Here is a 288358-nt window from a genome sequence, read left to right on the forward strand (position 1 = left end):
GGTGCTGTAAGTGGAAATTTGTGATGAACAAGTTGCGGCTTCTTTTGTTGACTAAGCACTTCCAGAAGAAGAGATACACAGTCAGCAGGCAATTATAATACACTTTGATAAATTCAATGTTAGAGTTAAGTATACAGTTTTACAGTAGCAAATAGAAGCTTGTGACCTAAATTTAGGAAGCCATACCTAAATTGAAAGTTGAAAGGCAAATGGAGAATAAGTGGAACATGTGCAAAGACTGAAGGTCTTCCATGGCTGACATGAGGTGGGGGCAAAGTACTCAGAAGTAGGCAGGAGAGGTACATAGGAAATAGATAATGAAGGGTCTTCAGAAGATATGTAGAGTCACTGGAGAGATTTAAGCAAGGCAGTGACATAATCAGATTTGTGTCTTGGAACAGTGACTGCAGAGTAAACAATGAATTAGAGTAGGACCAACCTCACAGAGGTTAATTAGGAAGCTGGGGCACTAATTCAGCCTTTGATGATAGTCACCTATTGTATTAATTTTCTTTTGCTACATAATAACATCACACACTTTGTGGCTTAAAATAATACGTGTCTGTTTCTGTGGATTAGGAGTTCCATGGCTTCCCTGGCTCAAGGTTTTATAGGTTTACGAAGTGTCAGTCAGGGCTGTGTTCTCATTTGGAGACTAGGGAAGGATCTGCTTCCCGACTTTCATGGTTTTTGGCAATCTTAAATTCCTTGTGGTTATAGAACTAAGATCTTCAGTTTTTACTGACTCTTGCCAGGGGCCATCCTCATTCTCAGAAGCTACCAGCAGTTCTTTGCCATGTGGAGTTCCCCAACATGGCTTGGGTGGTAGAGGCATCTTAAGATCTGTCCACCACATCTGAATTTTTTAAAAGTCATTAGGATTGGAAAGAAGTGGATAAATTTGAGCTATATTAGATTATTTTAAATAAGAGATTACATTGTTTACATCAATTACAATTGAGCCACTCATGAACCTGTATTACATTCATTAAATGTAAAAACAAAAATATCTGAAATTTCTCTTTTGGAGGGATAATTTACTCTATTAGATGCAAGTGCTGGGTTTATAGAATAATTGTTTTCACTACCATGCAATGATTATAAATTGTTTGCTCTAAGTAGAGAAATAGACTGGGAAGGAAAATTCTCCCCTAAGGAGAGTGAGTTTGAAGACATTCTTTAATAACCAAGAAAAGGTGCCCAAGAATGATGTGCTTTTCCAGCAACACTAACAGCAGGCATTAGTCACAGTCTTGGCACATGAGCAGATGCTAGAGTCCTGGAACTTCACTTGCAAGTAGTTAAATCCAAGCACATCATTTCGACATGTCACAGTTATTTGACATTTCAGGAAAGAGATTACCAATTAGTTTAAGTAATCTAGCCAAAACCTTAGGAAATTTTTCCAAATTATTTCCACCTTGTAGCCTTGCCATATGTGTGTCTAAATTCTACTTCTCCTATATATGTCCCAGGTGTGTTATTATTCAGAGAGATAAAAACCTGTTCAAATCATTCACAGAAATCCCATAAGCTCTAGCAGTATCCTGGGCAGTTAATAAGACTAAATTAGGAATCTTTCATTTATCTTCCATGCTAAAAGTTCAAATTCTTGTGTGTTGATCTAGCAATAAATTATGAAGTGTTCCTCAACAGTTATACAGATGAAGTATTATTTTTAACTGATTTCCCATATCATTGTTAGCATATAGGAATAAAAATGGTTATTTCATTGGTATTGGCACTGCTAGATGATATCAATTTGAATTTTAAATGCCTTCTTGATCACCAAGGTGTTATATCAGACATGAAAACTGGATATGCCCACAGTGAGCACCCCAGCAGGTAAATTGAAGCTGGAAACTGAATGTTGCCCACGGATGTGTTGGATTATACAGAGCAGCTGCAGAATAGCCTCGTGCTCACTTCCTTTAATAGTTTTATTTTCTCCAGTTTGCTGCTCCTTCAGGCAAGACACATGGGTAAGGAAAGCAAGCGCTGCTTTTAGTCTACAAGTATAAGTTAGACTTTAGAGAAATAGATACAGCTAACAAAATAATGATAACAATGCTTTATATTATTAATTGTAATACTAATAGTGACAAATAATATAATTACATAATAATGATAGCTAATAATAATAATAGCTAGTATTTTGGTGGTATATGTAGATAAGGTGTTGAGGTACGTAACCACCCTAAGCCTATTCTTAGTCCCCATTTTAGAAAAGAAACTGAACTTTGGACCTATTCATATGTTTTATCCAAGATATCGCACTCATAAGTGCCAGAGGCAAGATTCACACTCAGGTGTATCTTCCGTGAAGTTTTTGAAGTCCTTAAATATATACAGTATGGCCAATTTCGCTCCAAGGATGTGAAAAAAATAAAATAAAACAAAACACACAATCTGAATAAACTGCAGGTTGAAATAAAAGAAAATTTTACAGCACGTAGGGTCTCTTCATTATGATGTGTAGCAAAGAACACTTGCCAGTAAACCATTACCTCCTAACTCACTAAAGTTCAAGGCTGTATCACTCTGCTTATGACTTTTTTTCCTTTTCTTCTTAACTTGAATTCTGGACACATAATTATGCCATTATAAATACTGCCTGTGGGAAATGAGGAAGTAGAGCCATTTGTGTACTACACCAACTGACATACCAGATGACAGCCAACTGCATAGCATTTAGCCAGTAAAACAAACAGAAACCACATTGAGGCTTCCACACATGGAGGAGAATTGCAAGCATATGCTCACCATGCCTTTCTTAATGGAAGCCGCTCAGCTTATTCTAGATATTTTATGTATCATGTTCCACCCAGAGCATTACAGAGGGTGTGAGGAATAGGATAAATAGTACAGAGAAACAGTATGATGTTTGGGAGTGGAGACAACTTTCCAGTGAAACGATTGCCTCTCTTTCTACTTGCTTTTTCTCATTTTCTTCCATTCCCTACATATTGAGAACATGTCTAACTAACCAGTAATAAACTGAAAGTGAAGTCAATGCCTAGCACATTATCTACAGCTCCCTCCTCAAAGTCTTTCTTCTTCTTTCCCTTTCTCTTCTTCACTCCTGGAGAGTGTAATGAATAGTCCACAGCACAGTTGAGAAATATTGTACTTCTTAGTACCCATCATCATTTCAATACAATCGGTGAACACAGAACACAGCTTTGTGGGGAAAGTAATTCTGCCACATATTAAGTCACTGTCTCTCAGTTCCAAACGTACCTTCTCCTACTCTTTGTGTTGGGACTCTGCAATCCACTTTTCTTGTTCACAAACTGCTGCCTGTTAAGCTCTGACAGTGAGAAGAGCTAGAAGGAGCCTTCTAGTTTGGAGGAGGAGAAGGGCCTTGCTTTTTCCTGTTCTCTATTGGTTTCTGGTTGGTTTCCCGACTGCCATGTTTCCTGTAAGCATCATATCAGCAAGGCTTCTTCACCCTGGCCACTGCCAGGGCCGTTTCTTCCCTTAGAACAATAGAGGAAGAGTGGGAAGCCAGACACAAAAAAGGAAACAAGCTTATCTCCATGTGTTCCCTGTGTGCTTCTTCTGGGATTCCTCTTTGCCTTAGTTTGCCGAGAGCATCACACCAGCAGCACACTGTCACCCTGACAGAGGCAGTTCCTTCCCATCGAAGCAAGTGAATCCAGTTTTCAGTCTCCCCAGCAATGGCAGAACCAGCTCCGCTGATACCAGCTCCATCTCACTGGCACCCCCTCCTCAGAAGTCTGGCTGACAGCCCTCTGGGACCCCTCTTCCGAGCTCAGAGACGGCCGCACCAGCTGAGCAGCACCCTCTCTTCAGAGAAGTGTGGCATGCTAGAGCCTGGCTTGCCCGGGCCAGGATAAAGATGGCTGAATGACAAAGTATCCGACTCTGTCTGTGAACTCTAAGGAACTTCACCCTTCTGCAGAGTGTGCTAACAGATTAAATGGGAGATAGAGAGCATGATTTAAAGCTGAAGAATTAATTTTTCAGATGCTGTTAAACATTTTTTACTCTGTGTTTAGAGCTTGTTAATATCACTGCCTTCACTAATTTTAACTGCTCCATTTGCCCTAAGAGCTTATGTATCTTCGAAGACCAATATTGTAAGCATGTAGAGGGTAGGAACCTTCTGTTTTGTACGCTCAGTACATTGACAGTGCTCAATATATCTGAAATGACAACAACAAAAGAATTGCTTGGCTTCTGCTGTAGTTCCTGATTTGTGAACAGCAGTTTGCTGGAAAGGCTGTCTACCTACAGTGTATGGAGATAGGGTTGTCCCAAAGGAATGGAATGATAACAAAAACAACCTTAATTCAACGTGTCAGCAGGGGAGAAAATGTAAGCAGCAGCAAGAAATGGCAAATTGCAGCTTCTCCATGGCAAAGGGAAAAAAGAGCCAAAGAAAATACAAAACCCAAGAAACTCAGGACAGTTATATTAAGATTGCTCCAGTAAAGCTTTCTTAAAAGAGCAGTCTCTGGCGCCTGCCTGTTGCCATCATTAATATCATCGGCTCAGAATAGATGCTGTGAAACGCTATGAAGCTTCCAAAGAGTGAAGAGAAACTGAAGGGGTGAATAATACACTGAAAGCACAGTACTGCTAGGCTTATAAGGCTGTTTATTCTGCAGCAATTTCATCCAGAGCAAGCTGATCGCTTTTCTAATGCCTTGAACAGCAGGTATCTACAGCCTCAAGGTAAGAGGCATTAAGGTAAGAGGTAAGAAGCATTAAGCATTAGCCAACTTTCAGACTTGAAACATTGCAGAGGTGGAGTTGGAAGACTTCCCACGGTGGTTTTTCTTCCAATTTTTTTTTTCCTTTTTTTGCCTTCATATCCTAAAAACTGATAAGAATACAATTCTACTTCCATATCCCTATGTTGTTGTGAATTTCATCATCTTCCCTGTACAAAGATGAACACTTTTTATATGATTCATGGCCTAAATTTCAGTCAAAACCCATCTAAGTGTTTTGGAAATGTTTATACTCAAAACACTTCTGTTCCTTTTTTTTTTTTTTAAATAGAAGCCTATAAGGTGGAAATTCAAGATCAAGATAAAATGGGCTGTGGTCCTCTTACTTTGTCTCTACAAATAATAAATCTTAAGAGATATTGGCATCAGTTCTGGAGAAGTTTCCAGAGGAAAATGTCCAGGACTCAAGAATCGTACAGCCAAAATCTCGGTATTAGAAGGGACCTGAAAGGTCATCTAGATCAAGAAGCAGCAAACTTTTCCTGTAAAAGGCCAGATACTGAATACTTTAGGCTTTGCGGCCCATAGAGTCTCTATTATAATGTTCAGTTCTTCTGTTGCAGCATGAAAGTAATGTCTACAATACATAAACAAATAAGCATGGCTGTGTTCTAATAAATTGTTATCTACAAATACAGGAGGAAGTGGGCTGTATTTTGCCCATGGGTCAAAGTTTGTGACCCTTGATCTAGACTATTCAGCCATGAGATGGAAAAAGAAAACAGAAAGAAGAAACTCCTTTAAGTTGGAAAACAAAAGAGGTCCTAAATATCTGACCTCTATTGATTATTCAACTTTTTATTTTTTTAAGGTATAATATTCCAGCAGTTAAGGACATAAATCTTATATGTACAGCTTGATATAGTTATTTAAATATATATATCTATATCTATCTATAGATAGATAGATATAGATATAGATATAGATATAGATATAGATATATACATATATATACCCCTGTAGAATCACCCAGATCATCATGATATAGAACATTTTCAACATACTCAGAAGTTTCTCTTGTCTCCCTTCTGAATTACTTACCCACAGAAGTAACCCCCATTCTTACTTTATCAATATAAATTAATGTTACCTATTCTTGAATGTCATATAAAGGGAATCAGGTAATTTATAATTTGTTGTGTGAGGTTTCTGTTGCTCAACACTATGACTGAGGACTTACTATTTTATAAAATTCTTGCTCTAAAATGTGAAATTTCAAACATGTTTATTACAGCATTACTTATGTCAGTAAACTATATATTCAATGATAGAGCAATGGTTACATAAGTGTGGTAGATCTTTTTGTGCCCACTGTATTTGTTTATAACTTAAATTATATTAGAATTGACTTGAGCCTCCACCTAACACATTGACAGAAGTTTTATTATCACACTCTTGGGACTCCTTCTCTCCCCATCAGCTCATGCCCCTTACCCATCATCCAAGAGCCATAAGGGCTTATGCAGTACAAAAGAGGGGTGGGCCAGGCTTCCTTTCCCAGGCTAGGGAGAGATCCACTGTATACCAGTCTGCAGCTGCCGTCACTGTAGTTGATCCTCCCAACCTCACAGTTGTGCTGTGCAGAAGGGTTTACCCCAGCCCTGCTGGCCCATGCCACAGTGAAGTCTCTCCCCAGGTCTTTCCAAGTCTTTCTTGCTGAGCTCCCGAACCATGATCCTTTGAAAGAGACCAATGTACCAGCAACTCCACTCTCTCCAATTTGGGCTAGGCCACAGACAACCCACATTTAAGGTCCCAAAGCTTTGTAGTGCTAAGTTTTAAAGGAATTCACACAGCTAGTTACTTCCTCAGAATACTAACCTAGAGGAGAGTCAGGACCCTGAGAGGCAGTTTGAGTGTAGTAGTTAAGAACATGAACTCTGGATTCAAACAGCTCAGATTCAGTTTCTGGCCCCTTTACTTACTAGCTGTGTGAACTTCAGTAAAACATTTAACTAATCTGTGCCTGTATTTTCCTGTGCCAAATGGGAATGATAACAGTACCTACCTTATAGGGTTGATGTAGGATTCAATTAATTAATGTACATAAAGCACTTGGAATAATAGAATAATGCCTAACACATAGTAAGCTACACTACAGAGCAACAACAATTAACTTTGAAATGCAAAGTCTTCCTGCTTACCTCTTTTGTAAAATAATCTAGGTATTATTATTCTAGGCCCCATAGTAATAAAACTTAATTGCCCAGATAGATTTTGTCAAAGGTTCCAAACTGGGCTGATACAGAAATAAAAAGAATAAATACAAAACTGAATATATTGGTAGTAATTAGGGGGACGCTAAAGATGGCAGAGGAGTAAGACGTGGAGATCACCTTCCTCCCCACAAATACATCAAAAATACATCTACATGTGGAACAATTCCTACAGAACACCTACTGACGCTGGCAGAAGACCTCAGACTTCCCAAAAGGCAAGACACTCCCCATGTACATGGGTAGGGCAAAAGAAAAAAGAAAAATCAGAGACAAAAGAATAGGGATGGGGCCTGCACCTCTGGGAGGGAGCTGTGAAGGAAGAAATGTTTCCACACACTAGGAAGCCCCTTCACTTGTGGAGACGGGGTTGGGTGGTGGGGAAGCTTCGGAGCCACGGAGGAGAGTGCAGCAACAGGGGTGCAGAGGGCAAAGCGGAAAGATTCCCGCACAGAGGATCGGTGCCAACCAGCACTCACCAGCCTGAGAGGCTTGTCTGCTCACCCCCTGGGGCAGGTGGGGGCTGGGAGCTAAGGCTCTGGCTACGGAGGTCAGATCCCAGGGAGAGGACTGGGGTTGGCGGTGTGAAGACAGCCTAAGGGGGTTAATGCGCCACAACTAGCTGGGAGGGAGTCCGGGAAAAAGTCTGGACCTGCCTAAGAGGCAAGAGATGATTGTTTTGGGGTGCACGAGGAGAGGGGATTCCTTTCACATGTGCCCACAGAAGGCAGAACACCGCCTAAGTGAGTTCCAGAGACGGGCGCGAGCCATGGCTATCAGCTCAGACCCCAGAGACGGGCATGAAACACTAACACTGCTGCTGCAGCCACCAAGAATCCTGTGTGCAAGCACAGGTCACTATCCACACCTCCCCTCCTGGGAGCCTGTGCAGCCCACCACTGCCAGGGTCCTGAGATCCAGGGACAACTTCCCCGGGAGAACACACAGTGTGCCTCAGGCTGTTGCAACATCACGCTGGCCTCTGCTGCTGCAGGCTTGCCCCGCATTCCAATTATGACTACCCTACCCCTCCCTCCCTGTACCCTGGCCAGAGTGAGCAAGAGCACCCTAATCAGCTGCTGCTTTAACCCCCTCCTGTCTGGGCGGGGAACAGATGCCTGAGGGCAACCTACACACAGAGGTGGGGCCAAAACCAAAGCTGAACCCCAGGAACTGTGCGAACAAAGAAGAGAAAGAGAAATCTCTCCGTGTAGCCTCAGGAGCAGTGGATTAAATCCCCACAATCAACTTGATGTACCCTGCATCTGTGGAATACCTGAATAGACAACGAATCATCCCAAACTGAGGAGGTGGACTTTGGGAGCAACTGTAGACTTGGGGTTTGCTGTCTGCAACTGATTTATTTCAGATTTTTATGTTTATCTTAGTTTAGTTTTTAGCGCTTGTTATCATTGATAGATTTGTTTATTGGTTTGGTTGCTCTCTTTTTAAAAAATTTTTTTTTAATTTTAAATATTTTATTTTATTTTATTATTTTATTTTCTTTTTTTCCTCCCTTTCTTCTGAACCATGTGGCTGACAGGGTCTTGGTGCTCTGGCCTAGTGTCAGGCCTGAGCCTCCGAGGTGGGAGAGCTGGGTTCAGAACACTGAACCACCAGAGACCTCCCGCCCCTATGTAATATCAGTTGGCAAGAGCTCTCCCAGAGATCTCTGTCTCAGTGCTAAGACTCAGCTCCACCCAGTGGCCAGCAGACTCCAGTGCTGGCCACCCTATGCCAAACAACTAGCAAGACAGGAACACAACCCCATCCATTACCAGAGAGGCTGCCTAAAATCATACTAAGTTCACAGACACCCCAAAACACAACACTGGACGTGGCTCTGCCCACCAGAAAGACAAGATCCAGCCCCACCAACCAGAACACAGGCACCAGTCCCCTCCACCAGGAAGCCTACACAAGCCACGGAACCAACCTCAACCACTGAGGGCAGACACCAAACACAATGGGAACTACGAACCTACAGCCTGTGAAAAGGAGACCACAAACACAGTAAGTTAAACAAAATGAGAAGACAGAGAAATATGCAGCAGATGAAGGAGCAAAGTAAAAACCCATCAGAACAAACAAAGACGAAATAGGCAGTCTACGTGAAAAAAAATTCAGAGTAACAATAGGAAAGATGATCCAAAATCTTGGAAACAGAATGGAGAAAATACAACAAATGTTTAACAAGGACCTAGAAGAACTAAAGAGCAAACAATGATGAAGAAGACAATAAATGAAATTAAAAATTCTCTAGAAGGAATCAACAGCAGAATAACGGAGGCAGAAGAATGGATAAGTGACCTGGAAGATAAAATACTGGAAATAACTACCGCAGAGCAGAGTAAAGAAAAAAGAATGAAAAGAATTGAGGACAGTCTTAGAAACAACTTTACAGTCTCTGGGACAACATTAAATGCACCAACATTTGAATTATAGGGATCCCAAAAGAAGAAGAGAAAAAGAAAGGGTCTGAGAAAATATTTGAAGAGATTATAGTTGAAAACTTCCCTAACATGGGAAAGGAAATCGTCAATCAAGTCCAGGAAGCACAGAGAGTCCCATATAGGATAAATCCAAGGAGAAACACACCAAGACACATATTAATCAAACTATCAAAAATTAAATACAAAGAACAAATATTAAAAGCAGCAAGGGAAAAACAACAAATAACATACAACGGAATCCATAAGGTTAACAGATGATCTTTCAGCAGAAACTCTGCAAGCCAGAAGGGAGTGGCAGGACATATTTAAAGTGATGAAAGGGAAAAACCTAACACCAAGATTACTCTACCCAGCAAGGATCTCATTCAGATTCGACAGAGAAATTAAAACTTTTACAGACAAGCAAAAGCTAAGAGAATTCAGCACCACCAAACTAGCTTTACAACAAATGCTAAGGGAAGTTCTCTAGGCAGGAAACAAGAGAAGGAAAAGAACTACAATAACAAACCCAAAACAATTAAGAAAATGGTAATAGGAACATACATATCGATAATTACCTTAAATGTAAATGGATGAAATGCTCCAACCAAAAGACATAGACTGGCTGAATGGATACAAAACAAGACCCATATATATGCTGTCTACAAGAGACCCACTTCAGACCTAGGGACACATACAGACTGAAAGTGAGGGGATGGAAAAAGATAATCCATGCAAATGGAAATCAGAAGAAAGCTGGAGTAGCAATTCTCATATCAGACAAAATAGACTTTAAAACAAAGACTATTACAAGAGACGAAGAAGGATACTACATAATGATCAAGGGATCAATCCAAGAAAAAGATATAACAATTGTAAATACTTATGCACCCAACATAGAAGAACCTCAATACATAAGGCAAGTGCTAACAGCCATAAAAGGGGAAATTGACAGTAACACAATAATAGTAGGGAACTTTAACACCCCACTTTCACCAATGGACAGATCATCCAAAATGAAAATGAATAAGGAAACACAAGCTTTAAATGACACATGAAACAAGATGAACTTAATTGCTATTCATAGGACATTCCATCCAAAAACAACAGAATACACTTTCTTCTCAAGTGTTCATGGAACAATCTCCAGGATAGATCATATCTTGGTCACAAGCCTGGGTAAATTTAAGAAAATTGAAATCATATCATGTATCTTTTCCAGCCACGATGCTGTGAGACTAGATATCAATTACAGGAGAAACACTGTGAAAAATACAAACACATGGAGGCTAAACAATACACTACTAAATAACCAAGAGATCACTGATGATATCAAGGAGGAAATCAAAAAATACCTAGAAAAAAATGACAATGAGAACACAATGACCCAAAACCTATGGGATGCAACAAAAGCTGTTCTAAGAGGCAAGTTTATAGCAATACAATCCTACCTCAAGAAACAAGAAAAATCTCAAATAAACAACCTAAACTTACACCTAAAACAATTAGAGAAAGAAGAACAAAAAAACCCAAAGGTTAGCAGAAGGAAAGAAATCATAAAGATCAGATCAGAAAGAAATGAAAAACAAATGAAGGAAACAGTAGCAAAGATCAATAAAATTAAAAGCTGGTTCTTTGAGAAGATAAACAAAATTGATAAACCATTAGCCAGACTCATCAAGAAAAAAAGGAAGAAGACTCAAATCAACAGAATTAGAAATGAAAAAGGAGAAGTAACAACTGACACTGCAGGAATACGAAGGATCATGAGAGATTACTACAAGCAACTCTATGCCAATAAAATGGACATCCTGGAAGAAATGGACAAATTCTTAGAAAAGCACAACCTTCCGAGACTGAACCAGGAAGAAATAGAAAATATAAACAAACCAATCACAAGCACTGAAATGGAAACTGTTCTGAAAAGTCTTCCAACAAACAAAAGCCCAGGACCAGATGGCTTCACTGCCGAATTCTATCAAACATTTAGAGAAGAGCTAACACATATCCTTCTCAAACTCTTCCAAAATATAGCAGAGAGAGGAACACTCCCAAACTCATTCTATGAGGCCACCATCACCCTGATACCAAAACCAGATAAAGATGTCACAAAGAAAGAAAACTACAGGCCAATATCACTGATGAACATAGATGCAAAAATCCTCAACAAAATACTAGCAAACAGAATCCAACAGCATATTAAAAGGATCATATGCCATGATCAAGTGTGGTTTCTCCCAGGAATGCATGGATTCTTCAATATATGCAAATCAATCAATGTGATACACCACATTGACAAATTTAAGGATAAGAACCATATGATAATCTCAGTAGATGCAGAAAAAACTTTCAACAAAATTCAACACCCACTTATGATAAAAACTCTCCAGAAAGTAGGCATAGAGGGAACCTACCTCAACATAATAAAGGCCATATATGAGAAAACCACAGCCAACATCATTCTCAACGGTGAAAAACTGAAACCATTTCCTCTAAGATCAGGAACAAGACTAAGTTGCCCACTCTCACCACTGTTATTCAACGTAATTTTGGAAGTTTTAGCCATGCCAATCTGTGAAGAAAAAGAAATAAAAGTAATCCAAATTGGAAAAGAAGAAGTAAAACTGTCATTGTTTGCAGATGACATGATACTACACATAGAGAATCCTAAAGATGCTCCCAGAAAACTACTAGAGCTAATCAATGAATTTGGTAAAGTAGCAGGATACAAAATTAATGCACAGAAATCTCTTGCATTCCTACACATTAATGACGAAAAATGTGAAAGAGAAATTAAGGAAACACTCCCATTTACCATTGCAACGAAAAGAATAAAATACCTAGGAATAAACCTTCCCAAAGAGCCAAAACACCTGCATACAGAAAACTATAAGACACTGATGAAGGAAATTAAAGATGATACAAACAGATAGAGAGATATACCATGTTCTTGGATTGGAAGAATCAACATTGTGAAAATGACTCTAGTACCCAAAGCAATCTACAGATTCAATACAATCCCTATCAAACTACCAATGGCATTTTCCACAGAACTAGAACAAAAAATTTCACAATTTGTATGCAAACACAAAAGACCCCAAATAGCCAAAGCAATCTTGAGAAAGAAAAACGGAGCTGGAGGAATCAGGCTCCCTGACTTCACACTATATTACAAAGCTACAGTAATCAAGACAGTATGGTACTGGCACAAAAACAGAAATATAGATCAGTGGAACAGGACAGAAAGCCCAGAGGTAAACCCACGCACATATGGTCACCTTATTTTTGATAAAGGAGGCAAGAATATACAATGAAGAAAAGACAGCCTCTTCAATAAGTGGTGCTGGGAAAACTGGACAGCTACATGTAAAAGAATGAAATTAGAACACTCCCTAACACCATACACAAAAAAAAAACCTCAAAATGGATGAAAGACCTAAATATAAGACTGGACACTATAAAATTATTAGAGGAAAACATAGGCAGAACACTCTATGACACAAATCAGAGCAAGATCCTTTTTGACCCACCTCCTAGAGAAATGGAAATAAAACCAAAAATAAACAAATGGGACCTAATGAAACTTAAAAGCTTTTGCACAGCAAAGGAAACCATAAACAAGATGAAAAGACAACTCTCAGAATGGAAGAAAATATTTGCAAAGGAAGCAACTGACGCAAGATTAATCTCCAAAATTTACAAGCAGCTCATGCAGCTCAATATCACAAAAACAAACAACCCAATCCAAAAATGGGCAGAAGACCTAAATAGACATTTCTGCAAAGAAGACATACAGATTGCCAACAAACACATGAAAGGGGTTCAATATCACTAATCATTAGAGAAATGCAAATCAAAACTACAATGAGGTATCACCTGACACCAGTCAGAATGGCCATCATTAACAAATCTACAAACAATAAATGCTGGAGAGGGTGTGGAGAAAAGGGAACCCTCTTTCATTGTTGATGGGAATGTAAATTGATACAGCTACCATGGAGAACAGTATGGAGGTTCCTTAAAAACCTAAAAATAGAACTACCATATCACCCAGCAATCCCACTACTGGGCATATACCCTGAGAAAACCATAATTCAAAAAGAGACATGTACCACAATGTTCATTGCAGCACTATTTACAATAGCCAGGACGTGGAAGCAACCTAAGTGTCCATCGACAGATGAATGGATAAAGAAGATGTGGCACATATACACAATGGAATATTACCCAGCCATAAAAAGCAGTGAAATTGAGTTATTTCTAGTGAGGTGGATGGATCTAGAGTCTGTCATACAGAGTGAAGCAAGTCAGAAAGAGAAAAACAAATACTGTATGCTGACACATATATATGGAATCTAAAAAAAAAGTGGTTCTGCGGAACATAGGGACAGGACAGGAATAAAGATGCAGATGTAGAGAATGGACTTGAGGACATGGGGAGGGGGAAGGGGAAGCTGGGACGAAGTGAGAGAGTGGCATGGACATATATACACTACCAGATGTAAAATAGATAGCTAGTGGGAAGCAGCCGCATAGCACAGGGAGATCAGCTCAGTGCTTTGTGACCACCTAGAGGGGCAGGATAGGGAAGGTGGGAGGGAGATGCAAGAGGGAGGGGATTTGGGGATATATGTATACATATAGCTGATTCACTTTGCTATACAGCAGAAATTAACACAACATTGTAAAGCAATTATACTCCAATAAAGTTGTTTAAAAAAATTAAAATAAATGTAGTAATTATAAGCATTTAAAAAACCCTGAATATATTATATAATCTTTACTTAAAAGTTACATAGATATACATAGAAAACACACCATAAGGAAATGTCTAGATATTAGCAGTCATCTTGAAACTGTGAGATTACAGATAACTTTAATTCTCTTCCTTATATATTTTTATAATTTCCAATACAATAAGCAAATGTAAGTTCTAATTTTAACAGTAAAACTGTCTTCATGTGTAGCTTATTTAAAATAATGTATAAAACTTGTTTTTGAGTGCTGGAACTTCATATAGTAGAGGCATAATCATGAGGCAACTGGCATATCCAAACTCTGGTTTGCTGGTGTCTAAAAGAAAAATAATATCCCTACTTCAAAGGCAGAATCACATGAGGAAACCCTTTTATAATGTAATATACTATACAAATGTAAGAAATTTCCTTGATTGTACTATTAGGTTTAAAAAGGCAGATAAGGCAATATTTTCAGAAACTTGAGGTGTTCATTTATACTCAGACCATTAGGGAAAAAGTGAACAAAACTTCCAGCTGAGAAAGTGATTTAAAAGCTTATATTAATCCATGGTTCCTTCACTTTCATAATGAATGGTCATAGGGCACTGTTGGCTGGCTTGTGCCTGCTCATATGAGAGAAAACCCACGTGAATACACCAAGAGTGCTAAGATGATTCCAGTACTACAAAAATTGATTGAAAGTCTGATATGAGCCAGGCATTATGCTAGTTATTAGGGTTATAAAAATGAGTAAGACAGATCATTATCTTTAAAAACTTTACAGTGTAGAAAATTTGGAGACAATTTCATGCATTTTTATTCTACCTTAACCTAGCATTGTATACATTTTTAACCTTTGAAGAACGTATCTTGATTATTGTAGTTCCTTTATTTGTTAAAATAGCTGAGGAGTGTAAGTTGTCCTCCATCCCCCACCATCGTAGACAAAGAGAGAAACACAGCAAAAGTCATGTTCTGAAGATACTACCCAGCAGCTGCATCAAAAGAGAGAACGTGTTCTCAATCCCACCAGTATCCAATTCTGTCTTTTATAAACTGGGTGATTAGTGGTGATAAGACCCAAGAACAACCTCTCTTTTCCGTACTCAAGGCACTATGAGACAGTGGCATTGTTTCCATTCTCTATGTAGCAATCAAAAACTAGCAAGTAGCAGACACAAATTCCGAACAGAGAGAGATATAATGATTTTTAAAAACATTGTTAATTCCTATGTTCTCCCTTTGTTGTAACATGTACAAATTATATATCTTCAGACAGAACAGTCAGGACCTACAGTACCTCACTCTAGGAACACTGGTGACCATTTTTCCATGATGGCGAAAGAAGAGCTGTCACAAGACAAAAATCCAAAACATTTCTTAGGCTACGAGCAGGATTTTCCAAGAGCACCTCGGGATCCAGAGGGGGTCAAATTTCTCAGTTATATGTTATTGCTCCATGTAGCTCTCTTTAGGACAATCACAAAAATATGATTTATTTATGTGGTTAGTTGATTTATGGCTTTCACATCCCCTCAACAATAAGTTTCATAAGAGCAGGGACCTGTTTGTTTGTTTGTTGTTTTTTTGGCTCACCGCTTAATCCCCAGTGTCTAGAACAGAGTTTGACATGTAATTGGAGCCCAATAATAGCTGGTAAATAAATAAGGGGCAAAAAAAGGGACAGTGGCAGTTAACATTTATTGAAAACTTTCCATGTACCAGACAGTGCTGAGCAGTCCACATACAGCTGCCCTGTGAGATAGGCATCCCATTATTCTCCTTACACAGGTGATGAAAAGGTATAGAGACAGAAGCTTAGAGAGGTGGGGTCCTTTGGCCAAGGTCACACAACTAGAAATGTGCATAGCCAGGGAAGTCCAAAAGTTAGCCTGGCTTAGTCTGGACTCATATTTTATCCATTCTGTTCTTTGTTCTTGTTTTCCTTTTAATCTTACGGAATGAATAGCCCCTTTTCTACTGTAATAGTACATTAAAGAAAGAACTAATGGTCAAATTATGTAAGTAGTTTTCACATAAAGAAGCGATTTCAAGATGTAGGTTGTTCCTTAGCTAACTGTTCTACCTGAATCTTTAATAGACTAAAGTGAATTTCTCAGCTATTAGGGGAGTCCATATTATGTGGAATTTCCTAAAATAATCTGACCACAAATTCTTCAATATAATAACTTTCAGGACTTTTGTTCCACTTTGGGAATGTTTAAATTAAAACAGCAATATGTAAAATCACTTGAAATTAGAATTTACAAAGATTAAATATTTTCAGAAGACAACTAAATTATATAAGCATGTTAAAGGAACTATCCTATAGTTTACTCACTCTGATGGGAAATCTGGTCCATTATAACCACAAATTTGAATTTGGTATAAAATATCTTCTTATTATTACCTGTCCCATTAACATTCTTCTTCCCTGCTCCATCATTGTTAAACTTAATATAAACTGGCTCCAAGTTTCCAGTCTGGCATGTAAGGAGATTTAGAAGTTGCCACTCCATCCTAACAAGTAAAGCTGAACAGACTGAAAATATCAACAACTCTTCTTAGATCTGGCAGAAAAGTGAAGTCACAAGGCAAACCATTGCCCCCAAAATTGGAAAGACAAATAGACAGATACAGAGAATCACAACTTATCAGAACAGAAACTCACTAGCAGAAACCTCCTCAGGAACCAATACTGGGCTAGGAAAACCTTGAACTGCAGCTGACGAATTTCTGGAGGCTCAATGTGGACAACTCTGAGAGTTAGAACCTCCAGGGGGAGTTTTACCTCCAGGAGTCCTGCTAAGTCCTCACAGTGAATATTGGAGAAAATGTTTCAGGCCAGGAAGGGGAAAATAACCACCTTGAATCCACCAGAGCATTCTGTTCTTCTTAACAAGTCCTTTACTACAGCCTAACATGCTGGGGTTTTATCAGAGCCTAACCAGCGTGGAGAGAGGGAAACAGCCAACTGCAGCTCACCCAAGTGGGGGAAAAAAACTGAGAAGCACTGATAAAACTCACAGTCCGGGACACAGGCTCACAAAAAGACTGAGATCTAATCACGGGGCTATAGAAGGCTTGCCCTTCCCCCATACCTTACTCTACATTACAAAAGCCTTTTTCCTGCAGTTCCTCTTACACAGTCCATCATATCCATTTTTCAACAAAATTTATAAGGCACACTAAAAGGCAGAAAATGCAGTTTGAAAAGTATTTGAAAGTAGCTTTAACAGGAGTCAGATATAACAGGAATAATCAGGTCAAGAATTTTTAAAGCTATGATAAATATGCTAAAGGCTTTAGTGGAAAAAGTAGACAACATTCAAGAAACGGATAATGTAAGCGGCGAGATGGATATTCTAAGAAAGAATCAAAAATAAATGCTAGAGATCAAAAACACTGTAACAGAAATAAAGCCCTTGATGGGCTCAATCGTAGACTTGAAATGACTGAAGAAAGACTCTCTGCATGACAGAAAACGATAAATGCCGCATGATCTCATTTATATGTGGATATTTAAAAAAAAAAAAACTGAGCTCATAGATACAGAAAACAGATTGGTGGATGCCTGAGGAGGGGTGAAGGGGGTCAAAAGGTACAAATTTCCACTTACAAAATGAATATATTGAGTTGGCCAAAAAGTTCATTCAGGTTTTCTGTAAGATGTTACAGAAAAACCCAAACAAACTTTTTGGCCAACCCAATATTATGAAGACATACAGCATGATGAGTATAGTTAGTAATACTATATTGAGTATTTGAAAGTAGCTAGGAAAGTGGATCTTGAAAGTTCTCATCACCAGAAAAAACATTTTTGTAACTCTATGGTGATAGATGTTAACTGGATTTATCATGGTGATTGTTTTGCAATGAGAATCATTATGTTGTACACCTGAAACTAATATAATGTTATCTTAATTATACCTCAATAAAAGAATAAAAGAATCTCTGCACTTAAGGATATGACAATAGAAACTTCTAAAACTGAAAAGCAAAAGGAAAAAAGAGTGAAAAAAAAAAACAGAATATGCTAGAACTGTAGGACAACTAAAAATGTGTAAAAATGTGCATAATGAGAGTACCGAAAAGGGAGGTGGGGGGAGGAAGGGAGGGAAGGAGGTGGGGAGGAAGGGAAGGAGGGAAGGAGGGTGGAAGGAAGGAAGGATTTGAAGTGATAATAACTGAGAATTTCCCCCAAATTAACGTCAGACACCAAACCACTGATCCAGGAAGCTCAGAGAAGAGAACATCAAGCAGGGTAAATGCAAAAAGAAAAAAAAAAAAAGACCTCACCTACTCATATCATATTCAAACTTCAGAAAATCAAAAATAAAAAATCTTGAAAGAAGCCAGAGGAGAAAAACACCTTACCTACAGAGGAGCAAAGATGAAAATTACACCTGACTTCTCCTCTGAAACCATGCAAGGAAGAAGAGAATGGGTGGGATGTTTAAAGTGTTGAGAAAAAAATCACCAACCTAGAACTCTGTATCCCAAAAAATTATCCTTCAAAAAAAGAAGGAGAAATAAAGACTTTCTCAGACAAAGAAAAATTGAGGGAATTTGTTGCCAGTAGACCTACCTTATTAGAAATGTTAAAAGAAGTTCTTCAGAGAGAGGGAAAATAATATAGGTCAGAAACTTGGATCTACATAAAGAAAGGAAGAGCATAGAAGAATGAATAAATGAAGATAAAATAAAGACTTTTACTTTTTCTTAATTTAACAGCAGTTTTTTCATAATAATAATAGCAACAAATGTATTCAGTTATGTATGCTTATGTATATGTGTGTGTGTGTTTATGTAAGCTTATGCATAAGTAAAATGAGTGACAACAGTGATACAAGGGACAATAAGAAGGAATTAGGATTATTTTGTTTTTGTAAGGTACTTGCACTACCCATGTAGTAGTGTAGTGTTATTTGAAAGTGAACTTAGACTCATTGCAAATGTATATTGCAAACTCTAGGGCAACCACTGAAAATATAGTTTTAAAAGGAGCATAATTGATGTGCTAAGAAAGGAAAGAACTTGCTAAAACTTTGAAGCAACCAAGATGTTCAGTAGGTGAGCAGATAAATAAACTGTGGTACATCCAGACAATGGGATACTATTCAGCACAAAAAAGAAATGAACTATCAATCCATGAAAAGACATGGAGGAACTTTAAATGCATATTACTAAATAAAAGAAACCAAACTGAAAGGCTACATACTGTATGACTCCAACTATGTGACACTCTTGAAAAGTCAACAAACTATGGGGACAGTAAAGGTTTTGAAGTGAGGGAGTAGGCAGAGCACAGAGCTTTTTTAGGGCAGTGAAACTATTCTGTATGATATTGCAATAGTGGATACATGTCATTATACATTTGTCAAAACTCAGGACGTACAATGCCAAGACAATCCTAATGTAAACAACAGACTTTGGGTTATAGCAATGTTTCAGTATAGGTTCATCTATTATAACAAATGAACCACTATAGAGTGGGATGTGTGGCAGGGGACAGGTAATATATGGGAACTCTGTACCTTCTGTTCAATTTTGCCCTGAACCTAAAATTGCCCTAAAAATAAAATTTATTAATTAAAAAAAATTATTATAAACCATACCTCATCCTTCAAGAGCTAGGGTCTCTGGGGCTTCCTTGGTGGCTCAGTGGTTGAGAATCTGCCTGCCAATGCAGGGGACACGGGTTCGGGCCCTGGTCTGGGAAGATCCCACATGCCACGGAGCAACTAGGCCCGTGAGCCACAACTACTGAGCCTGCACGTCTGGAGCCTGTGCTCCACAAGAGAGGCCGCGACAGTGAGAGGCCCGTGCACCGCGATGAAGAGTGGCCCCCGCTCGCCACAACTAGAGAAAGCCCTCGCACAGAAACGAAGACCCGACACAGCCAAAAATAAATAAATAAATAAATAATTAAAAAAAAAAAAACTTTAAAAAGAGCTAGGGTCTCTCTAGCTTTTAACAGGATGCAAACTAATAAACCAGTTCATAACACTGAAAGCATTCTCTATTGTATTGAACAGTTGGAAAATAGGCAGGGGAAGACAGTCACTCAATTCTTCATTGCAAAAAAATTATTCTATATTAGCTACAGAGGTAGTTGAGAAAGAGATCTAGCAATGAAGGAACTAGAAGTGAAATAAGAATCACAAAGAAAAGAAGTAATATAAGTGTTCTATAGAAACATGAAAAAGGATATAATGAAGGGTGAGACTGAAGTGGCAGCACGGTAATTTTGAAAACAGCAACATAAATACTTCATGCAACCTACTCACTATTTGTTTGATGATTATGAATTTTCATGTGTGTCATTTGACTTCTCTAATCCTTTCATCATAGGTATAAAGTGAAAATAATGATGAATATTCTACTCTCCTGTGTTAGGAGCTTTAAAATAGAGAAAATGCGAACTCCTTTGATAGAGCATTTATTGAGCAGCACTTTATTTGTGCTCGTATCTGTCTATCTAACTGATCCTGAGTTTCTTGGGAGCAGGGATGATTTGTCCTCTTCAGCTCTCTAATCTTGCCATCTAGCATAGTGTCTGCTGTATAGTGAGCTTAATACATACTCATTAAATACAAGAAGACAGGAGGAAGGGCGGGAGAGAGGGAAGGAGGGGATAGAGGAGGGAAGGAGCCAAGAAGAGAGAGAACAAGGGATGTTACAAGGAAGAAAGAAGGGAGACAAGGAGGCATTAAGGAAGGATGGAAGGAAAGGAGGAAGTCTGGCTTTAATGATCCAAGAAAGAAAGAGAAAGTGGAACAAAATGTATCAATACCTAAAGTCCTAGTCAAAGTTTTTCGTATATATGAGATAAGGGGACTGTGGTTGAAAGGAGCAAAGATATATAATTGATCTCACAGGTGAATGAAGTAAAGATAAAACGAGAACTTCAAGTGGATGCAAATAATGAGTTATATTTATAGAACTTTGTAATGTGTGCCTAATTGGCTTTAATCGTTTTTTAGTCCATTTACCTCTTCAGGGTTTGGGGGTAATAAATTACAATGCATTTGTCTTGTATCCCTGTAAAAAATATAAACATTTATATATTTCTCTATTCCACAGGAAAAATGAGGCAGCAATTTTGACACATAATAATGTCATTCTATGAGCATCATATTTTTAAATACCATTGTGAAGAAACATATCCTGATTGAATGTATCTTTAGCATTATAAATAGCAGTTTAACAGAAGGTAAAGCAGTACCTGGAAAAACAGGTATTCTGTGTCTCTGCCTCTGTATTTCTCACACAGACACACAAACACACACACACACACACATACACACACACACACACACACACACACCCCTTTTCAATTTGTTGATCAAAATAACTAAATTTCTCCAATAGATAATCACCCTCCCTCAAATTTAAATCTAGTATGTTAGCTCCTGGTAGTTTACTTATCTGTATCAGTACCTACTCTATTTTCTAACAAAAATAGATATACCACCTATTTTACACAAGTCTGTGTGTTCCTTTCACTCATATTCAAATAAATAAATATTTCTTTTTTCTCATTCTTTCCAGCAGACTCTAAAGTTTTATTAGTTTTGCTGTGACTCTGTACTTTCTTCCTTTATGCACTATTTCTTTTCTTGTTTTATTTCTTACATCTTCCTCTATTCCCTGTTGGAAGGAAGATTACCATCCCTGACTCAAGCACTCATGACCTACTGGACCCAACAGCTACAGCCGATTTAAGTAGGGCCTCAGGCAGTACTGTCACCTTTCTTATTAGGAGGCACATATACCAAAGCTGCAGCCTGGCCCTTGAGAGGAATACCAGATCTGAACTGGGACAAGCTGGGCTGCTCTGTTCTCTATCCTAATGTGATTAATTGCTGCCAGCATGATTTCAGCAAGGGCATCCAGAGAAAAATATGCCCCAGAGTGTCCTTTGCTCCATCTGTCTTTATGCTTTTATTTTCAAATACTATAGAAGCCCCCAAGCTACGTTATAGCTTCTATGGATCCTTACAAACTGAAATAAATTATTTTTTCTTTATATAAAATGTCTTCGATGAAAAGGTTATGCTTTGTTTTTATTCCTGAAGACTCCTACTGCTAGCATCAGTGAGTTAGAAATAAATGTTCTCAAACTGTCTTATTGTGGTTTCTTCCTAGATGCATTTTCTGTTTGTGTGATACTGCTGACCTCTAGTGTTCAGAACACCAATATTTTCTTTAACTTCACTTGTGTTTAGTATTTTCAAACTTCATGGGTTTGGCTCTTCTTTTAGTGGAATCTGATAAAAATTCTAAGTTTAGTAATAAGCAAATGACTGTCTTTTTAATATAAGTACTGAATCTGAGAATTAAGATTTGGGGTCTTTTTAAACTATGAATTGTTAGAAGAGATGTAAACATTTTCAGTTGTCATCACAGGCATTCCCTTTGAAGCATCTCAAACTGAACATAATCCAAAACCAAACTCCTTATTCCTCTTACAGTCGCCAGCCTGCCTTTTGTAAATCTTGGAGTTAACCTTGAATTCTTTACTTCCCTCACCCTGCAAATCCATGAGAAATCCTATGGGTTCTACTGCTGAACACATCAGCATCCAGCCACTATTCACCCTCTTGCCACCGCCCTGTCCCAAGCCACACGCTCCCTCACTGGGATTATGGTGATAACCTTCTAACTGGTCTCTCCCAGGCTACAGCTCTCCTCCTATACGGAGTCTGTTAGCTTTAGCAGCCACCGTACTCCTTCAGAATAATGGAAGGCAGATCGTGGCATTCCTCTGCTCAGAACCTTCAGATGGCTTCCTGGGCTCTCAGAGAAAAGGCTGAAGTCTAGAGATGACAGCAAATGCCCATCTGACCTGCCTCCACAGCCCATCTCTCTAACTCCGTCGTTCACAACACTCCCTTTCTCTCTCTTTCCCTTCCATCCAGCCGCACTGGCTTCTTGGCTATTTCTTAAACAAAGACACTGACCAAGATGACCTGAAAGTTCTCCTCAGCTTGGCTAAAGTTTAGACAGTGTTCTTCCTGCCTCTAGGACTTTGACTTCCCTTTCCTAGTGTTATTCACTTTGCAAAGCATCCAAATGAAAATGTGAACCCTCCATGACCGTTTTGTAACAACAAAGAAGAAAATTAGTGTTTACAAGACTGAACACAGAGGTTGAGAACATAGATTCTAGAATCACAAAGACTTAAGTACAAAAAGGAGCGTTACACTTATTGGCTATTGACTCGAGTTACTGAGAAATCTGGAATCACAGCATTCTCATTTATAAGGTGGAAAGGTAAAATTAATACATATTTGAAAGACTATTATGAGAATTAATAATATAATTATTAAGAATTAATAATAATAATACATGTAATTCATTTAGCATATGCCTACCATGGAGTAAGCACTCTATAAAGTTTTGCTATTACTGTGGGTGTTATTGCTGTTATTATTTGCAGAATCACAATCAACATATAACACTTCAATAAAATATAACTTTTGCTAGAGATAAAAGTTATTATTAATTATAGTATTATGGATTTTATTATAATTTAATATTCAACTTTAGAAAAATACTAAGGCTTGTTAATTATTAAATGCTCTAATCTGTTTTTCTCCTTAAAAACCATTTTGTTTCATTTTCTGATAGACTGTAATCTTGTTAAAGACAGAGATTGAGTCTCCTTCATTTGATTCAGCATCCTTATCGCCTACTGTGTGTCAGCCATCATTCTAGGCTCAGAGAAATCAATAATAAACTAAAAAGAAAAAGTCCTTACCTTCATGATGCTTTATTCTTAAGGATAAAAACTGGCAATAAACAAACAAACATACAATAGGTATATTATATAGTTAGTGGGATATCACCAATACCTTGAATAGGAACTGGTTCAGAATAGGCACTCAATTAATATGAATTAAATTTAATTTGATTATGTTAAATTATTTTATTATTACATAGAGAATACGCAGAGGTGTGCAGGAGTGAGTGCTTTCCAGCTCAGGAGAGCCAGTTGTGTGCATTCCTTCCTAATTCTGTGTTCAGTGACTTCGATTTGGTAGCTTTAAATCAACCATGGTGAGAGTTTTTACACTACAGAAATCAAGAAATCACCAATGCTACAGACTGAAGCTGTTTTTCTTGATAATCAGTTGTCAAACATTTATCAGCACACCACTGGATAAAGGCTGACAAAGTGTGGAATCTGAATTTTATGCACTTCTGAAAATAAATAACCCTTAATACATCACATTAATACATTAACATATATTAATATAATAGCACGTTAATATGTTAATGTTTCAGAGAGTCAAATTTACAAATTATATAACACAATGCTAGTCTGAAGATGATTCAAAAATATATACTTAGTTAAATGGAGCTATTTTCTCCCAATAATGAGTAACCATCTCTTGATTATTCAGGCCCATGCAAGAAGCAATAATGTGCATAAACTATAAAATCAACCAACTAACAAATGTTCTCTCTATAATTTTAAATATAGCTTTTTGATAAAACAATTTGCATTTTGAATAAGAATTTATATAGTATGATGAAAGCAATTTTATATCCTTTAAACATAACCCACTAGCTATGGAGGGAAAAAAGAAGCTTCTGAATGTCAGGAGGGAGCAAATTTCAAATTATTTCCCTGTGGAATGCAGAGCTGTAGTGCCCTGGGCTAGAAATGTCCCGGGGCCGCCTGCCTGGGGAGTATAAATTATTAAGTCATAATTTAAAAAAAAAAAACTAAAAAGGAATCTTTTAAAAATTCTCCTACAACTTATGACTTGGTATTTAATTTTTAATGGTATAATGTATCAAATTTATTTCATTCTTATTGTATTTTATATATATATATATTCCTATTAAAATTGGATATAGATTTGTTATTGAATCAAAAATATAAGAAAGGGAAACATTTCTGCATCCTTAGTTATCAGATCTCATAGGAAAGGAGCAAGTGAGTCTGAGAATTATCATTCTCTTCTCAAAAACAACTTCAAACTGTATTTCTAGCCTATGCTCCAGCAGAAATATACAGATTTTATTATACTAAGTTGCTGTTTAATATCAGGCAAAGTAAATATCAGATTAAGTCCTAAGAGTATGGTCACATTATTTCTATTATATTGATCAACAAGTAGTGGTAACCTGTCAGATAATTTCCAGTAATAATAAATGAGTATCATTTATTGAAAACCACCTCTATCCCAGACACAATTCTTAGCACTTCATATATTATCTCTAATGCCCATAACAACTCTATCAGGAAGGTGTTATTACAAATGAGGACATTTATGCACAGAGAGACTAAGTATTTCCTCCAAGGCCAAATGACTAGCAAAAGGCAAAGCCAGGAGCCTAAAAATGTCCTCTGGCTCCAAAGCCCATGTGAGTTTATTGAACTCCTTGGCAATTACCTACTCTTCTTGATAATCACCCTTAATTTGTTCTATGGCAGCTTTTCCCTGGGGGAAAGAACATAAATATCAACTTGGCAATAGAGACAATTATCTTCACAAACACTGCCATCCAAAGCCAACCCAAAGCAGAATGAATTGGAACCAGAAGTTCTCCCAGCCTACTGTGGATGATCTGTTCTGATTAGCTTGCAAATGGTACAAATTGTCCTGAGTTTATGCCAGGAGCAAAGTAGAAGTTGTGGCTTTTATTTTTTCAGGCAGTTTAAACTCCAATTTGTGACAAAATAATTGTAAGTAGAAAGAAACTGATTTCCAGGTCAAATGGCAGCCTCTGGTAAAAGGAGCCAAAATTCATTTTCAAAGGAAATGCTGTCTATAGAAAATTTTTCTTAAAGATAGCATAGATATGTCCTAAGATTAGAGGTGAAAACAAGCTATTTGGATCCCTCAAGTAAATCTAAGAGGATTTAGGTAAAAATGTAAAATAGTCCTTATTGTAAGATAAGTTATTTACATCAAAGGAATAAAGGCTTTTAAATAAGAGAAATAAAACACAGCCCCTTAAGTGATAAATGCAAGAGGACTAGTGCCTAATTTTTATAAATGTGCCCTTGTTTATTTGGAAAGTATATTTAGAGGGTTCTTGTGACTTTAGGAGTGGAACATGCTTGCCTGCCCCTCTTCCTGCCTTCCTTTACCCAAATATTGGCAAGCATAGCAGTAAAGAGAGGTTTATCAAACTTTTCCTTCAGTGGTACATTTCTAAATATTCTATGACTCACGTATACATTCAACAAGCAGTTTCTGTAGAGTTTAAGTTTTGCCTGTGCCATTGTGTTTGATTCATTTGAAATTTACTTCTTGTGTGATATTAGGGATCCATTGTCTTTTTTTTCTTTAGGGATACTCAATTTTCCAAAACATTTATTTAATAACCTCTTCTTTCTCTACTGATCTACAATACCATTTCTGCCATATGTCAGATTTACATAGATAGGTAGGTTGGTTTTCTAGGCTCTCTGTTCTCTTTGATTTTGCCTCAGATATCATAATAATGTCAATAGTATGCTGTAGCAGATATAAACTATAGTTTTATAATATTAGATAGCTTTAGAGCAAATCGTGATATGAAGCCCCACACTTTATTCTTCTCTGTTGGTAGTATCTTGGTTATTCTTAAGGCTTTGGAATTTCATATTAGTTTCAGAATAAGCTTGTCAAATTTCATGAAAAAAGCCTGTTAGGATTTTGATTGACATGATATCATGACTAGGTCAATTTGCAGACAATTGACATTTAACATATTGTGTTTGTCTATCCATGATTATGGTATAGCATTTCATTTATTTTTTTTAGGTGTTGTTAGTAACTTTCATTAAAGTTTTATAGATTTATGCACAAAATTCTTGCCCATTCATGAGTCAGTTACTTAAAATAAATTTCTTTCTCTTTACACACACACACACACACACACACACACACACACACCCCATTGGTCATGTTTCTCTGGAGAACCCTAATAAAAATTTTGGTACTGAGAGTGGCTCTGTGGGAACATAACCTAAGGATAAGTTTTCTGAATTGGTTCTAGGGTTTCTGCCCTTGGATCTCTAATCTAATTAGTTTTAAAGGCACTAATTACTCTATTTCTAGCAGTAGAGCATTGATAATTAATGGTGTGATGTGGCAATAGAAATATGCAAAAATGTCACCATTGGATACTCATAATCAAACACTCCTATGGGGCAAGGATCTAGGTGACCATGTATATGATACTTTTGAGCATTTTTGTCAAACTAACAAATACAATGAGATTGGCTGGTTGTTCCTAATGTCACTGAACAAAATGAAAAAAAGAAAAAAAATGAACTCAGGAAATTGAATATTTGAAAACAAACAAACAAAAAAGGAACAAAAAGTACCACTCACCATCCAGTTATACTAAGGGTTAAATCACAACCCACGGCAGTCACCCACTGACAGAGCATGCCCTGAGAGGAATTCAGGATGGAGAAAACAGGATGAGACATTCTGAGCTTTGGAATAAACAGACCCCTAGATAGTTAGATATATATCTCAGGAAGAACTTCAATAATCCCAGATTCTTGTATCTTCCCATACATAGAAAAGCAGTAAAATCATTTGTTCTTTGTGATTAGCAGTAATCTTTTACTAAGATATATGCATGATTGATTATTTTTTTTCTAACCAAAAAATTCATATTATATACTGGCTTCTCCCCTGCTTCTTCAGAGCTGGTTACTCAGAGGTACTGAGAAGCTATCTCCCAGGTGATAGTCCTCAGTAAGACCCTGAATAAAACTTAAACTCACAACACTCATGTGCATTTTTCTTTACATTGACAAATTCCTAGCTCATACATCACATAGAAAGTGAAACCTGAAAGTTTCTATGTCTGCCCTGAAAGAAGGCTCTTTATTTGTCATAGGCACAGGGTTGAGAATGCTGGAAAACAAACCTAAAATCTCATTCTGGAGTGACTGAATTACAATGCAAATTGAATTCACAGGCTCACAGGGTATTTACTGTTACAATTATGGCATTGATTGCGAAGGAACATTATCCTGAAAGTTGAAATAGGGACATATAGGAAGACTTTGATGAAACTGGGAACCATAAGGAAGTATGCTACACTCCAAAGTAACTGCTTGAGTTTTCTAATTTATACAGACAAAAGTCCAAGGAATATGTGTGGGAATGAATTTTAAAGATGTGGAATAATCATGGAAGGAACATAGAATTGGATCAAGCCAAATTTGTTGATATGGGCCCACTAAGCAGATGTTCTGCACTTAGTTGCAGCTTGGGAAATTAGAAAGGGTTCTAATTGGTTGGTTGGTTGGTTGGTTGGTTGGTTGGCTGGTTTATATGTGGACTAAAAGGTAGTCCAGAGTGAGCAAATCTAGAGTGAGTCCAGACCTGCCTTGATTTATTGTAGAAGAAGGGATTTAAATGTTTAGAGAGATTGGAGTGTTAGAGTACATTTGTCACTTAAAATCTACTCACCCACCCTGGAAGGGTCCCAGAGCCACCTTTGTGTCCTCCCAAAATTCATATGTTTTTGAACGCCTAACCCCCAGTGCCTCAGAATGTGACCTTATTTGGATATAAGGTCTGTACAGAGGTAATCCAGTTAAAATTAGGTCATTTGAATGGGCCCTAATCCAACATGACTGTGTCCTTATAAAAGAATAAATATGAACACAGAAACACACATTAAGGGAAGATGATACGAAGAGACACAAGGAGAAAACAGTGATCTATAAGCCAAGAAGACAGTCCTGCAATAGATCCTTCAGAAAAAACCAACCCACTGACACCTTGATTTCAGACTTCTAGCCTCCAGATTTGTGAGACAATAAATTTCTGTTGAGTCACTCAGTTTGTGGTACTTTATTATAGCAGCCCTAGCTAACTAACATACTAAACACCCAATAAATGCTATTTTTATTATTATTTTTATTACTGTTGCATTTTGAAAAGAGTAGAATCATTGAATACCAGTGAAATTCATTGAAAGTTTTTGTATGTGCCAGATAAGCAACTGCCCAACAGTGGCGCTGTGGAATTTAAGCTTAAATGCACTCCTTGTATGTTTAGGAGTCAGTAAGCATTGCATCTTGCTGGCTTCCAAATGTTTGGTTGTGTACTTACCTTTATCATCCCCTATCTTTTCTTATTTTGGGGTTTGTTATCTTCTTCCTTCCTGGTTACTGGTTTACCCCCATTTAAACCAAGTGCCCTTTCTCTAAATCACAAACATTAAAACAAGGTTGATTAATGCCACTGTCTGACTTGGTCCTTTAGACAAAGTTTATCATAATAAAAATGTACATTTTTTCAGGAATTATACATGTACACATTCAGAAGAATCACATTCAAGCCTTCCTTTATATTTTCCTCTTTCCTCATTGATTCTTCAGCATTTGGCATGCAATGCAGATACACACTGAGAATCTGTACTTCAAGAAAGAGATCTTGAATTTCCTTCTTTGAACCCCTCCTTCTTCATCACTAGTTGAAAAGTTTTAGAAGGACACAGATCTGTCTGTTAAATGGAATTATAGGCTGTTTCCTATCACCTTCCATCTAGACAGCTTTTCAACTCAGCTCTTTTCTTACATCCCTCTCAAACTATCTTACCAACATATTTTGCTGACACAGTTTTCATTTCTATCTGCTCTATCTGTAAAAACACCAGTGACTATAACCTCAAGTTTTTGCAAGTGTGGAGACAGAGCACCATTAGAAGCCAGAAACTAGGGTTTATTATTCCACAAGCTGGAATCACACCATATAAAATGTTTTAAAATAAAATATTTCTAAGAACCCTGATTGCCTCCCTTCCCCAATAAATATTGAACAAGAAGCTACCAATAACCACAAGATGCATGCAAATATAAATACAGGGTGTTCTAAAGTCTTAGTGAAGTTCTGAGCTTTCATAAACTCAGAAGTATAAGTGTTACAAACTTAGAAAAACATCATTTGAAAGGTTAATTACTTATACTGCTCTCATATTTTTTTTTTCGTAATTGGGGTATAGTTGTTACATTTGTAAGCATTTATACTTCTGGAGTTTACTGAAGCCTTAAAAGCTCACTCTAGACTTTGTGGATACCATGTTATTAATTCATTTTTTTTTTTCCTTTTACAAGTTCTTTTCTCCAGTATGATCATATAATTTTTGTTTTCATGGTAGGAAAATGTTTATTTTTCAGTTTTGAATGTAGCACATTTCAGCAGATAGATTTTGTAGTTGCCAATTAAAAGACATTGTTCAGCAACTGCCCTGAATAATAAACCAATCTTTGTCTCTTTCTACAACACATTGAAGTGTATTTCTATTAGAATTCCTCTCATACTCACCACCAAACTGTAATCCTGGGACTTCATTGAATTTGTTTACATTTTATCTGTAACTATCACCGATGCCCAGCTTAAAATCTAGGTAAAGAAAGAAAATGTGAGGTTTCTTCCTTAAAGAATATTGCAAAATAGAAATCAAAGGCACAGTTTTACTCCTCAATCTGTGCAATCTTAGTTTACAATTAAAGAATGATTTTAATTGTCAAACTTTTAAATTTTATTAAATGTTTGTGGCAATGCACTGAATGAATTCCAGACCTATATAAATACACAGGCAGCTGTTTGTAATTTGCATTTTTATCAGTTTTGAAAGAGCACAATGTACTTCCTGCATCTTATTTTCAGAATTTGCAATTATCATCTTTGGCTATCCAGTATACAGTATGGAGTACTTGAGTTATCTCATTCTTTGAATTTTCATTTTGATTGTAAACCAGATGATCTCTGGCACTTTTCTCTTTTCTCATTTTTCTCTTCTTTCAACCTCCAGGTTTACTTGCTCCCATTTCTTCTTGGCTCTAATAATAAAATAGAAAAAATATTTCAATTATTTTCTTTTTCAGCATTTTTCAGGGTACCAAAAATTTGCATTTCTTTTGCTAATCACTTACCATAAATCTAAAGACAAAACAAAAACTAAGCTTATTGTTCTAATTCATAAATTTTCAGAATGCCATTCAAACTAATTCCACTTCTTTCTGAAGCCCGCTAGCTGTGATTTGAATTTAGATGGAGGGGTGGAGAGGAATGGAAATAATACTACGGTATATAGAAGGCTGCGCCATGGGGCACCCAGAATGAACAGAATGAATGTTCCCTCCTCTGGAGAAAGGCACCTCCAGTCACACCAGCTGTATGCCTATCAGAAAGGACAGATGGCCTCAAGGAAAGGCTGACAACGGCATCTCTAACTGCCTTCAGCTCCTTTCCTCGATTCCCGCAGACACATTTTCCTCTCTTATTGCATTAGCCTCATAGCAGCCAACATTGTCCCAAAGACTCCTCTCACCCAGTTACACTTCTGAGGCCTTGGCTCCAGATATTCCTTAGAGGAGTAGACTAGTGGCTCTCTCCAGCAGTCCACCTGTCCCCTGGGAAACGCTGAAATCTCTCCTTTGTGCCCTAGCAGGAAGTGCAGGGGAGGAAGCACAAGCTACTCCTTCTCTCCCTATTCTGGTGATGACAACAACAACCAGAAAGGATAAGAGTTTAGGGGTTACACATTTCCCAGCAAAAGCTCAGGTAAATAAGAAAACTAACTTTATTTTGTTATAATTCTATTTAATTTCTTGATTCTAAATTCCCATTCTGCCTGATGTAGAAAATTTGCATATAAACTTAGTCCCATTCAGTGCTTTCTTAGCTACTTCACATGTATATGTCAATCACATTCAGATTTGAAATTCTGAGGGTTTTTCTCCCTCCCCTACCTTCCTGCTGCTTATCCTAATTTCTAGGGTTGGGACTGGGGAGGATGGTGCCTGCTGTGTGACAGGTAGGAAAAGAATGTCCTCTCAACAATCTTGGGTTTCAACAAGGTCTGGGTCCTGTGCTGGTGAACAGTGGCCCAGATAACATAGTCTAAGGTTTCTCAGGCTTTAATGTGTATCCTAATCACCTGGGGATCTTGTTAAAATGCAGATAATGATTCAGTAGGTCTGAGATGGAGATTCCACACTCCTAACAAGCTCCCAGGTGATATCACTGCTGGTGGCCCTCAGACCGTACTTCACGTAACAGGGGTTTGATCAGTGGATGATGGTTTGGTTTCTAATCGACTTCCTGGCACAGCAAATGGTTGAGGTTCCAGCTGAGTCCTCCCCGGAATAGCACCCAACCACAAAGGCATCTTTTTGATGCTATCCCTTTAGGCCTAGCCAGAAGACTTTGTGTAGACCTGCTGGTCCTCTTTCCCAGGAACTCACTCTCACTTGAAACTCACAGGGTTATGGGATGCCCTCCCAAGCAACCCTGGAGCTCGGCAATCTCAAGAGGCTCTGTCTCCAGCCCTCTTGCGTTAGACATGCCTCGTCCTCCCCACAATCCCACCACCAGATGGCGTTGAGAAACTCTCTCCAAAACTTCCCCCCTAGATTGCATCTGGGAAGTACAATGCAGAGCCTCTTTATACTCAGATTCTTAAAATTTCCAGAGGAATTCTATCATTGACCTTTCTATCCCTGGGCCCTGGCATAGCTGGAGGTGGTAGGAGAAGGGGAGGAGGGAACTAGTACTGCGTAAATGGCTTCACAGTTTTTGCTCTCTTGCTGTCTCTCCATACCCTCCTCCTTACTCTTCAGATTGAAAGAAAAGAGCAGTTTTGTTGGCTCACATCCCCTGTCACATCCCTTTTCCTGTGGCATACGTGGATGGTACATGCTTCATACTCTGAAGTGACCCCTCCTTTCTCCAAATCCTTTGGTGATTCATGTTTCACTGTGTGGGATGGGAGGGGAGAAGGCTGCTACAATACAAGAGTAGTCACTGGGACAGGGGCAGGGGGGTGAGAAGCACATCCTTTAATGCTCCAAATAACATCCCACCCACAAGGAAACCATGGGAGAAAAAGATGTGACTTGACAATTGGTAGTTTTATCTAGGATTTTCATTGCCTTTTCACCTCCTTCCCCCCAAAATTAAGTGCAACCCACGTGAAATGAAGAGGAAATATATTCAATTAAATAGTGCCACAGCAGAGTTTTCTTGCAGTACAATATGATTTGGGAAGAGATGGGAAAAAAGAAAACAACTGACTCCAGTATAAATATATATACAGGTCTGCATACTGCATCACAGTTATAGTCAAGAGTTTATAGGGAAAAACTGCTTTAGAAGATCTCAGCTGTATATTTTGGAAAGTGTACAGTTTCTAGTCTGGATGTGTTCTGATTCATTCTGGGAACCTCTTGTATAAGACTTTATGGATTTCAGATGATTCTGAAAGTTCTAGGCTACTGATTTAGGTAGGAACTCCCTATCTAGGTCTTTTTCTGAAAGGTTCAGTTTTCCAAGAAATAACTGAAACCATTTTATCCTGTGCGGTTTTCCAAACCTACTGAGCCAGCCCCAGAATAAGCTGGGAGAAGACACCAAACTTTTTAGTAGAAGAACCAGGTCCCCTCCCAGAGCACAGAGCACAGGGGGAGACCATAGTCACTTTGAACGTCCCAGCCTGGAAACTACGTCTTAGATGCCCTGTCAGCCAGCACCAGCCAATATGTGTCCATGGTGGATATAGTAGGGCTTTAATACTTTGTGTCAAAATATGGATTTATATATTGCTTTGTAGTTCAACAAAGAATGCATCTTATATTACATAACTGCTGAAACTGCTATGCTTCTAAGGAGAGAAATATATCAAAAGATTTCTGATAAAATAAAAATGGGCAAAGGAAAACACAATAAAAAAGTAAAATTAAATTACTAGTAGAGAAGATATCTACTAAACTCCAAGTAATTATGTTCAGGTATATGGTGAAAACTTTCTAAATTTTCTAAAATATGTTCCTTGAGCTTAAAAACTTGTCATTTATTTTCAGAATTGTATGATACATTAAAATCACTAGTAAATATTTACCTGTATATATCTTTTCAGTTTTTGAATATGTTTTTGAAAAAGGAATTCTTTTTCGCCAGGCTGAACCATTATATGATGTTGACATATATTTATCTGAGAGAAAAAGGAAACAGGAATTAAATATTTTATAATGTAAAAATCATATTCCAGGAGCATTTCAAAGTTATAAATATCTCAGAGGTGAAGCTATTCTCTAATAATTCATTTTACCATTTCAAGGCTAAGGCATCAGGGATACAAGTGAGCTTATTAAAACCATTTAAGTTATCAATGAACACGGTTATACATCTCTTAATTGACTGTTCAGTTCCTCAAATAAGGTTTGCTCCCACGAGGCTAAGCTAGAGAAGAGTATGATACGTGTATGTAATCAAAATGTTTCATTGCCTGGCCTTACCATGATTTTACATAAAATTCTGTTAACATTTGCAGAGCTGAAGAAAGGAAGGAAAGAAAGGAAGGAAGGAAGGAAGGTAGGTGAGGCCATCTTAACACAAATCTAGACTGTGGCATCAAACTGTTCCGGTAGTTACTGTATTCTTCACAGCTATCCACTCACAGTAAAATAATAATAAAATTAATAATAAAATAATAGTAGTAAATAAAATTAAAAGTCTGTTTCACTTAAGAATATCCTTATTTTTATATATAAATCCATACATCATTCCATTCTAAAACAAATAGAAGAAAATAATTTAAAAGCCAACTTCTATTTAAATTGTAAAAGGAGGACCTAAGAGAGACATAGAGTTTTCACTTATGTTTCAGAAAGTACACAACATTCAGAACTCTACTAACTAGATTGTGTACACAGGAAAATACAGACATGAAATTACAGGGAATTGAGTGACCTTTTGTTAAGTTAAGAAGACAAACCCAACTTTAAAAGAGCCAAATTCATCTGAGAGAGGGAAAAAAAAAAAAGAGAGATTTGGTTCCCTCCTCCCTTGCGTCCTTGTACTTCCTGAGAAATACTATGACTTTGCCTATTACATGATGAAATGATTTAGAAGCAATCTGGGTATGGGTGGGAGAGATGAGAGGTTGTCAAAAATATTGCAATTAACCCCCAAACTAACCCTTTCAGAAAGTAATCGTGAAGGCCTAAAGAAAAACCACAGCATTAGACAGAAAGTGATAATTGAACAATGCAGTCAGTGGAACAAGAAAATGTCAACCATTCAAAAACAATCCTCAAGAGTGAAATAAAGTTATCCAGGGGGAACAAAGTGCAGTGCTCTGAGACAAAATTCTAGAGGGTCATGTCAAGCCATCTGCACCCAACATGTTTTCTCCAATATCCTTTAAATCATGTGCACTCCTGCACATGGACAAAAATCCTCTTACTAGTTTTCTAAGATGTTACGGTGGTGATGGCCTGGAAAAAGAAGGGGGTGGATAGCAATTAAGATTGGTTGGACCATCAGGAAATTCCATGGGAATGCAAACCACAGACATGAGTAAAGAGCCTATATAAGTGTAGAACTCCACCTGAACAGAGGTTGAATTTGGGTTCCTTGTTAACATCAACTTTATCGTAGGACCCGTTTGTGGGCCTGCTGCGGGGAGGTGCATTCATTGAGACAGTTCTGACAGCATCTCTCTGAACATGGATATAGGAGGCATTCTCAGAATTTCCGTTTTTATTATTGCGATGGTAACTCATTTTATTTTGGGGATTTGGAGCCTGTACTGCTATAAAAGAAAGGGGGAAGAGAGTGAGGGATAAAACAAGCTGGTTTCACACCTGTAAATAACATATTGCACTTTAAATGTTTGATAGCACAATGGAAGATAATGTAAGCTAAAAGAACTAAGTTTATAGGAATTGGGCTGACATCTAAAATAACATGTTGCATGACAATGACTTGTTCTTCTGCTAGAAAATATTATTTAATCTCTTTTCAAATTACAATTTAGGAATATCAAATACATAGACACTTTACCTCTCTGCATTCCTGGGCCAGGAAAGTTCTTTGGTTCATCATAAATCCATTTTCTTTTTTTCACGCCTTTAAAATGAGGCTTCCTCACTGGCTGGACATCATGTACTTAAAGAAGATACAAAATTTTACAGTTTTTAAAGAGACGCTTTCATCTGAAAATTACTGTAGGTGATAATTACATATCTGTGCATTCACATGTCAAGTAACAGAAAAAAATAAATGTACCACCCCAGTACTTTACTTTCTAGAACAAAGGGTGATTTAATTTTAAGTACCAAAAAAATCTATCTTGGAAATTGATTGATGAGAAAACTTTCAATAAGTAACGTTCCTTTGGAGAAAAATGCTTTTCTCCAAAGGAATGTGTGGATCTTTTTAGGTTTAAAAGAACATAAAATTACAATCAAAATATAATTATATATCCCATTATAATGTTATTTTTAAGTAGTTTTAGAATTGTGATTTTGAACATAAATCTTTCTGTACTTTTTAAGCCAAAACTACTACTTCTTAAGAAGTTGGATTAGTGTAAAATACTTTAATGACTATTACCTTACTGTTTTAAGATCTTAAGAAGTTGGGGGTATAGGTAGTTTGGTGAGACAAGCCTCAGTAATCAGAATTTGTAAGTGCTAATATCACTAAGTTATTCACTTCTTGCTTGCATGTTTTTACACGGAAAATTTTATGTGCATGCTCAATTTTCCAGGAATATCTAAGGTACATTTCTCCAGAGTATCTTAAAACGGTTTAGTAAAGAGGAGCATTCTTTATTATTTCTCTGTGTGGAGATCCTAAACATTCACAAGTAGCTACTACGCAGAGAAAATGAACATCAAATTCACTCTGTAGATTACGTTAGCTCTCTACAGCGGGCTGATAAATCTCTCTTCGCCCTAGCTCTCATCTTCGGCTCCAGCAGTAAGCCTTCAGTGAAGCTCTGATTCACCACCTCCGCTCCAAACGTCATGCCCCACCCTTACTCTCATGCTCCCACTCCTAGAACTTGGAAACCATATTTTTCACAAGTGTCACTAAACTAAGCTTCTCTGAGGTAAACCATCACGGTTCCCTTTGTTTCCCAGCTGGGGCTGAAGAATATTACAGGGGTTCAATAAATGAAATAAGGAAGAGGAAGGAAGGAGGGAGGGAAACAGGAAGATTCATGAGCCTTAATTGTATCAAGAGAAGAAGCTCCAAATACTAAATAGCAAGGAGAAGCCAAATCAAGAAAAATAATCTGAAACATAATAAAAATTTGTCAACGTATCCCAGCACAGGTTAAATTTAAAATGTACTAATGAATCTTCAGAGAACGTAGTATATTATTAACTTTAATATCTAAATTAATCTAGTGGGAAAGTGTAAAATTTACTAGGACCTACATCACAATTCATTGTCAATTAGAAGAATATTGTGTCTTTAATTCTTAATCCTGAATAGTTTTCAAACCATCCTTTTTTCTTTCTTTTTTAAAATTCTCCTTCAAATAAGCAAAACAAATCCATGATAAGGCAAATATATCTAAGGCCCAAAAGTGATAGAGCTGATGTCTCACTTGAAGAGGGGTCCTCTCTGCACTTCATACTGATATTCTCAGTAGCATTTAATACATGCGTTGTAGGTACTAGTCGGGTAGTTAGGGAACGCTTTGGATGAGGACTGTCCTTGTTATCTTTTAAAAGCAAATTAAGAAAATAGAATGTCACTATTAGTAAAAAGAAGTGTTTCAGTTGGTATTTCACTTTGCAAGCATTATATGATGGGCATACCTATTTAAAATATATATACGTATATTAATTTTTAGAACCCACCACTGAAATTCCCTAATTACCACACTGAGTCCCCCAAATTTGTCACTAACAAAACATTAAAAATTCAGAGATAACAGCCATTATCTTCAATATGTAAATTATATATTTGTGGCAATATTTTAATACCTCTGTATAAAAAAATAAAATACAAAAAAATAAAAGGTTATCAATTTTACATCAAGTGTGCCAATTTAAACCAAGGATGAAGAAATATCTGTAACAATCTTCACTTGTTCTAAGCTTTGGAGCAGGACCATCCAATAGAGTTTTCTACAATGATGGAAACATTCTAAATCTGTGCTGTCTGAAATGATAGCCACTGGTCACATGTGGATATTGAGCACTTGCAATATGGCTAGTGCAACTGATGAGCTGAATTTTAAAATTTTTATTTAATTTTAATTAACTTAAACAGCCACACGTGAATGGTGCCTATGGTTATTAGTGTAGTTAGAGGTGTGTGTTTTTTGATGGATTGAGCAAAAGAGAGGAAACAAGATTTACATATAATTTTCCATAAGGAGAATTTGATCACAAGTGTCTTCCTGTTCTTGAGAATATTTATTTAATGGTGGGGAAAACAGTAGATGTAATTGGTTAATACTTAGATGGAGAACATGTGAAGTCCTCTAATTAGAGGACAGCTGTACTGTCTGTGACTGAGAGAGCTGCCCAGCAGAGGTCCCATCTGGGGGATTCTAAGCACGATAAAAGGCAGCATAAAACTATAGAGGATGTATTTTATTATCATATCTCTGGATTATTCACAGACTATAATTATAACAATCATAAAGTGGGCAAGTGAGCATGAGAATTAATACTCTTCTCAGTATATACATGTTCACAAACAAAGCTTTCTAAGAAAATTCAATCACACTGAATATTGGAAGCTGAAAAAAAAAAAAAAAAAAAAACTAGAGGACTGGGTATTACCATTTAAGAGAACCAATAACTTTAGAGCTAGCAAGACTCCTAGAAATTATGTAGTCCAACAGGCTAATTTTCAGATAAGGAAACTGAAGCTAAAAAAAGATGAAGCCCCATAGGCAAATAATTAGGGATAGAGCCAGGACTGGAAACTTAGGGCTTCTGACTCCTATCTAGTGTATTTTGTGTATATTTTTATTTATTACCTTGCCTCTACAACAATCATGCTTTATATTTAAATTGTCTATACAAATTACAAATGGATCAAAATATAGACTGGCTCATTACCTTTAGCATTTGAACATTTCGACATCGTGATTTCTTTCTCTTCAGTTAAAGCTTCATTTTCATCTACTCCAAGAAATATGATCCTCTGTGGAATGTAGCAGTCACCTCCTATGACAATAACTTACTGTCAGTGGCAATGATGGCAGAAAATTGTACAAAACTATCTTTTAATACAGGATAATCCTCCCCTAAAATACCCCTTTTGCACACTTTTATGTAAATACTTCTCAGTGATACCATCACCATCTCTATACATATATATGTTTCGATTAATACATGTGTATATATATATATATATATATATATATATATATATGAAAATACAGTATGTACATTTACAGATAATTGGAAGAAAATGCACAGAGTCAACACAATTTTCCATATAACAATCTTTACCACACTTTAGAGATACTCAGAGTAAATATAATTTATCTTCCACATAATATCTTCAGATATATGAAAGCAGTTTTTATGTTTCTTAAAGATCTTCTATATTCCAGGATAAATATCCATAGTTGCTTTAAATATTACTTAAATACTTAATTTCAGATCCTTCACCATACAAGTTACCCTTTCTTAACATAAAATATTTGTTTCAAGTAACCTTGTTTAAAAATGATGCCCAAATGTGGACTACCCTGTACAGAAATCAGTGGAACTAGTATAATAATAGATGACATTTATAGAGCATCTTTCTATAAGTCATACACTCTACTGAGTATTTTAAATGACTTATCACATTTAATTATTTTCCTATACTACTCCTAATAATTCAGTGTAAGTTTACCTTAGCTATTCGGTAGCTGACACATGTTACTGAATTATTTTGAAACCTTGTGGCGAACAAAAACATTTATTTTTTTCCTCACAATATATATCATGTCAGGTCTTTCCCAACTTGAAGAAAACCTACCGGTAATGTCTTGGACTTAAATGCAAGAGATTATGTTTATCACAGTTTGAGTTTACGTTGTTAAATCTGGCTCATTGTTCCAGCATATTAACTTCCAGTCATCTGTAAATTTTATAAACGCGTCTCTATACATCTAGTCATTCAATTGTTTAAATGTAAAATCATTTATTCTACAAATATTTACGGAGTGCACATCATGTGCCAGACATTCTACTAGAGATTCGTCTAGAGCAATTGATTATACACAATTCCTGACCTCAAGGAGTTTATCCAAAGCCAATGAATAAAATGCTAAAAAGATGTTGATGAAACAAATCAGTTATGAGAGAGAAAATTCAGACTCATTTATTATATGGTGACATACTCAGAATCAATCAGTAATAAACTAACTTACCTCCATTTTCAAAAGCAGCACTGTCAGTCCTTGGTTTCCTATCCAGTGATGCTTTTATCTCACCTTGCCTTTCAAATAGGCTGAATTTTGTTGGAACTGTCAGACTGTCCCCTAGGAAAAAAAAAAAAATCACTCCAGGAACCATTACGCGTTTACCTAAGTTTATGATAGAATTTATGATGACAGTAAAAAGCCTAAAAGTTAATGGAAATATTGTTTGCACAGTGATTTGATGAACAATAAATTTATAATTATACAAATTTTAAGCCAATTTATAATTAGGAGGAAAGCAGAAGGCAAGTTTATTTTCCTATGTGGATAACGTATCAAGTGGCAGTTAAAAAATTTAAGCAATCTAACTCTATAGTGTATGTATATTTAGTTTATTTGATGTGCTTTTCATATAATGAATTTTGTAATATTTATTTTGTTTTCATCTACTAACCATGAACAGAGTAAAAAGTATTAGGGTCAACTACTGATTAAAAAATGCTAATTATACTGATAATTAATTCTCACCATTTCCTTATACATCTCTAGCTAATTTTCTCCAAAAATAAAATATTAAAAGGAGAATAAAAGAGCTATGACAATCTGATACAACTCGTGATTCTGGACTGGATTCTAAACCAGGGAAAAAACTTCATTTTGTTATAAAGGACATTGATGGCACAATTGGTGAAATTTTTTTTTAAAAGTCTGTAAATAATATTGAATCAGTAGTAATTTCCTGATATTGATATTTATACTGCATTTGGGTGAGAGTTATGTAGGGGCATCATGCCTCAACTAACTCTCAAACAATTTGAAAAAATAACAACAATGTGTGTGTTGAGAGAGAGAGGGAGAGAGAGTGAAAAATCAAATGTGTAAAATGCTAACATTTGGGGAAATCTGGGTAAGGGGTATTCATGAGTTAACTGAAATTATTTAAAAATAAAAAGCTTTTTAAAGCCATAATATAAAGCAAAAATGCATATAATTGTCTTTATAATCTGCCATTTTTAATATTCATTGCTAATGTGTTTGTTTTTGTTTTGTTATTGTTTTATTTTTTCTTGTCTCCATAATTCAAGAAACCTGTCCTTCACTAGATGGCTCCCATCTATCAGCTAGGTCTTTTTGATTATTCTGCCATCTGATGGCATGGTGCTGCCACCTACTGCCATATGTTTAAATAGTTTGCCACACATACGTACTTGCAAGAAAGGCATTCTACTTTTTATCCTATACTCATATTGATCCTGGGAGACTTTGCCGACTATCTTTTTTTTTTTTCTTTTAAAGAGGAGAATAGAATTCAGATCTCTCCTACTCCTGCAAAACTTGTTTTTCAGCTCATCCCAGGGGCAAGAAAACTACTTAAACTCATGGCAACCATGTATTTTTTTCTCTGAGTTCCTTTTTTTTTTTGAATTTTATTTATTTTTTTATACAGCAGATTCTTATTAGTCATCAATTTTATACACATCAGTGTATACATGTCAATCCCAATCGCCCAATTCATCACACCACCACCCCCACCCCCCCGTGGCTTTCCCCCCTTGGTGTCCATACGTTTGTTTTCTACATCTGTGTCTCAATTTCTGCCCTGCAAACTGGTTCATCTGTACCATTTTTCTAGGTTCCACATATATGCGTTAATATACGATTTTTGTTTTTCTCTTTCTGACTTACTTCACTCTGTATGACAGTCTCTAGATCCATCCACGTCTCAACAAACGACCCAATATCGTTCTTTTTATGGCTGAGTAATATTCCATTGTATATATGTACCACACCTTCTTTATCCATTTGTCTGTCGATGGGCATTTAGGTTGCTTCCATGACCTGGCTATTGTAAAGAGTGCTGCAATGAACGTTGGGGTGCATGTGTCTTTTTGAATTATGGTTTTCTCTGGGTATATGCCCAGTAGTGGAATTGCTGGATCATATGGTAATTCTATTTTTAGTTTTTTAAGGAACATCCATACTGTTCTCCATAGTGGCTGTATCAATTTACATTCCCACCAACAGTGCAAGAGGGTTCCCTTTTCTCCACACCCTCTCCAGCATTTGTTGTTTGTAGATTTTCTGATGATGGTGTGAGGTGATACCTCATTGTAGTTTTGATTTGCATTTCTCTAATGATTAGTGATGTTGAGCAGCTTTTCATGTGCTTCTTGACCATGTGTATGTCTTCTTTGGAGAAATGTCTATTTAGGTCTTCTGCCCATTTTTGGATTGGGTTGTTTGTTTTTTTAATATTGAGCTGCATGAGCTGTTTATATATTTTGGAGATTAATCCTTTGTCCATGGATTCGTTTGCAAATATTTTCTCCCATTCTGAGGGTTGTCTTTTCGTCTTGTTTATGGTTTCCTTTGCTGTGCAAAAGCTTTGAAGTTTCATTAGGTCCCATTTGTTTATCTTTGTTTTTATTTCCATTACTCTAGGAGGTGGATCAAAAAAGATCTTGCTGTGATTTATGTCAAAGAGTGTTCTTCCTATGTTTTCCTCTAAGAGTTTTATAGTGTCCGGTCTTACATTTAGGTCTCGAATCCATTTTGAGTTTATTTTTGTGTATGGTGTTAGGTAGTGTTCTAATTTCATTCTTTTACATGTAGCTGTCCAGTTTTCCCAGCACCACTTATTGAAGAGACTGTCTTTTCTCCATTGTATATTCTTGCCTCCTTTGTCATAGATTAGTTGACCATAGGTGCGTGGGTTTATCTCTGGGCTTTCTATCTTGTTCCATTGATCTATGTTTCGGTTTTTGTGCCAGTACCATATTGTCTTGATTACTGTAGCTTTGTAGTATAGTCTGAAATCAGAGAGTCTGATTCCTCCAGCTCCATATTTTTCCCTCAAGACTGCTTTGGCTATTCAGGGTCTTTTGTGTCTCCATAAAAATTTTAAGATTTTTTGTTCTAGTTCTGTAAAAAATGTCATTGGTAATTTGAGAGGGATTGCATTGAATCTGTAGATTGCTTTGGGTAGTATAGTCATTTTTCACAATATTGATTCATCCAATCCAAGAACATGGTATCTCTCTCCATCTGTTGGTATCATCTTTAATTTCTTTCATCAGTGTTTCATAGTTTTCTGCATACAGGTCTTTTGTCTCTCTATGGAGGTTTATTCCTAGGTATTTTATTCTTTTTGTTGCAGTGGTAAATGGGAGTGTTTCCTTAATTTCTCTTTCAGATTTTTCATCATTAGTGTATAGGAATGCAAGAGATTTCTGTGCATTAATTTTGTATCCTGCAACTTTACCAAATTCATTGATTAGCTCTAATAGTTTTCTGGTGGCATCTTTAGGGTTCTCTATGTATAGTCTCATGTCATCTGCAAACAGTGACAGTTTTAATTCTTCTTTTCCAATTTGTATTCCTTTTATTTCTTTTTCTTCTCTGATTGCCATGGCTAGGACTTCCAAAACTATGTTGAATAATAGTGATGAGAGTGGACATCCTTGTCTTGTTCCTGATCTTAGAGGAAATGCTTTCAGTTTTTCACCATTGAGAATGATGTTTGCTGTGGGTTTGTCATATATGGCCTTTATTATGTTGAGGTAGGTTCACTCTATGCCCACTTTCTGGAGAGTTTTTATCATAAACGGGTATTCAATTTTGACAAAAGCTTTTTCTGCATCTATTGAGATGATCATATGGTTTTTATTCTTCAATTTGTTAATATGGTGTATCACACTGATTGATTTGCATATATTGAAGAATCCTTGCATCCCTGGGATAAATCCCACTTGATCATGGTGTATGATCCTTTTAATGTGTTGTTGGATTCTGTTTGCTAGTATTTTGTTGAGGATTTTTGCATCTTTATTCATCAGTGATATTGGTCCTTAATTTTCTTTTTTTGTAGTATCTTTGTCCGGTTTTGGTATCAGGGTGATGGTGGCCTCATACAATGAGTTTGGGAGTGTTCCTTCCTCTGCAATTTTTGGGAAGAGTTTGAGAAGGATGGGTATTAGCTCTTCTCTAAATGTTTGATAGAATTCACCTGTGAAGCCATCTGGTCCTGGACTTTTGTTTGTTGGAAGATTTTTAATCACAGTTTCAATATCATTACTTGTGATTGGTCTGTTCATATTTTCTATTTCTTCCTGGTTCAGTCTTGGAAGGTTATACCTTTCTACGAATTTGTCCATTTCTTCCAGGTTGTCCATTTTATTGGCATAGAGTTGCTTGTAGTAGTCTCTTAGGATGCTTTGTATTTCTGCGGTGTCTGTTGTAACTTCTCCTTTTTCATTTCTAATTTTATTGATTTGAGTCCTCTCCCTCTTTTTCTTGATGAGTCTGGCTAATGGTTTATCAATTTTGTTTATCTTCTCAAAGAACCAGCTTTTAGTTTTATTGATCTTTGCTACTGTTTTCTTTGTGTCTATTTCATTTATTTCTGCTCTGATCTTTATGATTTCTTTCCTTCTACTAACTTTGGGTTTTGTTTGTTCTTCTGTCTATAGTTCCTTTAGGTGTAACGTTAGATTGTTTATTTGAGATTTTTCTTGTTTCTTGAGGTAGGCTTGTATAGCTATAAACCGCCCTCTTAGAACTGCTTTTGCTGCATCCCGTTGGTTTTGGATCGTCGTGTTTTCATTGTCATTTTTCTCTAGGTAGTTTTTGATTTCCTCTTTGATTTCTTCAGTGATCTCTTGGTTATTTAGTAACATATTGTTTGGCCTCCATGTGTTTGCGTTTTTTATGTTTTTTTCCCTGTAATTCATTTCTAATCTCATAGCGTTGTGGTCAGAAAAGATGCTTGATATGATTTCAATTTTCTTAAATTTACTGAGGCTTGATTTGTGAGCCAAGATGTGATCTATCCTGGAGAATGTTCCACGCGCACTTGAGAAGAAAGTGTAATCTGCTGTTTTTGGATGGAATGTCCTATAAATATCATTAAATCTATCTGGTCTATTGTGTCATTTAAAGCTTCTGTTTCCTTATTTATTTTCATTTTGGATGATCTGTCCATTGGTGTAAGTGAGGTGCTAAAGTCCCCCACTATTATTGTGTTCCTGTCGATTTCCTCTTTTATAGCTGTTGACCGTTGCCTTATGTATTGAGGAGCTCCTATGTTGGGTGCATATATATTTATAATTGTTATATCTTCTTCTTGGATTGATCACTTGATCATTATGTAGTGTCCTTCCTTGTATCTTGTAACATTCTTTCTTTTAAAGTCTATTTTATCTGATATGAGTATTGCTACTCCAGCTTTCTGTTGGTTTCCATTTGCATGGAATATCTTTTTCCATACCCTCACTTTCAGTCTGTATGTGTCCCTAGGTCTGAAGTGGGTCTCTTGTAGACAGCATATAGCTGGGTCTTGTTTTTGTATCCATTCAGCAAGCCTGTGTCTTTTGGTTGGAGCATTTAATCCATTCACGTTTAAGGTAATTATCAATATGTATGTTCCTATGACCATTTTCTTAATTGTTTTGGGTTTGTTTTTGTAGGTCCTTTTCTTCTGTTGTGTTACACACTTAGAAAAGTTCCTTTAGCATTTGTTTTAGAGCTGGTTTTGTGCTGCTGAATTCTCTTAGCTTTTGCTTGTCTGTAAAGCTTTTGATTTCTCCATTGAATCTGAATGAGATCCTTGCCGGGTAGAGTAATCTTGGTTGTAGGTTCTTCCCTTTCATCACTTTAAGTATATCATGCCACTCCCTTCTGGCTTGTAGAGTTTCTGCTGAGAAATCAGCTGTTAACCTTATGGGAGTTCCCTTGTATGTTTTTTGTTGTTTTTCCCTTGCTGCTTTCAATAATTTTTCTTTGTCTTTAATTTTTGCCAATTTTATTACTATGTGTCTCGGCGTGTTTCTCCTTGGGTTTATCCTGTATGGGACTCTCTGTGCTTCCTGGACTTGGGTGGCTATTTCCTTTCCCATGTTAGGGAAGTTTTCGATTATAATCTCTTCAAATATTTTCTCTGGTTCTTTCTCTCTCTCTTCTCCTTCTGGGACCCCTATAATGTGAATGTTGTTGCGTTTAATGTTGTCCCAGAGGTCTCTTAGGCTGTCTTCATTTCTTTTCATTCTTTTTTCTTTAGTCTGTTCCGCAGTAGTGAATTCCACCATTCTGTCTTCCAGGTCACTTATCCGTTCTTCTGTCTCAGTTATTCTGCTATTGATTCCTTCTAGTGTAGTTTTCATTTCAGTTATTGCACTGTTCATCTCTGTCTGTTTGTTCTTTAATTCTTCTAGGTCTTTGTTAAACATTTCTTTGCATCTTCTTTGATCTTTGCCCTCCATTCTTTTCTGAGATCCTGGATCATCTTCACTGTCATTATTCTGAATTCTTTTTCTGGAAGGTTGCCTATCTCCACTTCATTTAGGTTTTTTTCTGGGGTTTTATCTTGTTCCTTCATCTGGTACATAGTCCTCTGCCTTTTCATCTTGTCTATCTTTCTGTGAATGTGGTTTTTGTTCCACAGGCTGCAGGATTGTAGTTCTTCTTGCTTCTCGTGAAGTCCTTGTTTTATATGCAGAAAATAATGTTCTTCTTATCTTGCCTTCAAGGGCAAGATGTTCACCAACAGGAAAGTCAGATTTACCAGAACATAAGATCCATAAAAGGCATAGCTTTGGAATTATTCACCTGCTTTGCCCTTGAAATTGGCTGGTACACAGGAGGCACTCATTCAATTAACAAATGTACCCTTGTTCTGCCATTAATGTTGTTCTGTGATCTCCCTTTTGTCCTTCTAGGGCTAAGTTGTCCCTTCTACTTATAAAGAAAAATCTACACCTGTTTCACAGGGAGATTTATTTTCATAGCCAAATAAAATGGTAAAACCAAATTATTTACAGAATTATTGCATGGGGTGTGTAGTGCTACCATGTGTTTATTAAGTCTATTCATTCTGTGCTTCCTCTGGAAAATACAATTACATTAATAGCAGCTTTTCATATTAAATTTAGGTCATCGATAAAATCACTTCCTTCTCACTCTCAATTCTGATGTATTATTTATCATTTGACTTCAGTGCATACCTTACTAAATAATTCACAGCTATCACACCAAGTACCTCTTATTCATCACCTTGAAATGCTTCCTTTTCATTCCTTACCTTCCTGCAATTCACTGCCATTTTCCAAAGGCTTTTCTAACTCTTTTTCCACCGTAGAGGCTATGCTTTTAGATGATAAAGTATCTGGAGGAGTATGAAATCTGTAGTATTCACCTAATCTCCCACAAGAAAATTAACAGTTAGTGTACTTCTCACATCAAATATTAGAAAATCCACAAATGTTTGATTCTTACCAGATTTATAACACATCTCCTTATTGCTCTTTTTTCTTCCATTTCTTCAGGAGTCCTTTGTCCATAAACTAGAAGCATCTATAGGGATATATATTTTTTTAATTAAATTGTCCAAAGCCAATAATCTGAAAATTTATAAACCAGAATGAAACATCCCACACATTGTTTTCTCATGAATAGATTACTGTGTTTAAAAAACATTGTAAATCAATAATTTGCACACCGTCAAATGTTTCTCATTGCTATATTTTACATTTTAGAAAGAATCAGTCAAGAGGAAAGAAATAACTATACATTTGTGGTCTTGAGATGAGAAGCTTCAGGTACAGATTCACATTTGAGATCATCTTTGTTTGCTGCTTGCTTGTTTGTTTGGAGAAGGAAGATGTAAGTATGGGAGACCACAGAGCTACAGCAGAAAGGAACATCTCCTTCCTCCTCTTCTTCCTCAAAGTTAGTTTTTAAAATTAAAGGATGGTGAATGGGTTACGATATATCCTCCTGAGGTTTCAGGGGCTCCCGACTCTGGGACAGAGGTGCAATCCCCTCCTGAGTTTGTTTCTGTAGTAAAATACCTACAGAAAAAATGTCACATTTCAGTTTTTCAATGTGCCCACATCCTGTGTCTCCATGGAAGGACATATTCCAGGATAGAGACAGACTGAGAGTTTATTTTTCCACATGCCTATCTTGTTTGTACATACTTATTGGCACTGCAGGGCTGTGATGATATGGGAGGAATAGCATGGGCTACACTGCAAAAGACCTGGGTTCTAACCTTGTTTATACTTTGGCAAGGAGTACCTGGGATAATGCAGATGATAGTGCTTTATAAATTATAAACTACTCTATTGATCTCTATAACTTCAAGGATTAAATGTGAGACAGATGGATATAATCATGTAATAGATTGACACTCATGTATATCAATGTTAAGTTATATATAAATAATAAAAGTTATATAAATCAATGTTATCAATATTAAGTTATAAAAAATAAAACAGGTTATTAGTATACCTACAAGCAACTGTGTGTTTTTAAACATGAGATCTGTCTCCTAGCCATCATACAACAAAAAACTTCCAATCCAAATGATAAGCATATGTGTACACATAGAACAAATTAGAACATAATGAATTTAATATACTTAATAAAGTGAAAGCTATTTTCTCACCCAAATCTGCCTTATATATTACATTATACACTTCTAATAGTTAAACAAATATGTAGAAAATACCATGAGGTTTTTGAATGTGCACTGTGAATCTGAGAAAAGGTTTACTAACCATTTTGTTCATCTTCTTCCTCCTCTTCTTCCTCAAAGTTTGTTTTTAAAACTAAGGGATGGTGAATGGGTCGTGATATATTCTCCTGAGGTTTCAGAGGTTCCTGACTCTGGGTTGGGGGTGGAATTCCTTCCTGAGTTTCTTTCTGCGGTGTGATATCTATAGAGGAATGGCAACATTTCAGTCTTTTCAGGATACACGTTTTGGTGCATGTTCAATGATCAACTGTTGTCCTCCTGATTAACTGCATATTTGTTAAAAGCTGTCTGATCAACCGTTGTCCTTGAACTGCATATTTGTTAAAAGATGTCTCTTCTTATTTCTGGAAAGGTTATTGAATTAACTTGCAAAAAAATATCAACATTTTGCTGGTAAGGTGTGGAAAATATGCTAATTCATAGACTTTAGATAGTAATTATAACCATGACTTGGTATATATCATACTTTGATATAAATACAAAGTGATCATAAGCATTACTGTATTCTTACATTACATCCGTGGGATAAGAATAACTTAACTAATCACATTACAATAATTTAACAAAGGCAAACTCATATAAGACATAGCTTATAATGGCAGAGTATACGTGTTCAAAAGAGGAAAAAATCCAATGGCTGGGGGTTGATAACTTCGAAGTGAGAATAATACTTTCAGATTCCTTTATTGACTCACATGTGTCAGATTGACCAAAGCTCTAGGTCATATTTAAATGTTCTATAACCTTCAAAACTAACCAGCAAATAACAGAAAAAGCCAGTGAACACCTGTATCTTCTATCATTACTTATTCAATTCCCTTGGTTTTTCAAACCAATAGTTATCAAATTTGGCTAATTATCAGAATCAGCTAAAAAAATTTTCAAATCATCTTTTGGCTCTCTGTTTTTCAAGTTTCTGATTCAGCAGGTCTAAATTAAAGCCTAGAAATCTGATACTATTTTTTAAATGTCTCATATAATTACAAAATCAGCCAAGTTTGGAAACCACGGCCCCAAATCAATGATCATCTATCTGGTGTCCTGGGTCATGGGAAGGCTTTCAGTGGGTTTGCCATCCCAATAATTTGAAAGCCATCTATCATATTCCAGATCCTTAATTTCCACATCCATTTTCACCCTAAAATTAGTTTGCCTGAGAGCAAGGCTCAGTTCACAGTAGCCTTTTCTCCACTTTACAAGATAAAGCTCTACTTTACCCATGCCAAAATTTTCTATAGCACATTGCCCGAAAAAGAAATCCTACTTTACTGATTAATCAAACCACCATGAACTCATAGGGCTTTTTCCATTACCTTGACTTATACACATTTCTACCAGGAGAAAATCATTTTGTGATAGGCAGAATAATATTCTCCCAAAGACGTCCAAGTCTTAATCGCTGAAACCTGTGTATGCATTAGGTTATACAGGAAAGAGGAATTAAGACTGCTAATCAGCTGACCTCAGAATTGGCAGATTATCCTTTATTATTCAGGTGGGCCTTTGAAAGTAGAAGAGAAATACAGAGGAAAAGAGCCAGGAAAAGAAGTGTGACAGTGAAAGCTAGGTCAGTGATGCAGTGTCAGAAGGACTTGACTATCCATTGCTGACTCCGAGGTGGAGGAAGGGGGACATGAACAAAGGAATACTGAAGACCTCTAGAAACTGGAAAAGGCAAGGCAACAGATTCTCTCCCAGAAATCTCCAGAAGGAATGCAGCCCTGGAGACACCTTAATTTTAATTCAGAGAGATCTCATCAAATTCCTAAACTATAGAACTACAAGACAATAAACTTGAATTGTTGAAGTCACTTAGTTAAGGGTAAATTGTTACAACAGTAACAGAAAATGGATACACGTGGTATTAGAAAAAAGTGCTATCTGGTTGGAATGTTCTGAATTCAAATGCATAATCGAGTATGTTGCTAGTTAAGAATTTTTGTTGAAAAATTTTGCTTGCTCCATTTCTAGACTATTGTGAAAGAATATGTCACTCTTGAAAAAAAAGTCTTGTGGTGTCAATGAAAAGAGAGCACTAGTAAGAAACTGTGAAGGAAAAACATGGCTTTAAACAGAACTTTTTAGCTATTCTCAATACATATTCCCAAGACTTGTCATTAGCTTCAAAGAAAAGCTTCACTGAACATTCAAAACAATACAAGTTAATATCACATTTTATAAAAACTTTATTGAGATATAATTCACATACTATACGATTCCTCATTTAAATGTATAATTCAATGTTTTTTAGTATATTCAGGGAGATGTGCAACCATCACCATGATCAGTTTTAGGATATTTGATCACCCCAAAAAAGGAAACCCATACCAATTAGCAGTTACTCTTCATGTCCACCCAATGTCCCCAGCCTTACAGAAGCACTAGTATACTTTCTGTTTCTATGGATTTGCCTATTCTGGATATTTCATATAAATTGAATTATATAATATGTGGTCCTTGTACATGACTCCTTCCACTTACCACAGTGTTTTTTATAGCCAAATAATATTTCACTGTATGCATATACCACAATTTATCCATTCATCACATGATGGACACTTGGGTCATTTCCACTTTTTTTGGTTGTTATAAATAATGTTGATATGAATATTGTTGTGCAAGTTTTTGTGAGGACATATCTCTTGGGTATATACTTAGGAGTGAATAAGTAGGACATATAGTGACTCTATGTTTAATCTTTTGAGGAACTGCCAGACTGTTTTCCAAAGCAATTGCACCAATGCAATTGCAATTACCTCGTCAACTCTTATTATCTTTTTGATTAAACTATTCTAGTAGATGTGAGTGGCATCTCACTGTAGTTTTGATTTACATTTATCTAATGGTTAATGATGATGAGCATCTTTTCATGAGCTTATTAGCCATTTGTATATCTTTGAGAAATATCTATTCAGAGTCTTTGTCCATTTTGTAATGGGATTGTCTTTATATTATTGAGTTGTAAGAGCTCTTTATATATTCTAGATATGTCTCTTATTAGATGAAAGATTTGCAAATATTTTCTCCCATTCTGTAGGTTGTCTTTTCACTTTCTTGATGGTATTCTTGAAACACAGAAGTTTCTAATTTTGATGAAATCCAATTCATTTTTTTCACTGATTGCTTGTTTTTCTGGTGTCATAACTGAGAGGGGTTTGAGTAACCTACAGTTTCTTATAAGAATTTTATAATTTTAGCTCATATTTAGGTCTTTGCTCTATTTTGAGTTAATTTTTGTAGCGTATAAAGAAGTCCAAGTTTGTTTGTTTGTTTTTAATATGGCTATCCAGTTTTCTTAGCACCATTTGTTGAGAATACTATTCTTTCCTCCATTGAATGGTCTATGCACCCTTTTCAAAAATCAATTGACCAGAAATTGATTTACGGAAAGGTTTAGTTCTGGTCTCTCAATTTTATCTCATTGATCTACATATTGATTTTTATGCCAGTACCAGATGGTCTTGATTACTGTAGTTTTGTAGTAATTTCTACATTTCAAAATCAGTAAGTATGAGTTCTACAACTTTGTTTTTCATTTTCAAGATTGTTTTTACTATTCCGGGTCCCTTGAAATTCTATATACCATTGACCCTTGAACAATACATGCTTGAACTGCAAGGGTCCACTTGTACACGGATTTTTTTTTTTTAAATAGTAAATACTACAGTACTTGACAATCCAAGTTTGATTGAATCTGAGCCTGCAGAACCATGGATATGGAGGAACTGCAGATTCAGAGAACCCTCTGAATCTATAGTTATCTGAGTATAACTATAAATTATACTCGGATTTTATATGGCTTGGAGGGTCAGCTCCCCTAACCTCCTGTTGTTCAATGGTCAACTGTACATTTTAGAATCAGCTTGTCAACTTCTTCAGATAAGTCATTTGGGATTTTGATAGGAGTGGCATTGAATCTATAGACCAATTTGGGGGGTACTGCCATATTAACAATAAAACCAATCTATGAACATGGTCTATCTTTCCATTTTTAAAGTTTCTTTAATTTTTTTCAACAACGTTCTGTAGTTTTTGAATGTTTTGTTCTTCTTTTGTTAAAGTAATAACTAAATATTTTTAATGCTGTTGTAAGTGGAATTTTTTTTTTCATTTCATCTTCACTTTGTTCATTGCTAGTATATAGAAATACAATCAATTATTGTATATTAATCTTGTACCCTGCTGAATTTATTACTTCTAATAGTTTTAAACAAGTTTTTTAGATTTTTCTAAATGAAAGATCATGCCATATGTAAATAGAGATCATTTTATTTCTTCCTTTTCAATCTGAGTGCCTTTTATTTAGCTTTATTGCTCAATCCCCCTGGCTTTAATATAAATGGCAAGAAAACATCCTTATCTTGTTTCTGAATAAGGGGAAAGGCTTTCAGTTATGCCAGTAAGTATATTAGCTGTGGATTTTTCATATATGTCCTAGATCAGGTTGAGGGAGTTTCCTTCTACTTTTAGTTTGTTGAGTGTTTTTATCATGAAAGAGTGTTGGTTTTTGTCAATGCTTTTTGTTCAATATACTATGATGACCATGACCATGCTTTTTTTTTGCCCTTTATTCTATTGATCTGGTGTATTACATTAATTCATTTTTTGTAGTTAAACCAACCTTGCATTTCTGGGATAAATCCCACTTGGTCATGAACTAAAATCCTTTTTTTAATGTTGGATTTAGTTTCCTAGAATTTTATTGAGTATTTTTGTGGGTATATTCTGTATAATACTATTAATATTATATTACATCTGTAATGTGTTACAAACCCCAAAACACATTGTTATAATTATTACTTTCTATAACTTTATATTTCTTAAAGTAGTTGAGAGGAGAAGGAAAATACATATCTATAGAGTTTGATACATTAGCTTTCTTATTTATCATTTCTAGTTTTCTTCATTTGAGTTACCACCTGGTATCATTTCTTTACCATAATACAGGTTTGCTTTCGCCTGCCTCTTTTGTGCTGTTATTGTCAAATATATTACATTTCTAAATGTTATAGGTTCAAAATACAATTATATACATGTACATATATATTTTTTTTCTTTCAGTACTTTGAGTATGTCATCCTACTGCCTTCTGGACTACTTTTTTTCTGGAAAAGTCAGCTGTTAATCATACTGAGGTTCTCTTATATGTGACAAATCATTGTTATTTTGCTTCTTTCCAGAATTTGCTTCTGTTTTGGCATTTACTCTTTTAACTGTGATGTGTCTAGATGTGTCTATCTTTGGTTTATTCTACTTAGCATTTGTTGTGCTTCTTGGATATGTAGATTAATAATTTTCATCAAATTTGGGAAGCTTTCAGCCATTATTTCTTTGAATATTTTTTTCTATTTTCCCTCCTCTCATTCTGGTACTCCCACTATATGCATGTCCCACATTTCTCTGAGGTTCTGTTCATCTTTCTTTTTCTTTTTTTTAATTGAAGTAAAATTGATTTACAATGTTGTGTTAGTTTCAGGTGTACAGCAAAGTGATTCAGTTATACATACATATACTTCTATTTTTTTCAGATTCTTTTCCTTTATAGGTTATTATAAAATATTGAGTATAGTTCCCTGTGCTATATAGTAGGGTCCTTGTTGGTTATCTGTTTTATGTATAGTAGTGTGTATATGTTAATCCCAAACTCCTAATTTATCCCTCCCCCTCCCCCTTTCTCCTTTGGTAACCATAAGTTTGTTTTCTATGTCTGTGCGTCTATTTCTGTTTTGTATACAAGTTCATTTCTATCTCCCCCCCTTTTTTTTTAGATTCCACAGATAAGTAACATCATATGATATTTGTCTTCTATGTCTGGCTTACTTCATTTAGGATGATAATCTCTAGGTCCATCCATGTTGCTGCAAATGGCATTATTTCATTCTTTTTTTATGGCTGAGTAATATTCCATTGTATAGATAAAGGGAGAGGGCCCAAATCAATAGAATTAGAAATTAAAAAGGAGAAGTTACAACTGACGCCACAGAAATACAAAGGACTGTAAGAGACTACTACAAGCAACTATATGCCAATAAAATGGACAACCTAGAAGAAATGGAAAAATTCTTAGAAATGTACAATCTACCAAGACTGAATCAGGAAGAAATAGAAAATATGAACAGACCAATTACAAGTATTGAAATTGAATCTGTGATTTAACAACTCCCAACAAACAAAAGTCCAGGACCAGATGGCTTCACAGGCAAATTCTACCCAACATTTTTCTTTTTTCTTTTCAATTCTATACCTTTTTCAGACTATATAATCTCTATTGATCTATCTTTAGTTTGCTGATTCTCTCTTCTGTCAGCTTAAATCTGCAGTTGAACCCCTCTGATAATTTGTCATTTTGGTTATTGTTCAACTCTAGAATTTCTATTTCATTCTTTTTCATAGTTTATATACTTTTACAATAAAATTCTAATTTTATGTGCAGTAATTATTTCTCTAAGTTTGTAATGTAATTATGTTGTTTTAATAAATTATATATCAATAATAATTGCAATGACAACTCAATCCTAAAGAAATGTATTCAAGAGGTAAGTTAATGACCATAAGTCTCCATAATGTGGAGGCTTATTCTTATAGGAATTTTAAAAATTTAGATTTTAATTTATTCTATTTTATTTTATTTTTATTATATTTAAATTTGACACCTATTTGCTTTTAAACTTGGAGATGATCACCAGAAGGATTAGGCCTCTTTTGAAAATGTCTGGTTTAGCAACTTTTTTTTTTTTTTTTTTGGCTGTGCTGGGTCTTAGTTGCAGCATGCAAGATCTTCGTTGCCATGTGCAGGATCTTCGTTGCGGCATGCAGGATCTTTAGTTGTGGCGTGTGGGATCTTTTAGTTTGGCATGCAGAATCTTTTTTTTTTTTTTAGTTGCGACATGTGGGATCTTTCTTTTTTTTTTTAGTTGCGGCATGTGGAATCTTTAGTTGTGCGTGCAAACTCTTAGTTGCGGCATGTGGGATCTAGTTCCCTGATGAGGGATCGAACCCAGGCCCCTGGCATTGGGAGCATGGAGTCTTAGACACTGAACCACCAGGGAAGTCCCTAAATGAAATCTTTTTCAAAAGAGTCCAAAACCTTTTTTAATTTGTTAGCAGATTAAAGTTTAAATTGCATAAAGACTAACTGGCAGTTTTATATTCCCAGACAAAAAATGCAGGACTCAAGTACTGAACTTAGTGCTTAAAGATAACAGACAATGGCAAATCAACTAATGGGAAATTGCTTTTGGCAAACACCTCATTCTGGAAGAGCACAGCTGGTAACTTAGATAGCATTGCTGTGGCTCCAACTCACCTACTTAATATGGACAACATGATGGGTCTCAATTCCTTGATCAGAGGCCCTAGAAATTTTCACAGGTTACACATTTAAATGTGTAAATTTTATCTTATTTTGACTGGCTACAAACTTACACATGAATTGCACAGTGCTATGTATGAAACAATAGTTATATTTCGCTACCAAAAAATCGTCATTAATCCCACCCTGAATTTGTCAATCACATGCACCTACTGAAACATAAAGGTAGATTTTAAAATAAAGGTATAACTTTGTAATTTAATTTTTGTCTAAGGTGAGATGATTTATTTTCCCGGATTTGGTTAATATGAACCTTGGTAGGTAAATGTCTCTGGAAATATTTTAGGAAATATTAGGTCTATAAAAGATCAAATTATATCTTCTGAGGTACTGAAATATTTTTAGAATGAACAGATGATGCAGTGGGTTCAACACATAATTCAAATGAGCTTCGTAGTTTCCTCCAGTCTGGAAATTGAATCCTCTTTCCTAGAGCACAGACATCTGTCTGGGCAGAGAAAAAATATTTACCTGCTTAACATGAATAAATACTTTTCTGGACTTCCTGGGATAGAATTAGCCACTATGTGAAAGGTAGTACTATGTACCTATGTTTCGTGGTTGGGATTCATCAGTAAACAAAATAAAGATTCCTACTCTTACGGAATGTTCATTCTATAGGGAGGAATCAGACAACAAACAATAGATGTAGTGAAGAAATAAATTATATTTTATCTGAGAAAATGATAAGGGAAATGGCAAAAGAAAGCAGAGCAAGGCCAGGAAGAATGTGTAGGGAGGAAGTGGGAAGGCTGCCACATTTCAAACAGAGTATTCAGGGTAGACCTCATTAAAAGATGATATTTGAGTAAGGCCTTGAAGAGGTAAAGGAGTTGACCATAAAGCTGTTGAGAGAAGGGCGTTTCATGCAAAGCCCTTGAAGCAGGAGCCTACTAGCAGGGAGAAGCAGGGAAACTGGTATGGTTGGAGCAGAGTGGGCAAGTAGAACAGCTGCAGGAGATAAATTCAGAGAGGAAACAGGGCACCAGATCAAGTACAGTCATTTAGGCCTTTGTCAGGACTCTGATTTTACTCTGAATGAAATGAAAACCAATTGGAGGGGTGATGTCTGATTTATGCATAAGAGTATCACTGACTGTGCTTTGAACAGACATAGAGGGACAAGAGTTGAAGTAGGAAAACCATTTAGGCTACTGCAGTAATCCAGTCAAGAAATGATGTCGGTGTTTTGGCCCAAGGTGGGAATAGTAGAAATAGTGAGAAAAATCGGATTTTGGATATATTAAATACAGTAGAGTTAACAGGATTTCGGTATGGATTGGATGTGGGATATGAGAGAAACAGAGTTTGAGGATGATTCAGTTGACCTGAAGGATAGAAGGATAGAACTGCCATTAAACCAAGATAGAAAGGCTATGGATATAGCAGGTTTGGGGATATAGGAGTAAAATTGTGAGTTGAGTTTTGAATGTGTTAAGTGGGAAATATCTACTCAAGAGCCCAAGTGAAAAGTTGAATATAAGGATCTTTGAAGTTCAAGAGAGAGGTCTGGAATAGATATGTAAATTTGGGAGTAATTTACATGTGGATCATAATCAAAGGCATGAGACTGGATGAGATTACCAAGGGAGTAGGCAGAGAAGAAAACAGAACCAAGAACTAACTCCTAGAACATACCACATGTAAGAGGATGGGGAAAAGAGGAAAAACCAGTGAGGGAGAGCAAAAACAGAATACTAGGTAGATAGGAGTAAAACAAAGAGGTACAGGGTCTTGGAAGCTAGATAAGGAAATTATATCAAGGAGGGAGGAGTGATCAAATCTGTCAAATGCTGCTAATCGTTCCAGTTATGAAAGGACTGAAAATTGACCACTGGGTTTAATAATTTGTATATCAATGGTGAAAGAGGCTGAAAAGGATGATTTACATGGGATTAAGAGAGAATGGGTGGGGAGGATTTGATAATACCAAGGATAACTATTTTGAGAACTGCTACAAAGAGAAAGAAAAAAAATGGGGTGGTAGCTTGTAAGAGGATGGATTAAGACAAAGGAGATTTTTTTTTTCAGTTCAAGTTTAATAGAAACTACAAAAGATCAAAAGTGATACCCTACCACTGTACACATCAGCTGGCCTGTCCCATAATACAGCTCAGGCCATTCCCTCCAGAGGAAGAAAGGCTGGCAATTAGTATTTAGAGTATTATAACTGAGAGAGTGACTGAGATGGGGAAGGGTAAGCTCAGTGGAGGAATTGAGTTCAAGGAACTGAGAGGCTAGGGTGGTAGATCATATACTTACATATTGGAATCACCAAGAATTGACACAGGAGTACAGTTAGAGTGACTATGAGCCAGGAGTTCATACTTCTGAAAAATGGGGAGGAAGGACGTGAACAGATGTAGACAAAAGCAAAAAGAACAGCAACACCGAGGGGGGATAATGGCATGAGATACAAACTGGATGGTTTTAAGGAGAAGTGATAAAGAACAATCTGAAATTGGCAATAGGACCCAAGGAAACCTTCTACCTCATCTCCAGATCAAGTGGTACTTGAGAACTGGGGATAAAAACCGCCACCACTTGGAGAGTGCTGCTGGAGAAGGAGAGGGGAGTGACGCTTACACTCGACTATGAAGATGAAGGGAAAGTTCAGGGAAGAAGTTGAAAAAGAATTCTGCGGATAATGAAGGTTGGGGAGGAGTGGATGAAAGGGGCCAAATAAGGAGAGGAGTGAGTCATTTGAAAGATGGGGTTTCTGATATTGACTGATGTGAAATAATAGAAAAGGAATACATTGGTCTCTGCCCCCAGTTCCTGGCACAGAGTTCCTAAAACCTTGGTGATTTCCTAAGTAAAAAGAGCACTGGGAACATCTTTTGTTCTAATATTTGGCCTTTGACCCTGGTTCCTGACACAGAACTCCAAAATCCCTCAGAGTTTCCTCAGTGATGGCAATGTCCTTTGTTCTAATGAGGTGACTCTGGGTGGGCTCCTGGTAGCTTCATGAGTAGGGTTTGTCACCAGAAAGACCAAGCCAGCATTAGAAGCTTGGAACTCTCAGCCCCGCCCCCACATCCAGGAAGGGGAGAGGGGCTAGAGATTGGTTTAATAATCAATCATGCTTACATGATGAAGCCTCCATAAACATCCCGAAACTGTAGAATTCAGAGAGCTTCCAGGTTGATGAACACATCCACGTACTGGACGGTGGCACACCCCAACTCCACAGGGACAGAAGTTCCTGTGCTCGGGCCCTTCCAGACCTCACCTTATGTGCCTCTTCATCTGGTTGTTCTATTACAGTAGAGGATGCCATCCTCTATGGCATCGTCTATTACAATAAACTCGTAAACATAAGGAAGCGTTTCCCTGAGTTCTTTGAGCTGTCTAGCAAATTATTTAATCCAGGGAGAGAGATCATGGAAACCTCCAATTTGTACCCAAGTTAGACAGAGGCTGTGGGTAACCTGGGGACCTTCTACTTGCAATTAATGTCTAAAGTGGAAGGTAATCTTTGGGGATACAGTCATTAATCTGTGGGGTCTGTGTTAACTCTGGTTAGTGTCAGAATTGAATTAAATTATAGGACACCCAGCTAATGTCACAGAGAATTGATTGGTGTGGGAAAAAACCCATTTGTATGGTGTCAGAAGTGTTGTGAGTATGGTACTAGTGTGAGAATAGAGGAGAAACACACAGGAGTATTTTTTTTTCCCCCTAGGGAAACTGACATAAACAGGAATAAAGGGCAGAATAAAATTAGTCCTGGTGAATTCAAAACACATAAGTGGATTTGTCCCCTGTAGACAGATGAAAGGAGGTTTGAGGAAGTAGGGTATTAGCAGCCTATGAAGCCTGCTTATCCCCTCTCACGATGGAGGTAGAATGGCTAGGGGAAGGATTTGGTCCCAGTGCATGGATCTGGTTTTGACCCTATTGAGAGAGGGGAAACCTTATTCCAAGAGTCAGGAGCAGTTTTGACACGTGTTGAAGAAATTGAGACTTCCAGAAAAGCTAGAATTTATTTTTGACGTCCAGATTCTATGCCTAATAAATGAGAATAATAAAATGTATCCCTACAGAACTTAGCCCAGGGCATGTCTTATAGTGGGGAGCCCAATAATTGTTACACAGACACTCTACCTTTCCTTTGCCCAGAGATGCAGTCTTTGTTTTCCTCTAGTCCTAAAAGAATTAGTGTGAAAGATAGCAATTTTACCCATAGACCTTTAGGAAGCAAACTATTACACTAGATATAGAGAATTTAGTACAATGTCCTCATGAAATAAAATCACACTAGATGTAAAACAATGGGATGAAGTTAACCACTTAGTAAGTGTAATAACTTGCATCCCAGTAGGTTACCTTCAGTAGTTATCTATCTGTCCCCATCCATCTATCCATACATCCAATTTTATTGAGCATCTGTGCTCCAGACACTGTGCAAAGCATTGGTAAAGAAACTAGTTATGATCCCCATCCTTGTGATGTTTACAGTCTAGTGAAGAAAAACATTGATCAAGGTATCACATGTATGATGAATGCTATGAGATCAGAGTTTTCCAGAAGACTATAACAAAGAAACATAATTTTTAGTCATTCATTTGCCAAGGATTATCTGAAGCCAAGTTTTCAAATCCAAAGGACTGATATTCCGTAAACTCATTTCTAGAATAATTCCATCATAAGAAATATGGTGGCCACAGCAGGAGAGTGGCATAGCTATAGCATCAGGAAAACCTGACAATCCCAACTTCTTAAGCAAAGTTCTTGCCATTCACTGTTATAGGGCGTGGTGTCTTCCCTATCCCCTTCCCAGAACCTAGTTTAAGGTTCATCACATAGTAGAACCTCAATGTCATTTAGTTGGATTGAAGTATGCCACTTACTCTGCAACAATGGGATTGCATTTTATCCACAAATGAAGTCTTAGGAAGAACCACACATCTAGCTGTTCTTCTAGAAGCAGAAGTGTGCAAACCAGAGCATGCCCTTGCTCTCCCCACCTATGAGATAAGGGCACAACGGTGAGGCCAGTTGTGCGATGATTTGCTGAGACAGTTCCCCTCTACCTAGTGAGGTCAGTAGTCCTCTCACTTTTCAGATGAATAAATCCACTTTAGAAACACAGAGAAAGTTTGACTTGCTCTTTGTTCACTACATTTTTGTTGGCTACTTGATGGCTCATTCTAAGCTTCATCTCATGATTCTTGATAGAACCATCCCAAATCATTCACTGGCTGTTAAACTGCATTACTCACCTTGTCATACTTTATTTAACGTGTCATTCTATGCTGCTACTCCAAAACCAGATTATAATATGGTATATCCGTGTTATTCAAAAGAAATACTCACTGCTACTTGGTGGCAAAAATAATCCATTGATATTTCGAGGTTTGCTGTGATAAAAGATACAACTGATCTTCACACAACCAAGAGGCTGAGTTTCCCAGAAGCATGAAATGCTGCAGTTTTGCTAGACAAAGGAGGTGGGGGAAATGTAATGATCAGATGCCATATTCACAGTACATACAATGTGCTACAACACAACACAATGTGACAAAAACTACTGCAATTGCTGATTTAAGATCACCTGTGTTTCTAGGCTTTGCGTGTTTCTAAGCTCTGCTATTTAAAAGGTGCAATGGATTTCCTAAAATATACTTGCCCATTTTTTTAAGAATTTAAATTGAGCAAAGTGCAAAATGCCTAAAATTAAGTAATGGGAGGAAAAATCATTTCTTCTCAATTGTGTTGTAAGAGTATAGTTCAGTATTATCGAAGGGAGATGCTTTTATCAAACGTGATGATGCTGAGTAATTCTACCTGCATTTCCATGTGTCTAGATCTACAAAGTGGATCTAAACATTTTCCTTCTCTCCATAATGAGCACACAGTGTCACTGCCAAGGGCCTCTTCACAGTGTCGGAATCGGCACTGGGAACCCTAAAAGGAAAAAGTAAACAGTATAGAAAACTCAATATATGAATGTTAGTGTTTAACAACAGATTACTAATCAACTAAAGAAAATATGAGGAGATCAAATTAAAACTTAAAAAAATACTACAAATACAAGGCCATAAAGTCTAAATTCTAGCAAACCAGTCTAATTTTAATGAAAGATACAAGATAATCTAATGATTAAATAGTACAACACGCCATGAGTCACTGATAAAATTCTCCTTATTGTTATCAGTTAATCCATATGGCTCACTAAGGATAAATATATAAAAGATCAGTGACACTCTTAATCACAATCCAGTGACAGAAGGATCTAATTTTTCTTTCTTAAGAAAGCCAGGGGCTTCCCTGGTGGCGCAGTGGTTGAGAATCTGCCTGCTAATGCAGGGGACATGGGTTCGAGCCCTGGTCTGGGAAGATCCCACATGCCACGGAGCGGCTGGGCCCGTGAGCCACAACTACTGAGCCTGCGCGTCTGGAGCCTGTGCCCCGCAACGGGAGGGGCCGCGATAGTGAAAGGCCCGCGCACCGCGATGAAGAGTGGTCCCCGCACCGCGACGAAGAGTGGCCCCCACTTGCCGCAACTAGAGAAAGCCCTCGCACGAACCGAAGACCCAGCACAGCCAAAAATAAATAAATAAATGAAAATAAAAGTAGCTATAAAATTAAAAAAAAAAAAAAAAAAAAGAAAGCCAGAATTTTTTAAAGAATCATCATCCATATTCTAATTGTAGAGATGATCTCTATTAATCATATCTTTTATTAGATAATTGTTTTCTTACTCAGTTTATGGAGATACTAAGTGTATTTATATAGGGAAAGTGAATGGAGCTTAAACTTTATATTATTGTGGAATTTTAAAAAATTAGCCCATTGTGCTATGTTACATTACATGTATATGCTATATGCCCTTGGTCTACAATTGTGCCTATACATTTACACATTTATATCATTATATCCCAACAAAAGCAGATGTGGATTATTTTAAAGGGCTGCTATTTTTTTTATTTTATATCTTTTACACATAGATCCACAGTTGGGAAAACTTCAGGTCATTGGCTTTTGGGGCAGAGGGTGGGTAACATAGAATAAAAATATCCTATTAAATTCATCCCTTTTTTAGACACGTATTTCAGGGTTGTTCCTTATTTTTTTTCCCACCCTCTTACTCTCTGTCTTCAGCCTCTCTCCCTTTTAAGGTGGATCTGTAGGTCTCGTAGTCCAGGATAGTGGGCAGGAACCAGATAAACTGGTATTTGAACTCTATTTTGCCCATAATCAGAAAGTCAATCTGTTACTCACCCTCTCTGTGCCTCAGTTTCCTCACCTGTAAAAAGGGAATAAAGTGCCCTCCTCACAGATTGTTGTAAAAATTATGGGAGATAAAGTATTGTGATTGCTACTATTATTTTTATTTTTTCATTTATTTATTGAGAACTTAACTAAGTATTTGAGGATACAGCAGTGAAATAGACAAAACTCTCTGCCTACATGGAACATAAATTCTATTATTTCTTATCATCCTAGGGTTTAATCTTAAAGTAACAGGTAAGAGAAGTAGATCTCATTCTTACAGTCAAGTTGACTCCATTCAGTTGTCCTAGCAGAGATGAAATGCTTTAAACCAGACACAGCATGTCTTTCACTGGGTTCATTCTGATATGAACATGAAGCTCCAAACACTAAATTTCTACATCTCTTATTTGGTTTCATTGAGATCCATTAATCCTAATCACATAGATTAAATATTTTTTCCCATTTTAACTTTATAAACTTCAATTCATGTTTGGCCAATTTGTTTGTATTACTTTCTTTTCCTTTTTCCATGATATTATTTGCTGTTACTTTGACAGGGGAAAATTCAGTAATTTTGTTAATAAATTTCAAAATAGGGGGTAAATTAGATTTATTTAACTGTTTGATAGTGACCTGAATTTAACTATTCGAATTTATATGACTGGAATCACATTAACCAAAACAGTATGATGTATCATATAATGTTTCAATATTAGGAATTTGATGTTTCAAGGAACCATAATATAGGCAAAAGTGCCACACTGAGGATTAAAAAGCCAGGGGCATATAACTGGCATATAGAAGGGTAGTTTCAAACAATTTTAAATTATCCCAGATTTTATCAGAGAAATTCAATATATCAAAAATACATGATAAGGATTTACTTCAGATTTTAAATACATAAATTATTTTGTGGGAAAATAGTAAATTTTGATTCAGCAATGCAAATTATTGCCATATCTTCCTTCATTCTACTAAAAAGCTTAAGCATATGAAGTACCGTAAATTGTACAATATTTACCTTTATGCATATGGAATTAAAAAAGAAATAGCAGTCATTCCCAACTTCTGCCATTTTCAACTCTCTTGCTGCTAATCCTGTGTTTTTTAGTATAAGAATTGCAGGAATGCAAATATAAGAACTATGAGTGTGTAAGGGGAAAAAATAATTTCTTTTCCACAGTCTTTCAGGCTATCAGTAGTATTTTTAAAACTGACCTCCTGTTGACAGTATATTACACAATAGATAATTCTTAAATAAATTTAAATTAGAAGATACCTTCTCTAGCTTTACAGAAATGTTGAAAGTGGTTGCTAGTAAGCACACAAACTCAAACTTCCAGAATTTTGCTCACTGTTACCTAATCCATTATTTGCTCATCATAAATGACCTCACATCTAACTGTAGGCTAGGTTGCCCTAGTGAATACTGTACAGTAATTTCTCTTACTCAGTTCTAGTATATTGACCAGAAAAAGCTAATAAAAATAAAATAGTATGTTTTACCCTTCAATGTTCTGATTGAAATTGGAACATAAACTAGTTCATACTTTCATAATTAAGAAGTATTAAGTACTTCACAAGTAAATATTTTCTCAACTCATTTCTATATATGATTTGGAAACAAAACTAAAATTTTTAAATAGGTAAATATACTATCTATATTTCAAGATAAAAGTAAAATTATTTAATTATGTACTCACCGCTATCCACTGACTTGAAAAAAATCATTCAGATCGCGATATTTAATAGATGCCTGAAAATAAATTGGACTATTTATTCATCTTGTAGCTATATTCCATTTACTCTTCACCCATCATTAAAAGGGGAATAGCTTCTTCCTATAGCAGAAGGATTCCAGAATGCTTGCAAATTTTGAGAATTTGTTGAAAGCAAAATGAAGTACTCTGATTCCCAGAATGAGACATTTCAATCAGCAGTTACTGAGGTCTTCATCTTAGTATCTTTACTAAAAGAACTAGAACCTAGCAGAAATTAATAAAAATATCCATAGAAGGTAACTTAGAAAATGCCATAGAGATGACAAATTACAGTAGATCAAAATGTATTTTTAAATTGCAGTGTACTTTTAATTGTAAATTTAAAAGATCAAGACATATAGATTTTCATTTTGGTTAAGTAAAAAAGACTAAGTTGGTATGAACTTTTTGAATACACTGCTTTAGGATAAAAATCTAGGAAATAAGCTAAAATTTAGAAAAGAGTTATTCACCTATAAGTGTAAATAAAAGAAAATAATAAAAAGAACTACGCATTAGAAGTAAATGAAGTAGAGAATAAAGACTTGACTAAAACCTTGGAAATAATAGCAATGATATATAGAAAAATCTAATATCTCAACTTTTGTTTTGCCCTACCTTCTAACTCTAGAATAACAATGTACCCATCTTAAGCACATAGGTTATTGGGAGAAACACCCCTAAGAAATAGCTTTAAGTGGTCTTTGCCTCCAGATAAACTTCCTCTCCACCTATGAACTTTTAGCTGCATTGGACTATTTTCAAATACTGTTACCAAACACCATTGTTGCATGATTACATTAACATCATGATTAAAGCCATTGTGAGAACCCATGTTTTACATAGGGGAAAGGCTGAAGAAATGCTTTTACCTCTTGAACTTAGTTTTGAACAATTATGTTCCATTAGAAACAGTAAAAAAAAACACATCAAACCCAGAAGGGAATTTTTTTTTTTTTTTTGCCATTGTAAATAGATCTGTGCATTTTGGTAGTGTTTAGAATGCCTGGAACCCTAATTTCTTCTTTTTTTCCAACTCTCTTTTCCTTTCCTTTTTTTCTTTCTACCCTCCCTCCCCCCCCCCCGCCCCCACACACACCTTTTCCTTATTCTCTTCACTCCTTTCCTGTTGTGAAATTCATTCTAGTTTTTCAGGGAAAGCTATGACTATACCCAGGACGATTTTTTCTCCCTGTAATGAGTAAAGAAGAGTTATGAGAAATTTGCCTGCACAGCTCAGGGTAGGCCTGAAAATTCTGTGTTTTTGTGTTGGCCAAGGTACACTCTGCACTGAACTTTCATTTTTGGTTCATGCCAGAACACTAACACATGAGAGAAAAAATATAGTCTTTCTTCCAGTTTGTGTTAACACCACTTTAAGTACTGGGGCTGGTAGTCACTCCTTGCTGACTCTTCAGACTTATGAGAATCAGGCAAAGGGGTTGGCTGCTACCATCAGAGAGAGTAGGAGTCCAGATTGTAACTGTGAATGGGTTCTGTGGCTGTCCCCCGCGTTGGACTCTCCTGTTTCTGCCAGAAGCTTTGCTCCAGGCACTGATGAAATCAAAGCACTAGAAATAAAGAGTGCTTCCTAAAAAATGGTTAGCTTTGTTGCTACTTTCAAACAGCAAGTGGAATGTTTTGGAAGATGATCTTTTCTCAGAAATGATAGAATGTTGGGACTAAAAGACTCTGGCAGTTTGGGAAATGACAGTTGAGAGTTGTGACGGTTATTTAATTGTTGTCTCCTTGAGACCAGTGAAACAAGCAAGCTGCTTTTTAGGATTCCTCTGGAGGAACAAAGTCACGGTTTTTGACTACAAAATGCTAAGACGTTTCTGGTCCCAGGATCTCACATCAGGTGTTTTTGCCCCAAACCCCCTTATTTATTTATTTAATTTATTTTTCCTAAGAGAAAATCAAAGATAGCAGAAGAGAAAGTAAATGCTTTTATACAGCAAATCTCTTCCATCCCTCCCCTCTGAATCCAGCAATCAAAAACCAGTGAATTTTTCGGAGGGTTATTTTATTCTTTGGGAATTCCCTTATACATAGATAACTCCAAGTGAGATATAGTCGTTTAATTTTCTGGGGGCTAAATCAGGAAACTGCTGGGCAGTCTGATACCTGCAGATAAGACAATTATAGGAATGAGACCTGGGCATTGTCCAGACATATAAAAGATGGCAGTAATCAAAACTCCCCTACTAGGGACTACTAGCTTCAATGAGATAGAAAGGCTACTATTACTAAATATTTAATATTTATTAATTTTTATTCAGTCATTGACTGTCATTACTTACCCTCCAAAGTTCTTTTGAGCAATAAGTCAAAGCGGTTTTTACCTCTGCAGTTGATTGACGACAAGTACTCAAGCCATTTGGACTCTGTTGGAGCTCATACTTAACTAAGGTAAGTGAGATTCCTATGAAAAATTGAGATTGAAAGCTGGTTGTTGGTATTCGTGTGGTTTTGGATTGGTCTAAGGCCACACTTTGCATTCACTCTGGAAAAGACACCAGAAACAATTTTGACCATATTATGCTGCACAATGAGGCGTAATACAAACGGTAATTTTTCTTTTCTGGGAGGGTCCTAGATGTTTTAATTGTAGCGTTTTCTAACATTTTTCCAGGGAAGTTACTTTTCATTTCGCCTTGAGATGTCTCCGGATATTTTTAAGCTTCTACAGTGCTTCTCCCAGGAACATATTAAAGGGAACAGGCAAATCGGTTTCATCAAAATGGTGTTAAATCGCCACCTAAAATGACTCATTACTTATCACTTGATAGCATTTAATTTTCATAAATATCATCGGCTACTAATACACACACACCAGAAACGGATCTTTGTGTTTTCAAGGTCATCACAACCCTGAGGGACGCTCGCGAGAGCACACACGGAGGTACCTTGGCTTTCCGCACTACAACTCCCAGAAGGCTCCGCGGCCAGGAGGCCGCTTCCGGGCGTGCGTCCCGGCCCACCTCGGTGCCGGGGGACGCGGGAGCGCGGCCGCTGGTCCAGCGCGCGGAACGTGCGTGGCTTGAGTAACGCGGCTGACTGCTGTGGATGTTGTCCTGGCGCGGACCCGGCGCTGTTCGTAAACGCGCTTTCCACTCGCACTGCCTGTGGACCCACCATGAGGCGCCTGGGCTCGGTGCAGCGGAAAATGCCGTGTGTGTTTGTGACGGAGGTGAAAGAGGAGCCTTCCACCAAAAGGGAGCATCAGGTACCGAGGAGCGCGGGGCCCGCGGGGCGGCCGCGGGTGGGCTGCTCCCCGCGGCGCGGGCTGCGTTTGAACCCGGACAGGGTTCCCAGGTGCGGTGGAGCCGCCCTGCAGACTGGGGGCGGGGGCGGTTTGCAGGTTTCGCTGGGGCGGTCTAGGGTACGGGTCTTCTACGCCCCGAGCTCCAGGTTCTTGTACCTTCTTAGTTGCAAGGGAGGGAATCTGCGGGATAATTTTTCTGATCTGGCGATTCAAACTTGCCATCGCATGGAAATTGAAAACCCGCATCTTAAATAATGTTCCTTTCTTCTTAGGTCACCATCTTTTGAGGAAAATCCTTTAAGTAGTCGCATAGTCACCGCAAAACAAGCTTTCCTACTTTTCACGAGTGTGGTGTCAAAGTGGAGATTTTAGAAGACTTGGTTCACCTGTTCAAACCTGGGAACCGATGACAGTGTTGACAACTAACCTAAATAGGTCACTAAAGATCAGACCTCGTGTATTGTTATCAGTAATTAACTACTTGATTCTAATTTTGGTGTTCCCATCTCAAGGTTTTCTATTCTCGCAGCAACGTGTTTTACACATAGAGAGGGCCCTTAATAAATACTGGTGAATGATCCTGTATCAGGATAACTCTTTAATATATAGTAAAGTCCTTGATAGCAAAATCACCACTTATCGGTTGGGTGCTTCAACTCATCATACAAAATCAGCATGTGCATTTAACTCCACCTCCACTTCCCGTTAACTTCGTTCACCCTGGCCTTCTTGTCTCCCAGGCTAAAAGACTTTTAAGGCCAAGACTGCTGTGTTATTGCTAGTCCCAGTTTTTAGGACCTGACACATGGCAGGCTACTGGATAAACCCTGGTGTCACTTCATGCCAGTTTTCCATTTACCTTGATGCTTTTTACCTTATAACATCTCACTGCCACCGCTATTATAGTTATTAATATTTTACGCCCTTATTGCACTAAATTGTTCTTTCTTGCCGCTGAGAATGATCATCATTATTCTTTCCTAGTCAAAACCCCGCAGTTACTACTAAATGTCTGTAGCAGTCATTGTCAGGCTTTTATTTTTTAAGCCCTAACAAACTTAATTCATACGAAACAATGTCATCCTGAATAGTGGTTCACTCTAGCTGTGATTCTCAACTTTGTATGTTGCGGGTGGGAGGGGAGTAGTAAGGATTCTCATTAATCAGGCCCAGTCTTAAAGTGCCTGTTGGGCCCACAGTGAGGTGCCTGAGCTCAGTGCAGTGAAAAATGCCATGTGTGTTTGTGACAGAGGTGCCTACTTAAAGTGACGTATCTGTTCTAGCAAAGTCTGTTTCATCCTGTGAACATACCAAGCACAATCCTGTCTCTATGCTCAGGCTACGCACTCTGCCTGGATCACTTCCAGGATTTTAAAAATTTGGAATCAGAACTTCTCTATGAAATCTTTCATCAGCTTACTTATCCTAGCGATTTCCCCTACCAAGAAATTGTAGAGGACCACTCAATTGATACTAGCTATTACTTTTTATACACACATGCCTTCTGTTTCCAGTCAGAGTTTAAAGACTTAAGTGACAGAGAAGGAGAACTTTGCGAACCCCTTGGTATCTTATGCTGTCCTTTGGACATGTCAGTAGCATAGAGTGGTAGGTAATTCATTCTTATGGAAGGGATATTTGTACTCATCAAGAACTCCATAAAGTCATCTCCTCCCTAGAATCTTTGATAAATTTAAACACACACACACACACAAACACACACAGAGCAATTGGGCCAAACCTTGGTCCTACTGCCACAGGTTAAATTGATATCCTCTGATACCAATGTTGTAAGTTACTGATAAATCCCTAACCATTCAGTTTTATCTTAAAAATACTGAATCAGTACCCGAATGGGGCTAATTTCCTGTTTGCCAGACTCTGAAACAGTACTTCATTTATTAGTCTTAAGCCTATCACACCAGTATGTTTATATTGTACAGTGTTTTTTCACATTATGTAAGGTGAGTGTTACTTCAGATAATTTAGACTATAAAACAGTGGCATAGTCTTTCTCATAAATGAAAATAAATTACAGATAAAAAGCTGGTAAGGATCCTAGAAACTGTCTTTTCCTTCATTCTTGATACTGTTTTGGCTTGTCTTCCTGACAGTAGAAAAACCGTAAGTTAAATATGCAAACAGTTTACTACTGATAAAGCTGAAAGGGTCCGCATTTGTTTTTCTCCTCAGCACTTATCATAGCTAACATTGTACTATACATTTTGTTGCTGTTGTCATCTCCCTCCTTAAAATGAACCTTCCACCAAAGGCAGGTCCTTTTTTGTTCATCTCTGTCCCAGTGCCGAGAACAATGCTTAACCCATAGGAGGCATTTAGCAAATAATTGTCAAGTAAATGACTGAACACACTTAACACCTGTGCTAGGGATGCAGCTCTGCATAGGACATGGTTCCTGGTGTCAAGCTTATTATGATGGATAAAGAAACGTGAATACAGTTGACCCATGAGCAATGCCAGGGGTTAGGGGCTTGGATCCTACAGCAGTGGAAAATCCGAGTATAACTTGTGGTTGGACCTCATATTCGAGTTTCCTCCATAACCAGGGTTCTGCATCCAGGATTCAACCAACCTTGAATGTGTAGTACTGCAGTATTTACTATTGAAAAAAAATCTGCATATAAGTGGTCCCATGCAGTTCAAACCTGTGTTGTTCAAGTCGACTCTGATTACAAATCTGTGGGGAAAAACATGTATTGCTATGATAGCGTAGAAGGGGAGTGGGTGATTTGTAAGAACTTCACAGGAGAAATATTTTGAAGGATAAACTGGTGATCATCCTTTAGAACTAGTGAAATTAAGAACTTCCAGGTAAGAGTGTGTGCGAAGGCATAGAGGCTATTTATCTTAAACCAGTTTTCTCTTTCTCTTTTTTAAGCCATTTAAAGTTTTGGCAACTGAAACTATAAGTCACAAGGCATTAGATGCAGATATACACAGTGCAATTCCAACAGAAAAAGTGGATGGAACATGTTGTTATGTTACTACCTACAAAGGTAATATAAAACTGTACTACAAATATTACTTATTTTTCTTAGTCACTTAAACTATATATATCTGAAATGGGGCATTGCTCTTCATAAACCCTTGGAAACCTAAGTATAATAGGAAAACAATAAAATCACAGTTGGTATATTATACTTATTATATCATTGTATCTTTCTCTTGGGAGAAGAAGGAAAGATAACTAATATTTACTTAATACCCATTAAGGGCCAGACAGTATGATAAATGCTTTATATGTGTTATCTCTAATTTGCACAATAAGCCTCTCCATTTCACAGAAATGGAAACTGAAGCTCAGAGAACATAAGTAATTTGTTCGAGACCATATAATTAATGAAGGCTCAACTGGTAATGGGGTTTATCTGACCCTAAAGCTTGTTCTCATTCCACTGATCGCAGTGCTGATGCCATTGTTTTTACTACTATTGGCAATGTCTCTAATTTATTTCATTTCAATGTACTTTAAACTCAAATAGAAATTGTCAACTATGTTAAGGGAAAAAAATGCATTGAAAAGAGAGAAATAATCTTTGTGATTTTTTTTCCGGATAGTGAAATTACCTCTCAATTCCAGCAAGAGAAATAGAACAGTTAAATGCATATTGGGCACATTCTTTATATCAGGAAATCTCTTCTGAAGTGCCTCTTTTTTCATGTTTAATTGTGATAAAATGCATATGACATAAGATTTACCATGTTAACCATTTTTAAGTGTACAGTTCAGTGGTGTGTGCAGTTCTCATCGTTGTGCTGCTGTCAACACAGCCATCTCCAGAACTTTCCATCTCGCAAAACTGAAACTTCATACCCATTAAACAACTCAGCATCCCCACCTTCCAGACACCATTCTACTTTGTCTCTAGGATTTTGACTACTCTAGGTAACTCATATAAGTGGAGTCTTAACAGTATTTGTCTTTTTGTGGCTGGCTTATTTCACTTAGCATATTGTCCTCAAGAGTCATCCATGTTGTAGTACATGTCAGAATTTCCTTCCTTTATAAAAGGATGAATAATATTTCATTGTATGTATATACCACAAGTTTGTATATACTACATAATTGTGTGTATATACCATTCATCCATCAATGTGTACTTGGGATGCTTCCATCTATTGGCTCTTGGGAACAGTGGTGCTATGAACATGGTGTACAAATATCTGAGTCCCTGCTTTCAATTCTTTGGGGTATGTATCAAAAGATGGAATTGCTGGATCATATACTAATTCTTTTTAAAATTTTTTGAGGAACTGTCATACTGTTTTCTGTAGCAACTGCACTATTTACATTCCTAGCAGGACTTCAGAAGGGTTCCAGCTTCTCCATATCCTCACCAACACTTGTTTTTTTCTGTTTTTTTGATAGTAGCCATCTTAATGGGTGTGACTGCAATGCATTCTTTTATGTTTACTTGTGAAAAGAACAAAAGGTCTGTTCAACAGAAATGACAATGTAGTTTTAATCTGGTTCTTCATATTATGTATTGGTATAGCTAATGAGTAATATACAGTGCCTAAACCAAACTTTAATCAATAATTTTTAAGATAAATCTCTGATTTATATATTTGAAGAAACTAAAAGATTTTTTTAGACTTATATTAAGAAACTTCAGTGTGCATCATATGTGTAATCATGTATAATGGTGGCAGTTAAACAAGATTGGATTGCTAAAGAAAACGTACAGAACCCAGAGTGACAGTGCTTGCAAATTCACAGTTTATTACAGGTAAAGGATAGGCAATGCAGCAAAGGCATTAAAATAATGCGCATCACAACCAAAGACTCTCTCACAGCAAAGGGTCTGGTGAGACCAGGTGAAAGCTTCTATGGTCCCCTGCCCCGACTCCTCCCCCACCTTCCTGACAAATCCAGGCAGGACACACTTTCTTAAAGCAGGGACCACCACTGATATAGGCAGGGAACACCTCAGAAACCGGGAATCTGAAATGGAGTCTCAGCTGGGGATTTTTATATTTTGCTGGTCATGAAGGCATCTTTCTGCTAAGTAACCAGCCTCAACATCAGCTCTCTAGGAGTCTCACTGAGACCAGGTGCAACTCATTAGCCTCACTGTTGTCAATAAAGAATGCTGGCACCCGCCCTGAAACTTCTCAGATCCCTGACTGTAAAGCATTGTTATTAATCAGTGTTCCGTGCCTTGACCCCAGGGGTCAGAGCCATGCAAAACAGTTTAGCCTCACTCCACATTTTTGGGAATTAACCCTCATAGCACATAGTTCGGTTTCAGGGAAAGTGTGAATACAATTTTCTGGTTATGTTTCCATTTAGTATAGAGGTAGCTTCGGTTTCTCACAATTGCTAGTTTCTAATAAAATATGGCTGCGGAATGTCCTTATGAAGGAATCACATTTGCTTTTTATCTCATCCCCATCACTCTTTAACCAAAGATTTAAGTCTTATACATCAGGTACTGTTAGGTAGGATGTCTGTTATACTGCATATTTCCCTTTTTCTTCCGGGTTGCTTCTCTTAGAGGAGATGACTCCTACTGTTTATTGAAAAATTTTATACGGAAATGTCTTTCAAGATAAATTTTATTATTTGCGTCTTAAAACTTTTTTTTTCCTTTCATTATTTTTTTAGGTCAGCCATACCTTTGGGCTCGGCTAGATAGAAAACCTAACAAACTAGCAGAGAAAAGGTTTAAAAATTTTCTACATTCAAAACAAAACTCAAAAGGTTAGTGGGTCCTTTTTTTTCTTTTTTTTTTTTTTAAAGCTTTTCATGATTTAAGTTGAAATTTTTGGCTTATTTCTTGCTATGGTGTTCTATTATATATTATATCCTTCTTTACAATTTAAGCACTTTGGGAAAAGAAAAAATTATAATTGAATATCTTTATATGTAAAAGCATATTCTTGAAAAATATTTCAAAATATTTTCCTAACACTTCTGTGACTCTTCATTGTAGCGTATCCATTTTATTAAAACATACAAATTATTGTGTGTGTGTGTGTGTATATATATATATATATATATATATATATATATACATACATACATACACACATATATATATATATAATGAGTGACACATTTTGGTTTTGTCTACCTAAGAGACAAATGGGTAATTTTATAAATCAGGCACAAATCTCAAAGGATTATTAATATTTTTAATTATTACAGTAGATGCCTCTAAATATTATATAAGTAGATATATACATTTATTGTTATATATCCACTCATTCATACACATAATCTTTATATATTTATATTCATAGTGCATTAAAAATTTACCATAAATCACACATGCTGGAACATTGGTTGCTTTAGTTAGACTGTTACTACTGTTACAGATAGTGGTGGGTTCAAAATTGAAAATTTAAAGTGTTAGTACCTTAACCCTGAGAAGTAGTCACATTGTGGTGGTAATGAATGGAGACTAATTATATGGTACCTGACATTATGGGGTTCATTAGCTGTTCCCACTTTGAATTTGTTCAGTGTTATATATATTTTTTTAAAGTATCACCACACATAAGATTATTTAACTCTTTTAGAATTTTTTTGGAATGTTGAGGAGGACTTCAAACCTGTTCCAGAGTGCTGGATACCAGCGAAGGAAATAGAACAATTAAATGGGAATCCAATGCCTGATGAAAATGGACACATTCCTGGTATTATACATTCAATTGGAAATTACAGAACTTAATTTTAACATGGTACTTCATGGTATTTATCTGTATAGCACGAATTTTCTAAGTCTAATTTAACGATACTAAAGATGTTTCATATCAAGAACGTCCTCTCAAGTTTAGAATCTTTTCTCAGGTGGACAGTTTACTACCTGTAGTCTGTGAAGATTAATAAAGCATTGAGTGTGGGAATAGCCTTGAAGTGTTGTCAGGATGACGGTATGTTCTAATCTGAAATGGGATATTAAGCCTTTTACTTTTTAGACTGGGGATAACAATATGTATATATTTTTTGCAAAGATCCTAGAAGACTGTCTCAAAGGGAAGTGAAAATAGGTGTCTCACAGTAGTTTTTCTGGAGATGGGAAAATTTTGCAAAAGTGCGCTGAGTAGAAGGATAACTCCAGATTAAAAGAACCCGTAATGTGCAAAGTACTCTTTGATTCTAGTATTACAGAAGTGAGGAGGATCAGAACCTTTATCCTCGATGATCTTTTAGACAACAGGAAAAATCTACCAATAATAGTATGATTTAAGAACTAAAAGGAAATAATACACAGGGTACAGTTGGAGAAAAGAGGAAGAACTCCTAGTTCAACCTGTGGTGGTTAGAGGAGGCATCTAAGGAGAGTGGACATTGAAACTGAAGCTTAAGAACCAGGAAGTTAGTTGGCAAGGGAAGGGAGAAGGTCAGCTTAGGCAAACTCCCACGAAGGGGAGAGATCATGGAGTCTTTGAGAAATTTTAAATAACACCTTACTGTGGCTGGAATGTTTAGAGTGTATGACACTTGAAGCTATAAAAGTAGAGGCTGGAGATGTGGAATGGGCTCAGATCTTAAAGGGGTTTATATTCCATCTGAAGAAGTTTGAAGTTTATCCTGAAGATGATTATTAAGCAGAGCTACAGCAGAACTAAATTTAAATTCTTGAAATAGAATTACAAGGGGTGGGGAATTGGAGATAGTAGATCAGCAAAGAGGTTATTACAGTAATCTGGGCAAATAATGAATGCCAAAGATGTGATGGTCATAATAGTGTTTATGCCCTAGTTTGTCTTTTTTTTTTTTTTTTTTTTGGTAAGGAATTCTCCACAACAAAGAAGCCTAATCTGGCATCAGTAGTTAGGAAGGGAATAGCAGTAACATTCAATAAATGTGGAATCAATAAATTGTTCAATAAATACTGGAACAATACAGTAAATTGCAGAACACTTGCATCTGTCTGTTGTCCCTGAAACTGGAGAGAAGGTAGAGAGAAAACTTAATTTAAAAAAAAGTTTTAGTGCTGTGTCTTAGAATGGTGCTCAATTCTTATTGAAAATGTGAATTTTCTATTAAAAGAATGCTGGGTGCTCTGAAGTGAATAATCAAACAGGTTAATTCCTCAGCAGAATCAAGAATGAGACCTTATGATTAAAAAAAAAGATTATAATTTACAAAGTAGTAAAACTGCTAACATTTCCACTGATGTTAAAAGTGATACCTGTATGTGATAGAACATCCAGAAAATACAGAAAATTTGCAACAAAAATTAAAGTTACTTTAGGTCTTAATCCAAAGAAAAACAGTGCAATAAAAAACACTTCTTTCTTTAAATGATAGGTTGGGTACCAGTGGAGAAAAACAACAAACAGTATTGCTGGCATTCCTCTGTAGTAAATTATGAATTTGAAATCGCCCTGGTACTGAGGCATCATTCTGATGATCCTGGTCTTTTGGAAATTAGTGCAGTGCCACTCTCAGATCTCTTAGAACAAACACTGGAGCTTATAGGAACCAATATTAATGGAAACCCATATGGTGAGTAAATCCTTTTTCTTGTTTAGTTACAGTAGTCATTTTTAAAGAAAACTTCCTAGGTTCAACTGAAAAAAAATACTAAAGAAATGACTAATAAACTTGGGTTATTTGTTTTGGTTTTTAGATTCCATATATAAGTGAAATCATACAGTATTTGTCTTTTTCTTCTTTCATTTAGCATAATATCCTTTAGGTCTATCCGTGTTGTCGCAGTTGGCAGGATTTCATTCTTTATTTATGGCTGAGTAATATTCCATTTTCCGTGTATGTGTGTGTGTGTGTGTGTGTACACACACCCCATATCTTTATCCATTCATCTGTTGATGGGCACTTAGGTTGCTTTTCATGGCTAGGTAATTAGTTTAGCATTAATTAACAGCTAGGAGTAAAGTAAATAAAATAATTAGCAATGAATAGCATATCAAGCATTCGAATATATACCATGATGGTTTGAGTACAAGTCCTGAGGGCACTATGGAGTATTGTTAAGGGATGAACACAGACCCAAGGTCATTAAAGCTGGAATAGCAAAATCCTATATAGCGATCAGAAGTAGACTGATTGGCAGGTGAAAAGAATCTAAGACAGTAATTATACAAGTTATCAGATACAGCGTGGCTGTTTGGTAAATACTGAATGATAGTTGAATGTGGCTAATGGTGTACATACAGCAGCAGTTGGTGGACTTTCTTATAAAAGCTGGATGTAAATATTTAGGCTTTTTGGGCCATATCTCTGAAACAGGCCATAGAGAGTACTTAAGTGAATGGGTTGGCTGTGTTCCATTGAAACAATTTACAAAAACAGGCGCCTGGCTGGGTTTGGTTGAAGGTCATAGTTTGCCAATTCCTGGTATAGAGCACACGAAGGTGGAATTTAGATTTAATGGCATAAGGTGCCGACTTTCGAGTGAGGGCACTTGTCTCTCTTCAAGGAATCAAACTTTTTGGTAAATTTATTCCTCAATGTTTTAGAGGCTTTTTTTAATTTGGAGGGAGAAATTTCCTCATTCTTTTTGAAACTTCTGTATGGCTAATGGCAGAGTTTTACAATTTTAGGGTTAGGAAGCAAGAAGCATCCATTACATCTTCTTATACCACATGGAGCATTTCAAATAAGAAATCTACCTACTTTGAAGCACAATGATCTGTTGTCCTGGTTTGAAGGTTGCAGAGAGGGTAAAATTGAAGGAATAGTGTGGCACTGCAGTGATGGCTGTTTAATCAAGGTAATGGCAGAAAATAATTTGTGTGATTATGTCATTTTATCTTCTTAAAGTAGAAGTGGCACTAAAATGCTCTACAAATTGCAGTAATTCTGATATGTAGTAATTTAATTTCTTCATCTCACATGCCACCATCTTTATATGATAAAGTTGTGTTTCCCAATATGTATTTATTCTGTGGGGCGTTGGTTCTTCTAGATGTGCTTCAGAATTAGAGTGATGAAAATGTCCGGAAAACCCTGCATACTATGTATTGCCTTCTTGGAAATTCATGTTGAACATTAGTGTTCTCTGAGACATCTGTACTAATAACTTAGTTTAACGCAGCATTTCTCAAAGGTACCTGATTATAGAATTTGTTGAGTTAAAAGAGTGCCAAGGTGACAGTTAATATATACAGAATGAATTCTTTTACACTTTGCGCCCTTTCTGTCTCCTGGACTTGTCTGTTTGATTTCACATAGGTTCTAGTTTGTAATGTTCAAAACTGGACCCTGGTCCAGTTGGGACCAACCCCAACTCCAAACAATTCACTGAAGCCAAAAACTTAGACATCATTTTTAACCCCTCTCTCCATCACTTCGTACATCCAATTATCAGTTCTAAAAGATTCTCATCTATTGCATCTGTGTACTTCTTACCAATTGGCTGTTGATTTTAATTTAAAACAAGATTCATGCTTGAATTATTTTATCACCCTCCTCAGCGTTATCTTTCAGTCTTATCCCTGTCCTGTCCATGCTTCACAAATGAATGAGAATACTACTTCCCTGCTTAAAAGTGTTCAGTGACATTAAGATTTTTCACGATCTGGCCCCTGCTAAAATTTCCAGAACTCTTTACCCCCATCTCCCAAACACCCACACTGTATATGTTCTTAACCAAACGCAACCAGAGCAAAAACACGATTCTATCACATGATATTTCTTTTGGTTAGAATGCCTTCCGCCCACATTTTTCAATTGGCTAACTTCTGCACTCAGCAACAGACTCTATTATTCATTACATTTTTATGGAGCCCCTGATTATGTTCCTGGCATGTTTCCAGGTGCTGGAAATAGAGTCAACAAAACAATGTCTCTGCCTTCATGAAGCTTACATTCTAATGGGGAAGATAGACAATAAGCAAGTAAATATGTAATATGTCAGGAGGAGAACAGCTATGAAAAAAAAAAAAAAAGGGTAAGATGACATGGAGCCTTAAATAGTGCCTGGGAGATAGTAGGCACTCAAAAGATTTGTAAGTGAATGAAGATAATACAGGCTAAAAGCTAATACCCTTTTTTTTTTTTTTTTTCTTTTCAGGTCCATCGCCATCATCTTGGTTTATGCTGGCCAATCCCAGATACTTATATGAATTCAAAACCAGTTATTATCAACATGAATCTGAACAATTATGTGTATGCCTTTGATGCTAAGTGTTTATTTAATCACTTTTCAAAAATAGATAATCAGAAATTTGGTAGGCTCAAAGATATAATACTCAATGTATAAACTGGAAATGCAATTAAAAACCAGCTTCTTTGTTACTATATTTCAATATTGAATACTCTGCCATGTTTAGAAGGTAAAAATATCTCAGAGTTTCTGTTTATTGTTCAGTGTCTAATATAGCAACATGTCTTCTAGCATTTGAAGAAATGAATTTCCCACCTGCAAATATCTAGTCAAAATTTTATTGAGAAACAGCAAGTGAGTTTTAACCTCTGGAATTTAAAATATAATAATAAGCTGCCCAGCTTGTACAAAGGTTGGATTCAGTCCATTATACATGGGTAGTAGCATAAAAGACAAACCAACAATTCTGGACCATTTACTTTAAAAATTAAATAGTTTTTAAGCTGAATTTAATATTGCTAGACATTTAAGAAAACTTATGGCTCAACTTCATAATGTGTTTTTATCTATATATATACACACACACACATATATAATTTGAGAATATGTAAGTATATATAAAACCCCAGTTTTAAATGTTTAAGAAACTTAAAACATTATGAATGTATAGGAATTCACCATAGCTCATTGCCTATTTGACAGATATAACTTATCCTAAAAGTCTTCAAAAATACACTTTTCTAATATGTTGAAATTTTCGTATAATTTTATTTACTAAAAATTCCAGTTTAGGTAAAGGTACAAGGTATTGGGAAGGAAATCATGTAGGTCAGAGACTTGCCTGATTTCCAGATGGAACTTCCAGATGGAATTTTAACTTATAAAGTTAATAAACAGTTAAATAAAACTATAGTTAGAGGTGGCCCTTAGTATATAGGGAAATTAACAGGATTTTCCTCCTCTTCATCTTCAAACTGTTCAGAAGCAGCAACAGGACTAGTTAATTCAACTCCAAATTGTTCAGAAAGCTTTTTTAACTTCTCTTCTAAGAGAATATTTTTTTTCACTTCTTCTTTGTAATTATACTTCAGATCTTCGATTTCTTCAAAAAATGAAGGATCAAAATTTTCCAGTTCTTTTTTCAGCTTTTTTATTTCCTCCTAATAAGAACATATTATCTTTAAAAGGTATATATAGGAAAAAATACATTCTTTCTTTAGGTGTGAACTAAAGAGATTTAATTACAAACATGAAAGCCAAAGTAACCTGAATAGTCAAATATACGGCAGAAGTATTTTCTTAAGATTTTATTTATAAGGTTTCATTGTACAGTGTAAGTAACTAACTTGTTAACTGTCAAATTATTTGTTCTCTAAGTAAGTTATGTCCTGGTCTTGGACTAAAATTTATCAGCTCTTAAACCAGAGGGGATTTAATCTTTCTCCAAAATAATATTAAGATACTCTCAGTGAGGCAATCAAAAAACTTGGCTATTCACAACATGGAAGTTATTTTGGTTAAGATTCTTTGGTTAGGCTTTACTTGTATTTTCTTTACAAATATCTAATTTTCAGTGAATAATGGTCACTTGTTATAAATATATTTATGATCAGGTAAACTGTTGGGCTTCTGCCTGGCTAAAAGTTAGGCATCTGGTAAAGAAACAATTTGAGCTTTAATGACCATGTAGAATAGCCAGTGATCACTAGTGAATTTTCATATTTATGCTCTTTTGTTCTGTTTACAGATTCTTAAAGAGATAAAGCATATCAAATATCTTTCTTTAAGGGAACTATTCCTGAAAAGAATTTCAAAAGGAAATAAAAGACACTGTTCCCAATGTGACCCAAAACTTAGGAAAGTATTAAAATAATGAGCTATATTTGTGACAATTAAAAATAATTTACTCTTTAATCCTATTTGTCTCAATTTTTTGATAGTTCTGTTTTAATAAATATTTTTTAATACAGTCAGATGAATATAATCAACTTTGTAATATCAAGGTTAAATGTAAGTATAAAATGTGATCCCAGGAATATTTAGGATACATACTTAAAACTCGGTGATCATAAAAACAGTTTTCAACAGCTGTTTTCACAAAACATTTATAAAATAGTTACCTTCAAATGCTGCTTTTCTAGATCTGAGGTTTTGAGCTGTGTCTCTAGATCTTTGACCTTTTCCTTTAGTTGATCAGGATCTGCCTCCAAAAAAGTGAAAATTAGACTAAGCTTTTCCCACTCTGAATAAGTTCAAGATAAAGGATTTATTTTAGAGGATAAGGAGGAAACTTATGAAACTAGAGCCTGGAAAATGTTGTCTTTTATGGTTGAAACACTTTTCAGGCTGTGAATTCTGCATGCTACCTCTGTATCAGGTATTATAATGCCATAAGCAGACAAAGAGAAGAGGCATATGTTAGGTGTTAGAAGTATCGATCCAGGTTCATTCTTTACATGGAAGAAACCATTATTTTCAGAGAAAAATTCTAGAACCAAGAAAATTTGTTAGGTGCTACTAGTACAACATTAGAATAAGTAGACTGTTAGGGAAGGGGCTACAACCGTAAGGTGGCCAAATGCTCCTGTTACCCAACAGCTTTGACTATTCCATGTACTTCAGTGCGTATTTACTGTAATTATTGGGTTGGCCAAAAAGTTCGTTTGGGTTTTTCCATAAGATGTTATAGAAAAACCTGAATGAACTTTTTGGCCAACCCAATACTATGTGAAAAATGTTCTGGGCAGGATGCATAACACAAAGATGAACAAGTCCTGATATTTTGGTAGGAAAACATAAAAAGCACAAGGGCTTTAGTTTAATTTATTGATTTCTCCCAGAGTTAACATATCTCTAATTTTATAATGAGAATCAATGGGCAATAGGATTTTTGCTTTAATTGCCATCTTTGCTAGAAACATACTTTCTTTAAACTGCATATAATGTGTCATGTGGTCATATTTTACAGCCACTGAGGGGTAAAATTTTTAAAATAATGCTGAATTTTGAGAAAATAATGGTCAGCAAATACATTTTCATGGATGGGACAGGAAGCATATTCTATTAAGGTGACCTTGGAATGGTCCTCCAATTACTGTAAGTTGGAGACAAATATTTTCCTCGTACTTTTCAAAGCTTCCCTCACCACTGCAGAAAGTACTAATGATTTTTACAGAGTTGATTCTTGATCACTGGAATGCTATATTGAGTTGTCTTAATCAGTGGGATGCTATATATTACACAGATTGGTAATTAAATTATGCAGTAAAAGTGATTATTATGTATAGCACTTTCCAAAAGTTAGCTTAATGATCACGTATACTTAAATAGTGCTTTAAAATTTCCAAAACAGTTTTGGTAGGATTTTGAGCCTTAACCATCTTTGATCCTCATTTTTAAATAGGAGATGAGGAAATGAGGGTTCAGAAATTCCCTCTCAGGAAACTGAGGTTTAGAAAGAGAACTTGCCTAACATCAACAGCATTAACCGCTCTTTGGTGCCGTGTCTGGTTTAGTACACCAAGCTGGCTGCTGGAAGAGATGTTGTCAAGAGAGGTTTACCTATGTACTTCTAGTCACCAAGAGAGGAGGCAGTCTACTGGTCAATAGCAGGGAATGGCAAGGAGCTTTGGAGTTTCACAGATTTAGGCTTCATCCTGCCTCTGCCCCTTCCTAGCTGCTTTGAATCTGTTTAACGCAGGTAGAATGGAGACAGAGGTACTCAAAATTCAGGGCTATAAGAATTAAATTATAAAACGCTTGTAAAGCATTTAGCACAGTGTCTGGTACGACTCATACATGACAGCCTTAATACAAAGTAGCAACAAGACTACTTGGTAGGATATTGAAAAGCTATGTGAAATAGTCAAAAACTGTTCAGATATAAATTAGTATAACCCTTTGGAACAGAATTTGGCATTTTCATAAAAGCTATCAAATACAATATGCATACAAACAATCGATTCTTATTATTCAGTAGTTATGTTCTATAAAGTCAACATGAACAATGAATTAGTGAATACTGAACCACTGCTCTTAGGGAAAATAAACCTACATACACATACATCTCACATCGATTTCATAATCTTAAATCCTGGAAACAATTCATCTTGGTAGGTTCTGTTTTCTTTGTTTTACAAGAGAGAACAAGGTTCAGAAGTATCAAGTGACTCCTGAGGCTGCCCCAATAACAGGCATCAGAGCTGAAATTTAAACCCAGTCCGGCTGGTCCCGGAACCAGAGGTTCCTGCCCTGTGCAGCAGTGCCCCCTGTTGTCTCCTCCTCTGGTCATCCTTGTATGAGAGCTGAAACAATGCAGAGCATCACCTTGCTGAATCTCATCTGGGAAAGTGTGGATCATAGAACTTAAATTTTTCACTGCTCTGTGTGTATGTCTGCAAAAGTACCACACAGTACTGATTTGGGGTTACAAGTAAATTTTACTGAGTAGGTGAATATGCAAATACAGAAACTGCAAATAATGAGGATCAACTATTCACTGTATGTGTGTCCACGCATATACATACACATTACATACATATGTGTATATGTGCATACCTATGCACACAGGAACAGCGGAATGATTAGTAATCACTTCGGAATGCAAATGGAAGAGGGTAGAAGGATAGACTTTTTTACTTTGTAGAAGGAAAAAAAGGATATAGGCAATGTTTACTTATACACATGTAGTTTTTAAGTTAATAACAAGATGAAAGTAACATTTAGAAGAAAATGTTCAAAGGGCTTAAAAGGGCCTATACTGAGAAACTGGAAGCAACAGACCTAATATTTATTACTTAGCATTGTATCATGGTTAAATCCGTAACATCCAGATGGAATACAAGGAGAAAGACACTTGAATACTTGCTACTCAATATTACAGACAACTCAAAGGGCTCAATGGGAATATTGTTTCATGGAAGACAGAGACAGCTTTAAAAACTTAAATCAAGGATTTGATTTTATAAAAGGAAGACAGTTATCAGAAATCTGTGAACAAACAAGAAAGGCAAACCCTAATTCAAAAACTTGGGTTATCTAACATGCTATGAGTGTGTTAAAAAATATACTACCGGGTATGGTGCTTTCAGGTCCATTCTGGTCTTTGTTAACTTCTATCTGATGGATTAATTCTTCTTTTTCTTTTTCCAGCTGACTATTAGCTAATCTAGAACACAATGATAATGTGTTAGAAAAAGACAGACACTGCTCCACAAAATACATGAGCATTTCTTTAATTGTGTGATGTACAGTGCTTAGAACCTGCTGGTATTTATAAAGGTAAACGTTTGTCCATTTACTCTTCCTGCTGCAATGCTACCATTCTCAGGGATCAGAGAATCAAAATCCTTCATGTTCTTAAAATCTGATCTGATGTCATTTTCAAGAGTAGTTTTTCTCTTGCAGGGAGGAGCCTCACAAAAGTACGCTACACAGAGCCTTGGAAGATTTTTTTTCCTCATTTCTATTAACATTTGCCTTTGGAAGCTAAGGTTTAATATATTCTATGCTATTAAGAAAGTTTAAATTACAAACTTGACACCTACATTAAGATCTGGTTTACCCTTTTTTTTAGCATCCATTATATAAAAGAGTGATTGGCATTAGAAGGATGAAATGAGGCTGAAAAACCTATTAGGCAGCAAGGTTGAAAAATCTTAACTCTCTAGATATAGCAAACGTGGTTATATTAAAAAATAATTTTTAAAAAGTAGTCATATGAACAAATAATATACCTAAGAACTTGAAGCTCCCATTGAAGGCCTTGCTCTGTTTCATCACCTTCAGGAACGTGTTTGAGAATCTCAATCTTTGGGCACAATGAAAAGTTAGAAGACAAAGTTTGACATGGAAATATGAGGTTTTATAAAGATACTTTCAATGAAGCATAATTTTAAAAGTTGAGTTTTCAAAAGTTCACATTGCACATCTATGGTGATCTATCCACTATTCATTCAACAATTACTTATTGAGGAACTACTGCATGCCAGGCATTGTCCTAGGCACACTGGATACAGCAGTGAAAAAAATAAGCAAAATCCCTTCCTGCATGATCCTGTGGTCCTTACATTTTTAGTGGGGGAAGACAAACAGTGAGCATGTGATGTGACTGGATAACACTTCAAGATGGTGGGAAGGGCTATTAAGAAAAATAACCTAGGGTAAGAGGACAGAGTGATGGAAAGTAGTATAGGTCTGGGAGGGTCTGAGGAGCTTGCATTTAAGCAGAGACATGAAGTGCGGGAGTGAGCTATGAGAATATTTGGGTAAACAGTATTCTAATCAAGGGAAACAAAAGCAAGGCCCAGAAGCTTGAATGAGTTTGGTTTGTCCCAAGGATTGAAAGAATGTCAGCATGGCTAGAGCACTATGAGTGCTGGAGAAAGTAAAGGTGAGGCTAGAGAGGAAACCAGATGCCATACCATGTAGGTCTTTGCAGGCCATGAAAAGAACTTAGGATTTTGTTCTGGGGTAATGGGAACCACTGGAAGATTCTAAGGATGGGACTGCTATGATTTGCTTTATACCTTTAAAAGGATTACTTGGCAACTATGTGGAAAATAGGTCAGGGATAGGGAGAAGGTGAAACAAGGCAAGAGCAGAAGCAGGGAGACCAGTTAGGAAATTACTGCTATTCAGGTGTGAGAGAATAGCTTAGAGTAGACTGGCAGTGTTGGAGGTGCTGAGACATCATCAGATTTGGGATACGTCTGAAATAGAGCTGACAGGATTTAATGAAAAAGACGCGGGGTATGAGTGAAAAGAAAGGAGTCTATGATCCAAGGTTTTTGACTTAAATAGGTCAATGGTGGGGCCATTCACTTAGATGGTCCTTGTAGGAGAGGAATTAGTCCAGAGTTCATTTTTACCTACATAAGACAATGCCAAGGGGTGGTTTGAAATATGATGCATTATTTTATCACATAAAGAAAAATGACATTACTTGCCTGTTGCTCAAGTTCTTCCGTGTATTTCTTAACTTTTTGTTCCCTCTCTGTTGCTTGTCTTACAAGCTGTTTAAGATCAGTAAGGCTTTTAGTTTTTTTGGCGATATCAGTTTCCAATTCTTTCAACTTGGTTTCATACATTCTAAAAGTATAAAGGAAAAAAAATGGTGTAGACGTGGAAAATAATTTCTCTCATTGATTTAAAAGCCAGTTCAAGTTACTGAACTAAAAATAAAGAACATCTTATTACACTGTTTCTTCTAGTCAAATCTTTTCCTACATATTTACTTAGCATTAGGTAACAGCAAGGGATAAGTACCCCTAACCAACAGGCCAATTAAATAGAGGATTTAGATGTTTCCCAAAGTTATAACAAGGATGGAGCCTGAATTTTACCACTGTCAAAGATTAAAATCAATACCTTTTTCAATCACAAAACAAAGAAATAGAAATTAAATTAATAAGAATATCAAATTCTGTATTATTGAATATTCTTAGGAAAATACTTAGAGATAAACTAAAGCATTTAATACACACACACGCACACACACACACACACACACACACACACACACACGTAGGAGGTATCCAGGTAGAGCAAAACCAAAACACTGCTGGGAGAGGGAAAAGAATGTGTAAAAGCAGGGATAAGAAAACTGGCATAAGATGCGGGAGGGATGAAGCTTGTAAAAATCTAAATAGATTTGTAAATTTTCAAGAAATTATCAATAGTTCAAAAAAAAAATCCAGACTTCAAAAGAAACTTCTAAAACACTGAGCCAAAATGGTTTTACAAACCCATCATACCACCTTAAAGGAGACAATGCTTATAACATTCAAATTTTTCCAGAGAGAAGAAAAGAAGGAACACTTTGGCAACAAAATCAGGTAAGGACAGGATAAGGAAGGAAAATTATTATCTCAGTATTACAACAAAATAATATAATTATTATCAAAGAGCCTGTGATAAACCTTAGGAACCTAGATTAGAAGGCAACGCTCTTAACCTGACAAAAGCTATCAAAGTGGTGAAATATCTGAAGCTCACTCCGTCATTCAATTCCCAGCTCTAAATGCCACCCAGTCAGAGAGGCCTTCTCTGACCACCCTATCTAAAAACAGCTCCTGCATCACCCCGGCCTGTCTCAGCAGTCAGTACTATAAAGCTGGATGTGGAATAGATGTTATTAGTTTGTTGAGTAAATAACAGAGCAACTATAAAGATTTCAGCATGAGCATAATGGTTAATGGGTACCAAAAGATTATCTCCAAACCACTTTACCGAACTGGGTGTCTAATCCCATCTGCAGACTTTAGTAATTTTTTTGGTGGATTTAGGGAGGCTTGAGGCCAAAGATCAGAATTAGCCTTCTGTCAAGTGCATTCTACTAGGACTTAGTTTTTTTTAAATGTGCTTACTGAAGGCCTACTCTATGCTCAGTTACCTGTACAGTTCTCAGACGAAAAACACATAAATCATCTAAAGGGCAAAGTCATCTTCAGTTATGGTTAAATCTCATCACCCCTTCAAATATTTATAAACTTTATAAACCCTTTTCACATTAATAATCTTTTCTGCAGCCTCACAGAGCCCTTTTTTAGAAAAGAAGAGGACAGGGATTATCATTTCCACAGCTTTAAAAAAACTTAAACTCACAGAATAACTGTAATTTACTTAAGGGCATAGTGAGAAATAGGTATTTCTAAGCCCTGGAAGCTACCTGGCTCTCTGAAGGAACCTAGTCAAAGCAGGCCTTTTAGAAATACATCTAACATAAAGCAGAGTCTGGCATGCAGCAGGTACTGAGTAAATACCTGCTGGATAAATACGTCTCGAAGCAACTCAAAATTCTTTGAGTCCATGTGTGATTGTAGAAGGAAATAAAGGACCAACCAAGAAATCAACTGATAGGGTTGCTGGTTGAGAGCCTCTGCTGGAGTCCAAGCAGGCAAAAGAAGACCCCTTCTCCCCTTTATACTATCACGCATATTATTTCATTTAGCCCTCACACTAGCCCTCTGACAGAATTAAGAAACAGTTATGGGGGAAGAGTAGATTCTGAGTACTCTCAGTATGATATGTTAGGACAGGAACCAAGGACCCTTCTCCAAGACTGCCTGGCCACCTGGGCCTTCTTATCGACCTGCAAAACCTTTCTCTTTTCTCCTTAGACTTGTCTGACAGGGGCAAGTGAGTGCAACAGGCCCACTAGGGGGCGTGCTGTAGCCTCACGGGGCTAAGATTCCCATCCCAGCTGCAGTGATGGGGGCTGCCAATCCACATCAAGTCCATTCTAAACAGCAGGTAGATATCCAAGGGGATACTGAGATGCACAGACAGAAGGAACTCTAGGAATATGGTAAAATAAAGATGCGTTTGCCTTCTGAAATGGGGCCAGTAGATGTCAAGAACACCACTTCATACAGGATGACTTTATTGGGAAAGGACGTGGGCAGGATCTCACTGGTCTCTGGCTTCTACATATACTCCTTGAAGAAGCTGCTTAACGTTGGAAGTGAGAATGACACCAAAGCCTTTTACTGACTCATCAGAGTTATGATGAACCACCTCTGGTGATAGTGACAATGAACATATGAACGTTTACTAGTGAATTCCTATCACCTCTTTCATAGCCACAAAGTTGATTTGACAGGCAGGAATTGCACATACTTGCAGAAAAGGCTCAAGGGATGGGAGAAAATCAAGTGCCAGAAAGCAGAGGCCAGTAAGACACTAAAACTGTTTGCTGAATTCATCTGTTGAGGCTATTTGAAGAGCAAGATGCCCAGAACATAACTCCAAAATTGCAGTTGTAGCTGGAGAAAAGCAGCACCGAGGACAAGCTGGGCACCATCAGTCCAGGCTCATGGCTGACAGCAGCTTCGTGATGCCCACCCAGCTCCAACACCCTGAGCCCAGCCCCAACTCTCCTCTGTCCCATGCCGACACCCCAATTAGTTAAATATTTTAAGGAAGAAAAAGTGAGGATCATGTTAAACAACCAAACAGTTCTTCACGAAAGAACTAAGTGAATCAGGATACTGTCATATTCTTTAAAAACAATAATGGCAGAATTAGAGCTCATTAAACTGTGCAAATTTTAAACTGTTTGTTCCTACCTTGTAACAACAATTGATTTCCATCTCTTGCTGTCAGCACCTTCAAGCTGTGGACCTCTACTTTCTGCCAACTGTAATCTCTTACCAGTTTCTTCTAGTTGAACTGTCATCTTCTCATTTAATATCTCCAAATTATTCTTAGCTATCCGTAATTTTTCTGCAGCTTCAGTTTCCTATCATTAAAAGCTAATTAGTATATTATGCCAAAATGTAATACTGTTCTCATGGATATAGTATATTCAAAATTATCAATCACTACAAACGAGAAAGAAAATAACCTGGACTTCTAAATGCCGATTAACATTCCAATAAAAATCCAATGTTTCTTTTACTCTAAAACAGCAATATGGTCATAATAATTAGAACAGATCATGTAAATGAGGTTAGAAAAATACATTTACAATATTTTAATCTAGTGGTTACTTTAAATTTGTCATATTTGTTTGTCTGTAATAGTTAGAGAAAATGGGATAGTTTATGTCTTTAGGTTTTTAAAAGATGTTTTGACTTTTTAATACCTGAGAGACATAACTATAAGTATAAACTATGTGTAAGTACCACAGATTATTTCCACTATTAAACATCCACATTCACAGCACAGTATCACTCTGGCCTCACAATACATTCATATACCACTGTAACTAGTTTAAAAATATTAATTGCAATTTATTCACTGGATCATCCATATAGATAACAACACCTATTTGTCTGGGGCAAGGAATATATTTTGCCACTTAAATAGAAAGGAATCTTACTGTTTAACAAAATAGTTTCATATACTCTTTATGGTACATCAAGCATTATTCTAAGACATGTGCATAAATATTAACTCATTTAAACCCTGTAGCAGCTCTGTGAAATAGATATACTCAATATTCCCAGTTTTATAGATGAGGAAATTGAGAGAAGGAGAGGGGATAGTAGATTCCCCTAGTTCCCACAGTTAAGAAGTAATAAAGCGGGCTTCCCTGGTGGTGCAGTGGTTAAGAATCCGCCTGCCAATGCAGGGGACACGGGTTCAAGCCCTGGTCCGGGAAGATCCCACATGCCGCAGAGCAACTAAGCCCGTGAGCCACAACTACTGAGCCTGCGCTCTAGAGCCCACGAGCCACAACTACTGAGCCCACGCGCCACATCTACTGAAGCGCACACGCTCTAGAGCCTGTGCTCTGCCACAAGAGAAGCCACCGCAATGAGAAGCCTGCACACCACAACGAAGAGTAGCCCCCGCTCGCTGCAACTAGAGAAAGCCCGCACACAGCAACAAAGACCGAACACAGCCAAAAATAATAAATAAGTAAAAATAAATAAATTTATTTAAAAAAAAAAGTAATAAAGCTAGGATTTGAATCCTGGCTAAGTGGCTTCTACATTATACTGCCTCTGAATTTATTAATTTTTTATTTTCAATGTTCCTCATAGTGAAAGGATGGTGGGCATAAAAACACAATTCCTGGATGAATTGGGAGATTGGGATTGACATATATACACTAATATGTATAAAATAGATAACTAATGAGAACCTGCTGTATAGCACAGGGAACTCTACTCAATGCTCTGTGGTGACCTAAATGGGAAGGAAATCCAAAAAAGAGGGGATATATGTACACATATAGCTGCTTCACTTTGCTGTACAGCAGAAATTAACACGACATTGTAAAGCAACTATACCCCAATTAAAAAATAAATAAATAAAAATAAAACAAAACAAAACAAAAAACAACACAATTCCTAAATCTCTTAATACCTACTCTGAGTAGATACTCTCATCAACTTTTTCATTCCGTTTTCCCAAAATGTAGCAGTTAATTAACATAAAAATAAGTATAGTCAATAATGAAAGCCATACTTTTTTAAGTTCTTTACGAAGCCTTTCATTTTCAGCAACAATTTTCTCTGTGCCTTTGGTCTTGGATTCATAGTGCATGCTCAGCTGACGTCCAAGATGAACTTTGAGTTTTTCTAATTCAGCCTAGTAATTAAAAAACTCTACATTATCAAAACAAGGAAATAAACAATGATCTTGTAAACTCATAAAACTTAGTTTAACGTGGTTTTAGAGACCATATTTGATATAATTAGAATTAAATTCTTCCCTTTAATACTGGTCATCTAGAGCAGAGGTTCCCAATCTTGGCTTAGAATGAGCTGATGACTTTAAAAAAAAATCACAATCCCGATGGTAGGACCAATTCCAAAATAATCTGATCAATCTCAAGATTGGGGGCTTAGGCAGCTGTATTTTTGAAAATAGATACAGTTAATTATTTTATGCTGCCAGAGTGAGAAGCAATGGCCTGGAAATAATAAGATGACCAAGTGATGCTACTCTAACTACTCTTAGCCTTGTCTCCAACATTTTTTTTTCTGTATGTGTAAAATATCTACTGCATCCATTAAGCTACTTTATACAGTATATTTTAAATTGTCCTTAAAAATTAATAAAAATTGTATCAGTAAAACATTCTGTACAAATGACCACATTAAAAATATTACCTTCAATTTTTCGTTTTCCATTTCAATATTAGCCATTTTTTCACTGGTTAATATTCCTGATGCTTTTTTCAGCTGTTCATTTTCCCTTTGGACTTTTTCAACTACTTTTTTCATTAAACCAATGGTTTTTTCTAGTTCTGGGATTGTCTTTCCACTTCTACCAGACTAGGAAAAAATGTTAACTTTTTATTTAATCAAATATTTTAGAGAGTATAATATAAAGTACCAAGAATATAAGAGGTTTATTATTAAACTCATTGTTGATTCCTAACATTTGAAGCCAAGGCTTGTATGACTTCAACTCATTATAATAACCCTGTGAAAGAGGAATTATCCTTACTTTACATACAAGAAAATCAAGACTCAAAGAATTTGATATTCCTAAAGTCATGCAGCTAATAAGTAACAGCTTAAACTCTGGTATACTGGAAAGAACATTAGTATAGTAGCATTATAACTAGGAAGCTGCCATGGATATCATAAAAAATAATTATAAAATGTTAGAATCAGACCAAGGAGCAGTTAGTAGTTACCTCAATGAACAGATGGAAGATTCCTGGAAGTTAAATGTTTTCAAGGTGTAGAGGGATATGCAATGAAAAAAGAGATGGTATAGAGTCCAAGTGGAATAAAAAGCATGTAAGATGAGACAGATGATAAAATACATTAACTTGAAACAGAGAGAAAGCTTAATGATGTTTTACATTATAGATGCAGCAGAATAAAATTGAAACTAGAGGCACTAGTAAAAGCATATCAGTACAGTTATGACATATCCAAACTTTTTTTTTCATTTCCAGCTTATCACTTCTGAAGCCAAAACAAACAAATGGCATACTCTCACATACTCACCCCTCTAACGTGGCCAAGTTTCCTCTCTACTTCTGCTTTTTCTTTCTTAAGAAATTCACACATTTCCTTCAAATCTCTTACCTGATTCTAGAAGATTAAAGAAAACATGTAACAACTTAACATAGCTATAGCCATTGAAAAGGAAAGGCAAACAATTCATCTGAACTATCAGTCTCTTCAACTGTATAGCTGAATTAAACAAGTGGGTCTTTACACCAATGAGGAGGATTTTGAACCATGACGTATGCTGAATTAATACAACAGCATTTTGTATATGAATTTCAAGAAATATTTCCTGCATTATTGCCTTAGTATACAATATAAATTTGAGTTTAGAACTCCTGATTTCAACTCTCCCATAGATTACATATGTAGAACCTTACCCATATAGTACAGAGAAAGAGAAACTGATCTTCTGACACTGGTTCTAAGTGTAAAAATCAGAATGAGAAGCAGGATATAGCTTAATTATACCATTACCAGTGGAATTAACAGATTGCTGATATTCTAAGTTAAAAAACACAAATGAAACAATCAGTCAAGAGAAAAGGACTCCCTTAAATAGGGTAAGATTTGGAAAACCAAAAATAAACTTATTATAAACATCAAAATAAAGTAAAATTTCTAAAAGAGACAATTATCCTAAAATATTTTTTTTAATTTAAAGACTTTATATTTTTAGAGTTATCCTAATATTTTAAAGTGTGACAAGGGTTAATTAAATACATCAACCATCATCTTGCCACACACATGACATTTGAACTTGCTATTTCTGTTGCCTGGAACTCTTTTTCTAGTATCTGTATGACCTACTTCCTTACCTGTCCCCTAGCTCTCTGCTAAAATATCACTTTATTAAGGAAGCGTCCCCTTACTACCCTATTTTAAAGAGCAATCCCATATACAGTTGACCCTTGAACAATGTGGAGGTATAACTTATAGTTGGTCCTCTATATCTGCAGTTCCTTTGCATCTGTGGGTTCAACCAACCACGGATCAGGTAGTACAGCAGTATTTACTACTGAAAAGTATCCCCATATAAGTCAACCCTCGCAGTTCAAGGGTCAACTATACCCCTATGCAACACACACACACATACACACACACACACACCCTTCACACTAACTGTGCATTTTCTTCTTAGCACTTTAACATCAGCTGACATACTACATAGTGACTTGCTTACCTATTATGAGCCTTCCCTTACTGGAATGTAAGCTCTACAAGTGCAAGAATTTTTTTGATTGCTGTTTACCAGCACCTAGAAGAGTACCTGACACAAAAAAAGGCCCTCAACAAATAACTGTTAAATGAGCAAATGTAGAAAGTATAACACTACCATGATATTTTATGAATATGAGTTTCTGACGTCTTCATAAGCTAACATGGTAAACATAACAATTAAGTAGGGAGAAAAAGGCATTAGATTTCCTAACTATAATAAAGAATATTAAATTTACCTTTAATCTTGGCAAATCTTTATTTGCTTGTTCAAGCTGAAATTTTAATTCAATATTTTCAGATGACAACTTCAAGTTTTCCCTCTGGAGCTCCTGTTCTTTTTGATAATGATCATCTGACTCTATTCCTGAAGTCTTCAGGAAAATGAAGTTAGGAATATTTTTAAGGTGTAACATATAAAAGCTACATAAGACACACTGGATAAGAGAACACTACGCTGAAAGGGAACATTTTTCCTCAAAGGAATGAGAAAATTGGAGAGCTCTAGAGAAAACAACCATAAACGAACAAACAAACTCACATGAGAAAAGGTAATCAGTCTGTTGTAATTAATATAGAAAGCAAAGTCCGTATGAGTTAATAATGTCCACGCATATAATGCCTCCATGTATACTCTCATAATGACTAAACGAATTTGTGGTGGTCCTTCCAGGGCAAAAATAAAGTACTGTTACCTGTTACAGATTGTCTCATGCCCCAACCCCCACCCAGCCCCAAGTTCATATGTGAAGTCCTAACTCTCAGTACCTCAGAATGACCTTATTGGAGGATAGGGCCTTTTCAGAGATAACTAAGTTAAAACAGGGTCATTAGGGTGGGCCTTAATCCAACAAGGTCTGATGTTCTTATACCAAAGGGAAATGTGGACATACAGACATACATAGAAGGGAGACACTGTAGAGACGGGGAGAAGCTAGCCATCTGTGAGCCAAGGAGAGAGGCCTGGAACAGATCCTTCCCTCACGGCCTAAAGAAGCCATCAACTCTGCCGATACCTTGATTTTGGACTTCTGGCTTTCAGAACTGAGAGAATACAATTCTGTTGTTTAAGCCATCAACTCCGTGGTGTTTTGTTGTGGTGGCCCTAGCAAACAAATCTACAAGCCTACAAAAATGCCTCAATTCCTCCTCCTTTAGAAAGCTATTCATCATTCCTTGAGCTAAAGTAATCACTCCCTCCTCTGAAATCCAGTAACACTTTATTTGCATTTCTTTTGGCATGAATCCACCTTGGGTTATTATTTATGTTCATTTTCAGTTCTCATTCTAAGCTATAGATTATTTGAAAGAGAAATCTGTGCTTGGTTACTTTTTCCTATAAAGTGGGTAGAATACCCCTTACCCTCATAAACTTGTTAAGAACATTATATGAGATAATTTTGTGAAAGCACTCAGAACAGCTTTAGTTTTTTCTCCCCCATTCCATTCTCTATTGGCTTGATCGACTATCAACTCAATAACTCCACAGACATTATTATGATTATCATATTATTATATTATATATTTATATACTACACATTACATTATTATTATTAAAGTATAATATTCTATAAATACATTTATTATACATGGCTCTGTAACATCTTTTTAATTAGCAGTAGGTTAAATACATTCTGACATATTCACCATTAGGTTAAAAAAAAAAAGTAAAAAAAAGAAAGTTTTCTTAGGTAAAGTGCAGTAAAAGTAAAGAAATTAGAAAATAGGATACAGAAATGTAAAGAAATTCTGGGCTGACCTTTGATTCTGACCTGAGGGCATACAACACAACACTGGCAGAAACACTGCATGTATCTACCTGATTTCTAACTGTTTGAGGGAATGTGTGTGCGTATGAACATATATAGTAGCAAGAAAAAGAAGACAGACATATTTCATGGTGTCAGTAAACTAAAGCAATATGTTCCTACTTATTCTCTGTCAGATAACCCAAGTATACATTCTGATTCTACTACTATTAAGGTTAACACTAGGCAAATCATGCCACCTGCAAGGTCCTTTGTTTTTGCATCTTACAAATGAAGGCACTAGACAGGATGATTTTTAAGATCTCTTCAGACATGGAAATCTATAGTTCCCTATCCCTGAGCTCTTCTGTCTCCCTTACTTCATCTCTTCAGTCTATGATAGCTATTTAATAAATGATAATAAGTACCCCTAACTGACAGATATAAAATATACAAAATTTCATTCACAGAAGAGAATAATTCTATCTGATGATATTACATGAACTGCTGAATTTTTTCAACAGTTCTCCTCACTAAAATATGGATGCAATTCTTTGTGTAAGTGAATGTGGATCATTTTTTCCTCCTATTCTCAGAAAACAAAACAAAAGTATTAGTTGAGATTGTCCAAATTTTTGGAAAATAAATTCTAATGAAACTTCTATAAAAGTAAAATAAATAAAATCCTTGTATAATCAATTTTGGGGGAACTTCCAAATTGTTCTATAGAAGAAGAATCCTGTTAAAAGGTATACACTGCCAAAAGTCAAATTCTTAGTGGATGAGAGTTAGCGATAACACACAGTGGAAGTCTCAAATTCTCAATTACTTATTATCAAGTGAAAAAAGAAGCATTATGTACCTGGATAAGGAAACGAAATAAGAATTAAGACATTTTCATCCATTTTCTCTTAATTTAAATGTCTGATTTAATGAGAATGAGGACTTAGGTGACTGGAATATCTGAAGTGGAAAGGAATGAATGAATGAATGAATGCTATTTGATTTCAACTGGGAACAAACTTCTTATTCTGTTGAATAAATTGACCAAAAGTAGTGTGTGTATGTAGAAAGTGCATAAACTGTAGAATCAGACCTGCATTTAAATCCTGGTTCTGCATCTTCTTGATCACTAGAGATGTTACTTATTCTCCAAGCTTCCCACATAAAGTAGAAATAATTCTCTGCAGAGTATTGTGAAAAGTATACCTAGGCAATACATGTAAGCTTCCTTTTCTCATTATAAAAAAGTATCTGTTACAATACAAGGCAAAAAGACCATCAAAGGAACTTGCTATATATGTTAGAATGTTACACAGCATCATAACAGATTTTTACTGATATTATTCATTGTAGTGAAATTTTACTTGCAGTGAGATCTTACAGCATGCTGAAGTAGAAATTTCTAAGGCAAAACGAACTCATCTAAAGTGCCTTATTTTTGTTATTCTGTTATCTAATCTAATACTTTTTAAGCGAATACCAACGGTAAAACAGTGAGTACTAAAATGAATCAGGAAATGTACAACCACTAAGTTTTTGTAGGAACTAGTCAAATATTAGGGTTTAAGGAGAAGTTTATTAACAATTAATATTCTTTACAAATCCTACACAATTTGTTTCCATTTGCACCATATATGTATACTACTTGCTATGAGAAAACTCAGCCAAGAGAGAAATAAAGGACTGCCATGTACTCAAACCTGGGACGCTTCATTTCTTGGCTGGACTGACACATCAGTTTCAGAGTTTGCCTGTGCCTCCTCCTCAGCACACTGCCTCACTGCAGCAGTGCTTGTGGCGTAACCACAGTCCTCCCCAGCAGATTCTTCTGGATCCGTGTGGTTGCTGTGACTCACATCTTCAGCTATGTGTCCCTTTTCTTTCTCAATCTTGCCTAGCTCATTCTCTTCCTTGTTTTTATATTCCTGTTTATTATTTTCACAACAGTCTTGATTAATTTTTTCAACTTTACGATCTGGTTCCTTTTCAAAATTGGAGTTAAAATCCGTCAAGGTACCATTAGTTGACCTAAATGGACTTGATTTACTATTTGGTCTTGACTCAGATTTATTTAACTCAGTAGGATGTACAATATCTTCCGCTTTGTGTTTTTCTTCATTACTGTAACACTGTAGAATATTCCTAGGTACCTGATGATATAAGTTGTCACTAACATCTATTCCTTTCCTATTTTTAATTCTGAGTACTGTTATGGGGTTTTTTTGGTTCCTGTGTAAATTGTTCTTTTTGTGAAAAATATTATGCCTGTATTTATTAACACTGGTAGCAAGAGGAGAAAGCGTAGCTGCGTCACATAACAGATTCTGCTTGAAGCAGACGAAAGAGAAGAAACAGGAAAAGAAAAGGAAAAAAAATAATAAAAATATACACATGAATGTTTTAAAATAAGATACAACAAATAATTCTACATTAATGAGACTTTATAAAGAAAAACGAGAAATGTATCACATATTTGAATGGAAATAATGTTATAACATACCTTCCTATTTTATCTAACTATATGTTCTTGTCACAGCAAAACTCATAACTACATTTAAAAATCTCCAGAAATCATTTGTAATGACATTTTATGCAAAGCATAAAAATCATAAGTTTACCATTATTATGTAAAAAGGATTATAGAAGTTAACATACATCACTACCTAGTAAAAATAAAAGTTGGATTTATTTCATTAATATTAATGAGAAGGATCTACTGTTTTTAGCTAGATAAAGGTAGAAGTTGATTTCACTTTTAAACTTTAGAATTAAAAAAATGAAAAGAAAAGATGTGCACTTACTGAAGACCTAGAATACGCATCCTTTGAAAACTGTTTTTCTAACGCATGAAGTTTTTCTTGGAGGTATTTATTTTGTAAACGTAAATCTTCTATAACAGAATCTCGAGGAAGAGCCTGATGGGCCCTATGAACAACAATCACAGACTCTTTACTGTTCAAACTTCCAACTTGTTACTGTTTTATCATATTAAAAAATAGAAAAAAATATTTTTAACACTGTATTTCTTTTAAATTCTACAAAACTTGAAAACTTTACAAAAATTAAATTAAAATATGACTATATTATAAACTGATCCTCTACAGAGGATTCACGGCTGGCCTCCTTTAAACTATGAGTTAAAAAGGGTATTTTGATTTAAAAAAAAAAATACATTAACATTTGTAAAGAACATGCATCTATTTTGGGGATTGTGTAAAATAACTGAATAAAAATACCTACTATTTTTAAAACATTATATAATAATTTCATAACATCCATGCACTTCTCAAGATGGTCAAGGATTTTATAAGGTTCTTAGTGGAGCCAGATAATAATCTATTTCTTCAATTTATACTACTCACCTGCATGGCCTACAAGGCCCTCCGCTATCTGGCACAAGCACACCTGTTCAGCACATTTGTCCAGGACTCTTCCCTTACTTCGGCAAATAAATCCACTCTTACCCACACATGAAAGATTCACTCCTGCTGCTATGTCTCTGCTAGGGTTCTGTTTTCTCGGAATGTCCTTTCTGCCTTTAAAATCTAGATCTGATTCATAAAATTCGGAAATTCACATTTGGACTGAGAATACAAGTTCAATCTCTTTTATAAAGTCTTCTCCAATTACTTCAGCCTCCACAGATTCATATTAGAAAAAAAGCTATTAAATATCTAAAAGTATTAGAAGGTTTCCAAACGAAAATATTTTGATCCTTGCGAAAACTGCAAAGGAAAATAAAAGGATTCGGTTTTATTCTGAACATATGTTTAGACTAAGAAAAACAGGGAGGCTACGACCAGACAGTAGCTATAAATAGATGTCAAAACAAAGGAAAATGTTTCAATCATTTTGTTCTTCTCCATCATGGAAAATTCTGAAGAATTTAAGAAACAATAACTTAGAAGGAAATGAGATGGAAGGTAGGTTGAAAGCTCACAAGGACCTTGAAAAGTAAGTATTTTACAGATTGGGACAAAACACGAGAATCTGAAATATCAGCAAACAGGTGGTAAATTTACCTTTTCCTTTCCTCTAGTATTTCCTGACCTGAATACAACACAGCTTGAAACCTGAAGATGAGCGTCAGCACAGAGGGAGAGAGCTCCAGGCAAGGCTTAAAGTTCTAGCTCCACTAAGGAGAAAGGATGCTTAACAATTCTCACAGACAGTGCAAAAATCCCTCTTATTTTTCTCTTCTATGCATTCTCTCACGTCCCAACCCTCAGGCAATCTCAAGGCAGTGGTGGCAGAGGCTGCAATGGGAACTCACAGGAGCCAAAATTTTTAGGGAGAGGAATCTTCTTCTCCAATTGGTAGAGCTGTAATTAATAAGGTGGGAAGGCAAAGTAGTGCCCCCCACCTCCGCCACATCCCCTTTCTGCCCTCCTGCTGCTGGCTTAGCTGCAGACAAGAGCACAATAGCTGAAGTGCACAGTGCAACAGGGCAACAGATTTGGATCAAAGTACCAAAAAGGGGAGCCCGAGAGAAACCAAATGTATCAGGGAGATCACAGAAGGAAAGGAGCTCAAGAAAGGAACCTTATAAAGTTGTTCATGAACTTCTGGGCTCACCCCTGAGCATGAATGTATGGATCTGATCCTAATCAGAATATTAAAGACTCTGAGAACTGAACAGAAGACAGCCCACATACCAGACTGCCAATAGGGAGTTGCATAGGCAGAACAGGGCCAAAGAGCATTGTAAAAGCTTTGAAAATGATACCGGAACCATAGCCCACATAAAGCAGGTTAGCACATGGGGCCTGAACCTATCCGGACTTGCTAAAACAAAAATATATCGGCATTTTCCATACAATTTAACCAAGATCCAGAGTCACAGAATATAATATTCAAAAGTTCAAGAATATAATCCATATTTATGTGGCATAAAAAAGCAGGAATATCTCAACTCACACGGGAAAAGAATCAACAGAACCCAAGTTTAAGATAACACACATTTATTATATCAGTTTCTACATTTCCATGTATTAGCTTACCTCATATATGATATGTCATTTTCTAGGTCAAGATTTCTCTTTTTTAATTCTTCTAACTCTTTTTCTGACTCCAGTGCTCGCACTTCCATAACATGATCAACAGTCATGCCAGTTGTTTTTAGTTTCCTCTGCAAAGTAAGTTTCTCTTTATCAGCTCTGTGGGATTTAATACAGAATCATGAAAATATACCATTCACTGTTTGGCTTGTTCAATTTATTAAATTGCAGCTTCCTTATTGTAAGGCCAATATATAAAAATTGGATCATTCTGTATTTGCTATGAGCTAACTTATTTCAAAATTATAGGAAACTACACTTATAAATTTTTAAAATATATTTAATACACATTTTAAAGAAAATAAAAAGTGAACTATAGTAATAAATGATAATTAAAACTAAAAAATTTTTCATATTATCAAGTACACAAAAACTACATAACTTCCAGGTCAATTAAAGACTATACATAATTAATTAGGTTTACATTAAATTTCAACTCACTTGGCAAAAAGATCCTTCAAAGTATTCAATTGCTTTGTTAGAATACAGACTTCCCCCTCTTTCTCTTTTAACCTGTTTCGAATACCCTCTATTTTGGTTTGCCATTTTTTACCTTCTTCCCACCTAATTACTTCTTCTCTGGCACTCTGTAAATAATAACAAAGGAGGAAGAAAATTACCAATATTCTTTTTTAGATTGATCAATTACAATTTACTAGAACAATGGTAAACCAATACTTCCTAAAGAATATGTAAACAGGTTCATTTTGCTATGTCACTTCTAGAATCTTTAGGCCTGCCAAGCTGTAAGCAAAAATGCCCTTCAGTCTAAGATTCTGTATTCTATAAGTTGACAGATGAAATTCTGGGGAACAGTCTGGACTAATGCCAACACTCCTAAAGGAGTCTAATACAAATGGATGATGACTAAAGTAAACTTCCAACAAAGAATGTATATGTATAAATGACCAACCTGATTTTGTCAGCCCATAGCAATCTCCTAGTATCACAACTCCTTCAAATCTTCAATGCACATTATTTCTCTTATTCAACAGATATTTACTTAGTGTGAATCATGCACCAGGTACTACTCTAAGTACTAGGAATAGAAACAATGAATAAACCCGACAAAAAAGACTTATCTTCATGGGTATTACAGTCTAGTTTATGTTGGTTGGTTGGTTGGCTGGATTAGGGGAAGGGAGCAAAATATAGACAAAAAACAAGAAAAAAAATTTTTTGAAGTATGTTAGCTGGTGATAAGTGCTTTAAAAAAAAAAAAAAGGGAAGGAACTAGGACACTTCAGGGCTAGGTGTTGTGGTTTGTTATAATTGATAAGGTGTCCAAGGAAAGTCTATGTAATGCAGAACAGTCCCATGTACTGAAGAAATATCAAGTGTCCTACTGAACATTCATATAGTTAAAAATTCTGTTCACAATTGTCTGAGCTAAGAATTCATGTCCTTTCCACCAAGCAATTTTTTAATGATTTTACTATGTACTGAATTTTCTAGGAATACAGCAGCCTTATAAAAGTGAAGACTACAGACGTCATTTTGCTGAGAACTATAGAAACAACTGTTTACTATTTTGGAAATCAAATTAACAAATGGCAATGCCTTTGTGACATGTGAGGAGCCAACAGACCACATTTGTATTAGTCTGCATTTGTAGCTCTGAATTCACATCAATGTTTCCTAAAGGGGAAGCACATGACTACTTCATTATGTTTTCTATGAAGCATTTACATGGTGAATTATGAAAAATATATTAATGTTTATTATTTTTATAAATTATTTTCCTTTTATGTTTCTCCTTCATATTTCATTTAGGGCATTTACGGTGAAATTTTGAAATTATGCACGTAGGTAGTTTATATTAACTAAAAATTTCATTTGGAATAGTAAAGGGGACATTATGAAACACTGTATTTACTATAAAAGAGAATGTTGGGGCTGAAAGGATTAAAAGCCATAGTTTAAAGTCAAATACCCAACTAAGATAAGTAGCCCTATCAAAACGATCTTCTCCCATACTGGCCAATTTTTTACCTTATATATCTAGTTCAGCTAACATGTATCCTTTAAAAAAATGTAAGAAACTGCAGTAAGCGTTTGATAGTTATTAACTTTTTTTTTCTAAAATACATACAAGGAATTTTGTGTATTTCCAGAAATGTAAGTATTAGTTGAGGGCAAAAGGTATATGTAAACAATTCTGCAGCATGGTGTACTCTGTAGAGACTGGGCAGTTCTATCCCATCTGATATTATTCTCTGAAGTAGGAGTGAAGTAGGGAAACAAGACTGAAGTAATTTAAAAATAAACAGAAAAACAACAAAGGCAAATGTCACCAAGGGTCTGATCTCAACTGGGAGAGAAAAGAGGAGAAGAGAGGATGAGAAGTTCTCTTTTTGTATTTTCTGTACCAATAGCTTCTTATCATAAATTTCAGGATAATGTTATTGCATTTTAAAATTTTCATTCATCCAACGAATACTGAACATCTACTACGTGACAGGGACTGTTCCCGTGGCTGAGGATACAAAAATAAACAAAACCGGCAAAGTTCCTGCCATCAAAGTTAACAGTCCAAAAGATCAACACATGGATAAGTAACTTTCTAGTATGTCAGAAAGTAATAAATGCTACAGAGACAAGTAGAGAAGCATAAGAAACACAGGAACGCAAGGAGTGGGGGTGGGTTTCGTTATCTTATATAGATAGACCTCAAACATTGTTTCTTTTTTAAATTAATTAATTAATTTTTAAATTAATTAATTAATTTTTAAATTAATTTATTTATTTTTGGCTGCGTTGTGTCTTCATTGCTGCACATGGGCTTTCTCTAGTTGTGGTGAGCGGGGGCTACTCTTCGTTGCACTGTGTGGGCTTCTCATTGTGGTGGCTTCTCTTGTTGCGGAGCACAGGCTCTAGGTGCGCAGGTTTCAGTAGTTGTGGCATGTGGGCTCTAGAGCACAGGCTCAGTAGTTGTGGCGCACAGGCTTAGTTGCTCCATGGCATGTGGGATCTTCCTGGACCAGGGCTTGAACCCGTGTCTCCTGCATTGGCAGGCGGATTCTTTAACCACTGCGCCACCAGGGAAGCCCCTCAAACATTGTTTACAGAGAAAAAGGTGTTGAAATTTCAATATGAAACCACTTTTTGAGTAAAAAAAAAATTATAAATTAGAAATGACCAGTGCTGTGGAATCTGAAAGAATATTCTCAGTAGATTCCTGAATATAGATTGTAATATTATTGTAGCTCTCTGTGTTCTCATTCTTTTTCTAATATCATACCCTGGTATAGACTTGGTGGCTTACAAAGACTTTCATATATTATTTCATTTCATGTCAAAATAATCTTGAGAAGCTGGAATTACAAATAGTATTATTTCTATTTTAAGGAGAAATAAACTGAAGCACAGAAGTTAGAGGTTCAGGCAAAGCCACAAGGCTACTGAGGTATTCTGATAGGAATCAGGTTAGGAACTAGTACCCAAGGATTAGATTTATGACCAAGTAGGGAGGCAGCAAAGAAAGCAATCCTGAATAGTAAGGACATTTTGACCTTGCAGTTTTCACCAGCAAAGCTTCTGACAAGTATGTTGTGGTTCCATGTATATAAATGCAAACATTTAGATCAAAATTATATTGACGATGATAAATTTTCATAAGGAAAATGTTTTTCTAGAATATACCCTACTAAAACATTTTAATCCCATTACCTATTTTCTATTCAGTGCCATTAAAGATACTTAATTTTCTTTCATGTTATTGAAATTATCTTATAGATATGAATATTTTCTGGGTAAACGTTACAATAAAAATTCTTCCTAACTATGGCTCCTCCACTGAGATTTTCTTCAGGGACAAACATTACTACTAACACCAATATTTCCAAGGTCACTTTTGATATTTTCAATGCTACTTATATCTTAAGTCTCCAGTTTATTATTTACAACATATTTAATTATGTGGATTTTAGCCAATTTTAGTTTTTCCTTGGGTTATGTCTATCAATAATTTTTATTGCAAAATAGTTTACTAGTTAACTTGTAAGAAAATTTTAAGCTATTTTTCTCACATTACAGAATCAATTTATGAGTGGGTTGGTTATTGATTATTACTGCAAATACTGAATATACTCCAAGTCACTTTTTTTACCCTGAAATAATAGTCCAGTCCATTGAAGGATTAAAAAGGATACCTTTGGGTCAAGATAGCGGAATAAAAATGCCCAGCTTTCTTTCCCAAAGGTCTATATAAACCAATCTATATAAACAAATGAGAAAAGTGATAAATACAGCTGTATATGTATGGTATGAAGGGATTTGGGATGTACTGTAATATCAGGAAGATGATATAGTAATTTCTGAATAAGAGTTACATTATTGGTGTCTCTTCAAGTAGACCTGTAAATTCCTAAAGGACAGAAACTTGTCTTAAACTTCTCTATGTTATCCAGTACCATTTACGGTATATGTATCAGGTCCTCAGATCAATGAATTATCTGTTCTTCAATTACATATTTAACTAAGTCTATCAGTACCTTAAACATATCAGTACATTTCTTCACGTACCTTTTCTTTCGTAGGTTTTATTTCTACCTCATCCACCTTTTTTTCCAGTTGGCTTTCTAGCTTTTTAATTTTCTTTTGGAGTTCTTCAATTAAACTTTGTTTGTTATCTATCAGAGCTTTGCCCTGAAAAATAAGATGTATTTTTACATTTTACAAATAAAAAAGTATCAAACAAAATACACAATAAATACTCCAGTTGTAGAAACTTTCTGAGACTACAGCTAACCATGCTTTCTAAATGACACTATTGATATTTAAGAATAACATGATCAGCTCTGTGCTTTGTGACCACCTAGAGGGGTGGGATAGGGAGGGTGGGAGGGAGGGAGATGCAAGAGGGAAGAGATATGGGAACATATGTATATGTATAACTGATTCACTTTGTTATAAAGCAGAAACTAACACACCATTGTAAAGCAATTATACTCCAATAAAGATGTTAAAAAAAAAAAAAAAAAGAATAACATGGTAGCTACTTCTGTATTTTAATAAGATATGTTACCCTAAAACTACGAATACAGTAAAGGTCACTGAGAGAATTAGCAACTACATTAATCAAAGTGATTTGAAAGTTAGTTTCAGCAAATATTATAGACAGAATTAAAAAGTGGGAATAAACTACTATCTGTATATTATAAATCAAAACATTATCACAATTAAATATAAAATTACCTGTAATCCACTGGTTAATCTTTTAATTTGCCTTTTCAGTTCATCATTCTCTTGATCAATTCCATCTTTCTCTCTAAGCATTTTATTATAGGCTTTTTGGTTTTTTTGTAGTTCACTGGTTAAGTCATTCAAATTATCAGTTAGTGAGTTCTCTCTGTTTTTACTTGTTTTAAGAGCTTCTTTAAGTTTTAAAATTTTTTCGCATAAATCTTCAACTTGTGACTAATACAAGATAAAGAAAGGTTTAATTCATGAATCTTCAGCAAGTATCAATGATAAAAGCAACAATAATAGAGAAAGTACACCATTAATACTTACTAAGAAGAAAGTTTCAGTCTAAATTTTTAAGCACATACATGCAAAAAAAACACCACAAACTACATAAATTTTTCTAGCTTCATTTCAAATGAACCAAGTCTACTTTGAGGGGAAAAAAAACCAAAACATGAAGAAGCAGTCTAAAGCAATTCGTCTTTAACAAACACCTAGAACCAAAATTTTATCAAATAAGCAAATGTTTCATTATGGCTGAATTAATTTATTAGAAAAACAAGTACATATCAACGTACACAGCAATTTCTTTTTTGAACACTGAAGCATAAGAGTAGTATAAAACAAAATCTCTTACTCTAAGTAGTTTCTAATCTACTTTGTAAAGACAAGACATAAAAAGGTAGCTCACAATACTAGACAGTATATATAAGCCACTAGAAAGGAGTTCTTAGCTGTCCCATATAGTAACATTGATGGGAATACTGGTACTTATTATATGTCTTGTTGAATAAATTATTACAGGCCAAAAGGGATTACCAATAGCACTAATAGGAAACTAGTAGTATTATAGTGCAGTTACGAGAAAAACAAACTCTCCTGGAGAGTCAAAAAAGGCTTCAAGAAAAATGACTGGAAGAATGTAAAGAATTCAGAGAAGAAATTTCAGGCAAAGAGAAAGGTGTTGAAGAAGACATCATCAAAGGGCTATACCTATTTATAAATTTATTACTGAATGGATTTTTACTGTCAACTATGCTAATAATCTTGATAGGCACAAGAGATTTTAAAAATCTGACTAAAATCCAGTCCTTACATGGTTTAATGGCAATGAAGGGTATATGGTTTAATGGCGATGAAGGGTATATACAAATAAACCAAGAGCAAATAAAAATTACAAACAAAATAAAACATATACAAAATAGATTTTTCATTTTACTCAAAATATACTATATGAAACTTTATGTAAAGAAATTTGAAAATCATCATTAAATGTATATGTTTTGGAGAAAAAATTTTATACAGTACCAAACTTAACAATTGGGTAAGAAAATAATAAAATACATTGTCAAAAAATAATAAATAACTTCAAAAAAAGGCTTTAAAGTTAGGCAGCTCTGTAGATTAAATGTCAAGGACCACATGATTTCCATAAACTATTTCAGGGGCTAAAAAGGGAAAGCTAACTAACTCATTATGAACTTAGCAAAAACTAAACGGAAAATTCTGAAAAGGCAAAAGAAATAAAACAAAACAAAGGAATCTGTACACCTATCTCACTTATCAATATAGAATTTAAAATCCTAAGAAAAATGTTTCTTAAATTTAATTCTGTTAGGAGAAATAGCTTATAATGGCCTATCCTTTGCTAATCCCCAAGATGATATTCAGTGAGTACAATAAAGATGCTCAGTGTTCAAAACTGTGTGTAGGACTTCCCTGGTGGAGCAGTGGTTAAGAATCTGCCTGCCAGTGCAGGGGACACAGGTTCGATCCCTGGTCTGGGAAGATCGCACATGCCACAGAGCAACTAAGCCCATGCGCCACAACTACTGAAGCCCTCGAGCCTAGAGCCCATGCTCCATAACAAGAGAAGCCACCGCAATGAGAAGTCTGCACACTGCAACGAAGAGTGGCCCCAGCTCACTGCAACTAGAGAAAGCCTGCGTGCAGCAACGAAACCCAAGCAGCCAAAAATAAATAAATAAAATAAATAAATTTATTTTAAAAAACCCCAACTGTGTGGATATGTGTATATCCACCAATAATTCATTAGAATAAATTCCCTATTCATTATTAAAATTACTATATATCCAAGTGGATTCTCTTCCAATGGGAATTAGCAGGAATTCTGTTATATTAACGCACATGTTGATACTCACCTTTAGCTCTTTAGTATGTCGATCAACAATCTGTTGAACATTGAGATTTGCCTCTTTCTGAGAAGTCATGGAAATAATACGTTCTTCAGCTGCTGCTGTCATTTCTGCCCGAAGTTCCAAAAGTGCCCGACTAAGGGCCTAAAAATTACAACATACATAATTTTTTTGAAAAATTGGTAAGCAATTTTGTATATAAGCAATACAAAATATACATAAGCTTTATTACTTTAAACTGTTTTCCTAAAATACCATGAAATACCATGTGTTTAATCAAACAGAATTCACAAACTAACAACCCAACTTTTTCAAATGAATTTCCTTTAGTAAGTGAACTCAATTCTCTCCAAATTGTGAGAATTCAAAATCTTGATAATAATAATTGTGAGAACCCAGCATCAAATCAAGCAATCTGTACTACAAAACCCAGGCATGTTTTGTTTTCAAACTTCCAAGTTGAAATATTTATTTAAATTACTCACTTAGTACATACTTCCATGTGAAATTAATTGAATTTAAGTAGACAAGGAAAGTTACAAGATTAGAAGACTTAAAATTTGCCAATAAATTTCATGAGCTAGCATAGAAAAACAGCAGCACCTTCTAAAACAGTTAAGTATATAAAATCTGAGATAAATAAAAAAACTAATAAATCTGTTAATCCACTGACCAACTCCTTTTCATAACAGTATCTCTGCGATCTCCTTCTTTAATCTTCCCTCCTCTTATCCTAACTCCCTCTTAATCCCCAAAGTTACTTAAAATTTTTCAATTATTCAAATTGTTCAAAATTGCCTCAGTAACATACAATCCTAATAGGAAAGGAGAGAAAATAATGTAATGAAGATTTCCCTTTATTTCCTACAGCTAACCCACAAATCAGGTTGAAAACATAAAAAGATAAATTAGACTATATCTGAAGTTAAAAACAACACCAATCTATAAGGCTATTTAAAAGAATTATAAAGACCCAACCCTGCTCAAGATAAGGCTTATACTTTTTATTACGAGAGAGATAACATGTTATCATCTTCTACAAATCTTCTGTAAAAGCAATCTACCACATGTTTTTCTTAAATATTGATAATTTTCTATTGTTACTAACTTTTTGTTGTTTCTCTTTCAAGGCTAATTGGCTCTTCAGCCTTTCTACTAGATTCCTCATTGTAGTTGTTGGAGCTCTTGAATTTGCTTCTTTTTGAGCCTGAAGTTCAGATTTTAAACTCTGCGACTCCTTTTGTGACTGGGCCAGAAGACACCTCAAATCCTCTACTTGTGCTTTTATTTGTTTCACTTCATCTGCATGATTTTCTTGGAGCCTAATATAAAGCAAACATATGTACTTAATAGAGTAGTTGCTGCAATTAACAATTTGATTGACACAAATTTTACAAAGAACAAATGTTTGGTACTCAGCATCCTTAAAATCTAAGATTTGATCCAAATCCAAAAGATGAACAATTCTTTATTCTACTTAACTACTCTTAAACTTAACATAAAATAGAGTTTTTTCTTCCAGTTTCTACTATTTTTTGCAGCAATTGCATCAAGTAATTTGTGGCTCTAGATGAAATAATATAGAGAATGAACAAAATAACACTTTATATATTATGGTTCCTGCAAGATGTGACTGCTTCCTTTGTATCAGGGATTTCTCAACCATGGCACTATTGACATTTTTGACTGGATAATCCTTCACTGGGGCGGGGGTTACTGTCCTATGCATTTTAAAACATATTTAGCAGCATTCCTTGCTTCTACCAACCAGCCAGATGCCAGTAGTACCTCCTAGTTGTTCACCAAAAATGTCTACAGACAATAACAAATGTCCCTGGAGGGGGGAGAGGAGAGCAAAAGTACTTCCGCTTGAGAACCACTGCCCTATAATGACATGTTACAAAGACAAAATATAAACCTTCACAGAAATCACATGTATTATGGTTCTAAAGTCACTAGTATTGTATCTATAACTCTATCTATAGCTGTATACTATATAGAAGTAGATACTATCGAAAGACTTAGTTAATTCAATTAATTCTACTGCTCATTCAGTATTAATTAGCCTTATAAACGGAATTATATCCAGTTCACTGTATTTATATAGACACTGCATTAATAAGGTCACCAATATGGAGATTCAAATGATTAAACTTTGATCAATGAGAGGAAGGTCTGTTAAACCACGAACAGGTATTAAACACTCTGAGACTTGTTGCTTATAGCAAAAACTTAAGTCACTTTAAATAATCATCAAATTGTAAAAATACAAGGTTTCACTAAAAAAATGACAAAGAACTATAATTTCTTTAGATGCATTAAAATATGCATGCCAATGTGCACACAGAGAACAGAAGTATAATTTTAGGCTAAAATGACATGGTAAGGTACAAAACAACAACTTCAAGTATTTCATGTGGCAAAAAATTATATATACAAGGTAATGTCAATAAAATGATTATTTTCTACATCCAGGAATTAGATTCAGAAATGCAAGAAATTTTATGCTCTAAAATATGACAGAAACTAACTATACCCAAAATAGCATCTCATGTATAAAATATAACAGAATGGGGAAAATTAGATTGAAAATATACCATATGCTATTGCTAATTCTCTTTTCTCTTAGAGAATAACTTATTTAAAGTAGCAGCTTCTTAAGCACAAATAGTGTTAGTTTTCTCAGAAGCATCTTGGATAAATGAATAAAGAATCAAAGGTTCTAATAAGGGCTTCAGAGATGGAATGGAATTATAAGTCAAGTAGTTAATTTTCTTATTTTTTTCAGATAAGAAACTGAGCCTCAGAGAGATAGTTCTACAATGATTACAAAATACTTAAATATAAACCTATTTTAGTTTTAAAATACACATTCTGATAAATGGTTGAACAATGTTTAGAATCTCTAATACAGAGAATGCTGTAAGCCCTCTACTGTCACTGTGGTTAATAAAAAAGATTGGTTAATTTTTCATTCAACAAATATTTGAGCCTTTAATGTATGCTGGAAACTGTTATAGGTATGTAAATAAAAGTTTTATATTTATATATGTTACTTTACAATTTTCAAATTACTTCCATATACATCATCATTTGGCCTTTATATAACCACCTTGAAAGAGCCCAGGTAAGTACTGTCATTTCACTTTTTAGATAATAAAATGGAAATTTAAAAAGGTTAAAGATGAGATTCTATACAAGAATCTGAGTTGGCTCTTGAGTCAGACCGACTAGATTCAAATCGTGGCTTTCCCATCTTCTCCTAGGCACATTACTGAGGCTTCCTATAGCCTAGTTTCCTAACTGCAAAATGGAGTGAATATCCTATGTCACAAGTAGTACTGCGTATAAAATGAGATAATATATTCAACATTTATAGAACAGTACATGACATAAAAAATGCTTACATTTATCTTTATTATATCATTAATCCCATTTGCCAATATCTACAATACATTTCTAAGACTTACCGTAATTTGATATTTTCAAACTCTTTGACTTTTAATTCAGTGACTTCTTTTTGTCTCTCTAAATCCTGAGATACTTTTTTTAGTTTGATCACAAGTGAAGAGAGAGAGTCATCTTGTTCTGCTACTCTCTGTTCCATCTCAGCCAAACGAATAAAATGCTTGTTGGTAGGAACTGGAGTAGGAGACTGTTTTATTAAATCCTATGAAATATGGTTGGTTACATTAGCCATGAGCAGGTACAATGCAATGCCATACTTACTCCATAATTTTAACTTGGTTCCTTAAATGATCAAAATATAATATCAAATCTAATATGTAATGATTTAATAGGTAATGAAGGCTTAAAGAAGATAGGACATATAGACCTTATTCTTTGTATTCCCAGTATCTGGCAAAGTGCCTACATGTACTGGAGGATCAATAAACAAATGTTGACTGAATTAATGAGTTAAGCCTTGAGGAAGCTAAGGTTTGCTTAAGGTCATTTCGCACATGTAGAATACAATGATGAGCTCTACCCACCACCAGAGCCTCCCATCAAGCCTCTTAGATAGCCTCAACCACCAGAGGGCAGACAGCAGAAGCAAGAAAAACTACAATCCTGCAGCCTGTGGACCAAAAACCACATTCACAGAAAGACAGACAAGATGAAAAGGCAGAGGGCTATATACCAGATGAAGGAACAAGATAAAACCCCAGAAAAACAACTAAATGAAGTGGAGATAGGCAACCTTCCAGAAAAAGAATTCAGAATAATGATAGTGAAGATGATCCAGGACCTCAGAATAAGAATGGAGGCAAAGATCAAGAAGATACAAGAAATGTTTAACAAAGACCTAGAAGAATTAAAGAACAAACAAAAAGAGATGAACAATACAATAACTGAAATGAAAACTACACTAGAAGGAATCAATAGCAGAATAACTGAGGCAGAAGAACGGATAAGTGACCTGGAAGGCAGAATGGTGGAATTCACTGCTGCGGAACAGACTAAAGAAAAAAGAATGAAAAGAAATGAAGACAGCCTAAGAGACCTCTGGGACAACATTAAACGCAACAACATTCGCATTATATGGGTGCCAGAAGGAGAAGAAAGACAGAAGGGACCCGAGAAAATATTTGAAGAGATTATAGTTGAAAACTTCTCTAACATGCGAAAGGAAATAGCCACCCAAGTCCAGGAAGCACAGAGAGTCCCATACAGGATAAACCCAAGGAGAAACACGCCGAGACACATAGTAATCAAAATGGCAAAAATTAAAGACAAAGAAAAATTATTGAAAGCAGCAAGGGAAAAACAACAAATAACATACAAGGGAACTCCCATACGGTTAACAGCTGATTTCTCAGCAGAAATTCTACAAGCCAGAAGGGAGTGGCATGATATACTCAAAGTGATGAAAGGGAAGAACCTACAACCAAGATTACTCTACCCAGCAAGGATCTCATTTAGATTTGATGGAGAAATCAAAAGCTTTACAGACAAGCAAAAGCTAAGAGAATTCAGCACCACCAAACCAGCTCTACAACAAATGCTAAAGGAACTTCTCTAAGTGGGAAACACAAGAGAAGAAATGGACCTACAAAAACAAACCCAAAACAATTAAGAAAATGGTCATAGGAACACACATATCGATAATTACCTTAAACGTGAATGGATTAAATGCTCCAACCAAAAGACACAGGCTTGCTGAATGGATACAAAAACAAGACCCATCTATATGCTGTCTACAAGAGACCCACTTCAGACCTAGGGACACATACAGACTGAAAGTGAGGGGATGGAAAAAGATATTCCATGCAAATGGAAACCAAAAGAAAGCTGGAGTAGCAATACTCACATCAGATAAAATAGACTTTAAAATAAAGAATGTTACAAGAGACAAGGAAGGACACTACATAATGATCAAGGGATCAATCCAAGAAGAAGATATAACAATTATAAATATATATGCACCCAACACAGAAGTACCTCAATACATAAGGCAACTGCTAACAGCTTTAAAAGAGGAAATCGACAGTAACACAATAATAGTGGGGGACTTTAACACCTCACTTACACCAATGGACAGATCATCCAAAATGAAAATAAATAAGGAAACAGAAGCTTTACATGACACAATAGACCACATAGATTTAATTGATATTCATAGAACATTCCATCCAAAAACAGCAGATTACACTTTCTTCTCAAGTGCGCACAGAACATTCTCCAGGATAGATCACATCTTGGGCCACAAATCAAGCCTCAGTAAATTAAAGAAAATTGAAACCATATCAAGCATCTTTTCTGACCACAACGCTATGAGATTAGAAATGAATTACAGGGAAAAAAACGTAAAAAACACAAACACATGGAGGCCAAACATTATTACCAAATAACCAAGAGATCACTGAAGAAATCAAAGAGGAAATCAAAAAATACCTAGAGACAAATGACAATGAAAACACGACGATCCAAAACCAATGGGATGCAGCAAAAGCAGTTCTAAGACGGAAGTTTATAGCTATACAAGCCTACCTAAAGAAACGAAAAATCTCAAGTACAAAATCTAACCTCACACCTAAATGAACTAGAGAAAGAAGAACAAACAAAACCCAAAGTTAGCAGAAGGAAAGAAATCATAAAGATCAGAGCAGAAATAAATGAAGTAGAAACAAAGAAAACAATAGCAAAGATCAATAAAACTAAAAGCTGGTTCTTTCAGAAGATAAACAAAATTGATAAGCCATTAGCCAGACTCATCAAGAAAAAGATGGAGAGGACTCAAATCAATAAAATTAGAAATGAAAAAGAAGAAGTTACAACAGACACCGCAGAAATACAAAGCATCCTAAGAGACTACTACAAGCAACTCTATGCCAATAAAATGGATAACCTGGAAGAAATGGACAAATTCTTAGAAAGGTATAACCTTCCAAGACTGAACCAGGAAGAAATAGAAAATATGAAGAGACAAATCACAAGTAATGAAATTGAAACTGTGATCAAAAGTCTTCCAACAAACAAAAGTCCAGGACCAGATGGCTTCACAAGTGAATTCTATCAAACATTTAGAGAAGAGCTAACACCCATCCTTCTCAAGCTCTTCCAAAAAATTGCAGAGGAAGGAACACTCCCAAACTCATTGTATGAGGCCACCATCACCCTGATACCAAAACCAGACAAAGATACTACAAAACAAGAAAATTACACAGCAATATCACTAATGAATATAGATGCAAAAATCCTGAACAAAATACTAGCAAACAGAATCCAACAACACATTAAAAGGATCATACACCATGATCAAGTGGGATTTATCCCAGGAATGAAAGGATTCTTCAATATATGCAAATCAATCAATCTGATACACCATATAAACAAATTGAAGAATAAAAACCATATGATCATCTCAATAGATGCAGAAAAAGCTTTGGACAAAATTCAACACCCATTTATGATAAAAACTCTCCAGAAAGTGGGCATAGAGGGAACCTACCTCAACATAATAAAGGCCATATACGTCAAACCCAGAGCAAACATCATTCTCAATGGTGAAAAACTGAAAGCATTTCCTCTAAGATCAGGAACGAGACAAGGATGTCCACTCTCACCACTATTATTCAACATAGCTTTGGAAGTCCTAGCCACGGCAATCAGAGAAGAAAAAGAAATAAAAGGAATACAAATTGGAAAAGAAGAAGTAAAACTTTCACTGTTTGCAGATGACATGATACTATACATAGAGAACCCTAAAGATGCCACCAGAAAACTACTAGAGCTAATCAATGAATTTGGTAAAGTTGCAGGATACAAAATTAATGCACAGAAATCTCTTGCATTCCTATACACTAATGATGAAATACCTGAAGGAGAAATTATGGAAACACTCCCATTTACCATTGCAACAAAAAGAATAAAATACCTAGGAAGAAACCTACCTAGGGAGACAAAAGACCTGTATGCAGAAAACTATAAGACACTGATGAAAGAAATTAAAGATGATACCAACAGATGGAGAGATATACCATGTTCTTGGATTGGAAGAATCAATACTGTGAAAATGACTATACTACCCAAAGCAATCTACAGATTCAATGCAATCCCTATCAAATTACCAATGGCATTTTTTACGGAACTAGAACAAATCATCTTAAAATTTGTATGGAGACACAAAAGACCCCGAATAGCCAAAGCAGTCTTGAGGGAAAAAACGGAGCTGGAGGAATCAGACTCCCTGACTTCAGACTATACTACAAAGCTACAGTAATCAAGACAATATGGTACTGGCACAAGAACAGAAACATAGATCAATGGAACAAGATAGAAAGCCCAGAGATAAATCCACGCACCTATGGTCAACTAATCTATGACAAAGGAGGCAAAGATATACAATGGAGAAAAGACAGTCTCTTCAATAAGTGGTGCTGGGAAAACTGGACAGCTACATGGAAAAGAATGAAATTAGAATACTCCCTAACACCATACACAAAAATAAACTCAAAATGGATTTGAGACCTAAATGTAAGACCGGACACTGTAAAACTCTTAGAGGAAAACATAGGAAGAACACTCTTTGACATAAATCACAGCAAGATCTTTTTTGATCCACCTCCTACAGTAATGGAAATAAAAACAAAAATAAACAAATGGGACCTAATGAAACGTCAAAGCTTTTGCACAGCGAAGGAAACCAGAAACAAGACGAAAAGACAACCCTCAGAATGGGAGAAAATATTTGCAAACGAATCAACGGACAAAGGATTAATCTCCAAAATATAGAAACAGCTCATTCAGCTCAATATTAAAGAAACAAACAACCTGATCCAAAAATGGGCAGAAGATCTAGATAGACATTTCTCCAAAGAAGACATACACATGGCCAAGAAGCACATGAAAAGATGCTCAACATTGCTAATTATTAGAGAAATGCAAATCAAAACTACAATGAGGTATCACCTCACACCAGTTAGAATGGGCATCATCAGAAAATCTACAAACAACAAATGCTGGAGAGGGTGTGGAGAAAAGGGAACCCTCTTGCACTGTTGGTGGAAATGTAAATTGATACAGCCACTATGGAGAACAATATGGAGGTTCCTTAAAAAACTAAAAATAGAATTACCATATGATCCAGCAATCCCACTACTGGGCATATACCCAGAGAAAACCGTAATTCAAAAAGACACATGCATCCCAATGTTCACTGAAGCACTATTTACAATAGCCAGGTCATGGAAGCAACCTAAATGCCCATCGACAGACGAATGGATAAAGAAGTTGTGGTACATATATACAATGGAATATTACTCAGCCATAAAAAGGAACAAAATTGAGTCATTTGTTGAGACGTGGATGGATCTAGAGACTGTCATACAGAGTGAAGTAAGTCAGAAAGAGAAAAACAAATATCGTATATTAACGCATGTATGTGGAACCTAGAAAAATGGTACAGATGAACTGGTTTGCTGGGCAGAAGTTGAGACACAGATGTAGAGAATAAATGTATGGACACCAAGGGGGGAAAACCACGGTGGGGTGGGGATGGTGGTGTGCTGAATTGGGCGATTGGGATTGACATGTATACACTGATGTGTATAAAATTGGTGACTGATCTAAAAAAGAAAAAAGAATACAATGATCAAAAGAGGCAAGAATGAACTGAATTCAGAACATGGAAAGCAGTTAGACACTGGTAAACTTAATGTGCAGATTTGAAAAGAAAGACTGAGGTCAGATCATGGAAGGCTTTGAGTACATGGCTAAGAAACTTAAACATGATTTTGTAGGCAGCAGTAAGCTTCTAACAGATGTCGGTCTAGGGAAAAAAATGATTAGAGCTGTGTCTTCAGAAGATTATTCTGGCAAAAAAAAAAAAAAAAGGTAGGATGGCTTCTAGTCCAAAAAAAAGGAGACCTAAATTTTCAATTGCATGGTCTCAAAAATCAATAAAGAATAGAACAAAGTTCTTAGAATCTTACCCAAGTTGTTTCTTTGAATTTACTGAGTGAACTATCAGCCTGTAGTTCTAATTTATGATGAAGACTATGAAGTTCCTCTTCATGTTTCTTAACAATTTCTCTTTGTTCCTGTTTTACAAGAAATCAAAACTATATCTTACATTATGATTCAAATAAATTCACATTCTAAAGGTCTTAAATATTTTCTTATCTTTACCTTCTAAAATCCTTATGAGATAGGGAAGGAACAACATCTGCCATCTGCATGTATATATTTATACCTGTATACACTTCCCCTAGCACATGTTCAAACTGACAAGCCCAGCCTTAGAGCATAATTTGTTCTTAATATTAGAATAATATGTATCCATCAGCTTTTAACTTGTTTCCAGCAAATTTTTAAATGTCAGATTTTTTTTTCCCCTCCAAGTTCTAGCAAATTTGATTTCCACTGATACCTGTGTGACAGATTTCATTCTAACTTACTGCCTCAGTCTTTACCTATTAACTCAGATGATATTTTTCAAAATCACACAGTTTCACCATGAAAGCCATTAGCAATTTAGTCGGTCCATAACACAAACTGCCAGTTTTACTGACAGATCTGTAATCCAGTCACGTGAAAGTAACAATACCTGAATAGAATCATTTGAAAACAAGAAACGAAATACCACTTCAGGGCAGAACAGTATTTGACATTTGTCTAAAACACATCATAATAAATAAAAGAGCATAACATAATATAATAAAATACCTCTCTGGCTTTTTCTAGAAGACGTTGATACTTCTTTAACACTTCTTCCTTTTGATTTAACCTTGCTTGCATGTTTGCAATGGTCTGATGAGCAAATTTCAATGTGTGATGAGATTTTGGTTCCACCTCTTTTCTTCCTAGCTCAGCTATAAGCTTTTCTCGTTCTGCAGTGGCAGGCAATCGAAGCCTCAGTTCATTAATTACTTTATCTCTTGACAGAATATTTTCCTCTGCTAACCGTAAAGCAGATTCTTTTTTTTTAGCTTCTGCAATGATCAAATCATAAAAAAATACATTTTTCTTTTAAAAATGCTTCATCTGAATCTTTGTCAGATTAGCTATAAGCAAGGAAAGGAGTTTCATTTTATTTTTCACATCATACTTATAATAGCCAAATGATACTTAATAAGGTTAATTGACTGTATTTCTATGTGACAGCAGTTATCTACATGTATATTTTACTTATTTGTAAGATTATCACATGTGTTAGAAACTTCACTGTTATGATGAAAATGAAATTTACTTACAGTACTTTATTTAGGTCTAATAGATTTAGAACTAGAAATGTGTGGTGGTGATAGGTTTAGAAAGAAAATGTAATAAACCATTCCTTTTATTTTGGTCCATTGACTATTAGAGCACTAGAAGAGCAACCTATAAAGTCAACAAAATATAAAAATTGGAATTTTAGTGGCCTGAGTCAATGGGTCACTATTATAAAATCTGCAGCTTATCAAAACAAAACAGAAGAAAGTGTGTTCTCCTCAACAGAATTAAGGCAGATATTTAAAATCTAGTAACTCAGTGGCAATACACATAAACAACAAATTTACAATTACAGAAGACAATCTAAGTTTCCTCAGTTGGTTTAAAAGTGCACAATTTAAAAAATTATTTTAAATGTATTTACAGTTAATATGATTTTCATTTTAGTTGACATCTAAACATACTCGGTTTATACTATTTTCTGTATAATTTAATAAAGAAGACAGATCTAATCATCTATTAACCAAATTTAAGACCTAGATTGAACTAAGAAATAATTTCTAATTTACCTTCAAACCCTTTAACTATCTACAAAAAGGAATAAACTGAAAATTGATGCAGAGTATAAAACATGCACTTCAAAATAGAACATAAAAATAAACAAGGATGAAAACAATTCTTGATCATAGAGGGGAAGGAAATACATTGTTCATAAAGCTACAGTCAAATGCTCTTCTTGTTTCCTTTCATGCTAGCAACTGAAGAGCATGCCCAAAAGTGGCAAATAATGATTAAAAGGAGAGTAATATCAAATTAGCCATATCTGCTGTTCTTTATCAGCTACTAGAAACATTATAGGAGAATGAAAAAGGAGAGCAGAATAAGCAACAGATTCATCATTTTATGCTTTATCCTCATTTAAAAATATTACTTAGAAAACGCCACAAGCATACCTAATAAGGCACTAATCAAAATGCAAATTCTTCTAATTACCTCTTCTAGTGATTTGCACGTTGCCTGTGTTTCTAGGATTATTCGAATATTCTCCTTAATTTTTCTTAGAGCAATCTCAAGTTGATTTGGAAGGGGCAAACTAGGGTCTGGCATTGATCCTGTAGCCTCTTCAAACTATTGAGAAATAGATATTTTTTTAAAAAAGCAGCTGCAGCATTGAGAAGAACAATATTAATTTTTACAACTATATGACATGACACGGTTAAACTCCACTTATAGTTGAAACATAAAAAGATACCATCAATTAAAATTCCATCCAACTTTAGAAAATATTTCTATTTGTTAACATTACAGGCCGTGCCACAGAGTAGCAAACAAGACTAATCATTCATACCTTTTGTGCTGCATTTAGTATTTCATTTTGCTGACAGTCAAAAACATCTAGTTGACGTTCTAGCTCAACTTCTCTCTGATCCCAGGCCATGTGTCTTTCTTCGTGAAACTGAAAAAAAGACAGTTTGGGTCAGACGCACACAGAGATACTCACCAGGAATTTTTACATACATTTTTCTTATTTAATCCTCACAACAACCCTTTGAGGTCACTATTATTTTCATTTTATGGAAGAAGGAAGTAAATTCAGAGATGAAGTGATTTGCCTAAGATCACAGAGACAGGCAGATGTGGAGTCAGGATTTCAATCCATCCATGTACCCATCCATCCATTCATCCAAAACATGTTTAATGACACATTCTGTGTGGCAAGCACTATTCAAGACAATAAGAACACAGCAGTGAACAAAACCAAGTACCTTTCACTACAGAACTTATATACTAGTGAGGGGGAGATAGTCAGTAGATAATCCCTATTCAGGGAATCTTGATGATAAGATTTACTGTTGTAGACTGAGTGGCTAGTGAAGGCCTCAATGATAAGGTAAGACATTTGAGCTAAGACCAGAAGGCAATGAAAGCATTATCAATACTGGTATCTGGGGTAAGAACAATCTAAGCAGAAGGAACAACAGAATTTCTGAAGCAAGCAAGCATGTGCTTAGTGAATATCATCTGCCTCCAAAGCTTTTGTGCTTTATTCTACACCAAGCTGCCTTCTCCTATTCCATCAGTGAGAGCCAGTAGAAACTTGTAACTATGAAAAGTCAAATAACTAATATTGAAATAAAAATTAACTTACCAAATAAGTTTGCTTATGAATTATTCCTTTTAAGACTATTAATGCAACTAAATATATATTTTTAGAATAGTTTAAAAAATAAGAAACAATATTTTATAACAAGAATAATGGGAGCTACACTCAATTAGGAAAATAATGTGGTCACCAATGCAATGTTGTTATGTTAAAAATCTTAGCAACAAATACGAAAGTAAATATAAAATGAAACCTTATTCTGCTGTACAATTTCTTCCTCCAGACTACTGATTGTATGCTCATATTCAGAAATTATATTATTCAAATATTTTATTTCTTCTTTATCTTTGACTAATTCTCGACTGAGTTTAAGCTCTTGAAGACGGAGTTCTTCTATCTTCGTATGCCAAACGATTACCTGAAGATTTACAAATTATACATACAAATGTAAATACTATATAAACAAATATTTCTCCACTAATCTTAATGATTTTAATTCAAAATAATGGACATTCTATAAGAAAATAAGATATAAAATTATCCTTGGCTGTTCCACAAGGAAAAGTTTATTTAGAATTTCCAGACTTTTCTAATACATGGGATCTTAACATAAAACATTTTTCAAATGATGTTGGAATGGATATCACTAACATTCACTTTCATTTATTCATTTACTTTCATATATTTACTGGGTCCTTAGTGTATGTATGTAATTGCAACATTCATTTTACTTTCATAAATAAAAATCTTAAATGTTTCTAGCCTAGAGAATAAAATTTAATTTCAAAATAATTATTTTTCGTTTAATTCCTTCCAAATGAGGGCAAAAACAAAATTATTTTAAAAAATAAATGTGGGCCTACTACTTGTAAATAATTTTAAACACAATAATTATGAAGAGTAGAATTCAACTAACCACTATAATGTTTAAGAATAATTATAATTAGTATTTAATTAATATATAAACTTTCCTAGAGTGTTTAAAATTCTTTGATATTATACAATCTAAGCATTTCTATTGAAGCCATGGCTTAGAGGAGTCCCATTTTATTTATAAAAGGATATCCAAATAGCCCAAACTCCTAATTTATAAAACCTGAATTAATAAATTATACATGGAATTTTGTTCATATATTAAGCATTACTCACATAGGCACATATTAACCCAAAGTTATTACGCAACTCTTTTGAAATTACTGAACTTAAAATCAATGTTTTACCTTTTGGGCTCCCCTGGCATCCTTTAAAGTGCTTATTAACTCTTCCAGCCCCTTTAACTTTAATTCCATCTCCAGTGTTTTGTTCTTCATATTTCTATGTTCTTGTTGAGAATTTTTCATTTCTTGCATTATCTTCAGTTTGTCATTTTGTAACTGAATCATTGTTTTAGAGAACGTTTCCTGTTGTGCCAAGGGTAAAGCTCCACTAAATTGCCGTCGTAGAGACTGAATTGTTTGGCGCAGATGTGTTGCTCTGTTTCTCCCCTCCAAACGGGCAGAATAGAGAGCTTGTTCTTTTTCATCAAGTTTCTGCTCTAAGCGCAAATTATGGGCCTCCATCTTCTGCAGCTTAGACGTAACCGACTCCAACTTACCAAGAGCGGTAGCCTCACTAACTTGAAGAGAAACAAGGTGTTGGTGCAGCTTGGCAATTAGTGCCTTTTCATCAGATTGTGCCTAATATAAAAAATATATGTTTGTAGGAAGTTACAAGTTTTCCCAATGAAACTTATCATGGATTTAAAATCACAATTTACTAAATAAAATTTAAAACAGGATGCTACATGAGATCCTACAAAAATCTAACCTTGCTTTAACACAAATTGCAAAAGAAATGTAGAAACCTAGAATCAAACTTATTTAAAATCTAAATCTGGCAGCTAACAGTTGGAATATTACTGTTTTTTTGAAAACTTCCATATATTAATAACAGTATTGATAATAATACTAATGCAGACAATGTGGGGTTTTTTTGATCCTAAAAAAACTTAGAATGTGAGAAGATGTGAAAAACTATATATAAATACAAGAGAAAATATTGTTATGAAAGACATGTTTCTCCTCACTGTCTGGACTTTGAACAGCAGCCAGCACAATGCATCTGTAAGCATTGAAATGCTTTTCTGTGTTATGAATGGCATTTCAAATTAATGAGTTTTTCTAATCAACTTACAACTAACAAAAATAGGAGCCTCTATTTGATATATCCTCTGATTAAAACTACAAAATCATCCCAATATCTAATGTAAATTTAGGAAAAAGAAAAGAATCTATATAGAAGAGTTAATCCTGCACATACCTGATAGTCTAACAGCTGCATTCTGATGGACTCTACTTCCTTTTCCCTGGACTGTTGTTGTGTATTCAAAATTTCAACTTGCCTTTTGGCAATGTCAGAAATTTCTTTTAGTCTAGGAAGTGATAAGATACTTCAGATACAATTGGGTACATTTTCTAAGTAAATAAATACTAAAATTTCAAATTTCTAGACCCTTGGAAAAGCCATTAGTTTGCAGCATCTCTTCTTTGTATGAAATACTAAAGTAAAGTTTCCTGAACTGTTTCATGAAACATAATTCCATGAGGAGTTAACAAATGTTCTGTAAAAAATACTCCATTCCCAATATTCCTCTCCCTTGAAGACTCATATACATATCATATCAAATGCTCTGAGAAGTTCTAGAGTAAAAAATTATTTCAACCTGTACACATATAGCATTTTCCAAATGTATATGGTCAAAGAACTCCTCTCTCACACTTTTTTCATGAGATGCTTATTATCATGGTTTGGTATAGCTGGAATAGGGTATTAAGTAGGCTTACCTGATAAACTGTACAGTTAAGAATACAGAAATTTAAAATTGCCAGGTTCCCTAGATCAATAAATGTATGTTTTGATTTGCTTTATTTTAATTTGCTAGTTACCAGAAATGTGAAAAAGAGATTATACATTTACTACAATTGCAAAAAAAGGGTGGAGCTTGATGGTAAGTTATTAAATTTCCTATATGACTACTTTGATAAGATTAAACAGGTAAAATAAAATGCATTTTACTTTGGGCTGGAATAATTTTAGTTCAGCGTTAACAGATAAGTCAGGTTTCCTCATATTGATTAGAAGTTCTTACTGCCAGTTATGTAAGTTTTCACCAATTAAAATATAACAAAATGAGTAATTATAAATTAGTTTACTTCAAAAGATGAAGTACATGAGGTGAAAGGAAGAATAAAAAATGGGGTCATTCATAGTGAAAAGGGCTGGGAATAACTGATATTCCCAAAAGGACTATCAAGACACTAAAACAGTGGCTATAACTTTATGGGTAAGCCATAAACCCTTTTTACTAATGATTTGTGCTAGACAGATCAACTCAGGGATCCTCATACTTTTCTAATGAAGTAACACATAATTACAAAAGAGTGATTAGACAGCATCTACCTGGTGTACACAGTATTTCCTCCTTACATATATTGATATTTGAATTCTATGAGAATAAACTGTTTCCTTATGTAAAATGAAAACAACACTGTTATCAGAGTTATTAAGTGTAATTAGATGAGTCAGTATATGTTTAATAGATGTAAACTGAATCAAAATCTGTATTTTCTTTATATTTTTACAGCAACCTTATGAAATAAGTATTATTACTCCCTTAATAAGTTAATTTTAAACAAATTAAATGGCCACAACCCTTCCCTCCAAAAAAATATTAGTATGTGGAAAAACTAGATCTCAGAGAGTCCTGATTTCAAGTTCAGTGTTTTCTGTAATACTATTCCTGGGCTCTGAAAAATGTAAATCTTGAGAAGTTATTTCCTCTTCAATATTATTACTTATGCAGTTAAAAATCAATCTTGTTAATATTGTTTAACCCTGTTCTAATAAAAAGAAACCAGTAACAATTGCCACTAAGGATATTACCCCTTTACCACTGTAATTAGAGTTCATAAACACAAATTAGAGTAGACACAGCTAATCAAATGACTAAAAACTCCACATGAACTTACTTTGATACTTCAACTTTTAGTTCCATTTCACTCTTCTCTAATTCTAGAATATGTTGCCTATCAGCATCACTTACTGTCTTGCTCACACTATCAGCTAATTCATCTCTTAACATCTGTTCCACTTTCTGTGCTTCCAAATTGATTTTGGTAAGCTGAGAAAAAGTAACAAAAAACATTCAGAAACGTTAGTTTTTGGCGAGGTTTTCCTTTTAATATACCTTGCAGCATACTGCAGTCCTCTTTACTTCGCATTAGTCCAGATACTGCATTGGGTGTGAAGTATTAAGAATAGATTGACGAAGATAAGGGGAGAAAAAGCCAGGAACAAATTATGAAAACTCTAGTTATATGTCAACCCACCCAAAGTCATTTATATTAATCAACTCACAATCTAATAAGCTATGAATCTCTGATATTCTTAATTTACTTGAAATGCCATATGCTCATTATATTTTACTGCAACTATATCATCTATAAACACATCTAAATAGTTAATAAAATCTTATTAATATATATTTAATGACTCATTTAAAATAAACAAAATAACATGAATGATTTGAGAAATACACATTCTCAAGGTAAAGAAATATTATTAGAGTGCTACTTCATCATAAATTGTTGAATATTTGCAAACTATATTATTGCCAGCCAATTTAGTAATTTTGACCATATCAAAAGTCTAAAACTTCCTATTAGAATGAAGTCCCTGAGAGGAGAGATTACTGTCTATTTTATTTCATGCTGTAACTCCAGTTCCCATACAGCATCTGGCATGGAATAGGCACTCAGAAATAATAACTGTTAAATGAAGGGATGGTAGTGGAAGGCAATTACATTATTAAGCAAATAACATCTTTTTGCACATTAAATCTAATAATGTAATGCTGGTGAGAAATAAGAACTCAATCACAGAAATACCTGCTTTCTTTTTAAACATTTCAGATTTAAAAATACATTATTTACCCATTACATGAAACACAAGCACTATATTAATATGCTACTTCAGAGTTACAAACAAACCTCTTCCAATAATACAATGGCTACCATGACTAATTTTTTACTCTCTAACGGCATGAAAAAAATTATAATATCAAACCTCAGCAAATTTGGTTTCCAATTCAAAATTACGTTCTTCCACTTGCTTCAATGAAGTCTTCACATGTTCATACATTTTTTGAGAATGTTCAGCCCGCTGCCTTTCATTTAATTCCTTCATCTCCAGCATAGTGATTTTTTTTGAAATAGAAACAATCTCACTGTTGGTTATTGATTTCTTTGCCTTATCCATGTTAGATTCATTTCCTAAATGCAACAATACTTTGGTAAATCTCGCACTGTTCTTATCAAAAATTTATCCCAGATATTTTAGACATTGTATATAAGGAGGCAATATTGTTCTGCGGAAAACACACGAGCCTTTTGAATTATGACAGACCTGGACTCTAGTCTCAGCTCTGTTACTTCTTATCTGTATGCTACCTAACCTAATGTCTCTGGGATTTACATGTTTCGTCAGTCAAATGATAATACAAATTATTCTTCATAGGATTACAGGCATACCTTGTTTCATTGTGCTTTGCTTTATGGAGCTTCGCAAATACTGCATTTTTTTGTTTTGGTTTGTTTTTAAATTGAAGGTCTATGGCAAACAACCCTGAGTCGAGCAAGTCTGTCGGTGCCATTTTTCCAACAGCATTTGCTCACTTTGTGTCTCTGTGTCACACTGGTAATCCTCACAATATTTCAAACTTTTTATTATATTTGTTATGGTATCTATGATCAGTGATCTTTGATGTTAGTATTAAGACAAAATGAAGGTTCAGATGATGGCTAGCATTTTTTAGCAATAAAGTATTTTAAAATAAAGGTATGTACTTTTTTTTTAGACATAATACTGTTGCACACTAATAGACTATAGTATAGTGTAAACATAACTTTTATAGGTACTGGGAAACCAAAAAATTCCTGGGACTCATTTATTGCAATATTTGTTTTGTTGTGCCAATCTGGAGCCAAACGTGCAATATGTCCAAGGTATGCCTGAACTGAAATAACAATGTAAAAGATGTAGTGTAGGAGGTGTCACATGTAGATAGTCAAAAAAGGGCAAATAAATATATTTTGTTAACTGAAAGGAGATAAAGTGTATAAGAGGCAATACAGTGAAGCAACACTACTTTGTGAAGACAAGTGCAATGACTCAGAGTAAAAAAGTAAAATCTGAAGCCATGTGATTTAGGGATTTCGCCAAGTATCTTCTTAAACCCTGACTTTTATTTGGCCTTTGTATACATCTAATATCAAATATTTTACTTTAAATTATTTTATCAGTTATTATACCCTTATCTCATATATGCAGTTGTATAGCTTGTCCTTGGACACAGAAGTTTGTGGTTAAATGAAAAGAGAAAGAAAGCCCCTTGATTTACCATGAAAAGGCATCACGTAGGATTATCATTAGTTAGTCACCTTTTAAGAAGAGAAAACTAATACTTTTGCTTTGCATAACAGACATGCTCCAGGAAAAAAAATTTGGTAGAGTGTTTTATTTTTTTAGAGAGTCAATTAACCTTATGTTCAGGGAAGTCAATTATTTTAAGGAACTAATAAGCAGTGATTTACTCTGTAAACAGTCGTAACACCAGTAATGAATGCCCCCTCCTATCTTTCTAGCTTCAGAAGCTTGAGTTTTATAACTGAATTTGCTCAAAGAAATATATATATTTTTGAAACTAAACAAACTGTTTTGGTGTCTGTCTCAGCTTTAAGAAGTGCTTCATTTTGTTCTGTATGTGTCTTTAAATAGTATATGATTTTAGAATAGCTGCTGCAAGCAGTGATCAAATAACTAACAGTAATGTTACTGAAAGAAGCTAAAAGTGTTAGGAAACCATTATGGTATAGAGACTCATTCAGGCAACCCTAAGCACCATGAAGGAAAGAAAAAAAAAATTGCAGTAAATACAGATATACAAGGAACATAAAACCTCTTCTCCATTCTCTTTAGTGCTAAACTTTGATAATGAAAAGAGGCACATCACAGGGGCTGCAATGGACACTAGTCTACTCTAGATTCTTGTGTTTGGAGTGTCCTAGAGAGAGGGTAACAGCCCAACACCAATCAATTCGTGCATGAAAAAGCTAAAAAAGTGACACTTTTAAACAAAGATATAAGGGTAACAGGAAATAAAAGCTTTTAAACTTCAGTGATATATTGTGGAGAGTTCCAGAATTTGGAGGGAAGCTTCTCATGTCTCTGTTCAGAATTGAGGGGGTGACATTCGAACCAGGCTTTGGAAAAAGGCAATGGTGAGGGTCATTCCAAGAGAAGGAAACAGCTTAAAACACAGGTATTTAAACCACATCAGAGCTGCCTCTCCACAGGACTTGCTGGAGGCTGTACTTCTCTGGCTTGTCAAAGAGCACTACAGGATGCATTAAGTGCGCTTTTCTGGCAGCCCAGTTTAACCTTTACTTTTCCTCTATAAGATTTGGACCCTGGAGCCAAACAGGGAGGCTAGCAAGAGTAAGGCCAGGCTTGTAAAATTATAGCCATGTGCAGCTGTACAACAACAGTACTACCACTAGCAGCTGTGTTAAAGTATTTATAGAGAGAAAATTTCAGAACCTGAGTAATATGTGGATCAATATTTGTGAAAAATTTATTTTTACTATATTTTTCTGAGAGGGATTGAAGCTGTAAGCCTCATCTGATGGAAGATATGAATAATTCACCTATGTATGTTTGAGGTTGACAGACTTGTAAAATCTTTTAAAAAAATAAAGCTAGACTTTATATTAAAAAAAATAACTTCAGTGCTATAAAGCCATGTATCGGAGAGATTAAGGTATTTGAAAATTAAGGAATTTCTATAGGGAATTCAGCACTTACTAAAGAAACACAGGATAGAATGAACAAAGAACTTACTAAAACTGTATATAATATTCTTTTCTATATCTTAGTTAAAATGGTATCTTCTTTTGTGTAAGAGCTACATGGAAGTCAATTCACTTTTAATCTCTTAATGAATTAAAAAGTACATTTCTAAAAGTAGCTTATTTTAGACTTCCCAATGTTAAGCCTCTCTAAGCTACATGTCTCAGTTACCAATTTAATAGTAACAGAAACTTTGAATAGCATTAGCGCTCTAAGGTCTAGAAAACAAATTAAAACATTTTATCCAAAGGGGCAAATTTATTTGAAAATTATAAAGCATAATGCTAGTGAGATAAAATTATTTAAATGTTGTGAACTAGGATAACCATTTGAAAAACTAATATGGAAAATCCTAGCAGAAGCCACAAAGATTTTAATACCCTTTGAGACAATAATATCTCTGTTAGATATAAATGAAGATGTTCACTGCAGCACTATAAGCAATAGCAAAAATTAGAAAAGCTAGTGATTTAATCACCCAAACACAGTAACTTATTGCACGAATATTTGTAAGTATGATGAATAAAAATGAAATTTTTTGATATCTACTAAATAAATATAGCATATAATGTTTATTATAATTTAAAGTATATAAAATATATAAGCATGTATAAGGTCATACAAAAAAATGATACAGTAGTGGAACTATGAGCAATATAAATTCTTCTCAAATTTTTCTGATGTTCTAGGTGATCTTTTAATTTAAAAATATAAAATGATATATTCCTAATATAACTTTATACACAGTGAAAAAACTCATAATACTATCAGTAAAATACAGGTATTTCAAAATTATCATCAGTCTTAATTGTTAAATGGTTCAATATAGCTAATGCTCAGTCATACATTTTTAACATATATGATTTCATTAGAAACAAATCCAATTTAATAACTAAAAACTTAACTTTGGTAAAGATTAGTACAAGATATTACTCATCAACCGCCTGTTAAATTAAACTGTTAGGCAGAGAGTACATTTTTATCAAAATACTTCCTTTTTATCTGGTATAGAAAGGCACTTTAAATGAAAAATATTCACTATTAGATCTTAATCATTTTATATTATCAGAGTCATAATACTTACCTAATTTAGTTTCTTGTTCCCAGGCTTGTTCAATAGTGTGAAGTTTTTCCTTGGTAATCTCCAGTTCTTTACTTACAGACTCCATTTGTTCTTTTAGGGATGCATTTTCACACTGAATAAAATAGAAACATCACTGAGCAACTACATTGTAATTCAGATTAATACCACAGATGTGACACTGTCTGAACTTTATATAATAATCTCCTAAAGCTCACAATCTAGTTTTTTTTTAACGAATGTAGAAGTTCCTCTGCATGTAATACAGATAGACATACACATAACATATATGTTGTATACACACACACATATATTATTTTAAAATAATCATCAAAATCTTGTATATCCGACATGTGGCCCTAAACTCCTGATTATTAGCTTCTGCCATGTTCATTTTGGCCAACGTGGAACACTCAAGAGTCTCACAATCTTCATAAACCACTGCTTACTTCCCTCATTCATACCAAGGGTTACTGAGCATCCATAGCATGCCATCAGTGACAGGTACTGTATGTTCATGATGAAAAGAAACAGACAAACTTCTGGCCTTCATAGGCCTCACCAGTTGGTGTCTGTGGGTATATGTGTGTAGGAGTTGGGGAGAGTGTGGAATGCAGCAGAGTGTAAACAGATAAGCAAAGAAAAAATTCACTAAACAGGTCAAGATCTAGAACGAAACAGAGTACAAAACCAAAGAATAATAAAAAGTAGCATATCCAGATAGAGTGCTTAAAGAAAGTATTAACCACCGAAGAGGTGGTATTTAAGCTGAAACTGATGGTAAGAGAAGGAGCCAATCTTGACAAGAAACCAGCCATGGAAAGAACTGGTATACTACTGGTAAACCCAGATGCTCCAAAGCAGGAAAGAGTCTGGAGTATTAGAGGACTTGAGCACAGTAAGCAAAAATCAGAGTGAAGAGGAATAAAAAAAAAAGTTGGAGAGATAATCGGGGGCCATACCAGGCAAGGCATGGTATGTCAAGACAAGTAACTGGAATTTAACTTAATGTATAATAGGAAATCATTTAAAGATTTAAAGGGAGAAGTTTTAACCAATCATTCTGAATAAAATGTGGGGAATAAATAAAGGGGTAAATAGAGAAATGAGAAATTAGTCAGGAAGATACTGTAAAGTCCAGATGAGGGATGACACTGGTTTAGATTACAGTTATAGCAGGGAAGATGGAGAAAAGAGGACACATAAGAATTAATTACATTTGGGGGGAAAATGATAAAGGAAAGGAATGACTAGAGAATAATTCTAAGATATCTGCCTTAACTAAATGAGTAGATAATAGTGGCATACACTGAAACAGGAACAACTATGAGAGAAATAGACATCAGGAATTAAATTTGGACATGTTAAATTAGAGATTCCCTTGAAACATGAGTTGTTAAGTAGGTAATTCCATACAGAAGAACAGAGTTCTGAGAAGTCAGGCTGGAAACATAAAATGTAGGAGTTGGCACATAAGTATAATATTTTAAGCTCATTTATTCTTCATTTTAACAAATAGAATGTCTACTACATGCCAGGTATTCTAAGCACTGGACTGCAATGGTAAACAAATTCCATCCTAAAACTTGTATTTTAATGGAGCAATTGGAAAATAAGCCAATATATAACATACTGTCAGGTAATAAGCATTATGAAGAAAAATAAAACAGGGTAATGAAATTTTTTTTTAAATAAATTTATTTATTTATTTTTGGCTGGGTTGGATCCTCGTTGCTGCGCGCGGGCTTTCTCTAGTTGCGGTGAGCGGAGGCTACTCTTCGTTGGGTCCACGGGCTTACTCATTGTGGTGATTTCCCTTGTTGCAGAGCACCGGCTCTAGGTGCGCGGGCTTCAATAGTTGTGGCGCACAGGCTTAGTTGCTCCACAGCACGTGGGATCTTCCCGGACCAGGGCTCGAACCCATGTCCCCTGCATTGGCAGGCGGATTCTTAACCACTGTGCCACCAGGGAAGTCCCGAGATTTTTTTTTTTTTAAAGGGCGATGTTATAATGAAAAGGAAGATAAGGGAATAAAACATGACTTTCTGGTAACATGCACAATTACAGCCCAGTTCCTAGATACTGTAAATTCATAGGAGAAAAACAAAAAAGGGCTTAAGGTGTTTTAAATATCTTGCTACCCTTTTTGCTTCTCTTACTTCCAGACTCTTTCAAAGGATAACTGTGGCCTTGCTCCACATCCCATTTTCATACCCCTGCCCTGGTACTGCACCCTCATTTATTACCACTCTTACCTCTAATATTCAATCACTCTCTCCCTTTTAGCTCTAAATTTTCTTTTCCTCTCCTCTCAAACTTCATTGGTCTCCTTTTTAAAACACTTTTTTTGAAAAAAACACAGCAAATCCTCTTCTTAATTTTACCTTAGTCCATATCTATTTCTCTTGTCTGCTATTATCAAATTTCCAGTTTTTTAATTGCCTTATCACCCATTCGGTTTTTGTATTTCTTTACCACCCACTCTGTTTTTCATATTCTAAAATTTGATTTTCATCACCTTTATTCAATCCCTGAAGTTAACATCTATTAGCTCTAACTCTGTGCCAAACAGCAGGTACCAAACCCACAAAAATGAATTAAGTAGAGTTTCTGATATCAAGAGGCTTATATTCCTGTAGGAGAGGCACACATATAAACACATATAATATGATGTGATATAAATAGCAGAACTAGGTACAAAATATAGAAATAACAGAGAGGGTGAGTTTTTTCTATAAAGAAGGATGCTACAGAAAAAAAGATAGTGTCTGAAAAAAGTTTTGAAACATGAATAGAAATTCACTGAGCAGAAAAACTGGGAGAGGAGGAAGGGCTTTCTAAACAAAGAAAACTGCATGTACAGAAGAACATACGAAACACTGTGGTGGAGAAAACTGGTAGTTCACTTTCTAAAACATTAATTGTGAAACTCCTTAGAATGTCACAGTAGATGACATGAGTTACATGCGGGCTAATCACAAAAGTCACTTATTCTTTAAGTGACTGGCAGCTTTTGAGAGGTTTTAAGCAAGGGAAGGACATGGTCAGATGCAGGTTTAGAATGATCACTTTGGTGGCAGCAAAGAGGATACAACACTGGAGGTAACAGTATGGGTAATGGTTACCACAGTAAAGATAATAAAGAATAAAACTAAGACATTGCCAATAGAGAGGGACATATGTTCAGAATTATAACTGAGATACAGGAAGTAAAGGAGAGAAAGGGATACAATACAGAGACAAAATTTTTTAAGGTTTGAGTAGAGATGAAACATATTATCTGGGAAAATAAATTTTAAAAGTTAAAAATTACTCATTAATACTCTGCAGGAGATTTCTTATCTATGATTGTCTAATGCTAGAGAAGAGAGGACAACAGACATGAAAGATGGGAAAAAATAAATTTTTATCACACTTAAATATTTAGAATTTTCCATAAAAATTAACATAATCATCTCTCTTCAAAAATAATAAAAAGTAAACTGATCATGATTATTTCTAGTTAATGTTAATAAATAATGACTCAGATAATTTTGTAGGAGTCATTGAAAGCTACTCAGAATGTTTTCTTGAACGTGTCCCCCTAAGCAAGTGAGAGCTTTTGAGCCAAAAGAATTATATCTCCTTCCATTCCAATGAGAGGATCATAAAAGAGAATGAACCAAAAGACATAAGCCGTTATTTTTCATAAAGATAAACAAAATCAGGAGATTGTTTTGCCTGCTGTAAAAGGTACGAAGGTCGAGTGGCTAGAAGACAATTACAAAGTGTCTGGGCCATATTCATAGACTCCTTGAATTAAACTAATGATACTCCATCCTATTCTTCTCTCTCTCTACAGTAAGAAAGGATAGGGATTTGCAGAACTCATCCAAGGTCCAGGAAGAACCATGGCTATCTCATCTACTCTCTGCTACATCCACCCCAAAGAGCCATGGACCATGAGGGAATAATTTACACTGGGATCAGGGCAAGAGAAAGGAATGGGTACTTAATAATGCTTCCTCTTCTGACTACATTATCCTATCTGTTCCATGTTCTTTTTTCTTTTTTAAGTACCTGATGGAAAGAGATTTCATTCAGCTAAATCACACAAGTGGGCTAAGGAAGATAACCTGGAAGAAGTAATCCAGAAGTCATTTTGCACCTATAGGTAAGATATCACCAAAGAAGAATGGCTAAAATCACAAGGTTTAAGGATCACACCTACTTACCTCTAGGTGTTCCAAGTTATTTGTTCTTTGAACAAGCATATTATCTTTTTGCAAGATGTCTCTGTACTTAGCAGTCAGTTCATTGTATTGTTTATTGGCCAATGCTAGTTCAGACAGAGAGACACTATTATCTATAACTTTTTGGAGTGCTGCAATCTTGAAAACAGCCATTTCCTATGTAAATAAAGATACACTGAATTAAGGTGGTGTATTTTTTTCTGGTAAAGCACTAGCCACTTTTGAGGATAAGGTAATATAGCTGAAAGCAAAACAGATTTTAAAGTAATTAAAAAAATTAGATTTCTCAAGTAAGAATTGCATATATTGCATATATTACAATATATTACAATAATTATTAATTACTTTCATACAAGAAATAATATTTGGAAATTTTAAATCATAATAAAAATAAAGTGAATCCTTTTATAACTCCTGTCATAGTTAAATGAAATTCAGTTAATTTGAGAAAAGCGTAACATAGAGCAGCAAGAAAACATATCACTTAGAATATATCTTTGGATGGCTTTTCTAAATTTCATAAGATTAAAAAAAAAACTTGTCTTTTGAATGGCAAAATTTGCATCACCACAGGTAACATTTACAACTTTGCTATTTCTGCTTATTTATAGTTAATAACAAACTAGCTTTATAATAAAAGAAAATTTTCTGTTCACAGGAAAGAAACATTATTTAGGGAAAAAAAACTTCTCTGCATCATAGCTATCTGTAACAAATAATATCAAAGGCTTTAAATTACTTGGTTCATCTTCAACTCTTTAGCTACAGAGCTTTAAGAGTCACTATTCAAAGACACTGTATTAACACCAAAAAGAAATGACTGAACATAAAACCAAATTTATGAAGTGAGGAAGATAAAGAATTTATGAGTTCCCTGGAGGACTCATAAATTGGTTAGGACTCAGTGCTTTCACTGAGGTGGCCTGGGTTCAATCCCCGGTCGGGGAACTATGATCCCGCAAGCTGTGCGGCTTGGCCAAAAAATTTAAAAAATAAAAAAATTTTCTAAAAATAAAAAGAATTTATGGTTATAATTCATTCTGAAGTAGAGTAATGAGGGGAAAATATTTGTAATAGTGTTTCAGATCTCATTTTGAAAACTTCTCTATATAAATAAATACACCCTAGTCTACCTTACCCTTGGGATTCAGTTTCACTTTTGCTTTGTGGTGAGGGAGATCATGTTTCCCATCCTTAAAAATATCCCTTTTTTTGGCTTTCCAATTGTTGCAAAAACAAACAAAAAATCCAGGTTGAACAATCAGGTTGAAGAGGAAGAAGGTTCTAGTTCTTTCTTCCCTTCTATCTCAAACACTAGCTATATTTGTAATACTCTAAGAGAAGTACATTCTACAAAATCTAACACAAAATAAAAACAAGAACATTTCATATTGAAAATAGATTTATTAGCATGACAATTTCACCCATTACTATATTTAAAAGGGGGTGGCAAGGAACTCAAGTTCATTTTAATTTTACTTTGAATTCTTCTATTTACATGCTCCTATGTAAATTTAGACATGTCAAATGAACATATACATGCTTAAATAAGGTATGATCAGATGTAAAGCAAGGTGCAGAAGAATCGCATGGCATGCAACTTTTTGTGTCTTTGTTAATAACTTGCAAAAGGAAACATTAGAAGGATTATCAGTTACCTAAAGGGGGTGGAAGGATGAAGTAGAATGAAGTGAAAGGTACAAGGACAGAAGTAAGATTTCTCTGCTGACATCTTTTGTACATGTAAATGTTTTATATATCAAATTTAATTTTTTAAAAAGTTATCCCTAAAACTGAAAACAAATGTAAAATAAATGAACCTAATTATATAGCAATTGTATAGCATAACCACACAAAGAGGAGAATTACTTCAAGTCACTATAGAATATGTTACCATGACGATACATCCTTAGTGAGAGATATTCTAAAGAAAATAAGAACTGTAAAGAAACTTTATATCTACTAGCACTGGTATTGTTATTGTTAATACCAATACAAGATTACTGTTTTCAAATTAATGTATGAATATTGTAGTATAAAACAAATAATTATTTTAATGTTATTTTAATAGAGATTTCCATGATAAAAAAATAAAGTACAAAATCAAAGGTTAGTAAAAACTCCACACTATTACTTATCCTAAAATGTTAAATTTGAATTAAAAATAACACTATGAACTCATGATTTAAATCTATACATATTTTCCTAACCGGACTAGTAGCAATGATACTCCAAGAGCAATGACACCTAGGACCGGTTTTTGGTATCTAAATGCTGTCCCCACTAAAACGAACCAGGGCTCTTTAGAGAAATGGCTTATGCCAAGCCTGTCTAAGAAGTATATAAGGTACATCTTGGACATATGTTGTTCCAGAAAACAAACTAAGCTTTGCACCTTGGTTCAAAGACTAACGTATTTCTGTCAAAAAGGATACAAGAACCTTCTTTAAAGGGCTCTCACTGGCCAAAGATGAGACAAAAGAATAATGACTACACCTGAGTAAAACACACTGAATATTTAAAAGTGTGTGAGTCTGTTATGATACTTAAAGAAGAGAAAGCTGGAGGGTGCAGTGGGTGGGAGGGGATAGGTAGAAGCAGACTACACAAACTCTGTATTCTGAAAACTGGTCATTAAAAGGAAAGAATGACCAGTTTTTATCTTGCCTTTCTAGTTAGGAACCATACTTCAAGATAACCAAAGAGCTTGGGCTAATGAGGAGAAGCTCTTTATTTTATAAAGAATACCTGCTAATAAATGAAGAGAACATAATATAATTAGAAAATCATGATTTTTCCAACTCTTAATGAAACAATTGGGTCAGGCAACAACAATCACCAGTAGACACTAAAACCATTAGGAGAATTGATGAAGAACTGGTTATTTGCATGGTATCAAAATATCACCAAAGAATTAACTAAATCACTTAATAATAGAGATACACGGCTGTCTCCCCCTTAACAAAGTAATCAATCATGAAACATGGGACTACCAGACATTCCATCTCTTGAAGTGATACACTGTAAAGTATTACTTATAAAGTACAAAACATTACTTATGAAGTGTTCTTGCCAAAAATGTTTAACCTTAATATAACCAAGGCTTCAAAGCTAACTTTTAGTAAATACAATGGATACAGGAACAAGTAAAATTATGAAAGAAAATAATCAGATAAATATTCATCATTTTTCAGAGAGAGGAGGAAAAAAAGGGGGAGATTCTATATTAAAAAGACTTAGGACATGTAACATCCAAATACAATGCAGGGTCCTTGACTGGATCCTGGGACAACTGAGGAAATGTGAATATGATCTGGACGTTAGATAATATAAGGTATTGTTGTCAATTTTGTTAAGTGTGATAAAGTTATTGTGGTTATGTAAACAGAAAAAGACTTTTTTAGAGATGCACACTAAAATATTTAGGGGAGAAATGTCTGCAATTAAAATATTCTTACAAAAAAACAGATGAAGCAATTAGAGTGGAATGTTAATAAATGTTAACTATTAATCCAGGTGATGGGTATTCATCATACTATCCTTTCTTCTTCACGTTTGAAAATTTTCAGAGTTGAAAAAAATCAGACGTACCTTAAAACGTTGCAAACGTCCAATTTTTTCACCAACTTCAGCCTCCATTGATATCAATTCATTCTTCTGTTTCCAATTTTCTTTTCTAAGTTGTCTCTCCATTTCTACTAAAGTAGTATATTGCCTTATGAGTGACTTTTCATTCACTTGTAAGACTGTGATCTTTCTGCTATTTTCTGAAAGTGTTTTTTTCATTTCATCTGAATCCATCTGAAGAGCACTGAGCAAATTCTGCACAAAGTCACATTTATATTACTTGTTAAATCTAGCTATCTTGGGCTTCCCTGGTGGCGCAGTGGTTGAGAATCTGCCTGCCAATGCAGGGGACACGGGTTCGAGCCCTGGTCTGGGAAGATCCCACATGCCGCGGAGCAACTAGGCCCATGAGCCACAACTACTGAGCCTGAGCGTCTGGAGCCTGTGCCCCGCAACAAGAGAGGCCGCGACAGTGAAAGGCCCACGTACCGCGATGAAGAGTGGCCCCCGCTTGCTGCAACTAGAGAGAGCCCTCGCATAGAAACGAAGACCAAACACAGCCAAAAAAAAAATTTTTTTTTAAATAAATAAATAAGTCTGGAGCTCTTTAAAAAAAAAAAAAGAAATCTAGCTATCTTAGTTTGTACAGTATTGTATATTGATTTTAAAAGTACTTTACTTACATTATATTCTTTAATTTTTATAGCATCTTGTTGGATTTGATCCTCAAGTTTTCTCTTTTCCTCTTTCATTGTTTCAGATTCTGTTTTCCAGGCCTCCTTTTCACTTAAAAAAATAAAAATGACAATACAGTAAACCTAATAAAATATTTAACTATAGGAAGAGATAGCTATAGATTATGGAAATTTAGTTTCCATAAAATAAGATGAATCATAACTAGTCAATATCTGATAACATAAGTAGAAATTCCACTTGAAAGGATTTATCCTGAAAGTTATATTTTTATTTAATAAATGAAAGGTAAAGAAATTATTTTATCAAATTATTTTCATTAATCTACAAATTATTAGTCTACAATTGTTACAATATAACAATTACAGCTGAATCTTATAAACATTTTATTAAAAACAGAAAACAATTAAGAAAATAATCAATACCCCAAACTAATTCTGGAAATCAAGTCTCAGTATTCTGACCCTACTCTTAAATTTGAGTGTTAAATACTTATAAAATATCTAGAATACAAACAAAATGAGAAATCATTAGACTTAAAAAAAGGTGTATAAGACATTGTTGCCTACCCAGACCTGCAATCTGCTTGGCATAAACCAATTATGGTGTCAGCATTCTCTTTGAACTGAATGATTCAAACCTGGACATATGACTTGGACAGCTCATTAACCCAATTCTGACTAATGAGATCTAAGTCTGCCAGCAGCCTCTGGAAAAAATTTCATGTAAAAATAAAAAGTTATGTGAAAAAAAAATGCCCCTCTTCTTCAATGGTCATGGTTCCATCTTCCTTGAACTCCTTCCTGCATCTATTTTATAACCACCATAGGAGATAATATGACCTATACTATAAGACTCCCAAACATGACCTACCCTATAATTTGCTTTGGGTTTCTTGTTACATCTAATCGTAGTCACTCTTACTGTTTAAATCACCTGTGATCAGGTATTCTAACTATTACTAAGGATATTAGCCCATTGGTACAGATGAGATGGCAGAGATAAGCACAAACAAGTTAGTTCCCCATGAAAATATATGAATAATGATGACGGTGATGATGAAGAACGATGCTAACAGCTGACATTTATACACAGTTCATATGTGCTATAATATTCACAAAATGCTCATATCTGGGCATTTTCACATAATTCACTTAAGTTTCATAATAACCCTATGAAAAAGTATTACTATCACAGAATTTTATAGATAAGGAACTAAGACACAAAGTGGAGGTGAAGAGGCAGGAAGAAAAAGTAAAAGAAAATATCTAAATATTTTTTGTTACTTAGCTTTAACACGAATATTCTACAATAATATTTATAAAGTTTTGCTAACACCTATACCTTAGGTATTCTTTATATAATAAGCTTTGTTGATGACGAATTACTGCGAATTTTCTGTTATAGTCTTCAAGAGAATCTTCTAAATTCTTTAACTTATTTTCTTTATATTCTAGTTCCTAAAAATTGGTTTAAAAATGAGAATGAAAAAAGCATCAGGATATATTTTAAATTTGAAGGTATAAATTCATATTCTGACAAGATTATAGAAAAATATACAAAAGATAATAGCAAATCCATAAGCAGCACAGGTCATTTCTATAATTATTCTGAACACCTTATGGCATATGGAATGAGGTAATATGTGTAAATGAGAAGTGCTATGAAACAGGTAAAATTATTTTCATCATACAGAATAGTTACAGTAACCATACAAATGATCAGATACAGTGGTTACAAACTTACCTTTAGCCACTCAGTCCCACATACCCTTTAGTGAACATATGCATTCATAGCTCCAGTCAAATTGTCCTTTCCAATTATTTCATTTTGAAGATGAAGAAACTTGAGACTTAGAAAGATCAAGTAACTTACTCAACATTAAAAAACTCATTAATACCACTCTTGGTAACCATTTTCTAAGCACATATGCCAAGCTCGGTGCCAGGAGCTTTACATATTGCAGATCTAACACTTGCAGTCAGGTCTGGCTGACTCCAAAGACCTTGCTACTTCTATCACTCTATGCTGCCTTAGGATTGGGAGTCCAAGTACTTGTTTTGCCACTTTGAACAGGTTTTCAGATTCCAAATTGGTTCTCTAATCTACCACAATGCTTCTCATGTGCTTTTTATATAAAGATGAAAAAAAATGAATCTTATCACAAGTAACATGACAATGCAATACTTCTATCACTTATTGACAGTGTTCCTATATTTCAGAAGAATAAATTCATGAAGAGTGCTAAAATTATAAATTTAGAAGTAATGATATAACATGAATTATAAAGTAATGTTCTAATAAGTAAATTCTAATACTCAAAAGAAGATTGATTAATATAATTTACAAATACAAATACAAGCATTTGATAATCATAACTCAAGTATATTCACAAATGGATTATTTAGGAAAGGGAAACAGCAGTGCTTATAATCAAAAACTTACTTTCATTGATTCATTTTTGTGATTATATTTGCAATGTATGTGATATTACGGGTATTCACACTCAAATGAAATAATGAAAAGCATCTTTCATTAGGCCATTCATAATGACTATAATATAGACAGCAAAACTGAGAAACAAACACAGGGCAAGCAGTATCCTTTCTAATTTGCTAACAGATTAACTAACACCTTACAGGGTAAAGGGAAGAAAGAGATAAAAGACAATTTTGTTTAAAAGTTTCTTCTTGTAGTTAACACACAAAAAAAGGAACGATTCTAATCATTACACAAAAAGCTGTGTCAGACTTTATTCATGTGAATTGCTTTTCCAACCAGCAATAAATAAAAGAGCTCACCTTATTTATACATTACTACCTCATAGTAGCTGCGTGTTATTCTATCTGTCAATCATATATTTCATATGAATGGCACGCATGCTTCTCATTCAGATGAATGGAATAAACTGCTTTTATTCATAACATTCCATCTAATATCAAAATCATTAAAAAAACATTTCACTGTTAATATTCTAAGAACGCAAAGGAATATATGATGATTAAATTATAAAACATACTATCAACTATTTTTGTTACTCACATATAAAATTTTCAGTACCTGTAAGATATGTATTAAATATTCATTCTGAGAATTAATGATATTGGCACTAGATGGTGCTATCCCATCAGGTAAGTCTACTCCTTTAAACACAACATTTGATCCTTCTGATTGTCGTAAAAGACTGGTCTCTTTTTCAAGATGATCTATCTGCAAACGAACAGTTCAAAAATGAGAATCTCATCTCTTACACCCAAAGAAAGACAAATTTAAAAGCAGTAACTAACACTTCCTACTGAACATCTTGAACAAGTAGATATATGAATGCTCTGCCAAGTATTAATTAAATTATAATTTAATTTATAATTACTACTACTTAGAAATGTCTAGGAATATATTTAGAATTTTTGTATCCTTTTATGTTATACGGTACTTATTTTTCCACTAATTTAATTTAAAAAATTCAAACAGAAGCTTTCCGAATGCTGAAAGAATTAATTCAAGGGGCATTTTCTCATAAAATAGTCATTTAAAAAAAATTAAATGTTTCACATAAAATTTTTATTCATATGCTTAGCATTTTCTTTTATATAATAAAATTCTCACCTTTAAATTTGCTTTTGTCAACTGCTGAGAATAATTTATAGCCTCCTTCCGAGATTCCCTGAGCTCCTGTCTTAATTCTTCATTCCTTCCAGTAAGTTGATCAACTTGGGCTTTTAAATGCAGATTGGCATCAAATATTCCTTCTGCATTCTTTGATTCTATAGCCTAATATATTTAAATTATATAGAAGAAATGTGAAGAAAAACACTAAAGTCATAGTAAAAAATCTATGTTTAAATAAAATTCACATTTAAGCATTTTACTATTCCCATGTGTAATAAAATATACCAAATCTATCTCTTATTTATAAATTTAAATTTATAAAATACCAGTTTAACCTACAACAGTATTACCAAGCATACTAATCACTTCATTCTAACAATTAACAATATCTAGCTAATCCAAGTAGACTGGTAGACCAGAAAAACAACTAGACAGGAACAACATGACTAGGGTTCAAATATTAACCAATCTCTTATTTGCTGGGCAAGTGACTTAAAATTCCTTATACCTTAGCTTTCTTAACTCTAAAGAAGAGGAAATAATATTAGCTCTGTCTACTTCACAAGGTTTTTATACAGTCAAAATGAGATAATTTATATGTAAATGCTTTGAAACCATGAAGCATCTGAATTTAAAGCATGAGCAAAGGAATGAAATAGCTACTACATTTAATTAATTAAATTTTTCATTGCTTCCTCTCCATACAGTTGAAGCATACATAATAACAAAGGCAAAGTATGATAAAATAGTGTTATCCAAGAGTGCTGGATAAACAGAAATAATCTGTCAAATATTAAAATACTATCCAAGAGGCTTCACTGCTCCTAATTCCCCAATAATGGCATATATAAATACACCTATCCCCATGCACACATATACACAATACATACATACCAATAGATCTGGACTTTATGGAACAAAACTGTTAAATGCAAAATAAAGCTTCAGAAATGAAGGCAGAAGACAAAAAAAGTAAGATGAATAAAATCATATGTAATCTCCTCTTCAGGAGGGTGATCTGGGATTTAACTCATGGCAGTAGATCTGTAAGAGTAAGCCTTTACCCTAAGGAGATCAGAGCAGGCCATGTAAAGTAATAATTTATACTAATTCAAAGGGGATAGCAGAAAGAAGTAGGCAGAAGGAGGTATTCTGACAGATGACAAAGTAGTCTAGTTAGTTGTCTTGCTGAAAAATAGCAACATGTTATCTATAAGTCCTTGTGGTAAAATGAGATTGAATTAGATGGTGATTAGGGGCCCTGAAAAACACCCTATAGCAATAGAAAGTGAACTTAACTGCAGAAGCCGGAATTATCTGATCGAAAGTGTCATTGATTCTGATGATTTCTTAGTTAGGTCATTCAGATGGGGCATATCAATCAGAAAAAAAAATGATAACCCAGAAGAGAAGCAGACAAAATCGATGGAAACAAGAATCCTAGGAAGGCCACAGGCTGTCAATTAAAATTAAAAACCTTAGAATCTTTCTGGGCTATTCATTCTGTTTCTATTTTGTCACTAAACAGAGTTTCCCTTGTAGAACAGAGTTTGATCTGAGTATTAGTAGTGGGTAGCATCACAGACAAAAGATGTTCACATAAGAAAGTATGAAGAATCATTTTAGATATTTAAAGTAGTGGAGAAAAAACAAAGTCACCAACCAAAGAAGAAAAGTCAGAATTATAAAGGGATATATAGGGAATAAAGGGAATCAAAAGGGTTTCATAAATTTTGTTAATGATTTTCTGCCTCAGAAAGTTTTTAACATACTAGTATCACTCTCTGCTAATAAAATGGTATTATTATAAAAAAAAAAGTTCCATGCAAATGGGAATCAAAAGAAAGCTGGAGTAGCTATACTCGTATCAGATAAAATAGACTTTAAAATAAAGAATGTTACAAGAGACAAGGAAGGACACCACATAATGATCAAGGGATCAATCCAAGAAGTAGATATAACAATTAGAAATATATATGCACCCAACATAGGAGCATTTCAATACAGAAGGCAACAGCTAACAGCTATAAAAGAGGAAATCAACAGTAACACAATAAAAGTGGGGGACTTCAACACCTCACTTCACCAATGGACAGATCATCCAGACAGAAAATTAATAAGGAAAGACAAGTTTTAAATGACACAATAGACCAGTTAGATTTAATTGATATTTGAAGGACATTCCATCCAAAAACAGCAGATTACACTTTCTTCTCAAGTGCACACAGAACATTCTCCAGGATTGATCACATCTTGGGTCACAAATCAAGCCTCGGTAAATTTAAGAAAACTGAAATCATATCAAGCATCTTTTCCAACCACAATACTATGAGACTAGAAATCAATTACAAGGAAAAAAACAAAAAAAACACAAACACATGGAGGTTAAAAAATACGTTCCTACGTAACCAAGAGATCACTGAAGAAATCAAAGAGGAAATCAAAAAATACCTAGAGACAAATTACAATGAAAACATGATGATCCAAAACCTATGGGATGCAGCAAAAACAGTTCTAAGAGAGAAGTTTAGAGCAATACAATCCTACCTCAGGAAACAAGAAAAATCTCAAATAAACAATCTAACCTTACACCTAAAGGAACTAGAGAAAGAAGAACAAACAAAACCCAAAGTTAGTAGAAGGAAAGAAATCATAAATATCAGAGCAGAAGTCAATGAAATAGAAACAAAGAAAACAATAGCAAAGATCAATAAAACTAAAACCTGATTCCTTGAGAAGATAAACAAAATTGATAAACCTTTAGCCAGATTCATCAAGAAAAAAAGGGAGAAGACTCAAATCAATAGAATTAGAAATGAAAAAGGAAAAGTAACAACAGACACTGCAGAAATACAAAGCATCTTAAAGAGACTACTACAAGCAACTCTATGCCAATAAAATGGACAATCTGGAAGAAATGGACAGATTCTTAGAAATCCACAACCTTCCGAGACTGAATCAGGAAGAAATAGAAAATATGAACAGACCAATCACAAGCACTGAAATTGAAACTGTGATTAAAAATCTTCCAACAAACAAAAGCCCAGGACCAGATGGCTTCACAGGTGAATTCTATCAAACATTTAGAGAAGAGCTAACACCTATCCTTCTCAAACTCTTCCAAAATATAGCAGAGGGAGGAACACTCCCAAACTCATTCTACGAGGCCACCATCACCCTGATACCAAAACCAGACAAAGATGTCACAAAGAAAGAAAACTACAGGTCAATATCACCGATGAATATAGATGCAAAAATCTTCAACAAAATACTAGCAAACAGAATCCAACAGCACATTAAAAGGATCATACACCATGATCAAGTGGGATTTATCCCAGGAATGCAAGGATTCTTCAAAATATGCAAATCAATCAATGTGATACACCATATTAGCAAATTGAAGGAGAAAAACCAGATGATCACCTCAATAGATGCAGAGAAAGCTTTTGACAAAATTCAACACCCATTTCTGAAAAACACCCTCCAGAAAGTAGGCATAGAGGGAACTTACCTCAACATAATAAAGGCGATGTATGACAAACCCACAGCCAACATCGTCCTCAATGGTGAAAAACTGAAACCATTTCCACTAAGATCAGGAACAAGATAAGGTTGTCTACTCTCACCACTATTATTCAACATAGTTTTGGAAGTTTTAGCCACAGCAATCAGAGAAGAAAATGAAATAAAAGGAATCCAAATTGGAAAAGAAGAAGTAAAGCTGTCACTGTTTGCAGATGACATGATACTACACATACAGAATCCTAAAGATGCTACCAGAAAACTACTAGAGCTAATCAATGAATTTGGTAAAGTAGCAGGATACAAAATTAATGCACAGAAATCTCTTGCATTCCTATACAATAATGATCAAAAATCTGAAAGTGAAATTAAGAAAACACTCCCATTTACCACTGCAACAAACAGAATAAAATACCTAGGAATAAACCTGCCTAAGGAGACAAAAGACCTGTATGCAGAAAATTATAAGACACTGATGAAAGAAATTAAAGATGATACAAATAGATGGAGAGATGTACCATGTTCTTGGATAGGAAGAATCAATATTGTGAAAATGACTCTACTACCCAAAGCAATCTACAGATTCAATGCAATCCCTATCAAACTACCAATGGCATTTTTCACAGAACTAGAACAAAAAAGTCACAATTTGTATGGAAACACAAAGACCCCCCAATAGCCAAAGCAATCTTGAAAAGAAAAACGGAGCTGAGGAATCAGGCTCCCTGACTTTCACACTATACTACAAAGCTACAGTAACCAAGACCAGTATGGTACTGGCACAAAAACAGAAATATAGATCAATGGAACAGGATAGAAAGCCCAGAGATAATCCACGCACATATGGTCAACTTATCTTTGATAAGGAGGCAAGAATATACAGTGGAGAAAAGACAGCCTCTTCAGTAAGTGGTGTTGGGAAAAACTGAACAGGTACATGTAAAAGTATGAAATTAGAACACTCCCTAAAACCATACACAAAAATAAACTCAAAATGATTTAAGACCTATAATGGAAGGCCAGACACTATCAAACTCTTAGAGGTGAAAACATAGGCAGAACACTCTATGACATAAATCACAGCAAGTTCCTTTTTGACCAAAACTCTTAGAGAAATGAAAAATAAAAACACAAATAAACAAATGGGACCTAATGAACTTAAAAGCTTTTGCACAGCCAAAGGAAACCATAAACAAGACCAAAAGACAACCCTCAGAATGGGAGAAAATATTTGCAAATGAAGCAACTGACAAAGGATCAATCTCCAAAATTTACAAGCAGCTCATGCAGCTCAGTATCAAATAAACAAACAACCCAATCCAAAAATGGGCAGCAGACCTAAATAGACATTTCTCCAAAGAAGACATACAGATTGCCAACAAACACATGAAAGAATGCTCAACATCATTAATCATTAGAGAAATGCAAATCAAAACTACAATGAGATATCATCTCACAACCGGTCAGAATGCCATCATCAAAAAATCTCCAAGCAATAAATGGTGCAGAGGGTGTGCAGAAAAGGGAACCTCTATACACTGTTGGTGGGATGTAATTTGATACAGCCACTATGGAGAACAGTATGGAGTTCCTTAAAAAACTACAAATAGAATTACCATAGTGACCCAGCAATCCCAACTACTGGGCATATACCCTGAGAAAACCATAATTCAAAAGAGTCATGTCCCACAATGTTCATTGCAGCTCTATTTACAATAGCCAGGACATGGAAGCAAGCTAGGTGTCCATCGACAGATGAATGGATAAAGAAGATGTGGTACATATATACAATGGAATACACTCAGCCATAAGGAAGAACGAAATTGGGTCATTTGTTGAGACGTGGGTGGATCTAGAGACTGTCATACAGAGTGAAGTAAGTGAGAAAGAGAAAAACAAATATCGTATATTTACGCATATATGTGGAACCTAGAAAAATGGTACAGATGAACCAGTTTGCAGGGCAGAAATTGAGACACAGATGTAGAGAACAAACGTATGGACACCAAGGGGGGAAAGTGGCGGGCGTTGGTGGTGGTGGGATGAATTGGGAGATTGACATATATACATTAATATGTATAAAATAGATAACTAATAAGAACCTGCTGTATAAAAAAATAAAATATAATTCAAAAAAAAAGTATTCAACTATTGACCAGTCATAAAAAAAGCAATTCAATGAATAAGACTTTTTTCTATATAAATCAAGCATAGTATAATAATGCATGTTAAGTATGTTCAGATTATGTAAATGACATAGATTTAAATATTAAAAATCTAAAAATGTATATTTTATTCAAGTTTATATAACAGATACTCATCAGTACTGTAGAACTCTTAAGTCCCTATATGGTAAATATAAATAGAACATCATTTAATGGCTAAAATCTTTCTCATAGTAATTTTTAAGTCTTTAAATATTCAAAATATTCTTACTACAGACTATTACACTTCTAGGTTTGTGGTGTAAGGTCCTAACAGACCTACCCTCCCACATTTAACAAGTGAATACAAAAAACTACTACATAAAAGTTCTAGAAAATGAACAAAAGCAACAGATTTTGGAGGGGACTTGAAACTTGGAAGACAGGACTAGCAAGCAGTAAATTTGTTGTTTTTAAGGCTTAACTGTGAGGGCAAGCTGCAGTTCCAGTGACCTGTCTTCTTTCTGGCCTAAAAACCAGAGGATAGGGCCCAAAGCCACAGAATAATGAGAGGGGAATTCCAGAAAGAAAAGAACCAACAAAAGGGATCTTCAAGTTCTGTGTAAAAGCTCTGCCAGGTCTCAAGCTGACCGTTAAAACAGAAAAATGGAGATGACAGAAGAAAGTATCAGTGAACTTGAAGATAAATCAATGGGAATTATCCAACTGGGAACAGAAAAGATAAAAAATTAGGAACAAAAAAATGAACAGAGCCTCAAGGAGTTGTGGGACAATATCAAAAGGTCTAACATGTTTCACTGGAGTCCCAGAGAGAATGAGGCAAAAAAATGATTGAAGAAATTAAAGGCAGAAAACTTCCCAATTGTGGTGAATAGCATAAGTGAACAGATTCAAGCTCAGCAAACCCCAAGCAAGCTATACACACACACACACACACACACACACACACACCCCCTTGGCACATTGCAGTCAAACTGGCGAAAACCAAATAAAAAGAGAAAGTTTTGAAAGTAGCCCAAGAAGAACTACACATTTCATACAGAAGAACAATGACTCGAACGACAACAAATGTTTCATCAAAAACTGTGGAGATCAATGAGAGTGGAACAACATCTTTGAAGTGATGAAACAACAAAATAAAACCATTAATATAAAAATAACTTACATTAACTAGTCTTTCAAGACTGGGAATAATTAGAGATGTTTCCCCTCCTTTAACATCAGGATCTTTCTGCATTTCCTTAATAGCTTGCAATATTTCTTTCATACCTTCTTCAAGTTGCTTATTTTCTTCAACTAATTCTTTTACTAAAATGAAATACTTTTTTCATTGAATGAATAGATTTTTTTACAATTTACACTATGCTATATAGATGACAGATACTTCACATACAGTAAAAATAACCCATTTATAAAATGCAAATACAAATAAATGTACAAAAAATTCAACTATAAACCCAATGTGTGAATAATGAAGTTAAGTCGCACACCTATTTAAATCTTATGCATATACATATATATCTCATGGCTGAAAGAAATAAATCATAAGCATACTTTGCTTTTACTTTACATTAAAAATTTCTTAAATTTGTTTTTCTAACTGTACTTTCATTAGAGAATAAAAGAGAAAAATAGACTTATTTATCATCACAATAAATTCAGATTAATAACATGCTCTGAAAATGAATATAGCAAGGCAAACCAAATAGATGAATGAGAGACGGAAGTCTATACATTATAGAGTTAGTTAAGGCTAAAACAGACTAGAAAACAGAATGTAGTAAAGTCCTTTCAACCCCATAATTTTCAGTACAGACTAAATAAGAAAAATAAGAGATAATAGTGACTTACATTTATTCTGAAATTTGGCTATTATTGTTCTACTTCTTTCTAAATCTCTTTCCTTTTCAATTAGTTCTCTTGAAAGAAATTCATTCTAAACAAAACATAAAGAGAAAAAAATTGATTTTTTAAAAAAATGACAATAGTTCATAGTTTTGAAGTTTAAAGAAGTTTGACCAATCGAGGTTTAACACACCCACAGCAAGCTATAGAAATGTAGCAGCACTCACAAAAATAAAATAAAATCTAAAAGGTAAAACAGATAATGATCCTCCTCCCACCTTCTCCCTCCCCCCCACCCCACACCCATGGCAAAAGGCAAACAGATAAGGAAGGTTTTTGTCTTTGGCACCACAATCATCTCTTCTAATGATCTGCCTTTACACTACCCGTTCTGCCTGGCTTCTATGACGTTCAAGCTCTATTTCTGCATTTCTACTCTGTGCTTCTTTGATCAATAAATCCTGTGCTATGGCTTCATTCTAAAGAAACATTTAATAAATTAGGCAAGTCAATGAGTTCATTTCAGATGTATTGCATTTTTAGATCTTTTAAAAGACAGAATGTGTATAAATTAGTGTTAATGTGCAAACATAAAAGAATTCTTATTATAATTGCTACTTATCGAATTTTGTTAGAGAAGTCATAAAAAAGAATTAAAAAAAAAATCCCAGGAATGTAATTTGGAGGAGAGCTCACCTGAGATCTAAGAAATATTAGTTCTGTCCGTAGCTGTTCTATAAGATTTGCAAGTGGATCTATCTGAGATAATTTTGATTGTGCAGTAATTGGCACAGGGTCCAGAACATTAACTTCAAGTTTACTTTTCAAAATCTCTGTCTGTACGGGTACTTCACTTTTTCCTACATCTTTGAAACTGGTATCAGCGTAGTTTATTGGGGTATGAACCTGTTCGTCTTCTGATGTTGCTACTTGTGATTTAGTCACATCAGCTCTATTTTCATGAATTTGTTGACAAAGTATTGCAGATTTTTGCCTAAGTGATAACTTCTGCATTAAGTCTGAAGCTGTTGATAAGGCTCGTAAAGAAGAATCACTTTTTTGTGTGAAATGAGTCTTCTCAAGTGCCTGATGGCTTCCTGATACTTTCTTCATAGACTCATCAGAAACAGAGTATAAATGGTCATTTATTTCTTCATGATTCTCCCTACTAAAGGTATTGACTAATGATTCTAGATTTGTTAAAGACTGTAGACAGGGTGCTTTAAAAATCTCCCTTATTGTAATAGTTTCTGGAGGTGAAATATTATCTTTCACTTGTATAGATGAAGAATGTCTAGTTAAAGAGACAAAAGGATCCACTTCACTTTCTACACTATGACGAATTTCAGATAACATTCTTGATAATGATCCTATGGTCATATTCTCTTCAGGCTCATTCTGATATGACTGTGGAATATTGAATGATGGTCTCCTATGTGGCAGCTCTACTTTATCTGAACTCCTAATCTGTATTCAGAGTAAATAATGTCTCATTAATGAATTTTGGGATTGACAAGTTATTGAAATAAAACATTTTCCTTTTATTTAACAAGTATAAAAAGAAGCAATGTCCAAAATGAGATAATGGGGGCAGAAATGAAAGCCCTGATAATAATATTTTTCTTTATTCTCTTCACCATAGCAGTACCTTACTATTTACCTTTGATTGTGCTTCACTCATATTTTTGAGGCTCATGAAATCAAATTTTTTTTCTCCCATTTTATTCTCTTGAGAAAAGTTTTCAGTTAGGTTCAGGTCCTCAACAGTTAATCCTACATATAAAAGAATTAACAAATGAGAAACATAAAAATAACTCTGCTATTATTCCAATACTTTAACTCTTAAAAACTAGAATCAAGTTTTAACTCAAACAAAAGGTAGAATATTTCCAAAATCCTTGATCTATATGTAGCCTCCCATACAACTTCCTGATTTAGCTCACTTTTAATAAGATATTAATGAGTTGTTTATTTTTTGATATTGAGCTCCATGAGCTGTTTGTATATTTTGGAGATTAATCGTTTGTCCGTTGTTTCATTTGCAAATATTTTCTCCCATTCTGAGGGTTGGCTTTTCGTCTTGTTTACGGTTTCCTTTGCTGTGCAAAAGCTTTTAAGATACAATGGAATATTACTCAGCCATAAAAAGAAACGAAATTGAGTTATCTGTAGTGAGGTGGATGGACCTAGAGTCTGTCATACAGAGTGAAGTAAGTCAGGAAGAGAAAAACAAATATCGTATGCTAACGCATATATATGGAATCTAAAAAAGAAAATGGTATTGATGAAACTAGTGGCAGGGCAGGAATAAAGACGTAGACATAGGGAATGGACTTGAGGACGTGGAGGGGGCGTGGGGGGAAGCTGGGGCAAAGTGAGAGTAGCACTGACATATATACACTACCAAATGTAAAACAGATAGCTAGTGGGAAGCAGCAGCATAGCACAAGGAGATCAGCTCGGTGGTTTGCGACGACCTAGAGAGGTGGGATAGGGAGGGTGGGAGGGAGGTTCAAGAGGGAGGGGATATGGGGATATATGTATGCATATGGCTGATTCACTCCGTTGTACAACAGAAACTAACATAGTATTGTGAAGCAATTATACTCCAATAAAGACGTATTCAAAAAAATAAATAAAATAAAATAAAAATAATCTTAAAAAAAGATATTAATGAAAAACAATTACAAATTTTATCTTCTCTATCATTCTTTTCCCATATTAATAAGTACTAAAATAGTTAAAAGACACATATTAAGAAAGTAGATAAGAATCATGAGTAATGACTAAATTGCTTAATACACTAATAAATTACGAACTTTTGCCCTTCTAGAAATTTTTGATGTATTGTACTATAGACAGCATAATGCTAAAAAAAACAAAACAAAAACAAACAAAAAAAAAACCCTCTATTATTCATAGATACTTGTGGGCTTGGGCCAAGTTAGAAAAAAAATTCCTTCTCTATGGTCTTACAAAAAAGCACTGTAATAGCTATTAAAAAATAAACCAACTGTTCTCTTTATATCATGTAAGATAAAACAAAACAAAAAATTGTTAATTTTTATTCAATAAAACATTACTTTCACTTAGTAAAGAATAATGTACAATTAAAGTTTCCAATGCAAAAAAAAAAAAAAAAAAAAAGTTTCCAATGCATAGCTTTTAAGGAAAAAGAAAAAATTAACAGTAATTTATATTGACAAAAATTACTAAGTTTTATTATTACTAATCACAACATACTGGGATTGTCTAGAAATTAATACAGACTATATTGTAAATTTTTCAAAAGTCCATGATTCTGATGTTTGTTTTTTGTTCACTTATTATTCTTTTAACTGTTTAGATTTAGGACTAAACTCAATGACACTCACTCATACACTCTTCATCAGGCCATTATTTTCATTTATCAAACTTGTAGCAAAACCACAGTAATACAGCAATACTATTTCTAACATATAGAAAATTACAGATCCAGACAGTTCATTTTCCAATGATTCTTTTAAAGGTTTGGAATAACAGTATACCTGAAGTTGCAGTTCTTTTTCCTTTTTCTTGAGCCATTTGACGAATTTTTTTCTTCAGATCAAGTCTTTCTTCCTCTAGGCTTTCAATCTACAAAATTAAAATTGTTAGTATTTTTCTTTACTTCAACCAGGAAAATAACCAATTGACTACTGCACTTGCCTCTTTCAAAAGAATCTGGTTTTCAGCTCTGTACTGCTGCTGTTTTAAACTTTTGCTATTTCTGAATTCAGTTAAATCAATCATTGTCTTTGGTTCAAGGCCTAAAATAAAAAGAAAAATGATTAAAACCTTAGTAATATTCAAATGAACTACGAAAACTTCATCCAGCAACTGGTTATCATCAAGCAACTGGTTATAATCTATTTAGCCAGCATCACTGCAGAATGGGGGACTTTTTGTTCAAGAATTTTTCAGGTATTTGAACTGTAACCATACAAGCTAAAATTTTATCACAATTATTAATGGAAATCCTGACAAAGACATATTATGATCTGTCTTCCATGTTGGACTGTCAGAGAGGTACTATAATGTATTAAAAACAGAAGCTTTGTAATAAAACAGAGTTGGGTTCAATTCCCACTTTCAACTATTAACTGGTTGTAGGGATAATACTATATGTATTACACTACATGTGTATGAATCTATACACGTAGGGATAGTACTATATGTATTACACTACATGTGTATGAATGTATACACGTATTTCTTTTTGGCTTGTTGTCAGGGGTATAATAAAATTAACCCAAATAAAGCACTTATAGCAGTGCTTGGCACATAGTAGTCAATATTAATATCAATATCAATTATATTTTATCATGACTAGACTGATGCTCTCAGTGTGCCTCTTTCCTAACTTCCCATTACTAAGCAGTTATGCTCTGAAAACCAGATATCAAGATTGTCTCAAGTAATTATAAAGCAAGATTTGGGGTCTTTAAAAAACAGAAAATCTGGTGTTTGTGATGGCTCAGTCACCTTTAGGAATGTCCAGACTGAAGTTGGCCATGATCTGATAGATCAAGTTGATTAGACTAAGTTTAACTTGAGGTCCTGGCATGACTCTGGGTCCTAGATAGACACTTTTTTACAAATAAATAATATGTATAAAATATTTATTTTTCCTTCCTTTAGAGAATAGTTTTTACAGGTGATCATTTTAACTCTAAGAAAGCATTAACTGGTATTTACCAAGTATACTGAAATCATGATTTAGATATTTATTTCCATTTTAAAGTAGCAATTTAGATTGGACTGTTGTAACATTCAAACTAGTAATATTCACTAATGAAATATTTATTGATATCAATATATAAACTCTCAAGCTATATTTACTAATTACTTCTTAGAATCAATAGTAACCTTAAAATACTCAAGTAAAACTTAGTGCAAATTATAAAAGTCAAGTATTTAAAAGTCTTAAAAAGGATTAAACAGTATTTCTAAATGTCCCCATGCATTCATCTGAAACTAGAGCATTTTGCAAACTAACAAACTACTTTTGTTGGAAAAAAAAAAAGGTTAACTTCTAACAGTGGTATTAACTAAGTAGCTTTCCTTTTTTTAAGCATGCAATTATTATTGAGGAGATCTCGGACTGAATATAGCAGTGCTCCAGGTCTGCCCGACCACCATCCCAGCTCCATCAAATCCATAATCCCACTTCAACTGGAACAGCTCCATTTTTACTTGTTTTAAATATTTTTATAGGAGGAATTATTTAAAAAAAAAAAAGCATCCAACTATTTAAAAATAATCATAAACAACAAAAAAATGACTTGACAATTAGGTTGAGCAAACTACATATCTTAAAAGATGACTTACCCATACGCTCTTTAAGTGCCTCATTCTCATCGAGGAAATCATTGATCTTCAATTCAAGTTTATTGATTTCCTTTGTCAATACTTCAATCTCTCGATCTCTTATTTTAATTTGGTTTTTACAATTCTTTATTTCAATAACAGCATCTTCTAAGCCATAAACTCCCTGAAAAATACCCATTATAATTTAAATATAACATTGTTTATTTGAATAAATTGTCAAATTCATGAATTTGTTTTCTTATTAAGTCTGAGGGGAAGTGCACATATAACTAAGATTGACATCTGTAAACTGTGTTTTTTACTCTACTTTTAAAAAACAAATCCAGTAATAATAATAACGGGAAATGGAACAGTTGAAATTTCCCAGTACAGCATCCTAATGGCAAAGTGACTCAGAATATTACACATAAAACACTTAACAAAATATAGAAAAGGAATAGTAAGGGAGAATCAGCAATACCATTAGAATATGTAGGTTATTAGTTGCCTGACTTAGCAGTAATCAGATTTAAAAATATAAAAAGTACAAAGTAAGGCTGTGTTGGCACAGTAGGTGGTAAAACTGCCTCTGTTACAACTTTTAGACAACTAATCAGTGGTGTCACATCTACATGGTGGTACAATGACACAGATTACCAAGAATCTAATCCTGCTGCCTCACCAAAGCTGATTATCTGGGCAAAATGCTTTAATCAAATGGTTTGAAAACAATTCTGCCAAAAAGTAAAGGCTGCACAAAAGTTTGAACACTCCAGTATAAATCAATTAGGATAATCTTTATCACGAGATATTTCTGGAATGTTTTTAAATGGTATACAGAAAATGGCACAGAACAGTCTATAAGTGGCAAGAATAATTCTAAGCTCCTTGATTGACAAGATAAAAATACATACCGATTCATAATCTTTTAATCGCTTCAAAGTCTCAACTAGTTCTTTATCCTTTTCCCTAGCATCAGCCTCAGCCAGTTCAGCTGTTCTCTCAGCCTCTTTAGTTCTGTCTTCTAAAATTTGAATCTTAGACTGAATTTTCATGTAATGAGTCTGTTGAGAAAGTGCTGAGGCTCCTACAGGGTAAAAATTAAAATCATGAATGAACTGAATTGACTACTTACTCCTATAAAACACTGGTTCCAGTATGGGAAGCAGGAAAAGTGGTATGTCACTAAAAAAAGTCCATTTAAAATTGTTATTTTATATTTGTAAAATAAAGTTTTGATTTGGTTTTATTTATAAAACTAAAAAGGAAATTTTAATAAAATCTTAGCTGAAAGGGTACAGATTATAAAAGATTGGAAAACACTGCTTTACAAAGAATGATAATTGTGGCAAAGGCTGCTGTTTCTAATAGTTAAGCTCCCTTTCGTCCACTGTAATAGAACTATGGATTTTTAGATGGACACATGGCCACTTGAAATAAAGACTAAATTTCTACTTACATTCCAGTAGCTAGGTGTGGTCATGAGACTAATAGGATATAAACAGAAAGACCATGTGCACATTTCAGGAAATGTTTTTAAAGGAGAGGAGTGAAACTTTCTTTTCTCCTTCCTCCTTCCTGCCAGCTGGGATATGGACATTAGGGCTGGAACTCAAACAGTCTCCTTAGAACATGAGATGGAAGCCACATGCTGATAGTCAAAGCAACAAGATATAGGGTCCCTGGTATCTGGTATTTGTACAAGTAGCTCACCTACACTAAACTAGTTGCCTCAACTTTGATTATATCATGGAAAAGTACATTTCCATCCTGTTTAAACCATTGTTACATTTGATTTTTTTCTGTCACTTGCAGCTAAACTTAACTGTAACTAATAGTTTAAAAATTCCTACTTGTACATCTTAACAAACTGTTGCTAAGACCAAAATATAGTATTGGTATCATTCTAAAATTTACTGACAATCATTCTTACACTCATCCATAATAAACATCTACTGATTTATAGGGCATATACTTACATACGGGCACTGGACTAGTGTGGGAGATCACACATGTTTATAAGAAGTGAGCCCTGTTCTCCGGAGTGAATAGCCTAGCTGGAGAATGTGACAGAGGCTCCTGTCCCTAAAATCTATTCTCCCTTTCTTCTGCAAGGCCCTCCACAATATATTACCTGCCTATCCTTCAGTACATGCCCTTTGCTTCTTGCCTCCTCTTCCTCTACCTCGCTGTTTGGGATTGGATGTGAGGGTAAAGTTCCATTTTGCATGAGGCAGATGAAGGCAATACCCTAGACTGCCTAATTCTAGACCAATACACAAGTGAGAAATAAACTTCTATCTTGATTTTGCCACCATTTTTCAGATGCTTCTGTGAGCTAAAACTAATCCTAACCAATGAAGGGAGAACACCATTAACTGTCATGTACAAGTTAAATTCAAGATACAGAGTATACTCTAGTACACACACCTTCTGTGGACTTTAGGAATTACATGACTACAGACTGACAGAAGTGTCACTATATAAGACCTCTTCCTTATTTGACAGCAGAGATCAACCGCCACTTTTTCTCCTGGTGGCTGGAATATGCAAACCCCACAACATCAGTGATCCTTTTAAAGCAATTTAAGCTGTCAAAGAATAATTCTAATACATACATAATACAGACACATGTAGAAAATAAAGTATAGCAAGTGGGCCTTGATGCTGCTCAACATCACACTATACTTCCCTGGTCTGGTTCTATTCTTCCAGATGACCATTTCCTACCTTCTCTTGACTCTCTGTCTCCTCAAACTCCTATATATCGGCCGTCTATCCTCACTTTCAGCTGAGAACCTTGCTTCCTCATTCACTGAGAAAACAAAACTTGTTACTGTCAGGACATCTACCCAGCCACATCTGACGGTAAACTATAACACTCCATCTTTCTTCCTGTTACTATGGATGAACTCTCTGTGCTCCTAAGCCAACTACTCCACTGAACACTAGATCCCATCCCATTGCCTTCTCAGGAATATTACTCCAGAAGTCCTTCTCTCCCTCCCTTGCTTTATCAATTCATGAATTGCTTCCTCTTTAATGGATCTTTCCTATTAACTTAGAAGCATGATTATTTCTTCCATTTAAAAGAGAAAAACATTTTCTTTATCCCCCTTTCCCCTCAAGCTACCACTCTATTTTTCTCCTTTCCTTCACAGAAACAGCACTCAAAAGTCTCTGTATTGGCTCTATTTCATCTCTACCCATTTTCTCTTGAACCAAAAATGATCACTGCTAAATCCAGTGGTCAATTTTCAGTGCTCCTCTTGTCTTAGCAGCAGCAGTGAATACCGTACGGAACACAGTTGCTTATGCTCTTCCTTGATGACATTCCACATGTGAGTTCCAGGGCTCTACATGCTCCTGGTTTTCCTCCCATCTCTCTGGTCATTCCTTCCTGGTCTTTTTGTTGTTCCTTTCATCTCCCCAAGTTCTAAGTAAAGCATCCCAGGGCTCAGTCTTAAGATTTTTCTTTTTAACCAACATTTTCTCCTTGATGATCTCAGCCAGTTTCATGACTTCAAGTACCATTTTTATGCATAAAGTTCTCCAATTAATATGTTTAGCCTAGACTGTCCTCATGAACCTCAGACTTATAATACAAGTACCTACTTAACATTTTCACTCAGATGTCTAATATGCATCTCACACTTAACATGTCCGGTTTAACTAAGTACCTGACCATCTCTAAACTGCTCTTTCCACAGCCCCTCCCAGCATTCAGACCAAAGAGCCCTGATAACTTTTACATCCTACATCTGATCTGTCAGCAAATTTCGTTTCTATCACCTTCAAAATACATCCAGAACTGACTACATATAACTCCACTGCTGCCTCCATGCTTTAAACTACCATCACCTGTCTCCAGGTTATTGCAGTAGTCTCATAACAGGTTCCCTGCTTCTCTCCTTACCACTCCTAAAGCCTATGGCAGACACAGTCCAAGTCAAAATATATCACTCCTTTCTTCAGAAATTTTCTTTGATGTCCATTCTCACTTAAAAGAAAAGCCGAAGTCCTTACAATGAAACTGTGAGGCCCCATATGATATGGCCCCTGTTACCTCTCTGATCTCATCACCCACTACTGCCCACTTGCTCCCCCTGCTCAGCCACAAAGGCGCTGCTTTGTTGTTCCTCAGACATGCTCAGTACACTCCTGCTTCAGTGCCCTGCACTTATTCTCACTGCTTAGGGACACCACATGGCTCACTCCCTCATCTTCTTTAAGTCTTTGTTCAATATCTCCTCAGTGAAGCTTCTGCCTCACTATCTAAATTACAACCACACTACCATTATTTCACTTACACACAAACACACACATAGACTCACTCATTATTTCCCCTTTGTGTCTAATTTTTTTTATCTTCAGCAATTACAATAAATATGTCATGAACTTATTATGAATAGTTTGCATTAATGTGCTCTGGTATAACTACAGTATATAGTGTTTTGGAAATATAAGATCACTAATGTTGTAAGGGCTTACATTCAAAGGATGTGATGAGTTAGGTAAGCTAGCATGACCCAAGGTAGGGAGAATATGATGACATATCAAGTTGGGTAAGGTTAATTCAAATGTTGACAAGTCAATTACTTCTGAAAAATCTCTGCGATGTTGCTACACTGATCAAAATTTTATTTTCTTCCATTCTTTGTTAATTACAAAAAGGAGGATAAATACAATTATATCACCATTTTTCATTTCTTTTATACAGCCCTTCTGGTAATAGAGGTTAATGTAATTTTCATCAGAGAAAAACTATAGAAAATACTGCCATCATTTACATGTGTAAATACTAATATCATAAATACAGTAGTCAATAATACCTTGTACAATTTTTTAAAAAATATAAAATTCAAATAAAGAAAAATCACTAATATATCTGTTGGCATAACATAATTTCATTTTAATACAAATAAAATATTTTAAAAACTTAATGGTATATAAAATGACTATATACTTATAAAACATTGAATTACCTTTGTTCCTTTGGAGCTCATTTTTCAAATCTTCAATAATAAAAGTATTTTTTTTCCATTTCTTTCGTATATTGCTCTACTTGGTCAGTGAGCATCTTAATTTGACTATCTCGTTCTTGTATACCCTATAAAATATTTTGAATATTACATAGTATCACTTTATGAATATTAATCTACATTTTTTTTTTTTTAATTTATTTATTTATTTATGGCTGTGTTGGGTCTTCGTTTCTGTGCGAGGGCTTTCTCTAGTTGCGGCAAGTGGGGGCCACTCTTCATCGCGGTGCGCGGGCCTCGCGGGCCTCTCACTATCGCGGCCTCTCATTGCGGAGCACAGGCTCCAGACGCGCAGGCTCAGCAATTGTGGCTCACGGGCCGAGTCGCTCCGTGGCATGTGGGATCTTCCCAGACCAGGGCTCGAACCCGTGTCCCCTGCATTGGCAGGCAGATTCTCAACCACTGTGCCACCAGGGAAGCCCCAATCTACATTTTTAAAGTAAGAGAAAAGGTAGGTCTTGTTTTTTTCAACAAGACTATAGAATATATTTTTTGTGAGTCAAAACTGTGCCTTTTACTATTTTGTATACCTCAACTGCACTAATCACTGTAGGAATACTGCTATCACTCTAGTACTTAAAGATGATATAAGGGCTAGCACTCTCATAAATACGAATTCCAGAACTCTCTAATATTTGTGGCTTCTTATGACTCCTTTTGTGTTACTTTTCTTCATCATCCATCTAATTCTATCTTTTTATCATTTTATGTTTGTGTTTTACCTTGTGCTTTTTTCCTTTACACAACTTAGCTTTCACCCCTGCAGTACTTCATTCAAAAATCTTGTCCCTTGCAATCGTCCTTATTCTCCAAATACTTCCCAAATTTCCTTCTTTCTTTTGGACTATGACTAGAGAGCACAGTTGATGCAAGTGTAACTTCTTTCTATATGAATATATTTGTACTATCAATAAAAAAAAAAATTTTATACAGTACAAATTATAACCATACTTTAGCTTATTTCACATTGTTCAGGATATTTCAGCACTAAAACACAACACAATAGACTTTAGTAACAGAGTATTAAGATATTTTTAAAATTTCTAAAAGTTTTTTATTAAATAATTCCCAATCAAAACAATAAAGGTATTATCTGCATCAATAGAGAAAAATACATAAAATAATTTTATTCCTAAGTCTAAACTTAATTCTAATTTTTTCTTAGGACTGGACGGTGTAAGAAACTTCAAAAGACTTTATTATATACCCAAAAGTGCAAGTGACTAGAATTAGGCACAGGAGATAAATAAGACATAATTCAGAGTTTCATGCCAACTTTAATAAAACCTTGTTGCTAAACCAAATTTTGAGAAAGTTTTACTGTTTGTAGAGCCATAATATTACTTTTATCCGCATCAAGCTGGGCATTTTTCAGTTTCTCCCTCAGGTTATGTAACATTTGCTGGTACTCAATAATTTCATCATCTTAGAAGACAAAATTAACTAGAAATAAACAAAATAGGATCTGTTTACCTAAGAGGAAAATTAATAAACCATTCCTCATTTATGGTTAATATTTTTAATATATATCATTAGCAGATTTCGAGAAAATACAGGAAATAAAACTCTTTGAAGTGAGAAAATAGCAACTATTGGAATGACCACTGTTCTTTTGTGCATACAACCTGAAATTCAGATAAGAAATGATTCAAAAATATACACTGTATTTTTTGCTTTTTAAGAAATTCAATCTTTTAGACAATCTCAAGTTTCCAAAGCCCATTCCTAGAACACTAAGCTATAAATAACTCCCTGCAATTACAAAAAGTTTTGTACAACTAATCTCTTATGAAGAAAACATTAAAATGACACTAAGAAGCGCAAAATATCTTGAATGAATAAAAGGTATCTTGTTATGTTGTATGAAAGGAAAAGGCTAGCATTCCTCTAGACAAGAATGGAAGAGGTCCTCAGGCTTGACAACATGCATATGGTTATGGCATTGCCATCCACTTCATGGCCTCTAATCATCATTTTTTAATACTGTACTGCATATTTGAAAATAGCTAAGAGAGTGGATCTTCAAAGTTCTCATCACCAGAAAAAAAAAATTGTAACTATGTATGGTTACAGATGTTAACTGGACTTACTGGGGTAATCATTTTGCAATACATACAAACGTCGAATCATTACACTGTATACCTGAAACTAGTATCATGTTATGTCAATTTTACCTCAATTTTAAAAAAATGAAAGGTACCTTGTGTTCTTTGCTAGGATCAAATATCAAAATCAATCTATAAATTAATTTATAAATTTAATATATACCCAATAAAATAACTAACATATTTTAAAGAACTATTTCTAAAATTTGTATTTAAAAAGCACATTTATAAGAATCTAAAAAACATAAATAATGAGAACAGCTTTTTCAAATATTTAAGCATAATAATTAAAACAAGTGTACATGGTTAGAAAACAGATCAATCAATATAAAGAAGAGAGTCCCAAAATCAATTCAAATTCAACAGTTTTGTATGTAATAAAAATGGAAGTGTATTTTAGTAGGAGAAAAATGAAATATTCAATAAATGATGTTTAGACAACAGAGTAGCTCGGTTGCATCCATATCTCACTCTTTATACCAAAATAAATAATATATGCTTCAAAGATTTACATGTAAAAGACGAAACTAGAAGACACTAGAGAAAATATGAGAAAACAATTTTATACTCAGAATCCTTTCTAACTATGATACAAAGGCCCAAAGCCATAAAAAATAATAAATTTATGCAATATAAAAAAAAATACTTCATAGTAAAAAATACCATAAAGCCAAAAGATAAGTGACAAACTAGAGGAATATATTTGCAATATATATCACAATTACACTTGTAGCATTTATTCTACAGATACACATTTTAAAAATAAATATACAAGGATATTCATTAAAACATTGTTTCTAACAGCAAAAATTGGAAAGCTCCTAAACGCCACATAATAGGTAATCAATAACATACATATCTACAAAGAAAAGTTACATTAAAAAGAACAAAGTAATACCATATGTACTGATATAAACTAAGTAAAAGATACTAAGTAAAAACAAAGTGCAGAAGAATACATTTGCTAACATCTCTCCCCAAAATTAAACGATTAAAAACAACTCTTTTTTTCCCTGGGGTTGGTAAACTATGGCTCATAGGTCAAATTTGGCCTGCTGCCTGCTTCTGTAAAGTTTCATTGGGAAAACAGCCTTGCTCATTTATTTATGTATTGTCTATGGCTGCCTTCATATTATAATAGCAGAGTTGAATAGATACACCAGAAACCAAATATTCTAAAATATTTACTCCCTGGCCTTTTACAGAAAGTTTATTGACCTTTGATTGATTCTATGAACTTCATTTCCACTGCTACTGCTCTTGTTTAAAATATAGGTTAGCTGAGATTCCCACATGATCATTTCAAATAGCCAACAAGATTTATGTGAACCTTGTTAGAAACAAAGACTATAAAAGTGATAGCTTTTAAAATTAGATTTATTCAGAATCATTTCAGACTTTTTTCAAACTATATAATCATCACAATTCTAACTTCTGATATGGTAAGGCTGGGGGTTATGGTTGGAGTTAGAGAGTGGTGAGGAGGAACAGATTTTTGAAAAGACTTCTCAGGTGATTCTGAAAGATCCCTTCCCTTACTTCCATTCCTGATCCACTTCCTTACTCTCATTTCCACTGAATGCCAATAGCTTGATTAATCTAACATGGAAGGAGAGTCAGAAAAACTAAAATTAAACCTGGAACTATATAACTAAAATACACAAGGTACCTATGGTTTACGTGAAAACATTTAAATTTTATTTATAATTATCTATTTTAGATGACATATTATATTTTAGACTTAGATTTCTATCAGAAAATTTAAAATTTTAAATTTAACTCATTGATGTAGAAGAGCTCATTCAACAACAGATAAGCTAGAGGTCTACACACGACAGTTCTTAGAGTTTTCTAGCTAAAACGTTTAATACACTTTTAAAAATGCCTAATAAAAATGTCATTAACTAGTACAAGAACTTTAAAGAAAATTAAGACTAAAAAATTGAAATCTAAAATGAAAATGAAAAAGCTATTATAGCATTGAAAAAAGCACCTTCCATTCTTCTACTTTTGCATTGACAGCTGCCATGATTGGATCATCTTCTTCATTTTTCGCTTTCAGAAGATTTGTAAGCTCCTGCACCTAAAAGGCAACAATTATTTCAAGAACTGTTGCAAATTAGTGTAATATACATGTATTTGTTGTATATGAATATTTACACATATATTACACACATGATAAGCATACACATGCACATATATACATATATATTACAAATGCATATTCATTATGGGAGCAGTTCTGTAGTTAAGGTGACCTTTAATTGTTTGTGCATCTTTACAGTTGTATAATTATTTTTTGTCATTAGAGTATTGTATTTTTAAGTATTACTCTATTTTTTAAACAGGTTTAATCCCATGTAAGTAGTAAACAATATATTGGCTTCTATGATATTTAGAGTGTATTTATTTTAAGGTATAAAATTAAGCTTGATGGTCCACAGGACTTCTAAGAGGCTTTAGCAGAAAATTTGCAGGATTGCTATCTACACATTCATTCAGGTATCACCCATATACTCTACATGGCAGGAATTACAAGGTATATGTAAGGGGACTAGAGAAACACATAGAGACAAATATATTACCATGGCAACAGATTACAGTATAAGATGACATACTAGAGCATAAGACAAAAATTCATACCCTAGAAAGTTAAAAGTACTTTCTAGTTTCAAATAAATAGTAATGAGGCAATATGAAGTCTGCCCACATAAGTCAGTCTAACAGGAATTCTTACTTGAAGCTGGTAATGATCATTTTCTTTCTTTAACTGGTCCATTATATTATCTGTCTGATGCACAATAGCTTTCATCCTGTTATATTCATCAGTCATCTTCTCCATTTCCTGTACAGACTCTTCTAGATTTTTTCTCATTTCTTGATTCTGAAGTTCAAGTTTCTCATTAGCTTCTGTTAAAGTCTAAGAAAGGTAAAGATGCTACAGTTAAAAAACAATTTAAGAAACTAAAATTTAAATTAATACTAAATGGAGTCATAAGTGTCTGCTGGAGAAAACAGAATTCTTCATAGATATTTATTATCAATTGCTGTTGGTCAGTTAAATCAAATTAAATATCAAGAAAAGTGTAAGTAAGAATCTTAGTTCTTAAACAGTGCCCAAGATAGGCATATAACAAGAATGAATTTGCAAGATTTGCAACTTCAAAGATGCAATTTATTTCATGTTTTACAAATACGTAGTTGCAGATTTATACTAAATATATTGAAATGTAGGGCTAAATACTAGATTTATATTATAATGAAATTAAAGTTTTATAAAGATCATTGCTTTGAAATGATTTCTATCCATTTTATACCTGAATTTCATCTAGATATGGACAAGTTCATAGTTTTTTTTAGACAATTGTGATCGGTAGTCCACTGTCTTCTCCTCTTCTTGATAAAAGTGTTTCTTTTTGTGAATCTATTTGTTTTTGATAGTCAATAATATCCTGACGAAGCTGTTCATTCTGAAGGCAGATCAACACAGTATTCTATTAAAAAAACTATCCAAAGAAACAAAATTTCACCCTCTGAATAGTGATCTCAAAACACATCTTTAAAATTCCAAGGTTTCACCACCCTTAAAGCCTCACCTTTTTCTTTAGACGTTTGTTCTCCAGAAGAGGATAGGAAAAAGGTAATTAGAAATGAGAAAGGCAATATATAATTAAATATAATAATTAGAAATTAAAGAAAACAAAAAAAAAATTTAGGAGAATGAGATATTATTTTGGATAATCAAAGAAAGAAAGAATATTAATTACCAACCAAAACAAAAAAAACTTTTGATTATGTTAAAAAGATAAGCACTATCAGGATAAACAATGTACAAACATTATTTGGCTCAGAAGAACCAAATAATAATCAGAATTTGTAAGATTTAATGAGAAACAAAAGTTTTAAAAGAATGCCAGATAAAATAAGAGGAAATAAGGCAGAAATCCAGTCATATATTCAGTTAGCAAACTTGCAAAGAACAGCTTAAAAAACAAAGCAAGATTTACCCACATAGACCTAAGAGATGAATGTAGTACTTAACGGTCTCACCTTCCAATTTATTTTCTATTTCCCTAAGACAAAGTCATATCATAAAATCACGGTTCGAAAACATCAATTACTTAGACGATTCCAGTTCTGCTTACAGAATTAATTTATGAACACTTTTTTAGTAAGTATCTCTGTTGAACCACCACAACTACTAAAATTTTTTACCAACCTCTCTCCTTAATTTGCTGTTTTCATTTTCCGCCTCCTCATTTCGAAGAGCCAACTAAAACAGCAAAAAACAAATAAGATAAAATTCAGCAGTAGTTCTATGTAATGCCAGGTTTTCAGTTCCTTTCCAATAACGTAGAGAATGTTTAACTACTGAGGACTTCATGTCGACCCAAGACATGAATAATATGCCAAAAATTTGAAAACTGACTAACTAAGGATTAGGAAGGATGAAGCAGGTTGAGTTTAAAAGATTATAAAACAAAAAACAAAAACCTCTAACCAAAGGATACAGAAAACAAAACATTACCCTCTTCCCCCAGTGTAAAACCTAATAATGAGTAGTCTTCCATCCAAGATCTTCATCATTTTGCAGTTCTATTACCAGAGCTAGAATACTCTTTGCTCTCAGTGAGCATTACATTACTTAGAAATACAAAGCAGTAGAACATAATGGTTAAAAGAAGCATGGATGCTTGGATATTGGGTGGGGAGACTAAAAGGACATTATTGGGCCAATAGAGGAAATCTGATTATGGACTACATATTAGATAACAGTACTGAATTGATATTACATTTCCTGAGTATGCTAATTATATAAGTAGTTATATTGGAAAATACCTCTCCTTTCAGTGGAAACGCACTGAAATATTTAAGAATGAAATATCATGACATTTGCAATATTTAAGTATGAAGTATCATGATATCTGCAATTAACTCTGATGTCTCAGCAAAAAAGAAAGGAGGGGAGGGGAGGGGAGGGGAGAGAAGGAGAATAAGCCTGTGTGTACAAAGATAAAGCATATGTGGCACAGTGTTATCTGGTGAACCTATATGAAGAGTATGTGTTTACTGTTTTTCTTACAATCTTTATGAAGATAAGAAAGTTTTCAAAAATAAAAGTTTAAAGAAAGTTCATAATAAAATGCAATGTGCTATACGAATCTTAGAATTTTACCATTATTATTATTATCATCTGGAAGTTAAGAAACACTCCCATCCTGTTTTGAATTGGAAAATTTTAACAAGAAGAGACATGTCAAGAACTTAAGGCTAAAGCATTTAATACTACTGATGCTCCTTTCCCTTGGTTTTGAAACATCATACTCTTGATATTTGTCCTTTCTTGGGCTGTTCCTTGAAGCACCTCTTCCTCTTGCATTAGACATTTCTATACCTCAGACATCTGCCTTACAATCACTTCTATTGCTTCAGTATCTATGCTGATGACCCACAAATTCTTATCATCTACCCAGTATCTCTCGAGTTTCTTATCCAGATATCCTTTTTGAATATGCCCATAGGGACCTCAAACTCAACAGGTACAAAACAAATAATAATCACAAACCTTCTAAACTCCCCTTGTGTCACTTCTAAGTGAATGGCGCTATCTACCTATCCAGTGGCCCAACCCAGAAAATTAGGTGGACTACCCATTCCTCCCTCTTCACCAACAACCAATCATTCATCATATCCAATTACATTTACATCCCTCAAGCATGTCTATGTCCCTAATCCCCCTCAGTCACTAATTAGTCCATCATCACACTGACTTAGCACAAATGTCTCCTTACTAGTCTTGGCCCCCTTCAATCCACTCTCCACAGAGGAAAGTAAATTTGAAAAGTACAAATCTGATCATGATATCCCTGAGTTCAAAATCCTTCACTGGCTCCTTTTTGGAAAAAGGACCAAATTCCTCAGGTAGTGGCCTTTGCTTATCTCTCTAGAGGATCATAAATGTTAAAGCTGGAAAGGTAGGGTAGCACAGCAGATAAGAGCACAGAATTTGAGTAAATCTGGATCAAATCCTGGCTTTATCATTTATTAGTTGTGTAACCATGGGCAATTACCTACCCTTTCTGTGTCTGTTTCTTCACCTGTAGCCTGGGGGAAATGTCACCTCTCTCATATAAGTATCAAATGAGGAATAATGAATTAATGCATATAAAGTATCTGGCACATAGTAAGGACTCTACACTAGCTATTTTTACCTATATTCCAGCCAGAATGAATAACTGTAGTTCCCTGAATACACCATGCTATCTCTTACCTCTAGGTCTTAGTAAACACTGTATCTTCTACCCAGAATGCCTTTTCCTTAACCATCACCTACATCCCATTCCCTCTTCCAGGCTAACTCTTATTTCAGGTCTCAGTTTACAGATCACTTCTTGAACCTCAAGACTGACTCAGGTATACCTCCCCAGAGTACTCCAGAGTATTCTTATATCCTTACGTATCCCCAGACTATCATATTATCTTATGTTACCTTTGTTATTGACAGTGAATATCGTTGAGAAGCAGAATAGTGTTGCCCACTGTATCCTCAGTATTTAGCACAGTCTCTGGCATGCTATAAGTACTCAGTAAAACTGAATGACTGGTTAAGGGCAAAGAAGAAATTGCTAAAGCAACTCATATCCATATTCTACTTCAAGAAATCTAGCAGCTGGAAAGGTACATAGGCCATATATTCAAGTTGTCTGTGTGTGTGCCTATGAATGAAGATAGTAGTCTAAGATACGAATGGACATGGTGGTTCTGATTAGCTAACAGTGTATGGTATCAATGGTGAGAAGTTGACTAATATATGGGCTAGACAAAAGAACAATAGCCCAGAAAAACACATACACGGACACCTCCCTAAGCAATTCTATTACTGTATAGCATAGGTTGGACCCTTCATGATTAAGAAATCTATAGATCTGTTATGTTTCACTGAGTCAACTAAACAAATAATCCTCTAGGAGCTTATTCCTAACCTTCAGGTGGCATCAATCCATACTTTTTCCACTGCAAAAACTGTACAGGTGGCTCACTTTTACATGACTTCCAAACTATATAATAAAATAGATATATCAAGAATGGGGATGCTTTTCCTTACAAATCAGTCTATGATGAATTCTTTTTAAATAGCAATGTTACCTCATAATCAATGTCGTTTACTTAAAATTTATAACCATCCATTTCCAAGAGAACAATGGACAAAATAAGATTATCAGGATGTGATACAATATTGACCTTATAAAGGACACAAAGGGAGAAAAAGCTTCTGGGCACCAGGGATGGGACAGTTAATACATGTAGGCACCAGATTTTGGACTAAGTTCACTGACAGCTGAGGTAAAAAAAGAAAGCATACTATTTTCTGACAGGAAATACAAACTTATCAGCAAAAAAATAATTTTTTCCTCAAACTAAATTTAAGTGAACATTGCATGAATTATTTTATAAATAACAAGTATAACATAAGAGGTAATAATAAACTATGCTTGTATAAAAGATGACATGTCATGGTTTAAAATATGAATTGATTTACAAAATGGTGAGATTAACACTTTTTAAGAACCTACGTATTATATAAAGTGAGGTACACCTGAAAATTAAAAAATTATTATTGAATACATCACTAAAAGATTAATTTCCAAGTCTACTACTAATATAAATACAAATAAATATCGTTTTCCCCAAACTATGTTATGAAAAATAAGAAAATCAAAAAATTTTTTTTAATTTTATTTATTTATTTTTGGCTGCATTGGGTCTTTGTTGCTGTGCATGGGCTTTCTCTAGTTGCAGCGAGCGGGGGCTACTCTTCATTGCAGTGCACGGTCTTCTCATTGTGGTGGCTTCTCTTGTTGTGGAGCACAGGCTCTAGGCGTGTGGGTTTCAACAGTTGTAGCAAGCAGACTCAGTAGTTGTGGCTCTCACGCTCTAGAGCACAGGCTCAATAGTCATGGTGCATGGGCTTAGTCGCTCTGCGGCGTGTGGGATCTTCCCAGACCAGGGCTCGAACCCGTGTCCCCTGCATTGGCAGGCGGATTCTTAACCATTGTGCCACCAGGGAAGCCCAAATCAATTGTTTCTGAATGCCTATTAATTTCTTCATACCAATATTCCAGATCAAATCATCAACTTTATGTGAAGAATTCTAACGTCCGGAGAAAAAGGTACCTCCATGTATAAAGAATTAATCTCTAGGTCATATTCATTCTCTAGATGTACCTGATCCATTATATTTTAAAGACATGATGACAACATGAACTGTTACATAAAACCTTAGCAATAAGCGTACATCAATTCCCACAAATAACATAAAACATAAAAATTGAAACTGTCACTAATAATTATAAAAAGCATAAACAGGTGGTGTTTTTTGGTAATTTGAACAGTTAAGAGTCATTGAAAAACTGTGCCTTACTTGCTCATTAACTTTCTTTTCTTTCTCTAATTCTTTTTCCATGTCCTCCAATTCTCTATCTTTTTGTTCCAACTGCTTTTCAAGTTGGCGAATTTCATCTCGTAAAAAGCGAGTGTCACGTCCACCTGCAGAGTGCTGTGCCATCTTAAAGTAATAAACCAAAAGTATAAATTAATTCCATTATATCTGGAGATTCAAATGAATCAACAACAAAAATAATTATCTTGACTTTAAATTTTATCATAATCAGCACGAGATGTTTAAAATCATGTTGCTTAAAAACAATTTTTTTTTATTAAGCATATTTAAGCTTTAGTTCACAGGCTGACAACCCCTTAAGCTCTTCCTGAGCCATCCAGAGTATGAAGAATTAACAGTCAATCACTCAGGCTCTGTTATAGCCGCTGAGCCACAGACACCAGGGTAAAGTGCAAAGGCATACAACGATCTTTGAGCTGAACTATCTAGGCTTCCCCTGAGAATCAGAGCTCTGAAACCAGGCTACAAATCACCAGAGCCTCCACCCTAGCCACTGAGCCATGGTGCTCTTAACCTGCCCTTTCCCTCATACCACTGACTATTTAGACCAGTGTTATCTGAAAGGACTTTCTGGATAAAGGAAATGTTCTCTGCACTGCCCAATACAGTAGCCACTATCTACATGTGTCTACTGAGCACTTGAAATGTGGCTAGTGCAACTAAAGAACTGAATTCTTAACTTAAACTGTAATTAATTTAAATGCTAATGTCCACATGTAGCTAGTGCTACCATATTGAACACCCAAAATTAGATTATCTTTAAAATTTTGCAGCAGACTAAATACATTTTGCTTCATTTTCCTGTTACTTTGGGTCATAGTCAAAAACATCAGAAATCCTTTAGTCATCTAATCTGTTTCACATTCATCTCCCTAGCATACAGTTCTGTAACTCTTCTACCTTAACTAAACTTTTCTTACTCTTAACCTCCTTCAAAAAGCACTTTCTTACCAACATCTCCAACTGTCCTATCCTTCTATTCTATAGTAGTTGCCTTGCTAAACACTAACACAGAATCGATCTTACTTCATAGCTCACTTAACAAGTATTTATTGAGAATGACTGGTATTTCCCTAGAAGCTGGATATACGACAGGGAATAGAAAATAAACCATCTAAATTCACAGAGTTAACATGCTAAAAAACCAGGGTTTGAACGTAAACTATCTGACTCCAGAGACTGAAATCTCCAGTTCATTCTCCACTATATTTCTGGTTTTATCTGACTTCTTTAAAATTTGACCACAGATCTTTCACTCTTATTTTTAGCAGATGACCTCTCCATCCTCTCAAATTCCAGGCACTAAACCTACAAACATCAAAAACTTCTGTTCATATCCATTCTTCCTTCCTCCCTTTTACCAAGGAAAAAGGTCCTTCCTCCTTATAAAGGCTAATCCATTTGTATCACATTCTTTCCCACAGTCTCAGTAATCTCAATGTATTCAGTTCCTTAACAATACATTCACATTTTGGCTCTTGGATTTCTCAAAAGCCACCTCTTCTCCTACACCCTTCTGTCACTGTTCCTCAAATTCCAACATGCCTCATTCCACCTCAGTTATAGTAATCTCTCTGTATATTTCCCTGGACTATAAGCTCCATGAGGTTATTCAATGTTTTTATTTTGTTCACAATTGGATGTGCAATCCTTAGTAGAATTTAAGATACATAAATAGGCATGTAAAATATATACTGAACAAACAATTATAAACACAATATCATTCCAGTGATTTTTCCAGCTAATTATAAAGAAAAAATTTTAAAATAATAATTGAAAATAATATTTACAATGATTACACCCTAAGGAATACAAAAGAACATACCTCCAGTTCATTTTCCAGTTTCATTACTTTAGTTTTTAATTGATTTTCTATTAAAAAAAGATAAATGTTTCAATTGGTCAGATTTATCTCAAAACAAACTTTTCAATAATTTTCAATAAAATAATAAAATTAATTTTTAAAGAGTCCATCATGATTGTAATGATAAGGTAGCATAAGAAAATAACTATTTTGTACCTGATCCATGAAATAGGAGTTCTAGAAAAATCTTTCAAAATAAACTGAGTATACACATTTTATAAAATATTGGGTTGGCCAGAAACTTTGTTTGGATTTGTCCATAAGATCTTACTTTTTGGTCAACCCAATATATTAAAGCTAATTCTCCACTGCTTAGTGAATAAATGAAATCCACTATTTAACACCATAATAATCTTTTCCCCAAGGCATTTACCAAATTTTGCTTGTTCTTCTCCAGCTTTTTCAACTTCTTCCAAAGCTAGCTCTACTTCTTGAGCTTTCATCTAAACGTTAAGAAAAAAAAAAAGTTATCTCAGTATGCCTTTACACTAGACTGTAAGCACTGAAAATAAGAATTTTGTTTTGTATTTGCTATCCCAGTACTTACTGCCTGCAATGCCTGGCACAAGGAGACATTCAGCAAACATTTGTCGAATGAATAGATGATTTTCTTAAGGCTATAATTTCTAGATTCCTAAGAGTTTGAAACATCTTTGTTTCCTCTTTTCCCTCAAGTCTTACATGTAGCATTGCAACTTTTCTCTTTGTAATGTTTTCAACTATCTCTTTTATTCTATTCTAATTTTCATTATTCTAGTCCATAATTTTGTCTAACTTCCTTCATAAGTTTAACTCTCTTAAGGCATATTTTTGTATCTACCAATTATAGCTCAAAAACCTTTAATGGCTCCTAATTGCTGATAGCATAAAATACGTCTTTAAAGGCCCTAGACAGCCTATTCTAAACTAAACCCAACATTGTTTCCTCTACAACCTGCTATTATAAACTTTCTGTACTTGTCTCCTTAAATGTAAAGAACATGCATACTTTCTATTCCTAGTTTTTATTTATAGTAACCTCCAGCTCTAGAATCTCCTTAACACTTTACCACTGCCCTCCACTTACCTAAAACTACTCATCTGTCTTTGACCTTTATAAAGTTTTCTCACACCTAAATCTCTTCCCCTCCTAACAAATCCCAACAGTAGTCAGCTACTGTAACAAACTGTAACATAATTAACATAGGACCTCCTTATGCTTTTTTAAACATAACCATTCTGTTTCCCCTACACACTCTTTTAGGAACTTTAGAGCAGAAACGAGCAATGTTTTTCACCTAAAATTCTCAGTTGACATTTGAAGATATCTCATTTTTTAGTGGTCATTTAGATTTTACAAAGTACTTTCACAGAGATTAAATTATCTAAGAAGAGATTCTTACACTTTCTCTAATAGTCAAAGCTATTATTAAAACCTACTGTATACAAACCTTCATTAGAGACTGAGTAATTCTGAAAAGGTGTATCATATTTTCTTGACTTTCACTTTTTAGCTCATTTACTTCCACCTAAGTAAAGAGAAAAGCAACTATTTCATATTTTATAACCCTTAAGCAAAATACAAGAAATCTTCCAGTTGTACCAATCAGTGATTTCAGGGACAACTTAGACTATCATAGTTGTATGTATATATCTATATATTATTTATCAATTAAGTACCTTGGATAAGGAAATCAATAAATTATCTGCCAGTTCTTCCTGACGAGGCAACTCATCTGGGTCAACTTTTCTTATTTCTTTCCAGTTTATATTAGGTGGCATCTTGAATTCTTTCACTGTGCTGTACTTTCTGTAACAAGACAAGTGGGTATTAGCATTTTCAAGGTAAACAGCATTACTGTTTTTACAGATTATGCTATTACAACTCTCCACGATGTTAGCAAAGAGGTATGGCTCCTTAATTGTATAACAGATATGTGGGTAAAATAGCCTTGATCAAAATTACAGCAGTTGCGACAAATCATCAGATATTTTATCGGCTAAATTATGATGGCTTCCATGGTTAAACTAATCTAAGCCAGAACTAAGATTCTGTGCCCCCTTCCTCCACGCCCCCATACCACCAAAGCGCTCGATGCTTGGGAGGCTGAAATTGACCCCTGATTCTGAGAAACAGGAGCTAGGATTAAGGGGAAAAGAAAAAAAAAAAAAGCGAGAAAGTAAACGATTGAAATGAGTGCAGTTGGGCCCGAGAAACCAAGGCTGAAGCGAGGGGAAGGCAGATGGACTGCAAATCAAAGGCTAAGGGGCTGTTGTTTATTTGGGCCGTTAGGCTTAAAGAACCTTTGCGGGAAGAACTCTCTGTCCGCGCTCTCCAGGATCCACCCACCTAAACCAAGCCTGGCATCCAGAGGCTGCCCCTCAGCTACCGCACCCACCCAGCCGAGCCCCGCCGCCACGCCTCACCGCTCCCCAGCGCGGTTCCAATCGGACACTGGATCCCGCCAACGGATCTAGAGCGAGTAATAGCGGCGGCGGCTGCTAAGCGACGCATTTCCCACCTAGCCGAGGCCGGAGCAAGAGCCCGGATGCAAGCGTCGCCTACTATTCACGACCGTGGGTAATGCTTTACGTTTAGATTCCGCAGCGGGGTCCCTGGACTCTGTGTTAAAGGCGGGGAGAAGGCCTGGGTTGAGGACTGCAAATCCCAGAGTGCAGTTTGCTTGGAGGCCGGGGCGTCCTGGACGCTGAAGTCTGAGAAGTGGAGCTAGGCCGTTCCCGGCGTGCAGTGCGGGAGGCTGAGACTGTACCGGGGTCCGGGGGAACCGCCTCGAGGCGGGAGGCGCGGCGGCCGAGGCGTGTCTGCACTGGTCGCCTGAACAAGGCGGACCATGACTGTGCCTTCGGTGGCGTCTCTCGCCGGACCGCTCTTCCCGAGGTTTCTCTAAGCCATTCCCTGGTGGAACCGCTCTCAGGTGAGGTCGGGCTGTTGGTCAGCGGTGGGGGAGGAGTTGAGGGTAGCGATCCCGGCTGAAAGAAGCTCTTAATGTTGGGGCCGGAGTCTGAAGAGGTGGGAAGACCCCGCCCTCTCCTTGGGCGTTTGCCGGCGACGCTCCGGGTGGTGCCCTCTGTAAGAAGAAAAAGTTTTAGCCTTCTTCTGTATCAGAATCTGTCTGTATAGTGGACTGGGGGCCGCGATCATGGTTTGGGGGCGAATGAGGAACTGGGGACACCGCATCCTCTGACCCTGGTCGCCTTGCCTGTAGCGCTATTACCTTCGTGGATTGAAGGACTTGAAGGTTGAGGAGCTAGTAGGTGTAGAGGGAAGGTTCTAGAGAGGAGAGGTTATAACTTGCCCAGGCCACTGCGGGGGGTGGAGAGAGAAGGGGCCTCAGTACTCACCAGCCCTGTTGCTGTCACTTGCTTGGTGACGGAGAGTGCCTTTCTATGAAAACGACTTCTCAGGTGTTTACAGCTCTTATTTTGCAAGTTTTGCTCATCTGGCTGCTCTCAGCCATGCTGGAGTATGATACGGCACTAGGAAAACTTTCTTAAGAAGATGTAGACTTGAAAACCAAATGACATTTAAAACTCTTTGGAGCAGTGCCTCTCATCTTTATCTTTTTTTTTTTTTTAAGCACTTTCTTTCATTTCTTCCCTATAATTGATATTGAAGTTTACTTTTGAAAACAATTGATTTCTTTCCAAACCGTTCAGTAGAAATAGCTCAGTAGAAAATAAAAACAGATATACTGATTTTGTGAGATACATTTAAAGACAGTCAGAAGATCTGTAGGAATTATAATTTTGCCTAGTCCTTTACTGTAAGATGATATGTCAAACACTGTTCATTAACGTTTGTTTTTTTTTAATTAATTATTTATTTATTTACTTATTTATGGATGTGTTGGGTCTTCGTTTCTGTGCGAGGGCTTTCTCTAGTTGCGGCAAGTGGGGGCCACTCTTCATCGCGGCGCGTGGACCTCTCACTATCGCGGCCTCTCGTTGCGGAGCACAGGCTCCAGACGCGCAGGCTCAGCAGTTGTGGCTCACGGGCCTAGTCGCTCCGCGGCATGTGGGATCTTCCCAGACCAGGGATCGAACCCGTGTCCCCTGCACTGGCAGGCAGATTCTCAACCACTGTGCCACCAGGGAAGCCCCATTAACGTTTTTTTAAACCATGCTGTACATTATGTCCCCAGAAATTATATATCTTTTAAATGAAAGTTTGTACCTGTTGACTGATCTGTTTGTTTCTATGAATTCGGTTTTTTTAGATCCCACATATAAACGAGATCACACAGTATTTGTCCTTCTCTGTATGGCATTTCACTTAGCGTAATGCCCTCATGGTCCTTCCGTGTTGTCATGGTGTTACAAATGGTAAGATTTCTTTTTTGTGGCTGAATAATACTCCATTGTGTGTATATACTACATTTTCTTTATCCTTTCATCCATCGATTTACACTTAGGTTGTTTCTATGGGTTGGCTATTGTAAATAATGCTGAATGAATATCACTTCAGAATAGTGATTTTGTTTTCTTCGGATATATACCCAGAAGTGGAATTGCTGGATAGTATGATAGTTCTGTTTTTAATTTTTTGAGGAACCCCATACTGTTTTCTGTGATGGCTGCATCAATTTACATTCCCACCGACAGTGCACAAGTGTTTCCTTTTCTCCACATCCTTGCTGCCAATGCTTGTTATCTCTTTTTGATGATGGCCGTTCTTAGCAGGTGTAAAGTAATTGATAATCTCATTGTAATTTTGATTTGCATTTCACTGATGATTAGTGATGGTGAGCACCTTTTCATGTACCCGTCGGCCATTACGTGTCTTCTTGGGAAGAAGTTCCTGTGCCCATTTTTTAATCAGATTTTTTTTTTAAACTTTAGAATTACATGCCTAGAGTAATTTTATTTTATTTTTTAAAATTTATTTATTTATTTATTTATTTATTTATTTATTTATTTATTTATTTTTGGCTGTGTTGGGTCTTCGTTTCTGTGCGAGGGCTTTCTCTAGTTGCGGCAAGTGGGGGCCACTCTTCATCGCGGTGCGCGGGCCTCTCACTATCGTGGCCTCTCTTGTTGCTGGGCACAGGCTCCAGACGCGCAGGCTCAGTAGTTGGGGCTCACGGGCCTAGTTGCTCCGCGGCATGTGGGATCCTCCCAGACCAGGGCTCGAACCCGTGTCTCCTGCATTAGCAGACAGATTCTCAACCACTGCGCCACCAGGGATGCCCAATCAGATTTTTTTTTTTTTTTTTTTTTTGCTATTCAGTTGTAAGAGTTCTTTATATATTTTGGATATTAACCTGTTTCATATATATATTTTTGCAAATATTGCCCCTCATTCCATAGGTTGCCTTTTCATTTTGTTGGTTTCCTTTTTTGTGCAGAAGCTTTTTAGTTTGACATAGGCCCACTTATTTATTTTTGTTTTTGTTGCCTTTACTTTTGGTTTCAAATCCAAAAAATCATTGCCAAGACCAGTGTCAGGGAGCTTACCCCCTTGTTTTCTACCAGGAGGTTTATGGTTTTAGGTCTTACGTTCAATTCTTTAATCCACTTTGAGTTGATTTTTGTGAGTGGTATAAAATAGGGGTTCAGTTTATTCTTTTGCATGTGGTTCTCCAGTTTTCCCAACACTATTTATTAAAGAGATTATTCTTTCCCCATTGTATATTCTTGGTTCCTTTGTTTATTTCTCGCCTCCCTATTCTGTTCTATTGATCTGCGTGTTTGTTTTTATGCTAGCTGCAAACTATTTTGATTACTATAGCTTTTTCGTTATTTAATCTTCATAACAATCCAATGAAATAGCTGCTTAATTTGTCCTCATTTTCCAACTAAGTTAAGAAAGCAGAGTTTGGAAAGGTTAAATACTCTGCTCAAACTTAAATAGTATGATGGAACGTGAATCTTTCTGGCTAAAGGATATGTTCATAACTGCTATATTGCCTTCTCAGGCATGCTGGGAACCAGTACTTGTAAAGTGCTTATTCTTCAGTCTTACAATCTATATTAAATATCATCATATTCTAATTATGTAACTTTGATTACTCAAGAATTTGAATTAGATATTCTTCATGTTCAGTGTTTGTTTGTTTGTTTGTTTTTTGACTACACTGCACGGCTTGTGGGATCTTAGTTCCCCCACCAGGGATCGAACCCACGCCCTCGGCTCTGAGCATGTGAAGTCCTAATCACTGGACCACCAGGGAATTCCCACATTCAGTGTTTTTAATTCATAATTTAGCAGGGGAAGGCAGAGATGAAAGCTAATGTTTCTGGAGCACATATTATGTCATTTACTATGCTTAAAATTGCATATTTATTTTTGTAGTAGTAATCTGTTATTTTTATTGCAACACCTTATTTTTCTCCTTGTTTTTTCATTCATTACAACTGTTATTTTCTATTTATTTATTTATTAGTTTCGTTTTGTCTGTGTTGGTCTGTTCTACCCTTACTTCCTTCACCTTCTTATTCACATTTATATTCTCAGGAACTGAAGGTACCTGGCGTAATGGCAAGTTTTATTCTCATTTTTCTGAAGTGAAAACAGGTTCTGAGAACCTAAGCAATTTCATAATAATTAATGAAGCTAAGGTTGTAAGCCAGGTCTCAATTACAGTCCCAACTAAGTGCAAAATCTTGCTTAAATTTTATTACTTTACTCATTCTAACAATATTTTTGGGCTAGACACCAGGGATGCAGTAGGAAACAAGTTAGCTAGGGTCTAGGCTGTAATGCACTAAAATATATTTGTACCTAACTGTGAACCAAGAAATTTTTTTTTTAAAGATTTATTGATTGATTGATTGATTGCTGTGTTGGGTCTTCGTTTCTGTGCGAGGGCTTTCTCTAGTTGCGGCAAGTGGGGGCCACTCTTCATCGCGGTGCGTGGGCCTCTCACCGTCGTGGCCTCTCTTGTTGCGGAGCACAGGCTCCAGATGCGCAGGCTCAGCAGTTGTGGCTCACGGGTCTACTTACTCCACGGCATGTGGGATCTTCGCAGACCAGGGCGCGAACCCGCGTCCCCTGCACTAGCAGGCAGACTCTCAACCACTGTGCCACCAGGGAAGCCCTGAACCAAGAAACTTAACTCAAGTTCTAGTTCAGTTGCTCACTATATATAATTTTGAGGAAAATCACTAAAACCCACTATTATTTTTCGTGAAGTTTTCTGAATCATTCAGTTTTCACCAAGGGAAATTATCTGACAATTTTATAAATGGCTTTACTACAGGAACGCTTGCCTGAATCTGCGTTTCATCTCTGTTGTTTTATGAGCAGTTTTATCTGACCAAAATCACTTCACAAGAAAGACTTGCCTTTTAAAAGTCTACAAACAATAAATGCTGGAGAGGGTGTGGAGAAAAGGGAACCCTCTTACACTGTTGGTGGGAATGTAAATCGGTACAGCCACAATGGAGAACAGTGTGGAGGTTCCTTAAAAAACTAAAAATAGAACTACCATCCGACCCAGCAATCCCACTACTGGGCATATACCCGGAGAAAAGCATAATTCAAAAAGAGTCATGTACCAAAATGTTCATTGCAGCTCTATTTACAATAGCCAGGACATGGAAGCAACCTAAGTGTCCATCAACAGATGAATGGATAAAGAAGATGTGGCACATATATACAATGGAATATTACTCAGCCATAAAAAGGAACGATATTGAGTTATCTGTAGTGGGGTGGATGGACCTAGAGTCTGTCATACAGAGTGAAGTAAGTCAGAAAGAGAAAAACACACCGTATGCTAACACATATATATGGAATCTTAAAAAAAAAAAAAAAGGTTCTGAAGAACCTAGGGACAGGACAGGAATAAAGACACAGACATAGAGGATGGACTTGAGGACACAGGGGAGGGGGAAGGGTAAGCTGGGACGAAGTGAGAGAGTGGCATGGACATATATACACTACCAAATGTAAAACAGATAGCTAGTGGGAAGCAGCCGCATAGCACAGGGAGATCAGCTCGGTGCTTTGTGACCACCTAGAGGGGTGGGATAGGGAGGGTGGGAGGGAGGTGCAAGAGGAGGGGATATGGGGATATATGTATACGAGTAGCTGATTCACTTTGTGATACAGCAGAAACTAATACACCATTGTAAAGCAATAATACTACAGTAAAGATGTTAAAAAAAAAAAAGACTTGCCTTTTATAATTGCTACCTCTGTTCTATGTACCAATCAACCTATATTCCAAATGTTAATCTCCATTCTTTTTATGCTGTCTTATCAAGAAAATGAATGGTAACTTACTTTTCCAGCTTCTAACATAAAGCATGGCCGTGAGAAATTTAGTCTCCACTGTGTACAGAAAATGTTTTGTTTTGCCTTGTTCTCGTGGAGAGGAATCAGTGTGCAGCAAGCAGACACTTGTCTTCTCCCAACATGAGGAGACTGGAAAGATTAGTAGGAGTCAGTGTGAATACAGACTTCGCAAACTATGCAAGCCAAAGTTTTACTTATTGAAAAAGATATAATCATGAAATTATTGAGCTGAGAAGACTATCCTTTCCAGACTAAATATTCCCAGATTTCATATAAAATTTTTCTATAGGCTTGTTTTTTCCATAATTGTACTGTGGGAGTATTAGGAAAAGTGAGCATTCAGTACAATTTTGTTGAAGGAATTATATTGTTTTGTATGCCTGTAATGTGCTCATGAGTGGTCTTCAATTGCATTTGGATTCTTTGCACATATGTGGTGACATCCCATTTTGGTAAGCAAACATAAATCAGTCATTCCATCTGCTCAAACTATGTGCATCTGGGTGAATATGCTTCTGTGCCTAGAAAAAGAACTGGAAGTTCCCTCTCTTAGTCTGTTTTTCTGCTCTAACACGATACCCTAGATTAGGTGGTTTATAAACAATAGGAATTTATTTCTCACAGTTCTGAAGACTGGGAAGTCTCAGATCAAGGCATCAGGAGATTCAGTGTCTAGTGAGGAGCTGGTTCGTAGTGGGCATCTTTTCACTGTGTCGTCACATGGCAGAGGGGGCAAGGGATCTCTCTCAGATCTCTTATATACGGGCATTAATCCCATTCATGAGGGCTCCACCCTCATGACCTGATCACCTCCCCAAGGCCCCCTACCTCCAAATGACATTACATTAGGCATTAGGATTTAACATGAATTTTGGGAGGACACAAACATACAGTCTATAGCATTCTCACAACTAACATTTAACAGCGATGTGTTACATTGTTACAATAATGGCCCCCAGTGAATTATGCTGCCCTCTATCTGTGTCCTTATGTAACCCTCTCCCTTTCCCCTAACCTCTTCCCTTGCAGGTGGTTTTTTTTGTACAAAACCTAAGATGACTCCACAACTAAGCTCATGACATGCATGAAAAGTAGCGCTCTCTCTCCCTTTCTCTCATAATATGCTTTCGTGGAGAATCTTCAAAAGTAGTATTGTCTTAACTCTTTATAACCTCTCCCACATTGCTTCTGGGTTTACCTTGCTTGACTGATAGTAAAAAATACGTGGTAAGCAGAGACTTGAAAAGTGCTTGTCCGTTGGGATTTGCCCTCCGGCTCTCCTGATGACACCATTTAAAGAAGTTTAGGCTACCTATTGAAGGATATGACCACAAGTAGCAGAGGCTAGCTTTCCAAGCTGAGACCCCCCCCCTACCCTTTAGATATCCAGCTTTAATCAAACCAGATAACTAAGCATATATCAAATATATATCAAATAAAGACATTTATATGAAAGGATGGACTTAGAGGGTTTTGGAACTGGTGAATCCAAAATCCGTAGGGTAGGCTGGCAGGCTAGAAACTCTTCAGCAGGACCTGATAATGCAGTCATGAGGTAGAGTTTCTTCTCAGGGAAACTTCAATTTTGCTTTTAAGGTGATTCAACTGATTGGATGAGTTCCATCCACATTATGGAATATAATCTTCTTTACTTAAAATCATCAGACTATAGGTGTTAACCACATCTACAAAATACCTTCAGCACAACACCTAGATTAGTGTTTGAATACTACTATAGCCTAGGCAAGCTGACACATAAAACTAACCATAATGGTGGTAGTCATGAACAGTAAGCATTTTGCAATGCCATCCACTCAGTGAAGATTAGCACCCCATTGATAAATCCACTTGGTGCTGCTTAAACACCTCACCCATACCAAGTTTATAAAGGGCCAAGAAAATAGAATTTTAAAATATTACCCCAGGGAGCTTAATAATGAGAGAAAGGGAGAGAGCTAGTTTTAGTGCATGCTCATGAGCTCAATTGTGGACTCATCTGAAGTTCTGCCCCAAAAAGCCACTTGTGAGAGTAGAGCTTGGAAGTAGGGGTGGTGGTTGCAAAGGGACCCAGCAAAGAAAAGCTGGATACCACCGGTTTCCAAGGTGGAAGTAGACATAAAGGGAATTTCAGGTGACAGTCCCTAATGATGTGGGGTTTGTCCCCAAAGAACCCTCAAACACCTGTAAGAGATTTATCTTGAATATACTGGTCAAGTAAGCTCTTTTGCTTTCCTTCCTTTCTTCTCTCTCCATTCTGCTCTAACACTATAGTGCTCAAAAATTATGTTTAACAAGAATGTAGGTAAAGAAAGAGAAGAATAAACCATATCCTCATTCCATAACAACACGCTTCTCCTACGCAGTGATTCCAAGCCTAGAGCAGAGGACAATCCCCAAAAGTTAAATCGAGTTCAGGGTCTTGATTATTATGTTGGAGTTGAGCATTTCAATTACTGAATGAATTTGCTTTGCAACTTAAAGTGACTGCATAACTTTTTATTACCTAATTGTATTTAGAAATCATGAGATCAGTCCAAGTATCTTTAAGTAACATTTTATAACCTTGTGTTCTTTAAGCCTTTAAATTCAATCTACAGATCTTATTCTGTTTATAAAGTAACATGTCCCTTTTTAACGTATAACAAATAAATAATAATTGAAAGGACTGAATACCCTTAAGCAGCTACATTTAAAACTTAGTTAAGTTGCCTGAATTTAAAACTGCATTTATAGTTTTAGTATATTCATTTTATTCCAGGACTTCAGATGCCTAACTTAACAAGCAAAACTTTCTCAAACAACTTTTATAAAGCTACTAAACTAAACTTAAAACTGTAGCAACTCCCAAGGTCTTATAAAAATTTCAATATTTATTTGTAAACTTGTCTAAATTCTTAATATTTTTCAACTAAAAGTCTTAAATCCAAAAATTGCATGGTCAATAATTTAATATTATGTATGTTATATATATTATTATATAACATTGTATTTCAAATTACAGTTTTGAAGCTAATATATCAGAATCTCAAGTGTATGTTAATTACTCTTTTTTTTTTTTTCCTTTTATTTCTTTTTCTTCTCTGATTGCTGTGGCTAGGACTTCCAAAACTATGTTGAATAACAGTGGTGAGAGTGGACATCCTTGTCTTGTTCCTGATCTTAGAGGAAATGCTTTCAGTTTTTCACCATTGAGAATGATGTTTGCTGTGGGTTTGTCATATATGGCCTGTATTATGTTGAAGTAGATTCCCTCTATGCCCACTTTCTGGAGAGTTTTTATCATAAATGGGTGTTGAATTTTCTCAAAAGCTTTTTCTGCATCTATTGAGATGATCATATGGTTTTTCTTCTTCAATTTGTTAATATGGTATATCACATTGATTGATTTGCATATATTGAAGAATCCTTGCATTCCTGGGATAAATCCCACTTGATCATGGTGTATGATCCTTTTAATGTGTTGTTGGATTCTGTTTGCTAGTATTTTGTTGAGGATTTTTGCATCTATATTCATCAGTGATATTGGTCTATAATATTCTTTTTTTGTAGTATCTTTGTCTGGTTTTGGTATCAGGGTAATGGTGGCCTCATAGAATGAGTTTGGGAGTTTTCCTTCCTCTGCAATTTTTGGAAGATTTTGAGAAGGATGGGTGTTAGCTCTTCTCTAAATGTTTGATAGAATTCACTTGTGAAGCCATCTGGTCCTGGACTTTTGTTTGTTAGAAGATTTTTGATCACAGTTTCAATTTCATTACTTGTGATTGGTCTGTTCATATTTTCTGTGTCTTCCTGGTTCAGTCTTGGAAGGTTATACCTTTCTAAGAACTTGTCCATTTCTTCCAGGTTGTCCATTTTATTGGCATAGAGTTGCTTGTAGCAGTTTCTTAGGATGCTTTGTATTTCTGCGATGTCTGTTGTAACTTCTCCTTTTTCATTTCTAATTTTATTGATTTGAGTCCTCTCTCTCTTTTTCTTGATGAGTCTGGCTAATGGTTTATCAATTTTGTTTATCTTCTCAAAGAACCAGCTTTTAGTTTTATTGATCTTTGCCATTGTTTTCTTTGTTTCTATTTCATTGATTTCTGCTCTGGTCTTTATGATTTCTTTCCTTCTACTAACTTTGGGTTTTGTTTGTTCTTCTTTCTCCTGTTCCTTTAGGTGTAACGTTAGATTGTTTATTTGAGATTTTTCTTGTTCCTTGAGGTAGGCTTGTATAGCTATAAACTTCCCTCTTAGAACTGCTTTTGCTGTATTCCATAGGTTTTGGAAACATCGTGTTTTCATTGTCATTTGTCTCTAGGTACTTTTTGATTTCCTCTTTGATTTCTTCAGTGATCTCTTGGTTATTTAGTAACGTATTGTTTAGCCTCCATGTGTTTGTGTTTTCTACGTTTTTTTCCCTGTAATTCATTTCTAATCTCATAGAGTTGTGGTCAGAAAAGATGCTTGGTATGATTTCAATTTTCTTAAATTTACTGTGGCTTGATTTGTGACCCAAGATGTGATGTATCCTGGAGAATGTTCCGTGTGCACTTGAGAGGAAAGTATAATCTGCTTTTTTTGGATGGAATGTCCTATAAATATCAACTAAATCTATCTGGTCTATTGTGTCATTTAGAGCTTGTGTTTCCTTATTAGTTTTTTTTGGATGATCTGTCCATTGGTGTAAGTGAGGTGTTAAAGTCCCCCACTATTATTGTGTTGCCGTCGATTTCTTCTTTCATAGCTGTTAGCAGTTGCCTTATGTATTGAGGTGCTCCTATGTTGGGTGCATATATATTTCTAATTGTTATATCTTCTTCTTGGATTGATCCCTTGATCATTACGTAGTGTCCTTCCTTGTCTCTTGTAACATTCTTTATTTTAAAGTCTATTTTATCTGATACGAGTATTGCTACTACAGCTTTCTTTTGATTTCCATTTGCATGGAATATCTTTTTCCATCCCCTCACTTTCAGTCTGTATGTGTCCCTAGGTCTGAGGTGGGTCTCTTGTAGACAACGTGTATATGGGTCTTGTTTTTGTATCCATTCAGCAAGGCTGTGTCTTTTGGTTGGAGCATTTAATCCATTCACGTTTAATGTAATTATCGATATGTATGTTCCTATTACCATTTTCTTAATTTTGGGGGTTTGTTTTTGTAGGTCCTTTCCTTCTCTTGTGTTTCCCACTTAGAGAAGTTCCTTTAGCATTTGTTGTAGAGCTGGTTTGGTGGTGCTGAATTCTCTTAGCTTTTGCTCGTCTGTAAAGCTTTTGATTTGCCTGTCTGAATGAGATCCTTGCAGGGTAGAGTAATCTTGGTTGTAGGTACTTCCCTTTCATCACTTTAAGTATATCATGCCACTCCCTTCTGGCTTGTCGAGTTTCTGCTGAGAAATCAGCTGTTAATCTTATGGGAGTTCCCTTGTATGTTATTTGTCATTTTTCCCTTGCTGCTTTCAATAATTTTTCTTTGTCTTTAATTTTTGCCAATTTGATTACTGTGTGTTTTGGCATGTTTCTCCTTGAGTTTATCCTGTATGGGACTCTCTTTGCTTCCTGGACTTGGGTGGCTCTTTCCTTTCCCATGTTAGGGAAGTTTTCTATTATAATCTCTTCAAATATTTTCTCTTGTCCTTTCTCTCTCTCTTCTCCTTCTGGGACCCCTATAATGCGAATGTTGTTGCGTTTAATGTTCTCCCAGAGGTCTATTAGGCTGTCTTCATTTCTTTTCATTCCTTTTTCTTTTTTCTGTTCTGCAGCAGTGAATTCCACCATTCTGTCTTCCAGGTCACTTATCTGTTCTTTTGCCTCAGTTATTCTGCTATTGATTCCTTCTAGTGCATTTTTCATTTCATTTATTGTATTGTTCATCTGTTTGTTTGTTCTTTAATTCTTCTAGATCTTGGTGAAACATTTCTTGCATCTTCTCAATCTTTGCTTCCATTCTTTTTCCGAGGTCCTGGATCCTCTTCACTATCATTATTCTGAATTCTTTTTCTGGAAGATTGCCTATCTCTATTTCATTTAGTTGTTTTTCTAGGGTTTTATCTTGTTCCTTCATCTGGTACATAGCCCTCAGCATTTTCATCTTGTCTATCTTTCTGTGAATGTGGTTTTTGTTCCACAGGCTGCAGGATTGTAGTTCTTCTCGCTTCTGCTGTCTGCTGTAAATACTCTTAAACATTATGAGTACTTTAAAAATCAAATACATCTTATTCCCAAATATAATTTCAAAGTATTAAAACCATAGTTTTAATTTACTTTTTTTTTCCTCTATTAATTTTAAAGTTTCTTTTTGTGAGAACATTTAATCAAACAGCAGTTTGTCACCCCAACCTGAGAGGTTTCTGAACCCATACACAAGACTTGATTTTCACTCCCCGATGGTGGATATCCTGACTTGTTTTGTTTTTCTGAATTACAATTACACACACACAGTTTAAAGGGAAAATACTTCTTTATGCTGTGTTTAAACACATCAGGTGTTCTGTCAGTTATATATTCTTGGGACTGTCATTCAGGAATGTGCTGACCTATCTAATTGTTGCCTGGGTAGTAGACCTGGTTGCATGGCTATAATTCTGTGTTGCATCCCTTATCTCCTGATTTTCCTATCTTTACGTTTCTTAGTATACTTCCTTATGTTATTGGGGTATCTCTTCTATTAGTTTCCTGAGAAGAAAAACATTAGAGGTACATTTTTGAGACCTTGAATGTTTTAAAGTATTTTTAATCTACTTTCTACTTGGCAAACTTGGGTTTATTAATATAGAGTTTTATGGTGGAAATTATTATCCATCAGAAATTTGAATCATTATTCCCTTTTTGTTTTCTGAATTTCACCCCACCCCCACCCCCCCAGCTTCTAACGTTGTTGGTAAAAAAAAAGTGATTTATTTGGATTCCTAACCTTTGGTATGGAACCTGCATTATTTCTTTCTGGAAGTTTTTAGTACCCTCTCTTTGTTTCCAATGTCATAAAATTTTATAAGATTCTGTTTTCAACTGGTAGAAGATAACTGGGGGGTCTAAAACTATACTAAGAAGAGTAGCGAGGGCTACTCTTCGTTGCAGTGCATGGGCTTCTCATCGCGGTGGCTTCTCTTTTTGTGGAGCGTGGGCTCTAGGCACGCGGGCTTCAGTAGTTGCAGCACAAGGGCTCAGTAGTTGTGGCACACGGGCTTAGTTGCTCCGCAGCATGTGGGATCTTCCCAGACCAGGGGTCGAACCCACGTCCCCTGCGTTGGCAGGCGTATTCTTAGCCACTGTCCCACCCGGGAAGTCCATCTATTCCTAGCCCTACTTCCTGAGATCCTTGGTATCAGTTTTTGAGATGATGCTGGCAGGAGTGCAGAAAACTTTTCAGCTTTTCCCCCTTCAGCTAAGGATTCACTTTCCTGATCTCTATTGAGTCACTTATTAAACATTTTACCTTTCCAGCTTCCAAAATGTGCTGTGGTCTCCTCTCCAATTGTCTTTATCATTGTGAATTTATAGCCTTCCTTTTTTTAAAAATATTGACTGTCATTTTACTGTGGTTGAGAAGGAGTTGAGCCAGGTCTCTCCAATCTTTAAACACACACCATCAACTTTTTTATGATAATAATGTGTACAAGACCATACCATTTAGAGATGCTAAATTTCTTCTGGATTCAAGATAAACTCTTAGGTAATTTTTCTGTTATTTGAAAACTAGACTTCTTCAAAAGGTACAGCTAATTTCCTTTCTGATTTGTTGGTTTCAGATTAACATTTCTTTTAAAAGCCTAATGTATTCTGAAATTTTTCTGTCTCATTCTAAAGAAACTTCAACACCTTCCCATAGGTGTTTATATATATATATATTCTTATACAGCTCATATCTGATTTAAGGTCTCTACCCTATTCTTCTCTGGTCTGACCAGAATTCCTGCAGATATATCTCTGGTTCCAGATCTTCTGGCTCTGTGAGTGATGTATTAATTTCCTATTGCTCCTATAACAGATTAACACAAATATAGTAGCTTAAAATAGCAAATTTATTATTTTACAGTTCTGGAAGTCAGAAGTCCAAAATGGATCTCACTAGACTAAAATTGAGACGTCAGTAGGGCTGTGGTCCTTTTAGAAGCTCGAATGAAGCATGTGTTTCTTTGTCTTTTCCAGCTTCTAGAGGCTGCTGTCAATCCTTGGCTTGTGGCCCACAGCCAGCCATCATATCACTCTGACCTCTGCTTTTTCAAGTCTCCTGCCTCCCTCATTCACTTGTGAGGTCTCTTATCATTGAATTGGCCCACCCAAGAAAATCCAGGATAATTTCCTCATCTCAAAATCCTCAATTTAATCACACTTGTAAAGTTTCTTTTGCTCTATAAGGTAACATATTCACAGGTTCAGATGATTTACATATTTGGGGGACCATTATTCTTCCCTCCACAAGTGATAACACTAAAGTGACACTAATGACACTACTCAAGCTAGAAAAGTATCTGATCAGCTTGTTTTTTTAGAGTATACCTTCAAACCTTATTTTTATAGTAGGGTTGATTCTCCAGTATCCTCCAGTTCATATAGTTCTTTTTACTCTATAAACATTCCCTCACTGAATCTTTTCTAAAGCAATGACTTAGTTATGAATTGTCTTGTATGAAGTCTCTAGATTAAAAGCTTTTGTTGCAATGGGAAGGAGAAAAACCATAGTTTATATCTGTTTCATAAACTACTCCTATGCCCCAGGGGCCAATCAGATAACATAAGTCCATCAAATAACTCAATCCGAGTAAAAGATAAAGGAACAGTAGTTAAACTGGCTAGTATACAGTTAGCATAAAGGCATGTAAGACAAATATTTTTAAAAGGCTTTTGATCAAGCTGAACAGGGCTTCAGGCTACAAGTTTGGACTCCTGATTTAGGTAATAGTTGATCTTTATATTCATAAGGTACTAAAACAGCTTTATCTACATTTCAGAAAACCCATGATCAGTGTCTTTTTACATATGTATTTGTTTTCCCACAAGGATTCATTTAGATACTGCTGGAGCACATCATGCCAGGTTTTTTTTTTAGATATCTTATATGTATTTTTTTTTATACGTATCTTATATGTATTTGTTTCCCAGGTGACCTGACCTGTGACAGTTGATAAGGAGTTCACTATCTAGTTAGCTAAAGAGATAGGTTTAAAGATTGAGTGATGTGATAAAAGGCTGTATTAGAGGTATGAAAACACATATGAAAGAGCAATTAATTCTGTCTTAGGTTAGGAATATGGAGAGGTGGTCAGCTAATACTCCTTAAGTGGATGGCATTTGAACTGAGATTTAAAGAATTAATTCTCTGTGAGAATTAGCATTCTATCTTTATTTTACTTATTCTTCTATTAAAACTGTACTTATCGGAGAAAAAAATGTTGCTTATTTCATTTTATCTTCATGATTTTCCCCCCCCAGATTTTGTCCACAGGTGCTTGTGGAAAAGATGGCTGATATTAACCTCAAAGAAGTAACCTTAATAATAGGCGTAGTTGCTGCTTGCTATTGGAACAGCCTCTTTTGTGGTTTTGTTTTTGATGATGTGTCAGCAATACTGGATAATAAAGACGTGCATCCATCTACACCTTTAAAAACTTTATTTCAGAATGATTTCTGGGGAACCCCTATGTCTGAAGTAAGTATGTATTACTTATATGTATCTCAGATTTTAAATTATTCTGGTAGTTTAGTACTCCTAATTTTTTATCAGCATTGCATTGCCATCATCATAGTAATTATGGATTATTTTCCTCAAAAATTTTATACAAGACATAACATGTTTGTAATAAATTAGATAGGAAGTTGAAAATGTGATCATATTTTTTATAGTATTTGATTCTTTCCTTGGTTTTATACCTTGGCTTAATCTCTCTAAAAATAATATATGTGTGTAAAAACCAAATGTGTTAGAACAGTAGGCGTAACACAAATCTAACTGACTTTATTTCTCTTTTTTCTCTCTTATGAGTCAGGCAGAACAGATGACTGCTTGTGGTATTTAACCATTTAAAAATATATGTAACTTCAATATAAATAGATTAGACTTTAAGGGTAAAAATGCTAAGTATACATATTGCCTATTTTTCTACAGAAAGAAATGATTTATTAAAAATTTTAATTTGTGCCATATCTCCTACCTAATACTTAATTTGATTTTATATTGAGAACCCAAAAGTTTAGTTCATGTTTATGGAGATATTTTTACTTTGCCAGTAACTTTATTTTGAAGGTCAGTGTTAAACTGTTTGGGATTAAATCTTTGTTAGCTTGGGATCATATAGATTAGATTCTAATTTTAGTTCTATCATGTAAAACCTGTGTGAAATAGGTGTGAACACAGCTTTTAGATGACTGAGGCATTTTCCTGATCTATAAAAGAATAATACCTTGAGGATTAATTAATTAATCTGTCTGTAGTACGTAGCACATAGTTGTTGAAACATAACATGTAATACTTTTTGTCATTTGTCATTCTTGGCCCCTTTCCGCCTTCTCCAAATCTGGAAGCTTCTCAAGGAGGGGTATGGAATCTTTCATTCCTCTAGTCACAAACAATTATTTTTTCTTATTAAATAAGCAGGTTATTTATTTTTCTGCAACCTTTCCTATTCTCTCCCAATTCTAGCCTTTAGAAGAAATAAGTCTTTTGATAACAAGGGGAAAATATGGTCCTATTATAACATATATTATTTTCTAGATAATTTATTCCCCTCTGCCCATACCCTTTATCCCCAGAGACTCTTAGAAATATGTGTCCATTCCCCCAATTTATGCTAATATCTATTTTGATTTTAATCATGTCATTAGATTTTGACCTAAAAGGTTTGAAACCAAAAGGTTTCTACAACATTTTTCTGCTTTCTGTTACAAGTCATTTCAGTTCAATACATTGCCTTTAAAAACAGTTTTGTATGCTTGAGGTGAAATTCGAAGGATGTACAGGAATTAGCCGAGCAGGAAAATGCATTCTGGGTAGATAGCACTCATGTTGTGTATAGTCAATACAGACAGAGATATTAAAATGCTTTTAATTTCAAAATGGGAAATGTTTGTTTCTTGTGCTTCCTAATGTTCCCTATTGGGGATGAGCCGGCTTAAGTCTGTAGCTCTATACCAGAGTTACAGCAAAATATGGTAAGAGGTAGGAGAGCAAAGAAGGTGAGTGTGGATGCCTTTATAAAAAATTACAAAAAATAAATAGGATAATATTTTATATCTTTTTAACTTGTGTGTTTTATTCCTAAATCTGGTTTGATTTTGTCTTAGAGTAAAAATATTTCCTGTTAAATGTAACTTTTAGTTTATAAAGAAATTCAGTACCTCACATACATTTCCTGTTAAATGTAACTTTTAGTTTATAAAGAAATTCAGTACCTCACATACAATTAATTTGATTTATTGCTAATAGAGACTACAATAACAAAGGTATCTATTCTCTAAGAAAGTTTTTGCTCTTGTATTACTCTCTATGTAGTATGTTTGGTTTAATATATTCAGTTTTATACATTATGGAGGTACTTTTTCAAAAGACAACTAGATGGTACCTTTTTGAGTCATCATTGTTTAAACTGCACTGGGTAAGCATTCTGTTCTTATGTTTTCTTTTGAAGACCTAGCCAGCAGTTACATGAATGCTTATATTGGTAATAGTTTGTGTAGCAGGCTTTGGAGAGAAATCCTGTGCTACAACTTGATTAATATCACTATTATCCTACTTTTTTAAATCTGTGTATTGAAGAGGAATTAGTAGTTAGGTCTTCTTTTACTGTTAATTCTTGGACTACTATACTATCAGAGATGAAAGTGCCTTGTTTTTGTACAAAGGAAATAGGAAAACACACAAAAAAACCACATAAAGCTATCTTTTATGTTTGTATTATTCTTGGGGCATTTCATTATTTTACTGTTATTTCTCAGCCAAATGTAGTAAAAGCAGTGACTAGTTTATGTACCCAGAAGGACCAAGATACTTTAATAATCAATGATTGATGGTTGTTTTTTCCTTTTAGGAGAGAAGCCACAAGTCTTACCGTCCCTTAACAGTATTGACATTTCGCTTAAATTATTGGTTTAGTGAACTGAAACCTATGTCATATCATCTCCTAAATATGATTTTTCATGCTGTGGTTAGTGTGATATTTCTTAAAGTCTGCAAACTCTTTCTGGATAACCGGAGTAGTGTGATTGCTTCTTTACTTTTTGCAGTGCACCCAATACACACAGAAGCAGTAAGTAAAACTATAAATTGATGTTTTTTGCATTATTCCTCCACATGTCTATAATGGTATATATTTTTAAGGAAAAAAAAAAATTAACCATGACTTTAATCCAAGTATTTGAAGACTCCTATTGGTACAGTGTCTTAACTTACTAGTGTAGAGTCTAACTTTGCTACTATGTAAAATTTTTTAAAACAAATTTTGAAACAAACATTTATTCAAGAACATAAGATGTAATCACTCAACTTTAGTGATGTAAAATATAAATGAATATAGTAATTTTCTTTGCTAATTTTTTTATGAATAAAGATTTTAAATATTTGTCAACTTGGCATTTTTTTTGTTTCAAAGGACAGAAAATAATAAGAGAAACTTACGTAAGGGATGAAAATTTATCAAAATACATGCAAACATGGACAGATATCCTAACAAATGATGATGCTCAGTAATTTCTTATTGTCTATTGCCATGTGTTTAAAAATTGTGAGCTGTCTCTACTATTGCCAATATGCTCATCACCAGCACATTCACAAACTATAACTGTATTTTTCTTGGTAATCTTGAGACTCCAAAATTGCCTCTCAGCAGAGCAAAGAGGACTCTATTCAGTTGCTTTGTTACAGGCTTTCAATTTTAAACAATAGTCTGTATGCTTAAACTCTGCCGGGGTGTGTGTGTCTTGTGTCTGTATATGTGTGTGAGTGTGGTGTGTGTGTGTGTGTGTGTGTGTGTGTGTGTGTGTGTTGGAGGAGAGTTGTGTGTCTCTCCCAGTATCTTGAAACTTTTGGTGTCTAGCTGAACATTTTTCTATACATCTACAAAAATAATAGGTTGTTTAAGTTTTATAGTGAGTTCAGAATACTTTAAAGGGATTTTGGGGCTTTATATTTAAATTTTTTGAATTTAAAAGGATGTTTTAAAGTTTATTGTCTTTTTAAATTTTAGTTTGCAGGTTTATTTGTGAGCTATAATGTATTGAGTTTATTATATTTTTGTATTTTAAGAACACTTGTGTTTTAAGAAAACATGTAAGAACTACATCTAGATAGTGTACTATAATTGTGTAAGATGTTACCATTAGAGGAAGCTGGGTAAAGGGTAAATAGGACTTCTCTATACTATTTTTGCGACTTCCTCTGAGTCTATAATTACATCAGAATAATAAAAGAACTGTTACAGTCACTGATAAATTTACTTTTATGGAAGACATACAAATTCACCACATGAGGGCACTCAAAGAATGCTTAAAAAAACAGAAATGTGCACTTGAAAAGTTATGGCAGTTTAATTTCTAATTAAACTGCTGTTGCAATTATATTATAGTTAAATTTTCAAGATGCTTTTCATTAATATGAACCCCTCTCCTTCCCTTTCTAGGTAACAGGTGTTGTAGGAAGAGCAGAACTTTTGTCATCTATCTTTTTTCTAGCTGCATTTTTGTCATTTACCAAATCAAAAGGACCAGATAATTCCATAGGTAAATGTCTAACATTTAACTTTAGCTATAAAACTCGATCAGGTAATTTCTGTTTACTTCAAGTGGTTCTTATAAAACATGTGCCATTTTTGGTATTTATCTTTATATATCATGCTATTGTACTTTAGCATCTATGGACATAAGAAAAGTATGTGACATTGTCAATATTAAAAATTACTGTTTGTAGTTTATATTTTATCATGACTAACAGTTTCTATTTGATCTAATTTTTAAAAATTTCCCAAAATATAAGAGTTTTAGGATCATTCTTAGTTCCATTTGCTGTTACCTGTAAATGATTAAAGTACCAATACTTTACTTTACTTTACAACTTTTTCAGTTGTCTTTCTATAAATAACACATGTGAAGGCTATGAATTGTATTGTTTAGGCAAAGTTAAAAGCCTGTTAGAGTATAACTTTTATTATGTGTTGATCATAGTTCAACTATTTATTGAGTCCCCTCCATGTGGCCTACCCTGGAAAATGCTTTGTATACATTAACCCGTTAGCCCTAATGATGTCAGAAAACAAATTCCAGGCAATAAAAATGATTTTTTAAGAGTGTGGGCCCAATGGGCATGAAAGGGCACATAATGTGAAGCGCATTATGACCTTAACCTGTACTTGGTTAATCTTAAAATTTAATGCTGAGGTTTTTTTCTATGTTCTTGGAGAATTTTCTCACTATAAACCCAAGGCACTGATGATAAGGAGCTTAATTTTGTATGTATGAAAACAAAGTTTCAAGAGATAAGCAATTTAGCTAAACAGCTTCTTAGATTTGTAATATGAGTAGGTTTCCCTCTTGCTGCTATGCACAATGCCTTCTTAAAACAGTTTTGAGTTCAGTATAACATAGTAGTTAAAAGCATGGACTCTGGAGTCTGGTTTCACATTTCAGGTCCACCATTTAGTAGCTCCATTTACTATGTTGGTCAGATTACATAACCTCTCTGTGCTTTAGTTTCTTTATAAAATGTAGATAATAATAGTCCCTACCTGTTGAGAAGGATTAGTTGAGTTAAGCATGTTAAGGGATTTAAAGCAGTACCTGGCTCATAGGAAGCAGTGTCCCTATTTTTCCTGTTGCCTGTAATGCAGTGAGAGGTAGTTCAGTAGCTAATATAGAATTGCAAACTAATATCGTCTTTAAATACCATCCTAAGCAAAACATGAATGATAAACTTAGAAAATACTGTGAACTTCAAGACCATGATCAGGCTCCAGCCTATCTCTCTAAACATGTCTCCTGCAGTTTTGCCCTAGTCACTTCACTATAGCCAAGCAGACCTTCTTGCTACTCTTAAACAGGTGAAGCACTGGCCTTTATACTTGCTGTACCCTCTTTCTTGAATTTTCTTCCTTTAGAGCCTCACATAGTTGTTTCATTTATATTCTTTACATCATCAGGCCTCAGCTCAACAGTCTCCCTCTTAGAGAACTTCTTCATTCTAACTAAAATAGCCTTTCATTTTATTATATTTTTGATCCTTAATAATTTTACTTGGTCCTTTTTAATGATTTCTTACTCTTTATAACTCCAGTATCTTTCCTTATTTCCTTTAGAATTACTTATTTTAAATTCTTAGTCTTTTCGATTAATTCTTAATTAGTCATGTATGTTGTTGTTATGTTTGTGCTCTCTCTTTTATAACTGTGGTACCCTTCAGGTATCTACTTATTTTGGCTTATGAGCTCAGGCCACATGTTCTCTGAAAGTTATCAACCACTGTGTATAATAAAGAGAAAGACCAGCACCACTCTGTCCATCTGGTGACTCATTAAAATCCAGGGTGGAGATCTCCAGGTTCCCCAGGGCCACTGTTGATCACTATTGTTGCCATTCTACCAACCACCTGCTCTAGTCTCTTAAAGAGAATCAGCATTAAGAACAGGCCAGTCTTCCACCCCCCTGCATTTAGTTGGAAGGTCTGTGGGTGGAAGAGACTGCTGAAGAGTGGTTGGTCATTTTGTACCTTTAAAAAAAATCTTACTCCTTATCCCAGCAGGGCTTCTGAAGTATTCTCATTTAATCCCTGGAACACCCACAACCTACGGGAGCTGCAGATTTCTACAGTAAAGGCGCAAATAAGGATTTACCCAGGGCAGTCAGGATTGGCTAGGAAAAAAGTTTAAAAAAAATTTTCTCATTCTTCTGCTTTAGATGTAGTCCCTCGTAACACCCATGCAAGCATACATGTTTAAGATAACCTTCAATGCCCAGGAATTTCTCTCTCTTTTTTTGTTTTTAATATCTTAGAAGCCATATTTTCCTCTCACTTAATCTTTCTAGGCTTGATTTTGGGGAAAGGGGCCAACAGGTCAACAGGTCATGCTAGTTTACGACTTGACCAAAACAAAAACCAAATCATGTTACTTTCTATCCCTTTAACCTGCATTTCTCATAAGACTCATTTTTAATCTAAAAATACATAATTTTTTTAACCCATTGATTGTTCTCTTACAATAGAATATAACCTTCATTAGAGTAGGTAACTTTCTCTCACTTTCTTATCTCCATTTCCTAGAATGGTTCCTGTATACAGTGGGTGTTCATTATATATTTGTTTAGGAAATGATTAGGTGAATGAATGTAATATATTTTAAATTCTAATTGAAAACATACTGAAACTTGCTCGGGACCTCTCTCTGTCCTCTTTTCCCCTATGATATTTTGTATGCCACATTACATTATTTCACTCTTGAGACCACAAACAGTTTTGTCATCATCTTTGTATTCTCCATTCTATCTAAGGTATTTGTCCTATGCAAAGATTTTCAATTTGTAATTATTTAATTACTTTAAATTCTGGGTTATTCGTGTCCCATACCCTTTTCACAAGCATCATTCATCTTAGGCCCCTTGCACTTGATTTTTCATTACTTTAGGTTTCTGCTCAAATGTTATCAGTAGCACCACTCATCTTCCCCCCTCCGTTTTATTTCCCTTCACTTTCTGTTTTTCTCTATAATACTGAGGTCACCATTTGACAAAACATATTTATTTATTGTTATCTCTCTCCCCTACAAATGCAGTAAATACTTAAAATAACTATTTAAATACATGATTACTGAAGGTATGTATCTTTACACATGTAGAGTCAGCTTGGAAACCTATATTTTGAAATTGGAATAGATTTTGATGATTGAAATTGATTCTACACTTATACATGTATTTTTTTTTCAGTGTCAACTTATTTAGCAGGGGTACTTGTTTTGGACAAAATCACACATGGTAACTTTAGCCACAGAGACCTGATTATAAAAATCAAAGTGTATATGTTCATGAAGTAATTTAGTCACCAAAGAACTGAAGTGACTGGTTTCAGCAAAACGTTTGCCTTTATTAGAACTATTAGTTGCTTAGATTGAATCCAGCATCTTGGAAAGCATCTGTTTGATTTCTCTTCCTTGGAGTGAAAATACAAATTAGTGAGAAGCTCTGAATTTAGTATCAGAAGAACCAAGTTAAATTCATGGTCTCCTTATTGTGCATGACTCTTTTTAAACCTCCAAAATTCTTTCCTCATCTTAAAAATGAGTATGATTGCACCTGCCCTCATATCCCATAAGGTGATTGAAATGCAATGAAATATGCTAAACTGGTTATATAAACTGTTTAATATACCTACTTTCAAGGCCATTGTTTCCCACTAGTTTTTAATGTGTGCATACCCATTCAGGCATACCATTTTGTATCATCTGTATCATTCATTTGCCAAGCTTATTCCCTCCTCTATTCCTTTATTCGTACCCCTTTCCCAATTCTTTCATGTCCTGTATATCCTTCAAGGTCCAACTTAGGTTCAACTTGTTTTGTAAATAATCATCTACTAATTTCTTTGCTCTGTGAATTTCTTGGTGACTTTAGCAGGATAGTTCAACCCTTGATATAATCTGTTACATTAATATTGATGGTTTAGGTCTAACTAGAATATGAGATACTTTTTTGAGGAAGGAATACTATTATATCAATACTTAGTATTTCCAGTAGTGTTCTCATTTTTTTTTTTTAGTTGTTTTTCCTTTCTGTAATGTTAGTCTATAGAGTATTTTAAAATTGAAAATGATTTCAAAAACAGATGTTTCTATGTTAAGCCCAGTGATAAAAGAAAAATGTATTAGATTCATGAATTCTGTTCTTATTTATACCTGGATTTAAGTCAGTTATTTGAGTTTACTTTGATTAATGTCGTTAATAAAAACTGAGGTCACACAATCAAAGTACCATATATTTCATAAACTGGAAAAGAATTAGAAATCATATTTTCCAATAAGAAAACTAAAGCTCAGAAAAGTTGCCCAAAATCACAGAGCAAGTTAGTAGAAGATCCAGATTTACTCTCACAATTCATGGTTCTTTAATCAAATTACTACTAAGTAGTAGACATTTACTTAAAATTGATGAAGTAGGTTTTCCACTTAAATAGAACTTGTGAATATTCTGTTACAAATTTTTTAAAGAATAGTATTGATTTAAATGCTTATTGCTAACATGTTTTAGTTTTTATAGTCTTTTTTTTAGTAAGAATGGTACTGTAGTTTGCCCAGTAGTTTTCACTTCCAAGTTTTTTTTAATTACTCACAGATATAATAAAGTATATAGGTACCTCTATGATAATTTCAGGTATTTATCTTCATTTCAAATTGATAGTTCATTAATTACACACTCAACCCTGTAAGTTTCTCTTCAGATTGGACACTCTACCTTTTTTTTAAATGTTAGCATTTGGTTAGATAATTTTCCTGTCCACAAAAATTTTTTAGTTCAAATTATATATCTTGATTTTTTTAATAAATAAAGCAAAAATTACAGCATTTAAATATGTTTTAAAATATGAGGTATGTCAGTGGAAAATAACAAAGGTGAATATAGAATCACAGGTAAACTTTTTCAGTAATGTCTAATAGTTGTCTAACTTAAAATATCCTTTTATGATATTATAAAATTGTTTTGTGTGGTTTTATATTTTTCTGTTCTTAAATTGCAGTGTGGACTCCTATCGCGTTGACAGTGTTTTTAGTGGCTGTTGCAACACTGTGTAAAGAGCAGGGAATAACAGTTGTGGGAATTTGCTGTGTGTATGAAGTATTTATTGCCCAGGGGGTAAGGAGAAATCTAAATTTCCTTGTTGCTGTCTTTTATCCTATTTGAATCAGATTATAATAAACTTATTTTCTAAATGTATTATTATATAAATTGGTCTGTTTACCAATTATGATTACTAAAAATTTGCAAGAAACAAGCATGTTTTGCCTTCATACCCACTGAAAATTACTTAACATTTTATATTATACCTTCAGTTTTTTAAGAACAGCTTTTTAAGTTTCAATAATGAAACCATTAAGCAACTTGGGAAAGCACACAGTAATACTGTACAGTATAATTAATTATTGGATAAGATTATTGGGCTCAGTTTTATTCATTATCAGCTCCACCATTTGCTCCATGTTGATTTTATAATTATGGTCAATTTTTATTTAATCTTGCATTTAGAAAGTATGATAATTGTTGAAAAATTACAGTAAATTGCTATTTGTTACTTAAACATTTTTTTCCTTTTCTAGTATACTTTGCCATTATTATGTACTACTGCTGGACAGTTTCTTCGCGGAAAGGGTAGTATTCCATTTTCTATGCTGCAGACACTAATAAAACTCATTGCTTTGATGTTCAGTACACTATTACTTGTTGTGATTAGAGTCCAGGTTATTCAATCCCAACTTCCAGTATTCACCAGGTATGATATTCTGGTTCTTTTGTTTTCTTCCATCTTTTTTTTTTAAACTTTGCATTTTAAGTGATTGTAAATGTTCCAGAAAGTCTTTGATTTACATTGAGGTTTTTTAACAGCTTTATTGAGGTATAATTAGTACTTTTTTAAAACCTGTATATATATAAAATGTACAAATTAATAAGTTTTGACATACGTGTACACTCATGAAAACATCACAGTCAAGATAATGACCCCCCCAAAATTGGTTAAGTGTTAAGTCTTCTGTATCCTTAGTGAGTTTTGTCTACTTGTTTTATTAATTATTGAGAGAAGGATGTTGAAATCGCTGACTATAGCTGTAGATTGGTCTATTTTGCCTTGCAGTTCTATCAGTTTTTGCTTCATGTACTTTAAAGCTCTATTATAAAGTATATCAGTGTTTAGGATTGTGATGTCCTCTTGATGAATTGATCCCTTTATCATTATTAAATGAGCTTCATCTGCAGTAGTAGTCTTTACTAAGACGTTCATTTTGCCTTATATTAATGTAACCACTCCAGCTATCTTTTGTTAGTGTTACATGGTTTATCTTTTACTTTTTAAATCTATCTATATCTTTATTATTTAAAGTAGATTTCTTGTAGGCTGCATATAGTTGGGTCTTCCTTTTTTGTTTGGTCAGATAATCTGTCTTTTAAATGGGGGGTTCAACTGTTGATAGTTTGTTGTAAATCTACCATCTTGCTAATCGTTTTCTCTCTGTCTTGTCTGTTCTTTGTTCCCTTTTTTTCTCTCTCTCTTCTTTTGAATTGAGTATATTGTAATACTCCGTTCTTAGCTCCTTGTTGGCTTATTAGCTGTATATCTTTGCTGTGTATTTTAAGTGATTGCTTTAGGGTTTTTTGTTTATGTCCTTTGCTTATCACAGTTTATCTTAAAGGCATATTATAATTGCAAGTGTATATAGTATAAATGTCAGCATATATAGTACAAATATCATATATACAATAAATAAGTTTTTATATAAATATATAAACTTATTATAAATAAGAACTTAGCCTTTGTGCTATTTGCATACATTTTTATTGAGTATACATTGTAAATCTGACAATACATTGTTAACTTTTGCTTTCAACAATTATCTTTGGAAGAGATTTAAATTTAAAAATTCTTTTATGTTACCCCATAGAGTTACCATTTCTAGTGTTCTTCATTTCTTTGTTAGATCAAGATTTTCATCTGGCACCATTTTTCCTTGTGACTGAAGGACTTCCTTTGACATTTCTTGACATGTAGGACTGCTGGTGATGAATTCTTTAAGCTTTTGTATATTAAAAAATCTTTATTTTACCTTCATTTTTGAAGAATATTTCCCCTGAGTGTAGAATTCTACATTGACTGTTTTTCATTCAGTAATATAAAAATGTTGCTCTGTATTCTTTGGCTTGTGTTATTTTAAATGGGAAATCTTCTTATCCTTATCTTTATGCTTCTGCATGTAGTATCTTTTTTTTCTATGCCTGCTTTTAATAGTTTCTCTTTATCATTGTTTCTCTTATATTTTTTTAATTGAGACATAATTGACATATAGCATTGTATTAATTTTAGGTGTACAATATAATCGTTTTATACACACACACACAGAGACAAATGATTACCATAATAAGTTTAGTTTACATCCATCACCACACATAATTACAAAATTTTTTTTTCCTTTTGTTGAGAACTTCTGAGATCTACTTTCTTAGCAGCTTTCAAATATACAATACAGTCTTGTTAACTACAGTCGTCATGCTGTACATTACATCCCCAGGACTTATTTGTCTTACAACTGGAAGTTTGGGTGAAGATGGACAAAAGGTACAAACTTTCAGTTAATGTTTCTTTTATCTTCTTGTTTCTTGTGCTTAGGTTAATTGAGCTTTTTAGAATCTGTAGGTCTTACTTTATATAAATTTTGGAAATTACTTCTTGAAATATTTTTTACTTTGCTCTCCACTCTTCTTCTAGGACTCCAGTTACATGTATTTTAGGCTTCTTGAAGTCATACTGATGCTCTGTTTATTCCCCTTCCCTCCAAAGCTGTTTTCCCCATTTTCATTTTGGATAGTTTCTTTTGTTGTATCTTCAAGTTTACTAATCTTTTTTCTGCATAGTCTAATCTGCCCTTAATTTTTTCTAGTTATTTTTCATCTTAGACATTGTTTTCATCTCTGTTTGAGATTCCATGTTTCTACATGTTCTAGTACTTTAATGTCTTTATCTACTAATTTTATCATTTGTGTCATTTGTTGGTCAATTTAGATTCAATATATTTTCTCCTCATGGATTGTATTTTTCTACTTCTTCACATGCCTGGTAGTTTTTTTAATAGGTGCAATATGTGAGCTTTACCTTAATGTATTCCTATATTGTAGACGATTGTTCTGGGATGCATGTAAGTTATTTGAAAAATGTTTCATCTTCACGTCTTTCTTTTAAGCTTTGTTTTGGGAGACCACAGCAGCATTTAGGATAGGGCTAATTTTGCTTCCTTGCTGACACAAGACCCTTCTGACCACTCTACCGATAGACTTTGAATTATGAGGATTTCCACTCTGGCTGCTGAGGAACTATTCCCAGTTGTATTTGATATTTGTGAAGGTTTATCTAATCCTTTCAGAAGGTATTTTCCTAACTATTAGTTTTCTTAGACATGCTTTAACAAATTACCAGAAACAGAGTGGCTTAAAGCAGCAGGAATTTATTCTCTCACAGTGCTGGAGGCCAGAGGCCAAAATCAAGGTGTCAGGCACAGTTGGTTCCTTCTGAAGGCCCTGGGAAAGAATCTGTTCTGTGCCTCTTTCCTAGCTTCTGGTGTTGACATTCCTTGGCATGTCGCTGCATCACTGTAATCTGCTCCATCTTTACCTGGCCTTCTTCCATGTTTGTTTCTCTGTATTTTCTCTTCTTTGTATAAGGGCCTCAGTCATTGAATAGTGGGCCCACCCTCATCCAGTATGACCTCACCTTAACTGTAATTACACTGGCAAAGACCCTACTTCCAAATAAAGTCACATTCTGAGGTTTTTGATAGACATGAACTTTGGGGAGACATGAATCAACCCACTACACTGTCCCTAGGTATTTCCCCACATATGTGTGCTGATCAGTTCTCATTAGTACTGGAAACTGGATCCTCTACAGATCTGAGTTCTCTCTCAGCAGCTTTCTTCTCTCTGGTATTCTGCCCACTAATTCTAACCCCCTGGGCTTCTAGGGCTCCCAGCTCTATCTTCTCAACTCAGGGATCCAAGTGGATTCCACTCAGGTTCTCTCTTGCTGCACAGACTAAAAACTCTATCGAGGGGTATAATCTCTCCAGGTAGGGCTCCCCTCATTTGTTTTTTTTCCTATCAGGCATTGTCCTTCTTTGCCTGATACTCAGCATATTAAAAGAAGTTTTATGTATATTGTCTATTTTTTAGTTGTTTAAGGCTAGAAGCAAAAGTTTTACTGAATTTTAACAGTCTTCATGTCGTTTTTTCCCTGCTCTAACATTAGCATTATTCCATTTCACCTTACTTATCTAAAGTTTAGAGGAAAATTTAGACTAGTTCCCTATTCAGTTTTAAGTGACTGACATTACATGCAAGAACTATGCAAGAACTTTTTTTTTAAACAAAACCCCAAAATATTGTTCATGTTGCTATCCATGATAGTTCATTTCTGACCCTGGTTGGAATAAATTTTATTCAGATAATTTCTTTATGCCCAACACATTCTTTGTGATTTTCACATAATTATCCTTTTTTTCTCTCTCTCTTTCCTTTTTTTTTTTTAATTGAGGTATAGTTGATTTACAATGTGTTAGTTTCTGGTGTACAGCAAAGTAATTCAGTTTTACATAAATATATATATATATTCTTTTTCAGATTTTTTTCCATTTTAGGTTATTACAAGATATTGAATATAGTTCCCTATGCTATACAGTAGGACCTTGTTTATCTGTTTTATCAATATATATAGTAGTGTGTATCTGTTAAACCCAGGCTCCTAATTTATCCCTTTCCCACCTTTTCCCCTTTGGTAACCATAAATTTGTTTTCTATGCCTGTGAGTCTGTTTCTGTTTTATAAATAAGTTCATTTGTATCATTATTTTAGATTCCACATGTAAGTGATACCATGTGATATTTGTCTTTCTCTGCCTGACTTACTTCACTAAGTATGATAATCTCGAGGTCTATCCATGTTGCTGCAAATGGCATTATTTCATTGTTTTTTTATGGCTGAGTAGTATTCCATTGTGTAATAATTATCCTTCTTAACAGCATTTTTTTTCTTTAAAAAATAATTACTTTTTAACTTCCAGCATTTCTATTTCTGAGTCTAGCCATGCTAAACTAAACAGCTCATTTAAGCATGATAGTATGGGAAATAAATTGAATTGTAGATAGATATTTTGTATTTCCTTCTTCACTCCTTAGTTTCAGTGCTTTTGTTCTGTTTATCATTCCTTTTAGAGAATTTGAATCAACTGTTTTCCATCTCTAGTTCTACAATATGTAAATGTGGTTTATAGGTGTGAACGTATTTGTTTTGTATATGTGTGTGTGGATGACTGTATGGGGTATGTTATATATAAATATATATTTTCCAAATATAAGCATTTAAAAATGTGTGTGTGTGTATGTATTTGTATGTGTTATATAAATTTTATTCTATTACCCTGTGAGGTTGATTGTAATATGATTTGACTTGCTTTGACATGTACTCTTTGACTGCAGTTCAATTATTAAATCACCTATCCTAGATAAACTGTTGATTTTTTAAAATGAACTCTGAAAGTGGATTACAGGGGAAAAGCTTTGTATTCAGTTCTGTTGGTTATTTTGAGAATTCAAGTCCTGACTTTCAAGACTTAGTATTTTTCATATATGTATATATTCAAATATGAAAGTTTATAAAATATTATTCATTCAAAAACTATGTACTTTTTCTCAACCATTTGATATTTTTAAGAAGACCAAGTCAAATAAGTAGTAGAGGTTGATTTTTCATTGGCTTATTCATTTTAAAATGAGAAATTGGGTTTTTAGAGGACTATATGTTAATATAGCCAATACAATTTAGAACATAGCCTAAGAAATAAAAATCTGAAATGATTCATTTAAATATACTTTAAAAAAAAATGATTTGACATAATTTGCAAACAATAGACTGAATGAAATGTACATTTAATGTATCATGGCCTATATAAACTAAGATATAAGCTTATATTAAGTAGAACACAAATAAAATGTTACATAGGGCTGTACAGTTACCCCTCTGTACTGGGAATTTGGTTTTTAGCTTTCTAGAAGTCTAAGCAAAGAGGAAAAGCCCATAGGTAATATAGTTTTCTCTGTTCGTGACAAAGGAAAAACATAGTAATTCTTTCTAGGAAGCATAAGTTTTATTAGCATTTAGTGGTGAAAGAAACTCTCATATAGGAAAACATTGGTTAGTGTTCTCAGAAGCATTCATAAACACATGCAACAATGAATCTTATAAAACTTTTCTTATGACTTTTAATCAGAAGGTCATAATTTAATGAAAGCACTTCTGCAGAATGTCATAATATTATAGAATGCATGTCTGAATCATAATAATAAACTAAATATAGATAACCTACTTGCCCTTCAAACAGTTCTTCATAAATATCACTCCTCTCAACTAGGCATTTCGTAAAGGTTAGACAGTTTGAACTCTGGCAAGAATCTGAAATATCCATAAAAAATATTTGTCTTTGGTTTAACAAGATTACATGTAGACTATTGCTTTTATTATTATTGTTCAGTACTTTATTTATATCTGTTATATATTAACTTTGTGTTTAAAAAATGTTTTAGTTTAAATAACTTTTTTTTTTCATTCTTTATACAGGTTTGATAACCCGGCTGCTGTAAGCCCAACTCCTACAAGGCAGCTAACTTTTAACTACCTCCTTCCTGTGAATGCTTGGCTTTTGTTAAATCCTTCAGAGCTCTGCTGCGATTGGACCATGGGAACAATACCACTTATAGAGTCATTTCTAGATATTCGAAATCTTGCCACGTTTATTTTTTTTTTGCTTTTTGGGGGCTTTGGGAGTATTCGGTGTCAGGTACCCTGGTAATTCCTCCAAGACTGTTTTAATGGTAAGAAAGTTTCTTAAATTTTCAGGTGATATTATATTCAGTTTATTAATTAAGAGTGCCTTTAATTCATCAAAAGCATCTTTAAAGAACTACTGTCTTTCTTTGTTCATGTCATCCTAATTTATGAACTTACTTTAGGTTATCCTAGAATTATATATCAGAATTTGACTAATGCTGCACATTCAGCATATGAAACAAAGAGTGATTATGAATTTCCATAATTTGGTGGGAACTCTGAAATCATGAAGCATTCTTTTTAGCATCATTTTTTTTAAATATATTTCTTACCTTTACCCAACTAGATTTTACACTCTTTAAAGAAATGAGTCATATTATATACTTCTTTGTTTTCTTGGCACAGAGAAGAGTGTCATGTAAGATAAGCAACTAGAAATACATAGCTCTTTATTTTTCATTAGCAAGACTTTCATTACTCCCTGAGGTATTTCTTACTGTGTTCAGAGAACTCTGATTAAAGTCTTTTCTTGTTTTCTGAGATCTGTTTCTTTGTAATTTTCTTAACTCTGCCCTCACATCTTACTCCTAATAATTCTGTTGCCTCTTACTTTAAATTATGGAAGAAAAGAATAATCTTTAACTTTTCTTGAGCATTTACTATATGCCAAAAAGTGGTTTTAATACTTTGTAAATATATTATTTCTGGCTGCAGCCACTAGATTCATTTATTCACTCAATAAAAATATTTGATTTTCAGCCTATGTACCAGGTAGCATTTTAGGCACTGAGTATATGATAATAAAAGGAAATACAGGGTCCCCATTTCTAGAGAACTTGCATTCTAGAGAAATTTGAAAGAATACAGGATTTGAAAAAAGATCATATTTACTGTTATTTTTGGACCTGTTGAGTTTGAGGTACCTATGAAACAATACGATGGAGATTTCGAATAGCACTTTGTGCCTGGAGTTCAGTGGCGAAGAGTGAGCTACATGTAAAAATTTGATTGATTACCATAGAGAAACTTGATAATTGCCGTAGAGATAGTAATTGAAACCAGGATGTGGAGAAGAAGGCCTATGGAGAGGTTATAGAGCAGCCTTTGTCAACTGGGATTTTGTCATTTTTCTTAGAGATGGTAACTAGCTGGCACCATTCTAGGTGTACAGAAGTTAATTCATACGCATAATGCATGCCTTAGAGTATTTGGTCTTAATTTTCCCTCAATAAATAGTTGAAGGGGCTTTATAGAATGAAAGAGAAGAAGCCTATATCTAGGTCTTGAAAAACTTCCACATTACATACCATATAAAGGACAATGAACCTAAATGGGAGGTACTCCAAACGTAAAGAAAGGTAGGAAAGTGTTTCAAGAAAGAGAATGGTTAACACTAACAGCTGCTGTCAAGTAGAGAAGTGACATCAGTTGGATTTGACCTCTTTTAGGTGTATTAGTTACTTAAATGAAATTTATTTCTGTGGAGTGATTTGATTAGGAAGTGAGGAAGTGAAGATTGTTAGTGTAGGTAACCTGTAGGGGTGATTTAACTTTGAATATTTCAAAGGATGAGACAAGCTTGAATTTCCTAACTTAGGAAAGACAGCCAGTCAGGCAAGGGCTTCAAGTATAATAAACTGCTGATCTTCTGTAGGGCTTGGGGGAAGCACAGAGATCTGGAATTGATGGACCTTCAGAGGCTGGAGTGGGTTGATGGTGGGGGAAGACTATTGCTTGGTTGGCATGTAGAATCACTTTCATTGGAGCACTCAGTTGGCTGTCTTTTTCTGACACAAAGAGACATCACTAATGGGTTGGCTGACAAAAACATATTCATTGAGTTAAAATGTTGATATCACTAATGGGTTGGCTTACAAAAACATTCATTGAGTTGAAATGTTGATTAAGTGAGGTTACAACCAATTACTTGTTATCATGGCTCCAAAAATCTTTTCCTAAGATTGTGGGAACTTGTTTTATACTTAAGGGGCATAATGAATTGGGTAAGATAACTTAAAGATGTGTTGTCAGAAGAGAAGATTTTTAAGGTTGGAGAGGCAAGAGCATTTTTAACATAGGTAGGAAGTTCATAAGAAAGTGATTAAGTAAATGAAAAAAGAAATGATTGGTAGTGAGATTAGAGGTATAGAGCTCAGGTTTGGCCTGAGATAGATGGAGACACCGCTTATGGTTATAGGAAGGATGGAAATGAACATGAATGTGGATGTTGGTAGCTTTAGTAGCGGAGAATTGAAGGAATTCTTGTTTTATCGCTTTAGTTTTCTCTGAAAATTTGGAAGTGTGGTCACCTGCTGAAAGTGACATGGGTCAAAATTTTGAGAAAAGTAGTCAAGATTCAAAATAGTCAAAGACAGTGGGAGTGAGCCTACCAAAGAAACCTAGGAATCCTGAGCAGTCTTAAGGATCAATCTGAAGTTGATCATGAGTTTATGATGATATTAATCTATTTTGCTTTGGGACTTTCTAGTAGTGCTTTGCTGCTCACATAAATAAAGACGAAGCACATATGTGGTATGTGTGCTTTGGAATACATCCAAAGCCAGGGTTCTACTAAAAGAAAGGCAAAAAAGGAGGGGTGGGTAAATACAGAGTTTTGGCAAATAAAATAATGATTTGTGTAGTTCAAGCTGAATGAAAAATAGGATATTGTCAATGAAATAAACATTTATATTAATTAATTACATTAATTATGTTTTATATGTATAAAAAAGGAACACTTGTGACCTTAGGTATAACTGCTTTAAGTATAGTCCTAAGCATACTTTTTTTAAACTTTTTTTTATTTGAAATATAGTTGATTTACAGTATTATGTTAATTTCATAGAAAACAAACTTATGGCTTCCAAAGGGAAAGGGGAGGGAAGGGTGGGATAAATTCGGAGTATAGGATTAACAGATACAAACTACACAAAATAGATAGACAACAGGAAACTATATTCAATATCTTATAATAACCTATAATGGAAAATAATCTGAGAATATAGATGTATAAAACTAAACATGCTATTTTTTAATGGTGATAATTTTCTGAAGATCTCTGAACAAGATACATAGATCAAAGGAGTATCTCAAATACCAGATACCATGTAAGCACTTATTAAATAAGATGTCGTATGTATCTCAACAATAGTAGTAAGTAGTTATTAATCCCCAATTTATTTATAATGAAATGAAGTCACAAGTTAATTTGAATAGTTTACCTTATGTTATATAACAAGAAGTGAAACAGATTTGCCTCCAAACTCTTGGCTTATTCCACTACCATCCTTCCTTTTTTTTTTTTTTTTTTAATTTATTTACTTATTTGTTTTTATTTTTGGCTGTGTTGGGTCTTGGCTGTGCGCGGGCTTTCTCTCGTTGGCGGCAAGCAGGGGCTACTCTTTGTTGTGGTGCACAGGCTTCTCATTGTCGTGGCATCTCGCTGCAGAGCATGGGCTCTAGGCGCGCGGGCTTCAGTAGTTGTGGCACGTGGGCTCAGTAGTTGTGGCTTGTGGGCTCTAGAGCACAGGCTCAGTAGTTGTGGTGCACGGGCTTAGTTGCTCCGCGGCATGAGGGATCTTCCCCGACCAGGGCTCGAACCCATGTCCCCTGCATTGGCAGGTGGATTCATAACCACTGCGCCACTAGGGAAGCCCCCATCCTTCCTTTTAAGGAGAGTTTACGTCACTGGAAGAAGGATATTATGTTCGTTACAGTAAACTTGGTTGGCATACATTAATAGAGAGCATATTAGAACTTCTGAGTAAGTTAATCATTGAGACATTTCTTATTCAAGAACCAGTAGATTTTTTTGAGAGATGGTTTTTCTTTTTTGTGTAGCTTATGCATCAGTCTGTGATGCATCTTTGGCTGAATTTAACACTTTTAATTTTTTCCAGTGAAATTGCCTTAGGGCATCCATGAATTAATAGGGAATATATTTTTTTTAAAGGATCATGTATTTAGAAACAAATCTCTGTTTCACAGCTAGCTGGTTGTTTTTAATCAAGCACTTCTGGGAAGTGGAAAGTGAATTATGCACTCTTAATGTTTTACCTTTTTGATTAAAAAGAAAACACTAAAATTTCAGACATATAAATCGATATGATACTGAGCAATTCGATGGTAGTGCTTTTCTTCAGATTCAGTCTTTTGTATTATTACAAGTTACTAATTTGTGATTCATGGAGAAAGTATTCTTTTCACTGTATTTACATTTCTACATCGATTTTTACTAATAAAGGATGAAAAAGAAAAGGCATTCCTTCCTCTCAAACTCTTAGAGGACTCTCAAACTTCTGAAGCTGAAAGAACAACTTATTTATTCCATTAGGTACTATAAAACAAATCAGGGTAATGAAATATGGAAGCAGATGTCCATAGAAACAGATGTCCTAATGACAACCAACTTATTTCTTTCCATAAGTTATTTGTGTGCTAGTTATTTGTGTCTTATCTTTTGTAATGGCTTTGTAATCTGGAAACCATATGCCATCCCATTTTCAAAATGGCAAAAAGTCTAAGCATTTTGTGATGTTTATTTCTAACACAGTGTGCAGTGTTAGAATTTTAGAAATTCTTGTAGAATAAAAGACTGTTGATTTAAAGGGGCCAGGTTTATTTTTATACATATACTAAGTCTCCGTTAAATGTATGTGACCCATCAGAATACTATGCAAAGTAACGCTGAAGTAATGTATAGAAGTAGTCTTCTGTCTTGTCTGAAACATACCTTATCAATTTCCAGTATTACAGATAGTAGTAAAATAATAAAAACTGATATGTTTGGCTATTTTATCAACCTACAATTTATAGTTTTATTTTATTAAAACCTAATATATTTTCCTGTCAATTTATTTTTACCACAAGCACATAAGTTAGATATATAAAAATTACTGTTTTTTTATTTTAGATATATTTTCAAAAAATATTTTTTATTTATTGATAATTGAGTGAGCCTTAGGTATAAGTTCTAGCATTCAAGAAGACTTCATTCCACCTTGCTGACATACCTCCTCATGTTTGTTGTTACCATCCTTAAGCGTCCTTTATGTTTAAATCAGTATCCTTTATAGTATTATTAAAAACGGTCCACCAGTACATTATCCAAATTAAATGATAAAATATTTGGATTTGACTGTTTATGTGCATATATTTTTTAATTTAATAAAATGTCTTTTTTTTCTTTGTAGGCACTTTGTTTAATGGCATTACCGTTTATTCCTGCATCAAACCTTTTTTTCCCAGTTGGATTTGTTGTTGCTGAGAGAGTATTATATGTTCCTAGCATGGGATTCTGTATTTTGGTAGCCCATGGATGGCAGAAAATATCAAACAAAAGGTGAATTAAAATGTTAGTGCATTTAATGCTTATTAACTGTAGAATTCAGTATGGTACATTTAAGTATTTAAAATGTTTATTTAGTTTTTATAAGTCATTTTATACCTTCTTGTTTTTCACATTGACAGTCTCCTCACTGTCTGTAATGCAGGTTAGAAAAGCTGCGTAACCCCTACCTCATCCTATGGTCTTCCTCATATTTATATAATTTTATTTTACAGCCTGAGACATAACAAACTTTCAGTCAGACCCAAATGCAAAATAGAATATTATTGAGACTAAAGTTTCAGGTGATCATTGCTACTTCCATATGCAGTGAGCTAAGATAACAGTCTTCTACCTTAAGTGAGTTATATCGGGTTAATATATGTAAAATGCATATAGAAGGCAATCTATAATTTCTTGCTTCATCGTAACCACCATGTCCTAATTGCCTTAAACCAATAGTTAAGGAACAGAATAGTCACTATCTCCTTTTTCTTACTTTCCAGTCACCCTTCAACCCACAGAATTCTGACTTCTCTCTACGTCACTTTACTAACATGTAACAAATTGCCTCTCATAGCTAAATCCAGTCAATGCTTTTATTTAAAGTTTATTTCCCTGGCATCTATAAAAAGTCTCTGTCCCGATTCTCTTCCACATTTGTTCATTTCTGCTCAGTTTTCAGATTCTCCCTGCTGCACCTGCTCTTTAAATATTTTTTATTTCTCAGAGTTTTACTAATAGCCATTTTCCTCACATTACATGTTCTCCCTGGATGATCTCATCCATGATTACAATTTTCAATGCCATCTACCAGACCTTTTCTCTTAGCTTCTATCCATATATCCAGTTATACTCACTACCAATTTTGGAGTGCCTATCATGTACCAGCTCCAGGATACACTCTTTAGATTTTTCTCATTTAATCTTGACACTCCTTAACTCCATTTTGCACATTTGAAAATTGAAGCTCATACAAGTTACCTGAATTACACAAGACCACACAGCTAGTCAACAGCAGAGTCTTGATTCAGATTTACACCTGACTGCTTCCAATGTCCATGTTCCTTCTGATCCGCGTACTGTTATCCTGGTTAAGTGGATCTATCGAAATGAAAGAAATCGAACTCTGTTACTGAGACAAAAAGCACAGACTCAGAGAACATTAGTACTATTAATACTAAATAAGATCATAGGGATTATTGAATTATAACCATCTTTTTAATTTTTTTATTTATTTTTTTTGAATTTTTGAATTTTATTTATTTTTTTATACAGCAGGTTCTTATTAGTTATCCACTTTATACATATTAGTGTATATATGCCAATCCTAATCTCCCAATTCATCACACCCCCATCCCCACTCCCCGTCATTTACCCCCCCTTGGTGTCCATACGTTTGTTCTCTACATCTGTGTCTCAGTTTCTGCCCTGCAAACCGGTTCATCTGTACCATTTTTCTAAGTTCCACATGTATGCGTTAATATACAATATTTCTTTTTCTCTTTCTGACTTACCTCACTCTGTATGATAGTCTCTAGATTCATCCACATCTCTACAAATTACCCAATTTCGTTCCTTTTTATGGCTGAGTAATATTCCATTGTATATATGTACCACATCTTCTTTATCCATTCATCTGTCGATGGGCATTTAGGTTGCTTCCATGACCTGGCTATTGTTAATAGTGCTGCAGTGAACATTGGGGTGCATGTGTCTTTTTTTTGTTTTGTTTTGTTTTAATGCAAATTTAATATACGGTAGTTAAATTAATCATTTTTCTCATTTTTTTTTAACATCTTTATTGGAGTATAATTGCTTTAGAGTGGTGTGTTAGTTTCTGCTTTATAACAAAGTGAATCAGTTATACATATACATATGTTCCCATATCTCTTCCCTCTTGCATCTCCCTCCCTCCCACCCTCCCTATCCCACCCCTCTAGGTGGTCACAAAGCACTGAGCTGCTCTCCCTGTGCTATGTGGCTGCTTCCCACTAGCTATCTATTTTACATTTGGTAGTGTATATATGTCCATGCCACTCTCTCACTTTGTCCCAGCTTACCCTTCCCCCTCCCCATATCCTCAAGTCCATTTTCTAGTAGGTCTGTGTCTTTCTTCCCATTTTGCCCCTAGGTTCTTCATGACCATTTTTTTTTTCTTAGATTCCATATATATGTGTTAGCATATGGTATTTGTTTTTCTCTTTCTGACTTACTTCACTCTGTATAACAGACTCTAGGTCCATCCACCTCACTATAAATAACTGAATTTCGTCTCTTTTTATGGCTGAGTAGTATTCCATTGTATATATGTGCCACATCTTCTTTATCAATTCATCTGTTGATGGACACTTAGGTTGCTTCCATGTCCTGGCTATTGTAAATACAGCTGCAATGAACATTTTGGTACATGTCTCTTTTTGAATTATGGTTTTCTCAGGGTATATGCCCAGTAGTGGGATTGCTGGGTCGTATGGTAGTTCTATTTTTAGTTTTTTAAGGAACCTCCATACTGTTCTCCATAGTGGCTGTATCAATTTACATTCCCACCAACAGTGCAAGAGGGTTCCCTTTTCTCCACACCCTCTCCAGCATTTGTTGTTCGTAGATTTTATGATGATGCCCATTCTCACTGGTGTGAGGTGATACCTCATTGTAGTTTCGATTTGCATTTCTCTAATAATTTCTGATGTTGAGCAGCTTTTCATGTGCTTCTTGGCCATCTGTATGTCTTCTTTGGAGAAATGTCTATTTAGGTCTTCTGCCCATTTTTGGATTGGGTTCTTTGTCTTTTTAATATTGAGCTGCATGAGCTGTTTATATATTTTGGAGATTAATCCTTTGTCCGTTGATTCGTTTGCAAATATTTTCTCCCATTCTAAGGGTTGTCTTTTTGTCTTGTTTATGGTTTCCTTTGCTGTGCAAAAGCTTTGAAGTTTCATTAGGTCACATTTGTTTATTTTTCTTTTAATTGCCATTACTCTAGGCAGTGGATCAGAAAAGATCTTGCTGTGATTTATGTCAAAGAGTGTTCTTCCTATGTTTTTCTCTAAGAGTTTTATAGTGTCTGGTCTTACATTTAGGTCTCTAATCCATTTTGAGTTTATTTTTGTGTATGGTGTTAGGGAGTGTTCTAATTTCACTCTTTTACATGTAGCTGTCCAGTTTTCCCAGCACCACTTATTGAAGAGGCTATCTTTTCTCCACTGTATATCCTTGCCTCCTTTGTCATAGATAAGTTGACCCTAGGTGCTTGGGTTATCTCTGGGCTTTCTATCCTGTTCTGTTGATCTATATTTCTGTTCTTATGACAGTACCATATTGTCTTGATTACTGTAGCCTTGTAGTATAGTCTGAAGTCAGGGAGTCTGATTCCTCCAGCTCCGTTTTTTTCCCTCAAGACTGCTGTGGCTATTCGGGGTCTTTTGTGTCTCCATACAAATTTTAAGATTTTTTGTTCTAGTTCTGTAAAAAATGCCATTGGTAATTTGATAGGGAATGCATTGAATCTGTAGATTGCTTTGGATAGTATAGTCATTTTCACAATATTGATTCTTCCAATCCAGGAACATGGTATATCTCTCCGTCTGTTGGTATCATCATTAATTTCTTTCATCAGTGTCTTATAGTTTCTGATAGTATACAGGTCTTTTGTCTCCCTAGGTAGATTTATTCCTAGGTATTTTATTCTTTTTGTTGCAATGGTAAATGGGAGTGTTTCCTTAATTTCTCTTTCACATTTTTCATCATTAGTGTATCAGAATGCAAGCGATATCTGTGCATTAATTTTGTATCCTGCAACTTTACCAAATTCATTGATTAGCTCTAGTAGTTTTCTGGTGGCATCTTTAGCATTCTCTATGTGTAGTATCATGTCATCTGCAAACAGTGGGAGTTTTACTTCTTCTTTTCCAATTTGGATTCCTTTTATTTCTTTTTCTTCTCTGATTGCCATGGCTAGGACTTCCAAAACTATGTTGAATATAGTGGTGAGAGGGGACATCCTTGTCTTGTTCCTGATCTTGCAGGAAATGCTTTCAGTTTTTCACCATTGAGAATGATGTTTGCTGTGGGTTTGTCGTATACGGCCTTTATGATGTTGAGGTAGGTTCCCTCTGTGCCCACTTTCTGGAGAGCTTTTATCATAAATTGGGTGTTGAATTTTGTCCAAAGCTTTTTCTGCATCTATTGAGATGATCATATGGTTTTTATTCTTCAATTTGTTAATATGGTGTATCACATTGATTGATTTGCATATATTGAAGAATCCTTGCATTCCTGGGATAAATCCCACTTGATCATGGTGTATGATCCTTTTAATGTGTTTTTGGGTTTTGTTTGCTAGTATTTTGTTGAGGGTTTTTGCATCTATATTCATCAGTGATATTGGCCTGTAATTTTCTTTTTTTGTAGTATCTTTGGCTGGGTATCAGGGTGATGGTGGCCTCATAGAATGAGTTTGGGGGTGTTCCTTCCTCTGCAATTTTTGGGAAGAGTTTGAGAAGATTGGGTGTTAGCTCCTCTCTAAATGTTTGATAGAATTCACCTGTGAAGTCCTGGACTTTTGTTTGTTGGAAGATTTTTAATCACAGTTTCAATTTCATTACTTGTGATTGGTCTGTTCATATTTTTTTCATTACTTGTGATTGGTCTGTTCATATTTTCTATTTCTTCCTGGTTCAGTCTTGGAAGGTTATACCTTTCTAAGAACTTGTCCATTTCTTCCAGGTTGTCCATTTTATTGGCATAGAGTTGCTTGTAGTAGTCTCTTAGGATGCTTTGTATTTCTGCAGTGTCTGTTGTAACTTCTCCTTTTTCATTTCTAATTTTATTGATTTGAGTCCTCTCCCTCTTTTTCTTGATGAGTCTGGCTAATGGTTTATCAATTATGTTTATCTTCTCAAAGAACCAGCTTTAGTTTTATTGATCTTTGCTATTGTTTTCTTTGTTTCTATTTTATTGATTTCTGCTCTGGTCTTTATGATTTCTTTCCTTCTGCTAAGTTTGGATTTTGTTTGTTCTTCTTTCTCTAGTTCCTTTAAGTGTAAGGTTAGATTGTGTATTTGAGATTTTTCTTGTTTCTTGAGGTAGGCTTGCATTGCTGTAAACTTCTCTCTTAGAACTGCTTTTGCTGCATCCCATAGTTTTTGGGTCATCCTGTTTTTTGTCATTTTTTCCTCTAGAGGTGTTTCTTGTTTTTTTTTGATTTCCTCATTGATTTCTTCAGTGATCTCTTGGTTATTTAGTAACATATTGTTTAGCCTCCACGTGTTTCTGTTTTTTAAGTTTTTATCCCTGTAATTGATTTCTAATCTCCTAACGCTGTCGTCAGAAAACATGCTTGATATGGTTTCAATTTTCTTAAATTTACTGAGGCTTGATTTGTTACCCAAGATGTTATCTATCCTGGAGAATGTTCCATGCACACTTGGGAAGAATGTGTAATCTGCTGTTTTTGGATGGAATGTCCTATAAATATCAATTAAATCTATCTGATCTATTGTGTCATTTAAAGCTGTGTTTCCTTATTAATTTTCTGTTTGGATGATCTGTCCATTGGTATAAGTGAGGTGTTAAAGTCCCCCTCTATTACTGTGTTACTGTTGATTTCTTCTTTTAGAGCTGTTAGCAGTTGCCTTATGTATTGAGGTGCTCTAATGTTGGGTGCATATCTGTTTCTAATTGTTATATCTTCTTCTTGGATTCGTCCCTTGATCATTATGTGGTGTCCTTCCTTGTCTCTTGTAACATTCTTTATTTTAAAGTCTATTTTGTCTGATATGAGAATTGCTACTCCAGCTTTCTTTGGATTTCCATTTGCATGGAATATCTTTTTCCATCTCCTCACTTTCAGTCTGTATGTGTCCCTAGGTCTGAAGTGGGTCTCTTGTAGACAGCATATATATGGGTCTTGTTTTTGTATCCATTCAGCAAGCCTGTGTCTTTTGGTTGGAGCATTTAATCCATTCACGTTTAAGGTAATTATCGATATGTGTGTTCCTATGACCATTTTCTTAATTGTTCTGGGTTTGTTTTTGTAGGTCCTTTTCTTCTCTTGTGTTTCCCACTTAGAGAAGTTCCTTTAGCATTTGTTGTAGAGCTGGTTTGGTGGTGCTGAGTTCTCTTAGCTCTTGCTTGTCTGTAAAGCTTTTGATTCCTCCATAGAAACTCAATGAGATCCTTGCTGGGTAGAGTAATCTTGGTTGTAGGATCTTCCCTTTCATCACTTTATCATGCCACTCCCTTCTGGCTTGTATAGTTTCTGCTCAGAAATCAGCTCTCAAACTTATGGGAGTTCCCTTGTATGTTATTTGTCGTTTTTCCCTTCGTGCTTTCAGTAATTTTTCTTTGTCTTTAATTTTTGCCAATTTGATTACTATGTGTCTCATCTTGTGTCTCCTTGGGTTTATCCTGTATGGGACTCTCTGCGCTTCCTGGACTTGGGTGGCTATTTCCTTTCCCATGTTAGGGAAGTTTTTGACTCTAATCTCTTCAAATATTTTCTCAGGTCCCTTCTCTCTCTCTTCTCCTTCTGGCACCCCTATAGTGTGAATGTTGTTGTGTTTAATGTTGTCCCAGAGGTCTCTTAGGCTGTCTTCATTTCTTTTCATTCCTTTTTCTTTATTCTGTTCCACAGCAGTGAATTCCACCATTCTGTCTTCCAGGTCACTTATCCTTTCTTCTGCCTCAGTTATTCTGCTATTGATTCCTTCTAGTGTAGTTTTCATTTCAGTTATTGTATTGTTCATCTTTGTTTGTTTGTTCTTTAATTCTTCTAGGTCTTTGTTAAACATTTCTTGCATCTTCTCGATCTTTGCCTCCATTCTTTTTCCGAGGTCCTGGATCATCCTCACTATCATTATTCTGAATTCTTTTTCTGGAAGGTTGCCTATCTCCACTTCATTTAGTTGTTTTTCTGGGGTTTTATCTTGTTCCTTCATCTCGTACATAGCCCTCTGCCTTTTCATCTTGTCTATCTTTCTGTGAATGTGGTTTTTGTTCCACAGGCTGCAGGACTGTAGTTCTTCTTGCTTCTGCTGTGTGCCCTCTGATGGATGAGGCTGTCTAAGAGGCTTTGCAAGTTTCCTGATGGGAGGGACTGGTGATGGGTAGAACTCAGTAAAACTTTAATCTGCTTCTCTACTGATGGGTGGGGCTCAGTTCCCTCCCTGTTGGTTGTTTGGCCTGAGGCGACCCAACACTGGAGCCTACCCAGCTCTTTGGTGGGGCTAATGGCAGACTCTGGGAAGGCTCACTCCAAGGAGTACTTCCCAGAACTTCTGCTGCCAGCGTCCTTGTCCTCACGGTGAGTGACAGCCACACCCTGCCTCTGCAGGAGACCCTCCAACACTAGCAGGTAGGTCTGGTTCAGTCTCCTATGGGGTCACTGCTCCTTCCCCTGGGTCCCAGTGCACACACTACTTTATGTGTGTCCTCCAAGGGTAGAGTCTCTGTTTCCCCCAGTCCTGTCAAAGTCCTGCAGTCAAATCCCGCTAGCCTTCAAAGTCTGATTCTCTAGGAATTCCTCTCCCATTGCTGGACCCCCAGGTTGGGAAGCCTGACGTGGGGCTTAGAACCTTCTCTCCAGCGGGTGGACTTCTGTGGTATAAGTGTTCTCCAGTTTGTGAGTCACCTACCCAGCAGTTACGGGATTTGATTTTATCATGATTGCGCCCCTCCTACTGTCTCATTGGCTTCTCGTTTGTCTTTGGATGTGGGGTATCTTTTTGGTGACTTCCAGTGTCTTCCTGTCGATGATTGTTCAGCAGTTAGTTGTGATTCCGGTGCTCTCACAAGAGGGAGTGAGAGCACATCCTTCTACTCTACCATCTTGAGCTGATCTCTCCATAACCATCATTTTTAAATGAGAAATTCAGTCCCAAGTGATTAACCTAAAGCTATATAAGTAACTTACATCTATTTTATAGTTAATTTTACTATGACTTTTAATAAATAATTCTAGTTTTAAAATGTAAAATTCTTCAAGAATACCATGATAATCTGTGGTGTTTATTGTAAACAATAATGTTTTTAAATACAGCCAGGGATAAGATTGACCCTTTATAAACACTACTAAGAATATTCAAGTTATAGGTAAATGGTACAAAAGAACTCTAAGTATAAAAATTCACAATTAATAATTGGTTGTATCAATTTTTTGTCATTAAATGTAAACAAAACTTTTGAAATAAAGGCAAATATTGAAATATTTAATGTAATTGAAGACTGAAGTATAAGTGTATAAGTGTTCATAACATTTAATTTTTTTGGTGTTGTTCCCTCTCAAGTTGGATGATTATTAGAACAATCCCTAATCTTTAGAATAAATTCAAACATTTTATTTAGAGATATTTAGCATATTTCTTACCTCTGTTTTGGTGATGTAGACAATGTTTTATTGTTCTGCTTTTTTTTTTCTTAAATAGTGTATTAAAAAAGTTATCCTGGGTTTGTCTGTCTATGGTGATACTCACTCATGCCTTAAAAACACTCCATAGAAATTGGGATTGGGAGTCTGAATATACGCTGTTTATGTCAGCCTTGAAGGTAAAGTATTATTCAGAATATGTCATCAGTTATTTCTTATAGCCATCCCTGATACAGTGTTTTAACTTTACTTTAACTAGGCAATTAACTGTCAATGTTAAGTACTTCACCAAAAAATTAATAAAAAGGATTTGTTCTTTGTATAATATATACCATAACTAGTGCCCTGACTAGTACTTAGGTGTATGTCTAGAGCATATGTGAATAATTGCACAAATGCTATACTGTTGTTAGACACTCAAATGATAAAATGTTTAAATATGAATGCTTTGTTTCATTGGTTCTTAAGGTGCACCTTTTTATTTATTTATTTATTTTTACCTTTTAACGTCTCTGAAATCAGAATAAATCTTACAGTAAAAGGCATCTTACAATTAATTAGTGACCTTTTTTCTTTCTTAATGGTACATAAAATAATGGTGAGCCTTATAATTGATGGCATCTTAGATTGAATGGAATAAAATACATGGCAAAAAATGGTGCCCTGGGCTTCCCTGGTGGCGCAGTGGTTGGGAGTCTGCCTGCCAGTGCGGGGGACACGGGTTCGAGCCCTGGTCTGGGAGGATCCCGCATGCCGCGGAGCGACTGGGCCCGTGAGCCATGGTTGCTGGGCCTGTGCGTCTGGAGCCTGTGCTCCGCAGCGGGAGAGGCCACGATAGTGGGAGGCCCACGTGCTGCGATGAGGAGTGGCCCCCGATTGCCGCAGCTGGAGAGGGCCCTCGCACAGAGGCGAGGACCCAACACAGCCATAAATAAATAAAAATAAATAAATAAATAAAAATTTTAAAGAAAAAAGAAAGAAAAAAGTGGTCAAGTACTTAAAAAAAAAAAAAATAAAGCTAATATTTAAAAAAAAAAAAATGGTGCCCTTCCATATGGAGAATAACCAATGGTTATAATACTATAGGAAAGATAGAAACTGACAGAAAGGAGTGATACTGCATTTTTATAGAATGGACAGCGTAAATGCGAATAAGTCACAAAATTTGTTTTCTGCAAAAGTTATAAGCAGTGATTTTTTTTCAGATGCTCCCTCTCTTCAGATCTCTAAATTCTTAACTTCCTTTTGGCTGTTTCTGTACTCTCCAGGGTTCCCATTACCATAGTAGACTACATAAATAGCTTTATGTCGAGCCTCAAAATAAGTCATCAGTGCAGTGTTTAAACATATTCACTTGTTCAAATTCTGTCTTTCCCTAAAGAACATAAATAATAGAGCAGGAGTTTTCAAACAGTTCTATGTTTTGATGAAATAAAAGTGTTAGTAAAATTTTAATATGTAAAGTAGATAAACTGTGGTTTTAGTATTTTAATGTTGAAAGGGAGGAGAGGGTAAACTTCATGAAGCAGTGTTCTTTTGACTTCTTCCTTATCTCCATGGAACACTCCATTCCTAATAATATACCAAACAGATATCTATGTTAATTGGAGTTGTATGTATACATGCACACACACATATATATACACATTTTTTTTTCTGGGAGAAATCGGAATGATTATTTTCCAGTTTTATTGAGACATAATTGACATATAACTTTGTCTTTAAGGTGTACAATATAATGATTATATGCATGTGTGTGTGTGTATATATATATAAAATGACTACCAGAATAAGTTAACATCCATCACCTCATATAGTTAGCTTTTTTTCTTGTGATGAGAACTTTTAAGATCTATTCTGTTACCAACTTTCAAATATGCAATACAATATTGTTAACTATAGTCACCATGCTGTACATTACATCCTCAGACCTTACTTATCTTATAACTAGAAGTTTGTGCCTTTTTACCCACTTCATCTGTTCATGGACATTTCTGTGGGGTGCTCCATTCCTAATAGTATACCAAACAAAATCTGTGTTAATTAGACTCATTTTTTTTTAATTTAACTAATTTCTATCTGTACTTCCGTATTTAAGGTAAATAAAAATAATGCCAAATTATGGAATAATGTGGGTCATGCTCTGGAAAATGAAAAGAACTTTGAGAGAGCTTTGAAATACTTCTTACAGGCTACCCATGTTCAGCCAGGTAAGCATTATTAACTAATAAAGCTATTGTAGTAGTTTATTTTCTTTTAAAAAACATGATTATATTTGTGGAAAATAGGTAGAGTTTATTTTCAAGCTTTATCCCAACTGACTGGAATGGTACAGTGTTTGGTGCTGGCTTATTTTTGAATTGGATTATATGTTAGAACTATTTATATCAGACATTTAAGGAGTCTTTTTTAAACAGAGTTGTTGGGTGGCACTGGTGAGCAATTTTGGTGAAGGGGTAGATGCAAAAGCTTGATAGTAGTGAGTTTAAGAGAGTGGGAGAAGAATAATTGGAGACAGTTGATATTAAAAACTCTTTTAAAGGGTGTTGATAAGAAATGTTGGTGCTGAATATGGGGTCAAGAGAGGGTAGTAGGATGATGGGTTTTTCTGTTTTTCAGGAATTTGGGGGTTTTGTTTTAAGGTGAGAGAAGCAAAACGTGTGTGACTAATCCATTGAAGCTGGGAAAAATAATAATTCACGGTGGAGAACCGAAGTACTGGGTCAATGTCCTTGAACAGATGAGAATAGATAAATAGGATCTAGTGCTCAGGGTGAGGATTTCATTCAGTCAACTGAACCAATAGTTAACCTGTGGTAACCGGGAAAGCAGAGTGTAGAGACATGATATAGGCAGGTGAATAATAGATGAATAGCTTCTGGAAGTTGTCCTTTGTTTGCTTCTGTTTTCTCAGTGAAATAGAAAGTAAAATCAACAGTAGAGTGTGGGGAAGGGAGAGGAAGTGCTGGAAATCTAAGACCAGGAGAGGGTCTGAAGTAGTCATCTAGGACATAGCTTCACAAACTTTAATGTACCTGTAAATCACCTGGAGATCATATGGTTCATGTTCTGATATATAGAGATTTAGAGTAGGGCTTGAATTTCTGCATTTCTAATAAGTTCCTAGGTGATACTTAGCCCATGAATCACGTGCTGAGAAACAAAGATCTAGGAAAATGTATAGAGTAGGAAAATATGGTATGATTGTCAAGCAGCTCTAACACCCTACTTGAGGTTAGCAATACTTAATTACAATTAAACCAGTTGATGTGGTTAAAAGTTTTCTCCCACTACTTTATAAGTGCAGTGGTACAGGCATGGAGAATTTGGTTAAACAGGTTTAGAATTTTGTCAGATGTGTATTACTAAACAAAGGGTTAAGGGAATATTGAGACACAACCTAAGCTGGTTATGAAGGGATGTGAGAGAGATTGAAAGATGAGGAAAAGGTGATCAGATCAGTCGTTTATAGATCTGAAAAATTGTTGGTGTCTGAGTAGGGTCTAGCTAGAGCACTTTTAGTTTTCAGTGTTCCAGGATATGTACCAAACGTGACCGCCACCTTCCAAGTACAATCATTACTTTCCATTCAGTATGATAACCAAAAAGTACTTCCCCACATATACATTTCTAAATATACTCGGAGGGGTGGGGATTGGTGGGCAGTGCCCCCTATATTTCGACTAGATATGACTGTGGCCATTGAACTGACTAGTTAAAGGAGAATGGAGGTGAAAATTATTGGAAGAAAGGATATCAAGGCAACTATTGGAAGATACATCTATATAGATTTTGAAATTACTAAGAATTTTGACAACTGTGTGATGTTGGAAAGAACAACAAGGAACCAGGAGCTATATATGAGATTGGTGACTGCAGTAAGGAGGGATAGTGGATAATAGAGTTTAATGATCTGAAATTCAAAGATGAGTGATTTTAAGGAATTACAGTGGTCTGGAAGTGGTAAAGATCAAGGAGGACACCTAACTCCAGGCCCAGTGTTGCAAGGGATAAGAAAAAGACCACAGTCACCACTTGGAAAAGCTGCCAGTGTCCCCAAGGCAAAGCCAAATTCCAGTTAGAGAATGTTGTAGAAATATATTACTGATGGTCTAGCTATCTTTACAATTTTACCTCCCCTGGCTCTTCATGTAGTTTAGTTTTTCTTGAAATCTAGGGTACATGTCATGAGCTTCCTCACCTCTTTGCGTTTGTTCGTGTTCTTCCTTGAGCCTGGAATTCCTCCCTTCTCCTTTCCTTCCCATCCACCTTCTACCATACCCTACCGATCTTTTGCAACCCATCTCATATGGCTTCTTTTCTAAACAAAACAAAATAAACCCTCCTATCTTTCCAGTTAGAAGCAAATATTTCTCATCTTCAAGACTCCTTGCAACTTTTGTATCTTTTCTGTGATATTTGTTATTTAAATGTTCGTTTAAAATATTTATTTATTTAAACTATCTATGTATTTAAACTGAGGAGCTTCCTAGGGGCAGCATGAACATCTGATTCATCTTCATAGGCCCTGCATCACCTAGCATAGTCTTACACACAGTCAGTGGTCACTAACTGTGGCAGTTTCAATTCATTGCTTTCTGAAGCCTTTTAGGTTCATTCTGGGAGTTTTTAAAAAGAGAAGCAAAGTCATCTTTATGTCAGACACACAGGGACCTGGAGACTTAGAAGACGATATTTAGGCTCCTTCAGCCCTATCTTTTCCATTTCTAAGTTGGGACAGTAATTTCTATCTCATTGTATTGTTGTCAGGACGAAATGAAATCGTGTTGGTGGGTGGGTGTGATTGTGGATGTTTAGTTTAAAATCATTTTTCCTATCATTGTCAGTTGTCACTTTTGGCTGTTTTTAAGATACTTACTTGAACCTGTCTCCTTTAGTTAGTATGACTTACCTACCATACTCTCAAAATTGCTGTCTCTAATAAAAAGTGGGCTAGGAAAACAGGCAAATCATTTTATTACAATTTATTATGAAAAAGTACATAATCTTGGAAAAATTGAATTTGTCATTCAGAGACTTCTTGGCTCGTTCTGTGTTTTTCAGCTGTGTTCTTCATAGATAGATTTGACAGCTAAAACGACATGTAGGGAAGGAAATCAAGAGTCTTTTTTGTCCCTGTTAGATATGCAGGTGGAGATAGAACTATAAGTCTGGAGATAAGGGGAATGGTCAGGACTAGAGATAAAAATTTGAAGTAACAAGCATATAGATGTATTTAAAAACCCTAGAACAGTATAGGATCACAGAGGGTAGAGATTCTTAACATTTAAAGTAGCTTAAAAAAAAAAAAAAGACATTCAGTCTGAAGGCTTTTCTTGCTTAGCCAGAATAAAAATATAAACTATACAATGGTCTTTGACCAGGCGACATGAATGTCATGTTAGACAAACAGTTGATTACGGTCTTTTGTTTGTTTGTCTTGGTGGTTACAAGTTTTTTGAAAAAAATCAATTCACAAGATAAAATTTTTGCAAATTGAATTACAGTTTCCATAAACACCTTTATAAGACGAGGGTAGGTTTTTCTCGAGAAACACCAGATTTCTCCAAGGTTTATTTTTGCCTTAAAATCAATGATTTCATTTTTATCTAACTTCAAATCTTTGAAACGAAAATAATCATGCACTTGTAGTTCAACTTTGATGCCATCAAGGTAGAAATGATTTTTAGAGTTTTCAGGAGTTTCCAGACATTTATAAATTTATCTTTTTAAATAAATTGACAAATTTGTGCATAGGAAATAACTGGAAAGCAACACATGTGCCTGGGCCATCAGTGTGACAGTACTTAACTTCACTGTTGATAGCTGAAGAATATTAGGCACAGAGTTGCCTGATATTTGCCAGTCCTCGTTTACATTGAATTAAAGACAGACTGCTAGATTCAGGTTGCTGTTGGTTTGGATAGGGCACTCATAATAGCAAGATTGTTTTTTGAAATTCTGTAGCTTTTTAGTCATTCAAATGTAATTGATTTTTATATCTTGCCTGCTTTCTTACCTTTTTTTTTTTTTCGAATATAGATTTACCTTACCAGTAATGCTGTTTCCTCCTAGAATCTTAAACTTTGTAACTTATTTTAAAAATTGCTTAAAAATTATGTTTCATTTTATTAGCTGGGTTGTGTAGTTTTTTTGATGCTAAATGCTATCTAATTGCTATCTTTGTTCTTTGAGAAAGTAAGGGTGCCTTACTCTAGTGTCTGTGGTCTTCACTGATGACAGTATCTCCTTGCCATAGTTCTAAGAACCTGATTAGTAGGTAGTAATTTGCCTTGTCTTTCATCCTAATGGATAACCTCTTTTCTAAGGTTGGTTGGGGCTCCTTTCACTAACATTTTAAATACTTACCTGACATAATTTCACTTTTATTTACTTAAACTTTCAGTTTATTCTTTTCTTAGATTAAATTTTTACTGTATAAATAATTTTTTCAGGTTCTATATACCCTTAGTTTTTTCTGGGTAACTTTCTGATCTCTATAGTAAATGGTATAGATTTATCTGATGTTTAAAAAAAAAGAGCTTAGATAAACAAGGTCCTATTGTATATAGCACAGGGAACTATATTCGATATCCTGTGATAAACCGTAATGGAAAAGAATAGGAAAAAGAATGTATATATGTATAACTGAGTCACTTTGCTGTACAGCAGTAATTAACACAACACTGTAATTCAACTATACTTCAATAAAAAAAGTTTTTTTAAAAAGAGCTTTATAAGAGCAAAAACTCTATATGCTCTTGGTAATGCAATGTATTTCAACCTTGGCTCTACATCAGAATTGCCTCTGAAACTTTTTAAAAACATTTTTGCAATCCTATTCCTGAAGATTCTATTTTGATCGAGCTGCGTAGGGTAAGGTATCTGAATTTTTCAAAGCTACACAAGTATTCTGAATTGCAGCCAGTATTGGGAAGCCTTTTTTCTTCTTCTTTTCTTCTTTTTTTTTTTTTTGGCTTGACTGCCTCCTGAGACCCCATGAGATTCAGCAAAATGTCTAAAAACAGGAAATCAACCTCTTTCCCCCAATCCTGTCCCCTAGTTCTCTAACTAAACCCATATGGCATCTGACAGTTTTTGTGCAGTGCACACAATTGCCAACCTGAAACATAATTTAGCAAGATCTTAGGACTGTTACTCTCCTCCTAGGGGAATGCCTAAAATATATATGCTTGGCCCCTATGTGTCCTGGGAGTTGCAGGCAGAGAACTATTCCACAATTGCAATATCATCATCGGTGTCACAGGCAAGTAGTAATCATAATTTGAAACCTTGTCATGTCTGTTAGAGATTCATGTTGAGTAAAATTTGTCTAATTTAAGATCTCCCTTCTTTCTATCTTTATTCCAAAGCTTTGAAATATTTACTGGGAAGTATATCTTAAAACTAGTGTGCAATGAACCCTCATCTTTTTTATTTAAATTGTATATTTTTCTATCCCTGAATAAATTTGCTGAGGATTCGATATTAAGACAACCTTTTTAAAAGTTTTAATTAAATTATATGGGAATGTATCATCATTTAAGAGATCTGGGCTGCTGCATCTTAAGTAATACTATAGAATCCAGATAACTTGCACTCCAACCACATTCACAAAAATTTTTAAAAACAAAGTCACAAAGTTTTTTTCACAGGCTCTTTGCCCCTATGCCACCATGGATTCATTTTTGTTATTTATAATACTTGAAATAATTCTGGTAATCATGGTGATCCTTTTCACTTGTAAATCCTTTTTGCTTTTAGAGTTGAGCCATACTTTTTGAGTGAATTCCAAACCTGTGTGATTAAGGAAATAGGAGTAAGCCTTAGTATAGGATAGTAAAATATAGTGGGAAAAAAAGATGTAAATTTAATCATTACCTTTATTTCTCCCCTCTCATATCTTAACCCTTCCAGGAGCCATTCAAATAGTTTTTTCATGTCATATGTATATTTTCTGTTCTTATGGTACTTTATTTAATAATTTTCTAGTGTAGCCTTGCTCATAAGTTATAATAAGTTGTGTTAGAAGAGCTTTAAGGAGGAAGCAAGACCTATTGCCTCCTTTTGCATTCTTTTGATTTAGTGTGTTTGTTGCTAGAAACATGTCTTCTTAGTAGTTTACATTGAATACTATTTAGTGTATTTGCCAACAAATGATTTTTTTTTAATTTTAGATGATATTGGTGCTCACATGAATGTAGGAAGAACTTATAAAAATTTAAATAGAACCAAAGCAGCTGAAGAATCTTATATGACGGCTAAGTCGCTGATGCCTCAAGTAAGTAGTCATAAATTATTTCTATTGTGTCATGTCTGCTAGATGTCCATATTGAATAGAATTATCCAGATGGAAAATCCTTATCTATTCTTCAATTTGTTGATATTAAAAGTAAGTTGTCCAGTGAACCATCTATTACTGTAAGTGTTATAAAAGATTACATTTACTTTTATAGCTCACTTAATTAAAATTTAGTCTGTGAAAACCAAATTATATTATGAATTTTAGATATTTTTGATTACAAGTTATTTATGAGTTAAGTGACTTTAAATGAAAAGAATTTTATTTATGTGCAATAAGCACTGAATTCAGCATTACTCCTATCAAAAAATAAATGAAGAAAACAAAGTGATAAAATGAGTGGATACATCTCTGTTGCTATCTTGTGCCCATCATTTGCTATAATGTCACAAGTACAAGATTTCTTGGATATCCACAATGCAAAGTCAAAGTTAGAAAATCTGATACTGCCCTTGGCCAGCTAGCTGTGTGTAATCTGCAAAGATAGTTTACCCTGGGCTACAGTTTTCTCAATTGTAGTTTATATTAATATTGTATTAATAACAGTAGTAATATTGAAATGATTTGACAGTTTGCTAAATGTTTTAAAAACAGAGTTGGACCACATGATACATTAAGAATTATTTCAGTCCTAAGATCCTAAAGTTAAATTGTGTTCAATAAAGATTTTTATCAGATATAATTTATTATGTTCATTGAGAATTTGGGTTCATATATATTATATATAATAACCTTTACTTAACCCGAATAATCAGTTAATTAGAGAATTTTATTTCCTAACTCCACCAAACAAGTGAGGGTTTAGTATAACTCTGAAGTAAAATTAACTACCCTGTTATCACAACCAGGAAATATTTTGCTGACAACATGAAAGGTGACATGGTGTAACAAATACAGTAGACTGAGAGAAAAGATCCAAGTTCTATTCCTGGTCTGACTCAAACATACCAAGTGACCTTAGCCTCTAGAAGTTCTGATTTCTATGACTTCATAAAATAATACATATATAAAAATCTAACAGTAATCTATTGAGCTGGCATGAATGAAAAAATACAACCTTCATTGCTACTAAACAATAATTATTTTACTTACATTTTGTGGATACTGCAGATTATTTCACATTTTTTTTGTATTATTTTAGTATTGCAGTGTATCTTTTTATGTTCTATGTAAATTTTAAATAAAACACTAGGACTGCTTACTTCAGATTTTATTTGGTACTGAAATGTCAAATTATAAAAACACTTTTTTTTAACAGATTATTCCTGGTAAAAAATATGCAGCCAGAATTGCACCTAACCACTTAAATGTTTACATTAATCTGGCCAACCTGATACGAGCAAATGAGTCCCGACTGGAAGAAGCGGATCAGCTGTACCGACAAGCAATAAGCATGAGACCCGACTTCAAGCAGGCTTACATTAGCAGGTGTTGTAGTTCGCTTTAGGCTTTCACTATAGAAGATTAAAGCTGCATCTGCATATACTTTTAAGCTATTTTGACTAATTTGGCTTTTTTTTCTTCTTCTAGTAAATCTTAGTTAGCAACCAAGAGCATAGAAATATAGCCTGTTTTAGACTAACAAATTTAATTGATTTGATTTTAAATTGACAAGGGAGTCCATAACTTATAATAGCAAACTTAGGTTTATTTATACAAAAGGAAGGGTAAGAAAAGCTCCTCTTTAATTTCATTTGCTTCTCATCACCAAATTCATTTTTATTTAAAACAGCTGAAATTTACCATTTATAATTCTTAATTTTTAGAAAATAAGTTATTTTTACAAGAAGTTATTCTTAATTATTATAGAATAATTAAGAAATCATTGTATAATTAAGAAATCATTATATATAAAATTAATTAAGAAATAATTATATAATATCGAACTCTCAAGAGCTTTCTTAAATTAATACTGAGAATTGACTGGTTATTGTTACTACAAAGAAACTTTTTAGTTGCCAGTAAAAAAATTTTTGCAATACATGTTGGAACTTGATATATTTTCTCATGTAAGTCTTATCATTTGTATTGTACCTGAGGAAAATTTTATGTTAAACTTTGTTTTGCAGCCTACTCCAGAAACCTGATTATAATTTGTCACATTGTTTATATGGGGAAAATGCATTCAGAATTTAAGTTTTTGAAATAAAATCCGTTCATAGCTGGAAGCTGTCTTTGTTCAGCCTTATCTAGTGCTTGCTGAAATTCACTAAGTTTACTGGGGTTGTATCTATAAATAAAACCTGTCATATGTTAATTTATAAAGAATTAATAATCTCTGCATTTAAAAAAATCACATTTTGGACACTTACTCTAGAAATTGGGAATATTAATAGTTTTATTTCATGCCTATGCTAATACTTCAGGAAAGAGTAGTATTATAATAAAAGTAACTCTCATTTCAGTACTTAAACTGATTTGCACATATGTAAAAATGACTTTTTAAAGCTCTGTAACAGAAAATGTAACCATATTAGAATGATTTGTAAAATGATTTTCAAACTGTGATCATTAGTTCCAGATGTGTTCCTCAAAAGTATCTACAGGTGGCGCTATTGCCCTTCAGTCCTACCAGATCGGCTTTTTAAATTCCTTTTTTTTTTTTTTTTAAACGAATGGTCATTTTATAAGAATACCTCGAAGAAAACTAAATAATTTTCAGGGGTAAACAATTTCTAATGTTCTGCTTTTTGTGTAGTGAGACATTGCTAACAGATTTGAATACTGGAATTTCCCCATCACTACTGTATTTATATTCCTTCAAATGCTGTTACTTCATCTCCTGACAAATTGATCTCCCACTCTAGTTGCTATCATTTTTCTGATGTAGACTAGTCTGCTGTTTTTCAAGATATATTCAAAGAATATATTTTCTCTGTTCCCCTTTCTTGGATACCTCCCAACATCTTACCCTCTAGCGTCAGGCATGCTTTTTCCTTCTTTAATAATATTTGAAAACGTATCAAGCCAGATTTGCTAAACTAATGTGTTCAGGTTTAAGGACATTTTCAGTTATTTTTAAAAGAAAATTTTAAGAACCTAAGTTAAAAGGAAAGCTGTGAATATGTGGAAAAGCTTAAAACTTGTGAAAAATAGTATGTATAGACTGACATGGTAACGTAAGTGAAGCTGTGTTTGATTTTTCCACAGAGGAGAATTGCTTTTAAAAATGAATAAACCTGTCAAAGCAAAAGAAACATATCTTAAAGCACTAGAGCTGGACAAAAACAATGCAGATCTTTGGTACAACTTGGCGATTGTTCATATTGAACTTAAAGAACCAAACGAAGCCCTAAAAAACTTTAATCATGCTTTAGAACTAAATCCAAAGCATAAGCTAGCATTATTCAATTCTGCTATATTAATGCAAGAATCAGGTATGTTTTTTCAAAATATTTCTATATTTAAACGTATTCTAGTTTGAAATATAATAAAACCTAATGTTACCCGCAGCAAACACTTTATGAATGGATGGTTTATATCAAAACTGCGTAAATAATTTATAGGAATATTTAAAATACTTGAAGTAAACTTTTCAAGTAATAGCCTTAACATATATGACAATACTAATTGTTAGTTCTTCTGGTATATGTTAAAACTGATTTTTCAGACAATCTATTAAGCAATGCCATATTTATCTATTTTGTCATTTTATTCATGGAAATATATCTTATGTATAAATATACTATTCAGATCATCTGAATTTGTAAAAATTTTTGGGTAATTATTTCTAGGGAGCCAAGAGCATTATATGTTTTAGACAAAATAGTATTCTATTTTCTCTTGATTTATAAGTCCAAATACTTCTGATATCATTTTGTATCCAGTTTTCTGAGATGTTTTCTGTTTTCTGAGATGTTATTATAATTTCCTGTGTTTTCTATAAATTTAGCAAAACTAAATTATTCATCACAATAAATCAGGATCTTTGATACATTTTAGTACTGCTTCAGAAGGCAATATATATAATTTATAATCGTAATTTTTATGTTTGGAAAAATCTATTAATTGTTAGATACTTTTATAAAACTTTTGCAAAAAATGTAAGAATCATAAAATCATATTTTATAGCTAAAGAGGGCCTTTGAGTTTGTTTTTGCCAGTCATCTGTTTTGTAGATTAGAGAGTGAGGACCAAACAGATGTAATAACTACCCTAACTTTATATGGCTAGGTTAGTAACTAGTCCAAGATAAGAACTTAAGCCTTAAAATTTCACATTTTCTTTATTTATCATATTGTCACATAAAAGAATAGAGGAAGATCTTTATGCCTGTTATTCAAAAAAGCTAAGTTTAGGAAACTAATGTTTTTGTAAAGTTAGCTAACCTTAGTAATCATGAAAGGTGACCATTATCTGACACAAGACTGCACCCTGGGGTGTGTAGTTTTAGAAATTGAATTTCTTTGTATTTATTTGCAATAGAAATTATCTCAATAAATATTTGTTTCCTAAAACCTGATTTATATTTATAAGCTTTATATATAATGGTGTATTTTTACCTTTGAAAAGTCCTAAAAAATTTTAAATAACATACAAAAAATATCTGATTTAATAAGATTAGAACATTTTGTTTATCCAGTCATAGTTACTATTTGCTAAGCATTTTTTATGTATCTCATGTAATTATTAGAAAATTCAGTAGGTTAACCCAGACAAGTTAATAATTTGTTTAGTGCATAAAGTCATAACATTAACAGAATCAAGATTGAACTATGTTTTTGTTGGCAAATCCCATGCCTCTTCCTCTTAATTCTCTATTCTTCGTCTACTCCCAGTTAGAATCTAAACTATCAGGAGATATTTCATCCCTTTTAGTTTGTTTTTGTTTGTTTGTTTGTTTTCGTTTTGGTTTTTTTTTAATTTTATTTATTTATTTTTTATATAGCAGGTTCTTATTAGTTATCTATTTTATACATATTAGTGTATACATGTCAATCCCAATCTCCCAATTCATCCCACCACCACCACCCCCCAATGTGCCCCCCTTGGTGTCCATACGTTTGTTCTCTACATCTCTGTCTCTATTTCTGCCTTGCAAACCAGTTCATCTGTACCATTTTTCTAGATTCCACATATATGCGTTAATATACGATATTTGTTTTTCTCTTTCTGACTTACTTCACTCTGTATGACAGTCTCTAGGTCCATCCACATCTCTACAAATGACCCAATTTCATTCCTTTTTATGGCTGAGTAATATTCCATTGTATATATGTACCACATCTTCTTTATCCATTTGCCTGTCGATGGACATTTAGGTTGCTTCCATGACCTGGCTATTGTAAATAGTGCTGCAGTGAACATTGGGGCACATGTGTCTTTTTGAATTATGGTTTTCTCTGGGTAAATGCCCAGTAGTGGGATTGCTGGGTCACATGGTAATTCTATTTTTAGTTTTTTAAGGAACCTCCATACTGTTCTCCATAGTGGCTGTATCAGTTTACATTCCCACCAACAGTGCAAGAGGATTCCCTTTTCTGTACACCCTCTCCAGCATTTGTTGTTTGTAGATTTTCTGATGATGCCCATCCTAACCAGTGTGAGGTGATACCTCATTGTAGTTTTGATTTGCGTTTCTCTAATAATTAGTGATGTTGAGCAGCTTTTCATGTGCCTCTCGGCCATCTGTTTGTCTTCTTTGGAGAGGTGTCTATTTAGATTTTCTGCCCATTTTTTGATTGGGTTGTTTGTTTTTTTAATATTGAGCTGCATGAGCTGTTTATATATTTTGGAGATTAATCCTTTGTCTGTTGATTCATTTGCAAAAATTTCTCCCATTCTGAGGGTTGTCTTTTCATTTTGTTTATAGTTTCCTTTGCTGTGCAAAAGCTTTGAAGTTTCATTAGGTCCCATTTGTTTATTTTTGGTTTTGTGTCCATTACTCTAGGAGGTGGGTCAAAAAAGATCTTGCTGTGATTTATGTCAAAGAGTGTTCTTCCTATGTTTTCCTCTAAGAGTTTTATCGTGTCCGGTTTTACATTTAGGTCTCTAATCCATTTTGAGTTTATTTTTGTGTATGGTGTTAGGGAGTGTTCTAATTTCATTCTTTTACGTGTAGCTGTCCAGTTTTCCAGCACCACTTATTGAAGAGACTGTCTTTTCACCATTGTATATCCTTGCCTCCTTGTCATAGATTAGTTGACCATATATGTGTGGGTTTATCTCTCGGCTTTCTATCCTGTTCCACTGATCTATATTTCTGTTTTTGTGACAGTACCATATTGTCTTGATTACTGTAGCTTTGTATAGTCTGAAGTCAGGGAGGCTGATTCCTCCAGCTCCGTTTTTTTCCCTCAAGATTGCTTTGGCTCCCCTTTTAGTTTTTGAGGCACTTTTGCTGCTTTAAAGGAAACGAAATGAGCTACCATTTCAGTGCTCATACACGTCTTTCCTATGAAAACTTTGAGATTTTTTCTTTCTGTTTTTTAATTTAGGTACGGCAATTAATTGTTTTGATGCTGTCTTTTTGTAATCTAGATAAATACTTGCAAGTGGCTTTGTTCCTCAGAATTATTCATTTGCTCATAATATAATTTTTTTTCTTTTTCAATTCTTAGGTGAGGTTAAACTCAGACCTGAAGCTAGAAAACGACTTCTAAGCTATGTAAATGAGGAGCCACTAGATGCTAATGGTTATTTCAATCTAGGAATGCTTGCCATGGATGACAAAAAGGACACTGAAGCAGAGATGTGGATGAAGAAAGCCATAAAATTACAAGCTGATTTCAGAAGTGCTCTGTTTAATCTGGCTCTCTTGTATTCTCAGACTGCAAAGGAATTAATGGCTTTGCCAATCTTGGAAGAGTTACTCAGATACCATCCTGATCATATCAAAGGTCTCATTTTAAAAGGAGACATTCTGATGAATCAAAAGAAAGATATACTTGGAGCAAAAAAATGTTTTGAAAAGATTTTGGAGATGGATCCAAGCAATGTGCAAGGAAAACACAATCTTTGTGTTGTTTATTTTGAAGAGAAGGACTTATTAAAAGCTGAAAGATGCCTGGTTGAAACATTGGCATTAGCACCACATGAAGAATATATTCAACGCCATTTGAGTATAGTCAGGGATAAAATTTCTTCATCTAGTTTTGTAGAACAGCCAGTATTCCCAGCTGGTAAGACTTCAGGTATAGAAGGAGACAAAATTCCAACTGAAAATGAAAAAGAAATCAAAAGTAAACCCAGACCCACACAGATAATAAAAACAAGTGATAATAAAAGTCAGTTGAAATCCAACAAACAGTTAGGAAAAAATACAGACAAAGAAACACCCCACAAAACAACAAAAGAAATCAAAGAAATTGAGAAGAAAAGAGTTGCTGCTTTAAAAAGACTAGAAGAGATTGAACGTATTTTAAATGGTGAATAGCATTACCCTTTATCACGTGACAGTGGTTTCAAAGAACTTCAGTCTATATCATGTGATTACTTATACTGAGAGCTTTGAAAAATAGCAAGGATACTAGCAGTCTATCATAAGCTGCCTCTACGTAGGATCAAAATAAGATTTTCATTAAAGACCCTTTCATTACCCCAGGGTATGTATTATATATGACAGTAGTTTTTAGAGTTTTGGTGACTATAGCAGAAATTACAGGTGGCAAATTTGTATCTTTTCTTATAGAAGAAAGATTCTTTCAGCAGAATAATATTGATTACCCTCAGTTAAAAACAATCTGAGGCCTGAATGGTAATCCCATGGGGGCAAATCCAACATGTGCTGGTTTATTCTGTGAATTCATATTTATTAGCTAACTTCATTTTTCCTTTAACTATTGGAATTTGACTATGGATTTGAAAACATTTATTGAACACATTCTTTTTCTTCAGTAACCGTCTATTTCTAAGGGACTTTGCACTACAAAAGAATACTGGCTGGCTTTCTTTATGTTGTATTCTTTTTTTGATTTTTAGAAGGAACGCCAGATTAAACATTTTAAAATAAGTCATATGACATGTTAGCTTAAGAATGTATTTTCATAACTGTGTGCCTGTCCTTAACTTCACTCTAAATGGCAATTTTTAATCAGGTAAAGTTTTAAATACATATACGCACACACATTTCTGATGGTGCTCATGTATACTGTATTTTCATTTTTTTCTGTACTGAGGGTTTCGCAGCATGAACCACATAATCATGACTCTTTGACTTTTATTTCCCAAACTATTCCTGTTTATTAGGGTCATAGTCATATTGAGAAGTCCCAGTAACTATAACTTGATTAAACTTTTGAGCTAAAACATAGTAAGTTTCTCTTTCATCTTAGTGTTATCTTTCTAGTGTTACTTGAATTTTAATTTTGTTTCCAAAAACATACCTTAATTATTCTTAGATGCCTTAGATACCTAAATTGAGTCCTGTTTAACTGAAGGCAAAACAATGTGACAAAGTTTATTTTTAAACACTAAGTTCTTGATATCTTATGGTGTATATTTTTATTAAATATTTATTTTGACTGCTGAGCTTCCACAAAAAATTTAACGCTGTTTTAAGTCCATCAAGTATGGAAAATAAATTGCTATTGCATTTTTCTATACATGCATATATTATGGTTTAACCAAAATTTCATCATTTTTGGCCTGTTGTCCAGCTAGAAAAAAGATAATTAGCCTAGTATATGATTAATAAATTAGTCAGTTGGTTTTAGCAAATTTAAACCTGAAAAATGTTAGTTTGAAGAGTAGATACAAATCAAATTTATTAAATCTGACTTTTTTCATGAGTTAAAATGCGTTTTATAATACCTAATAAAGTTGGCTTTAATTTAAAATGTTAAATCTCAAGCTATCATCTTGGGATAGTAACTAATTTCTAATTATGTAGCATTTCAAAAACTGTATTTCTGTTCCTTTGAGATAATTAATTTCTACTTATGTTTCAAAAACCATATTCCTGTAACTTTTTTCTTAAAAGGATGTTTTATAAATAGGTCATAAGAAACATGGTCTGCATTAAAGACCTACTCTTACTAGGTTCTCTGAGGCGCTGTCATAGATTATTTTTTAGGCAATATAAAGCAAGCACTGACACCACTGGTAGTACATTTTTGATTCACTAAAGCAATACCTGATTTCAGTTTTTAAATTATAGCTTTGTGACTCCAGATATAAGGTGGAGAATACCTCATATACCATGACTTGAAAAATGAAATTGTTATTGTTACATTCTCTACATATATCTTGAGAAGAAGTTTGAGTTTGATCTATTCTGTTATTATATCAAGTGAGGATATTTCAAAAAAGTAGAAGGAAATCTTTTATGACAGCAGACCATAATAAAAGCTTTGAGTAATAATTTAGTAAAATTATGTAACTATTCAAAAGATAAAAGATATATTAATATCCAATGATTTTTATAGTAAAAAGAATTTTCTCCACATGCACTTAGAACAGTGCCTATAATGTGGGAAGTGCTCATATTTTGAATAATTTATTTAAATCAAATTCACCCTGAGTAATCAATAACTTTTCCAAATCAGTGTTTCTCAACCCTCATTTCATATTAGAATCATCTAGACCCCACCCTAGAACAATTAAATCTGAATTTCTTATGGGTAGAGCCATGCTTCAGTTTTTCCAAAGGCTCTCAGAGTGATTCTAATTTGTAGTCAGGGTTAGGGACCACTGCTCTAAATTCCTTCAAGAAAATCCTCTTATCTCTCCCGTGTTAACTTTTAAATTAGTGATATAATCCAATTAATTTTGATGTTTTAACTTCCATAAGGAATATGCCCTTCTGATACCTAGTATTTATTCCATCTTAAGTTCCATCAAGCTTGCTTATGTGTGAGGTGATTATTTCTTCTCTTTACATTCATAATATAAATTTTATTCAAGCTGTTCAGGTGAAAAAGGCAATGGGTAGTTTTTCCTTTGAAACTGCCATTTGGGGGAAATGGAGGGTAGGGACATTTTAGCCCAATTCACTAACCTGTGTTTCACAGTTGTGAGCATCTGTAAGTTTGAAAAAGAAAGCTTATCATAGGTTTATGTACTAATAAGGGGATGTAGTTTTAGTTCTTGCTGTTTTACAAAAGAATCTACTCCCTCGGAGTTCTAGGAAAGCTTTGACAATCCCCAAGGGACAATTATGCTACTCCTTCACTCCTTCTCAGAAGGAAGAATTAACTTTTTCTCATAGTGCTCCTATATGTGTGTCCTTACTAACATTCAGAATTGGGAATTTTATCTTATAATAATTATTCCAGTAAGTAATTTTATGAAGTTGATGACTTGGAGGATAAAGCAAATATGTTTGCAATTTTGTCTTTACTTTTATGTAGATGTTTGGTATGTGAATTACTCAGTTCTATTAAAACCTCATGCCTTTCATCTAATTTGAGCTCTCAACTTCATGTTACAGAATGCTTCTTTAAGGATGCTTTAATGAAAAATATTATGAAAATATATAGATTTGTATGTCAGTTTATACTTCAGAAATCCATATATTTGTCATATTTATTTTTTTAAAAACCTAATTGTCTGCATGACTAAATCGTATTTAAAATGAAAACTCAGATATATCTGGTACCTTTGCCTAGAGTTTTATCTTTTGGAAGATGTCAGCCATCCATGTTAAGTTTTCGTAAAATAGTTGATAATTGTATGCATTTTACATTACTGTGGTGTCTGTGTGTACCATATTTCTAAATATTCAGTATTAAATTGATACTTTTTAAAACCTTATCCTGAATTGCCTTTTAGTGTTAAAATGAAAAATATAATAGCATATCAAGAAATTTCTGCCCCCACAAAGAAAGAAGAGCTGGCGGGTAATTTTATAAGCAATGACCTGAGAAAGATACATGTTAATTTAGTTCCTAACAGTGATACATTTCCAACCCAGAGTGACAGAAACTCAGTTAAGAAAATGAGACAAACTCAAATGTGAAATTTTATATACATACACAGTTGGAAGTCAGTGTAGTGAAATAATTAGGAGTTTAAGTTATGAATCTACCTGGATTCACATACTGGTACCACCCTTGCTAGTATAACTTAGGGGAAGTTGCTTAACCTATATGTCCTCAGTTTCCCCATCTGCAGGTTGGGGAAAATACTTTCCTCATAAAGTTATTAAAAGGGGAGATATATATATATATATATATATATATATATATATATGTAACATGTATGTTACATATTTATGTGTATGTATTATAATGGATATATATATCTCTTATAACAAATTGGCAAGTATCTTTTTCTTTTAAAAATTTATTTTTATACAGCATGTTCTTATTAGTTATCTATTTTATACATATTAGTGTATATATGTCAATCCTAACTGCCCAATTCATCCCACCGCCACCACCCCCCATCCCCGCTTTCCCCCCTTGGTGTCCATACGTTTGTTCTCTGCATCTGTGTCTCAACTTCTGCCCTGCAAACCGGTTCATCTGTACCATTTTTCTAGGTTCCACATATATGCGTTAATATACGATATTTGTTTTTCTCTTTCTGACTTACTTCACTCTGTATAACAGTCTCTAGATCCATCCACATCTCTACAAATGACCCAATTCCATTCCTTTTTATGGCTGAGTAATATTCCATTGTATCTATGTACCACATCTTCTTTTTTTGGCAAGTATCTTTATAAATAGTGCATGCTCAGCCATGCATGGTGTAAATAGCCTTTACCAAAAGTTTTGACCACAACCATAATTAACGTCACTCAGTGAATTGTGATTTTTTTTAAGCCATGAAAATTATTTGATGTGATTGGCTTAATTGTTTTTATGTGTCTCCAAGAATGAAACAGTTTTAACAGCTGTAACCAGTGGTACTGATGGATCCATCCAATGTTGTCTTTATTATATTTGATTGTAGTTTGATAAAGTATTGCATTGTCAGACTAGAAAAGCTAAAGAAACAAAATATTTTTAGGTTTGCTGAAGACTGGCCTTATTTATGGACAGCTTTCCAACAAGCAATTATTAACTTTTATCAGGTATCAACGTCTGTTTCAGGAACATGACAGTATGTTTACATGTCAAGTTTTGTTTAATTCTATGACATTTCTAAATTGGTCTGTTTAAATAAATTCAGCAGATGGAAATATGTTATATATTTATATTAAATATATTAATAGATTTAAATTGCTTAGGACAGTTCTTGGCACATAGTAAATAATAGATGTTAGTTATTAATGTAATTGCAAGATTTGGGCTTGTATTTGATGTTTATTATTTGATTTATATATGTGTTAACAGAAGTAATGTCAATGATGGTCATGATAGCAAACAAATTATTAGAAATATAGTATGAATGCTTGTTCCATAGGCATCAGGTACATAAATAACCTAAAATAATATATATTTATTAAGTATTAAGTGTATAAATTTATTTAATAAATTAAATTATCAAAATGCACAAATAACTCAAACTAAGACCTTAAAATTGTACTACCTCACTGTTGCTCTTCACTGCCATTAGGAGGTAGCATAAGATGAGATATTAACACCTAAAAGTCTCTGAAGACTTGATACTTTTCTTGATGAATTCTGTGACTATAGTAATGGATAGCATATTTCCCACTAAGTAGCATATATATTCTGTAAGAACCTGTTACCTTCATGTTTCTGCCTTGAGCAGAATACCCCTTACCAAACCATTCTACTTTGCCCTTTCTTAAAGACTTACATGGTTAAAACTCAGTCTTCTTTACTCCTTCTTTCCCCTGTGGCTTTAGTTTCTGATATTAGGAGCATATTCTGATTAAATTAATCCTTACTAAAGTATGGGTGATGGGTGGCCATCTCAGCAGTTAATTCAAGTGAACCTCTTGCTTTGTAAAGTTGCAGGCGGTGTAGTAGGATCTATTTGAGGAATATGGAGTTTCTCCCCCATTCTTCCTAAGAATTGAGGGAGAATTCTGCATAGAATTGAAAGAGGCCACAAAAAAGATCTGTAACCACAGCAAGGCCACTCCTGACCAGAGTCCTGTTTTTGGTGGGCTCTGGCAGGTGACTGCCCCTTGGAAGTGGAATCAGCGTAACTGGGCTGTCAGCAGAATTGCACCTACACCTAATAGCGATATCTGTAAAATTAATTCCTGGGCAGTAGATATAGTGTGTACATTTAAAATGGTCCCTTTGTATGACACCATTTCCTTAGGTGGATCTACAGTGTCATTTGCAGGCTTTTTCTCTGCTTATACCTTAAAATCTAGTGTTCTCTCTTCCCCCTCTTCTTGGAGCAGTGGTTTTAGCTATATGTGATTCCAAATGTCCAGCCCAGATTTTCTCTATGCCCCCGACCTATGAGTCCAGTGGTCTACTGAACATCACATCCACAGGCATTCATTCCTCCCATCCTCTCTTCCAAATCTCATGCCTACTGGATAATAAGTTTACTCTAAGAAAGAAAATATATCCAGCTTAAAGCAGGGAAGGGAGGTAGAGTCCAAAGGGACATGAGATCTTGATAATGGTATAGTATCTACTCAAATACTCAAAACAAAGTTTAAGACACCAATAGGGTAAATAAACATGATTATGGGACTTAGGTTAAAAATAGATAATACAATTATACACAAAAAATTTATGGCTTGTAATCCATCAGAAGAAAATTCACTATCCAATGAAATGTAGTAATGAAGACAGGGCTAATAAATAGAAAGTGCAGTACAAAAGACAGTGTTAAACTAAAGGGCTAATGCAGCAGTAATTAAAGTGAATGTAAATGGGTTAAACCTAACAAAATAGGGTTTTTTAAAATATTTTAATTATATTTAATTATACATATATATTACATTGAATTATAAATACAAGGTCCAACAATAAAACTATGACAAGTCTACCAGTAAATATGAACTAAAACAAGCTGGGGTAGCAATTTTAATACACAACAAAATAGAATTGAAGGCCAAACAGGAAAAAAAAATGCATAAGGGAAAATGAGTGGTGTATACTGGTAAAAGGAACAATAGAACAACAAGATATGTCCATCACGAATGTACATGTCTTCTAACATTACAATCTAAAAATAAACCAAGCAACAACAAACAACAGTACAGGGAAACAGATAAATTGTAACTGGATATGTTAAAACCCTCTGAGAAACTAATGGATGCAGCAGAGAAAAAAATAAGCAGATAAATGCCTAAATAATAAGTTTGAACTACTAAATTTATGTAGAATTACTTGACACATGGAGAATACACATTATTTCCTAGCACATATGGAATATTTACAGGAGTAGATTATGTATCAGGCCACAAAGGAAACCTTAATAAATTCCAAAAGATGAGATGATGTTCTTTGACCATAATGCAAATGTTCATAGCAGTTTTACTCATAGTAACACAAAACTGGAAACAAGCCAAATGCTCGTCAGCAGGTAAATGGAAAAATAAGTTGTAATATATTCCAACAATGAATATGTTTCAGCAATTACAAAAAAAAAAACACCTGACATCTGCAACTATATAGATGAATCTCTGAGCAGATGAAGCCATACACAAGAGTACATTATATACAATTTCATTTGTATGAAATCCCATGACAGTTACAACTAACCTATAGCGGATGCCGAGAACTACAGGGTTGGGGCCAGGGGAACTTTTTAAGAGTATGGAAATATCCATGACCTAGTATTCCCACTCTGAGTTGCATAGACAAAAGAAATACATATAATGTGCACTAAAAGACAGCTACAAGAATATTCTTAGGATTATTAGGGCCACAACAAATAACCAAAATATTCATGAAAAGTGGAATATTTAAGTTGTATAATTTAAGTTTTGACACAAATTAACACACCTGTGGAAAAAATCGCCACAATTATGATAGTGAACTTATTTATCACCACTCAAAATTTCCTCATGCCCTTTGAAACCTTTCCAGTTCCATCCCTGCCTTCTAGCCCTGTCCCTAAACTACTGATCTGCTTTCTGTCTCTATAGATTAGTTTACCTTCTCTACAATTTTATATAATGGAATCATACATTTTGTCTGACTTCTTTCACCATTTCTACAAATGGCCATTTGGGAATTTAGTCCTCATTCACTATTAGTCCACGTGTTTCTGGAGGTGTGGAAGCCAGAGCATATGACTCAGACCTAAGTCATTCAGCGCTTGGTATTGACCCATCTACTGTGATTCATTTGGAAATGGGAACTTGACCAAACCAAAACGAATGGAATTACCCATGATTTTGCTAACATTTTATTGACTTAAAATGAGAGAGAATGTAGGTTTATATTTGTGGCAGCCATCTTCCCACCGTAAAGAGAGGTCCTATTAAGAATGGAGTCAGGACAGAGTTAGGCAGATCACTGAGGTAGGAAATTGGGTCACAGAGATATTGTTGGAGACCTGGTCCAACTGCATCTGAAAAGACAATAAAGATAACCAAAGTGGAAGCAACTTGAGCTATATCTGAGTGGTTGTGTGAACTTTTGAACAGGGACTAGACCTTATATGTAGTCTGGCCAAGCTCATGAAGTCACGTGAAGGGCAGTGTGGGCCACTCAATCCAAGTCTTGGAAGGTAGCAGTTTTAAGTGTAAGACAACTGGTTAAACTGACTGTCTTGTGCTGAATAAGGAAACAGGGTGAGAGACCTGGTTTTGAAAAATTCAACTTATTAGAGCCTTTAGGAAGGTCAAACAAGAATGAGAACGTTTTAAGGTGGATCTGTTCTCTCTGCAAGCGGATCAGAGAATATTATTTTAGTATAACGATCCTTTCTACCTGCAGTCTGAAGTCTGAGACAGCTGCTACTACAGTAGCCAGATTGGCAAGGGTTAGCAAGCCAGAGTCTCTGCCCCAAACTAACATTGAGTCAAGCAAAAGCAGAGGTGGGAGACCTAGCAAGAATGGTAGATGAGGAAATTGTAACCTAGTATCTCAGGTCCCTTTCACATTCTTCCATTTAAGCAAACGTTGCCCGAGGCAGGGACAAATTACTCCTATTGAGAAGATGCAGTCCAGAGGTACAAATAGTAAGGAAAAGGACATTCAGCTCAGGGCCAAAGAGATTGGCCGTGCGTTGTGGCTGTATTAGGTTCCTGGGGCTGCTGTAACAACATACATAAGCTTGGATGGTTAAAACAACAGAAATGTATTGTCTCACAGTTCCAGAGACTAGAAGTTTGAAATCAAGGTGTTGGCAAGGTTGATTCCTCTGGAAGCACTGAGAGAAAATCTGTTTCATAACTTCCTCCTAGCTTCTGACAGTTGTTGGCAATCGTTTAGAAGACAGGAAATCCAAGGGTGATTTCCAGATTTAAAGATTGACTCTTCTTGATATCTCTTTGTTTACTATCCCTTGATATAGAGTGAATGGAAATATATTAAAAGTATATCAAGAGTTTAAATAAATTTTAGAGAAATTAGAGAAATCCCAAGCCTTACAAACAAGAGGCTAGGGTTGCTCAAACCTTAAAATAATCCTCAGGCTCCAGAACCTGAAGTTAAAGTACACTGATAAAGAATTACAAGAGGCATCTCAGATGTGGTCATGGAAAACAATCGTGTTAACTCAATAGATTGGATTGTCAAAGCAGACTCATAAAATCATAGATCTTACTTTACACCAAACTTTGTATCAAAAGATATAAGCAAACACCAAGTATAGGTAAGAATCCATAAATTTCAGGTTTGCCTACAATAAGAAAAATAGATGGGTCAGAAATATCCTACTAAAACATTTTGTAGATAGGGAATCCCTGTGTGCAAGGGGATCTGGTGGAAGTCATTCTTTCCTGTTGTCTCCACTAGGGAAGAAGTGGTTTATTGACCTGTGATTAACCATTTTCTCCTCAACAGTGGAAGAAAGATCCTTCCAGAGAGCAGATCTAGAACAGCCAGACTCGTTGACAAAGGAACTGCATTTCACTTCTAGACTGAGGGGTCCTTGCCTTATACTTCACATAAGATACAATGTAAGTTATATACCAGAAACTGCTTTGTGTTGTTTCCCTTGCCCAATGGCAGCCTAGGAAAAAAAGTGTGTTTTAGATGTTTGGGGATTCATTAAACTTACTATTTAGCATTAGTTTTCTAGGCCAAGAGGAGTTAGAGAGAAGTCTGGCTGAGAGGACTGTGCACCAAACAGATATTTTGGGCTTTGAGCTGTATCTGTAAATGAACAGGACTTTAGGTGTTATTGCTTTGGGAAGGTAGAGGAGAGTGTGTTTTCATTGGGACATAGCATAGGTTTACTACGGAGGCAGAGATATTTTTGAAGGTGATTGAATGGGAAGATGGGGTAGACAAATGAATGGATATTTCCTTGGTTGTGTTTGTTTGCTATTCAACAATTCACCCTGTTTCTAGTACTGCCACTTGGAGATTCATTCAGGGATGCGCTATTAGAGGGAAGAAAGTGATCCACACTGAAAGAAATAAGTGTATTTCATCCCCTGGACTATAGCCATTTGTAACCATGAGTTCAGGAATTTGTATGTGACAGAATTAGTAAGATGCTGGAACTTCCCAAAATCTCTTCCTCTTTTCCATTGGATTTGACTGAGAGACAATCTAAGTCTGGAGTTAGAGCAGCCACCTCCAAAGAGAAGACATGGAATCTGGCAGTAAAGGAGCACGATGAATGAACAGAATCAAACAGAAAGAATCTGGGTCCAGGTGACATCATTTGGTCCCCAGTCAAGATGCAGTAGAACCCAAAAACTGGATTTTTTAGATACATGAAGCAATTATTCTCCTTTTGTTCTTAAACTCCTTGGATTGGATATCCTGTTATATGAAATTAAATAAAACCCACTGATATAGTTTTTTAAACATTTAAATACATTTCAATGCTTTGTAATCCAAGAAAAACTTTTTTCAAAGCAACATGTTTTTCTGGAGTCAAGTCTGACATTAATCAAAGACAGATTGGAACTGATAAAATTGCTCAACAGGAGGGAATATAGGGATTATTTTTCACATTTTCTGGGTTTTGTATCCTCTTTTAAAAATCTGCAAAAAAATAAGTCTGATTAATATGCCTTTAAAAGTCCTACATGATCCTCCTCCTGGCTTAATCTCCTGTCTCTCTCCACTTCACCCATTTCACTCCATCTCTACCACCTTCTTGCTGAGCTCCCACCCCAGAGCCTTTGCACTTCCCATTCTCTCTACCTAGAAACACTTCTTCCATGTATCCACATGGGTTCCAAAAGTCATTTAGATTTCTTCTCAAACAAAACTGAACACCAAAAACAATGAAAAATTGAAGAATGCGTAAGTGTAAAGACCTATAAAAGAGGTAACAATTGATTATAAGCCAGACCATAATAAATGGAAAACTAAGTTCTTGAAAGAGAATTATTAAAAATGAAAAATGGAAATTAATTACCATGGAGGCCAAGTCTTCAAAGTCCACAGTTTAGGACACTGCCTTCCTAGAATGTATGTTCCTAGGATCAGAATATACAAGGGTAACTGTGGGAGGTTGTGGAGATTTCAGGGACTGGAGTAAACATATTATGATTCTATAAAATATGTTCTTTTAATAATTCTCTCCTCTGCATAGTGCTTTCTTCTTTTTGTTGTGTTTTCTTTTGATCGTTATTCCTTTGTCCTTAGTTATCTTCCTTCCAAGTTAGCTTATATATGGGATCACATCTAGGAACACTCCTGAGAAGAAGGTCTTTGAAAATCTTGAATAGCCAAAGATGACTGAGGTGTAGCTCAGAGGATAGGGTCTGTGAGGTAGACAACATTTTACTTGCTACTTTTAGGCATAGCTGGAATGATGAGACAGAGAAATGTAGGCCCAAGTTTCCATGCAGTGGCAAGTAGGAAAGGAGCAAGTAGTCCCTACTCATGACTTTAAGCAGAAAAAGGCAAAAAAGCCCTTGAGGCTTATACATAGTTTAGAGCTAGGACTTGGGTGGACAGCAGAGGTAGTTATTAAAGTTCTGAAAGCATGCAGACACATTTTGAAGATAGATTTTTGTTTTTTTCTTTTGTGGTCAGCATTGCTCCTGGCTGGTATGGATGGGATCAGGGATGAACAGGAGCCAGAGGTAATTTTCCTTTTTTTTTTTTTAATTTATTTTATTGAAGTATAGTTGATTTACAATGTTGTGTTAATTTCTACTGTACAGCGAAGTGATTCAGTTATACTTATATATACATTCTTTTTCATATTCTTTTTCATTATGGTTTATCACAGGATAGTGAATAATTCCCTGTGCTATACAGTAGGACCTTATTGTTTATCTATTTTACATATAGTAGTTTGTATCTGCTAATCCCAAACTCCTAATTTATCCCCCACCACCCGCCCCTGCTTTCCCCTTTGGTAACCATAAGTTTGTTTTCTATGTCTGTGAGTCTGTTTCTGTTTTGTAAATAAGTTCCTTTGTATTATTTTTTTAGATTCCACATGTCAGTGATTTCATATGATATTTGTCTTTCTCTGTCTGACTTACTTCACTTAGTATGATAATCTCTAGGTCCATCCATGTTGCTGCAAATGGCATTATTTAATTCTTTTTTATGGCTGAGTGATATTCCATTGTTTATATGTGCCACTCCTTCTTTATCCATTCATCTGTCAATGGACATTTAGGTTGTTTCCATGTCTTGGCTGTTGTGAATCAGAGATAATTTTTAAATGACTCAGCAAGAGGAAACTCAGGCACCTTTGTGGTGGCCTGAGTACTTTTCAAATTAAATATTTGGTGAAAACAGAGAAGTTGAGTCAATCAAGCCACAGTTATTGAATAGAGGGACACTGAGTCCCTTATCTTTAGATCCTATTGCATTTCCCAGTCTCAGAAGATCTAGAACAGGGGTTGACTGTGCTGTTGCTAACATTAAGAACAGTGCTACTAGTATTTCTTTGTATTCTCATAAACCCCTTCATTGAAGGTACATTAGTGATTGTGCATGTGACTTTAAGTAGCCTGACCGATACAAGTACTCAAAATCCACTTAGTAATAAACAATTTGTAATGGGCCATAGGTCCTTTAAGTTCATATGCTTCAGAAACCTAGGTGATTAGATGGAATTTAAATAATTCTATTTTTTCTATCTATAATACCTATATTTATTATTCAGAAAGTTGTTTGCTAAATATATTTAAATTAAGAAAGTATTTATTTAGGTAATAATAATTATCATTTATTGACAGAAACTATTCTAGGAGTCTAAGTACATTTCTCATTTGATCCTCACATCTAAATAGATCAGATTATAATTTCTATTTTTAAAATGATAGAATTGAGGCTTAGAGAGGTTAAGGAAAATATCCAAGGAAACAGCTAATGGAAAACTCAGGACTTGAACTCAGATGTATCTGACTTTGAAATTTGTTCATTCCACTAGGCTGTTCTCCCTCAATTACATGTTCCCAGTTTATTGCTGAGCACTTGTTTTTTAAACAAATGTTTATTTGCATAATAATAGGTGTCATATATTGAACACCAACTACATGCTAGGTATTGTGTTAAAAAACTAATATTCTTGTCAGGTTTACTTCATAATGTAAAAACAGACATTTAATGAAGAATTAATTGCAATAATATCTAAAAGAGTACATATATTTAAACAATTGATCTCAAAAGGTTCATGCTATGGGAGGCATGAGAAAATAGAGCCTAACTCAGAAAGAGTAGAAGCAAGTAGTCTACAGTCACTCTTTCATGTGCCCATTGGGTGGAATGATAGGTAGAATGGCATATATTATTTACATTATTTATCTCTCTCTCTTCAAGAATGCAAGTTAATTCAAGTAATTTCCATGTAACTAGAATGAAATTTCAGTGTACTGCAAACATGCAACAGAAGTATTAAGTTTATTTCTTTTGCCCTCAAGAGTCACTTTTTAGCACAATGCCCACAGTACTCTTATATGATGGAGTGGGAACAGTTCTTTGTACACTATGTCATTTAGTCCTCAGGACATGTCTATTAGGTAAGTAGGTATTAGTTCCATTTTACAGGTGGAGGACACACAAGGTTCAGAGAACTGGCACTTGCCCAAATGTGCAACCATACAATGAACTGTTTTTATAAAAGTAGGTTAAATATGAGTAAATAAGTGTGTGGATCAGCTGAGTGTCTTCTCCAGTTAGTTATGAGTTCCCTGCTATAGTGATTGCGGTAGGCTGAATAATGGCCCCCAAAAGATGTCCATGTCCTTATCCCTGTAATGTGTAAAGATGTCACTTTATATGGCCAAGAGGGCGTTTATAGATGTGATTAAATTAAGGATCTTTAGATGGAAGATTAGCCTAGTTTATCTGGATGGATCCAATATAATCACAAGGGTCCTTATGAGAGGGAGACAGGAAGGTCAGAAGCTGAAAAGGGATTAACAATGGAAGCAGAGGTGGTTGTGATATGCTTTGAAATGGAGGAAGGGACCATGAGCTAAGAAATGCCAGCAGCCTTTAGAAACTGGAACAGGCAAGGAAACGGATCCTTCCCAGAAACCTCCAGAAGGAAGATAGCCTTAGAAACACCTCGATTTTAGACCTTTGACCTCCAGATCTGTGAAAGAATACATTTGTTTTAAACCACTATGTTTGTGGTAATTTGTTACAGCAGCAGTAGGAAACTTACAGTGATTTTATCTTATACACCATGGGAATGGATAGAACCGGGGTTCAAAATCAAGATCTGTTCCTTTCCAAGAGTCCATTCCTTTTCAAACGTGATGCATTTTCCCTGCTTATATTTGTCCCTCTTGGGCAGTACAGTGTAAATATTGACAAATCCAAATGTTCAATTCCTCTTTTCAAAAATCTATCAGCAAACAAACACATCTGCTTTATGTTGTATGTCAAGTGGCATAATTAAAGTGTTTTTTTAAAAATCGAACATGATTTATTCAAGAAGAGGACTGAATTCCAATCTTGTAAGATATACTCAAGAGTATTGTCATAAGAATATAAAAAAACTTATCCTTTGATACTGTAATCAATAAATTCAATGTTAAAATGGATGAAATGAGCCATCAGTAAGTAGATATAAACTAGATTTAATGATATGTTGCTAAAGATATGTTGCTATTGAACAAAGTTGTCTTCAGAACCAAATAAAAAGTAAAGGGTATCTTAAAAACTTTTATCTTGATAAATAGGTCAGATCCTCAGAAAGATGTGACTGTAAGCTAATTGATCAGGGACCAGTGCTGATTTGCCCAACCATATATTGATACCTTCAGATCCTAGCTGTTAGAGACAAGTAAAAGGCATTCAACAAATATTTTTGAGTGGTTGAATAAAATTGCTCTATTAGATGTTTAAAAGTACTTAATACTACAAAATAATCAAACTATGATATTGATGCAAAAATAGATACACTAATCAGTGAAGAAGATAAAAAATCAAAAACCATACTCTAATATAAAAGTAACAATGCTATGAACTACTGATGCTTACTGTGAGCCAAGCACTGTGCTAAGTGCTTTAAATGCATTATCTAATTTAATACAATAAGCTATTGCTATTTTGCTATTTTCATCTTTCCCTCTCAAGGAAGCTAAGATTTGAAGAGGTCAAAGTGATAAAAATAGGTTTTCTGTGATGCCAAAACCTATGTGTTCATTTACTCTGTGAAACTAACTTTAATAATCTAAAATGTGATAAAGTTGGCATTTAAGTTTCATAAGGAAAACTAATTTTTACATATATGATATTGGGATGACTGTTTAAAACCCTTTGTCACGTCATTTATCAAAATTAATTTCAGATGTAATAAAATCACCAAGTTAAAAACAACTTGATGGATTTTATTATCAAATAATTCAATTTTTGTACTCTACGAACATCATAAATAAAAATCAAACCTGGAAGAATATTTGAGATATATAATGTATGTTTACATATTATGTATTTATATGTTGTATAGAGTTGAAAGTTTACTTGAATATTTAAAACACTCTTGTAAATAAAAAAGAAAAGCATATGGGACTTCCCTGGTGGTCCAGTGGTTAAAACTCCATGCTCCCAATGCAGGGGGTCCAGGTTCAATCCCTGGTCAAGCAACTAGATCCCATATGCCACAACTAAAGATCCCACATGCTGCAATGAAGACCCGGCGCAGCCAAAATAAATAAATAAATATTTTTTAAAAGAAAAGAAAAGAAAAGCACAATCCCTTCAGTAGAAAATGAATAGATAATATCCCCCAAAGATACAAAACAAATATAAAAAATATTTAACCTCAGGAGTAATCAACAAGTACCAAAAAAATTACAGTGAGGTCTTCCTCCCAATCAAATAGACAAGGATTTAAGAAATGGTAACATCAAATATTGCAGACATGGAGGAACATAGCATTCTTCCCATGAATGCTAACAGAAATGTAAATGGATACAGCCTTTTAGAGGGAATAATTAGAAAATGGGAACGTAAGATTTAAAATATGCATGCTCTTTGATCCACCAATTCTATTACTGTGAATTAGTCCTAGAAAAATAGATATATAAGAATATAAATACAAAGAACATCATTTCAGGGGGCTTCCCTGATGGCTCAGTGGTTGGAAATCTGCCTGCCAATGCAGGGGACACGGGTTCGAGCCCTGGTCTGGGAGGATCCCACATGCCACGGAGCGGCTAGGCCCGTGAGCCACAATTGCTGAGCCTGCGCGTCTGGAGCCTGTGCTCCGCAACAAGAGAGGCCACGATGGTGAGAGGCCCGCGCACCGCGATGAAGAGCGGCCCCCACTTGCCGCAACTGGAGAAAACCCTCGCGCGGAAACGAAGACCCAACACAGCCATAAAATAAAAATAAATAAATAAATAAAGTAATATTAAAAAAAAAAAAAAAAGAACATCATTTCAGGATTGTTTATGATCTTGAAAAATTGAAAATGATGTTAATTTACTGAAAAGATGTTTACAGTATAGTATTAGGTGGAAAAAAGTAAATTTTAAAAAGCTTTGTATAATAGGACTCATTAAACTGTATAATTACTTTTAAATATATCATGTGTATATTTATATTTATCCTGATTCATGGGGAAAAGTACTTTATATTAGCTGACAAAACTTTAAGAGATTCATCTCTGAGTGCATAAGACTATAGTTGATTTTTATTTTCCATGATTTTACTTATCTTTATTTATAATTTTAAGCATAAATAGATATTGTTTTCTGATAATAATAAAAGAAGAAAAACCAAAACTGATAAAAGAAAAAGGTTACACTCACCTCCACTCCAAATCTGATTATGTACTTACTACCCAGCTTAAGAAATCTCTACTGACTCATTTACTGCATAAAAATCCAAACACTTTATCTTGGCACCCAAAGTTGTTTCACATCTGGTCTTACAAATGATATTGACTTATTATTCACCTCTGTATCCCATGTGTCCTCCTCTGAATACTTTTGGAAACTGCCAAGCCCTTTTTTTCCCCTCTGCTGAAGAACCTCTAACCTTATTTTTGCATAAAATGTCACCTCTTCTGTGAAGGCTTTCTTTCTCCCCTAAGAAGAGTAAGTGATCTCTGAGCTTTGCTCTTGCAGCATATTTTTAAGTGACTTGTCTATTGTCTTCCCAGCTCCTGCCACTGAGAATCACATATTAGCAACATTCCAGGTAAATGCAAGTACATCCATGGTAGCTATGCTTTCCCTATCTCTTGGGAGTTCAAAGAGTTGGCCCTGGAAGATGCTGCAGATTAGATGAAATAAAGCGGAGATTTGTAAAAAAAAAAAAAAAAAAATCACAGCAAAGCCAATATAAGACCATCACAAATGTAATTAGGAATTCTTCACATGTAAATAGAGTTTATACAATATAATTAATTGTACTTTTTCACTCAAATTAATGAAATTCAAAATGACAATTTTAAGCTCTTTCGAAAACAATAGCTCACAGGAGCCTGTGCTAAGGGGAAATGTAACAAAAAGTAGATAGATTGGTGGAAGGATGGATGGATGACTAGATGATAGATAGATAGATATGAGAGATAATAGTGTACCATTCTTCTTGATTATGGATTCATGAAACTATGGGCATATACTCTTCTGAAAATACATTAAAATAATCCATTTCAAACTCTTTTCCTGGATAACCTTTGAATGTTTTGGGGATGGCGATTTGTTTTCAAATATTTAGCAAGCTAGCTCAGATCAGTTGGTAGTGGATGCCTAGAGTCCTATGCTGGCTCATCCCTATTCAGCAGAAAGGAGGAGAATGATCAATGGTAATGGGCAAGGGACAAGGGATTGGCAGTATATGCCATCCCTGGGCATATCAACCTCTGAAACACTTTGATAACGGAAAATTAAGAGTTGCAGGACTGTATAAACTTTCTTCTTTTGCTTTTTCATTCCTTGATTCCTCTCTCTTCTTGCAGGGTCTATGTTCTTGGATGACATCCCCAAATGATGTTTTTTTCATAGTCAATTCTATATAAATTCATGTTGATGATTAAAATACCTTTAGTCTTTAGCTACTTCAACATAAATAAAAAGATTGGATTATCATGGTTCATTTTAATGAGTCAGTAGGTAAAATCACTTAAAGCAACTCAGTTTGTGGCTGAATAAGCACAAACTATTTCTCTGCTATTGCTGTAGTTTGGCTACCAGCTTACACTAATGAGCCGTTTTAAGAATAAGAAATTTGGGAAGTTATTTGGCTGGGGTATGCAAAAATAAGATGTCATGCTAAGACTTGTTAAAAGTTCCTCCATGACAAATTCAAAGATACACAATATTATTAACTGTATCTTGGCAGCTCATTTTCTTCTTTTATAAACAGTCCAAAAAGCTGCTCTGGTTTATTTAATTCCCAGAAAAGAAGAATTGGAACCATTTAGCCTGCTTAATATCAAAACCTACCTGACCCAAAGGAGAATCAGGAGGAATTTCACAGAACACTTTTAGTTACATCATCCCATACACAAACTCTCTGACTGCAAATAACATAGAATTTTTTAAAAAGACCTAATGCAAATTTTATAACATTCATTTCTTCTTCTTCAATTTCTTCCTTTAATGCTCTTTCTCTGATTCCCTTTTTTTCCCTACCATCCTTTAGGAATTCTCAAGAATTAATGTCTTATTCTTTGCTCCTTTCCTGTAACATTTATTCTTTTCAGAAGCGCCTCCATTCTCATGGTATGAATTACCAACTTTGTATGGATTGATTGCTAAATGTTTACCATAAGTTCCAAACTCTGAATGATTTTCTGTAGCTCAATCATGCTAATATCAAATACTAAACTCTTACCTTTCTTTACCGAAAGCGATGCCTTTAAAAAATATATTCATCCACTCATTCTCCATTATATTACTACCTATTACCTTTTACCAGAATCATAAAAGTGATCAAGTGCTAGTCATTTCCTGAACTCTTCCCCATCTCTGTCTAAACTTTTCTTAGTTTCACTTCAGCTATTCTTTTTTTTTTTTTTGCTGTATTTTTTAAAAATTTATTTTAATTTATTTATTTTTGCCTGCATTGGGTCTTCGTTTCTGTGCGAGGGCTTTCTCTAGTTGTGGCAAGCGGGGGCCACTCTTCATTACGGTGCGCGGGCCTCTCACTATCGCAGCCTCTCTTGTTGCGGAGCACAGGCTCCAGACGCGCAGGCTCAGTAGTTGTGGCTCACGGGCCTAGTTGCTCCGCGGCATGTGGGATCTTCCCAGACCAGGGCTCGAACCCGTGTCCCCTGCATTAGCAGGCAGATTCTCAACCACTGTGCCACCAGGGAAGCCCTCAGCTATTCTTTTAGGGCCCTGAAAAATTGTTCATTGAATAGTAAATATGAGAAGATGATGAGAATTATGATTTTAGAATATCACTCTGGCAATAGTGTAGAAAATGGATAGTTGGAACATACCTTAAAGGTGATTTTAATTCTTCAGTGAAGTTAGGGGTGAGGGAGGAGAGGAAGGTACAGGTCATAATTATGTGTTAGCATCTGTTAATGACTTTCTATGTTATATCTTCCAGAGAACAATCATATTTAAAATGGCCCAAAACTGAAAGAAAGGAAGAAGAAAAGAAAATACTTGCGCTGGCACCCATACAACTTGGTGTGTGGTATTCAGTAAGTATTTTCTGGTTAAATGAATAGCTAATGGGTCGGATTAATGGTGAAAATTTAAGTCACCTTGGAGGGCTGGTAGGGGGCATATTTTTTCTCTAAAAGTGGCTTTTTCAGCACATCTCCATTTGCATCATGCACTTGGCAACCCAATTTACTTCTGGGATGGGTGCCCATCTCTTATCTTCCCTGACTAATCACATTTTACTCTTATCAGTCTTCTACATCATTTTGATATTGTACACTTCTAAATAATTGCCATGTTGTAATTCTCTGTCATTTTGCTTGCACTTATCTTGACTACCCGCAAAGAGTATTTAAACTCCTTAATGTCAGAGACTGGATTTTCTGAATCAACCACAGTACCTAACAGAGTCTCTGTACACTGGAGATCTAAATATGCTGGGTGCCTTATTATGGAGTTCTAATTAAATATGTTAACAAATACTATGTTATGATAGAAGATATTCAGTTTATTCAGTTACAGGTGTTTCATTTTGAGTATGTTAGCCTGTTTTATTTTATTCTATTCTGTTTTTGTATTTAATTCGAAACATTTCTCACTTTATAGGAAAATTGCCTTTAGTTTCTGGGAAGCAAATATTCCCAGAAGATTAGTATTTCAGTTCCTTTGTTGTCATTATACTATCTCTTCCCATGATTTTAGTTTCCAGATATTGTTGTGTTTCTTCAACATCTGTGAATCTTGATATTTGGTTTTATTCATACGCAAAAGTCCTGGAATTGAAATGCATCTAGTACAGTCACAAACAGCTTTAATTGAATAATTTATTTAAGCCTTGATAAGAATATTTCATCACTTGTGACTTAGTTATGACTAATATAGAGTCTGAGAATTAGTAAAGGAAATTAACCTGGTAGTTCCTTTGTGACAGGAGATATTGCATATTATTTTACAATTTATATAATATTAATTCTTTGGTATTATGAAAGCACTTTCTTTTGAATTTTTATAGTTTTCCAGTTTTATTGATATATAATTGACATATAACATTGTCTTAGTTTAAGGTATACAATATAATGATTTGATACATGAATATATTGTGAAATGATTACCACAGTAAATTTAGTTAGCATCCATCACTTCACATAGTTACAATTTTTTTCTTGTCATGAGAACTTTTAAGATCTACTCTCTTAGCAACTTTCAAATATGCAATACAGTATTTTTAGCTATAGTCATCTTATACATTATATTGCCAGAACTTAGTTATCTTATAAATGGAAGTTTCTTTTGAGTTTTAGAACTTACTTGTCATGAAGATAACTGTTTGCCTTCTTGTGAGTAAAGACTTTGCTTTAAAGTCACGCCGCCTTTGCAAGTTGGATCCTGAGCCCCTGACTTCCTCAGAAAGTAGGAGTGATGGTATTTGTCTCTCTGGTCACGAAGACCACAGGAGAACACATGAGGAAGGCGCACTCTGAGTTCACCTTTAAGACAGCTCAAGGTTATCGTCTCCCTTTTGAGGGACTTTACAGAACAAACAGCTCTGCCTCTCTGGGTCTGTTCTAGACCTGTCATATAAAATATTGAAAAATTTTAATTACTCTTTCTATTATGGAAAATATTTTCACCATGATAATTTCTATTTTAACACAGTTGGAATACTAAAGGAAAGCAAAGATTATAAAATTTATTAAAGTTTGTGTGTTAGTATTCTATTGCTGCCGTAACATATTACCACCAGTATGATGACATAAAGCAACGGAAATTTCTTATCTTGCAGTTCTGTGGATCAGAAGTTGAACAGAAGCCTGAGTCTCACTGGGCTAAAATCAAGGTGTTGACAGGGCTGTGTTCCTGTCTGGGGATTCTAGGGAAGAATTCATTTCTTTGCCTTTTCCAGCGTTTAGAGGTCACTGCATTCCTTGCCTTGTGCTCCCCTTCCTCCATCCCCAAAGCCAGCAATGTTGGGTTAAGTCCTTCTCATGTTGCATCTCACTGATCCTTCCTTCTGTCTGTCGCATCTCTCTCATCACAGCCAAGAAAGGGTCTCTATTTTTGAAAGATTCACGTGATTACATTGGGCCCCCACATCTACAAGACACCAGCTTAGTTTTCACATATGCAACTTTAAAAATTATAGTTTACTGTACTAAAAAACCCCTGCCTTCAATCTATTTCTGGTATTAAAAGATAGCAAACTCAGTCTCAAACCTGATCTCTTTCCTTGAAGTCTTTAAAGGCTCTCTTAAATGTAACTGCCTTGTAATCATTTTCTCCTTGCAAATAACTGAGAAGACAAAGTATATAATTAAAGATAATGAGGTGGAAAATCTATTTTCTTGTCTTCGAATAGACAGAAGAATGTTTCTCTATGCCCAGAAGAAATTTTCAGGCTATAAGTCTGGATATTAATTGAAGGTATCAAAAGAATAAGTATGGATGAATCAAACTATTGAAAGTTGTTAAAATAGGATAAAAAGTGTTTGTATTTGCATGCAGTATTACTCATTTAGGTAGAGTTTCATGCATGTGCAGAGCTCCTCTCTTTTCCTCCCACTGAAATTTTCAGCATAAATTATTTGAAAAAATTATTCTAACATTTTAACCCTGTTTGTTGCCATGCTTAACTTAGAATTTTTTTAAAAAAGGGTTTTGAGTAAGAGAATTATTTTAGTAACTCCATGGTAGTATCAATAGATAGATAGATAGATAGATAGATATATAGGGAGATAGATAGGCATAGATCCTAGAGTTATATTCCCTGGATTAACGGGAATTTGACTTTTGGATAATGATTGAAAAGTGGTTTTAATATTTATAATTTTCCTTTTGATGTTCAAGTTTTAGATTTAGAACTGAAGCATATTTGATTTGAATGAAGGACCAACACGTGCATTTTTCCAGGGTTTCTTTGCTGGGTTTGACACCCCTAGGGACCTTAAGCAAATACCTGAACATGATACTGCATATGTTATTCCTGGTCAGGAACTCTTGTGGAAGTTTGCCTGTAGTTCTGAAGATAGATTTAGGCTAAAAGCCCAAAGAAGACCACAGAGAGGCAGAGAATAGAGTCAATGGAAGAAGCCAGGTGAAGTGTCGGTTCATAGCATCAACACTTCATGACACTTAGAAGTTTACCTCTCAGCTATGAATTTTACTCTGTTTTTTCTCTTGGCATAGATCAGCTAGCACTAGTAGAAATGTCTTTGCAATGTGGATGGCAGATATAATAGGAATTGGTGGCTTCAAAGGTGGAACTTTAGATTCCAGTTCTTCTTCTTTATGTTTCTTGCTGCTAGTGCCCCTTCAAATTGCTCACCTGTACTATACACTATATAATACACTCATACTGAATAGTATGTATATACTATATGCACTATATACATCCTCTATAAAAACAATAAGAATAATAAAACGTACAACTCTTCAGGAGTACAAAATATTATGATGGGTAGCCAAATTTAATAACTACCATAGAGCACCATGTTTGAGTGAGGTATTAGATTAAGCACTTGATATTATCTAATTTAGTCCTCACAAAAAACTTATCAGGAAGGCATTAGTTGTCTTCACTTTATAAAGGAGGAAACCAAGACAACTTTCTCTAGGTCTCACAGCTAATAAGTGGCAGAGCCCAAATTGAATCCAGGTTTACTTGGCTCCAAAGTTTTTCCTCTTACATGCTAATCAGTGTGGTTACATTTAATAATAATGAAACTTCTAATAACACATTATTCCAAATTTCACTTTCAGGTCAGCTGGAACACTACTAAGTTCTAATTTTTTTTGTCACTTTAGTCTTTCACATTTACTCTTTGGTCTCTACTGAAATTTTAACTCAAAATCATCTGATGTGAGCAAATTTTTACTGAGCCTGAGAAAAAAAGGGTGAAGGAAATTTCTAGTTAAATATTACAGGTGAATTCGTGTTTGCCCTCTCTGTTTCCAAAACTATTGTAAAGGAATAACAATGTATAAATTAGAAGGGGCAAAAGGGATGGGAGATGATGTAACATAAAATATGTCAACAAATTTTTGAAGATGGAAAGCTGACAGATGAATTGGTAACTGATTTAATCAAAGAAGAAAATGCAGAAATCTGTTTTTGTAGAGAGAAATGTCAAATGATACAAGAGGATAAGTGTCATAGAACCATAAAGATTCAGGAATCAGAGACATTAGGTACCCAGGAAGATACAAAGATTGTTTGAAAGTCTCTTTAAGGTGTAGTTAGGCATCTTGATTTCATCCTTACCTTTTGCTAGTGTCTACCTTTCTGCATCCTGGTACTAAAAATAAATTTGTTGTCTGGAGAAATTGAATTCAACTGGCACTAGACTTAGAGACATATACTAAAGATTTGATGATTAATTGAAAGTATACAGAGTGAACTATGAGACCCCAACCCTCTTCCCATATTTAGCTTCAAGAATACTGACAGCTAAGCCTATGCCATCCATAACATGCATTCCTTAGTCAAAGATTGGAGCAGTACTTTCTGAGGAAACAGACCAGTCTAAATGGAAAACCCCACAGATACTATAATTTGAGGATCCTAAAACAAGCATCTCCAATCACCACGTGATCTAACTGCCCAATCAACGCATCTCACCCCTGGACATACAGTATCCAGTCAGCATTTTAGGGCTTCATTCTTTTTTTTTTTTTCTTTAATTTTATTTATTTATTTATTTATTTATTTATTTATTCATGGCTGTGTTGGGTCTTCGTTTCTGTGCGAGGGCTTTCTCTAGTTGTGGCAAGTGGGGGCCACTCTTTATCGCGGTGCACGGGCCTCTCACTATCGCGGCCTCTCTTGTTGTGGAGCACAGGCTCCAGACGCGCAGGCTCAGTAGTTGTGGCTCATGGGCCTAGTTGCTCCGTGGCATGTGGGATCTTCCCAGACCAGGGCTCGAACCCGTGTCCCCTGCATTGGCAGGCAGATTCTCAACCACTGCGCCACCAGGGAAGCCCCAGGCTTCATTCTTAAGTATGAATAAATAGCCAAGAAGGAGGAAGAGGCAAGATTTTCTATGACCCTTTGATGCATATATATTGTGTTCTATTATGTTCATGTATTTCAAAGTGCTCTTATGCATAGCATTATTTTACCAAAGTCTCAAAGAAAACAAAAATATCATCAGCACACCTGATGCAGACATTGAATGCCTGCCTGAAAGTTGATTATCTAGCTCATTCTGCACTGCGTTTCAAAGAATTGCTTCCTTGTACCTTCTTCCACCATCCACCACTCACTGTCAAGTCTACTCTTCCTCCCTTGGTGAGTACAATAAATGTTTATTTTATTAATAACATTTTATTAAATGTTTATACTATTGGGTGGGCCAAAAAGTACCTTCAGTTTTTAAATTAAAAATAAAAGACATATTTTTCATTTCACCAAGAACTTTATTGAACAACGTATTCACTCTTTTGTTCCACTACCTTCTGCCATTTTTCAGGCAACTTCATAATTCCATCTTCCCAAAACTTTTTATCTTTTTGAGCAAAGAACTGTTCCAGGGAAGACTTTCAGTCTTCCAGGGAATTGAAATTTTTTCCATTAAGAGAATTTTGTAAAGACCGAACTAAATGGAAATCCAAAGGTACAATGCCTGGTGAATACGGCAGATGAATCAGAACTTCCCAGCCAAGCTGTAACAGTTTTTGCCTGGTCATCAAAGAAACATGCAGTCTTGTGTTATCCTGATGGAAGATTATGTGTTTTCTGTTGACTGATTCTGGACGCTTTTCATTGAGTGCCGCTTTCTGCTGGTCTAATTGGGAACAGTACTTGTTGGAATTAATCGTTTGGTTTTCCAGAAGGAGCTCATAATAGAGGACTCCCTTCCAATCCCACCATATACACAACATCACCTTCTTTGGTTGAAGACCGGCCTTTGGTGTGGTTGGTGGTGGTTCATTTCCCTTGCCCCACGGTCTCTTTCATTCCACGTTGTTGTACAATATCCACTTTTCATCACCTGTCACAATTTGTTTTAAAAATGGAATGTTTTCATTACGTTTCATTAGAGAATTTTATGCGGAAACGTGATCAAGAAGGTTTTTTTTGCTTAACTTATGTGAAACTCAAACATCAAAGCGATTCACATAACTAAGCTGGTGCAAATGATTTTCAGTGCTTGATTTGGATATTTTGAATATGTCGGCTATCTCCCGTGTGGTATAACATTGATTGTTCTCAGTTATTTTTTCAATTTGATCGCTATCAACTTCAACTGGTCTACCCAACCAGCAAGAAATCTCTGGCATGAAATTTTGCAAACCACTTTTGACACGTTTGATCAGTCACAGCACCTTCTCCATACACTACACAAATCTTTTTGTGCATTCCAGTTGCATTTTTACCTTTCTTGAAATAATAAAGCATAATATGCCGAAAATGTTGATTTTTTTTCTTCCATCTTCAGTATTAAAATGGCTACACAAAAATTCACCAATTTTGATGTCTTTTTTTAATGCATGCTGATATGACAGCTGTCACATACTATCTAATAAAATTGTTTCGAATGAAGTTAAAGACAACTAAGTGCTGCTAGAGCCATCTTACGGAAAAAACCGAGCGAACTTTTTGGCCCACCCAATACATTTTACATTTATTCATTTTCAAATTGTTATATTTTAGTTATATAAACATTTTTATTGCTCAATTGATATATCTGTGAAAATCATATGTGTATTTTGGATTGGGAGAGAATGTATCATCATTTTCCCCATTAAATTAATGGGACTAGTTTTTCATTTAACAACTGTTTACTTAGCAACAGGGTTCTCAGAAATAAACTAAAACTGTTAATTGGGGCATAGTGTATAATAAAGACATTTTCAGATACCCAAGTACTCAAAAACTTTTCCTCCTAAACACCCCTTTTCATGCTCCAGAAAATATTGAGGATGAAAACAAAGAAATATGGGATTCAAGAAACAAGTGTTCCAACCCAGGGAAAGTGTAAGGAATTCCCAAGATGGTGTTGTAAAGGAAGTCTTAGAATAGCTGTGGAGCATGCCTGGCTAGCTTCTGGTCTCAGTTATAGCAGTCTCTGGTCTGTAGGTAATGTAACTCATAAACTGGTACCTCTTGTCTTGGCCAGATTTTGATGGCATTGCCTAGTTGAGTTCATCTCCTGCTGGCTGCAGACCCAAGAGGCACTTGCACGTGCTCTTACTGTCAACCCTAAGCCTCTGCAGGGGTTATTGTGCCCCTTCCAGCCGACCCCATGGCAAGCCCTCTACTGTCAATGCTCACCCGTGTCATTCAAGCTGGAAAGCAGCTTGAGAACGTTAATCCCTAAGGCCCCTCTCTCTCCTATCTCATAGAACATCAAGGACGTATGGCCCAGCCCCAGACTGGTACAAGAGCATTACAAAAGGTAAACCCTTTCTACAACTTAAATAAGAGATTGGGGAACAGCTATACTATTCCCCCCATGGTGACTTCACTTTTCTAAATCACCTATTCCTCTTTCTTAAACTAAGTCAGGGGCTGGAGGGCGAGGGGAAGTTGTCATACACTCATGCTTACCTTTCTTTCTTACTGCCTCTTCCTATTCTCCCCTGGGACCAGAAAATGGGCTTTTTGTTTGTTTTCCTTTCCCTGTGTCATATCTCCCTTCTGCTATTGAGCAGCAGCAAGCTTGGCTGCTTTTCTGTTATGGGGCAGGAAGTGTCTCTGTACTACAGGAGAGCTCTATGAGACAGTCCTTCAAGCCCTTGATATTCTCATGGAGGAAATGAAGCAATCTGAACAACTTTCTCTCTTGACTTGCTCTCTCCGCTGTAGTCTTGATCCTTGACTAGATGCCTCTTTCTCCAGCCACTCCAGTGGTTGCTCAATGAGCTCACAGGAAAGTGGCCATGGTGACAAGGATAGAGGCTATGCATGGGCTCGACAACCTGAACTTCCTCTGACCAAGGCTGACCTGGCTACTGTTTCTCATTAACTTCCTACCTATCAACAGCAAACAAAACCACTATACTCTTGATAGGGTTATATCTATGTATATAATAAACTATACCAGCTCTTTAGTAGACATAAATTTTATAAATATTTTTTCACATTTTGTATCTTGCCTATTAATTTTCTTAATGATGTCTTTTGATGAGTAGAAATTATTATTTTGATTAGATCTAAGCTATCATTTTTTTGTTTTACAGTTATTATTGCCTTTTCTGTCTTATCTGAGAAACCTTTGTCTACCCCCAGGTCACAAATATATTTTGTTATATTTCTTTCTAAAAATTTTATAACACTAGCTTTTACATTTAGATCTTTGATCCATCTCAAATTAATTTTTGTATATGGTGTAAGTTAGGGGTTTTCATATGGATATCTGTTTTTTCTAGCACCATTTGCTGAAAAGACTTTGTCAAAAACCAAAAAACTGAATGAAAGTGTAAGTCAGTTTTTGAGCTCTCTATTCTGTCATTGATCTACTTGTTGATCCCTATGCCAGTATGCTGTTCAAATATTGTAGCTTTATATTACATTTTGAAATCAAGTAATATAAGCACTCCAACTTCAGTCTCTCCTTTCTCATGACTGTGTTGGATATGCTGGGTTCTTGCATTTCTATATACACTTTAAAATCAGCTTCTCAATTTTTACAAAAAAAAAAAAGCCAGCTGGGATTGATTGAGATTGATGCTATCCTTAATTTCTTGCTGGTGAATGAGGAGTGCCCTTGTTTTCCTAGTAGGAATAATTGTTTAATTACTGAACATTATAGGATTTTTAAAATTAGAGTTCAGTGCTAATCCAGTACATTGTCTACACTGTCATCCTTTCATTATCTGAGGATATCCATGACAGTGTTGTCTCCTGTGTGTGGCCTAGACTGAAAAGACCAGTGTAATCCCAAACTAATTCTTTATCTTTTGTACCTAGCCAAAATTTTCATAGTTTCCATCTAAACAAATACCAATAAAAACACTTCAAGGAGGAACCTATAATAAATGTGCTAGGAACAAATGGTTATAAATACAATAAAAAGGAAAACCTTGTTTCTGGTCAGTCTAATTATCACCATGTGTTCATGATTATTGGAACTTTCCCGCAAGTGAGCTAGGTTTTTGTAAGCAACTTTAATTAGGGTACTTCAAAATAAAGTCACATCAGTAGACGACTTCAGGACTCCCTGTTGTCAGTTGGGCATTATTTAATCACAATATATTCTTTTACTCTTACAAGGGTTATAAAGATGAACTCCTTGAATAATCAGTAAGAAGCCCTGTAAAACCCTTCGTCAGGTATTCAAAAGGACATGACCCATCACATAAGGTGCTTCAGTAGCTGCTTACATTTTTTTTTTCATTTGTTTGTTAATGGTTGGTTGTTTCTTAATGGTTGATCTGTTTCCTGATAAACCATAGCACTTTTAAATAAAATACAGTTAAAAACTTGATCCAGACATATAATCTATTTTATATTACATTTTATAGTTAATTTCCTTAGCTGTAAAAAGGTGTCAAATTCTGAGACTTGCTTAAACAGCTCTTAACAGAAGGGGAATCTGTTTAAGTCAGTAGGTATTTTGTCTTTTGGCTGAGCATAATCTACAGAGAATTTTGAAAATAAAGATGCATTTGGAGAATGATCAAAGAGACAAAAGATAAATAAACAATGTAGAATTTTTATGGCTAAAAACTGTTATTAATGGCAGCTGCTGGGGTAATCCATGGTCACTTTTTAGTGGAACTAGCTGCATATCCACCATTCCACCACTCAGTTTTAGACATGTATTAAGCAATAAGATAAACATATTAATAAAATGCTGTCCATGCCTTAGATAATTTCGCAGCTAGTGGAAAAGGATTATGTAACAACAACTAACTCTAATAAATTATGACAGAGTTATGTACAAAGTGTTCTAAGAACACATGTGGAGAACAGTGAGTACTGCTGGAGAAGGTGTGTGTATTCGCAGAGAGAGGACAAAGACAGCTTCAGCAAAGAGGTGGTACTTGAAATAGGTCTTAAAGAATTGAGTAAGAATGGCTAGTACATCTGAAATCAGGAGAAAACAAATGCACCTTAAGTCTAGCATAAATTTTAGGATGCATTAAATTCTCAGTTCCATCACTGACTTAGCTAATATTTTAAATTAAAGTACTTTTAAAATCTATATTCTGAATCTGTATCTTTTATGATTATGTTAAGTGGTGGTAATTTTTATTACTACTTATTATTCCTTCTCTTACAGTTTTGTTTAGAAAACCAGAAATCCTCTCAGTGACAATGGAGGTACATAAACATTTTAGCTCACTGACAATCCAAATTACTGTACAAAGTTTACTCCTATTGGCCAACTGATAGCAGGGTCTATGAAAGGTTGCCGCACAACTCAGCAGGAATCAGTTGTATTAAAACATTATTCTCAGAGGGCTCTGCTTCCCTAGCCATTCAGGACATCTGAATGTTAGCAATTCCTTTGTTTCTATTGGAATACCTAATTGCCTTTAATAAAAATGTAGAGTTATTTTACTTGGGACTTTATTAAAAAAGTAAGAATATCTTGAAACTAACCAAATATTCACTGACTTGAAAATATATATAAATTACTATACAATTACATTAAGAATAACCATAAATACAACCTGCTGTAAACAATGAAGTCCTTAGGAACCTCCATCATTAATTCTCTGGTGAAAACCTTAGGCATATGTGGCCAAAGAAAATCTCTAAAGAGATTAAAAGAAATTAAAGAGATTAAATCTCTTTTAAGATTATTGAATCATTTCATTCATTTCTCCATCTTCCAAGTCTGTGTCGAATCTTGTCTGAATTGGAATAACCACTTCCTTTGTATCAGGGAGGTGTCTCAGGGCTTTAAATACAATTGCCCAGTACTCTCAATGTCCCCATCAGGAATTGTTCATCATTCAGACTTTAAAACAGAGAGTCAGCATCATTTGTTGCTCAACAATATTTATCTCAGAGATATGGACAAAGATAGAATTGATTGTCTCCTTTCTGTAAAAGCTTGACAGCAGCTTTTTATTACCCAAGAATTTCTTTCAATTAGATGCTCTGTCTCTCTCTTTCCTCTGTTTGGTTCAACAATGCCATGACTAAGATTTTCTCAAACACTGGATTTCCTTTAATCTTATTCTTTTCAGTAAAGATAACTTCCCACGCTCTTATCACTTTAGCTTCAGAGAGAGGCTAGTGATATGGAATGGTTTCTTAACAGATACACAGTGTGATCTCTATACTAGGATGGAGTTTTGAGGAGAAGAGAAGAGAGTCAGAGTTCCCTTTCTCCTTGTGATTTATCTTCAACAATGGAATGTTATGATTGGATTGGTAATTTCTTCTTTGGAAAAGATTCTGTGTTAGGAGACTAATACCTCCCAATAGGATTATAAAACATTCTGGGAGATCCTCAACTCTGGATGGCCATTTGGAGCCAGCATAGGATCAAGGGGAGATGGACTAGCTGTGAACTAAACTTTGAGGAATAGATTAAAAAAGAAAAGTGTGTGTGTGTGAGGGGGGGATCTTTGATATTTATGACTTATCCAACCAAACTTGTTATGGCAGGGATTTGGGGAAGGAGCCCTGGCAAGGAATAATGTACACACACTTTGCTGAGGTGTAGCTAGTATCATATAGCTTAGCCATCTTTAGTGGCCAAGCCACATAACAGGGTACAGATGCAGTGCAGGAATGGGAGCTTTAATGTCTTGGAAACCTCACTAACAAAGGCAATTAGTTTAATAGAGGAAATGAAATTTAATACAGGATTTCAAAGAAATGTTCCTTTGTCAGTTTGTCTACATAAATTCTCTCTCCCTTCACCCCTATCCCTCCCCAGATCATTTTAATAGACAATGAATACATTGTCTTTCTTCATTGACAATACTCTAAATATAGGAAATACTTCCTCAGGACAAGCTAAATGGCTCTCATCTCTATCTTTTTTCACTAACACTCCCCCCACCTCTTTAAAATGGCTTTGTAAATCTATTAGCACATTTTGGAGCTGTCTTCATTATAGAAACAGACAAGTTACTAATTGATCTTTTCTGAAGATGCTATCCAATACAAATGAAGAAATTTTAAGATTCATGAATGTAATGAGGATGTCTTATTTCCATATTTTGGTACTTAATATAAAATTTAATACTTAATGCAATGTCTGTTGAATGTGTGAATGAATGAACAAAAAGAGCTTAGAGATTTGTTCTTCATCAACATGATCAAAAAGACACAACAGTGCTTTTTTTTTTAAAAAAAATAACATGTTAAGCTTATAGTTCCTAATCATTTTGCCAAAAGACTGTTCTCTTGATTCTCAGAAGTTCCTACCAGTTTGATTCTGATTTAGAAATGGAGAAATCTCTCTTTTTGATGCCTGTGTTTGCCTTACCTGAGTATTTGGAAGTACTCTGACCAAAAGCAGAATGGAATCCAGTCTTTCATTGGAGATTTAAAATTACTGAATACTGGTATTAAAGTAATATTTTAGTAAATTCAAAGTCTTCAGTCAGCTGCTGACTGAACTAATTTATCACTTAAGTAAAAAAATATGTTTAGCTTAATAAAAGTTAACAAAGGATGCTGAGTTAAATTGTGTGAGAAAGTGGTGAAGAGGGGTTGTGAACAGAGTGAAGAGTAAGAACGAAGACCTCCTAGGAAGTCACAACTACTGTCATTTTCTCATATCTGGAGTCAAAATCACTTCAAAGTTAGAAAACATTCAAGGATGTAATTCCTTATTTTACAGATGAGGAAGCTGAAAGATAAAGTAACCCACAGCCTGGTGGGTTTTTAACAACTAGACTATTCAGAGAGAGGTCGAACTATTCATATGTTAAGGCTTTAGTTTAACTAATCTGAATGAAATAAACAGGGAAAGTATTGACTGATTCTCATACTATTACTTTACTACACTCTTCAGCTCTGAGGAAAGGGGCATAAAAACCTTGAATTTTATTCCTGTTTCTCAGTGACTGTGTTCAGAGAAATGTGGCATTTTTGCCATCATTTTGGCAAACTTGGTTATTTTTGTATGGCTATCTGTCCCTAAACTACATTATTAAGGATATTCTTTTTTTTTTTTTTTTTTTTGGCTGTGTTGGGTCTTCGTTGCTGGGCGCAGGCTTTCTCTAGTTGCGGCGAGCGGGGGCTACTCTCCGTTGCGGTGCATGGGCTTCTCATTGTGGTGGCTTCTCTTGTTGCGGAGCACGGGCTCTAGGCACGCAGGCTTCAGTAGTTGTGGCACGTGGGCTCAGTAGTTGTGGCTCGCGGGCTCTAGAGCACAGGCTCAGTAGTTGTGGCGCATGGGCTTAGTTGCTCCACGGCATGTGGGATCTTCCCGGACCAGGGCTCAAACCCGTGTCCCCTGAATTGGCAGGCGGATTCCCAACCACTGCGCCACCAAGGAAGCCCAAAGGATAGTCTTAACGTTGTTCTTTTCAATGTAAAAGCTAGAAGAAATATTTTAAAAACACTGAAATGTTTTCCTATGCTATATCTAGGTGGGTGGAGGGGGAAAGTGAAGGAGGAGGAAGGAAAAAGGATATGCTTTAAATATTATTCAATTATAAGATAGGTATTAAAATTTTAACTTTTACAAAATTAATGCTACCTAAAGGACATAGCGCTTTAAAAATTTTTCTGTTAAATCTTCTAAACTACATATAGAGTTCCTGTGATTTGCCTCTGTAAATATTGTACTATTTATTTTTTACTGATATATGCAATGTTAATCTGATTTAGAAAAATACTTTTTTTATGAATAATAATTACTTAGTAATATCCTGGCACAAAAGCAATATATCTGCACAAGGTAATTAGACATTACAGATAAGGGAAAAAAAAAAGAGAGAGAAAATAAAAATCACATACAATTCCACCATCTAGAGATATTTCTCTTATAATGTAGATCTTTGCTGTTAAAAATGATGTTTATTACAACCTGGATCAATTGTCAGCTGTGTGAGTGAGCCCCCTGGCACATTCCAGCCCAAATGAGCACCCAGATTGAAACAGGAGGGAAGGGGGCAGGGGACAACCTCTAAAAGAATGACATAGTCATAGGACATGACAAAAACTGGTTAGAACTAACTAGATCCAAGATGGGAGAAGATTTGACTTCCAGTAAACCTTGAGCCTCATTATACACTCATTGTAATACATTAGCATTGCTAAATGACATGTGCCATGTCATGGCCACCAGTGCCATGACAGTTCCTAGGCCAACCATAAAAGGCCAAAAAGTGGGCGGTGGCCCAGGGGAAATCTCCACCCTTTCCCCAAAATATTGATAGTTGGAGTAATCCTCTCACTCATTAGCCTGTGAAATTACCCAGCCCATAAAAACTAACCATCCCATATTAGGGACCTCTCACCTTCTGAGATGGCCCACACTCTGTCTGTGGAGTATGTTTCTCTATAAATAAATCTGCTTCTTACCTATCACTCTGTCTCTCGATGAATTCTTTCTGCATTGAGACATAAAGAACCTGAACTTCATTAACTTCTGAGACTAGGTGTGTGATCTCAATTAAAAGACCATGGGTTCTGGCTGGTTCGAGTCCCAGCCCATGGGTTCAAGTCCCAATCTGGGTTTCAGCTGAGGTCAAGTCCCAGTACGTGCGATCAAGTCCAGTCTGAGGTGCATGGTTTCAGCATGACTGAGGCCACAGTCAACATGATGTAGTCCATTAGAACTTCCCAGCTGAGCCCAGTCAACCCACAGAATTGTGAGACACCATAAAATAGTTGCTGTTTTAAGTCATAGGCTTTAAGTTCCTCTGGTATGCAGTAGTAGATAACTGAAAAAGCTAATAAAAACTGTTAGAAAATCAAAGCTCTTAAAAAATAGACTTTGATGATGTGAGAAAGTGTCGATTTTAAATACTAAAACAGATGCAAAAGAGACAAGGTGTGACTGATATTGTTTAAAAATGTGTGGTAAAGATACTATAATTTAGTACTTCATTTATATATATAAGAGCTTAGATAATCATCTTGGTTTTTCACAATTGTATGACTAGAAGGAAATACAATATGTTACCAGTGTTTGTTTGAATAATTTATTTTCCTAAATCTCTATACCTTTTACAATTAGCAGGTAAGACTAATTGTAACACATTAACAACAGACAGAATAAATCTGGTAGTGTGAAAAAAAGTAGTGTATATAATAGTAACTAGATATCAGTTTGTAAGAGAAATTCAGAGTACTAGATCATACAATGCTATGATATAATTTAGACAAATAAAAATTATTAGAAGAGTAAGCCAGTTGTAAGTAACATCAATTCTAGCTTAGCTTTGCTATGATAGCCAAGTAATTATTAAATTTAGAGTGTCGATGGGGAAATAAACATCAGCTCTTAATGAGCAGATTATATTTATGAGTTTAATCCATGATCAAATGACTTCTGTTTTACAGTTAAAATTATTTTTAGAAACAGATGTTTTAAAAAAAAGTAGTTTGAAATGTTTTATCCTCAATTCTATAATTATGCTAGTTAGAATTTCCAAGAGATAATATATTATATAAAATCATAGACATGAATGAGAACTTTGTTCCTATCTAGTTAACCTCTTAATTTAAAGGGAGAGTAATGTAAGCTAAGGAATTGATCAGATCCATAATACAAAATGGAAACTAAGAAGAGTGTAGCAGAGAGATTAAATTTGATCATCCAAGTTGGATTGTGGAATATTATCCAGACTTCCTGAGCTCTTGAAGTGGTGGTGTTGTTGAGTGGTGGGTAGGGACAAGAGACAGATAATTCCACTAAGGAAGAGTTTCAGTTAGAGGCAAAGTAAAGCACTGAGAAATAGCAATACTCATGCAGGTCATCGTTTGGAAAATCAATTTATCTAACCTTGAAGGAGAATTTTGAATATTACACTAGGTTATACAACATGCCCAAATTAGATAAGTGACATTTTAGGAGGCGAGAACTCTAAATATTTTCCACATAATGCAATATTATCTTCCTGAACACTCAAAGGATTTTTCTAGCATTAAAATAAAATTCATTAGTTCTCTATTATAAGCCAACTATTTACAAGGTACAATATTTTTCTGGAGGGTGAGAATATTCTGGCTCTCAACAACAACCTCTGCTAGGGAAGATAAACAGTATTTCATTCATTTAGTCAAATATTTTTTACTGCTTATGTTTGTATTCCAGTCACTTTAATAGATTCTGGGATACACTAGTAAATAAAACAGAGTCTCTACTTACATGGAACTTATATTATTGAGAGGGAAAAAGGTAAGCATACAAATAAATATAAAATATTAGATAGTCATAAAGTGCTTTAAACAAAAATAATGTAAGGTAATGGGACTATTTTAGATAGCATGATTTGGGAAAACCTTTTCCAAATGCTTATTTTTGAGCAAAAGCTTAAATGAAGTGAGAAACATATAAATAATAAATAAATAAACATTTGTTTATGTATTTATTTATATTGAGGTACAAGCAAAGTGAAGGATATACATATCACATCACTGTTTATTTGACATATAAATATTTCCAAAGATTTATATTCTCTAGCCAACCTCAGTAACTTACTCTAGTGCCAGTCTTCTCTCAACAGAGAAAATCTTGCTGTGTAACTTAGAAAATTTTTCATGTAAGGTGAATTAATTTTTTTGCATCTATGATTTGATGTATACCTCACTTAATGAAATATTTGTTATTCCTTAGTTACTTACACATAAATTTTAATTATAAATTAATATTGTCTCACTGACATATAAAAATCAGACAGTTAGAAATGTTACCACAATGGAAGCAACCTAAGTGTCCATCAACAGATGAATGGATAAAAAGATGTGGCACATATATACAATGGAATACTACTCCGCCATAAAAAGAAATGAAATTGAGTTATTTGTAGTGAGGTGGATGGACCTAGAGTCTGTCATACAGAGTGAAGTAAGTCAGAAAGAGAAAAACAAATACTATATGCTAACACATATATATGGAATCTAAAAAAAAAATGATTCTGAAGAACCTAGGGGCAGGACAGGAATAAAGACACAGACGTAGAGAATGGACTTGAGGACACGGGGAGGGGGAAAGGTAAGCTGGGACGAAGTGAGAGAGTGGCATGGACTTATATATACTACCAAATGTAAAATAGATAGCTAGTGGGAAGCAGCTGCATAGCACAGGGAGATCAGCTCAATGATTTGTGACCACCTAGAGGGGTGGGATAGGGAGGGTGGGAGAGAGACGCGAGAGGGAGGAGATACGGGGATATATGTATATGTATAGCTGATTCACTTTGTTATAAAGCAGAAACTAACACACCATTGTAAAGCAATTATACTCCAATAAAGATGTTAAAAAAGAAAAAAAGAAATGTTACCACTGAGAAAAATTCACCCAACTCCATAAAATAACATTTACAGGTATAGCATAATTTTATAAATGATACAAAAAGAAAGTGTTTTATGATAAGAATGATACTTTGTACTTTTCCATGTTTTCTTTTAGTTTATTTTTGACTTTGAAAATAATAATAGTAGTAGTATGAGAATAATTTAAAATTTCCCAAATAAAAATAACATTCCCACACTGCTTTCCCATGGAGGGTACTTCAAATTGGAAGGGGAAACACCATAAGACTTGCATGTTTCTTTAAATATTTTCTAAGAAATTAGATGCTCTTTTGCTCACACATCTGATTCTGTATCCCAACTAAGTGTATGTTTTAAAAACCTCAAAACTGGTGTGTCTTCCATTTACTGTCTATTAGTTTTCAATCTGTATTTAGTTTATGTTAAAAAATTTTTTTTGTCTAGGTTTGTTTGAGACAACTCTCTACATTTTGTTGGTTTTCTTGAGTCATTTTTTCCAGTTGAATTTCTTTCTTAATTAGTGCATAATTAGAGTAAATATTTTCAAATGTTTCTGAAAGCAAGTGTACCTGTTCAAATAATTTAGTGAAAACGAAATAAATGGAGCTACAGTGTTTTCATCAGGACAACAAAGGTCAAGATTTCAAGAGGCAGTTCTCCAAAACAATTGTTTTATATCAGATTTTATGAAGAATTACTCTAAAAATTCTCAAACAGTAGGCCAAGAAAATGTCAAAACAAATTTTAACTTTGGCCATACATGTAAACTATTCAAATCTGTATGACTCAACCTAAGTGTGCCAAATAATGTTCAAATACTTGAAAAATGATTTTTTTTCTTAATAGTTTACAGAATGTTTTTTTCAACTAAACTTTTACTGTTACTTATGGGAGAAAATGAGATTCTTATCACTTGGCTTGTTTTTTTTTCTCTCCAGACATAACTGACCATTCTTAAATTTTATATTGCATAAAGAGATGCAGTATATTTGAATAGTAGCATTTGAGGGCTAAAAATGTAGTAAAAATATGAGAAAATTCAGTCCAAATGACTTTACTGATGCAACTCTGCTAGTTAGAAAATGATACAAACTTGGAAAGGAGCTCTCTTAACTCCTAGATTTTTTTTTTTTTCCCACTGCATTGTATCAGAGGAATATGGAAACTGGACTGAAGAAATGAAATCATTATCGTCATCAAACTTTTGTTGAGGACTTAACTCAGTCCTTGCTCTTACAGCATCATTTTTATTACATCATTTAATCCTCACAAACACTCCAGAAGGTAGGTTGCTATGATTATTCCAACCTTGTGAAGGAGATATCTGAGGCTTCAGGAGATTAAATTACCAGTTCCTAAGTGGCAGAGCTAACTGACACTTATTGCCTAGGTGTCTTTGGTATAAGATCCCTTTGGTATAAGATCAGAATAATTAATAATAAATGTTTTCTTCTCCCTCTTATCCCATTTTTTAGTTTGTTGTCTTTGAATTATATATATATTTATATATACATATTTTTTTCTTCTTAAATCCGACATGGTTGATTTTATCATGTCAACCATACCTAGTGTTAGTATTTGCTCATCTGTTTTCTTTCCGATTCCAAAAGTGTCAGGGCTCAGGACTCAGGATTTAATTTCTTGTGTGTTTGATTGCGTAAGTTGATTTTTTTTTTTTTTTTGGTATGAAAATTGGCGCATCCAGTAAACTCTCATCCAACATACTTGAAAATTTTGTCTTTAGTATTTAGGACCCTGAGGAGGAACAGTGAGCCACTTCTAAGTTTTGACATCTCTAAAAACCTCTTTCTTTTACCTTAGCTGACTCCAGAAATTCTAGAGATATGCTCCTAACTGGATGTAATTTTATTTTTTCCAGTTTTATTGAGGAATAATTGACATATATCACTGTATAAGTTTAAGGTGGATGGCATGATGGTTTGATTTACATATACTGTGAAATGATTACCACAATAGGTTCAGCTAACATTTGTTTTCTTATAGAGATAGAGTAAAAAGAAAAGAAAAAAAGGAAAAAAATTTTTTCTCCTTGTGATGAGCACTCTTAGGATTAACTCAGTTAACAACTTTACTATGCATCATGCAGGAGTGTTAGCTATAGTCATCATGTTGTACACTGTATCCCCAGCTAGAAGTCTGTGCCTTTTGAGTCCCTACTCCAGTTCCCCCTCGCCCCACCCTCTGCCTCTGATAACCACAAGTTTGATCTCTTTTTCTATGAGTTTGTGGGGTTTTTTAATTTTTTTTTTTTAGATTCCACATATAAGTGAGATTATACAGTATTTGTCCTTCCCTGTCTGACTTATTTCACTTAACGCAATGCCTTCAAGCTCCATCCATGTTGTTACAAATGGTAGGATTTCCTCATTTTATATGGCTGAATAATATTCCATTGCATATAGTATTTACCACAACTTCTTTATCCATTCATTCATCAATGGGCACTTAGGTTGTTTTCATATGTTGGCTATTGTAAATAATGCTATGAACATGGGGGTGTAAATATCTTTTTAAGTTAGTATTTCTGTTTCCTTTGGATATATTCCCAGAAGTAGAATTGCTAATAATATACAGTAGTTCTATCTTTAATTTTTTGAGAACACTCCATACTGCTTTCTATAGTGGCTGCACCAATTTACAATCCCTCCAGCAGTGCACAAGGCTTCCCTTTTCCCCACATCTATGCCAGCATTTACTCTCTCTTGTTTTTTTGAGGATGGCCATTCTAACAGGTCTGAGGTGATATCTTATTATGGTTTTAATTTGCATTTCCTAATGAGGAGTGATGCTGAACATCTTTACATGTACCTATTGTCCCTTCGTATATATTTTTTGGAGAAGTGACTATTCAGGTCCTTTGCCCATTTTTTAATTGAGTTATTTGGGTTTTCGCTATTGAGTTATATGAATTCTTTATATATTTTGGATATTAACCTCATCAGATATATGGCTTACAAATATTTTTCCCCATTCCATAGGTTGTCTTTTCACTTTGTTGATTTTTTTTTTCTGTGCAGAAGCATTTTAGTTTGATTTTTATTTTTTATTTTGTGGCTTGTGCTTTAGGTGTCGTATCCAAAAAATCATTACCAAGACCCATGTAAGGAGCTTTATTCCTATGTTTTCTTCCAGGAGTTTTGTGGTTTTAGATCTTACATTTAAACCTTTAATCCATTTTGACTTAACTTTTGCAAGTGGTGTAAGGTTATGTAATTTTATTTATCTCTTATATAACAAGTACAGATTTAACTAAAGCACCCTTAGGAACATTTATGAAGCAGTAATTTTGAGAAATAAATAATAGCAATTATTTTAAAATATCTGAAAATCAAATCCATGTTCTAAATATTTTAAAGTAGAGCTTTAATGCTGCCTACCAATCCTATAAATTCCTCAGATCACATTTCTTTCTCTCTTAATTCTTTTTCTAATTCAGTCTTTTAGAGAGAATAGGCTATCCCGGCTCTTTCTAATAAGCAACTGCTATCAGCTTCTGACACACTGAAACTTTTGTCATTACCAGCAACCTTTGACAGTCAAATCTAGAGGAAGCATTTCTGTTGGTGTCTTTTACTTCCTCTCTTTTGATCTCTGTCACTGTTGAGCACCCTAATCCTTGCAAGACCCCGTTCTCTTGAAGTCTGTTATATCATTGTTTCCTGGATTGTCTTCTACATAGCTGCCTTGTCTCCGTCATTGTCTTCTCACATTTTACGTAGTAATTATCAGTGTTTCACATAGCAGCATTCTAAGCTTTTAATATTTTTCCTTCTCCTTGTGATAAGTCATCCATATCCACACATTTTATTAATGTTTTATGAGCCAGTAACAACCAAATTTGTATCTTTAACCCAGACCTAATTGTTGAACTCCAAATGAGTAATGGACCTCTCTATTTAAAAAAATTTCAAACCAGGATTTACCTCTTATTCCAAGTCTTCTCTTCTTCTGAGTCTATCTTGATGAATGATACCTGCATATATCTACTCTTTAACCCAAATACCTGGGAATTTTCTTAGTACACATATTCAACACATTTAAGCTAGTGTCATGTTTTTTCTTTTTTTTAAAATAAATTTATTTATTATATTTACTTACTTTTGGCTGCATTGGGTCTTCGTTGCTGTGTACAGGCTTTATGTAGTTGCAGTGAGCGGAGGCTACTCTTCATTGCAGTGTGTGGGCTTCTCACTGCTGTGGCTTCTCTTGTTGCGGAGCATGGGTTCTAGACACGTGGGCCTCAGTAGTTGTAGCACGCGGGCTCAGTAGTTGTGGCTAATGGGCTCTGGAGTGCAGGCTCAGTAGTTGTGGCTCACGGGCCTAGCCGCTTCACGGCATGTGGGATCTTCCCGGACCGGGGCACGAACCCGTGTCCCCTGCATTGACAGGCAGATTCCTAACCACTGCGCCACCAGGAAAGCCCCGACAACTGTATGTCTCCTTTATATGGCATTCTTAAGAAGGAAAACTATAGAAGTAGACAACAGATCATTAGTTGAAAAAAGGAAGGAAATGACCATACAGGAGCGACACAATGGAATTTTTAGGGTGATAGAACTGTTCTGTATGGTACTCTTGTTGTGGATAAGTTTTCTCACTGTCAGAAAAAAGAATTTACAAATAAGCAAGTAGGGAGAAAACTAAAGTGCCGGATTGGAGTTGGAGATAAGGGCATAAACTCATGTTTACTATAATAGATATGCAGATAGATAGATAGATATGAGAAATGGAATATTTCCTGCCATATCAGTAAACAAAGGATGTCACAGTCCTCAGCAATTTCAGCCCTCCAATGTGAGCCAGTGAGCCCTGAGGAAACTCAGGATGTGAAAACACAGGATACTGGCCCCAGATAGTTGAGGTGCATATCAAAGGAATGATTTCAGTGAGCTCAGACTCTTGCATTTTCTCATATAGAAAAGTGCTAAATTCCTTAACTGAGGATATCTGGTTCAATTAACAATAATCTTTTGATGTTCCCGACTACCTGCCCTTTGTTGCAAAATGTCTATAAAACCTGGCTCCCCCCTTCGCATCCTTGGAGTAGTTTTCTCAGGGTTACTTGAGATGCTGCCTCCCGGGCTTGAAGTCCTAAAAATTCCCACTGAATAAAACATAACTCTCAACTTTTAGGTTGTGAATAATTTTTTAAGTCCACAATTAGATACAGAAATGTGGATATGTGTGCATAGGTAGTTAGTATACAAATGCATATTTCCTAGTTCTGTCTGCTGAGAAGGCCTATAAGTAGTAACATCCTAGTAGCAATGAATTCACCTTGTACCTGGATCTTGATTTCTAAATACAGTTCGCCAATAAAAGAGACCTGGGCTCCTTGGAGAAATGGTTGATATTAGGGCTTGTCAGAGAAAATGCAAAATAAGCCTAAAGAATTGTATAATACTAGAAAGTTAGGAAATGCTAAAAAAAAAAAAAAGAAAAAGAAAATAAAAAAAGAAAGAGAGAGAAAAAGAGATAGAAAAGGATGCAGAGATAGAGTTGTATCAAAAAGACAAAGGAGCCTACCTGAAAGAGTTCCCAATGGCCAATGCTGGAACAATTTGAACAAAATAAGTAACAATATTGCTGGATTATAACACCTCTCCCCTAAAATATATGGGTATACACTGATATAAGTGAATCATTGAAGAAATAAATAAATAAATAAATGGAGGAAAGGGAAGAGATAAATCTTTCTTACAGAAGGATTCCAAATAATAGATGAAGAAGAAATGAGGGAAATAGAAAATCACCATTAGAACATCACATTAATACTTGCTATAGACAAGATCCACTGATGAATGCTGTATGTATTTAGTGGGCAAAACTTTAAGGAGAAACAGGGTATTTACATAGACTCAAATGATTAGGGGATGTTACAGAAATTTTCAGTGTCCTGTGAATGGGTTCTCTAAGAATGTTTTCCAAGATTCAAGTATAGAATTTGTCTTATTTTTAGTTACATTTAGCTTTATACCTTTAGTTCCTTGATTGTGACTTACACTACATAGCCCACTAAATATTAGTGTTTCCCATACAATAATGGAAAATCAAAATAACATAAATGCCTAATAATAGAGTTTCATCATGTTATATTTATATGTTGAAATGTACAGCCATTAAAAAGCATTTTTTTTTTTTTGCCAAAACTAATAATACTGGGAAATGATCATGGTAAAATGATAAGTATGTAAAAGCAAACATACAAACTGTATATGTACTATGAAACAATTTTATTTTTAAAAATATGTGTATAAACAAATATATAGAAAAAAGACTAGAAAGAAATATATCAACAGGTTAATAGTGTTTATCTTGAACAGTAGAACGGCAGTTGATTTTTCTCTTCTTTTTTATACTTTCCTCCAATGAACATGTGTTTGTTTTATTACCAGAAAAAAATAGCAATAACACAAAAGTCACTTCCATGGTTGACATTGTCCAAATCCTTCCTCATGTGGATCTGTGTTAGGCTACTCTGGCTATCAACCAATTCCGGCACTGGGAGTGGATCTCAAAGGGCCAAAACAAAGGAGAGCCATCCTACCAGAGACAGTCTAGAGTGGGAAGTGTCACAGGGTTGAGTATATGTCAAGAAATTATTAAGGAGGATTAATAACCAAAAATCAGGGAGACTGAATATAGACACCCAAATCCAAAAGGTAAAACATGTAGCTTCAAATAAGAGCCAGGGCTAAGAGTCAGAGCCATATTGAAAATAAGAATGAGAATAGGAGCGGGTTAGAGAGGAATTGATGGGATGCTTGATGATTGTCATGAATCCCCCAAATGGGTCTGGGGCTCATTTTTGTTTGGGTTACTGGTTCTAAGGAGTTCAGGCTACCTTAAATGCATAGTGTTAAGATAGCAAGGAAAGAGAAAAAACTGATTTCAAAATATCAATTTCATTTTACAATGTTTAATGTATCTTGAGAAACACATATTTCCAGTCTTTTTCTTTCTGCCACATCCTCATCTGTCAAAGTTCTTGATGGTCTAGCTCAAGTTCCACCTCCTCTTTAAAATCTTCTTTAGTCCCCCAATTGGATGTGATTTCTCACTCCCTCCTTTAAAGTTCTGCAGATTCTCTTTATACTATTTGTAAAGAATACAAGTTTGTCAGCACATTGAAATAGCAAACTGGCCTTTTGGGTTTGAAAACTTACAGAAGCCTGGGTTGACATATATTATGCTGTTTTATGTGACACGTTGTGTGTAACTTTTAGTGAACTAGCTAAATGACAAAGTGCTACAAACATACACATATTAAGATAAAAATAAGGAAGGTTGTCACCCACTGCAAATATACTCCTCTTGGAAGATATATTTTATCTTACTAGCTATACTTTCACATACCTACTAGGTACTTTCCTGCTTGCTTTTGAGTCATAAATTATTCTTTAAAAGCTGGCATACCTCCCGCTGTCAGAGTTTACACATTAAATTATAATCTCGAACATTTCCTTTACCTAGCCTGGTAAGGTTTTATTTAGGCCTCCAAGACACTGACATTTTCCAGTTAATCATGTAACAGTACTGCTGTTGAGATTAGGGCAGAGGAGGGAAATGGGATAATCTGTCACAGTCTCATTTTAAAGACATATAGATAGCAGCAAATTATTGTCATTGCTGCTTTCTCCCACATTATGCAGATTTTCAGATTAATGAAATGACTTCAATATTTCTGATTCCTAAAATTTTTCTTCTAGGATATGGTAGTCTTTTTATGAGACTATTGCTATTTCTTACTATGTTGTGTTGCCTCTAATAATCTGTAAATCAACTTTCTTTTCTTGTTGACTTATGAAATATGTATTCTGATATGAATTTTCAGCATCTCACATAACAAGGCTATAACCCTTCTTATAACTTCTTACTTGATGTCTCCATACAGAGCCCCACAGATGCCTTGAGCTCAAAGAACAGAATTATGGTATTCCACCCTTTCTGCCACTTCTCCTATAAAGGTTCTGTTTTAGCATCTGGGAATCATTCTAGTTCTCTCTCCCTCACTTCCCATATCCAACCAACCACCACTTCTCACGGCACACAAAAAATAATTACAAGTGGGATAAAATTACTGGGATTTTAGGTGGTCAGTAACATAGTACCCCCTTTTCTTTGTCCATGACAGAACCAACTGAGAAACAGCGTGTCAGAAAGTGGAGATCATAATATTGTCTTTTTTTATACCTAGTAGTTTGTATCTCTTAATCCCCTACTCCTGTCTTGCCCCTCCTCCTTTCCCCCTCCCCACCGGTAACCACTAGTTTCTTCTCTATATCTGTAAGTCTGTTTCTGTTTTGTTATATTTATTCATTTGTTTTGTTTTTTAGATTCCACATGTAAATGATAACATACAGTATTTATCTTTTTCTATGACTTATTTCACTAAGCATAATATCCTACAGGTCCATCCATGTCGTGGCAAATGGAAAATTTTTATTCTTTTTTACAGCTAAGTAATATTTCAATCTATATGTACCACATCTTCTTATCCATTCATCTGTCAGTAGACACTGAGGTTGCTTCCATATCTTGGCTATTGTAAATAACACTGCTACGAACATTGAGGTTCATGTATCTTTTCAAATTAGTGCTTTTGTTTTCTTCAGATGTATACCCAGCAGTGGGATTGCTAGATCATATGGTAGTTGTATTTTCAGTTTTTTGAGGAACCTCCACCCTGTTTTCCGTAATAGCTGCACCATTAAATATTATCTTAATTGCTGCTAAACTCCTGAAGCTGTATGAAAGCTAAACGGACTGACTAGAAAGTCATGGTAGCCCCTGGCTCCTCTCATACATCCCATCTATGTCTTAAGAAAGTTCTTCTAGGAGTAAATTTGGTGTAGAAAAACTAACGTAATAAGCTTTCTGCCTCCCACTGGTCTGGTAGAGAAAGAAGAAAAGACATTCAAATCCTCAGTGATAGCAGATGATTGATATAAAAGATGGACCACTGACTTTCAACCATAACAGAATCTGCTGTCTTCACAGGGAGGAGTGGTTAAGGGGTGGGGCAAGAGGCCAGAAGTCTATGTTAGTGAAGTCCATTCACTGGAAACAAGAAAAATGGAAAATACATATACTCCTCCTCCAAAAAGAGACAGGAGGAAAATAGGGAGAGTTTAGACTCTTGGAGATCAAGAGAAGAGAATGTTTCAAGAGGAAAACTGTTAATCACTGTTCAAATGCCCCACTTGCACCTGATACTCTGTGCCTGGAATTCTTTAAGCTCGTGGTCTAACAAGCTCATATTTCTCCTTGCAGACTCAGACAAGTGAGATCTCTGTGAGACCTTCACTGGTAGGCAGAAGGCAGGTAGTTCTGCATCCATCACCTATACTTGCATTGCAGTTGATATTTATCTTTTAAAATTTACTATATGTCAAAGCAGTTATTTATACCTCTTTTTTTTCCCACCAGAGTAAGAACTCTTTGAAAGCACAGATTATATGTTACATTATAAATGACCCGTACATTTTTGCTTTAGGATGTTTATCACTACATGAATATCAAAGATAAACAAAATAAATATTTAGGTTGGAAATAACCTATTATCCATTATATGAGCAGAGGTAATGATGCATATTTTAATGTAAATTAATAATATAATATATAATTACAACTATGTTAATTATTATGTATAATTAATTAATAATTACAACATATTAAATTGTTAATGAATATAATTAAATTAATTTGTTATAACCACAAATAGAACACTAAATATATTCTAAAAGTCATGGTTTTAAAAGGATACTCATAACGTAAGAAAACATAAATTACATTACATAAATTTATTACATAAATTACATATTTGTAACATAAGAAAAAAAAAAACCTGACATCATAAGTGGGGAAAAAAGAAAGGTGCAAAATATTTTTTTAAAATTATATACCAATATTTAAAATTTACAGACACATATTCATATGTAAAAACACATATAAGTTTTATTAGAAAACACAGCAAAATGTAAACTATGTTTTTTGTGAGTGATTTTACATTTTCTTTATACTCTTCCATTTTTTTCCAAATAATAACTAGAAAAATATTATTGTAAGACAAAATAATTATGTAAACCATGGTTCATTGGCTTCCTGTGGTGCACAGTGCTCTTCACATTGTTAACATTCAATAAATCTTGGTGAATTGCTAGGAATATTGTTTCATTGACGTTTTTAAAAATCTTTCAATCATTATGTTCCTATAAATTCTCTGGTGAATTGATCTGAAAGTGTTTATTTAAAATTTTTTTCCCTCATTTCCAAATAGGGCACCCGTGTATTATTACTGACTTCACCTATCCATTCTTCCTCTTGAAACAAAACATATAAGAGAGCTTCCTGTCATCTGAAAGGTGAATCTTCAGCGTGGCTAGTGGGGTAGGCTATCTGCCAGTTCTTAAGAAAAACATGCCATGTTGATTTTAACATCTCCAAATTGGATGTATTAAGTTGTTCTTCCAATGTCTGTTAATTTTCTTTCTCTGTTTACTTCTCAGCTACTCCACCCACCCCAAACAGCATTCATTCTGGGTATGTGTATCAGAGTAGTTCATTAAAAAGATTAGTATATCTAAATATGATCATTCTTATTTCATTGTTAAGGAAATTGTTTATCCTCCTTGTTTTTTATTATGAAGAGGTATAATTGGCTAGTCTCCTCTAGAGCTGAAAGAGGCCCATAGCTCTTGAACTTCTTTGCCTGAAAATATTTTGGTTTTGTGTTACTGTAAGTTGTTTAAATTGTTGCATTTTTTCTTTCTATAGATCTTTCTTATGTAAGCTTTTCTTGTTAAATTCATACTTTTTCACATTTTTTTCTTGTGTTGACAAAGTTTTCTCTTACAGGGCATTTCTATATTGCCAATGTCTTTACTCAACTCTTTGTACTGATAACCACAACTCATGATGGACAGCTACTCTTGTAAAAGGTAACTAGGTGCATTCTTAACACTTGTACAGAAATCTATGGCCTAGTGAATCTTTGGAGTAAACGTTTGGTGTAAAATTTCTCATGCTTGTGGATGAAAATCTGTCTTAGCAATCAAACCACTTTCCCTTCTGGTTTATAGAACCATATTAGTAAATGCTTTTCATTTTTATCCAAAGTCTCTCCTCAGTTTCCATGTTCCTTTTTGGGCATTACCTTATCACTTTTCTTCTATTTCCTAAATGTCAAATATACTTGTAATTCCAATTACAGGAATTACAGATCTGGTTTTCCCTGGTGTAATAAGCAGACTCTAAGAGAGCTCCCAATAATTGTTGCTTCCTGGGATTTGCAACCTTGTGTAATACTTTCTTCTTAAGTGTAGGTTGGACTTAGTGATTCACTTCTAATGAGTAGAATGTAACAGAGATGATGAGATGTCACTTATAAGATTAGGTTGCAAAAAGACTATGGTTTCTGTCTTGGCAGTCTCTCTTACTTTCTCACTTGCTTGCTGATAGAAGCCAGATGGCATGCTTTGGGCTGCTCTCTGGAGAGTCTAATGTGGAAAGGGAAAGAGGGAGGCCTCTGGTCATCAGCCAGTAAAGAACTGAGGCCAACAACGGCCCATGAGGAACTAAATCCTGTCAATGACCATACTGAGGGAGCTTGGAAGCAGATCCTCTCCTGGTTGAGCCTTCAAGTGAGATAACAGTCTTAGCTGCCACCCTAACTACAACCTTATGAAAATCCTTGATCCCAGAGGCACCCAACTAAGCTGCACTTGGATTCCTGACCCACAGAGACAATGAGATAATAAATGTGTGTTTTTTATACTACTAACTTTTGGGATAATACATTGTGAACTAATAGATAACTAAAACATCTGACCATGTCTCTTTTCTGATATTCCTATTTAAAGGAAGTTTTATAAGTATATTGTTATGACTATCTCGCCTTAAAAGAGGAAAAAATTGAGAATTATAAGCTGTTAGGCTATGTTCAAGTTCAAAACATACCACTTTTGGTTAAAAGAGGTAGATATGATACTGCATTTTTAAGGAAATGATTACCACCATATTGACTAATAATTCCTAGCATGAGCAATGAGCCGACAAGATGTGGTCCTTTCACGTCTAATGAGCTAAACACATAACTGCATAAGTCAATGAGAAAACAGCTCTCATTTCTTATGAAGCAATCTTGAGAACAATGAAACAAAGAAAACGTGGCCACTGTTTCTATCAACAAAAGCTGGAGGAAGCGGAAAGAGGGAGGAATGCTGATATTAAATCTGAATCATAGGTCAGGGCTGTAGGATTTGGCAAACTACATTCTGCTTATTCAAGTCAATTTAAGAGATATAAATCTACTTGGTTTAGTCTTAGAGCAAACCCAACTATGGTCAAGCCACATTCTGAGAGGACTCTTCATGCATCACCACCCACTTCTACCCCAAGAGAACATGTTCTGACCAGGAGGATTACCCATTGCAGTGATACGAATTGGGACAATAGCTCATTTTTCAGTTTTTACCCTGTGGTTGTGTCAATGTCACCACCCTCTGCCCCCAAACACTTGCTTGGCTGATTTATCAAAGACAGAAATGTCTGATCTAAGTTGGGCAAATCCAGTTTTCTTGGAAATATGACACTTGAAGAGAGCCACACAGAGAATGAAGGTTACGAGTGTTTGCCATAGCTAAAATCAATAGTCAGGAGAAGATTCAACAGTTTTTGATGCTGAAGACCCAGAGCAGCCTTTGTTCCCAGACTTTGTCAAGGCAGGATGATGGTTCAATACGTTTTGCACTTCTGTGTGTTATCTTAGTAATCTAATAAATTTAACTTTCTTGCTTGTGTTAGTCAGAATAATTTTCAGTTTTTTAATAGTTATGCCTTGACCTACCTTATTTATCTAGTATATCCCTTGTCAATAAACCTCTGCTTTAAGACTGTGGTTATTAAAAGTCTGTAATTTAGTCTTCCACACAGGTGAGTTATAAAAAAAAGACAAATGAACTATTTTATGGCTAAATTAGTTATGACTTTTTTGAGTAAGTAAATAAGTATAAATTTATTATACATTGATGAGAGCAGGGATATGTGGGATATTCAGATGAATAATTAAGGCATTTCTACTTGATGTCTTGTTGGTTAGTTTTTCTATAGTCCCAGCTAACACTTTTTTCCCACTTATTTTTCTCATTTATTTTGATTTGATTTCTGATATAATTTTACATACACACATAATTACAGATGTGGCATAATATATACACACGTGTTTCATGATTCCACTTACATGAAGTATCTAAAGTACTCAAACTCATAGAAGCAGAAAATAGAATGTGGCTGTGAGGGGCTGGGGGAAGGGGAAATGGGAGTTGCTATTGAGTAGGTACAAAGTTTCAGTCCTGCAAGATGAAAAAGTCCTAGAGATCCTTTATATACCATAGTGCCCATCATTAACAATACTGTATAGTACACTTAAAAATCTGTTAAAAGAGTAGATCTCATGTGTTTTTTCCACAATTCAAAAAAAAACTAAAACAAAAACCTACTGTCAAAGTGACATTGACAAATGTCTAACCAAAATAAGATGCAGTTATGACTTTTGATGAGCTTGTACCTTCACAACAAATATAGAATAAAGTATGGAAAATATTCTTAGAAGGCAAGGCCATAAAATCTTGAGTCCATTCTAAACCCAGCAGGACTTTGTGACCTCTTGATGCCATAGGACACAGCTTGAGACCAGATCTTGGTAAGGTTGCACACTGACTTCCTGTGGGTCTCATGTACCTTTTGTGCAGTCTCTCAGGAGGTGGTCTGAATCACCAAGTGTTTGATTAAAACTGCATCAGAGAAGTTCTCTAATTAGTTCCCTAATTAATTTAGGGCCATCTAGAAGAGCAAAGTAGTAATTTAGTCTAATATTTATTATCTTACGACATCTATTATTATAATTTAGTCGTTGGGAAGATTACTTATATTCTCCTTAGAAAAAGAAGCAGTTGAATGCAATGATTAAAAGCATGATATTTCAAGTTATTTCAAATCTTAAGTCTCCTGGATCTCAGCTGTCCCTCCATTTTAGAGAGTCCGGTTCAGGTCATCCTAAGATTTCCATATCAGTGTAATGCAGTGTATATCAGTGTAATGCTCGAAGGCTCACAAGATTTTTTACTTGATGGATTAATATTTATTTATGTCTGTTTGGTTAACTTTGCTTTGTGGCTGAGCAGCTGTTTCCTCCTGGATATGAAACTAGGTTGGGTAAATTGAATGACACTGCCATTTTCTTTCTCTTTCCACTGCTGCCATTATGTGGGCAGGAAAACAACTCCAGGCATTTATTCAACAAATATTTATTCAGACCTTATTATACTCCAGAAACTGTGGATAAGGTTGCTAACAAAAAAAATTACAGTTCCTGACTTCACAGAGCTTGTGATCTAGAGTATCCCAAATGGTGACACATGCTTCTACAACCCACCCAAACTACAAGGGATCCTATCTCCAGATAAAGGATTTTTTACTTTCTTCCCCAAACAGCATCGCACTTTTGACTGTGGAAAATGTGTGTCAAACTGAGCCTCTTCCTCTTATTTAGATCAAATATCATTGTAAACAGCAAATATAGATTCTGCTGTATGGGATTTTGGTAATTTACTAACTTCCTTATAAATGGAGATTCTTTTATTGTTCTCTGTTGTGCTTGTTATTTTGGTTAGTGTGCTATGCAAACATATACTCATATAATTATTTTTCCTGGAAATCTAATTTGATTCAAGTTTGTACATTAAAAAAGCAAACTCATTCTGCTAATCTTTGCCATCTATTTTGGTTGCTATTTCAACTGCTCTTTAGAAATGATTCATAAAAATGCAGAATCAGGGCTTCCTTGGTGGCGCAGTGGTTGAGTCTGCCTGCCAATGCAGGGGACACGGGTTCGAGCCCTGGTCTGGGAAGATCCCACATGCCGCGGAGCAACTGGGCCCGTGAGCCACAGCTGCTGAGCCTGCGCGTCTGGAGCCTGTGCTCCGCAACAAGAGAGGCCACGATAGTGAGAGGCCCGCGCACCGCGATGAAGAGTGGCCCCCGCTTGCCACAACTAGAGAAAGCTCTCGCACAGAAACGAAGACCCAACACAGCCAAAAATAAATAAATAAATTAATTAATTAAAAAAAAAAATGCAGAATCAGATTTTAAATTTTATGAGTAAGCTTAACTTTTTTCAACCAAACTATTTTAAAAATGGAAATTGCCTTTTGGCTTTTTCTCTTTGAACTCATAATAAACATATGTTTATAAAATTTTAGATTATGGTAATAATAACAAATAATTTAAAAGAAAAATATCATTGTTAATCCTTCATCCAAAGATGAACAGTATTAACATTTTCATATACATCTTTCCAAAATGTTTAGTAGACATACACACACACAGGGACACACAAAATCTTGCCCTCTACTTTAATTTAAATAATTAAAATTATTTAATGCTGTAAAACCACCTTATAAGCAGCTTTTATCACAAAACATATATCATGGACATATTTAGATTTCAAAAAATATAGAGCTATAGCATATTTTAATGGCTGTATTATAGTCCATTTCATGCCATAATTTATTTACCCAACCCTCACATTTAGTTTTGATTAAATTTTTTGTTCTTAGGAAATCTCATTCAGGTACCTGTGGTTCCTTACAAGACTTGATGTCTGTTATAAATTTTTTGTTTATGTGTAATCTTTTATTAAAGATAAAAGATCAAGATAAAAGATGTGTCTACTTTACAGAGACTCATCTAGCCCATGAGTATTTAATTAAGTA

At 35.0% G+C, this 288358-nt stretch overlaps 5 protein-coding genes and 1 non-coding gene across 10 annotated transcripts; 3 read left to right on the forward strand and 3 right to left on the reverse strand.

Annotated features, from left to right (window-relative positions):
- Nucleotides 1–30915: 30915 nt before the first annotated feature.
- Nucleotides 30916–62008, reverse strand: C10H12orf50 (chromosome 10 C12orf50 homolog). The gene is given in 12 exon segments (XM_036866979.1): nucleotides 30916–30969; nucleotides 34029–34121; nucleotides 35520–35723; nucleotides 35975–36079; nucleotides 37533–37649; nucleotides 39004–39111; nucleotides 40311–40421; nucleotides 47377–47490; nucleotides 47571–47648; nucleotides 48857–49015; nucleotides 61526–61646; nucleotides 61997–62008. Coding segments are annotated over 12 exon segments (1248 nt in total). The 3' UTR covers nucleotides 30916–30943.
- A 6140-nt stretch (nucleotides 62009–68148) lies between these two features.
- On the forward strand, nucleotides 68149–81473 carry C10H12orf29 (chromosome 10 C12orf29 homolog). Of its 5 annotated transcripts, XM_036865493.1 has the most exons (8): nucleotides 68193–68416; nucleotides 71355–71472; nucleotides 74085–74180; nucleotides 75002–75118; nucleotides 76740–76937; nucleotides 77996–78165; nucleotides 79211–79344; nucleotides 79468–79538. In XM_036865493.1, the coding sequence occupies exons 1-7, from the start codon at nucleotides 68327–68329 to the stop codon at nucleotides 79301–79303; spliced, it is 882 nt and encodes a 293-aa protein (XP_036721388.1). In that variant the 5' UTR covers nucleotides 68193–68326; the 3' UTR covers nucleotides 79304–79344; nucleotides 79468–79538. The 5 variants fall into 5 exon arrangements, with proteins under 5 accessions (XP_036721387.1, XP_036721390.1, XP_036721386.1 ...); XM_036865491.1 differs by lacking the exon at nucleotides 79211–79344 and having other exon boundaries at nucleotides 68178–68416; nucleotides 79468–81473; XM_036865492.1 differs by lacking the exons at nucleotides 71355–71472; nucleotides 79211–79344 and having other exon boundaries at nucleotides 68149–68416; nucleotides 79468–81473.
- CEP290 (centrosomal protein 290) lies at nucleotides 80394–174995 on the reverse strand. Its single transcript, XM_036867462.1, is given in 57 exon segments — nucleotides 80394–80660; nucleotides 81621–81700; nucleotides 84573–84667; nucleotides 85236–85309; nucleotides 86448–86589; nucleotides 89568–89740; nucleotides 91417–91539; nucleotides 92064–92228; nucleotides 92916–93002; nucleotides 94376–94510; nucleotides 98689–98812; nucleotides 100888–101043; nucleotides 101386–101531; nucleotides 105469–105591; nucleotides 106141–106362; nucleotides 108294–108431; nucleotides 109396–109609; nucleotides 111758–111957; nucleotides 117722–117829; nucleotides 118455–118720; nucleotides 119906–120068; nucleotides 120289–120396; nucleotides 121298–121462; nucleotides 122265–122720; nucleotides 123343–123454; nucleotides 125052–125203; nucleotides 126148–126353; nucleotides 130073–130184; nucleotides 134284–134457; nucleotides 137893–138123; nucleotides 138552–138654; nucleotides 139906–140021; nucleotides 141622–141771; nucleotides 142168–142332; nucleotides 149023–149165; nucleotides 149709–149793; nucleotides 151363–151475; nucleotides 153230–153317; nucleotides 153390–153490; nucleotides 155052–155214; nucleotides 155945–156117; nucleotides 160016–160067; nucleotides 160069–160140; nucleotides 161394–161497; nucleotides 163033–163036; nucleotides 164171–164260; nucleotides 164915–165097; nucleotides 165495–165514; nucleotides 165517–165556; nucleotides 165558–165647; nucleotides 166397–166450; nucleotides 170600–170743; nucleotides 172464–172510; nucleotides 172876–172945; nucleotides 173933–174010; nucleotides 174162–174291; nucleotides 174832–174995. Coding segments are annotated over 56 exon segments (7434 nt in total). The 5' UTR covers nucleotides 174264–174291; nucleotides 174832–174995; the 3' UTR covers nucleotides 80394–80426.
- Nucleotides 95816–98668, reverse strand: LOC118901833. The gene has a single exon (XM_036865496.1). It carries the CDS (start codon nucleotides 98278–98280, stop codon nucleotides 97582–97584), a length of 699 nt encoding a protein of 232 aa, XP_036721391.1. The 5' UTR covers nucleotides 98281–98668; the 3' UTR covers nucleotides 95816–97581.
- LOC118902939 lies at nucleotides 161928–162051 on the forward strand. Its single transcript, XR_005021649.1, has one exon. It is a non-coding gene; the product is annotated as a U6atac minor spliceosomal RNA (small nuclear RNA).
- A 213-nt stretch (nucleotides 174996–175208) lies between the features above and the next one.
- TMTC3 (transmembrane O-mannosyltransferase targeting cadherins 3) lies at nucleotides 175209–238953 on the forward strand. Its single transcript, XM_036866474.1, is given in 15 exon segments — nucleotides 175209–175417; nucleotides 190153–190369; nucleotides 192744–192962; nucleotides 194331–194430; nucleotides 199424–199539; nucleotides 200001–200173; nucleotides 206056–206233; nucleotides 206235–206309; nucleotides 211458–211606; nucleotides 220018–220138; nucleotides 222058–222169; nucleotides 228137–228240; nucleotides 229520–229689; nucleotides 231412–231638; nucleotides 234822–238953. Coding segments are annotated over 14 exon segments (2748 nt in total). The 5' UTR covers nucleotides 175209–175417; nucleotides 190153–190180; the 3' UTR covers nucleotides 235637–238953.
- The last annotated feature ends 49405 nt before the right edge of the window (nucleotides 238954–288358 follow it).

This window comes from Balaenoptera musculus, chromosome 10 (genome assembly GCF_009873245.2).
Source record: "Balaenoptera musculus isolate JJ_BM4_2016_0621 chromosome 10, mBalMus1.pri.v3, whole genome shotgun sequence".
Taxonomy (NCBI): Eukaryota; Metazoa; Chordata; class Mammalia; order Artiodactyla; family Balaenopteridae; genus Balaenoptera; species Balaenoptera musculus.

Bases quoted from the DNA above. Each gene is read 5' to 3' on its own strand.
- C10H12orf29 (XM_036865491.1), top strand. From the start codon at position 68,327: ATGAGGCGCCTGGGCTCGGTGCAGCGGAAAATGCCGTGTGTGTTTGTG. The intron at 71,473-74,084 runs GTAATATAAAAC...TTATTTTTTTAG, and splicing joins TTATGTTACTACCTACAAAG to GTCAGCCATACCTTTGGGCT. The intron at 78,166-79,467 runs GTAATGGCAGAA...TTTTCTTTTCAG, and splicing joins GTGATGGCTGTTTAATCAAG to GTCCATCGCCATCATCTTGG.
- LOC118901833 (XM_036865496.1), bottom strand. From the start codon at position 98,280: ATGTGTATATTTTTATTATTTTTTTTCCTTTTCTTTTCCTGTTTCTTC.